This window comes from Nothobranchius furzeri, chromosome 12, assembly GCF_043380555.1.
Source record: "Nothobranchius furzeri strain GRZ-AD chromosome 12, NfurGRZ-RIMD1, whole genome shotgun sequence".
Classification (NCBI taxonomy): Eukaryota; Metazoa; Chordata; class Actinopteri; order Cyprinodontiformes; family Nothobranchiidae; genus Nothobranchius; species Nothobranchius furzeri.
In genome coordinates this window covers 54,628,672-54,917,029 of record NC_091752.1, presented here as the reverse complement: position 1 = coordinate 54,917,029, position 288,358 = coordinate 54,628,672, and the positions used below count along the sequence as shown (strand labels likewise).

The 288,358-nt window shown below is 43.1% G+C and overlaps 9 protein-coding genes across 11 annotated transcripts; 7 read left to right on the top strand and 2 right to left on the bottom strand.

Annotated features, from left to right (window-relative positions):
- The first annotated feature begins 27,202 nt into the window (after nt 1-27,202).
- Nucleotides 27,203-68,374, top strand: nptx2a (neuronal pentraxin 2a). 2 transcript variants are annotated; one of them, XM_015945718.3, is made up of 5 exons: nt 27,203-28,192; nt 38,020-38,266; nt 48,638-48,882; nt 59,660-59,839; nt 60,327-68,374. In XM_015945718.3, the coding sequence occupies exons 1-5, from the start codon at nt 27,749-27,751 to the stop codon at nt 60,552-60,554; spliced, it is 1,344 nt and encodes a 447-aa protein (XP_015801204.1). In that variant the 5' UTR covers nt 27,203-27,748; the 3' UTR covers nt 60,555-68,374. The 2 variants fall into 2 exon arrangements, with proteins under 2 accessions (XP_015801204.1, XP_070398823.1); XM_070542722.1 differs by having other exon boundaries at nt 38,017-38,266.
- Nucleotides 68,375-114,588: 46,214 nt separating this feature from the next.
- baiap2l1b (BAR/IMD domain containing adaptor protein 2 like 1b) lies at nt 114,589-178,458 on the top strand. Its single transcript, XM_070542716.1, has 14 exons — nt 114,589-114,970; nt 130,920-130,995; nt 131,161-131,247; nt 150,065-150,126; nt 152,256-152,327; nt 155,302-155,436; nt 160,884-161,036; nt 162,761-162,916; nt 163,759-163,879; nt 164,035-164,251; nt 169,556-169,618; nt 170,664-170,880; nt 178,091-178,137; nt 178,211-178,458. The coding sequence occupies exons 1-14, from the start codon at nt 114,923-114,925 to the stop codon at nt 178,281-178,283; spliced, it is 1,527 nt and encodes a 508-aa protein (XP_070398817.1). The 5' UTR covers nt 114,589-114,922; the 3' UTR covers nt 178,284-178,458.
- Nucleotides 178,459-180,855: 2,397 nt separating this feature from the next.
- bri3 (brain protein I3) lies at nt 180,856-192,081 on the bottom strand. The gene is made up of 3 exons (XM_015945722.3): nt 191,550-192,081; nt 187,109-187,217; nt 180,856-181,582 (listed from the first exon to the last, which is right to left on the bottom strand). Exons 1-3 carry the CDS (start codon nt 191,692-191,694, stop codon nt 181,450-181,452), a joined length of 387 nt encoding a protein of 128 aa, XP_015801208.1. The 5' UTR covers nt 191,695-192,081; the 3' UTR covers nt 180,856-181,449.
- Nucleotides 192,082-194,152: 2,071 nt separating this feature from the next.
- On the top strand, nt 194,153-208,430 carry tecpr1b (tectonin beta-propeller repeat containing 1b). Its single transcript, XM_015945723.3, has 26 exons — nt 194,153-194,290; nt 194,447-194,540; nt 197,893-198,125; nt 198,255-198,437; nt 198,522-198,644; nt 198,744-198,866; nt 199,987-200,161; nt 200,247-200,347; nt 200,424-200,525; nt 203,149-203,276; nt 203,360-203,943; nt 204,020-204,135; nt 204,207-204,362; nt 204,457-204,606; nt 204,680-204,837; nt 204,982-205,109; nt 206,292-206,382; nt 206,474-206,570; nt 206,662-206,741; nt 206,823-206,879; nt 206,949-207,123; nt 207,211-207,346; nt 207,425-207,517; nt 207,593-207,699; nt 207,862-207,981; nt 208,179-208,430. Exons 3-26 carry the CDS (start codon nt 197,901-197,903, stop codon nt 208,305-208,307), a joined length of 3,537 nt encoding a protein of 1,178 aa, XP_015801209.3. The 5' UTR covers nt 194,153-194,290; nt 194,447-194,540; nt 197,893-197,900; the 3' UTR covers nt 208,308-208,430.
- Nucleotides 208,431-214,935: 6,505 nt separating this feature from the next.
- lmtk2 (lemur tyrosine kinase 2) lies at nt 214,936-251,536 on the bottom strand. The gene is made up of 14 exons (XM_054750529.2): nt 251,206-251,536; nt 230,839-230,972; nt 230,559-230,712; nt 230,045-230,121; nt 229,822-229,943; nt 229,363-229,450; nt 224,180-224,310; nt 221,591-221,675; nt 220,796-220,917; nt 219,502-219,651; nt 216,562-219,412; nt 216,381-216,492; nt 216,075-216,309; nt 214,936-215,249 (listed from the first exon to the last, which is right to left on the bottom strand). Exons 1-14 carry the CDS (start codon nt 251,306-251,308, stop codon nt 215,225-215,227), a joined length of 4,389 nt encoding a protein of 1,462 aa, XP_054606504.2. The 5' UTR covers nt 251,309-251,536; the 3' UTR covers nt 214,936-215,224.
- Nucleotides 251,537-262,191: 10,655 nt separating this feature from the next.
- On the top strand, nt 262,192-269,938 carry pvalb5 (parvalbumin 5). Of its 2 annotated transcripts, none has more exons than XM_015945728.3 (5): nt 262,192-262,346; nt 262,875-262,947; nt 263,793-263,925; nt 267,210-267,319; nt 269,670-269,938. In XM_015945728.3, the coding sequence occupies exons 2-5, from the start codon at nt 262,887-262,889 to the stop codon at nt 269,690-269,692; spliced, it is 327 nt and encodes a 108-aa protein (XP_015801214.1). In that variant the 5' UTR covers nt 262,192-262,346; nt 262,875-262,886; the 3' UTR covers nt 269,693-269,938. The 2 variants fall into 2 exon arrangements, with proteins under 2 accessions (XP_015801214.1, XP_015801213.1); XM_015945727.3 differs by having other exon boundaries at nt 262,871-262,947.
- A 1,373-nt stretch (nt 269,939-271,311) lies between these two features.
- LOC107376569 (parvalbumin beta) lies at nt 271,312-273,246 on the top strand. The gene is made up of 5 exons (XM_015945726.3): nt 271,312-271,488; nt 272,128-272,205; nt 272,327-272,459; nt 272,657-272,766; nt 272,950-273,246. The coding sequence occupies exons 2-5, from the start codon at nt 272,145-272,147 to the stop codon at nt 272,973-272,975; spliced, it is 330 nt and encodes a 109-aa protein (XP_015801212.1). The 5' UTR covers nt 271,312-271,488; nt 272,128-272,144; the 3' UTR covers nt 272,976-273,246.
- A 602-nt stretch (nt 273,247-273,848) lies between these two features.
- LOC107376568 (parvalbumin alpha) lies at nt 273,849-276,326 on the top strand. Its single transcript, XM_015945725.3, has 5 exons — nt 273,849-274,773; nt 275,262-275,328; nt 275,413-275,545; nt 275,819-275,928; nt 276,023-276,326. The coding sequence occupies exons 2-5, from the start codon at nt 275,268-275,270 to the stop codon at nt 276,046-276,048; spliced, it is 330 nt and encodes a 109-aa protein (XP_015801211.1). The 5' UTR covers nt 273,849-274,773; nt 275,262-275,267; the 3' UTR covers nt 276,049-276,326.
- A 9,047-nt stretch (nt 276,327-285,373) lies between these two features.
- Nucleotides 285,374-287,065, top strand: pvalb8 (parvalbumin 8). The gene is made up of 5 exons (XM_015945729.3): nt 285,374-285,530; nt 285,742-285,810; nt 286,120-286,252; nt 286,549-286,658; nt 286,796-287,065. Exons 2-5 carry the CDS (start codon nt 285,750-285,752, stop codon nt 286,822-286,824), a joined length of 333 nt encoding a protein of 110 aa, XP_015801215.1. The 5' UTR covers nt 285,374-285,530; nt 285,742-285,749; the 3' UTR covers nt 286,825-287,065.
- The last annotated feature ends 1,293 nt before the right edge of the window (nt 287,066-288,358 follow it).

The following is a 288,358-nucleotide window of genomic DNA, read 5'->3' as shown; positions in this document are numbered from 1 at the left end:
TTACATATATCAAATATCTGATTAACATCAGTGTATTTGAAGTTGTTCAGCTTTAAAACAGTAAGAAAACTTACAAATTTGATTCATTGTCTCCAAAAGCAGACATTTTTGCTATCTAAACTGTTTGTAAAATGTAAAAAGTAAGTAAGTGAAGATTCAAGTCCAAGTGAAATGTTATAGCTGCTGCCAGTGGCTCATTTAGGTCAGCACATCTACTGGGGACGTAAGTAGTAGTAAGATCTTTCTTATACAAAAGAACTTGATCTTTCAGAGCTTCAGAAGTTAGAATTCCTATTTGATTCTGGATCTTACGTCCATCCAGCATGTTTTGAGGTTTCTCTGCATCATCACAGCTGGTTAAAATCATTAGGTTAGTAACAGGCTTCTGCAGAGCTTGATGACCTACTCAGCAAGGACTAGTATTAGACTCAACTGGACAAGGATGTTTATAATTTAGCAGGATATGGAGGATGTGCAGATAGAGGCAAGGCAAGGGCAATGCAGCTTTATTTGTGTAGAACCTTAAAACAGCATAAAACCAACCAAAGTGCTTCACAAAAATCAAACCATTAAAAAACAATACACCAACATGAAAATGCATAAAAATTCAAGCTTAAGAACTAACACTAAAAAGACTAAAACCTCATGCCGAGTTAAAAGCCAAATCATAAAAATGGGTTTTCAAAAGAGAATTAAAACCAAACAGTGAAGAGGCTGACCTAATACTCAACGGCAGCATGTTCCAGAGCCTAGGGGCCGCTACAGCGAAAGCCCCGTCACCTCTGAGCTTACATCTTGTTTTTGGGACTTCCAAGAGCATCCTATCAGCCGACCTCAGAGACCGTGCAGGGGAATAAAAAAACCAGAAGCTCAGAGAGGTCATCTGGAGCAAGGCCATGCAAAGATTTAAAAGCCCATAAAAGCGCCACCTTGTACTGGATTCTAAAAAAAAAAAACAGGCAGCCAGTGCAGTGAAGTCGAGACAGGAGTAACGTGCTCCATCTTTTTTATCCCAGTGAGCAGCCGTGCAGCAGCATTCTGCACCAACTGAAGACCCAAGAGCTGGGATTGTGAAACACCAAGGTACAAAGAATTACAATTATCAAGCCTTGATGTAATAAAAGCATGAATTATTGTTTAAAAATCCTTTTTTGACAGCAAGGTCTTTACCTTGGCGATCCTTCTTAATTGATAAAAACTGTATTTAGTCACCACACTGATTTGCCTGTCCAAAACAAGATCCCCATCCAGTACAACACCCAGGGAAGTCTCACTCAGTTTCAAGAATGGGGCGAGCTGACCGTGGTCCACTGCACCCACCCTAGACAAACTACTTGGACCAAAGACTATACCTCTGTCATTTTATCATTAAAAAGAAGCAAGTTAGAGAACATCCATTGCCTAACCTAAACGAGACAATCTAACAAAGACTGCAAAGCATGATTGTGGCCCCCTTAAAAGGCATTTATCATCTGCATAGCAATGAAAATGACACCTATGTTTCTTAAAAGTCCAACAAAGAGGTAGCAAATACAGAGAAAACAACAATGGGCCTTACACAGAGCCCTGAGGAACCCCGCAGATGGGGAATGCAGTAGCAGCTTATTTTATTTGAGAGTTAAAGGATAGATCTTGGTACATGGTGACACCAAACTTTCTTAACCCTCTAGAGTTGGTGGTATAAATAGTCGTTTTGACAAGTTTTAGTGTTCACCTTTATATTGAACTCTGTATTTAATTGTTTATGCCTTGTTTGGTATTGTTCTTTTCAGCACAACCTCACCTATGTGAATTTAGAATAACTTCTTCATTTTGTCACACTGTAATAGCATACTGAATCTGAAAGTAAGCAAAAAAATCATAACCCAAGCGGAAAATATTACATATTTACTGCAGTGGAAACCACAAACGTTTGTAACAAACCATTTTCTGCACTAAGAATAAAACTAGAGGATGTGAGTAAAACACGAAAAAGGTCAAATGTCGCAAACAACTGTTAAATGCAAGTTTTTGTTGCATAGAAATGCAAGGCATGTCTCAGGCGTTTTTCATGTAAAATTGCTGTTCCACACTATCTGTCTACCTCTGCTACGTCCAAAACTGTCCAGCAGAAGACAGGATCAGATTTTGCAAGACACAGAGTTATATACATACATTTTCATTTACATTATATGCATATATTTACAAAGAAGGTGTCATAACCAGAAGTCATAGTTTATATGTGCCAAGCCTCAAAGTAACACACAGGGGAACATTAGAGGGTTTTTTCAAACCCAGGGGGTTTCCTGCCTGACTTTGTCTACCTGGAGGCAGTATCGAGCACACTCCCTGAAGCAGAAAATTTTCCCCGCTAGCACCTAGCAGCTATTTCTGCCTGATTGAGTGACCGGGTGATTGGGTGAACTAATTACGAGCGATTGGGTGATTGGGTTCATATCTCAGCCTATGAGCTGGGTCTTGTTTTTCTTCCTGACTCCGAGTCCTAGCTTACGGTGAAATGCAGCAAGAGAGCAGACATAGCCGACAAGAGAGCTCCGTTGGCAGGATTTTGATCTGCAAAAGCACCTTTATCTTGGCAAAAATTATTTACCTTAAATGTTTTACTTTAACTTGGATAAACATGTTAAATCACAACCTTTATTTTGTTTTAATCCTCATCTGTCAAAACAAGCTGTAATCATGACGCTAAGTGGTTTCCTGGCTGCATCATAACGGGAGTAATGCGCGTTGGTGCGAGGATTGACTCCAGAGGGTTAAATCAGTGCCAAACAAAGCTTGTTCCTAAGAAGCTTAGGTACTAACACCACAACCCCTTGCCATGCTTGAATTAGGCATTGGAATTGATTTTTAAAAAACGTATTAATAAGAAGCTTTGTAATTAATTAAACTTGATTAATCACATTTTAATCATTCAAGACTAGTTGCCCTAAAACATTTTTTAAATGGGTATAATTCTGCAACCATATACTACATTGACTGATTTGATCTCATTACAATAATAACTATTGTGATATTTGTTAGGATGTTTAAATGTAAAACATTGTGAATGTTGTGTACTGAGCTGCACACTAGGTGGCAGCAGAGCACTGCTAATATACGTAGAGGTATAGTGTAGAGTTCAGGGGAAGTCCTGCTGAGGATTACAAGATGAAAGTTGTGTGTATGCAACTCCCTCCAGCTGTAATGAAGTTCATATGGATCATGTTGTAGCCTTTCTGTTTTCTACCAACTTTTAAACTTAACATCTTTTAGCCCAGGCTCTGCAGGTTTTAGAGGTGCAGCTTGACGATATTTATTCATATATAGAGCCTAAATTGTGATGCTAAACCTTTCCAGCCCCCAGTTGAGGTGCACGTGGGCTTAATCGCTAATTTTTTAATGCCTTTTTTACAATTAATTCATTATAATTAACGCATTAAATTCCCACCCCCAATTCGAAATTAAAATATAAAATTAAGAGCCATTGGAAAGGGGGTAGAGATGTCTGCAGAGCAACATGGAGAAGTTTTAGAGGAAAATCAGCGTTGGAGTGCAGTGACCTGAGACTGACTGTGACAGTTCACCTTTCAGTACAACACTGACAAGTTGAGGCTTAAACCCAAGGGAACATCTGAAGGAGAGACCTGAAGATGGCACTTCCCATTCAATCTGACAGAACTGGAGAGGATGAATGGGATAAAGCCCTCAAATCTTTCAGCTGCAGAGTGGAGCTTGTAGAGACTCACACAAGATAACTTGAAGCCATAAAAGGTGCCGAAATAAAGGTCTAAGTTTTGTTATGTGACAGATCATTTTTGAGAATTTGTGTGACTGTATTGTCTGATTCAGCTGAGCTTTGCTTTAGAAAATAATTTTAAATACTGTTAGGTTTTGCACCTGAAAATGATGTCATTCAATTCACATCTTAAGTTCAGCATTCACAACTTCTTTAGGAAAAGTTTTCCACTGATATGGATGACATCTTAGTGGTTTAACGAGCCTGTTTCCCAGTATGATGAATCAGTTGATTAGTTTTTATCTCCTCTGTCTGAAGTGCTTATTGGTGTTTATCTGAGGCTCAAAGTTCCCAGCAGTTTAATGCTGTTTTTTGGGCAGATCATTATTTTTACAAGATAATCTGCAGTTAGGAGTTTGATGCTTAAAACACATCTCACATCTGATGACAGAACATGAGCGAGATAAAGTACATGACACCCAACAAACACACCACCAACTCATTTCTATACCGCCTTCAAATCAAAAATGCATTCATCATCTTGCAGGAACCATGATTCAACTCTCTCTGGATGGACTGCTCTTGCTTTGAAGGTTAACTGAGTTTTAGTTGCTGCAAACAGAGGTTTTTTTTTTCGCCTTCCTTTCTGATCACAACGTTGAAAGACGAGGCCAAAAGTACTGCTGGGGTTATTAAAGCAGACCTAAACACCAAGCTGTTAAAGAAAGATAGAAATAGGTCTAACGTCTTTCTGCTGTTAATAATTACTATCATATAGCTGTGAGACAGGCAGACTGTCTGCAGCCAGATTGTTAATTATTACAGAATTAAGCTTTAGAAACACGGAACACCAGAAAGGTGCAATGCAAAAGGTTTTATTTAATTTGGTTTATTGTAATAAACATTTCACAGACCCAGGATTCTTTGAAGTAACGCATCACATACTTTACATTTTATACCCGTGTTTATTTCGCTGAGAAATGATGCAGATGTTTGTTTTGCTCTGATAAAAAAAATAAAATGAAACATTTAATGATCTCCCAAATCAAGTGCAGGGTTGCAGGTTCATGCCTTATCAGTGTGTTGCAGTTGTTGTGTCCTTGGGCAAGATACTTCCCTCTCCTTGCCTGCTGATGGTGGTCAGAGGGACCGGTGGCGCCTGTGGCAGCCTCACCTCTGCCAGTGTGCCGCAGGACATCTGTGGCCATATTCACCACCAGTGTGTGTGTGTGTATGTGTGTGTGTGTGTGTGTGTGTGGGGTGTGTGTGGGGTGGGGGTGGGGGGGTGGGGGGGGGGGGGGTTAGGATTCTAGAAAGCACTATACAGATACAGGTCATACCATGTTTTTAGTTTTTATGCAATCTATTAGAACTGTGATAATGTTTTATAAAGAAATATCCACTACCAAGACAACAAGTGTGACCCAATAGTATCAGTAGCAAAAGAAGAAGAAGAAGAAGAAGATGATGATGATAATGATAAACAGAAGAAACACAGAAGATGATAAACAGAAGAAGAAGAAGACAAAGAAGAAAAAGAAGCAGAAGAAGAAAAGGAAGAAGAAGATGGCGCACAGGGCAATGACAACGCACCACCCACAAACTGATTTCACTCATGATCGTTCCCTGGTCAGATGGAAAATTTTGCAAAACCTCTCGAGATCTAATTTTTATTTGGATTTAACAAACATGACCGAGGAGTTTTTGGATTCCCTTTTTTCCATGCAGTGTGCTTCCGTCACCTTGTTTTCTGATTGGCTGCACATCACATTGAACAGGCTGAATGCTTAGTCCTCAGAGAACACCGCACACGTTGCAATATCAAGTCAAGACAATCCAGCATGTTGAATGTCTCTGATTTGTGATCCAAGCTGTCTCGTGCTGCCAAGCAGGCCAGTCTTAACACACCACACATGGCAAGGGTGTTTGATAAGATTATTCATTGAACCCTTTTGGTAATCGGGTATATTCTTAAGATTGTCGAAAAGGAAGAATCAGGTCAACAATTGACATAATTATTTAGCCGTGTGAACCAGGCCTTAGTTCTATATGTACGTTACACTACATTACACAGTATGTTAATTTCGAACATTTAAAACACAAGTCTTGCGCAAGGTGATGTAGATCTGTGCCACTTCTTCTGACCCAATGCAGGAAATTTAGGTAGGCCATTTTCACATTCAGCCTGCGGGTTAAACTTAGAGTTACTGATAATATTTCAAAAATAACAAATAAAAAATCTATTTCTCAGTGAACCTCACCTTTAAAATCTTTTCAGCTTTCATACATCCCTTTGGTGGTTGACAGTAATAAAGGACACACACTTACTGCACCAAAAAGACTGACTCAGTCTCAGTCCCATGGCCATGGCTGACGATGGGCCATGTGGCATCCGTGGGTGGCCATTCCTTATGGCACCATGAGAATTGCATAATGTCAACCTGTGAGGCACCCTGTTTGTTTTCATTTACAGACAAACCATTCACAGCTGCACATTGGGTTGCAAACGGCTAATTATCACTCTTCAACATGATGCAATGCTTTCAGCTCTGACAGCAACACAACATATTGCTCAAAACAAAGATTCTTCAGATTACGGACAACAAATGTGAACAAGCTGTCACATCTGAAGGAGGTTAATGGTGTGCCTGATCAAAGGTAAACCAACAGCCCCCCCCATCCCCCCCCCCCCCCCCGACATGCACCAGTGTGGAAAGAGTAAAGGTTCCAGTTCTTCCTCAATAAGAAACTAGTAGCTGAAGAAAAGTTAACATGACTTCAGCAACCTTTTCTCCCAGTGACCCACACCTTCTCCAAGGTAAGCACTGCAAAAGAAATTCTCAAGACAGAGAGAGATTAAGTTCTTTACCTTCAGAACTGGATGAATCTCGTCTTTGCTTTTATTCAATGCCACTCTTCACATCAAAAGAACTGGCAGGCTTTAGTGCCTACATCCACTAAAAAGCTAGAAAAAGCCAACAATGACAAACGTGGAGGAATAATGACCTCATTTTGCGATGTGTTAGCCAACTCGGAATGACTGGGAGCAAAGATTAACGTGCCTGTTTTCAGAGCTGTACCCTCCTCCGCCAGCTCATTTTGAGAGGCTGTGTGTGTGTTTCTTTTATTTCCTTTGCCCCGAACAACAGAAAATGACAATAAATTTGACTCCAAACTACATATTTTTTCAGTTCTATTAGGTTTAATCTATAACAGCTGAGCTGATCAGCTCATTAATCATCAAAATTCCCTTTTTAGTTTTGTGCTGTGTCAAAACAAAATGCACCTTCATAACAAACAATAAAGCAAACAGAGCACAACAGGCATAAGATGCATGCAGGAGATTTAAATCTGTAGAGCAGTCAGCAGAATATCTCCAAACACTCGATATCAACCCACAAAATCCTTTGGTCTTGAACCTGAGAACGACAGTCGATACATAAAATGAATGAAGTCATTGAATGGAAGATGCAGCGGCAGAGCAAATCAGATTATTGCTCTGTAAAGTCATCCCCACACAATATTACAGTTGGCAGAAATGCTTGCTTATGAAATGCTACATGATGCTCTGCAAAGGAGCCCTGAAGCAACTAAAAGGATTGAAAGCACTGTTTACAGCATGAACATCAGTAATTATCACCTGCTGCCCAAAGCTGAAAGGCAAGTTATAAAACTGCTTTTGTTTGTTTGCAAAATATCTCCAGAACCGCTGAGCAGATTTTAATAACTCCCAGAATTCTTTGCTGAGTGCACATCTACTGTTAGGAGTCAATTAGGATGGTCACTATGACTAATCAGTGTTAGCTAACACAACTTAACTCAAACTCTATTGATTTTACAGATATTAAACCAAAATTCCATGTACTAATATTTCATTCACAATTTGTGAAACATTACACAAGATGGTGAAGTATCTTGTGATTATTTTCCATTTTCAACCAGAACTGGTAAGACTCCATCATTTCTTCTGTCCATCTGTTTTCTACTACTTAGCTGGATCTGGATCCCCGGGGCAGCAGCTCCAGCAGGGAGATCCCTAACTGCCCCTTTACTCCGCATTCTCCACGAGTTCCACCAAGGGTCCCAAGGTGATGGTGGCAGAGGAGTTAATGTTTCACATCACAACCAGAGGGTTGCAGGTTCGCGCCCTGCTCAATCTGTCACAGTCGTTGTGCCCTTGGGCAAAGCACTTGGTGGTTGGAGGGACCAGTGGTCCCTGTGTACTGCAGCCTCACCTCTGTCAGTGTCCTCTAGAGGCAGCTGTGGCTACATTATAGCTCATCACCATCCGTGTGTGAATGTGTGTGCTCGTGGGTGAATGATTGTTGTGTTGTAAAGCACCTTGGGGGGTTCTAGGACTCTAAAAAGTGCAATATCATTGCCATTTCCTGGTCAACATAGAAATGTAATCCCTCCATCTTGTCCTGGGACAGCACAGGGGTAAGACATGCCTGGAACTCCTCCACCAGGGAAGTGTCCAGCAGTCCTGAATGCTGAACCACCGGCTCCTCTCATCATGGAAAGCAAAAGAGAAGTGGCTCTACTTTGAGTCTCTCCCAGATTTCTGAGCTCCTCAGCCTCTCTTCAGCTGAGCCTGTCCGCCCTGCCAGAGAAACCTATTTGGGCCACTTGTAAACTTGTCATTGAAGAAACAGGGAGCAACAATGGCTTAAGAGGCAAAGCGGGTTGTCCAGAAATCAGAGTGTCATCGATTTGATCCCAAGTCGTTCCTAGTCCTAATGTCGGGTCCTTGGGTAAGACTCTATTTAATTTGCTAATGATGTTTAAAATGATTTTGAAGGTCTGGGACACTGAAAAACCATGGTTTATTGATTATTTCTGATTATAAGTGGTCACTCTGAGATTTTCATGCAGGCTGAACATGACCTACATCTATCTTCTGCATTAGTTTCTGATAGAAAATAGTCGGTGAAACTCATCGACATATAAATATTGGACAATGGGTTTCCATAGGCTCCAATAACACGTTTTTAAGGCTAAATGGGAGGAGGCCACCACCGCCATTTTGACCGTGTCACAGGTTCCGTCATGCCCAGACAATTCCACAAAAGGGAAGAGAGGGGGAGCTGAGGGTGGGGCTGTAAGGCTGGGATCAACTGACGACACCCGGTCAAACTAGCTACGTACAAGCTAACCGGAAGCTAACCCTGGCTAACCCAAAGCTAACATGGAGGTGGGAGCTAAGCTAACGGAGGTAGCAACCTAGCTAAAACTGGAGTTAACTGTGCACAACACCAGAGCTTCTGAGTCAGAGATATCCTGGGCTGACCGCTGGGTAAAACCGGGTGGAACACAGTGGTCTCAGAGACCTCCACAAGCTGGCAGCCGCACAGCAGACAAGCGCCGCTGCGATCTGAGATGCACAGAGCTGCCGCTGGGGACAACCGGTGGAAAGGTTTCCATCCCAGAGCTCCACAAGCCGGCAGCCCGCGCAGCAGTCAGAAGCCGCGATCAGACAGAGATGCGCCGAGCTGCGGGGAGGGGAGACCCGGGTGGAAAACATCGGTCTCCCGAGAGCTCCACAAGTCGATAGTCGGAACCCAGCTCCACCAACATGTTATATTTCAACCCATTTTCTAAAGTGCAGCATTATGTTAAATGCACTGGGTTTTGCCCTATTACATTTAAATTTCATGGTTAAACAGTACATGTTAAAATCTAAGCTCAGCTCGGCAGTGACCTAAAATACATAAATATAATTTTACTTTCCGAAAAAAATGAAGCGGAGACTCCTTGGACGCTCTATTAGTGCAATTAATGCCACAGCAAGTCATTTTGTCCAACAATTGCACTAAAAATATCCAAAAAAGAATACACAAACAGAGAGACTCAAAATCCCGGAGCAGTTTCCAAGCCAGACCGAGGCTCTACTGAGGCCTTTCCACGGAGCTAGCTCTGTGGTCACGTGGGTCGGATGCTCATTAATTATACAGAATTTTAGTCTTTTAATACACTTAAACAGAAGAGTGAGAAAAAAGTTCACCCCCCTCAGAGTTGTCATGAGTGTAAACTAGATAATTTAAACCAAAAACATGTTTTGGTACCAGGCTGTAAACATGTTTATTTCTGCTGTGAAATTGGTATTTTTAACATGGGAGTCAATAAGGATTTGCTCGCTTCTGACACCAGCCCCCAGCGGATGAGGGTGGAACTGCAATTTTTGTCACTTCCGCGTTGGACTCAATTTTTCACCCACATTGTGGGGGCTTGGTGAAACTCTAGGATTTGAAAAGCCTGACAGATCTACGTCAAGCGGTCGCTTGGACTCCCCCATCTTTAGTCATGACTGTTGTTATAGCATCTAGGAATCAGCATTGGACGTCTCTAAACGTTAGCATTAGCAGCTCAACCACATGGCAGAAGCTCCTCCAGGCTTGTGTTGTTTGTGGAGATAAAGCTTTCATGTCTCAGAGCAAACAAACTCAGTGGCTCGCGTTGCTGTTATCCAATCTGCGGTGAGATATCAGGAAATAAGACTCCAAATCCTGCCGTGTGCGACTTGTCTGTGCTGACGCAGGTGCTTTTGGGCTGTTTATGCACCGAGTACAGCCTGCAAGGCATTCATTCCTACAAGAGACTACACGTGTGTTTATTAAACAAGTATTCTACACCTTTAAGAAAAGAGCAGTACTGCTTTGAATCCTGTAAGTGCCCAAGTCGTATGACCTGTCAGGCAAACAGCTTAAGGTCACTAATCTGCAATCGCTGCAAATTATGTCCTGTGTTAAAGGTGCAGGTTAATCATTAACTATAGTTGGATTTAAAAGGTGGATGAGGGGAGTGAGAAGAGTGATGTAACATGGCTCCAATCTATACCTTCAAGGAGTACTAGACCTTCAATTACGTTTTATTCTGTCACCCTGAAGTCAGACAACCTAGAAACAAATGTCTCTGTGACTCATTCTTCCTGCCGTGTTCACAATGCTTCCTTTCACATGTTTGTTCACATGTTTGTGGGAGTGTGTGTGTGTACTGAGTGTGTGATCTGTTCAGTCAGCTGTGGTGGACTCTGATTCACCTGAGCGTTGGCCGTGGTCATCCTGCTACACGTAGCCAGCAGCAGGTGTTGATCTCAATCAGGAAGAAGGTGGTGAGAACACAGGAAGGTGTTCTCACTGTTTTGGACAATGTGACTAATCGAGTGATCAAACAGCCACTGGGCTGCGTCACGCGGGCTGAGCTCGGCTCCCATGCAGAGGCTGGAGGTGTTCGGCATTCGCTGCACACGCGCTCAACAGGTGCAGCTGAATGAAATGAAATGTCACATGGGGAGTGAGAGTGAGCAGGCAGGATGAGCGAGGAAAACGAAGCACGCTTCTTCAGGCCTTTCATCTAAAGACGTTGCTGTCAGAAGCAACTAGTGAAGAGATCTGCAGGACTCTGGTTATGCCAATGCATCAGCAAAAGAGCTAAAATCTCAGTAGGCATGAGCTTCAAAACCAGTCGGTATCCTCAAGAAATACCTGTTCCTAATAGCCTCTATGAAAAAGGTCAAATCGTATGTAGAAGGCCTAAAGTTTGAGTTTTTTCTGCTTTTTAATGGCAACATTTCAAGCGATAATGAGATTTTCTAAAAGCACCATGCATAAATCTGAGCATCCAGGGAAAAAAGGCACCAGCAAAGCTTTCATACGAAAGGTTTTCAAGGAAAACGTGGGTGAACCACTTCATTCAGATTCAGCCTTGTACCGATAGTCATCAGTCACAGGTCTCACTAATCGGTGTCAAGAACTTTTTGTGTCAGGGAGCTTCTTCAGTCTGGATGATGTAATCAACAAACCCAGGAAATATGGAAGCCAGGAAGAAGTCTGCTCAACTTTTACTCTAAGCATAATTAATACTGACGACCTCCTGGAAGTTTGGCAGACTCGTTGTGTGGCTTCACCAGCATAATCTGGGAATCTTAGGTGTGTTCTTGCTGTGTCGTATCTCTAATTCCATGCTGTAGTTCTTTTTTAAAACACAGAGCAGTTTAGTTTACCTGTTTACCTGTTTTCCCGCTACGTTTCGTTTGCGGCGAAGGAAGTGACGCCAACGTCAGCGTCAGCCTGAGGAAGTTTGCAGCCGCAAACGAAACGTAGCGGGAAAACAGGTAAACAAAACTGCTCTGTGTTTTAAAAAAGAACTACAGCATGGAATAATCTGGGAATGAATATCATCACGTGTGTGTGTTAATATGGAGTTTTAATGACTGGATTGGCCGTCTGTGATTTTTGGATTATGCATTGTAAATGTGTCTATTTTGCATTTAAATGGTCATTCTGTTTGTTTAAAATCATTTCTGTTGAACTTTGAAATCATTTCTCTCTCCCTGATGCATTTCAGTTTTGTTTTTCAGGGTTTCGTTTGAAGTAGCTCATCATAAAAATCTTATCGCTGCTCTGCTTTGTAATTTTCAGGATGAAATCTGCAGTTTTTGTCTCAGTTGATTTCCGTTTTGACATCCTGCATCTGCATCACATTAACTTTGAATCTCGATGTCTCCTATTGTTGAGTTCTGCTGATTCTCTGCTGGGTTATACTGCAAAAGGGCCTCTGTCATGACTCGAGGTAAGTGCCTAACCCAAGAAATGCTGAATCATTACTCGTCGGGCAGATTGATAAAGTAAAGTTCTTTATTACAAGATGTCCATGTAGCGTTTGGGATGAACGAGAGAGGAGGGGAAGCCGAGGAGAGCGCTGGGCAGAGGGTGAGCGCTCCAGGAGGGGTGAGGTAGCAGAGGGAAAACAAACTGGAACAATGGAGGAGGATGGGACGTGATGTGTGAAATCCAGAGTACGTAGACAGCAAAGGTGGAGCAGGTGGTGTGAGGATCCTGGGGGGAAGGAAACAAACACCAGACGTAAGGGGTAATCCAAAACGTAGTCCAAAAAAAAACAGTCCGAGGTCATAAATCCAATAGTCAAAGAGCGAGTCAAAACATGAACGAACAAGAGCAAAACAAGTGGCTGGGGCTACCTAAACTGGTGCAATCATCCGGCACAGTGAGGTGTCTCCATCCTCCTTTTGAGCCCGCGTCCCTGATTTGGGAATCTCCTGCAGCTGCCGCTCCCTCTGCTCCTCACCTGTGGAGAATTAACTCAAAGCTGATGAGAGGAGATGGTGTGACTCACCTCTGCCCAGGTACATGACAGTGCCCCCCCACCCCCCCACCCCCCCCCCACCCCCACCCCCCACCCCATGGACGCCCCCTGGCTTCCCAGCGCCGGACCTGGAGGCCTCAAAGTCTGTGATGAGAGAGGGATCCCCGATGTAGGACCGGGGAATCCAGGAGCGTTCCTCCGGGCCGTAACCCTCCCAGTCTACCAAATACTGAAGGCCCCGACCACGGGGGCGTGAGTTGGGGATGCGTCAAACCTTGTAGACCAGCCCCCCTTTGTAGAGCTGAGCAGGGGGAGGCGGAGCCGGAACCGGGCACAGAGGACTGGAGACAACGGGCTTAACCACGGAGACGTGGAACACGGGATGAATGCAGAAAGAAGACGGGAGATCCAGCCGCACGGCCGTCGAGCTCGGAACTGCCGCCACTTTGAAGGGACCAAGGAACCTAGGGGAGAACTTCTTTGTAGTCGCCTTTAGGGGAACATCCTTAGACGATAGTCAGACCATTTGTCCAGGAGAGTAGGTGGGAGCTGGGCTACGGTGTCGGTCAGCCAACCGCTGAATCCTCTCTGCAGTCCGTTGTAGAGTCGATCTCATGGCAATCCGTGCACGACGGGCCCGACGAAGGAACTGAGGATTGGTGGTGGTGGTATCGGTATGTAGGGGGAACAGAGAGGGCTTATATCCGAGGGAGGATTCGAATGGGGACTGACCTGTGGCGGAGGAGACATGGCTGTAATGAGCGTACTCGACCCAAGCCAGGTGGTCACTCCAGGTTGATGGGTTGGTGGCATAGACACATCGGAGCTTGGAGCCCAGCTCCTGATTCATCCGCTCACATTGGCCGTTAGTCTGTGGGTGAAACCCTGAAGTTAGAGCCACCCGGGCTCCCAGAGCAGTGGCAAACTCCTTCCAGATTCGGGACACAAACTGGGGGCCACGATCAGAGAGGATCTCGGTTGGAATCCCATGGAGACGAAAAATGTGCTTTATTAGGAGCTGGGCTGTGACGGCGGAAGAAGGAAGGGCCTTTAACGGCACCAGATGACAGGCCTTGGAAAACCTGTCCACTATGGTTAAAATAACACTAAAACCATGTGAGAGTGGTAACCCACAAACAAAGTCCAAGGCAATATGGGACCAAGGACGGGACGGCACTGGTAGAGGACTGAGTAGACCTGCGGGAGACTGATTGGTACCTTTCTGCTGGGCACATGCATGGCAGGCCGACCCAGACTCCTTCACATCTCTGTAGAGGGAGGACCACCAGAAAGAGCGCCTAATCAGGGCCACTGTTCGTCCCACTCCAGGATGGATCGAAAACCTCCCAGTGTGTGCCCAGTGAATCACCTTCCCTCGTAGTTCCTGGGGAACAAACAATCTGTTGGGGGGTCCGTTACCTGGGCCGGGGTCCACCTTTAGGGCCTCCAGAACCTGGTCTCTTATAGGCCAAGTCACTCCAGCAACAATGCAGGAGGCAGGCAAGATGGTGCTAGGAGCCGTTTCGTCCTCAGAGGCGTACTGGCGAGACAGGGCATCAGGCTTCGTGTTCTTAGACCCCGATCTATAGGACAAAACAAAGTTAAAGCGGGAGAAGAACAAGGACCACCTACATTGTTGGGGATTCAGTCCCTTTGCCTCTTTGAGGTAGATTAAGTTCTTATAATCTGTCCAAATAATGAATGGTAGTTCAGCCCCCTCCAGCCAATGCCTCCACTCCTCCAGAGCCAGTTTCACAGCCAGTAACGCACTGTCCCCCACGTCACACCTGCTCTCGGTGGGCGTCAAGCGCCGTGAAAAGAAGGCGCAAGTGGTCGACCGGGGATGCCTGGGAGAGGACTGCTCCAACCCCGGTGTCTGATGCGTCCACCTCCACAGTGAACTGCTGTTTGGGGTCTGGTCTGGAAAGGACCGGAGCCTCGGTGAACTTCTTTTTAAGTGTTCTGAATGTAGCTTCGGCTTCTGGGGACCAAGAAAAGGTCTTAACTACAGAGGTAAGGGCTGTTAGCAGAGCTGCAGTCTGACTATAATTACGGATAAACCATCTGTAAAAGTTTGCAAAGCCCAAGAACCATTGCAGCTGCTTCCTGGTAGCAGGGGTAGGCCACTCCATCACCGCCTGAACCTTTTCTGGATCCGCCCTTAGTCGTCCGCTTTCTATAACAAAGCCCAGAAACTTCACTACAGACACATGGAATTCACATTTCTCTGCCTTAACAAATAATCTGTTCTCCAAAAACCGTTGGAGTACGGCCCGAACATGTTTCTAGGGCTGAGCAATGGACCTGGAGAAAATCAAAATATCATCAAGATAGACAGTCATAAAGTCATTAATGTAGTCTCCCAGTACAGAGTTCACAAGTCTTTGAAATACCGCTGGAGCATTTATGAGCCCAAAAGGCATTACCAAATATTCAAAGTGCCCCAGGGGTGTCTTAAAAGCTGTTTTCCATTCATCACCTTGGCGGACTCTGACCAGGTGATAAGCATTGCGAAGGTCCAAATGAGTAAAGATGGTGGCATCTTGAACCGGCTCAAAGGTGGATGAGAGCAGAGGAAGCGGGTACTTGTCCTTGACTGTGATCTGGTTTAAGCCCCGGTAATCAATACAAGGATGAAGCGACCCATCCTTCTTTGCCACAAAGAAAAACCCGGCTCCCAGGGGCGAGGTGGATGGTCTGATTATGCCATTGGTCAGGGCCTCGGTGATGTAGGTCCTCATACAGTCCTGTTCAGGCTTGGATAAGCTGTAGAGGTGGCTGGTGGGGAGCGGAGCCCCCGGCAACAGTTCAATGCCAATATCGAAAGGGCGATGAGGTGGTAACATGGCAGCTTGGTCTCTGCTGAACTTGTAAGTCATGGTATTCATGGGGTACCTGGGTAAGATCAGGTAGCTCCATTGGAGTCTTTACAGAGTCCTTAAGTCCAGATGGCGCAGAGGTTAAATAGGTCCGATGACACTCCGGACTCCAGGTCTTGACACGGCTGGCTCTCCAGTCCAACTGTGGGTTGTGTACCCTAAGCCAAGAAAGACCCAGCACTACTTGGTTCTGCGGGGAGGGGAACACAAACAGTGAGATTGTCTCCGTGTGGTTACCTGAGACCTGGAGCTGGAGTGGTAGGGTCCGGTTTGTGATGGTGGACAAAGGCCTCCCGTCCAGAGAGGAAACCGTTAATGGCTCAGGAAGCAGTTGAGTGGTTAGTTCCCACTCAATCACCAGTTGCGGATCCACCAGCGACTGTTCACATCCAGAGTCCACTAGAGCAGTCATCTGGTGACGACGACTGTTAAAAGTCACAGAACAGTCAATGATAAAACGGGAGGTTTCGTTACCTGAATGGCTGCCCACCTGAACTCCCGGGTCTACTGGTGGGCACGTCCTTTTGACGCCGCTGGACAGGTCTGTACAATGTGTCCAGGTTGACCACAGTAGAAGCGCAGACCCTTACTGTAGCGGTGTCTGCGTTCCTCAGGTGTCAAGTGAGCACGTCCCACCTGCATAGGCTCCTCAGGTGAGTCCGGAGGAGGAGACCTATGGGATGACGATGAACTGGCGGTGGTGACAGATCCTTTGCTGATGACTTCTGTACCTCCCAATGTCTCTTGTCAATTGATATGCACAATGAAATCAACCCATCCAAGGTGGGTGGCTCGGGGCGCAGAGCCAGCTGGTTCTTTACCCGATCATTCAAAGCCTCGATGAAAGCCGCTTTAAGTGCATCATCCCCCCATGATGTCATCGCAGCCAGGGTCCTAAATTCCAGGGACATGTCTGCCACAGACCTCTGTCCCTATGAGAGGTGCAACAGTCTCTTTCTGATGTCAGTGGTGGTTTCAGAGCTACAAAAAGTAAATTTTAAATCCTCCAGGAAATCAGAGTACGAACCAGACAGGAAGCTAGGATTTCTGCTCTTGGCCTCCGCCCACCTAAGTGCCTTGCCTCTCAGTAGTCCCACAATAAAAGAGATTTTCATAGAGTCTGTTGGAAAAGATCTCGGAGAGTCTTTAAACGCTAGGCGGCACTGAAGCAAAAACCCAAAACAGTCCTCAAACTCACCAGATAAGGGCGGACATTGCCGAGGTGAAGCCAAACGGAAGTGGGTGACTTCCGGATATCCAGGTTCTTCCCGTCCGGGTGAAACCATTCCTCCCGAGGCGTGAGCAGGTGGTTCCGTTCCGGACGCCTGAGCGGCGGTTGTCGCTGGAGTGAGCGGTGCGGCTCATGTCCGTGTAGCGTTTGGGATGAACGAGAGAGGAGGGGAAGCCGAGGAGAGCGCTGGGCAGAGGGTGAGCACCCCAGGAGGGGTGAGGTAGCAGAGGGAAACCAAATAGGGACAACGGAGGAGGATGGGACGTGATGTGTGAAATCCAGAGTACGTAGACAGTGAAGGTGGAGCAGGTGGCGTGAGGATCCTGAGGGGAAGGAAAAAAACACCAGACGTAAGGGGTAATCCAAAACGTAGTCCAAAAAAAAACAGTCCGAGGTCATAAATCCAATAGTCAAAGAGCGAGTCAAAACATGAACGAACAAGAGCAAAACAAGTGGCTGGGGCTACCTAAACTGGTGCAATCATCCAGCACAGTGAGGTGTCTCCATCCTCCTTTTGAACCCGCGTCCCTGATTTGGGAATCTCCTGCAGCTGCCGCTCCCTCTGCTCCTCACCTGTGGAGAATTAGCATAGCATAGCATAGCATAGTTTATTCATATAGCACGTTTAAAATACAGCATGGGAGCTGCCCAAAGTGCTACACAGGCTAAAACAAAACACAACCATTACAAGGAGCTAAAACAAAGGATAAAAATCTCAATCAAAGGCAGATAAACCATGATGAATACTAAGAACACATTAAAACAATGATACAATAAAACACTAAAACGAGTCATTGTCTAAAAACCAAAGTGTAAAAGTGGGTCTTTAAACAAGATTTAAAAACTGCCAGAGATGGAGCCTGCTGAACTCCAATGGGCAATGAGTTCCATAGCTTTGGGGCAGCATGCACAAATGCTCGATCCCCCCGCGATTTGAAACTCATCCGCGGCGTGTACAGCAGCAAAAGGTCAGCCGACCTCAACGTGTGGGTGGGCACATATGGAGTGAGAAGGGCAGAGAGGTAGGGAGGTGCCAGGTCACTGAGTGCTTTAAAAACAAAAGTCAGTAACTTAAACTGCACTCTGAAAATGACAGGGAGCCAGTGAAGATGTTCCAGGACAGGGGAATTGTGGCTACGTCGGTGTGTACCCGTCAAGAACCTGGCAGCAACGTTCTGAACAACCTGCAGCCGATTCAGGGCAGAGTACGGAACACCAACGAGGAGGGCATTTGCATAGTCCAGGCGAGAGGTAATGAAGGCATGAATGACTGACTCCAAATGCCTCCGTTTCAGGATTCGTCTGAGGTGAGTAAGGCGGTGAAGCTGATAAAAACAAGACCTCAATACGGAGTTTATCTGTGGGGCCATTGTGAGTCCAGCATCCAGCTTGACCCCGAGACTTGTCACACACTGTTTGGGGTTAAGGGTTAAAAGGTCACAAACAGGGTGAGAGCCATTGTGGTTGCGGGGGTCAAAAACAATTAACTCAAAGCTGATGAGAGGAGATGGTGTGACTCACCTCTGCCCAGGTACATGACAGCCTCATTACAATGCTCATCTGCACCTTGGGCTCTAACCCCCTGGAGGCAGGCGTTGCAGACTTGCAACAGTTAAAACCTACCTATACGTATTTCATGAGCATTTTTTTACTCAGAAGTATCCCTGAATCACTTAGTTGTTTGTCCTGTTACCAAAACTTAATTTGAGCCTGAGAGGGTTAAAGAGAACTTTTTTTTTCAAATGAAAACAAAATAATTCTGTCAAAATTTCATCCATTCCATTAACAATTAAAGTAATAATTTTTTAATTAAAGTAAAATAAGATTTTGCAAAGAGGCAACTGTAAACCATCTAGATCAATCTTCTGTTTTTGCTTCAGTCTCAAGTTAATCACTGATGCTCTGAAGTTAAAAATGGGTTGGGGTTTAAAAATCACTTTAAATGGGCCAGTTGTGGAAGAAAAAGCTAAATTCTGAATAATATGTAGTGGCCATTAAAGTCTTCAGAGCTGTCTTATGTTGAGCTGGACCATTTGGAACAGAAGACTCCATTAAACCAATCCTCTTTATGGGACACTCTCCAGGAAGGATTGGGTCAAGTCTCATCAGATTACCTTACAAACTCAACAGTAAGAACACCCAAAGTCTGCCCAGCTGAAAGTGCAGCAAAGGTTTCGAAGGTAACATTTTGATATCTAAGCCAGACATTTGGATATCAGGTTCAATTTTTCATTTAAAACAAGAACAATTCCAAGTAATCCTAAATTTTAGCTGTCAAATACATAAAAACGTATTTGTACTTTTGTTGTTGTAGCGTCATGAATGTCCTGTTTATGACCTAAAGGTCATGATCTGCTGTGTCTGCTCGAGTAGAGACATAAAGTCTCTGACAGCCTAATCTACATGAGATAGCGGCCAAGGTCTCTCATGAACTCTGCTCATTCGAACTGCTTTACCAAGCGAAGACAAGAACTATTCTGATAAATACATAATCAACAACTTTGTTATTACCAATAATAATGTGAGCCCAATGTTCAATCAATCTATGAAATGACAATTTAATTACTTGATATTAAAATCCTGTGATCAGTAGTATTTTACTTGATATTATAGTTGGAAATTTGCACTAGACACTAGACACATAATGCAAAAGTCATACGACACATTTCCTTTTGTCTCACCCAATCAGAACCTTCGTTTCTGGGGCTAGGTGTGGTTATCTGTGATGTTTGTATAAACCCTCTTTTGGCATGTCAAATTCTGATTCACCAGTAAACCAAAATATGACAATTATAAAAACTATACCACGCCACCCTTTCTGTAGTTCTAAGCAGTCTAGAGGAGTCTCGGACACGCCATCCGGACTTCCTCTTCTTCCATAAAGAACCTCAGACAAGCTGGATAAAATCTGTTGTAAGTTACACCTGACCGCAACAGTTCCTTCAGAATAAAGGCTGAACCTCACGACCCCTTTAGGGTCTCAGAGACGCCAGTGATAACCTGTCATGACCTGGAAGCATTGCTAGACTAGTTTGGTCGGCACCGCTGCTTTTCTACCGCCTTCGGTACCAAAGAGGGTCCACGAGGACCTCGGCATTTTAGATCTGAACGGAGGCTTTCCCTGGGTACGTAGACCGACAGATGGCATTTTGTGTGTGTTATAAATCTCCTACTAAAGTTTAGAGCGAAACATTCACTCCCACTCAGAAATAACTGCTTCTCTGGATCCGCTGGTTCTGAATAAAATTCCACACACACACCATCATCATTCATCACGTCTCACTCCAACTTAGTCCATCAGTACACAGAGTGTTTAAGTTAGACTTGTTTAAATTATGTAGAAATAAATATTTAAACTAATTTAAACCTGACTCTCTCTCTTTCCTTGGAATTAATACGAAGTGTCGCTTAATCCCTGCAATAAAAAGTTCCAATCTTCTGGTTAAAATATTCAAAGATCCATCAGATTGATATTTCATATTTCTATGGAATCTCACATTTTATGTCATAAAGTAAGATGTTAACGACTCATTCTTTACATTGTACAACAGTGAAGCCAAATGTATTGAGCGCTGCCATGTTGTTTATCTGTAGCCAGAGTGTGCACACTAGTGGTGTGATGCTGACCTACAAACCGTCATGGTGCAGTTAAAACATCAAAGAACATGTATGAAAAACTATACAAGCAGCAGCAAGATAAAAACACCACAAATCAGCAGGAGTCAGCATTAGCCAGGCATGTATCCAACATTTGAAACAAAGATGGAGTGAATCTCAAAACGTGTTTTGCAGCCAGCCACTAGGGGGCACTTGTTTGTTTTTCCTTCAACCTCGTATTTAAGTCTTAAAGGGATACTAGGCAGTTTCGGCTTGCTTTTAGCACCCCCTAGTGTTCCATTAGTGAAAATAAAACCGAAACCTATCTCCTCGCTGTGTGTCTGTCTCTAACATCTTAATCTGACAGCTGAAATGTCTCCTCGTCCTTCACCAGTGTCTACAGGAGCAGCTCATAACTAAATAAAACAAATCAGCTGTGTTCATGGTCTAAAAGATGCAGGAAATGTGCTGGAAGCAGACTGCAGTGCTTACATCAGCTCCACTTTACTGAAGCTCAATTTATACTTCTTCGTCTGTGTGGGTGCGGAAACACGCAACGCCATTATGCGTTGGTGCCAAGGCTCTCCGACGAGCTTGCAGAGGCTGACGGAGACACGCCCAACTTTTTAACTATCCGTTGAAAGTGACCGGGACGCTTTTGAAAGCTCAGGATGCAGCATCCTTTAAATTTGTCAAGAACACCGCCACCGCCTCAAAAAAATAAATAAATAAAAATAAAAATAAAGATATTTAGCGGCAGACACAGAACAGACTGAAGAACGTCTCGCAGAAAAAATCCAACAATATGAAAGTTTATTCACCCATGACTGAAGGAGTACAATGATATGCAATGATTTACACTAAAAGTATGTGTGTACAGTGAGTGATATAGTGAGCTGAATGTAACTTTAGCTTTTCTTACATTATTTGCGTCGCTGCGTTTTGAATACAATAACAAGAGATCTTTAATCCTAACATTAAAAACACTGGAGTGTTTCTGCAGGTTTTAGGAGCCACGGTGCTACTCAAGCTGGATGTGAGTCATTAAGTTAACCACTCAACACGAAGAGTATCCCAGGCTCATTCATCACATAAGTGTTTTTATTTTGTGAATTAGCACAACTGGTTAAAAGCTCCTGATCACTTCCTGTCAGGCAGAAAGTGAACCAACCTCATTCTAACATGTAACAATCTGGATGGGAAAACTCAGCATAGGATAAGAGTTAAATCCCTGCTGCCTCCTGAACCCTCCCCGATGCGATTAAAAACGTAAAGTTCCCTCCCTGCGGCGCTCAATGGTTGCAACATAAAAGGAAACAACTTTATCTCATCAACTTTGAAGTGAAAGTTGTCATCTCTCCTCTTGTCTTCCACCTCTGCTAGTTGCTTCCTCTGCAGGTGGGGAGGGTTGGGTTTCAGGAGCAATGGGAGGGTTGTGATAAAGTAAAGTTACCATGGTGACGCTCTGCCCCTTTTCCCAGAGGACCTGTCGTATTAGAAGCTGCTTTCCTTGGCAGTGACTTGATCGTTCATCCCTGTCAGGCCCGGCGGTGTGCGCTTATTGTACGCTAACTGTGTTTTAATGCCAGCTGACATTTAGCTGTTAGGATATTTGATGGGCAGCACGCTGAAACTTCACAACATGGCGGGAGCTGTCGCTGTCCCACAGCACCGGGTTTCCTGGGAAACATTGGAAGAATTGAGATTGATGAGGCAGTTTTGGAAAGAATTTGTCTCACTGCTCGGTGACATCTGTGCCAGGCAGCATTTTACTTTGAAGTTTTTCATTTTGCACCTTCCTCATCAGATATCTGACAGACACCTGCTCCCTTGTTTTGGTTTGACGATACATGAAGGGAGTGCAAAACAAAAGCTGCTGTGATTTCCTTCAGTGGCTGTCATGGAGATAGAAGCTAATGGCTTCACCTGTCGCTGTCGAGCATTTTTCTGCAGATTCAAAAATATATGAAAAACATTCCATCAAGTCATCCTGTACGGCGGCATGGTAATGCTGCGTACTCTGCTTGACTTCTGAATATTTTCTCATTTTGTTTTTTGGGGAGGCGGGAATAGAGATCCCATCTTGAAAAGACTTAGAGATCATATATATTTTTTAAAGTTTGACAGGTTTTAGGTTCATGGTGTGAAAGATGGCTGGGGACATGTGGTCCACTTGGTCTGCAGAACCCGACCACGACCTGAACATGTCATGTTTGTGATTTTGTTGGTGACAGAAAGTCTCCAGGCCAGAATGAAGCAAACACCAAGGGACACTCAAAACTAGTGAGCACATAAACTAAATATGAAATTCACTGCACAAACAGACAATAACAAAAACATTAGAATAAATGTGAAAATAGAAAATGTACATCAGATTAAAAAGGTTTTAACTAAATTCTGATTTAACAAAACATGCTTCAAAAGCTATAGTTTAGGATGTAAAAATATGTTTCAGCTCATTTTCACTTATACCCATTTATGACCATTTATTTTAGTTAACAAATATTCTAAAAATATTACTTCAGCCATCCACTTTCTATAGCTGCTTGTCCACGCAGGGTTGTGGAGGGTGTCTATCTCCAGCAGTCTTCGGTGCAAACAGTCGGGGGACACCCTGGACAGGTTGCCAGCCCATCACAGGGCAACACAGAGACACACAGGACAAACAACCATGCATGCAACCTAAAGACTAATTAGAAAGACCAGTCAAGCTGAAAGTTGTATTTTTGGGCTGTGGGAGAAAGCTGGAAAACTGGAGAGAGCTTATGTGTGCGTATAAAGAACACAGAAACTCCATGCAGAAAGACCCCAGGTAGGGATTTACACTAACCTTGTTGCTGCAAGACTACAGCACGAACCACTGCACCACTGTGCAGCTCTTATTGTTTTTTAAATTTTATTTAGATTTCTGGAAATCATTTCAAGACCCCCTGTGTAGATCTTGGTGACTCATAGTTGGGTCTCAAATTAAAATTAAGTAATATGAGATGTGTGTAATAATGTATGTCAAATAAATATGGTAAAAATAAGCATGAGTGGTTAAATATTCTCAAAAATGACTATCTATCTATCTATCTATCTATCTATCTATCTATCTATCTATCTATCTATCTATCTATCATCTATCTATCTATCTATCATCTATCTATCTATCTATCTATCTATCTATCTATCTATCTATCTATCTATCTATCTATCTATCATCTATCTATCTATCTATCTATCTATCTATCTATCTATCTATCTATCTATCTATCTATCTATCTATCTATCTATCTATCTATCTATCTATCTATCTATTTGATATAGTGTAATATTGGTTTTGGATGGTAAAAAGTGCAGAGGACAAATATTGACTTTGGAAAATGTGGGGGGACATGTGTCCCCCCTGTCCTCCCCAAGACTACGTCCATGGTTCTAAGCCATTTTTGCATTTTTTCTTTCAAAAATGTCTGTAGTTGTTTCCTGTTCTAAATACCACAAAAACCTTCAAACAGTAACTCCTTTTATCACCTGAGGTCATGGTGCCAGTCCACACAATCAGTAACTAAAAACATTTTAATTCTTAATGATAGAAATTAAGCTCAAGGTTTGATGTTGTAGGTGGACCAAATGTCGACACCACGTCTGCCACACACCATGTTTTAGATCTTTGGTTGTTGTTAGGGTTAGGGTTACAGTTTTGTTTTGTTTTTTTGTTTTTTGTTTGTTTTTGTTTTTTGTTTTTTTGGGGGGGGGGGGGGCAAACAAGAGGGCTCTAAAACTGAAAAAACATTTACATGAAAAGTGTTTTTTCTATGTTTTTCCTTTATAAAGACTTGGAGGAAAGAAAACAAAATCCCCCATGTTCTTGGCTGTGTAGGAGCAAAGTTTGTTTCGAAAATAGAAGAGAATAAGGCCCTGTCCCCACGTAGCCGGGGATCTGCCAAAACGTAGATATTTTTCTACGTTTTGGCCTGTCATCCACACGAAAACGGGGTTTTTTCACACGAAAACTGATCTTTTTAAAAACTCAGGCCAAAGTGAAGATCTGCGTTTTCTCCGTTTTGGGTGTCTGCGTGTGGACAGACAACACCGGAGTTTTAAGGTCCGCAACGTCACTTTCCGCGACAAAAAAATGCTGACATCACGTGTGCGACCTGTGTTTGCACTAGCCGGCATCATGGAAGCCCTCAGAGCTGCGCTCTGTCACTACCCGATCCATCAATTGTCCAAGCGCTTTCTGCTTGTTTGTTTTTGCAAGCGGAATTACTGTTCCTTGCGGAAGACCACAGACGAAGGACGAGGTTAAGAACGGGGGAAGTACTGCCGCATACAGGTCTGGCATGTCCTTAACAACGTATTTATCCGGGTACGTGTGGACAGTTTTTTTTTAAACGCGGTGGTCTGGATGCAAGTTTTTGGAGGGGTGGATATTTGTTTTTTAAAAAACCCGGCTACGTGTGGACTAGGCCTAATTATTAGAGCAAAAGAATAACCTGAATTCAAACAGACACCCACAATTCACCTGTACTGTGGAATCCAGACTTTAGAGGCAGTCAGCCATTAGCACGCTCCATTGTTGGCAGCTTTAAACTTTAATACCAAAGCAGACCCAACTATTCACTAAGGTGTTCAGATTCTCAGAAGTGGGTGTTTGTGGAAATGTCATAAACTGTAGTTTACCTGATGAAGGAAGTTGCTTAAAGGACTTTCTTTGGTAAAACAAGATAGAGATTAGTTCTGCTGATGCTGCTGCTAGTTACGAATAATCATCAGAAGATTCACACACAGTAAGTTAAGTAGATAAACACACTTCACTGTAACATCCAGTTGCTGGTAACTGAAAATAGCTTGAGATATTTTCAGAGTTGTTTTTTTCCTAATTAACTTTTAGCATTGTTAGACCAACATTGACCTTTACCCTTTTTTAGCCGATATTAGAGTAAATTGGTTTAATGAACTGATCTGTATTGAAGTGTTTTATTATGTGAAGTGCCTTGAGACGACTCTTGTCATGATTTGGCGCTATATAAATAAACTTGAATTTAATTGAATTAAAACAAAAATATGCGGTGGCTTCTTAGGGGTAGAAAAAAAACCTTCTTGGTCACTCCTACTGGCTTAAGCCTGATTTATACGTCTGCCTCAGTGCAGAGACACACAACGCCATTATGCATCAGCGCAAGGGCTCTCCAATAGGCTCACAGCGGGAGACATGCCCAAAATTTTAAACATCCATCGGAAGTGATGGAGAACGCAAGCTTGTGATTGGTCAGGACACAGCTTCCTGTATATTCGTCACCAGCACCAGCTTCGTTAAAACATAAACAGATATTTTGTGGCAAACACAGAACAGAACGCATCGCAGAAAAAGTCCAAAAATAACATTTATTCACCTGTGAGCGAACGAGTCCGAAATATGGAGCAAACGTGGATGGAAACGACGAGAAATGTAGGTTTAGAGGTGGTGACCGCATGAAGAGGTGGAGGAGAATGACGGACAGATTTGTCTGTATACTAAGTCTCTGAAATATATAAACACATTTAAAAAAATACCAGGTAAATACACTATTGGTGACCGGATACATGAGCGTTATGGTAGCAGGATACCACAGATCACTGCTACGCCCTCTGTTGTCCTGGCAGGGAATTGCTTTGCAACACTCCGCTGCTGAAACAGAAGTTCAAAACTGAAAACCTTTACGAAACTCTGTGTGCGTCTCTCCGTTGTGGAGCTCACGGAGAAGTATAAATCAGGCTTTAGGATCATTACAAAACACTCCTGCATTTTACCGATGCTATTGTACAAATGCAGACACAGACTTGGCAATTCCCGGTCTCAAATATAATCAGAACAGGGTTGTTTTAGGAAAATCAACTCTCTTTGGAATTGACCGCACGCAAACCAGCTGTTAGCCCATGAATCAGCACCAGAACTAATCTATATTTCACTAGACTGAGGGCATTCATACAGCTGTAAATAACATGTGAGATGTTATCATCTCCAAAATCCACTAAAGGTCTAGACTTTAACTTTAAAACTAATAATCTGGAAATCTTATGGACTAAATCCAGACTGCCACCAACAGAGTTTTATTTATTTTGTTTTTTAAGAGAACAAATGAACAGAACCTCTGCTTTAACCTTTAGAAAAATGTACGTCCTTTATGCTCAAGAGGAAATAAAAATCAATTAAACTGAACAAATTCTACAAGTTGTAAAACATGTTTTCATTAGATTGAACTTATGTTATCATTACACATAATGAATGCATTGTCTCTTTACATCATCTGCCCTGAATTTACAGAATTTTTAACTATTAACAAGAATGCCGACACCCCATCCTGGTGTGCATCTCAGAGAGTTTAGAAATAATTCATTTCAATTTCTCTTTAGAAGAAACAAATATGTCACCTGCAGCACAAATGAAAGCCTTGGTTGTTAACAAATACCCCAAAAGCATGAGCCTTTTTCTTTTTATAAACACGCACCATCAAAGTAAAAGTAGAAAATGAAAAGTTTTTAATCAAATGTATTTTCTAAGAGCATCAATTATCCGGATGTTTCCTACATGAGACATCCCGTATTTACGCCAGCACTTCCAAACGCGCTGCGTACGTCTGACGTCTACCAGCTTCAGTTCACTTAACGAGTTCGCACAAAGTCGGTGAACTCAAAGCATATGTCACAGCATGACTTGGACCTATTGAGATCGGGTGATGACGTAGGCTGAGGCTGAATAACCGGAGCGTTCGTCTCGGGGCGGAAGCGCCAGCGCGCGCGCCTCCCCATAATAATCTGTCTGAGCGTCGTCGCTGTCTGTTCAGCACCGCTCACTGCCAGTCCAACAGAGCGGAGAGGACAGACGGCTGAACAGAGTCCTCTGCGGAACCTTCAGAGGATTTTATCACTGAAACTTGGACTTCAACTTTTTGTTTTTCCTATCAGAGGACTTGGTTGTCTCGTTTTTATTTTTGTTTTTTCTGCTGAAAGATTGTTGATTTGTTGGTTTATGGAAGAAGACCGACCAAGTGATTACTGGACGACTTACTGTGATTTTTCACTGCGGATTTCCCCATTAAATTATATTTTCTATCACTGTGAACTGATGGAAAGCGTGTTGAATTAATTTAGTAAGTTGCTGCAAAAAGTTTATCTTACAGGCGGATTAAGTGGAGATATTTGAGGTTTTCCTTTATTTCCTTCTTTTTCTTTTTCTAAAAGGACTTGTGTACCGGGATGCAAGCTTTAGTGGTTGGTTTGTTGTATCTGGTTAGCGGACGCGCGGTGCGCAGCCAAGAAGCCACAGGTAGCCGCTTCGTGTGTAACGCGATCCCTCCGGGCGCAGAGCCCGGCTGCGGGTATGGCCCCACCGGGAACCGCATTCAGAGCAGCAGCCCTGTGGAGGACGAGCTGCGCAGCACCATCCTCCAGCTCCGGGAAACCATCCTGCAGCAGAAGGAGACCATCGTGAGCCAACAGGGAACCATTAAGGAGCTCAACTCCAAGCTGGCGCGCTGCGAGGCGGCAGCCGACGAGGTGGGTAAGACCCGGGGTCAGGGCTCCAGGCGGAAGGAGTACGGCAAGAACACCATGGGGGACCTGCCCCGGGACCCCAGCGAGACCATTGACCAACTGGGCAAGACGATGCAGAGCCTCAAGGGCCGTCTGGAGAACTTGGAGGTAAGATTGCGCATAAATCCCTCCTCTAACCAATCCTGCGTTTTCATTAGTGATTTATCTGAAAATGAGATTTATTCAGCTGGTCATAAATTATTCTGACTGCAAAGGATCATCCGAGATCAAAGGGTCAGGTTTTAGACATGTCATTATTAGATTTTGCATCATTAAAGGAAAAAAATCTGATGGCTAACATCAATGAGAGACAAACACACCAAAATCTTGTGAAGGTGTAGCCATGCTGCAGAGATTTGCAGTGCTCCTTGAATCATTCATGAGCTGTGTGTATACTCTTATTTTTGCAGTCATGCGACTAAATATTCATAACACATGAAGTTAACCATTCCACTAGATTTTCTCTAGAGCTGTGACATTATGTAATTTAATCTGATGAATGTGTCATAGTCACATGCAGTTTTTGTTCAGTGGTTCTGCAGCTTATGAGCTCACACACACACACACACACACACACACACACACACACACACACACACACACACACACACTACTGATAATGAGGTGACCTATAGTCAACTGAAAGCCTTTCTCCCATTAGATATCACCAACCAATGGCTTGATTGATTTTCAATTCAAGGATGTTTCATGTAAACTGCTGCATAGTTGATCCATCTGGCTCTCTGCATTATTGGAAATGTAACACCCTGATCAAATCAAGGATACTGCAGGTGATAATGCTGAATATTAATCACCCATTTATTGATCTCTTATGGTAAGGCCTAATAAGCAGTATTAGCCATATGGCCACAAGGAGTAGGATGTTTCTCACAGGCCACAGCTATCTCAGTCGCATCAGGACTAGGAACTTTCTCTTGAAAATGAAAATGTACCACTAAGTTGGACGAGCATTGGAACGAAATGTTTTTAAAATTAATTTTGTTGCTGCAAAAAGGCAAAATGTGAGTAAAAAAGTTTTTCTCTATTAATGTGTGCATTAAAAAAATATCTCTTAAAATGTTTGAGAGTTTGATCAAATGTTCAAAAACTGATTTTTTTTAACTTTTGGGACAAAGATTCAAGATGGCCGTTGCACCTATAAATATTGGGGGGAAAAGTCAGTTTTACGCATTCAGTAGTAAGATTTGGTGACGTGATAACTGAGAGTCATTTACAGCAAGCATTTGGAGAATGAATATACACCAAGCAAAACACTTTTGTTTCATGAGCTGAACTCAAAAATCTGAAACTTATTCTACGTACATGCACAAAACACCTGTTCTGAAATCCGTCTACATATGTTAGTGAGCACTTTTGCCTTACCAGGACAATCCATCCCACCTCATAGGTGTGGCATATCAAGGGGCTGATTAGACAGCATGAATAATGTACAGGTGGGCCTTAGACCGCCCACAATAAAAGGATACCCTGACATGTGCGGTTTGATGCAACAGCACAATTCCACAGATGTCACAACCTTTGAGGGAGTGTGCAATTAGCAAGCTGACTGCAAGAATGTCTACCAGAGCTGTTGCCCATGGAATTAATGGTCATTTCTCTACCATAAGCTGTCTCCAAAGGTGTTTCAGAGAATTTTGCAGTACATCCAACCGACCTCACAACCGCAGACCACATGTGACCACACCAGCCCAGGGCCTTCACATCCAACATGTTCACCTCCAGTATCGCCTGAAACCAGCCACCCGGACAGCTGCAGCAACAATCGGTTTGCATAACCAGAGAATTTCTGCACAAACTGTCAGAAACCGTCTCAGGGAAGCTCATCTGAATGCTCGTCGTCCTCATCGGGGTCTAGACCTGACTGCAGTCCGTCATAACCGATTTGAATGGGCAAACACACATTCAATGGTATTTGGCACATTGGAGAGGTGCTCTGTTCACTGATGAGTCCCGATTTTCACTGTTTAGGTCAGATGGCAGACTGCTTGTGTGGCATAATGTGGGTGAGCGGTTTGCTGATGTCAACGTTGTGGAATGAGTGACCCATTGTGGCGGTGGGGTACTGGTATGGGCAGGTGCATGCTATGGACAACAAACACAGGTGCCTTTTTTTGATAGCATTTTGATTGCACAGAGATACCGTGATGAGTTCCTGAGGCCCATAGTTGTGCCATTCATCCATGACCATCATCCATGACCATCACATCATGTTGCAGCATGATAACACGGATCTTGCCCATGATCCTGCCAAGGATCTGTACACAATTCCTGGAAGCTGAAAACATCCCAGTTCTTGCATGACCAGCATACTTACCAGACAGGTCACCCATTGAGCATGTTTGGGAGGCTCTGGATCGGCGTATACGACAGCAAATTCTCACAGCTATTGAAGAGGAGTGGACCAACATTCCACATGCCACAATCCACAACCTGATCAACTCAATGTGACAGAAATGTTGCCCTGCGTGTGGCAAATGGTGGCCACACCAGATACTGACTGGTTTTCTGCCCCACCACCCCCATAAAGCAAAACTGTGCACATGTCAGGTTGTCCTTTTAGTTGTGGGCAGTCTAATGAACATCTGTACATTATTCATGCTGTCTAGTCAGCCTCTTGATATGCCACACCTGTGAGGTGGGATGGATTATGAGAGTCATGGGTGTTTTACGTATGTAGAAAACATTTCAAATGTTTGAGATCAGCTCATGAAAAGTGGGAGCGAAAACAAAAGTGTTGTGTTTATATTGTTGACCAGTGTGTGTGTGTGTGTGTGTGTGTGTGTGTGTGTGTGTGTGTGTGTGTGTGTGTGTGTGTGTGTGTGTGTGTGTGTGTAAAATCAAACAAAATATTGGTTTAAATAATGAGAACCACTGGGTGGATTCTAATAAAGCATTCAGTCTGAGACAGAAACTACACTGAAAAAGTATTCATTTATGCTAAACTCCAGCTAACGAATGATATAATATTTAAGTAAAATGTATCAATTCAACTGTAATGTATCAAAATTCTAAATCAAATGGAGTAAGTGTAAACCTAACGTAAGCATGTTCAGTAAACCCTTAATCAAATCCCATTTTTAGGCTGAAAGTCCCCGGCGTGTCACTTGTGCTTTATTTGATCCAAAGAAGAAAAAAGAAGGAAACTGTACGTGCAACAAAAAAATAAATAAATAAATAAATAAGAATCTTGGCCCTAGTAATAACCAAATAAAATTACATTTATATGTAAGATTTCATTAAAATCTATAAAATTACAACTGTTATTTGATAAAATAGCTAAAAACAAGTCAAATAAGAACAGGTTACTTAAAAAGTAGATCTTTGATTTTACAGTGGGTACGGAAAGTATTCAGACCCCTGTCCATTTTTCACGGTTTGTTTATATTGCAGCCATTTTCTAAAATCAATTTAATTAATTTTTCATCATTAATGTACACACAGCACCCCATATAAAAAAAAACACAGAATTTGAGAAATGTATGCAGATTTATTAAAAAAGACTAACTGAAACACATGGTCCTCAGTCAATAAACCAATCAATCAATCAATACTTTATTAATCCCGGAGGGAAATTAGAGTTTCGGTACACACAATTCAGAGATCAGACATACATGGGCAAGACACATGACAAGAATTGGTGACTGTGGTCATTTGCAACCCGAGTCGCGCTACCTTAATAGAGATAAGAGGGTTACATGAGGATTGGTTCAGGTGGAGGGAAAAACAGGCACTTCAGAGTTACCCTCCACCGGGAGGGCAGCTTTGCTCTGCAAAAACAACACCTCAGCAGATATGCAACAGACTTCAGACAACACAACATAACATGAGACTCCAATAGGAAGGCGGGGGGGGGGGGGGGCTGGGATCCTGTTCCCCCAGCGAGAGCAGCCATCTAAGGTGCTCGTCTACTGTACAGTCACAGGTGGGAGGGAGATCGTGGGAGAAGCGAAGAGCACATTGACTCCTCCAGCTGTTGACCTCGCCAGGCTGAAGTCCACCACTCCGAAGGCGGGGGGGGGGGGGGGGGGGGGGTCGGGTTTTCACAGCATCTGTCTGCATTCCTTTGTGGGGGTTTTATTTGCTCGCCGCTCAAGGCTACCAGGGCATCATATTCAGATAACACAAATTTGTTTGGGTCAGGCTGAGATCATTTTCCTCTCTGTCTTCAGTCTTTTTCAGTCTTTAAACTGATCATTTCCAGTCCTTCAGTGAAGCCAATTTTGGGTTTTAAACTTAAACCTGTCCATACCGTCCGGTGACTCTCTCCGAGATGACATCCATTTTGCGCACTAATACCGGTATCGCAGCTAGAACATTGTCCAGCTTACGATTCACCTCGAGTAACGTCCCAGTCTGTGAAGTCTCCACACAGACGGTGCTTTCCGCGGGTGCGGGTTGCCCTCCAATCGCTCCCGTTCTCCCAAATTTCCAGAAAACCAGATCTCCTCCCACTCCAATCAGGAGAAATCCAGTGATCATCAGAACAAACATCCACACGTCTTCAATGTCATCAGTGGACAGCTGGGAGAGGCATATGATCTTCCACTCCTTCCAGGAACCCAATGTGTTCAGACCCTATGCTGTGAGACTCATATATTTAACTCAGGTGCTTTCCATTTCTTCTGATCATCCTTGAGATGGTCCTACACCTTCACTGTAGTCCAGCTGTGTTTGATTCTACTGATAGGACTTGATTAGGGAAGCCACACACCTGTCTATATAAAACCTTACAGCTCATAATGCAGGTGAGAGCAAATGAGAATCATGAGGTCAGAGGAGCCTGAAGAGCTTAGAGACAGAATTGTGGCAAGGCACAGTTCTGTCCAAGGTTACAAAACATCTCTGCTGCACATTAGGTTCCTAAGAGCACAGTAGCCTCCATAATCCTTAAATGGAAGATGTTTGGGATGACCAGAACCCTTCCTAGAGCAGGCTTTCTAGCCAAACTGAGTTACCTGGGAAGAAGAGCCTTGGTGAGAGAGAACCCAAAGATCATTGTGGCTGAGCTCCAGAGATGCAGTCAGGAGATGAGAGAAAGTTGTAGAAAGTCAACCATCACTGCAGCCCTCCACCAGTCAGGGCTTTATGGCAGAGTGGCATGTTGGAAGTCTCTCCTCAGTGCAACACACGTGAAACCTTGCAGAAATTTTTAAAATTCTGTAATTTTCTCTTCAATATGGGGTCCATCCACGTAGGGTCGCGGGGTTTCTGGTGCCTGTCTCCAGCGGTCAATGGGCAATCAGGCAGGGTACACCCTGGACAAAGTGCCAGTCCAGCGCAGGGCAACACAGAGACACACAGGACAAACAATCGTGCACACACACACTCCCACCTAAGGACAATTTAGACAGACCAATCAACCTAACAGTCATGTTTTTGGACAGTGGGAGGAAGCCAGAGTACCCGGAGAGAACCCACGCATGCACAGGGAGAACATGCAAACTCCATACAGAAAGATCCCAGGCCGGGAAGTGAACTCAGGACCTTCTTGCTGCAAGGCAACAGCTCTAACCACTGTGCCACTGCACAGCCCCAATATGGGGTGCTGTGTTTGAATTAATGAGGAAAAAATGAAATTAATTGATTTTAGCAAATGGCTGCAATATGGCAAAGAGTGAAAATTGAGGTGGATCTGAATACTTTCTGTACCTATTGTATATAAAAAATTATATGGAAAATATACACGTAATTAAATTATTATGTCTCCTTTTTGGCCAACCCTTTTTTCAGTGCATCCTAATTTATCAAATCTTAAAAGAGCTGCATGTAAGTCAATTTTATGGATAATGAGCTAAAACTGAGCATGTAGTAGCTATGTGACATATTTCTCATTAAATCTTGAAATTAATATCCTTTTATTGAAACAGTCATGGCACATTCAGCTATAACAGATTAATCTTTAACTTCAATTCAAGATGGCCACCTTCTTAGCAAATACAAAAAAAATAATAATTATACAGAACTCAAGCTGGATTTTTAGTTTTCTAATATTTTTCCAAATTTTACCTAAATTATTCTCCATCATTCCCCTCATCACTTCATCGTTTGTTCACCTAAAACTATCCTAATTTAAAATGGTGATATGAAAGGTGAGGAGCAGTGGTTCACAAACTTCACCTAATGTTCTATAAAATAACACCAACATCTAGCCTAGAAATCTAGACCAAGGCAAGTCAATCTAACCAAGCTCCATTGTTGCCTCAGCAGGTCTACCATTGGCCTAATCAGTTTAATGTCTTGCCAATCACAGTGTTCTGTTTGTTGGGTGGTCTTGAAGCTGTAATGACAATCTGCAAAACAAGCTAGCTTTTAAACACAAACACGGTCATAGCACTCTCACCCCTCCCTGAGCCATGTCTCTCTGATAGTGGAACGAGCATTGCCACAGTAAACAAGAGAGAGCTAAACACCAGTCATTGTTTCTAGGTACAAATGTATTTTGTTTTCTGTTACTTCAAATGGTGGTTTTCCTTTTGGGACTCCAGTAGTTTGTGCTAAATTTGAAGTGGTAGCAGCTGGGTGTTTCTCCATCTGCGGTGTTCTGTAGCAAAATGCACGAGCACGTATGTGCAGTTGTTTGATGAGATTGACAACCAGATGGTCCAATACTTGGTTTCGGACTGACCCGTAATAATCCCTGAGGCTTTTGGACAAATACAAGAACTAAGTAATGTAAATAAAGGGACACTTATTGTGAAGTATTACCAACTTTTTTTTAATACAGAACCTCTCAAGGTAAAAATCTGAGGGCGCGTCACAAAAACAAAACAGAAAAAAAAGATTTACAAAATATAATGAATAATTGGAATAAGGAAAAATGTGAGGGAAAAGAAAAAAACTGAATGAGAAAAAGGTAAACATTGGATACCAAGAAAGTGAATTGGTAGAAGCAGCAGCGTGAAGAGGAGCTAGTGAGGAAGAATCATCCGAATGTTATGCCAAATCCAGCTTGAACAGGTAAGTATTCGGCTGCTTTTTAAAGGAGACCACTGAGTCCACTGCTATCAGGCTCAGAGAGAGAGAGTTCCAGAGTCTGTGGGCCACAGCAGCAAATGATCTGTCACCTTTGACCTTTAGCCTGGTGCTCTGCACAACCAGTAGGCTTTGGTCACTGGACCTCAGGGACCTGCTGGGGTGCAGGGACAGAGAAGATCACCAATGTATGATGGTGCTTGTTCATAAAGGCCCTATAGACCAGAACCAGGACCTTGAAATGAACCCTGAAGTTGACTGGCAGCCAGTGAAGCTCAAGTTCAGAGCGGGACAGAATGGGACTCAGCTTAGCAATGTTCCTGAGATGAAAGAAGGAAGAGCGAACAAGAGAACTGACATGAGAATCCAGGGTGAGAGCTGGGTCAAAGGTCACACCAAGATTCCTGACAGAGGGTTTGGTGTGGGAAGCAAGCTGACCAAGAGAGTCTCCGACTTTGGGAACCAGCTTGTCTGGGGCACAGATGAGGATCTCAGTCTTATTTTCATTCAGCTGAAGAAATCTCCCAGCCATCCAGGTTTTGATAGAGTCTAAGCAGGTGTGTAACAGCTGCAGCTTAGACATCTCATGGGGCTTAAAGGAGATGTACAGTTGGATGTCATCTGCATAAAGATGGTAGGAGATTCCTTTGAAGGAGCTCAGGATGTGCTGAAGAGGAAGCAGATAGAGGAGGGAGAGCAGAGGCCCCAGCACAGAACCTTGTGGGACACCATGGGTAAGGGAGGTGGTGGAGGACTTAAACTTGGAGGCACCAACAAAAAAGGAGCGCTCAGACAGATAAGAGGAGAACCACTCCAGAGCAGTTCCTGATAGGCCTACCCAGTCTCTGAGCCTCTCCAGTAGCAGGTGATGGTCAACAGTGTCAAAGGCTGCAGTCAGGTCCAGCAGGACCAGAACAGAACAGTCCCCTGCATCACTGTGAGTCAGAAGGTCATTAGAGACCCTAAGAAGAGCTGTTTCAGTAGAATGAGCTCTACGAAAACCTGACTGGAAGCTATCATAGATGTTATGTTCATCAAGAGCAGCTGTGAGTTGTTTAGCCACAACCTTTTCCAAGATCTTGGAGATGAACGGAAGTTTAGAGATGGGTCTGAAGCTGCTATGGAGAGAGGGGTCGAGACTCGTTTTTTTAAGAAGCGGGTGGATTACAGCATTTTTAAAGTAGGCAGGGACCTGACCAGAGACCAGAGAAGCATTAATTATAGAGAGCACGCTGGGAAGGATGGACTGAAAAGCACTTTTAAGCAAAGATGAGGGTAAGATGTCGAAGGGGCATGCAGAGGTCTTCATAGAGTACAGTTGGATGTCATCTGCGTAAAGATGGTAGGAGACTCCTTTAAAGGAAATCATCAATCTTTAACTATTTGGACATAGACTTTATTAGAATCAGGAGCAGATAGAAGTATTTAAGTCCTTTGTTTAGAAAAGGGATGTATGTTTGCCTTCTTCAACAGCGGACTGCCTCATTGACTGACATCCATTGCGGTGAGTGTGTCACATTGTTCATTGTCCGGTGGTATGCGGAGATCATTTGAAAGGCAACGGTAGAACCCACCCCACGACCGAGATCCATCAATGGTGCGTTCCCAAACTAAATAGTATAGTTGTTTAGTCTGGCTTGCCAGGCTACAGCATTGAAAACATGTTTTAAGCTAGCTTGTTTTGCAGATTTGCTATTGTAGCTTTAATGCTAAAACTGTGATGGAGAAAAATGACAAAGACTACATCAACCTCAGGAATAATACTCGTTTGAAACAGCTTGTGCATCGTCATTTAGACGATTTAGACTTGAAAGTGTCTTTAAGACGTGAGCAGATGGAGGTATTTGTCATTTAATTTAAAAAAAGGATAGATTTGCTTCTTCTGATACGACGGTGTATGGCAGATTTCCCCATTGACTGATTTCTGTAGTGATGAATACAGAGCTCTGATTGGTCCTAGCTCTGTCCAATTGTGTGCGGACAACCATAGATTCCGCTCTATGACTAAGCTCTGTCTATGGGATGTGGCCAGACTTTTTCATTAATTAATTAAGAGCAGGGTTAAAACACAAACTGTGTTTTTTTCCATTTATCATCAGTATAATCATCAACAAAGGGTCAAACTAGAAGACACACTATTATGCTCAAGCCTTTTCACCACTGGGATCTGCAACACTGCACTAAAATTCTTTCTTTTGAGGTTTTTTATTATTCTGATTTACTATTTTTATTGACATTTTATTGTTGTTCTTTTTAGATGCTGTTTTTTTGTCAAATGTTGTTCATCAAATGTTTGTATTTGTGTTCAGCACCTCGGGCTTCTGCTGAGGTAGTGGAAGGTGCTTTATGAATTAAATGAAATATCTTTATATTGTAACAATAATGGTAAAAAAACAAGCTTTTTAAGTATTTTTCTTACATTTTTGCAGAATTTTTTTAGATCATTTGAAAACCCAGATATTGAATGCTTCCCAGCCCCTTTGCATGTTAATTACTGCATCTGTAACCTTGTGAAACTCTTTTCTTCTCACATTCGAACGTTTTAAACCATGCCCCACAGCTCTGATGACCAAACAGAACCCATCCAAAAGAAAACAGCTATGATGGCACCTATGTAGCAGTCACTTGTTTCCCCTTTTCTCAAAACCATCTGTCACCAAGCCTGTTGTCAACTCTGGGTGACGTCTACCTTTAATACCCAGCGCAGCCATGGGCGCATGGCAGGTCGCCAATCAAAGTCAGACACAGGGACACACTGTCTTCATTTAGAATTTGCTGCATGTATCACAAATAATGCTGCTGAATGAATATCCGATCAGCAACCCAGGCGAAACTGGATTTAATGTTTGTCTCATCTGTGTATCCCTGCACATCCATCCACATCTGTCTCTGACATATCTTTCAGTCTGTGTCTGACCTGTCTGCGCTCTACCTCCCAGCAGCAGAGTCTGCGTCTACCCAGCAGCTCCAACATGTCAGCCGGAGGAGTCTCGGCCCTGACTCCTCTGCCACCGGAGCTCCGCGATTTGCTGCGGCAGCGTCTGGGGGCACTTGAGACGCAGCTCCTCCGGAAGGTGGCTGAGCTGGAGGAGGAGAAGAGCCAGCTCTACAACGAGACGGCGGCCCACCGCCAACGCACCGAGAGTGCTCTCAATTCCCTCATGGAGAGGATCACGGAGCTCGAGAAAAGTAAGCGAGTCGTGTGCTGGGTGCTGCAAAATGTTCCAGTTCAATGCCAAACTTTAAATGTTTTATTTTTCCTGACAGATTTGGCATTAATTAGTCAATTCCCAAGCAAAAGTTCAGATGATGCAAGCAAAGATTTCACAACGGGCTCTTTTATTTCTCACACAGCCGTTCTCTGAGAAGCTCCTGGTCTTAAAATTAAGGCCAAGAAAGCAAGACTGAATTCTTAATTAGTTGAAGAAATATTCAAGAGATGTCCACACTCCAGGGGTTCTCTTTGATGGTCAAAATCAGGCAGCACGTCTGTAGTATACCTCACCACTCAGTGGACATTTCCTGTAGGCCCAGGGCTGAGCAGACTTAGTCCAGTACAAGGTGAGTTTACGGTAACCAGACTTAATTGCTCACATTGAAAGAGAATGAACACAATAAAATCTAATTTAAAATCAAACTGTTGTGAAATCTCAGTAAATAGCCTTATCCCAGGTCTCCGGTGCCAGAGAGGTTTTACAGTGAGTTTTATTAGATTGAATTTGGAGGGGTGAGGATTTTTCAACATAATAATCTATATTAATGGTGCTGCAGTGGCTTTATAACCGAATGTCTCCTTTTCCCTGATTTACAGTGAAATTAGCTCAGACAAAGGATGACCTGGAAGCTTGAACTTGTGCTTCTTGGAAAACTGGGATTTTAAAAGCCAGGAGAGGGAATCGTACATGCAGATTGTACCTTTCATGTTATAGTTTTAGTTTTGAGTCGTGGAGGATGACTGCTTATACTGAGCCGGGATTCTCTGGAGGTTTCTTCCTGTTAAAAGGGAGTTTTCGTCTCCACTGTCGCTATATGCTTGCTTAGTATGAGAATTGCTGTATAGTCACTGACACTAGTCAGTGACTTGATGCAATTTGCTGGTTTCCTTATATAGGAAACATTATTTCTGATTGGCTTAATGAACTGGCCTGATTTGGAATGTTTATTATGTGAAGTGCCTTGAGACGACTCTTGTCATGATTTGGAGCTGTATAAATAAACTTGAGTTGAAATGAATTTTTTATGTTGAACGAATGGATAGTAGAAAACATGTAAAGATGTTTCTGTGGTAAATGAATAGCTCAGTGTAACAAAGCCAGCATTTTAATGAAAGTATAATTCCATCTTCTTTATTGCAAAGATTATCTTCACATTTTTTTTCAACGGAATTCCTAACCAAAACAATTCATCCACTTTCCTCTTTTTACATTTGCCTATAAACTTAAATGGATTACCTACCATGTCCGCATTGGCTGCACATAAAATATGAGCCATTCATCCTGGGTTACGACCCCACCACCTGATGACCACTATCCCCCTAAATTTGATGACTTTTGATTTAGATCAAGAAAAACTCACAACTTCACTCGAACAATAACGTTTGATTACACTTGATTGGCATCAATTGAATTGAAATTACTCGATGATTTAGCTCTGAAAGTGGCATAACATTATATCACAGAACCTAATCGTTGGACTTTATGCTTTTCCCGTGCACCACTCACACTTTGCTTTTTAAAACAACTTTAGCATTATCAGTTGAAGTACTTGTTTCTGATGGGAGATCAAAAACTGTACATACACACTCACACATGGTTCAACGTTATTTTACCCAATATGACAACTGCTTAAAGGCACAATTGGCAGTTTTGGCTTGCTTTTAGCACCCCCTAGTGTCTTTTTAGTAGAACCAAAAGAAAAACTTTTCTTCTCGCTGTGCGTTCGTCTTTTTAACACCTTAATCCAACAGCTGAAATGCCTCCCCAGCCTTCCTTAATGTCTACAGGAGCGATTCATCACTAAATCAGACAAATAGTCAGCTGTGTTCATGATCTAAAACATACAGGAAACGTGCTGGAAGCAGACTGCTGCTCCGGTATGTCAGTTCCTTTTTTTCTAAATCCAAAAGGGACCAGATTGGCACTCTGAAGTTGCAAGTGCGATATTCTGGCCATAGAGGGCGGTGGGGGTCTGAGTGACGTTAACCCAGTAAAGAGTCATTTTAGCACATACTGGCTCAAGAACAGGATTTCAAAACATGAAAAAGTTGCATCGTGTGGCTTTAGGTAGTGACACAATTGAAGTGGGCACACTCTGAAAGTGGGGAACTCACAAAAGAAAGTCCCGTTTAAAACTATTAGCAGATGAATAAAATCTAAAAAACTAAGTATAAACAGATCAATAAGAATAAACTGCAAGAAATAAGGTTATGAATAAATCAAACAAACAAGAAAATAACACGATTCATTCATAATTTTTTTACTACTTTGCCTTTTGCTTCAGTTAACTCCATATTAAATCTACATCATCACTGTTGCATTAGCATCTCCCAAATCACCTTTGCTTACGTTATTAATCATCTCTGAATTAATTAAGTTATTTTCCCAATCAATGTGCTGGTCTTTTATGAATAAGTAAAGCCTGCTGCTAAATGAATGCCCTGGTTATACTCCTCTGGCTGTAAATCAGACACGTGGCAATGGGACATAACATGCATATTGTGACAGTGATAGCAGAGGAAGACGTAACAGAGGTGTGTGTGACTGCAGCAGCATTTGAAAGCCTGAGTTGACTGTTTGTTACACTTTGCACGTTTAAGGCGGCAGCTCCGAGTGGGAAAAAACAATTTTCCACTCATTCACGGTTCAGTGGAGACAATAATAAAGATAAATAGTAGTAAATACCAGAGCAAAAAAGTGAATTACAGAACAACATTTGTTTCTGATACTTTCAGGGCAAAGTATACAAATGCCCAAAATTCACACTGTGCTGATTTTATAGGCTTTACTATAAAGTCCCGTCTCCAATGCAGCTCATGTTCCACTTAAAACATGTTCATTGCCTAAACTAGAGACCTTATTATGTCTATGACCTCAATAGAGAGCAGGTATTCAGGCTCCTGTTTATTTGGGACTGAAATTACAAACATCTATTCATCCTCATCCTCTAACGAGTATCCTAACACTTAGCTTATGCATTCACTGTCCTACATTTTATTGTTTTACACATTTTTCTTCCTAGTCTCTTAGACCGTTTGAATAAATCATACACCTAAACAAAAGTACATTATTCTGCATTAGAAGTTTGCAAACTCCCCCGCTCTCAGAGTTTCTGAGTCGCCTTAAATGATTCAGAGTTCATCTTGACAGTGAGATGGCACTGTGTGTGACGGTTTTATTTAAACTGCACTCGTCTTCACAGTCTGTGCTTCAAAATGTGTGAATCGTGGGTAAAACTATGATTGTGGAAACGTAGAAAAGGATTTATAGAAACTCATCAGGCTAGTAGGCATTTTCAAAAGGGTTCGAACAGAACCTAGGGTGTGGGTTTACACAGGAAACATCAAAAGAACTCTAATAAAGATTAACATTGATGAGTTCAACATCAGAAGGACACGGAATAACAACAAACAACGGATCAGAAAGAAAACACGTGGATTTTAATAAAGAGAAACACAATAGCAGTAAAATCTGCTGTTTTGTACGAATCAGAGAACAGTTGGGGTTATATATGATACTGGCTTAAGTGCATGCTGTACATGTCCTGGGTACAACAGTGGCAGTATTATCATGGTTTGGGCCTGCCTTGCCGCAGCTGCACAGGGACAGCTCAAACACTTCTGAGTGACAGTTGTGTAAATTACAAAGGAGAATGTCGAGATATCCGTCAGTTAACTGTTTAAAGTTGAAAGTGGGTCATGCAGCCACTGAGTTTGACTCACCCCAGTTCTTTTACCATTTATTCTAAATAATCTAGAAAAGCCTGAATTGAAGCTGATGTGAGAACATCCTTGAGTTCCTCCAACAAGATTGTTTTTACACATAAAGCAGATCTTCGTGGTCTTAAAGTGTCTTTCTTGAAGCTAAATGTTTACGTACTGTTACAGATTGTAGAGCTGTGTGTGTGTGTGTGTGTGTGTGTGTGTGCGTGTGCGCAGTATGATATACTAAATCATTTTAGGCTCATCTAAATTCACAGTCCACACACAGACCTTTACCTTTTGCTGTTTGCAACACAACGTTTTCTGCGAGCACCAGAAACTTTTCTTGCACAACAAACTAAATGTTGTGCAAGAAACTTTGAGTGAGCATGTAGGAGAATGTTTTAAAAATGTTTTTTTTTCCCCTACATTTTACCTTTAGAGGATTCTAGGTTTCTTATGCATATATTGTGATTACTTTTGCTAAAAGTTTATTTTTATTTGATAAAAATGGTTTTTGGTAGGGTTTATATATGGCAATTTAATGCATTAAATACAATTAATGAATTATCATTTTAAAAAGACGATTAAAAAATATGACATACAGTAAACATACCAACCATGTACATCATATAGACAAAACAAAACGGAACTAAAATAATTTCAAGCTGCACCTCTAAAAAGACTGCAGAGCCTGGGCTACATGTTCTAAACACAAATAAAACTATCCGTCTATCCATCCATCCATCCATCCATCTTTGGCCGCTTATCCATGGTTGGGTCGCGGGGGAAGTAGTCTTAGCAGGGAGGCCCAGGCTTCCCTTTCCCCAGACACTTGGACCAGTTCCTCCGGGGGAATCCTAAGGTGATCCCTGGCCAGCCATGAGATAGTCTCTCCATCGTGTCCTGGGTCTACCTTTAGGTCTTCTCCCTGTTGGATGAGCTATTTTAGTCACAATAAGAAAATAGGTTTATGCACAATCATAACATCCAGAGGCTCATCCACCCCCAGAGTCTTGCCACCAAGGAGCTTTTTGACCACCTCAGTGATCTCAACACCAGAGACTGGAGAGCCCAACCCAAAGTCCCCGAACCCTGCTTCCTCACTGGAACACGTGTCGGTGGCGTTACACCCCTCCTGGCCTAGGAATTACCAGGAGGGGCAACTCAAGTGAGGTGGGAGCAAAATTAGGGGACTACGTATTACTGTACATGAATTTTATTAACAAAAGGTGTCTCTGTAAATAAACTCTGAAATGGCACACTGAACAAAAGGGCAGAGGTCCGACTTAGTAATCCAATCCTAAAAGAATTAAAAAAAATCAGTCCAGCAACTACGGCTCAGCAAGGAGCTAGCATCTAACGCTCTCCCTTTTTTCAATGGCTCCAGGTGATCCTCTCCAGGCAGCTCGGGATTTATCCGTGGCAGGTTGAAGATGGTGGATAGGGAAGTCTTCCCCCAACTCTCTCTGTCACTTGGAACCAATTTCCTTTCCTCTCCCAGGGCTGCTTCCTTCTTTTCTTTCGGTCATAGTCTTTGGTGCTGTTGTTCTCTCCTCTCTCGCTGTTGTCAGCCTCCTCCTTGTTACTGCCTCCCTCTTGACTCCTTTCTTTCCCCTTCTGAAGCTCCCAGAGTGAACTGCAGCAGCTCCCTTTTGTAGAGGCATGAGGGGTGATTGCTGATCGGTCGCAGCTGGTGTCTGCAGGCAGGCAGGTATGGAGGAGTCTCAGCATGCCCCTCTCCGTGGGGCTGATCTTCTGAACAGCATAGAGAGGCAAGAGCTGGAGGGCGCTGTCCTGGGTCCTGAACCAGGATTAGTCAAATTTCTTTCAAATGAAATCAGGAACTCAGGAGTCGTGACAGTGGGATTGAGAAGGTCTTTGAAGTAGTTCGCCCACCGATCCACAACTCCCGAGTCGAGGTCGGCAGCACACCATCCCCACTATAAACAGTGTTGGTAGCACACCACTTTCCCCTCCTGAGGCGCCGGATGGTTGACCAGAATCTCCTCAAAGCGGGCGGGCCTGTGGGCTTGCCGCTGACGTCTCCCGGGACTCTGCCGGCTGTTGGTTGTGGTCCCCCGGGGCGATCCTCTGTGCCTCTCGAGGGGGGCAGGGGCCTTTCTGGTTGCAGTCTCCTTGGGGTCCCTGTGTTCTGGGGCAGCGCCTGGATCTCTGGGACCTGGAGCTCCCCCCATCTCCTGCGCATCTTTGGGGGGCAGATCTGTGGTCCCTCACACTCTCTGTTGGACGCTCCTATAGATAAACCTTAAATAAACAAGCGTGTGTACACACACAGGTGCTCACATGGTGCTCTCAAAAGTATGGACTTGGGCACGTTAGACACAGGTCTTAAGACTATGGTGGGCGCTTAATGCGTTGTGATTTATTATCATGATTCTTCAGTTAAGCAATGTTGATTATATATTTCCAAGGGCGTCAGTTTGTTTTCAGAATTGCTGGGGACAATAACCATACACTTGAGTGGGGTTTAAAAATTGCTGGGGACAATATAGGCTAGCACAGGGGTCGGCGGCTCTGTAGCCGCATGCGGCTCTTCCATCCATCTGATGCGGCTCTCTCTGTGCTTGTAAAATAATGAATGGATATTTAAATAAAAAGCTTTATATTTTACTGCATTAATTTTACATCTGTATGCTAATTCTAAATGTAAAGATTGTCTGCGTAAACCTGAACAGGTCCAACCCGGTCTTACTGTGAGACCGGGTTGACGCGTCACGCTTGTGCGTAATCATATGCGCCTCCTGAGCTGGAGGATGTCAGATTCTGTGATTCTCCTCAGACGGCTCCTGGATGCGTCGCCACATTGGAGACAGGAACAAGCACTATTCAGCCAAAGTTTCATAACCAGGGAACATTTTCTAAGTGACAAGTCTCTGAGAGACAGGGTTTGGAAAACACTCGCTTCAGTGGGAGGAACCTTCTCACATGCGCTCTGGTTCTGAGAGCCTGGATTTGTATTCTGAACAGTCTAAACATGTTTTTAAAAGGAACGTATGACAAAAGTGGCACCTGCTCAGTAAAACCACCAACAGGGTGAAAAATATCTAAATATTGTAGGCAGAGACGGGCTACAACTTCTGGATCATCTTTATATAAATCGTTTTATTGATTATCTTCTTATGAAAGATAACTTTGACGTACACGAGCGACCAGGCGCGTTGCAAGATTTTCAAAAGTGTGGGAGATGTTGTCTGTGCCTAAAGTAATTTGATGTTATTCACCTTGTTAGTTTAATTTCCATAACAGCGGAGCAGGTGCGAATTTTAGACGCGTCACGCATGTCTCCGTTTTAAACATGTTTAAACTGTTCAGAATACAAATCCAGGCTCTGTCTCGTTAGATTGGTGCGACTAAAGTTTGTACTGAATGAAACTTTACATTAAACCATGTTGAAAAGAAAATGATCAGATTAAATCATTTCCCCTCATTTACAGTCACGACGTACAGCGCATTGCGCGTGGCTCTGGGGTTAATCAAGTTTAGTTGTTTCTCTTTGCAACAATCTTCACAAGAAGGCAAAACAGTTAAATGGCAGGTTACAGATATTTCCATTTGACTGTATTTTGATGGATAAACTCAAGGATGCTGGCTGTTTTGAAAGAATTACCCCGACGCACACTGATGCGCATGGATGAGCTTGGAAAAAATGTTCTTTTTATGAAATTATTCAACTTTGGCTGAACAGCGCTTGTTCCCGTCTCTAATATGGACACGCATGACGCATCCAGTCTGAGGCAGAATAGCAGCGCAGAAAGCACCTGTAGAGACATTTGATTACGCACAAAGTTTATGTGGAGCAGAAGCGGTCGGGCCACGGCAGGTGGAATGTTCCTAGCCTACATGAAGTGAAACTGTTTAATTGTAACATTAATATGTTACTGGACACGCTGGTCTGGTTGGTTAGACCAGTGTTGGAAGTGGAAAACACACACACACACACACACACACACACACACACACACACGCATACACCAATTAAAATAATGCTGATAGCATGGACCAGGTGAGCCAGGTGATGGGTTACGTATTTAAATGATGATCAGGCTGCTGTAAAATGTAATCTCCATCCGCATCCAGACAGAATGATCCTCTATTCTATTTGCTCTGCTCTTGTCTGGGATGATGTAGCTGGCGGTGCGCGCGGCGCGCCTAACGGCTGTGGTGCACATTTTACGCATTTGGAGAGGTGGGCTGGATGCTTTGCTTTCACTGGAAGATGGTCGTCTTAACGCACGGGTGTAGACTACATATTAATGACAAATGAATGAAAATTAAATTGGGAGTTTTTACTTCATATTTTAGAAATAAAAATGACGGGGGGACACATTTATTACGTCTTTTTAAACGAAATTTCCTAGCGCGACCTGCCTGCTTCACTAAGTCACTGCTTATTAAGGTCCGTCCAAAACCGTGGCCCACCCAAAAATGAAAACCTGGCACCGCGCCTGTTATAACCTCTGCAAATTGTTGTTCTTCACTTTATCAAACTCAGACTTTGTACAGCTAATGTCAAGATGTAAAATTATGAATTCAGTCGAGCTCTTCCGTCCCTCCCTCTCCTGCTCTCCTGGAAACCCGACATTGGCTGTCAGAAGCGGGAGGTGAAGAAGGAGATGAGGCAAACAGAGTGAGTGCGACATAAAGAAACCAGACTGGTGTGGAGGTGAGCAAAACAGAAGGAAAAGTGTGGGTGTTGAATCCCCCACGGGTGCGATGTCCATGCGAGCGACCGGTACCTGCTGCTGTCACCTGGTTGTGAGCAGCTCTCTGCTGTCTGAGGGTAGGCCCCGCCCACAACGCTGCGGCTACTGCGGTGTTTTCCTTACTGTGGGAAACGGGTAATAATGGCTCTTTGATGGGAACAGGTTGCCGACCCCCTGGTATAAGATCTGAGCTGGTAAAACAAAAATCCTCATCAGCAGGCTTTTTTTAAAGTGGGGGGGACACAGCTGCCAATCACAAATTTTGCCGGGGACATGTCCCCGGCGTCCCCGGTTAAAATGACGCCTATGTATATTTCTTCATCAAGTTGACGCAGTGACAGCTTGATCTTGTTGTATTGTTGTTGTGTCCCTTTTTTTGTTCTTTTGCTTTTTTTTTTGTCTTTTTCTGCAGGTCTAGAAGCAGACTCTTGTTCATTATTGTTTATTTTTGTGGACAAAAAAAAAAAAAAAGAATCTCCTCAAAGCCATACCAAAGTCTTGCTCAATGGTAGGGCTGGGCAATGAATCAAAAATGTATCGTTATCAAAATTTCTGACTCTTATCGAGATAATTTTTCCAATGTCAATATACTTGATAATAAAAAAATGAAAAGATGTGTGTAGGTTGGCAACATTCATGTCCCTTTATGAATGTGTACTACATGTGACATCCCCACCTAGTGGACAACTTTTGTTTCTGCGCATACCTGCAGTTATTGTCCATGTATCATTACCGAGGTGAAATCCTCAATATATCATGATATTGATTTTAGGCCATATCACCCAGCCCTACTCCATGGTCTCACTGAACTCCTCCCATGCCAGGGTTTTTGCCTCTGTGCCCACCCGGGTCGCGTTCCACTTGCCGGTACGCATCAGCTACCTCCTGATTCCCACATACCAAAATGACCCGATAGTACTCTTTCTTCAGCTTGATGGCATCCCTGTTGAAATAAAACTACATTTAGAAAAAATCATGACAAATTCTTACAACTATGTTTTTTAGTTGGTAGAAAACCAGCAGGCAATAACTGTATCCATATGAACTTTATTACAGCAGGAGCAACAACCTCACACACAACATTCATCTTGTCTCTCAGCAGTACTTCCCCTGAACTCTACACTACACCTCTATATATAAATTAGCAGCGCTTTGCTGCCACCTAGTGTTTAGTTCAGTACACATTTACAATGTTCCATGTCCATTTATGCTTCATCAATAACACATATACTAATATTTACACATCCTAACAAATCCCACAATGGTTACCATTTTAATGAGACTAAAGTAATCAAATAGACCTTGTGGTTACAGAAATATACTCATTAATGGCTTGGGCATAAAATATCTTGAACGCAAAATATGTCAATTAATCAAGATTAATTAATTACAAAGCCTCTAATTAATTTGATTAATTTTTTTATCGAGTCCAATCCCTAGTTTTTTTTATAATGTGATATGGGTGTATATGTCACAAGCAGGAAAAAAAAGCCTAAACCATACAACGAATAAAATAAATTAAGTTGGCCAAACATAAACTTTCCACATCATACATTTTACTAGTGTAGTGACCTATCCTCATTTGCTCCTTACTTTCTAATTTTATTCTGTTTTTATTTTTTATTTATTTTTTGTTTGATAAAAGCTGTTTTCTAAAGTGACTTACCACTGAAGGTCATTTGACCTAACTTGTATGTTTTTGTCTGTGGGAGGAAACCAGAGCACCTGCACAAAACCCACAAATGCATACAGCTGTGTTTTGAACCTTCAAACTTTCTGCAGCAAGAAAACAGTGTTGCCAACTGTACCACCATGCAGCTTTGTTACATATTCAGACTTTAGCATGAAAATGACATGTAAAACAAGACAAAGACTAATCTAACACATAACAACACACTTTTACTTATTTATCAACAGGTAATAATGCCTTTAAATCACCAGAGGACTTCAAGGTGTCCCTCCCCCTGCGCACTAACTATCTGTATGGACGCATCAAGAAGAGTCTCCCAGAGATGTACGCCTTCACCGTCTGCATGTGGCTTAAGTCCAGCGCCAGTCCAGGAATAGGAACTCCGTTCTCTTATGGCGTACCGGGCCAGGCCAATGAGATTGTACTCATTGAATGGGGAAACAACCCAATTGAGCTCCTAGTCAATGACAAGGTGGGTGTGTGTGTGTGTGTGTGTGTGTGTGTGTGTGTGTGTGTGTGTGTGTGTGTGTGTGTGTGTGCGTGCGTGCGTGCGTGCGTGCGTGTGTGTGTGTGTGCGTGCGTGCGTGCGTGCATGCATGCATGTGTGTGTGTGTGTGTTATGTTCATTCGTCTGCAGCAGAATATCACATGAACAAATGCAGGGATTTGAAAGGCATTTGTAGAAAGTAATAATTAGATGTTCCTCTGCAGCTGATTAATGTTTGGAGTCAGTCTGATTCAACATGGCTGTGGCAACTAACAGACATTAGCAAGCACAACAACTTTAGCTCAAGTTAAAAATCTGTCACAGGGCGATGACAAATGATGCAGATGATGATTATGCAACTAATCTGATGATTGTGCATAAACTTCTTTTCTTATCGACTAAAAAGTCTCAAACTTCATATTGAAACACGAAATAATCTTAAAACACAGAATCTGGACGCTTGGCTGGTTAATACTCCAGGTGCTCAAGCTTTTTCAGTTCTTTATGAAGCTTCCTGCTTTAAGCAAAAAAGGTGTACATTTATGAAAAAAGAGGTGACCAAACAGAATAATTAGAGTTTATTAAAGATACATTGTAAAAAAAAAACACACACACACACACACACACATACATTTTACGGTAGAATGCCGGCAGCTGGAGTTGCCGGAATGGTACCGTAAAATTACAGGCAAATATTTTTTTCTTTTATGGTAAGAAGGTATTTTAATTTTTGTTTTACCGTTAAAAACTGCACTGAAGTCTGCAATTTACTGTAAAAGAGAATGCTTTTACCGTATTTTCCGGACTATAAGCTGCTACTTTTTCCCCACGCTTTGAACCATGCGGCTTATAATGAGGTGCGGCTTTACTGAAGATTTTCTTTCACCTGCCAGGGGGCGCTTTAGCAGAAAGTGAAACAGGTGGAAGTCAAAAGTGGAAATCGAAGGAAGTGCTCATTTTAATTTAGCACATGCAAGCAGCCGGCACGATGAAGAATTTATTTCAAATCCATACCCCCTCATCATGGAAACTACACGTATGAGTTCATATGATGCCGTATTTAAGTTGAAGGCCATCGATCTGGCAGTAAAGGAGGGAAACAGCGCTGCCGCACGTAAGCTTGGCATGAATGAATCCATGGTTCGGTGCTGGAGACGGCAGCGGGAAGAACTCATTCAAGCCAGCTTCACCCGGGGATGATGACAGCAACACGGACAGCGACACTGACATCGCCACAGAAAAGGTATGTGACGAAGCTCTTCTGAGGCTGTTCAACTCCGACACTGAAGAAGAGGACTTTAATGGCTTTAGTGCGCAAGAGGAAGATGAGAGCGAATGACTTTTTCTGGTGGGCAAGTGTGTTTTTTTTTACCAACCAGGCATGTTTTGTGTGCAGTTTTTATTTTCTAATCATCCAGGGCTTATTAATGCTGTGTCAGCGCTGTTCTTTTCTTCTAAACATGCAAATTACCGGTAATAACGTGTCAGTTCTGTATTTATTTTATAACCATCCAGAAATATGAATGCTATCAGTGCTGTTTTCTTTTCTTAACTTGCAGGCATGTTCACCCGTGTTTAAAATTCGTTTTGCTGAATTAAAACAAAAACAAAAAACCTTTATGTATCGTCTTTCTGTCTAATTATCTTATGTTATGGCCATACATGTGCCGAGCGCCGGAGACCTGCATGTGGCTGCTGCGCCGTGGCTTGTATTTGAGTGTGGCATGTGTGTGTAGAAAACCTTTTTTTTTTTTTGTTGGTGCGGCTTATATTGAGGTGCGCTCTGTAGTCCGGAAATTATGGTACTTGAAAAAAGTGCATTGCTTTACCGTAGAATGAACAGAAAAATAATCTACAAAATTAAATTTGTGCTACTAAAAACATTTTTCCCACTAAAAACAAAATTCAAAGGGTTTTTCTCATTACATACAATCTGCTTTCACTGGTCAATTCATGGATTCAAATGCCCACTTAACTGCAAATAAGGTCATAACCAGTTAAAATAGCTTTTCCTGCTCAATTGCTGTTCATGTCCTTCATCTGCACTTGTGTGTAAAACTGTAGCGGTCAAATGCATTGAGTCAGTAATAACATCAGAAATGAATAACAGCACAGCCTTTGCATGAATTTCCAAGTCAAGTCAAGAACAGACACTTCCCTCTTACTAACGGCCACACTGGGAAACAGGAAGTGAACTCCTTACACCATAAACGCTGTATTTTTTCACTAAAGAAATGTAAAAATCTAAGTGTTGTACTATTATACGCTTTAAGGTAATTTTCTGTTAAAAAAGCAATGCAAGTTTGCTTTACTGTAGAAGTATGCATTCTTTTACAAAGAAAAGAGGTACAAATTACTGTTTTCACCAATTAATTATTTACGGCATATTCACGTAAAATCAACAGTTTTAAATAGTTTTATAGTTGATGGGTTTTTCCTGTTATGGTTTTACGCTTTATCACTGTTAAATTTATGGCTATTTTTACAGTGTATGTTTCACTGAAAAACAATTTTTAATGATTACTTCTGATTATTATTGGTCACTCTGAGTTTTTCATTCAGGCTGAACATGAAAATAGTCTCCTACACCTATCTCCTGCATTAGCTTCTTATAGAAAATAGATGGTGAAACTCTAAAATTAGAAAAGCATGACAGATTTACGTCTCACTGTCCCAAATGATTCATGGACTCGCCCATCTTGAGACTCAACAGGGAAGGCTGGTTTTGGTTTAATGTCCAGTAAACAGCAGAGAACGTCTCGACTAGTAGAAGCTAACATTTAGCATTAGCAACTCCACCACACAGCAGAACTCTTCCAAAGAGAGACAGTGGTAGAGTCAAGTTTCTGTCAGCCAGAGGCAAAATGTTCAAATAGCAGAAAATAAAACTCCAAATCTTGCTGTTAGAAGCTACTTTCTCCTCCAGCTGACTCTTCCGTGCTGACAGAGGCACTTCTGGGCGTTTTTTCCCCAGAGTACGACTTACAAGGCATTCATTCCTACTAGAGACCACTGCAAATGTATTAATAAAATAAGACAACCACGCCTTTAAATATATTTTAAATGCTTTCATTGTACATGCAAAACCATTTTTTGGTATTTAAGAAACCTGTTGGCTCCGAGCTTTATCAGAGCTACTGTCTACTGAACCACACACATGTTCTATTCTAATGTTTTCCTTCATTTGTTCACTCGTCGTCTGAACTTTGTCCTGAGACGGGTTAAGGCTGTTTAATCATTTAATGTGATCATTTTTTTATTTTGTAAAATGAGATTTGGTTTCATTTAAAACTCCAGCTTTCCTTTAATGCTGACCTAATTTTGTGAACATCAGAAATCACTTTTATTTGCTCCTAAATATTTGTCCCATCGTGTTTGTGATGGTTTATGTGAATCTACACTGAGAAGAAAGCCACTGACCATTAGCTGTGAATATGTAATTTTCTTTCTCCATACAAACATTTAATATGGCTGACCCACATTCCACGGAATATTCATCAGAGAGTTTAGGCTGCCATGTGTGCTCATTTGATGGCCTCATCTCCCTGCTTCCCGCATACTTCCCCTACTGCAAGCTTTGATTTCAGTTAGCACAACTTGCAACGAAACTGCTAAAAAAAGGTATAAATAACTTATGGCATTTAAAGGAAAGAGTGTGAGTTGTTGCGTTAATGAGTCGTAATAAAATGCTATTTTTTATTCATGATGGCAGGGCTGAAAATGTCTGACACAGTTCCACAGATTTGTGGCTAATGTTCCCATACTGCAAATATTCTTTACCCCACGTCTTGTTTACGTAGGGTGTTATTGGCCAAGGCAGGTCTCCCCACAGTCCCCCCTCCCACCATGCATTATACATGGAATCACGTCAGATGGATCAGAGGTAGAAGGGATGAGAGTCTGATTGGGAGAAAGTAAAAGGGAGTAGAAAATTGTTACGCTGCAGAGCTTTGGAGGTGATGGAGACAAAAAGAAAAAAATCCTGATGAAGATTGCTGCTGTGTAACAAGAAAGATCAAAAGACAAAGGGTGAGAAACGGAGAGCAGGAGCTACACGGTGTGATGACCGTATGTGCAGCAGCACATCCATGTGTTGAACCTGCTTATGGTGATAATAAGGTCCATCGGGGCGAATTGTTTATGCTCTTCATTTGGCTGCATAATAAAAAAGAAGCAAGGCTGGCTCGACAGTATTAAAAGTGCAGCGCTGTCTTATTTTTGTTTCTGCGTTGCTAAGCGGGAAGGAAATCTTTCTTTTAACACAGCAGCGACTTCATCTGAATTTCATTTTCCTCATTTTTTTTGCACAATGAGGGTGTTGATGTCTCCTAATTTTCTTTCCATTGCTCCAAACCTGCTCATGGCATCTGAGGTTCTTCATTCAAACGTAACTACAGGAGTGTAATCAGCGATGGATTCCACCAGCCTCGCACGGCTGTGGGCCCAACTTCATTTTGCACTTTTGCATCTGCAATGTGAAGCAACAAACTTCAAAGGATCAGGAATTATTTTGTGAAATTTTAGAGACTTTTGCTGGCTTTCAAAATACATGAAGCTGATGCAATTTTGTTGATTTAGTGACCAGATTTTGGCAGGCTCCTCTCATTTTATTGCCTTCCAAAATGTATGTGAAACACATCTTGATGAAAAGGGAAAAGCAGACGTGCTTTTAAACGAGGCTATCACTTATGGTTGCAAAACAGGTATGTATCAAAAATATAATTTTGCAAAAGACTTCAACTGCAACCAAGCTACATGAGAAAGCATTCCATCCATCATCAACTCATCTGAGGTTGTGTTGTGAAGTCCAAGAGAGAAACTCCTTTGTGGTGCCCAACAGAAGGGAATATACAGTTAGGGTTCGGGTTAGCTCTGGGTTTGCCTTGGAGTCTCCTCCAGTTGGAATTGCTTGGAAAACCCTCGGGAGGAACATGACCAGGATGCATCTTTATGTCCAAACCAACTCAGCTGATTCATTGACCAGCAGCTCTAGTCAGAGATCAGAAAATGTGAAATATTGAGCCCTTCCATCCTACGTAGGGAAATAATACAGATCATGTGGGTTTATCTCAACTTACACTCACCTAAAGGATTATTAGGAACACCTGTTCAACTTCTCCTTAATGCTATTATCTAATCAACCAATCACATGACAGTTGCCTCAAGGCATTTAGGGGTGTGGTCCTGGTCAAGACAACCTCCTGAACTCCAAACTGAATGTCAGAATGGGAAAGAAAGCTGATTTAAGCACTTTAGAGCGTGGCATGGTTGTTGGTGCCAGACAGGTCGGTCTGAGTATTTCACAATCTGCTCAGTTACTGGGATTTTCCCCCACAACCATTTCTAGGGTTTACAAAGAATGGTGTGAAAAGGGAAAAACATCCAGTATGCGGCAGTCCTGTGGGCGAAAATGCCTTGTTGATGCTAAAGGTCAGAGGTGAATGGGCCGACTGATTCAAGCTGATAGAAGAGCAACTTTGACTGAAATAACCACTCGTTACAACTGAGGAATGCAGCAAAGCAAAGCCACAACACGCACAACCTTGAGGTGGATGGGGTACAACAGCACAAGACCCCACCGGGTACCACTCATCTCCACTACAAATAGGAAAAAGAGGCTACAATTACCACCAGCTCACCAAAATTGGACAGTTGAAGACTGGAAAAATGTTTTCTGGTCTGATGAGTCTCAATTTCTGTTGAGACGTTCAAATGTTGGAGTCAGAATTTGGCGTAAATAGAATGAGAACATGGATCCATCATGCCTTGTTACCACTGTGCAGGCTGGTGGTGGTGGTGTCATGGTGTAGGGGATGTTTTCTTGGCATACTTAAGGCCCCTTGGTGCCAATTGGGCATGGTTTAAATGCCACAGGCTACTTGAGCATTGGTTCTGACCATGTCCATCCCTTCATGACCACCATGTACCCATCCTCTGATGGATACTTCCAGCAGGATAATGTGACATGTCATAAAGCTCCAATCATTTCAAATTGTTTTCTTGAACATGACAATGAGTTCACTGTACTACAACGGGCCCCACAGTCACCAGATCTCAACCCGATAGAGCATCTTTGGGATGTGGTGGAATGGGAGCTTCGTGCCATGGATGTGCATCCCACAAATCTCCATCAACTGCAAGATGCTATCCTATCAACATGGGCCAACATTTTTAAAGAATGCTTTCAGCACCTTGTTGAATCAGTACCACGTAGAATTAAGGCAGTTCTGAAGGCGAAAGAAGGTCAAATACTGTATTATTGTGGTGTTCCTAATAATCCTTTGGGGGGGGGGGGGGGGTATATCAATATTGACTCAAATACAGTTCAGCATGTTTGTTTTTGAATGTTGTAAATGTTTTTTTTAAATCACACCAGTCTGCAAAAAGGTTTCTCTAATAGGCTATTTGTAACCTTAATTTTTAGGTAAAAAGATGCAAAAGAAAAACAGATTTTAGAATTGCTAAAACAATATAGAAAAGGTGCAATAACTGGTTGCACTGATACTTCATTTTTTAAATCACATCATAATCATTGCATCCTTTCACTGAACCTCACCATAGTTACTGCATTACAATTTCTAAACAGTGCCTCTGAAGTGAGGAAAGTCCCAACCCTACCCCACCCCACCCCCTTGAGAGGGTTTGGACTTTCTACCACTCTGGAGTTGCTCCCACTGTGAGGCGCCGAGCAGGGGTGGGCATACTAGTTGCCTCCCATCTTGGTTCCTGTACGTTGGGATTTACCCCGTTATTGAGAGGGTAGCCTCCCTCCGCCAGTGTGTGGGGGGACGGGTTCTGACTGTGGTCTGTGCTTATGCACCAAACTGTAGTTCATACTACCCACCCTTTTTGGAGACCTTGGAGGGGGTGCTAGAGAGTGCACCTTCCGGTGAATCTCTCGTTCTGCTGGGGGACTTTAACGCTCACGTGGGCAACGACAGTGGGACCTGGAGAGGTGTGGTTGGGAGGAACGACTCCCCTGATCTGAATTTGAGTGGTGTTTTGTTATTGGACTTCTGTGCCAGTCAAGGATTGTCCATAATGAACACCATGTTCAGACATAAAGGTGTCCATATGTGCTATTGGCACCAGGATACCTTAGGCCGCAGCTCGATGATCGACTTTGTTGTTGTTTCATCTGACCTGCATGTCTTGGACACTCGGGTGAAGAGAGGGGCGGAGCTGTCAACTGACCACTACCTGGTGGTGAGTTGAATCAGATGGTGGGGGAGGATGCCGGTCAGACCAGGCAGGCCCAAACGTATCGCGAGGGTCTGCTGGGAACGTCTGGCAGAGTCTCCTGTCAGAAGGAGCTTCAATTCCCACCTCCGACAGAACTTCCAAAATGTTCCGGGGGAGGCGGGGGACATTGAGTCTGAATGGACCCTGTTCCGTGCCTCCATTGTTGAGGCGGCCGACCGGAGCTGTGGTCACAGGATTGTCGGTGCCTGTCATGGTGGCAACCCCCGAACCTGCTGGTGGACACCGGCAGTTAGGGATGCTGTCAAGCTGAAGAAAGAGTCCTATCAGGTCTTTTTGGCCTGTGGGACTCCAGAGGCAGCTGACGGGTACCGGCAGTCCAAACGGAATGCGGCTCGGGTGGTCGCCGAGGCAAAAACCTGGGCATGGGAGGAGTTCGGTGAGACCACGGAGCAAGACTTCCGTACGGCTTCGAGGAGATTCTGGTCCACCATCCGGCACCTCAGGGGGGGAAGCAGTGCCCTACCAACACTATCTATATTGGGGACGGTGTGCTGCTGACCTCTACTCAGGACGTTGTGGATTGGTGGGCAGAATACTTCGAAGACCTCCTCAATCCCACCGACACGTCTTCCAGTGAGGAAGCAGAGTCTTGGGACTTTGGGTTGGCCTCAAATCTCTGGTGCTGAGGTCACTGAGGTGGCTAAAAAGCTCCTCTGTGGCAAGTCCCCAGTGGTGGATGAGATCTGCCAGGAGTTCCTTAAGGCTCTGGATGTTGTGGGGCTGTGTTGGCTGACGCGGCTCTGCAATATCACGTGGACATCAGGGGCAGTCCCACTGGACTGGCAGACCAGGGTGGTGTTTCCCTTATTTAAAAAAGGGGGGCCATAGGGTGTGTTCCAACTACAGGGGGATCACACTCCTGAGCCTTCCTCGTAAGGTCTATTCAGAGGTTCTGGAGAGGAGGGTCCATCGGATTGTTGAACCTCAGATTCAGGAGGAACAATGTGGTTTTAGTCCTGGCCGTGGAACACTGGACCAGCTCTATACCCTTAGCGGGATCCTGGAGGGTGCGTGGGAATTTGCCCAACCAGTCTACATGTGCTTTGTGGACTTGGAGAAGGCGTTTGACCGCGTCCCTCGGGGGGCCCTGTGGGGGGTACTCCGGCAGTATGGGGTACCAGGCCCTCTGATATGGGCTGTTAGGTCCCTGTATGACCTGTGTCAGAGGTTGGTCCACATTGCCGGCAGTAAGTCAAGCTCGTTCCCAGTGAGAGTTGGACTCTGCCAAAGCTGCCCTTTGTCACCGATTCTGTTCATAACCTTTATGGACAGAATTTCTAGGTGCAGCCAAGGTGTGGAGGGCATCTGTTTTGGTGGCCTGAGGATCAGGTCTCTGCTTTTTGCCGATGATGTGGTCCTGTTGGCTTCATCAGAATGTGATCTTCAGCTTTCGCTGGAGCGGTTCGCAGCCGAGTGTAAAGCAGCTTGGATGAGAATCAGCTCCTCTTAATCTGAGACCATGGTCTTGATTCGGAAAAAGGGTAGAATGCCTTCTCTGGGTCAGGGACGAGGTCCTGCCCCAAGTGGAGGAGTTTAAGTATCTCGGGGTCTTGTTCACGAGTGAGGGAAAACTAGAGCGTGAGATCGATAGGCAGATTGGTGCTGCATCTGCAGTGATGCGGGCATTGTACAGGTCTGTCTTGGTGAAGAGAGAGCTGAGTCAGAAGGCGAAGCTCTAGATTTACCGGTCGATCTACGTTCCTACCCTCACCTATGGTCATGAGCTTTGGGTAGTGACCGAAAGAACGAGATCGCGGATACAAGCGGCCAAAATGAGTTTTCTCCGAAGAGTGGCTGGGCTCTCCCTTAGAGATAGGGTGAGAAGCTCGGTCACCCGGGAGGGGCTCGGAGTAGACCCGCTGCTCCTCCACATCGAGAGGAGCCAGTTGAGGTGGCTCAGGCATCTGGTCAGGATGACTCCTGGATGCCTCCCTGGTGAGGTTTTCCGGGCATGTCCAACCGGGAGGAGGCCTAAAGGTAGACCTAGGACACATTGGAGGGACTATGTCTCTCACCTGGCCAGGGAACGCCTTGGGATTCCCCCAGAGGAGCTGGCCCAAGTAGCTGCGGAGAGGGAAGTCTGGGCCTCTCGACTTAGGCTACCGCCCTCGTGACCCGACTCCTTATAAGCGGATGAAAATGGATGGATGGATGGATGGATATTTATGATTATTATCGGTCACTGAAGTTTCCATGCAGGCTGAACATGAAAAATGTTCCCTGTGTTAGCTTCTGATAGAAAATGGATGGTGAAATGATTTGAAAATCATCACACTGTGATGTCACTCTGTGAATTTGAGTTCATGGCCTCACCTATCTTGGCTCACACCCACCCGTGGGAAGGTTTTTTTTGTTGCAGTGAGGAGAGAGCAGAGTGTCTTTGTGATAGCGACTTTGCAAGATGGCTGAACGTGTACTTTTAGCCAATTAGAAGCGAGGTGTGTGCATATCATTAATAATAATGAGTAATCCTGCTGTTTTCAGCCCACCTTTGCACCAGCAAACTTCTGCATCTCAGAACATGAGCATGATCATTTTAAGGCATTGATTCACACTATGAACACTGCAAATGTATTAAATAAATGAGTAAACCACACCTTTTAGCATAAATGCACTTTTGCATCTGCAATGTGAAGCAACAAACTTCAAAGGATCAGGAATTATTTTGTGAAATTTTAGAGACTTGTGCGGGTTTTCTAAATACAAGAAGCTGATGCACTTCTGTATTGTGAACGAAGCCACTTAGGTGGAATGAGTAGACTAGTGAGCCACTGTAGCCCCGTAGAAACATTTTTCTTTCTTACAAAACATCTTAGCTGCCATGTTTTTGCTGCTGCAGAGTATTTGATATTTTGAAATGTAATCTCCAGAAACTGTAATGACTCATACTACAGACGCTATCAAAACACCCGGAGGGTTCCCTTTTGTCCCACTAATGAAAACAGACCACCTGGTGTCTCCATTGAGGTCAATTGGGTCTGTAATTGTGGAGTGACTTGAATTTGTATCTTCCATGACTTCCATTTTCTCAGGTCTTTTTGCATCCAATGCTGCATGGGCTGCAAAGATATGAGTGTGTGAAGGAGCCCTTTAGGCTCATAATAAAAAGGCTGATGAGTTACAGTGCACATTCATAATCTTGTGTGTGTTTCGCTGAATCCTCAGGGGGCCATGATGTCACCAGTCAGTAGAATAACCAGTTGTTTTTCTCTGATCTGCGAACAAAGCAGAAAGGCAGTAGAAGACAGAGTTTTGCTGTTAGCCATCTAATTGCTTTGAAGGGTGCATTAATCCCTTGATGTCACCTGGGTAATCAAAATTTTATATGTTGCCTTGGTTTAGAGGATTCTCGAGGGGGTTGGGATGTCTCTTTGAAGCTGTAACCCTTCTAATTGCTGTCCTTATTTCTAATACGCCACATCTTTCTTTCTCTGTTGCCACTCCCTGTCACTCCTTTTGGTATTCTTGCCCCTCCCTTTCCCACCTAACTTTAAACCAGGTGGCCCAGCTGCCTCTGGCTGTGAGTGACGGGCGCTGGCACCACATCTGCATTACCTGGACGACCAGAGATGGCTTCTGGGAGGCTTACCAGGACGGTGAGCGTCTCGGCACTGGAGACAACCTGGCCCCCTGGCACCCAATTAAACCTGGAGGGGTGATCATCCTGGGCCAGGAACAGGTGAGGCAATAATAAAGAGTGTGTGTGTGAGTTTTTCCTCCGATTTATGTTTGTCTCAGTGCCGGATGTGCAGAGCAGGGAGCAAGGGAGAGGAGTTAGCTAAGCCCTTCTCACGCTACAGTTTCACCTCATTCATCTAGTTATAAACTGCACATAAAACCCGTGGGAGCAAAATGTATTCTACAGAGTCGCTCCATCACAACCGCACACATCATTAAAAAATGTATGGGGACATAAGAATTAACTCTGCTGAGATCTTTTCTCTCACAAAGCATTTATAGCTCGAGGGGATGATATTGCTTTTTTATTTATTTTGGTGACAAACTCATAAGAGGTTGCAGGAGATTGCATGGTATTGGGAGACAGCGTTTTAAAGAGGTGACACACTGAATAAAATTCCCCGCTGCTGCTTGTCTGTTTTTTATCCCTGCCTAATTATAGTCAGATCTCTGGCAGATTTTTAACTCTGTTCTGTCTCTTGTTTAAGGATATCGTCGGAGGCCGTTTTGATGCCACCCAAGCCTTCGTGGGCGAGCTCAGCCAGTTCAACATGTGGGACAGAGTACTGCGACCTGTGGACATTGTGGGTCTGGCTAATTGCTCAGCCTACATGCCCGGAAATGTTGTTCCTTGGATTGATGCAAATGTGGAAGTATTTGGGGGTGCCAGTAAGGCTGCTTTGGAGATCTGTGAAGACCGGGCGTTTGATTCCTAGGGGGATTTCATCTAAAAGAATCAAGAGCTGAGCGTTCTGAACTGTTGCTTCATTTGAATCTTAAAGGCAAAGGTAGCAGCGCACTAAGACTTGGTGTTTTTTGGATTTACAAATTCTAGCAACCAGTTTGAACCCTGAGGATTTCCCAGGAGACTTCAAATCATCAGAGGAAGAATGCTGTTCCGTTTGTCTGCCGTCGTCTCGTGTTTCTTTTTCTGTCAGCTGCTCACCTGTCACTGGACACCTCTTTGAAAGTGTTTCTTATTGGTTGCATTCCTTATTTTGACAGTGCCGCAGTGTAATCCTTGTTAGCGTGAGCTCAAAAAGGCTTTCATGTGTAGAAAATGACGGTCGAGCGTTGCATTCTGGGAGCTCCTCTGCCGTTTGAAGCGCAGCAGCACGCAGAGGAAGGCGTGCGGGAAGACTAGGCGAAGTTTGCAGTGGACACTGGCAGGCCTCGCTGCTGATCATCTCAAGCCATCCAGATGTGGCAGGTTGTTTAAATATTATGCATGAGCTTGAGCAGTGAACTGACGTGCCAGTGCATGCTTCTGTCATCAAAACGAGCCAATGCAGCGTGCAGATAACATTGCATAAGACCGTGTGTGCGTTTCTGTGGTGGTGGCTTGTGTTGCGTGTGCAAAAACTGGCGATTATAAGGGAGGGAGGGCTTTTTTATTTTTTTCATTCTTGTAAATCTATGTCTAATACCCCATTGCCCCTTGAGCAGCTGCCACATCCCAAACAGCTGTGTGAATGGGCTGGCTCTGCTCAGGTTAATAGCAGTGTCGGACAGCTGCCCAGTGCTGCTGAGTCCACGCCAGCTGAACTCTCAGCGAGGGCGGGGGCTGGTTCTGACCCTCAAGGACAAACACTAATTCCTCTTGTGAGTTGTAATTATTCATGTTTATGAATGAGTGTTGGCAATGAGCAGTTCTGGTCTTCTGGTGTTTCTCCAAGTGTCATTACTAATAAAACATATTGAGGCGCAAAGTCAGGAGAGAGAGGCACTCTGGACAAACTGAATGTTGAAGATGAAGTTGGGTCTTAGAGGAATTATTCAGGTCTTTTGAAGTGGTTTTCTGTGGAAAGATGAACAACTATTATCTACTGGTTAGCTCTTTAAAGGATCTTGCAAAACCTCTCAAGATAAAACGGGACTTTGGAGGAAAGAAACGTGTCGGAGGAGGAGCATGCAGCACCATACTGCCACTTTCGGATTGGCTAAGCTTCACATTCAACAGGCAGCAGCACGCTCATTTATCCTCCATATTGGACCACGGCAATCCAAGGTTTGTCCCAAATTTATGAAAGGAGATGTCTCAGTGTGCTTCCAAGCAGACCAGAGCTCTTTTAACCCTCTGGAGGCAGGCGTTGCAGATTTGTAACAATTAAAACCTACTGTACCTACCTGGTTACTCTCCATAAGTATTTCATGAGCATTTTTAACTCAGAAGTATCCCTGAGGGACTCAGTTGTTCGTCCTTTTATCAAAACTTATTTTGAACGTGAGAGGGTTAAGGGCCAAGTTCACAGAAAAACCGTTTTCTTTTTGTGATATTTTTAAAACACGATTAATCGCCGAGTTTAACATGAAAATTGTCTTTTAGCCCTTCTCAGGGCGGCCAACTTAAGAACTTTTCCATGCGTGGGGAGGGGGAGACCATTTTGCCTGGGTGCGTGCAAACTGTATTGCCTCCATCTGTGGCCCAAAAGAGCTGTGTGTCTCATGTTCAATGCATGAGAGTTGGCAGCCCTGCCCCCACTTCCTGCATTAACCACGGATAGAAAATAGACAGGAAAACACTCGGATTAGAAAAGCCAGTCAGATCCACATCTCACTGAAAATGACCATTCATGGACTCACCCGTCTTGGCTCATGACGAGGAAGGCTGTTGTTGGTTTAGCTTCTAGGAGACACCAGAGCACGTCTTGCCTGGTAGAAGCTAACCGTTAGCATTAGCAACTCTACAACATTGCAGAACTCCTTCAGGGTTGTGTTATATGTGGAGCTACAACATCAACGTTGCAGAGCAAACAGAGTCAGTGGTAGAGTCGTATTGCTGTTAGCCAATCAGAGGAGAGATGTCCAAATATCAGGAAGTAAGGCTCCAGATCCTGCCATCTTCATCTCACCTCTCTGGATAACTTCTACTTCCTGAAACAGGAGCACAAGAGCTTTCTTCCCACAACGATTGACGCATAAGAAATACATTTTTTACTAGCGAGTGCTGCAAATGTGTTGAAAAAATTAAGTTGATCTTTAATACACCACACGTGGCAGAGGTATCTGATAAGATTGTTTTAGAGCCATTGGGCACATCCATAAAACTGACAGAGGGGGAGACTCAAGTTCAATATCAGCATAATTATTTTGCCTGGTGAACTGGGACTTCCTCAAACCACACTGAAACCCCTTCTCTATATAAAAGTACCTGCATGGTCATGTTATTTGGACAAAAGATGAGCTACACTGCTCCTCTTGCAAATATGACTGATCTGACAGTGATTCTTCTCCAAGGTTTAAAGCTAAGTGCTCTAGTTTCAGGTGTCTTCTGGCAAGGATTTAATATTATGTTAAAGTGGAGGTTTACTGAGAAACATTTAGTAATTCAATTCAATTCAAAAATACTTTATTAATCCCAGAGGGAAATTCAGCTGTTTCAGTACACACAATTCTAAGATCAGACATACATACATAGACACATGACAAGAATTGGTGACTGTGGTCATTCGCAACACGAGTCGTGCTACCGTTATAGATCAAGAGGGTTTATATGAGGATAGAGTCAGGGGGAGGGGAAAAAAGGCACTTCAGAGTTACCCCCGACAGAGGGCAGCTTTGCTATGCAAAAAATAAAAAAACACCTCAGACAAATATGCACACAGACTTCAGACATTACATAACATAAATGTCCACTAGGTGGGGGGTGGGGGGTAGTGTTGGGACTCTCCTCACTTCAGAGCATGCAGCAGCAATAGCAGTGCTAATCACCTCCGTTTGGAGAGGGGAGGGAGATAATGGGTTTAGAGAGCATAATGAGTCCTAGATACGGTTCCACGGCCTTCAACAGCCACAGTCCCGCCCAGGCTGGGATGGGCAGAAAGGGTTTCCATAGCGACGGCAGCATTCCACATTTCTTCTGAGGGGGGAATTTTCACTTCAGCCTCACAGGCTTCAAGGGCACCAGATTCAGATAGTAAGAATTGTTTTGGGTACAGACAGAGATCATTTCCTAATTTCCTCTCCACCTTAAGAGTTTTGTCGGTCGTCAACCCATGTAGGTCCAATAATGTCGTTATCAATCTCTACCGATCCGTGCTGATCCATCAACTCTCTCCTTGATCGAATCAACCTTCTGTGCCAGAGCCTGAATCTCAGCCAAAGTTCCAAGCCTACGACTCATCTCGACAATTATATGAGTCTGTGAGTTCACAGCGCAATGCATTCCATCCCTGAGCTCCGGGATTAAGCCGACTTTCCTCGAAAGCTCATTAATATTCCGGTATGCCAGGTAACCACTCAGGCCAAACAGCAGGAATCCCGACACCAAAACTACGAATATCCAAAAATCTTCAGCCTCCTCCACAGACAGTTGAGAAATGCATATCAGGTTCCACTGTTTCCAGGAGTCCATGATATACCCAGCTGGCTCTGTCCCAGAGGGGCATCCGGGAGCCCCTTCTCCCATTCTCATCGAGAGACCAACTGACCAGATCCATGTTTAATAATTTCCAGTTTCCACAAAAAATGCAGAGAAGCGCAGTGCACAGGCAGACACAGGACATATAGCCTTGGGAAGAGCAGGAGAGGAGAAGAGAAAAAAGCGTCTGTACTCTCCAAGAGCCGGAAGCCGAATGGCTTTCTTGAAATAACTTTGGTCCCTCTGAGCTTAACTAGCAGCCTGAAGGTGAAACATGTAGGTGTAAGATGCAGCTACACCTATTTCTTGCATTAGCCACCAACAGGAAATAGACAGTGTCAGGAAAAGCCAGATCTATGTCAGACTGTAAATTAGCATTCATGGAGCCACCCACCTTGGCTTGTGACTGCAGATTTAGCAGCCAGGGGTGCATCTTGGCTAATAAAAGCTAACTGTAAGCAATAGCAACTTCACAACATGCCAAAACTCCTTCAGGCTCGTCTTATTTGTGGAGGTAAAACCTCAATGTTACAAAGCGACTAGAGGCAGTGGAAGAATTGCGTTGCTGTTAGCCAATCAGAGGCGATACGTTTGCATATCACAAATATTAATAAGTAAGACACTACATCCTGTTGTTTTCTGTCCCCCACTCCTCCGACTAACTTTAACTCCTTTAAACAGGGGCGCCAGAGCTTTTCTTCCACAGAAATGACACACCAGGCACTCATGCATGCCATAGACCACAGAAAAGTTATTGAAATACCAAGTGTATGTCTACTTTAAGTATTATCATGAAATGTGAAACTAATTTTGAGGATTGGTCTTAAGAAACCAACAATACAGAGCTAAAGTCACGCCCCTCACAGCCTGAAAATAAATGGGAGTCTTTGGAGTGCTAAAAAGTTTTTTTCTGATTAAAGACAGTTTGTTGCTAATAAAGGGCTTATTTTCAACAGGCGGCAAAAGTTACCTCAGATTTTGAGTGAAAACATGTAGATGACTCCAACTGTTTGTTTCAACAAATTGATGTCAGTCTCACACACACACACACACACACACACACACACACACACACACACACACACACACACACACACACACACACACACACACGCACACACACACACACACACACACACACACACACACACACACACACACACACACACACTTTTTCCAAAGTCAAGTTTTGACCCCTGCACTTTTTACCGTCCAAAAACAACATTACACTATATTAAATAGACACTGGTTGAGCACTACGACCAAGCGGAAAACAATTGTTTGTGTTGAAGCCTGTGTCCCATTAGAACATACTGTAAAGACACCCCCACCCCCACCCCCCCGGGGTAAGGAGTGAGCACCACCTCACCCCTGCCACATGGACTTCATGGGATAAACCATCAACCATTCTCAAGGGTCACCTTTGCTGGAGGGGTCACCCAATAGGACAGTGAGAGGGTTCAATTCAATACAAATTCAAAAATACTTTATTGATCCCAGAGGGAAATTGAGGAGGAAGTTAAAAGTTTTTATAAGCTAAATCCCTAATTGAGTGACAGACATGGTTGAAACACACTTAATTATTTTTCATTTAACTATGATTTCTATCGCTTTTGTTGTTTATTTGAGCTGACCAAAAGGGGAGGAGACTTGGACTCCCTATCAACTGTGGTTAGACTAGTCTTTAGCTTATCAATCCTATCCAAACGTATATCTAGCTTCTATCCAAACTGAGGCCATTAAAAGAGCCATTTACAACGTGTTCATAACCTTCCTACAGAATGTCAGTTTAGAAGATCTGAACAATTAAGATAAAAACTTATGATCCACTGATATATTTTTTTAATAAATGGAGTGTGCCTGGTGTATTTAGGCCCTGATGCTGAATAGAACTGATGATTTATCAGCTTAACCGAAGAGTTTCTTGTTGATGCTGTAGAGATTTGAGCTTTTTTTTTTGTTTTTAATGCTTGTTTTGATTTCAAACCAGTTCCAAATGTAATTTATGTTTTCTGCTTGGACTTCAGTGTAGGCGTTTATTTACTTTGGTTTACATTAAGGACTTAGAAGCAGCTTTTGATGCAGTAGCTAACTGGACAGCAATGAATGTTGAAAATGATTATATTAAAGGATTTGTCAACATGTGATTGTTCCTCTAAAAATGTCTCAAAGAATGTTTTACTGTAAAGTCCGGAGGTTTGTTTTTTTTAGAAAGTGTATTTTTCTTGCTTCTGCTTATGATTTATTTTTTGTTTTTGATGCCCATTAGAAGCCCATCATGAAAAAAAAGCAGGAATTCAAAAAATGTTTATCAGGTGAATGGCCTTTTGTGAGAACCATACGTGCTTTTTTCCTGCTCGTAAACTGTCGAAACTTTCTCTCAGCTTTTGTAGCACAGCTTTCTGGCACTGTAGTGATACCAGACACAAATGACGGATTTTTACATGTGCAGATTAACTTTTGCACCTTTCTGCCATTAAAACGGATGTGTTTTTGCACCCAATTAAAAAAGTGACACAGGGCTGTTGCACCCAGTGCTGTAGCTTGGTGACATAACAGGATAACCTCACGGCTGTTTTACCAGTTGAAGCATGCTTTAATAAATCATCATTCCACTGCATTATGTCAGACAAGCGTTTAAACCAACCAAAGTCATGCATCATCCTTCATGATTCATTTCAAATAGGAAAACTTTGCTTTGACCCGTTTCACCCTAACGTGGGCCACAGGTAAGGCCAGAATGTGACATGGTTGTATCTAATTAGCATTTTTAGTTGTTGAATTGGTTGCTTTTGAAACTGCAAATAAACCATGACCTTTGCATAACATTCATGCAAATGTTAAACATTGCTTTTGTTGCAATTTAGACCAAAGTTTGCACTTTATTACGTTATTCGCAGTTTAGTCATGCTTAGGGGGTCAGACTCTACTTTTTATTTCAAGCTGATGGAAGCATTTTGTAAACCCTTCCCGAAGTTGTCTCACTTTTTTGACTCAAGGAAACTAAACTGAGAAAAAATAGTGTGAAAACATTTTAAAATGTTCTGAATTCTTGAAATGTGAAAGTGAGGCCTTTCAACATACAGAAGGAAACTAGAAACCTTTTAGGACAATGTGTTGGAAATGTTGTCCACAACCAACAATCATAGTGAACACGACTTCTGCAGAAACCTTCCTGCAAAGTGTCTTTTGTCCACGTCTGCAGTAATAAAGATTCCACGTGTTTGCCTAGTCTGGAGCAATTTCATTTGTAGGACCAGCCGTAAAACTCATGGTGAGCGTGTGCCCTCTCATCTGGACAATGAAAGGCTGTCAACAGCGGAGAAATCCTCTGAACTGGCCGACATCCATGTGGAAATAAAAAGAGAGAGAGAGAAAAAAGAGAGAAAATCTGCCCATGTGGATTATGAGAGCTGCTGCTGCAATGTAGGACACTGTGAGCCATCGCCTCTCCTTCACGCTGTGTGTTGATGCTTCTGAAACTGTTCTGTTGGAGATGAACGGGAAGTGTGTGTGTGTGTGGGGGGGGGGGGGCATTGTTTTCTGGAAGAAGGGGATCTGAAACTCCACAAAAACAACACGCGTTGTGAAATATGTGTATCATTTTGATTTGTTTTATTCTCTAGTTATTTTACTGCTGCAGGAGTGAACTCGCTGATGCTCTGACACGTCAGCAACACGCAATAAATAAATGACATATGTATTAATTTGTTAAAAGCACATGTTACATATCATTCTTAAAAAATGTTGATGGCAGAAACAGAAGCAGTAGTTTGATGGAAAATGAACAACTTGTGTTTCATCACTTTGAATTTCTTTTTAAAAATGTAACACACACACACACACACACACACAATGGTTTTTGTGCTAATTTGTCAAATAAACTCTATGTAGCTCTGGGATAACAAGGTTTTAAGTTTATGTTCCAAATGTTCCATCTAAGGTTAACTCATGCATTTAAAAAATCAATGATGTGGGGTTCAGGATGAGCTTTTTGGCATAGATTGGATGCTGCAGAGGATGTGGCCAGAAAAGGCTGATTGTTTTTGTGTTAATCAGTCTGGTAAAATTACTCATAAGCATTTGTGCGAGCTCAAGCTTCAAAATAAGGTTTTTAAATGCTGTTCACCATGTTTACTGTCTCACAAGTGGAAATAAAGCAGCTCATGCAAAGATATGAAGTTGCTTTTCTTGTCTCAACATGAGTTTATGAGTGAATGCACCCTTATTTCTGGGATTGGTGATGTATTTACCACACTTTTTAGTTAATGGAAGTTGGTGCATTTTGTTTTTACCTGTGCAGGTGATGGTTTTATTAGGTGCATGTCTGCAGAGGCAGCTGCTGATTGTTGTGTCTGCTGCAACAGTTTTAGTATAGAGCTTGTATATTGTGGTGGTCTGATTTTCTGATTCAGTGAGTGTGGAGCGTTTTCTTCTACCAGATTTACATCTAGACCAGCAACAACTCAGTGTCCAGCTTTTGAGACGTGTCGTTTTGATGGCTCCAGTGATTACATAAACTGATGATCTGGGTCCCTTTCTCCAGAAACAGCATTTTTGTTTACATTGGAGGAGAAAGCTGTTTAAATTTCAAAGCAAACTAAATCCCAGTTTTCAGTTTGTCCCACTTTCAAGTGAAAGTCCAGATACGTAGAAGTGGGCTGGAATGGACAATCTATGAAATGTTAGGCCTGGATCATGTGGCTGATCTATCACCAGCTCCTGAACCCCTGATGGATGCACCAGATTACCGTAACAGCTCTAAAAACAACCTTTTCAGATGTTCCTGTAGTGTGGTAAAAGCACTCTGGTCTGCTTGGAAAGACACTGAGACCCCTCTAAATGCTGCCTGTTGAATATGACAATTCTACAGTCAGAGACTAATGTGATGAAAGTGTGCTGCCCACTCCTCCTCCACCATGTTTGTTTACTCTGAAGTCACTTTAGATCTCCAGATCTAAACTATAACTTTAAGTTAAGCCATGTTGATGAAACAACTTAAAGTTTGTTTCATCAACATGGCTTCATGTAGGCTTTAAGAACTGGTTTTTAATGTGAGATGGGTGTTTTAAAGCAGCAATAGCAAATTTGGAAAACAAATTGGCATTAAACATGTTTTTCATGCCGCTTAATAATGTTCTAATATAGTATAGCTATAAATACATTGTGGAGATGTGGTTCTCTCGCATTTGACTAAAAACCAATAACACGCCCCAGACCAAAGCAACCATTGGAACGTCCAGTTTTCTGTCTCGCTGAACTCCCACACTCCCCCTGGGTCCTCCATTCATTCTGCACTCACGTATTTAGTAACAGAACACCACTGGTGTGAGAGGTTCTCCACTCAATAATACCAGAGCAGGAGAAACAGCCAGCTGCTACCACTTCGACTTTAGGACAAACTACCAGAGTCCCAAAAAGATGAACACCATTTGAAATCACGGAAAGAAAAAGACATTTGAACCTAGAAAACGTCGACCGGTGTTTAGCGCTATCTTGTTTCCTCCGGCGTCGCGGGATTCTGGTTCCAGCAGAAGCGTCTCAGGGAACATACCTGAGGGGAGGGGTCAGTGTTCCGTGACAATGTTTACAATCAAAACCAAGCTTGTTTGCAATTTCGCTATAACAGTGTAACGTGATGGAAGTGTTTACGTTTATTAAATAATCAATAAGATGTGATATGAATTATCCGTCTGATTGGTCTATGAATATTAGATTTATTAGCTTAGGTTTCTTGGACTATTCAGGGAAACACACACTTAATATTAATTCAGACCGAGTCAGAATATAGTTTATTAAAATGAATTTATTTCTAAACTAATGATGACACAGAACAAATTATGATGAATGATGGCTGGACAAGATTACTGAGACAATGAATGATGGAATGTAAGCTTTTATGTTTTGTAGCAAAATCGTATTAAGTATCTGAGAGATCTTGTGATGTCTGGGTTGTAAAATCAGTTTGACTGTATGGTTTAACAAGCAATCAAGTATTCATAAAACCATCCCACACCATTGTGCAGGTCTACTATACCCGTGTTGGAAGACAGCTCTTGGCGGTCCAGAGGAAAGGCCGATTGGTGATGTCACCGGGTGGAGTGGCTCCTGGAATTTCAAAGAGTCGTAGCTCCCTTTGAATTCAGATATCACCAGCTATAAGTTGCTACCAGGGTCTGCTAGTTAGACGTTCCGCGTCTGATGAGTTGATGCGTCTGATACCACTCGTAAGCGTTGCCGGGAGGATGGTTCCAAATGCTTTGCTCACCCGGTCAGCCTTACCGAGTAAGCTGGCTGAGAACTGACTAGCCCAGGAAGTGAGCTAGCCTTCATTAACTAGTGTCTACAAATTTAGACAAATCAGAAGTTTAACGGCTTTACCAAAATACCTTAGGCATCCCTCCTTCGCCCAGATTGTCATGTTGTGTGATAGGTATCTAACCCACGACATACAGAATCAGTACAGAGGCATTGGTAAGAGTTTTTAGATAATAATTTATTAAACGGGGAAACCAAGGGAGCAGCATAAACGTAGCTGAGATCTTCGAACAGGGATTAGGTGTGGGAATCTGCGGACAGATGAGTTAGATCCAGTTCGAAGGGGGGACAACAGGGAATCTGAATTATGTGTAGGACTTACAGTCTGGAGAGGGGGGAGAGCTCGAGGGGGAAGTGGTCCGGTCTGGGATGAGGGGTTATCCTGGGGCGGAGATCCCAAGAGTGTGATGTGGAGGGAGCTGAGCTTGAGGACGTGCAGATCCAAGGGGAGCATAGGTGGGCTACCGGAGGTGGTTCTTGACCAGGGAGGGACTGAGAGACGAGCGGGCTTGGAGTTCCAGAGGGTAGGGGTTCAAGAGTACTGCAAGTCAGAGGAGAAGGTGGAGGTTTGTCTGGGAACAAGAGCAGGAGCTAAAAATGTAAAATCCAAAAAGAACATCAAATACTCGAAAGGTTCAAGAGCTTGAATATTATACGCTAGGTGGCTGTTAGAAGGTACCCAGGTAGAGTAATCATCCAGCGAAGTGAAGGCGTCTCTCAGCTGCTTAAATACTCCCTGGCCGGCTGATGAGCAGATAGTCTGCAGCCTGGTCACCTCCGGACACGCCCACCTGCAGCAGGAGACTCAAAACCCAAAGAGGAAATGGTAGAAACAACCCAGACCATGACACAGATATTTAGAGAGGTTTTTCTTAGCGTGAAGTAAAACTGTTTTAACCATTAATAGGGTTGGGCAATCATTTGATTTTGAACGATTCCGATTCCAATTCCTCGTTTCGATTCCGGTTCCTATCAATTCCCGATTCCGATTCTTTCAAGACATGACATGCTTTACATGAGCCAGCTAACCACATGTCCTACTTGATGAAATAATCTTAAGTTCATCATGAATTTTAATTCTATGAACAATAATATCACCTTCATATCTGGTTTTCCAGGAAATATGGGAATACGGGAGCGATTGGAGGGCGACCCACACCCACGGAAAGCACCATCCGTGTGGAGACTTCTCAGACTGGGACGTTACTCGAGATGAATCGAAGCTGGACAATGTTCTAGCTGTGATACCGATATTAGTGCGCAAAATGGATGTTATCTCGGAGAGAGTCACCGGACGGTATGGACAGGTTTAAAAATCTAAAATTAGCTTCACTGAAGGACTGGAATGATCAGTTTAAAGACTGAAGGCAGAGAGGAAAACTATCTCAGCCTGACCCAAACAAATTCTTGTTATCTGAGGCCTAGTCCACACGTAGTCGGGGGTTTTTAAAAACGAATATCCGCCCCTCCAAAAACTTGCATCCACACCACCGCGTTAAAAAAAAAACTGTCCACACGTACCCGGATAAATACGTTGTTATGGACATGCCAGACCTGTAGGCGGCAGTACTTCCCCCGTTCTTAACCACGTCCTTCGTCTGTGGTCTTCCGCAAGGAGCAGTAATTCCGCTTGCAAAAACAAACAAGCATAAAGCGCTTGGACAATTGATGGATCGGGTAGTGACAGAGCGCAGCTCTGAGGGCTTCCATGATGCCGGCTAGTGTAAACACAGGTCGCACACGTGATGTCAGCATTTTTTTGTCGCGGAAAGTGACGTTGCAGACCTTTAAACTCCGATTTTGTCTGTCCACACGCAGACACCCAAAACGGAGAAAACGCAGATCTTCACTTTGGCCGGAGTTTTTAAAAAGATCAGTTTTCGTGTGGATGACAGGCCAAAACGTAGACAAATATCTACGTTTTGGCAGATCCCCGGCTACGTGTGGACAGGGCCTAAGTCTAACGCCCTGGTAGCCTTGAGCGGTGAGCAAATAAAACCTCCACGAAGGAATGCAGACAGATGCTGTGAAAACCCAACCTACCCCCCCCCCCCCCCCCCCCCCCGTCTTCTGATTGGTGGACTTCAGCCTGGCGAGGTCATCAATCTGCAGGAGTCAGTGTGCTCTTCGCTTCTCCCAAGATCTCCCTCCCACCTGTGACTGTGTAGCAGATGAGTGCCGTAGATGGCTGCTCTCACTGGGGGAAACAGGACCCCAGCCCCCACCCCCCTCACCCCCCTCACCCCCACCCCCCACCCCCGCCTTCCTATTGGAGTCTCATGTTATGTTGTGTTGTCTGAAGTCTGTTGCATATCTGTTTGAGGTGTTTTTTTGCAGAGCAAAGCTGCCCTCCTGGTGGGAGAGTAACTCTGAAGTGCCTTTTTCCCCTCCACCTGAACCTATCCTCATGTAACCCTTTTATCTCTATTAGGATAGCGCAACTCGGGTTGCAAATGACCAGTCACCAATTCTTGTCATTTGTCTTGCCCATGTATGTCTGATCTCTGAATTGTGTGCACTGAAACTCTAATTTCCTTCTGGGATTAATAAAGTATTGATTGATTGATTGATTGATTGATTGATTGATTGATTGATTGATTGATTGATTGATTGATTGATTGATTGATTGATTGATTGATTGATTGATTGGTTGATTGATTGATTGATTTAGACAAAAACATGTTTGGGAGAAAAAAGACTTGCAGCACAATCAGTGTGTTTGTTTCTGACCACAACCAAAGTCTGGAAAAAGCCTCTGGGATGAGAGGCTAAATGTCTCCAACATGTCCAGAAACATCCAGCTGTTTTCAGCTAAAACTCTCAGGATGATCATGTCCAGGATGACTGAGAACTACACCTCCATGCTGCAGCAGCATTCAGTCAGAACAGAAAGTGAAACAAACGTAGATGCTGTCAGTAGCAATTTAACAGATTTAAACATTAAACCTCTCAACAGAAATAGTTCAGAAAGGAAATTAAAATGTTCACAACTTTGTGTGATTTATAATAATAATAATAATAATTATTATTATTATTATTATTATTATTATTATTGTGGCAGAAGCTGGTGTGGTCCACCCACAGAGAAGCTTCTCTAGCATGATGACTTTAATTATTCTACAGGTTATTGTTCAGCCTTCTGATGCTCACGCTCGCTCACACACACACACACACACACACACACACACACACACACACACACACACACACACACACACACACACACACACACACACACACACACACACGAGTGTTGGTGAGCGGCTGCGTCTGACTGCTGACGCTCCATGTGTGTTTTTATTTCTGCAGTGAGACAAACTCACCTCACACCGTCCAGAGCTTGTTCTTTAAAGCTTCTATTAAATCCACCGTGTTGGCGTATGTAAACACATTTCCTCTACGCTGCAGGTGTTAAAGTTTACATTACAGAGTAAAAGTTCGGCAGACGCGTTTGTTTATATTTGGGTGGGGGAACTCGGTGCAGCACACAGACAGCTGGTGTGAGCAGCTCTGGAAAGCGTTGATCATTATTTGCAGATCACGTTTATTTTTCACGAAGATTGGCCGCGGATTCCTCTTCCGGTCGGCATTCTAGGAATCGAAACTAGGAAACAATTCTGGGAAAAACTCACAGTTGGTCCCGGTTCCAATCGATGCTCGATAAATTCAACAATTACTAATCTGGTGTAATTTAAACTCTGAAAATAATCATTACAGGCATAACATTCATGTTAGCCCATCATTAATGTAGACTATTGGACACATTATTAAAACACTTTGGATTTAACATATTGTCCATTCAACAAACCATGATTACATAACACATATTAAATTATAAAGTCATTTATAAGCATTCAAAGAGGATCGATAAGAGGTCCTGCGTCTGCTGCAGCCTTGATGATGTTCTGGCATACCACAGGATAAGTTTAGAATATCGGGGCAAGTTAACAGATCGGCATCACAGTGTCAGATTGACCTGTATGAAGAAGCTTGGCCTGTAAGTCAAAAGTTAACTTCTGGTCATTTTGATGAAATACTTCGCCATTTGGTACGCTATGACAGCTTCAAAGGAAGTCATGACCTTAAATCTTTTTCCTAAACCTAAAAAACATGTTTTTCGGACTAGTAGGCTGTGACTGCTAGTGACTTGTTGGAGACAAAACTCCAAGAAAACACTCCAAAATTTTAAGTGGAATCACACTGAAATGCTACTTACGGACTTTGAACGTGCTTAGTCAGAAATGTCTCAGTTTGTTTGCAAATTACCCTAATTTTATTCTCAATTAGTTTTCCCACCCCTCCCACAGCTTTTCTGGATGTCTTGCGCCTTTAGGCTCTTTGTAAAAGCTAAATAGAAAAAGGGTCATACCGATTCTGGACTTTAGCGAAGACTCTGGAGCTGCTTTTAGCACAATGAGAACTTCACCAACACGAGTGACACCCTGTGAAGAACATTTTAAGACATTTTGGTGAAATTCCTTCGCGGTCGCCACAGACTGTTTGTCGCCATGTCACAGCCCAGTAAGAAACGGGCTCAAGCAGCATGTAAAAATCCAATCTGGGTTTGAGCAGAGGTTTAATGAGCCTCATGAGTCCCTGTAGTTCTCCACTGCCTCAAGGCCATTTTTAAGGACCTTGAAAATTATTAAAGCTTTCAGGATAGCATGTTTTAGTCTTCGTCTCATGTCACCTTGGTTGGTTTATAATGAACACTTTGTTCATGACTCGGAGACACGACAGGTTCGAACCAACGTTTTTTTATTACCACAGTAGAATGAGGATTTACAGTTTCTCCCTCAGAAATGGTGAGAAGTATTAAAGCTACCCGCCAGATATCCCTTCTATCCTCCTCAAGCATTCAATGCATTTTTAAACTCCCCGTTTGAAGCCAGAAATTCATTTTTCATGCTTATTCCTGTTGTTCTGTTTCACTGTAGTTTCTCTAATTTATTAACTTAATATTGGCTGAGAAGAAAAGACGTTTTAAAGAAATATTATGGGATGTGTCTGCTGATAACGAGCAGTAATAGAAAACAGAAATCAACCATTGTCACTGGTTTCTTTACTCCTGTGGATAAAAGAATATGTATACATTAGGAGGTGCAAGGCACCAATAAAATTCAACTGAAAGGGGAATTGGAACGAAAATCTTCGTCTTTGAGTTTTACAGACATCATTTGTCTCCCTGACAGTGGAGCGATTCAACAGGATAAACAATCAGCGTGTTTGTACGTCGGTGCATGAAGGTATGTGGCTGAAAGCTTTGTTTGTGTTCCGAGTCCGACGAGTGGATTTTGTTGCAGTTATTGAGTTTTTCTCCCACTGCGGTAGAGTTTGAAATGGAGATTTCCACAGCCAGACAAAATCCTAAGGGGGCTGGAAAGAAATGATCTCAGCAGCTGCTGCAGATGCAATAATACCAGCGCATCACCGCAAACAAATTACCACGTCAGCTCTGCTGCTAGTGTCTGTTTATCTATCACTTCTGACCAGATGGAGGGACAGTGAATAATTATTTGACTCCAGTCTCTATTAGAGCTCCCCCTTGCACCAAAACATCCCTCTGAATTATCTGGTTTCTCTAACCTTGCCCAAGGTTTTGTTAAAAGTGAGTGAAAACACACAATTAAAATCAAATCACACTGAATTTATTTGATTGTGTACAAGCACATGTCTGCGAGGGGCGAAGAGGAGGAGATGGGTATGAGGAGTCAAAGCGTCGATGTGCTCCGAGCGCCCTGCTTTTCGGCACCCCAAACAGCCAGCACCATGAAGACTGAGAAAAACAAGTTTCCTAATGAGACTGGAGAAGAACTTTGGCTTTGTAATTAAAGCCTGAGCAGAAGAAAGTGAGCCACTCTGAGGCTTTTAACGAATGCAGTTTTCTTTCAGTGTCACACAGGATTACGACTCACAAACGCCCTTCAGCCAATATAACTCCCTCTAATAAAATCATGCACATTTTATTCCCATCACTGATTTTGTGAGGAACAAAAAGTTCTCAAAAAAGGCTTTTTAATCACCTGGGACAATGTGCTCACACTTTCATTCACAATCACAAGAAATGGCATCTTTATTTTTCAAATAAAAAAGAAATCTATGCAAAGGACTCAATTTAAAAAAAACAAGCTAAACAAATTTAAAGCTGCTATAGCCAACCTGCAATGCTGGAGGAAACGACATAATGCTAAACACCAGTCGTCTTTGTCCAAAACGTCTGTTGTTGTCCGTGGCTACAATTGGTGTTTTTCTTTTTGGGACTCTGGTTCTTTGTCCTGAAGTTAAAGTCAATCAATAATCAATCAATCAATCAATCAATTAATCTCTATTTATAAAGTGCCATCCTCTGCCTCTGCGGAAGCCCATGGCGCTGAACATAACATAGATTAAAATAAGAAACAGAGTGATAAAAAACCACATGCAAACATAAAAGCAGGGTAGAACATATATATATATATATATATATATATATATATATATATATATATATATATATATATATATATGTGTGTGTGTGTGTGTGTGTGTGTGTGTGTGTGCGTGTGTGTGTGTGTGTGTGTGTGTGTGTGTGTGTGTGTGTGTGTGTGTATGTATGTATATATATATATATATATATATATATATATATATATACATACATACATACATATATATATGTGTGTGTGTGTGTGTGTGTGTAAGTATTTTTGAATTGAATTGAATATATACATATATATATATATACATATATATATATATATATATATATATATATATATATATATATATATATATACACAACCAAAACAAAGCGGAGACTCGCCTCTTCCATTCGGGAAGAATCTGCGCGTTTTGAGCGTTATCCATTCTTTCATAATCCGTTGTTGAATTGTAATCGGCAGAAGCTTTTCTGGTTCGTGCCTCACTTTGTTTTACAGAAATGGCCCAAAACGATCTCCTAACACATGGACTTTTCTGCTTCCTGCTCATGTGACCTGTGACGTATGTAGAGCTGAAACGATTCCTCGAGTACCTCGAATAATTCGAGTACAAAAAATCCTCGAGTCAAATTCTCTGCCTCGAGGCTTCGTTTAATTCATGTTTAATTAATTCATGGCTTTGCAATCGCCCGGGGTCATGTTTCACCCGGACCGAAATAGGTGACGCACATACACACTGGACTGAAGGCACACGCGAGTAGCGAATAAAACTTTACTTTCTCTTAAGCCATGGCGGACAACGTGGACCCCGGTGGAGTGCGAAAAAGACACAAAATGTCAAAGGTGTGGGACCATTTTTCACGTCGTAAGGTGGAAAACGTAGTCCAGTATAAATACTGTAAAATGGATTTAGCCTACCACAACACCACATCCTCCGTGCTGCAGCACATGTAAATGTCACTTCTGCAAGCGGACTCGGAGCCTCTACAAGATAATGCATTTTAGCCTGTTTTTCTATATATTCTGCGGACACTGCGACTTTTTCGTTTGTAGCGCTCAGTTTCAGCTCACACCATACATCTGGTAGCAACACGTCGGACTTAAAATGTGCTAAAAAATAGCAGTTTTTACACAACACGTCGGACTTTTTATTGTGTTATTGATGTCTGTTGTCCCTCGGGGTTTCTGCAGGAGGACACGGGTATTTATGAGTGGCGGAGGAAAACGAAAGAAAGTAAATAAATGTTTTGTGATCAGTATAATTTGACAAAACCACAGCAAACATGCTTTTGGTAATCCTTGTTAGTGTGAGAAAAAAAAGTGTAGAAATTAAAACGGACGTGTGTTAATAGGGAAACAGCCGGCGAGCTGTTTGCGCCGTGAGCGGTTCTGGTTCTGTTTGGGCCGCAGCCGCTCGCAGCGTTATCCTCCTAGTTTTTGTCTGGCTTGCAGGCTAGCAGATTCTCACACGAGGGGAAAATCGGCTCAGGTTGTTTACTTATTTTTTGCACAGGCATTTGTTTACTGTGAAGTAAACTTGAAGTGCTGAAGTTTTGCAAACTAATTTTGAATAAAACTTGAAGAATAACTGGCAATTGCTTGCTCATTTGAAGAGGTCTTTCATAATTATAACATGCTATTTGATATCAAATCAAATCACTTTTATTGTCACGTCACATGTGCAGGTACACTGGTACAGTACATGCGAGTGAAATTCTTGTGTGCGAGCTTCACAGCAACAGAGTTGAGCAAAAATACAGTAATGTAAAAACAAGTAAAATATAAAAATGGCTAATCTAAGTATACAAATGAATAAAGTAAACAATAAGATAAGAGATATAAAATGTACAGAGGTTGGTATGTGCAAAACAGTGGCATTAATGTACAGTATGGAGCGTGTAATGTTGGAACTTGGTGGAGCTCGCGACGAGGCAGCCAAACTCGGCGCCATCTTGGCTCATCAATATATGATATAATGGTTTACAAACACAAAAGGGTAATTTATTAGAGTACTCGATTAATCGAAAAAAAGATTCGATAGAGTACTCGATTACAAAAATATTCGATAGCTGCAGCCCTAGACGTATGCGGATGAAGATCGGCTTCAGAGCTGAGATGTTTGTTCTCTCAGCGCGGGGGCTTGTTCCGATGCCCAAACAGTAAATAAATGCAAATGACGACTTTAGTCGTTATTGGCAGTGAATGAGTTAATGCAAGTTTGAGGAATTTCACATCCTGTGTTTAAACGTAGATTATCAATCCTATAGCAGAAATGCAAAGTATCTTCTCTGAGCTCTACCCATTGACATATAAACTGGACAATTTGTGTCCATAGGCTCCAATTATACGTTTTTAAGCCCAAATGGGAGGTGGCCACCACCGCCATTTTGACCATGTCACAGGTTCCGTCAAGCCCAGACAATTCCACAAAAGGGAAAAGAGGTGGAGTTGAGGGTGGGGCTGTAAGGCTGGGATCAAATGACGACACCCGTCAAACTGAAGCAATGTAGCTACAAGCTAACCCAAAGCTAACGCTGAGGTGGGAGCTAAGCTAAAGGAGGTAGCTACATAGTTACAACCAGAGTTACCTGTGCACAACACCAGAGCTTCTGAGTCACGGATACGCCGGGCTGACCGCTGGATAAGACCGGGTGGAACACAGAGGTCTCCCAAGAGCTCCACAAGCTGGCAGCCGCACAGCAGACAGGCACAGCTGCGATCAGAGATGCGCCAATCTGCCGCTGAGGGGAGGGAGACCATACAGATAGTCTGAACCCAGCTCCACCAACATGTCATATTTCAACCCATTTTCAAAAATGCAGATGTCATGTTAAATGCACTGGGGTTTTACCCTATTACGTTTAAATTTCATGGTTAAACAGTACATGTTAAAATCAAAGCTCAGCTAGTGCAAGAGCGTCAGTGACCTAAAATACATAAATATAATTTTACTTTCTGAAAAAAATGAAGTAGAGACTCCTTGGATACTCTATTAGTGCAATTAATACCACAGCAAGTCATTTTGTCCGACAATTGCACAAATAATATCCAAAAACAATGCACAAACGTTACAACTAATGGTCTAAGTTGAGAGACTGAAAATGGCGGAACAGTTTTCAGGCGAGGCCGAGGCTCAGACCTGAGGCCTTTCCACGGAGCTAGCTCTGCAGTCACGTGGGTCTGATGCTCATTAATTATACAGAATTTTAGGCTTTTAATACACTTAAACAGAAGAGTGACAAAAAATTCACCCCCCTCAGAGTTGTCATGAGTGTAAACGTGTAAATTAGATATATTAAACCTAAAACATGTTTTGGAACCAGGTTGTAAACATGTTTATTTCTGCTGTGAAATTTGTATTTTCAACATGGGAGTCAATGAGGATTTGCTCGCTTCTGACACCAGCCGTGTTGGCTTCATTTTCAGACCCGAATTATAGGGCCTTGGCTCTACCTGATGTAAACGTCCTAAAATCTATCTTTCTCTTTATATTCTATTCTTGAAAATGATTTGTGCAGTAACTACTTGTGATATCTGGGATTATTGCTGAAAACCTTGAAAAGAAGAAATGTAGCAGATTAGCTCTGAAGGTGTTTTTTCTCCTATCAAACATTATGGCTTAAATCTCTCCCAAAGTCTGCTGAGATTGGGCCTCCTGTCTCCTATGAAGGCAGCAAATTGAAAAACGTTCGTCAGTCCCGTCAAAGCTTTACAGTTATAAATATGTTATTGTGAATAAGACTAAAACATATATCCACTTTTAAAAAGGGATTTGTGCTTTTTCAGTAAACAGATCAATCACTTTCAGTTAAAATGTCATAAAGCGCGTATCTAAATTTAGATTACAAATAACAATTATTTCCAGAGAAAACAAAGGCCCCCCGGTACACAGATTTCTTGGAAACATGCTTATTATTGATAACTTAATACAACAAGATGAGGGCAGTTGTCATGGCAACCAGTTTATTATGAAGCCACAAATAGGAAGTATAAATTAGTCCAAGAAAGTGGAGAGAGGGTTGCATGTGTCCTGGTGATGTTTTTTTACGTTATTTGTGGTGTATGTCATAGTAGCAGCACATCAGAAAAATCTGATGAAGGTGTATCTGCATGGCAAGGCCATGATCCATCACCTGGGAGCATCTTCTAGTGTGTAACTGTGTCCAGATGCATTCTGGGTGCTTGCACATTCCCACTGACCTTACATCAAGGGGGGCCGGTATCCAGCACGCTCCCTGCTTCAACACACCTGATTTCTATCAGCAGATGATTGACAGGCTTCTACAGAGCCTGATGAGCTGCTGCACCTGTGATTCAACCACTGAATCTACTGTGTTGGACCAGAGAAACCACTAAAACATGCTGGATATCGGCCCTACAGGCCTGGAATTGACCAGCTCTACCTTACATGGACCACTAGCACAGCAAGAAGAATTGAGAAGGTTCACTTCAGGAAGAGGCTGAAAATTTTAGATCTCCTTGCTGCTGGTGGAGTGGAGTATTCAGCATGTTGCACCTGATGTGATTCGACCAGTGTATCAAGAGTGTTAGAGCAGAGGGACACCAGCCCTCCAGGGCCAGGATTGAGAACCAGTTATAGAATAGAATAGAATAGAATAGAATAGAATAGAATCTCTTGGATTCTTTTCTACCCGAATCCGGCTCTTGGAGAGTACAGATGCTTTTATCCTCCTCTCCTCCCTATCTTATCCCAAGGCTCTTTGTCTGTCTTTGGGTGTACAGCGCTTCTGCATTTTTTCTGGAAACTGGAAATTATTAAAAATGGATCTGGTCAGTTGGTCTCTTAACGCGATTGACAAAATTTTTTCAACGATGAGAATGGGAGAAGGGGCTCCCGGTTGCCCCTCTGGGACTGAGCCAGTTGGGAATATCATGGACTCCTGGAAACAGTGGAACTTGATCTGCCTCTCCCAACTGTCTGTAGAGGATTCTGAAGATGTCTGGATATGTGTTGTGTTGGTGTCAGGTTTCCTGCTTTTTGGCCTGGGTGGTTACCTGGCTTACCGGAAAATCAATGAGCTGTCGAGGAATATTGGCTCAATCCCGGAGCTCAGGGATGGATTACACCATGCTGTGAATGCACAGACTCATATAATTGTCGAGATGAGTCGTAAGCTCGGAACTTTGGCTGAGATTCAGACTCTGGCACAGAAGGTGGATTCGATCAAGGATGGAGTTGATGGATCAGCATGGATTGGGATTGATTAACTACGCCATTATTGGATTTCGCCTCTGTCAGTGCGCCCCAAGGCAGCTGTGGCTACATTGTAGCTCATCACCATCAGTGTGTGAATGAGTGTGTGAATGGATGAATGATACACTGTAGTGTAAAGCGCTTTGGAGTCCTTACTCTGAGAGGCGCTATACAAGTGCGGGCCATTTATCATTTATCATTTAGAGGGGTTGAGGACCAACGGAACTTTAAGACAGAGAGAAAATTATCTCTGTCTGGCCCCAAAACAAGTTCTTATCTGAATCTGGTGCCCTTGAGCCTGTGAGGCTCTCCCTCAGAAGAAATGTGGAATGCTGCCGTCGTCATGGCAACTCTGTCTCCCTATCCCAGCCTGGGTGGGACTGCGACCAGTGAAGGCCGCCGAATCGTTCCAGGAGTCACTGTGCTCTATACACCCAACAATCCCCCCCCCCCCCCCCCCCACCACCACCACCACCACCACCACCCACCCCCCGTCCAGACTGGGGTGATGGGTGCTGCTCATCGTGGCTGCATGCACTGATGTTTGGAGAGTCCTCTACACTACCTCCACACCTAGTGGACACTTATGTTGTGTAATGTCTGAAGTCTGTTGCATTTCTGTCTGAGGTATGTTTTGCATGGCAAAGCTGTCCTCCCTGTGGAGGGTAACTCTGAAGTGCCTTTTTTTTTCCTCCACCCGACTCAATCCTCATCCCTAAACCCCTCTGACATTTATTACGGTAGCGCGACTCGGGTTGCGAATGACCACAATCACCAATTCTTGTCATGTGTCTATGTATGTATGTCTGATCTCAGAATTGTGTGTACTGAAACTCTAATTTCCCTCTGGGATTAATAAAGTATCTTTGAATAGAATAGAATAGAATAGAATAGAATAGAATAGAATAGAATAGAATAGAATAGAATAGAATATTAGGTATTGATCTCACAGTGGGAAATTTAACTTGTTACAGCAGCACATACACTTAGAGAATAATTATACACATAGCCAGTTAGACAATAATGCTGAAGCCCAACCATCCAGCTAATGGACAGTTCATCCTCTTTCCTTCAGGCAGACGTTTGGGTAGCCTCAAACCCCCTACAGGAAAGCCGAGGAACTAATTTTCTACCATGAAGCTCATGAACTCATTTTGTTTGTTTTCTACCATAGATGTTTACTAATAGCCGTCATTTTGTTCCTTTATTTAGGCTAGTCTGTGATGTCTGAAATGATTTTACAGCTTTATCCAACTTTAAGTTTAAACGCAAACCTTTTGGTATTTGGTGTGAGACTATTTTGTACAAAGGTCGTCAGTGTATGTGTGTGTGTGTGTGTGTGTGTGTGTGCGTGCGTGCGTGCGTGTGTGTGTGTGTGTGTGTGTGTGTGTGTGTGTGTGTGTGTGTGTGTATAGAAGAAGTATATTTTGTCGAAATTTTGAAAAAGGAAAAATGATAAAATCCTAACATCCTAGTCTTTCCAGTCACACAAAAATTGTGTCAAATGCTCCCAAACAAAGAAAAATGGATAATTTTTCATTTAGAATCTGCCTTTGCTGTTTTGGTAGAAGCAAAGTATGATCCAAGTAGATCAGGTGTGAAAGTGAAAGTCACTTCATTTGCAGGACGGTCACTCAAGATAGAAACACAAGCGTGAAAAACCAATCATCACTTCGTTTTTGGAGATTAAATGCAGTTATTCGATGCCTTTTAATCTGATGTTGATCATGAGATAAATTTCCAAAGCCACCCAGTAATAAAGTAGACATGTGACTGTGATCCTTTTATCTTACTGGAATCTAATCAGATGTCAGTGGCTTGGCTTGCCTTCCCCCAGGACCACAGATAAGCGTATTATCTAGATCATCCCACCGCTGCTAACAAAATCACCACCAGTCAACATTTCCCAACCAGTAGATAAACCACCCTGCCCGCAACTAGTTGACAGAGCATGTGCACGCTCGCACGTGCACTTTCACTGGTGCGATTAAGCCCTCGCTCTCAGCTGACATTAGCAGATCAAGTGGCTTTCATCAGGAAAGGGAGTTGAGGACAAAAACTAAAATAAAACCTTTTTTATTTCATTACCATAAATCCATGAAAAGTCTAAATATAGAGCCTGACTGCACATTATTTTTGAATGTGAACTTCCAGAAAGGGATACTGACATTTACAAATCCTGAAACGATACGAGGCTTTATGGTTGATGAGACAGATGGTGAACATGGTGCAGCATGTTTCAGAGAACAATAGCTCGACTGAGATGCATGAGGATTGGTACTGAGGGAATGAATGGGATCAACAGAGTAAGCAGGAAAAACACTGTGTGTCAGAGAGCTGTGAGCAGAATAGTTATAATACATGAAAAATGAGTCAGACCTGTTACTACCTTGTTGCCTGTGTTCCTCCTGCAGGTTAGTTTGGGTTGACGTGTGCTCAGTGGAAGAAAGGTGGCCCTTCTTTTTTCAGAAAAAATGAGATGTGTTTAAACACCTTGTTAATAGAAACACTCGCAGTCAAATAGACGTCACCTTGTGCATTGCATGTCTGAAGCACACAATGTTGATGTGCTCAGTCTGTGTTAAAGAGTTTTTGCTGCACGATCCAGTTCTTCATTAAGATTTAAATATAAAAATCCTTTAGATTGAATGGGAAGAATGATGAAATGCTATTGATATGCATGGCAGGAAGACATTTAGGAGCTGGCAGCCACTTGGCATAGCTTGGATTTGAGCCCACCATCACTCACCTGGGTTACAGTCAACAACACGGATTGTGATGAGAACAGAAATGAACTCATTTTGCCAATGACCCACTGAAGTTTCAAGGTTGTTCGTCTTAAAAGCTGGAACGTCTGTGTAATTTAAGTATTTTCAAGAAATTTGTTTAAAAGGCAGCTATACTCAATTTTTATTAACAACTGCATGTTAGAGTCTTAGAATCGTGTCAAATGAAAATGGATAACACATAAAAAGTGAGTGAAGAATCTCTGCTACAAATGTAACATTGAGCTGACAGCTAGCACACTCTTGGGTAGCATGAACACTGTGTAGCACATTAGTAGCAGTATTGAAAACTTAGCAAAACTTATTTTAACAGAAATTCATTTTGCGAAAATAATAAAAATATTTAAACGTGCAATATGTAAGAATGGCATCCTATGGTCAAATCAGGGGTGGAGCTATGGGTGGGCCTGGGTGGACACAGGCCCACCCAGTTTGACAGAGTGCCCACCCACCAGGGGCAGGGCCAAGCAAGCACCTGCTCAGCAACCCCAATTATGTTGTAACAACAATTACAATATAAAATTATTACTTTAACAAATGTGCACTTTTTTCACTGTGTAATAAATATACTTAAACTTTTATATCTGGTATTAATTTTAATCATATTATGACTAAGTTTTCCTGTTTGCATGTTGGAGATGTAATTTGGTCTTTTATATTAAAAAAGTGAATTGGCACCTGCTTACTGACACTAAGCAACTTCTAATCTACTGCAGACAAAATATTCTGATGCCATCCCTGCCACCCAGTGAGGTTCATGATTTATTTTTCTCAGAAGCGACCTCCTGCCCTGGACTTCTTACAGCTGAACTGGGCATCTCACGGTCTGCGGATGACATCATTGTTATTGTCAGCGGTGTAAACTGAGAAAGGCCTGGGTGTGAGAGGAAGACAGACACGCAGCACGCAGCAGACACGCAAGGACCTTTTATCTGATGCTTTTCCTCGCACGTACGTTAATCCGGTAAAGGAAACGAATCGTTTCATCCGGGTATCTCGTCGGGTCTTTAGTCCTCTAAGGCCATTTTATTTGGTTCTGTTCATTTTATTGTTGTTGTTATTTGGACCGGTGGTTCGAGTGGAAGATCCCGGAGGTGATGAGTCATCCGAACGTCGCCACGTTGCAGTCCGTGGTCCTGAATGAGACAGAGCCCTTGAGAGCCGGTGAGGAGAGGGGGTGTGGTCGGAGGTGTATGCTGCTTAGTCAAGGTGTGTGTGTGTGTGCACGCACGCGCTTGGATCGTGCTTGCTGATTATTCCCTGGTGGAGGGCACGGTTGCTGAGAATCATCTGATCTCATCTCTGGTTTTGCACCACCTCCTGCTGCATCCTGAGCTATCTGGAGCATGAAGAACAGTCAAAAATCCACACGAGAGAGTGTGCAGGTCTTGGCCCAGAGCGGGAGTCCAGCGTCGGTAACAGTCCTTAAAATTGAAATTTAACAGAGATCCATGGAATAAGTATCTAATATATGATCTTCTATCATAGGATTATTTGTGGCTTGAGAGATTTTATTAAAACATGTATTTTTGCTGTGCACGCGCGCTGCATGCAGCGTACATCTCACATGAGCTTTGAAATTAATTAAGCCCATCCAGACTTTCCTAGGCCCACCCATTTGCCACTGGGTCAAATAGGAGTACTGCAGCCTATTTTTATAAACAAAAAGTTACTTTCTCACCATCGTTCCGTGGGTTTCACAGATGTTGCCAGCTACGAATCATCATCAGAACATTATAAATGACAAAGGCCAGTCATACACAGCAAGTAAATGAATACATTGCCATATCTGGTGTTAGCACTCTTGGGTGTTTTACGGTAGGGAGCACTCTCCTTTTCTGGAGTTGCTCCGGGTGAGAGGCGGAGGGCTGGGGGTGGCTTTTTGTTAGCCCCAAGACTCTCTGCCTGTGTGTTGGGGTTTACCCCGGGGGACGAAAGGGTAGCTTCCCTGCGCCTTTTGGTCGAGGAACGGGTCCTGACTGTTGTTTGTGCTTATGGGCCAAATATTAGTTCAGAGTACCCACCCTTTTTGGAGTCCCTAGGACGTGTGCTAGATAGTGCTCCATCAGGGGACTCCATTGTCCTGCTGGGGGACTTCAATGCTCCCGTGGGCAATGACAGCATGACCTGGAGGGCTGTGATTGGGAGGAACGGCCCACCTGATCTGAACACGAGTGGAGTTTCCTTATTGGACTTCTGTGCAAGCCGCAGTTTGGCCATAAGGAACACCATGTTCGAACATAAGGATGCCTATCTGTACACTTGGTACCAGAGCAGCCTAGGTCGCAGGTCGATGATAGACTTTGTAGTCGTATCACCTGACCTGCGGCCGTATGTTTTGGACACCCGAGTGAAGAGAGGAGCGGAGCTGTCAACTGATCACCACCTGGTGGTGAGTTGGATCAGATGGCAGGGGAAGATGCCGCGTAGACCTGGCAGACCCAAACGCATAGTGAGGGTCTGCTGGGAACGCCTGGCAGAAGAACCTGTCAAGACGTTCTTCAACTCCCACCTCCGGCAGAGCTTTGACCGCGTCCCGAGAGCAGTGGGGGACATTGACTCAGAGTGGGCCTAGTTCCACTCTGCGATTGTTGAGGCAGCTGTTGCTAGCTGTGGTGGCAAGGTGGCCGGTCCAGTCGTGGTGGCAACCCCCGTACCCGCTGGTGGACACCAGAGGTTTGGGGAGCCGTCAGGCTGAAGAAGGAGGCCTACAGGGCGTGGCTGCTCTGTGGGTCTCCGTAGGCAGCAGACAGGTACCGGATAGCCAAGCGGGGTGCAGCAGTGGTAGTTGCTGAGGCTAAATCTCAGGCGTGGGTGGAGTTTGGTGAGGCCATGGAGAAAGACTATCGATCGGCTCCAAAGAGGTTCTGGCAAACTGTCCGGCACCTCAGGAGTGGGAGGCAGCAACTCGCTCACACTGTTTACAGTGGGGATGGGGAGCTGCTGATGTCAACTGGGGCTATAGTCGGGCGGTGGAAGGAATATTTTGAGGAGCTCCTCAATTCCACCTACGCGCATTCCGAGGAGGAACCAGAGCCGGGAGACCTGGGGATGGACTGTCCAATCTCGGGGGCAGAAGTTGCTGAGGTAGTAAAACAACTACACAGCGGCGGAGCCCCGGGGGAGGATGAGATTCATCCTGGGTATCTCAAGGCTATGGATGTTGTAGGGCTGTCGTGGTTGACACATCTCTGCAACATTGCGTGGTCATTGGGGGCAGTTTCTGTGGAGTAGCAGACCGGGGTAGTTGTCCCCATCTTTTAGAAGGGTGGTCTGAGGGTGTGTTCCAACTATAGGGGGATCACACTCCTCAGCCTCCCTGGAAAGGTCTACTCCAAGGTACTGGAGAGAAGGGTCCGATCGATAGTTGAATCTCAGATTGAGGAGGAGCAATGTGGTTTTTGTCCTGGGCATGGAACTGTGGACCAGCTCTATACCCTTGCAAGGGTGATGGAGGGGGCATGGGAGTTTGCCCAACCAATCCACGTGTGTTTTGTGGATTTTGAGAAGGCTTATGACCGTGTCCCCAGGGGCACCCTGTGGGGGATGCTCCAGGAGTATGGGGTGGGTGGCTTTCTGTTAAGGGCCATTCAGTCCCTTTACCAGAGGAGCGTGAGTTTGGTCCGCATAGCCGGTAGTAAGTTGGACCTGTTCCCGGCGAGGGTTGGACTCCGCCAGCACTGCCCTTTGTCACCGGTTCTGTTCATTGCCTTTATGGACAGAATTTCTAGACGCAGCCGTGGTGTGGAGTGTGTCGAGTTTGGTGGCAGGAAAATCTCGTCTCTGCTTTTTGCGAATGATGTGGTCCTCCTAGTTTCATCCAGCTCTGACCTTCAGCTCTTGCTGGGTAGGTTCGTGACCGAGTGTGAAGCGGCTGGGATGAGGATCAGCACCTCCAAATCTGAGACCATGGTTCTCGACCGGAAAAGGGGGGCTTGCCAACTCCGGGTCAGGAAAGATGTCCTACCTCAATTGGAGGAGTTTAAGTGTCTCGGGGCTTGTTCACGAGTGAGGGTAGGAGGGATCGGGAGATCGACAGGCAGATTGGTTCAGCGTCTGCAGTGATGCGGACGCTGAGCCGATCTGTCGTGGTGAAGAGGGAGCTGAGCCAGAAAGCCAGACTCTCGATTTACTGGTCGATCTACGTCCCAATCCTCACCTATGGTCATGAGCTTTGGGTAATGACCGAAAAAACGAGATCGCGGATACAAGCGGCCGAAATGAGTTTCCTCCGTAGGGTGGCCGGGCTCAGCCTTAGAGATAGGGTGAGGAGCTCGGACATTCAGGAGGGACTCGGAGTAGAACCGCAGCTCCTCCGGATCGAAAGGAGTCAGTTGAGGTGGTTTGGGCATCTGGTCAGGATGCCTCCTGGACGCCTCCCTGGGGAGGTGTTTCGGGCATGCCCTGCCGGCAGGAGGCCCCCGGGTCGACCCAGGACACGTTGGAGAGGTTACATCTCCACTTTGGTCTGGGAACGCCTTGGGGTCCTGCCGGAGGAGCTGGTGGAGAAGGCCGGGGAGAGGACGGTCTGGAGCTCCCTAGTTGGGATGCTGTCCCTGCGACCCGGACCCGGATAAGCGGAGGAAGATGACGACGAACACCTACTACACTTATTATTGCATTAGAAGAAGTGTGATTGTTTGCTGTTGTTTGCTGAACAAGTCATTAGCCGAAGCACACCTACAGTTCACTGTAACATTGAAAATGATACTTGAGTTTGCTTGTATTTCACTTTGAGCACTGCAACCTCAACATTAGCCTCTAAGCCTGCTTCACTTGATATTAAAGTAAAAAAATAAGATACAGTGGCTTCTTATTGGGACAAGAAATGACTTGCAGGTCGCTCCTGTTCCTGGTTTCACTTCTTTAACCCTCTCAGGCTCAAAATAAGTTTTGTTAAAAGGACAAACAACTAAGTCCTTCAGGGGTACGTTGAGTTAAAAAATGCTCATGAAATATGTATGTTGAGTAACCAGGTAGGTAGGTTTTAACTGTTGCAAATCTGCAACACCTGCCTCCAGAGGGTTAAACAACTCTGGACCTATTTGCCTGCTGGCATCATGCTGGCGCTGCAGTGTTAGCTTAGCGCCGACTTGGCAGACCTGTGGGCTCACAGATTATAAACAGTAGCTTTATCCCTCTTTAGTTTTTTTAAAGGAGAAAAAATGACAAACCCCCAGCCAGCTGAGAAGGAAATTTTTTCTGATGCAACCTTCCTTCCAACGTGATTGGGACATTAGATGGTTTTGTGATTATTTCGCTGTAAAATTCTTTCATGTTGCCCCTCTAACAACTCAGTCACATGAGTCAATTCCTAAGTCCTATTGGTTAGTTGCTAAACCAAGTTGGGTTCCTACTCACTTACTGTCATTGTGTAACGTCCAGCAATGGTCAGTTTTTAGGTACTGATTTACCATTCAATATCTGGTCAAAAAGGAGACATGAGATTGCATGTGTTCCCTTTAAATCAGCCTGCCTTCATCCCACCAGCTGGAACTTAGCGCCTGCAGCTCTGACAGAGATAATGAAATCATAACAATAGCATTCGCTCCTCAAGGTCCCTCACAGAGCACCTTCTTATCTAAGTCTCTTTGCTTCAGAAGAAAGAAGATTTTAAAATTAAAGATGAACTTTCACAACTAATAAAGTTAAATAATCATTAAATGAACATTTGTTATTGCTACATTTAATAATTATAAAATAATGAAATGTTTCATTAATCTGTGCTCAATGATATATGTTTCAGCATGTTTACTTGACCATGTCATAACATTTGCACTAACACAAGAACAAAGAAAGGTAAAGTTAAATCCCATGACACATAAATAACATTTACCCCAGTTCAGAGCCTCCGGTGTCAAAGAGGGCGTGTGTTTCTGTGATTCTTGGTAATATCCCTCAAACTTGTCACCCTGTAGTTGGCTGAACAATCATAACATGAGAATATTAAAACCAGATCACTCTGGTGATTCATCAGTTCTAGAGAAAGCTCCAGACCGGCCACCTGGAACAACTCCTCTTTAACCACCAAAGCTTTTGACACGTCGTCAAAACCTTTTTGCACCTGCAAAGCTGATAAAGCAAACAGTTCCTGCAAAACAAGCTGTGATTGTTTAGACTCCTTAAGAGTCCACCAGAGATGCGTGGTTCCATCCGTCTGTCGTGACCCGAGATATCTCTGGACTGAAGGGTCGGTGCCACGGTAATCTACTGCCCTCCGGTGCCAGAGGTCATCCGACCTCTCTGACCTTCGGATCCACCAAGAGGGTCTCCGAAAACGGGTAATGTGGACATACAGATTGCGTCTGATGTGTTTTTTTATAATAATCAACTCATAGCTTAACGCAAACCAAATTCTTTTATTTCCAGAACGCAGCTCTCCGAGATACGGAAGTTCTGACTAGCATCGCATTCACACATGGGTTTCATACATCACAGTAAATGCTTAGTTAATTTGTCATGTTTTAATTGTTGGTAAAATAAATTCTTACTTTTATAAACCTGACTGTTTTCTGAATCAAAACAAAGTGTGTACAATCCTCTAATAAATAAAGAATCCTAGAATCTTCTGATTAAAGCACAATAAAGACCAGGCAGGGTGAAATTCTATATTTAGATAGAGTATTACAGCCTATTGGTCATAAGTAGAGGTCATATATCTGTTGAGCTCTTAAAGAGCTCAATTTACCAAACCCTACAATTGTGATAAATAAAGTTATTCACTGTCTCACCACAAGCATCTTTCTGGATTTGTGCTTAACAAAATTAGTAGCAACATTTCTTTGTTTTAAACCAAGTTTGTCCAAAATGTGGCCCGGGGGGCATTTGCGGCCCTCGTGCTTTAGTGCAGCTCCTACTGGCATTTCTAAAGTGGTGGAATGTTGTTCCTCCAGCAGGCTTTTGAACACTTTTATTTATTTATTTATTTTATTTATTTATTTTTTTTACAAATATAGGGTCTATTTTTGAGCGGTTTGACTTGTTAACAATCACCATTAAATCATTTTTGCTTTCAATTAACTAAGAAATCTAGTTCTTGTTGACCAATATGACTTTTAACTGGATCATTTTCAGCCTAAAGAAATTGTACATTCCTGTTTTAAATAAAGCCACCAGCTAGCTAACATTTGTCTTGTTTTAAACAAGGCTAGCTGTGTCTTCATTTTTTGTTTTTGTGTTCAAAAGAAAAAGCTAGTGTCTGCAGCCCGACATTTAAACATCGGTTAACTGCTCTTCTCTGTCCCCGTTTCTCCTTTAGCTCATAAGATAAAATTTATTATAGAAACCTTCCCAGTGCCGTGACATTTCTGATACACTCTCATGGGATTTGTGGATTATAGTCACACGGCGCTCTGCTTAAAAGGCTAAAGGGTATTAAATGATTTCCCTTGCACTCCACAGAGTAAAGCCATGAGGAAGTAAATGTGTAAATATGAAAACAGTCAAGCTGTTGTTGCAAATCCATGTTTAATAAGAACCAGAAAAACTCACACATGTTATTCATGACAAAATACTGGATCAGACCATTTTTCTAGAGCATTATGAGACTGAAAGATGACAGATGTAGAGCAAAAACAACTCTGCAAACTCTGCATCATGTTAAATTACCTACTTATGGAGATGAGATCATGAAAAGTTCTTTTTACAAGCGTAAACCGTAACTTTCTTTACTTTGATCGTGTTGCTAATCCATCAGCAGTAAAACGATAAAAGCGAACAGTGGGATTAAATTACACAAACAGAGCAGGGCTTCTCTCTTCTGCCAGCACGACAGATTTCTCTCAAGCAAAAGATTCAGAGGGATTACGAAGGTGTAATTAACCCAGATACAAACCTTGAGTATTTGCAGAAGGCATCAAGATGACACAAACAGCAATTAGCACGTGTGTGCTCGTGTGAGGAGCTGTGAGCCAAGGTCTCCGCTGCAGAGCTTTGTAGCTAAAAATGATATCTTCATTGAGGCAAGATTCGTAGGTGAGCTCTCTCGCTGCTACTTCACGACATGTTTAAGGCTGGTTTATGCTTGACGCATGAGTGAGGTCTGCACAGCTCCACGCAGTAAAATCACATCATTTCAGCAACCACTGGCCTCTGTGAGGCCAACAGTTTTCAGCATTGCGCACCTAAGAAATGTCCAACCATGCGGAAGGTTCTGCGCAAAAGAACATGACAGACTGGCAAGAGCTCGTAGTGGCAGAGGTTTGTAAGTACAGACATCTTTATGATTCGGCCCATAAAGATCACTGTGATTGTTAATAATTGCTGTCACAGTCAGAAAAGACAAGGTCGCATTTAAAAAACGTTGTTAACAACAATGATTTCTACGTAGTGTTTGATGCATGCCGTAGGGCCCTGTGCTGCCCCCTACAGTCTGGGAGAATATTGGCTCACAGCGGAGACAAGCCGCAGAAGGTATAAACACTGCCAACTCCGCCTCATTTCACATCCACATGTGAAATGAGGCGGAGCATCAAGCATAACTAAACCTTAAGTGTGGTCAAAACTGTCTAAACTCCATAAAAAACAATAACGATGGAATAAATATTCATGCTAGTGCCAGCTGCCACGAGGAAAACAGTTCCTAAAAGATATCTGTTTGCAAATTTGGATGGAAATGAAATCCCTGCTCGAGGAAGCATTCAGTGGTTAATGAAGCACAACATTTTCTCTTTTTTCGAGTAGCTTGCGTCGGTTCATTTGAGACCATTTCCATTTTTAGGTTGAATAAAATTTTCACAGCAAGTCAAGAGAAGGTGATACATGTGTTTGTGTCACATTCGTGACTGAGTGGCCTGTTTGCTAACACCTAGTTTATTAGTATTCATCACTAATCAGCGGATTTCCTCCATGACATTTTCTGATTACACACACAAAGGCCCTGGATGGAATTTGCATTTAAAAGTCTAAATGTTCACTAATCACACACGATCGGTCCAGTGATGGATACTGTGGATTCGGAGATCATGGCTGCTTAGTTGGTAAATAAGTTGTGGTGTCAGTGAAGCTTGGAGGGTGGTTGTACAACAGGGGACTTCAGATTCAACCAGCACTTGCTGATCCGGTAAAGATGTGGCATCTGGCATTTTGACTGTTATTCCATTTTCACACACTGCTGACTACGATTTTATCCAGAGCGAAGAATTGCTGCTGTGACACCCCTGGGTACCCCGGCCTCTTCGTTTGAGATGGTGTTTGTATGTTTCTGTACCGTGTATTAACTCCTGGAGCCTGATGAAACAATTCATATAGAAACTCCATATATTCCAGGGATCTGGTGCGCTTTTTCACTCACTTGAGTGGTCTGAATTTGAGCCGCCTTGGATTAGTTTGTATATCAGACAAAAGAAATCATTTGTCAACAATAAAATATAAAATGAGAAAACGTACGGTGTGAAACAAGACGCCTCCAGTCACTTATTTGCTCCATATCAGATCTGTGCTGCAGTTTCCTGATCTAAAATTGAGGAATACCTGAGCAGCTGAGTCAGCAGTTTTGAAAAGCAGCAGTTTCTCCTCGTGAGCAAAGAAACCTGTACTTTCGTCCCTAAAATGATTGGCATATATACAGGTTTAGACACATTCTCCTGTCACACTGGAAGGAGAAACCACATTCTTTATAAAATAATCCCAGTGTTAAGGTTTTATCGTAGGCTCAGATTATTGTTTTCCAAGAGTTCAGTAAATAAATGTTTCTGGGATGGATTTGATGCAATGAAATTTTAAATCTTTAAGATTTCTTTTTTTTGTATGAAAGTTACCATTTAATACCACTACTTTGCCCTTAATTTCTACCATTATACTGATAAAGAGAGAAAACTGCTCACATATGTAAAGGCCCAACATCTTTTGAAATAATATATGTTAAGATCTCAGCTAAAACACCAAATTTGAACTCAAAATCTAAAATCAAAAGAGTTAAAGTCATTTTTGATGAAGTGCATTAGCTGTGGTGGCCATCTTGAATCGAGTTGAATCCAAACGTTTACCAGTTGTAAATGAACAGTTCCATTTGAAATCTGCCCAGGGGTTCACTAAATAGTTTGATAACACTAAAGTTTAAAAAAAAGCAGTGATAAACTATTTTATAGCTATAAATGCTGTTGTTAGCCTGGCAAGCCATTCTATCAATGTAAATATATAGTATGGCCACGACCCATGGACAGAGCTTATCGTGGGGCGGAGTTCACGGCATTCTTTCTAATGGTCTCCACATGTTTCGACCAATCAGAGCAATGAACAACACAATGTGCGGAAACAAGTCAACGGGGCAGTCCGCCTTACAGCCTCAAAGAAGAAGCATACATCCTTTATTGCAAGACCACATAGTCCAAATTTGATTCCGAAGTTGTTTCAAATGAGCGCCATCTTTGTAGTTGTTCTTCATTGCAGCTCTTGTGCTAAATCAACCCAATAGAGCTCCGGAAATCACGTGACTCTCAGAGAGTAGATGTCATGTTGGCAGGCAACAAAGGTAAACAAAATGAACGGGATCGGCTTGGATTTTACTCCATCGGAGTTTACTTCACACTTTAAAACCGAAGAAATCGTTTTATAGTCAGAAATTAAAAAGATTAAACATCTCCGACCTTTACCATACCTGGGATACTTTTTAAAAACGCCAGAAACTGTTGGAGCGGACCTGGCCAGGGAACGCCTTGGGATTTCCCTGGAGGAGCTGGCCCAAGTGGCTGGGGAGAGGGAAGTCTGGGCCTCTCGACTTAGACTACTGCCCCCGCGACCCGACTCTGGATAAGCAGATGAAAATGGATGGATGGATGGACAAATAACATAGATTTACATGTAAGTAGTTTAAATAGAGTGCTGTGCTGTTTGAATGTATAAACTGAACGCCAAAAGAAATCACTGGTCTGATATTTTTCCGTGAATAAAATAAATATGTCAGGCAGGAGCGTCTCAGGATCTGTCTGAGATCTGTCTCGGTGAGACAGATAATAGCAATCCAAAGTGCTTTTTATGTGTGATCTGACAATTGATCAACCATTGCTTAAAAATTAAAAACAACTCAGCCGGTTAATTGCTGTGATCATAAGACACGTGAACGGCTGCACGCAGAAATCACGAGGCAACGTCTTACGTGATGTTTACTTGTTGCTATGAGTAATAAGACAGAAAAAGCCATGCCAAAATAAGATTAGGAAGCCCAATAAAATAAAATAAAAGTGTCATGGTCCGTGGTGAGCTGACTGCAAGTAACCTGGCTTTTCCCTCTGAGCATTGTTTCCACAGGTGGGCGTGTCTGAGAGCTCCAGCTGCAGCTGATCTCCTCATCAGGCCCAGGGGATTTAAGGAGCAGTGCGACACATCACCACGCCGGATGATTACTCTGTTTGGGTAGCTTCAGCCTCAGCCCGATCCTGAAACTCGTTTTTGTATTCTTGTGAACCTGTTGCCAGTAAATACCTTGATGCCCTCTCCTGCTCCCCTCCAGGTTTCTCTCAACTCATCACCAGCTCCAGAACAAGCCCGGATCTCAGTTTTACCTGACGCACTGCTTCATTCCCTGGCCGCCCGCTCTCAGCCGCTCACCAACCAACATCTATTCCTGCTCCTCCACCTCTGGACAACCTATACCTCACCTGTGGATCTCATCAGCTCACCCGGACCCGACAATCCTTCCCGTGCCATTACTACTACCGAGTAACAGTAAGACTAGTCTCCAGATAAGTTCCCATTGTTTTCCGCCTTATATTCACTCTGTCTCCCTCCTTAGAAACTCTCCTGGATTCCTGCTGCCAGTCCTGCATCTCGTCGGTTCCCGTCTCTCACCTTTCCCTTATTTAGTAATAAAGACCTTTACTTACATTCCTGCTCTCCGTGTTTGGATTCAGCATGTCGTGGGTCAAGAAATTGCCACCCAGACGTGACAGAATCATCCGGCCAAAAGTTGACTCCATTGCAGAATCCAATTCGTCCGTTAACTTCCCGCCTGTCGTTTCCGAAACCCTCTCCCGTCATCAACACACCATCCATAGTTTGCTGAAACAGGTATCTGACTCCCACCAATGGCTACTCCATGTGAGCAACGTGTTGCACCACCTGGCTAGCAAGCTAACTCCCCCGGAACCGTCTGATCAGTCACCTCCTGTTTCTCCTCCGTCCGCACATCCGGTTCCGTCTCCGGTTATCGACTTCCGGATACCCAGCTCTCTCCCATTGGAGACCTATTCCGGTGAGTTCGGCAGATGCCGAGGGTTTTTGTTTAGCTGTCAGTTGGCTTTTAAAAGATCGCCCGAAGCATTTGTCTCAGATTCAGTTAAGATCTCTTACATAATCGGATTACTCCGAGGAAAGGCGTTAGACTGGGCCGAGGCTAGGAGTCATGATGCCGGTTTTCTGAGTGGTTCCCTCTCACGGTTTCTGACCAAATTTAACAAGACTTTTGACCATTCTGAGTCCCCAGCTGAAATCGCAAAAAAGTTGTGGAATCTCCATCAGGGAGATCAGACCGTAGCCGATTTAGCGATAGAGTTCCGCACACTGGCAGCGATTTCCTCTTTAGATCACGGTTCACTCCTCGGAGCATTCACCCAGGCTTTAAACGATCGCCTCCAGGATCAGTTGGCGTTATGCCAAGAACCCCCCGACCTTGAATCGCTTATAAGTTTAGCATTTAAGATAGAAAAGCGTCTCAAGGAACGTTCTAGGGGTTCTCCAGTATCCCTTCCCCCGCTAACCCAGTCCAAAGATTTTCTGCCACAAGTTACGGCACCATCTGGAGACGAGACCAGGCAGAGAGGCAGAACAAAATTAACCCCAGAGGAGAGACAATGCCGCTTCGCTTCTAACCTCTGTCTCTACTGTGGTCAACCTGGTCACCGACTCTCAAGTTGCACCCTGCGTTTAAAAGGGGCAGGCCCACCAGTAGTTCCGGGAATACTGGTGGGTGCGAATGAGACTTCTGAATCCCGCTGTACTCTGTCCTGTGCCATTATGTTTAAACAAGGCAGTTGTATGTTGAAGGCCCTGTTGGATTCAGGCTGTGAACGCAATATGCTGGATAATACAGTCGTTCAGAAGCTGAATATCCCCACTATTCCTCTTCCAACTCCTTTGAAAGCATCATCCCTGGACGGAGGTACACTCACCACCATCACTCACCAGACTGTGCCTGTAAATTTACTGGTGTCAGGTAACCACCAGGAGAGTATTTCCTTTTTTGTGTTTCCATCTCCCCACTCTCCTGTAGTTCTTGGACATGACTGGCTTGTCACCCATAATCCCCAAATAAATTGGAGAACGTCTCAGGTTGTCGTTTGGAGTTCTCACTGTTTAACCAACTGCCTTCGCTCTGCTTCACCTTCCAGTTCTGCACCTACCCCCGATCCACCGGTTCCTCCCGACTTGTCAGGAGTACCAGAGGAGTACCACGACCTTTCCCTCGTCTTCAGTAAGGACCGTGCCTCCTCTTTGCCCCCTCACCGACCGTATGATTGTGCCATCGACCTCTTGCCGGGCGCCCCACTACCATCCAGCAGGTTGCATAATCTGTCTAAACCTGAACAAGTCTGTATGTCCACCTACATACAAGAATCGTTAGCCTCCGGTTTAATCAGACCATCCACTTCACCCCTGGGCGCAGGTTTTTTTCTTTGTATCCAAGAAAGATGGTTCCCTGAGGCCCTGCATAGATTACAGGGGTCTCAATCAGATTACAGTTAAGAACAGATATCCACTCCCGTTACTTTCCTCAACCTTTGAACCTGTACAAGATGCCACTATCTTTACTAAACTGGACCTGCACAATGCCTACCATCTTGTTCGTGTTAAAGAGGGTGATGAATGGAAAACTGCTTTCAAAACTCCTTTAGGTCATTTCGAATACATGGTCATGCCTTTCGGTCTCACAAATGACCCTGCCGTATTCCAGTCCCTGGTCAACTCAGTCCTCGGAGATTACCTCAATCAGTTTGTTATGGTATATCTGGATGACATCCTGATCTTTTCCAAATACCCAACAGAACACCGCCAACACGTCAGAGCCGTTCTTCAACGCCTCCTGGAGAACCACCTGTACGTGAAAGCAGAGAAATGTGAGTTCCATGTTCCATCGGTCAAGTTCCTCGGTTTCATCCTCGAGAGCGGGCGGTTGAAGACAGATCCAGACAAGATTCAATCAGTTCTCTCCTGGCCTACTCCCACAACACGTAAGCAACTGCAGCGTTTTCTGGGTTTTGCTAATTTTTACCGCCGATTCATTAAGAATTACAGTCAGACTGCTGCTCCACTCACTCAACTCACTTCCATAAACAAACCTTTTATTTGGTCTCCCGCTGCTGAAAAGTCATTTCAGGACTTAAAGAACAAGTTTACCCAAGCTCCTATTCTCACTCGTCCCGACACCTCCGCCCAGTTTACCCTGGAGGTTGATGCCTCAGACTCTGGTGTCGGTGCGGTTCTCTCACAAGTCTCTCCCTCAGATCACCGTCTCCATCCATGCGCCTTCTTCTCTCGTCGCCTCACGCCTGCTGAGCAGAATTATGACGTCGGAGATCGGGAACTACTGGCCATTAAACTAGCTCTGGAGGAGTGGCGGAATTGGCTGGAGGGAGCAGAACACCCCATCATTATTTGGACCGATCATAAAAACCTGGCATACCTGAAGGAAGCAAAGAGACTAAACCCCCGACAGTCCCGCTGGTCTCTATTCTTTTCCCGTTTCCAATTCCTTATCTCTTACAGACCCGGTTCCAAGAACACCAAGCCGGACGCTCTATCCCGTTTGTACTCACCCGACAAGGACCCAGAACTCACCCCAATCCTGCCACCATCCTGCATCGTGGGCACTGTGGCCTGGGACATCACCAGAAAGGTGCAGGAGGCCCAACAAACTGAACCAGACCCAGGTACCGGTCCTCATAAAATGTACGTTCCAACCAGGGTTCGTGGTGATCTGATCCATTGGGCCCACACGGCAAGATTCTCAGTTCATCCTGGGGTCGGTCGAACCCTGGCTCTCATCCGCAGAACCTTCTGGTGGCCATCCATGTTCAAAGATGTCCGTGAGTACATCAACGCCTGTTCCATCTGTGCCCATAACAAATCAAGTAACCAACCTCCAGCCGGACTCCTCAACCCTCTGCCTGTACCACTCGTCCTTGGTCTCACATAGCTTTAGACTTCGTTACTGGTTTACCCCCCTCTAATGGTTTTTCTGTCATCCTCACGGTAGTTGATCGTTTTTCCAAATCCTGTCACCTGGTGCCTCTCAAAGCACTCCCGTCCTCTGCCGAAACCGCCCAACTTCTGATCAAACACGTTTTCCGTCTGCATGGCATTCCTTCTGAAATACTGTCTGACCGTGGCCCCCAATTCCTGTCCCGCGTTTGGAAGGAGTTCGCTGACCACCTGGGGGCTCGTGTCGCTCTTAGCTCTGGATTCCACCCACAGACTAATGGACAATGCGAAAGGATGAATCAGGAGCTCGAGGCCATGCTCAGGTGTGTCTGTTCCTCCAACCCCTCTAGTTGGAGTTCCCAACTTCCCTGGGTAGAGTACGCCCATAACGCTCATACGTCTGCTTCCACTGGCCTGTCTCCATTTGAAACCGTTCTTGGCTACCAGCCTCCTCTTTTTCCGTCTACCCAAGATCCTCCTGTTTCCGCTCCCCAGTTCATTCGCCGTGCCAGGCGCGCCTGGGTCCAGACCACGGCGGCTCTGCAGAGGACTGCCTTGCTGATCGACACCGACGACCAGCTCCGGTGTACACCCCTGGGCAGAAGGTCTGGCTGTCCACCAGGGACATCCGCCTGAAGGACACCAGCAGGAAGCTGGCTCCCCGGTTCATCGGTCCATACCCCATTGTTGATGTCATCAGTCCGTCCACCGTCCGTTTGGCTCTGCCCCCGTCCATGAGGGTCCACCCTGTTTTTCACGTCTCCCTGATTAAACCTGTCCTCTCTAGTCCCCTGTGTCCTGCTCCTGCTCCTCCTCCGCCGGCCAGGCTCGTCGGAGGTGGTCTGGTGTACCCTGTCCGTCGCCTCCTTGATGTCCGCCCCCGGGGCCGTGGGTTCCAGTGCCTGGTGGACTGGGAGGGTTACGGTCCCGAGGATCGCTCCTGGGTTCCCCGCTCGTTCATCACTGACCCGGACCTCATCAGGGACTTCGAGGCCTCTCGGGCTTCCTCCTCCTCCGCCTCCTCCTCCTCTGCTCGGCCGCCGGGTGGCGTCCGTTGAGGGGGGGGTACTGTCATGGTCCGTGGTGAGCTGACTGCAAGTAACCTGGCTTTTCCCTCTGAGCATTGTTTCCACAGGTGGGCGTGTCTGAGAGCTCCAGCTGCAGCTGATCTCCTCATCAGGCCCAGGGGATTTAAGGAGCAGTGCGACACATCACCACGCCGGATGATTACTCTGTTTGGGTAGCTTCAGCCTCAGCCCGATCCTGAAACTCGTTTTTGTATTCTTGTGAACCTGTTGCCAGTAAATACCTTGATGCCCTCTCCTGCTCCCCTCCAGGTTTCTCTCAGCTCATCACCAGCTCCAGAACAAGCCCGGATCTCAGTTTTACCTGACGCACTGCTTCATTCCCTGGCCGCCCGCTCTCAGCCGCTCACCAACCAACATCCATTCCTGCTCCTCCACCTCTGGACAACCTATACCTCACCTGTGGATCTCATCAGCTCACCCGGACCCGACAATCCTTCCCGTGCCATTACTACTACCGAGTAACAGTAAGACTAGTCTCCAGATAAGTTCCCATTGTTTTCCGCCTTATATTCACTCTGTCTCCCTCCTTAGAAACTCTCCTGGATTCCTGCTGCCAGTCCTGCATCTCGTCGGTTCCCGTCTCTCACCTTTCCCTTATTTAGTAATAAAGACCTTTACTTACATTCCTGCTCTCCGTGTTTGGATTCAGCATGTCGTGGGTCAAGAAATTGCCACCCAGACGTGACAAAAAGCATTTAAAATAAATACCATATACAGTCGAGGAAACGTTGGTGTCATGGTCTGCGTCTGCGTCTCCCCTCATATGTCTCCTTGTGTTCTCCTTTTGTCTCTAGGTTCTCCTGTTGTGTATCCTAGCGCCCTCTTGTGTCATTGTCTACGACTTCCTCATGTGCTCCCAGATCTACAGCCCTCCAGATCATCTCTCCCAGGTCCTGTGTTCCCTCAGTCTTCCCCAGTCACCCCTCTGCAGTTTTTATAGTTTCAGCTTTTCATTTTATTAGCTCTTTAGTGTGTTTTTTTCCCACTGGCGTTTGTAGTTTTCCATCCCCTTAGAATATTAGTTATGTTTGCTGCTCTTCTTGTCTTTAGGTTTTACTCTTAGGTCATGTTGGTTTCCTCCCTGACTAGTTAATTGCTTTCACCTGGTTTCTCTCCCCACACACCTGCAGCCCATCTGCCTTCCATCATGCCCCAGTGTATTTAACCCTGTCTGTGTCTCTGTCTGTTGTCGGTCCATTGTTTGGTGTCAGCGTTGTTTCGTATCTCGTCTCTAGGTTTTGTGCTCTATTTGAGGTTTCGTTCTCCTGGTGTTCAGGACTTTGGTTTTTAACTTCCTGCCCTTTTTGGATTTTTTGGTTCCTCATCCTAATAAAAAGGATTTTACTTTTAAACCGCTCCTGCCTCAAGTCATCTGGTGTTTTCTGCATCTTGGGTCCTAACCTCCTCCTAACTCAAAATGTGACAGAATGGACCGACCACCCAGGACCCAGCGGATGACCCAGATGTACCGTTATTATGGTGAGCCTGAGAACTGCTGGACATTTATCCAGGATGTTGCCAGCTGTGTGGACTTGAACTCATCTGAGTTTAATAAGGTTTCATACCTGGAGCTCTGCCAGGGAGGCAGAGCCCTGCGGTGGGCCGCCCAATATTTCGACATCCATCCCATAGAAGAGGTTTCGTTTTGCCCGTTCGCTAAGGAGCTGCTGGCGACCTTCGGCTGCAGACCACTACCACCACCGCCATCCATGCGCATCTCCACAACTCTGATGTGCCACACCTCCACACCTTCGCCTGGTTCGGACAGCGCCACCTCCCCGTCTCCGGTGGGCTGTTACATCTCTTCTCCCTCCGTTTCAGCCGGCGCCATTGCGGCACCTCCGATGGGCCGAGCTTCCACACCATCACCTGTTCCAGACAGCGCTGCCGCTTCCTCTCTGGTGGGCTGCTATTCCTCCACATTCTAAGTTTCGGCCGGGGTCATCTCCTCACCTCCGATGATCCAAACCCCCACACGTTGACAACGCCGCAACCATCGTCGGAAAGCTCTGGTCCAGCCCGTCCAAGAGGCTCCGGTCCAGCCCTTCCACGAGGCTCCGGTCCAGCCCGTCCACGAGGCTCTGGTCCAGCCCTTCCACGAGGCTCCGGTCCAGCCCGTCCACGAGGTTCCAGTCCTGCCAGTCCCAGAGTCGACGCCTCCAACGCCAGTGTCGACTTTGTGTGAAAATAAGTCCAGGTCTACAAATGTGCATCACGAAAGTGACATCATCGAACCAAACACGGAGAAAACTGAGGAAAATGGCTGTAAGTTCAGCAAACTTCTAAATGGAGGAAAGAACCACCATAAATCTGGTCATGTGGTAAGTAGCAGCTATGTTATGGGAGAGGAGATTATGTGGTGACGTCACATATGTAACGTGCCGATTTCTGGTGTGTAGTCATGCTAATTATGAACTTTTACAAGCTGATAAATCAAAAATAACGTGACTGACATGGCTGAAACGCCCATCATTACTTTTCATTTAAATTGCATTATAACACATGTGCAATCCAGGGCTTAAGGCAAAGCAGATTAGAAAATTGCGTTTTTAGCCCCGTTGACTTGCATTCATTTTTTCGTTCTTCTGGGGACCAATGAGCCGACCGGAAAGGGAGGAGACTAATGGGCCATTCCCATCTGTACCGGGTCGGCCCGGGCCGGGTAGCGTAGGTTGTTTACATATCTGGGTGACCTGGTATTTTTCCGGGCCAACCAAGGCTCATTCTCAGCCCTCTTCTCGAGGGGGTCTGCTTCAGGCCGACCAGGGCCAACACACCCACTGCTGACAGTAAATTCACACCTTCCATTAGAGCAAGCCTCTGATTGGTGGGTAGAATCAGCCCACATGGGCTTAAGGCAAGGATGTGTGGAATCAACCGGGCCAGGCTGGGGCCGACTGGGGCTACCCGGCCCGGCCCGGATAGCATAGCTTGCTTACATATCTTGGTGGCCTGCCTTTTTTCAGGGTGCAACGAGACTGTTTTTCAGCCCTCTTTCTGAGGTGGTCTGCTTCAGGCTGGCCAGGGCCAACACACCCACTGCTGACTGTGAGAGTGTGTGAATTATGGAAAGCACTTTGGGTACCTTGAAAAGCACTACATAAATCCAAACCATTATTATCATAATCTGCTGTTACTACGGTTGGTCTACATTTTGAGGCTACTTTTCAATGACCTTCCACCTACTTTTAGTTGACCTTGTTCATGGTGTCACTTCAGAATCAATTTTTGCATATTATTTGATAAACTTGTAAAAATACCAACAAGAATGAGCTGTTTAGCCTGAAGTCATCTCTTTGCTCATCAGTTAGGTGTCTGTCCTGGAAAAATAATGAGCTCCAACAATGCAACTCTATCAAGAAGTAGAAGCCATGTTGCCCGCTAGGCCCTGATGTTGGTCCTAACTGATGAAGCTAATGAGGCATCTTTTACCTTCACCTTCCGGTTGAACCTGACTGCAGCCTTTGACACTGTTGACCATCACCTGCTACTGGAGAGGCTGAGAGACTGGGTAGGCCTATCAGGATTTGCTCTGGAGTGGTTCTCCTCTTAGCTTTCTGAGTGCTCCTTTTCTGTGGCCATCTCCAAGTTTAGGTCCTCCACCACCTCTTACCCATGGTGTCCCACAAGGTTCTGTGCTGGGATCTCTGCTCTGCCTCCTCTATCTGCTTCCTTTTCAGCACATCCTGAGCTCCTTCAAAGGAATCTCCTACCATCTTTATGCAGATGACATCCAACTGTACATCTCCTTTAAGCCCCATGAGATGTCTAAGCTGCAGCTGTTACACACCTGCTTAGACTCTATCAAAACCTGGATGGCTGGGAGCTTTCTTCAGCTGAATGAAGATAAGACTGAGATCCTCATCTGTGCCCCAGACAAGCTGGTTCCCAAAGTCAGAGACTCTCTTGGTCAACTTGCTTCCCACACCAAACCTTCTGTCAGGAATCTTGGTGTGACCTTTGACCCAGCTCTCACCCTGGATTCTCATGTCAGTTCTCTTGTTCGCTCTTCCTTCTTCCATCTCAGGAACATTGCTAAGCTGAGTCCCATTCTGTCCTGCTCTGAACTTGAGACAGTTCTCCACACCTTCATCTCCTCACGCTTAGACTACTGTAACTCTCTTTTCACGTGTCTGAGCAGAACCTCCCTGAACCGTCTATAGGTGGTTCAGAATGCCTGTGCTCGGCTTCTGACCAAGTCCTCCAAATACACCCACATCACCCCGCTTCTCCTCCAGCTTCACTGGCTGCCAGTCAACTTCAGGGTTCATTTCAAGATCCTGGTTCTGGTCTATAGGGCCTTACATGGACAAGCACCATCTTACATTGGTGATCTTCTTAGTCCCTACACCCCCAGCAGGTCCCTGAGGTCCAGTGATCAAAGCCTACTGGTTGTGCAGCACCAGGCTAAAGACCAAAGGTGACAGATCATTTGCTGCTGTGGCCCCCAGACTCTGGAACTCTCTCCCCCTGAACCTGAGATCAGTGGACTCAGTGGTCTCCTTTAAAAAGCAGCTGAAGACTCACTTGTTCAAGCTGGCTTTTGTATGACCTTCTTCACCTCTCTCTCTTTATTCTGCTCTCCCCACCTATTCCACCTTCCTCAGGATCCACTGATTTCCCTCTTTCCTATTCACTCTCTCTCTGTCTTAACATTTTTTCTTTTAAATCCCAATTGCCTATTTTTGCTCATTTTAAATATATTTTTTAACATTTTCTAAATGCTTTTTTATATTAACATTTTTTTTTTGTTTTTGTGAAGCGCCTCGTGATTTTTATCTTGAGAGGTGCTATAGAAATGATATTTTCTTCTTCTTCTTCTTCTTCTTCTTCTTCTTTTTCTTCTTTTTCTTCTTCTTCTTCTTCTTCAGTTCCATCCAGTCGTTCCATCTTCGCACTATTTTAAGAACATTATGACTGACGTCAATTTAACAAGTGACATAAAACGTTTCCAGGGATTGTGGCTAAAATAAATACACAGCTACTGCTGATTAGATTTGCGACATTGTAAGCTGCAAATTCATGTGCCGTCCTCAAGGGCAAAAAGCTACTTTTTTAACTGCTCCCATTGTCTACTCCTGCAAAGCAGTGCTGGGAAAAAATTATGGTGTGTGTGAAAAGAAGGTGGCCTTGCTGGCTGAGTTTTGAATGCCTTGGTGCACTTAAGTATTCAGTTACAACAGATGAGGAGCTGTCCTTGAGAGCTCGTGCACAATAGAGGCGATAAATGAAGAAATCACAGATGGGCTGATAGAAGCATGGTACACAGACAACTTCAAAGTGTCCTCATGTATGCTCACAATGCTCTCTTTCCTTAGCATTACATCACATATCAAGGTTATGAAGATATGATAACTATCAAAATGCTGTTAAGTGCTTTTATTTTGAAATCAATGGTTAATTAATGCTGGTTGATAGGTTTGACGAGCTTTATAACTTGTTCACCAACACGTGCAAGCATTTAAAAAAGATATGAGAATTGGGTTATCTTTGGGATAGAAAGAGATTTGTCCTGACAAGATTGATAAGCTAATGACTAGTGTAGCTTGATGAATTGTCCATTTCTGACCTAAAAGGCCCTGCTCTGTTTTGCTCTGCTCAAAGCAAAACCAGAAGTTTCTGACACAAACCTAATCTGCATGAGACATTGCTCAAGTTCTCATGCTCTGCTCCTAAACTGTTTCTTCCTTTCCAGCTCAAGAGAAGAATGAAGACAAAGGACTCTTTCTTTTAATAAATCAGAAGAACTCTATTTTTAATAAAACTAATCAAACAAAGTGTTAGTCCAATAATAAAATGTGAACCAATCTGTGAAATGACAATGTTTATGATCAGTAGTTATAATAAGTAATATAACTTTAAATATTTCCACTAGACATTCTCATCCACGTAATGTTAAGAATCACATGACAAATTTCCCTTTTCTGATCCAATCAGAGCCTTCCAGATCTGACGCGAGGCGTGGTTTTGGTGGTGCTTGGTAAATCCCCTCTTGGTGTCCTTTTTTGATTCGACCGTAAATCAAAACATCCAAATTATAAAACTATGCCCGCATCATCTTAAACTTCGGTTCAAGCGCTCTAGAGAAGTTGTCAGAGTGGCCATTCCATAACTTTCCTCTTCAGCTGAAAGAACTTAATGACAATCTGCTGCAACGGTTCCTTTCAGAATAAAAGCTGAACCATCACGACCTCCTTTTTGGGTCTAGCTAGATGCCAATAAAACTATCGTGACCAGGAAATATCTCAAGACTGGTCTGGTCGGCAACTGCTGCTCTTCCTACCTGCCTCGGTTCCAGAGAAGGTCAAGCTGGAACTCGACATTCCTGATCTAACGGGGACTTCCGCAAAGGGTACGTAGGCCGGCAGAATGGCGTCTCAATGAGTGTTATAAATCTCCAAACCAAGCTTAGCGTGAAACATCATCATCACTCCCATCAGAACTAATCGTTTCATTGGAGCAGGCGGAGGGAGACTAGCCACCTCTGTTGTTGCTTGGCTTCCTGGGGCTGGAGGCTAGGAGGGAGATCTGGCCGTCTGGTTGGGGTCTGGGGTGGTAGGTTGCTGTGCTTAGCGTTGGGCGGGGGAGCCTGCTCATCAGCACCCCAGCAGAAAGGGTCAAACTCTGGTTACCGGTGATGGTTGTACCCAATGTGCAGCAGTACCGGGACCAGAGTGAATAGGGTGTGTATGGGGAGCATGAGTGGGTGTCCGGCGTGCATTTTTGTAAGTCTTGGGTTGTATGTGCATGTGTGAGCATGAGGGAGAGAGTGTGTGACTGTGTTTGTGTATGACTGTATATGTCAGGTGGGGCCTTTGACTCCTCCCCTCTCCTGGAACTTCTCTTGATGATATAGATCTTCGTCCCCCCTCCCCCTGCCACACCTGGTGTGAGGGGTTGTGCCTTGGTCTGCCTGAGTGTTCGTGGCAACCGGGTCTGGGGGTTTACGATTTTGGCATCTGCCTGATAGATCCCGGTGGCTGCCTGGTGGGGTCTGGGTCTCTGGGCTCTGCTGGGTCCCCGGCGGGGGTGGTCGCCCCTGGGTCCCGGGTCGCTGGGTCCCGGGCTCGGCCGGCTAGGGGGTGAGAGGCTGCGGGCGGGCCTGCGGGCTTTCCGCTGATGTCTCCCGGGACTCTGCCGGCTGCTGGTTGTGGCCCCCCGGGGCGATCCTCCGTGCCTCTAGAGGGGGGGCGGGGGCCTTTGTGGTTGCTTTCTGGCCGAGGGGAACCAACCATGCTTCCCCTCGGCAAGATTCTAGCCAATAAAGGTGTCAACTACCACTTCTATGCAGATGATTGTCAAATTTACTTAAAACTCAGTCAGCATCAATCAATCTCTGCTTTGTTTGACTGCCTCTCTGATGTTAAAACCTGACTAAACTCTAACTACCTGTGTTTAAATGACAGCAAGAAAGGGGCCATCCTTTTTAACCCTACAAACGCCAGTAGTACATCAGCTGTGCAAAGTCAACGCAAACGTCAAGTCGTGCTTTTTCCAGCTTTGCCAGATCACTCACCTTAAACCCATTCTCAAAAACCCGCATCTCGAGTCAGTCATCCACGTGTTCATCACCTCCCGTCTAGATTATGCGAATGCCGTCCTGATTGGGATTAGTGCTTCCACCTTGAGCAGACTACAGAAGGTTCAAAATGCTGCTGCCAGATTCTTAACCAGCACCAACAGACGCACACACATCTCTCCAATTCTTGCAGACTTAAGCCTGATTCATGCTCCTCTGTCAGCTTCGCAAGGGACAGACATGCACGGATTGACGGAAGCGTTTTGCTCTCATACTTCTCCGTCTCCTGGGGAGTGTTGCAAAGCAATTCCCCGCCAGGACAACAGAGGGCGTAGCGCTGTTCTTTGGCATCCTGTCATGTATCGGTCCAAGATAGTGTGTTTATATTGTGGGTTTTTTGTATATAAGACTTTTAAACAGACACATTTGTCTCTCATCCTCCTCCACCTCTTCATGCACTCGCCACCTCTAAACCCACATTTCCTGTCATTTCCGTCCACAAATAAAACGTCTGCTGTGCATCTTTTCACTCATCCAGTCACGGGAGAATTAAACGTTCATGTTATTAGAGTTTTTTCGCGAGATATTCTTTAAGCTGCTCCGTGTCTGCCACTAGATATCCTCGGCTCTCTTTATGTTTTTGAGGGCGCAATGGCGGCGGTGTTGACAACAGCGGCGTCCTGACCAATCACAAGCTTGCGTTGTCCGTCTCGACTGACGGACGTTTAGAAAAGAGCTCGACTCTGTCAGTCCTTGCGGAGCTCTCCAGCAGGCCCGCAAGGACGTTCCGTGTCTCCGCACTGACGCAGACGAAGAAGCATGAATCAGGCTTTACACTGGCTCTCGGTCAAATTTAGAATTCCATTCAAAATCCTGCTGTTTGTTTACAAGGCTTTGAACCGCCCTCTTGGCCGACCTGCTGCTTTTCTACACACCCAATCGTGCCCTTCGTTCAGCTGATTAGGTGCTGCTGATTGTTCTGAAGGTTCGCTATAAATCTTGGGGTGAGCGTGCCTTCTCATGCTGCCCCCAAACTCTGGAACTCTCTGCCCCTCCTTTTACATCAGGCACCTTCCCTTTGTAGGTTTAAGCCTGCCCTCAAAACACACTACTTTATCCTGGCTTTTCCCACATGACTGTCTTCATACGTCAGCGTGACGCTTCTCTTTTAGCGGCAGCTTGTGGCATTCCTCTGTACTTTATAGTTTGCTAATGTTGCTCAGCAAGTTTTTACTTGTTTCTCTTTTTTTTATCTAAGTGTCTTTACTTGTTTTATGATTAGTTAACTTTTAATGTAATTTTATGCCCTGCATGTGTGTTATATGTTTTTAGCTTCATATTTTACTTCTATGCTGTCTTTGTTGGTGTGTTTGAGTCTTTGGCTCTCCTGTACAGCACTTTGGTTAGCTGCCGTGCTATTTTTAAATGTGCTTTATAAATAAACTAGTATGGTATGGTATGGTATGGTATGGTATGGTATGGTATGGTATGGTATGGTATGGGTGTGTGTCTGCTCTGTCTTCTCAATCCCAGTGAGTCATGGCGGATGGCTGCTTATACTGAGCTAGTATCTCCTGGAGGTTTCTTCCAGTTAAAAGGGACTTTTCCTCTCCACTGTCACTACACAAGGCATTCATTTATACAATAAACCACTGCTAATGTACTAAAAAATGAGTGAACATGGTCTTTAAGAAGACAGTAATCCACTCTGTTCTTTTGCCTTCTCTGACTACCTGTTAGCTCATCAGTCTGATCAGGACTAAGCTGTTCTTTTTAAAGTGTGCACCATCTACAAAAAGTAAGATGTTACTTGTCCATTACCTTATCACAGAACCCAAAAGATCACAGCCTGAAAACCAAAACTGTTGGGAACTTTGCAAAGACAAATTAACATCCACTCCAGCATCCAGCAGCACGCCAGAGCATTACTACTGTGTAGGATTGTACTTAAATCTTGAAGTCTGACTTCTAAACTGTTAAAAATCTATTTTATTAGTCACTCCTCGGGGTGTCTTTAAGACAAACAGACAAATTAAGATTTACAGGGCAATATGAATTGCACCTGTGGGGGAAAATCTTGAGCATTTGTCCTCCACAAATGTGAATGACTTGTAATAAATGACTCTCATATAGCTTTATTTAGCGATACATTCCTTTAGTATTGATTTGTGCCTCCTAACCCACGGGAGGCTGCCAGGACAGACACGGTTCAGGAGAGAACAAGAGAGGAAAAAATAGAATAGATTTACCTCTCACGTAGTGACTTTTGAGACTAATTTCTTTGTGTGTGTGCCACTTAACAGCATTTTGAGAGCCCAGAGCAGTATTCAGAGCCTGAGGGTACAATCTCACTTAGCATTCTGCTCCCCTTTGCAGCCCCTGGTGACAGCAGGAGGCTTAGCAAAGTTTTGAACTCAAATGACATTTACAAAGAAGGGACTTGGCATATTTATTTTAATTGCTATTTGCTTGCTGTTCGATTTGAAGGACGCTCCAACAGAACGTGTAAATTCAGAATTATCTGACAGGGTATTTACTGGCATTGATCATTTCAGCTTGTTGTAAATATGTCTGAATAACAGCAAAGGTTCATGAATAGGTGCATACCACACTGAAATAAGTGTCAAAGTTATGAAACAGGCCTCCATCTGCTGATGGTGAGGGACATCTAGTGGTGAATCAGAAACGTCACCTTCAGACACACAAATACAACAAATGCTTTATGTTGTAGGGTTAATGAACTACATATCTAGGAATTAAAGGCTGTTGCTATGAGCTTATGTTTTAATTCCTAAGAAGATCAAACATATTGATGAATGAAATTTACATGCATATATATATATATATATAAAGAGAGAGATTATAATATTTGATTTTAAAGATTTAATTTAATAGCAAAAGTTGTTTGTTAATTCAGAAGATCTAAAGATCTTTGCTTGTTCAGTGATCAATATACACCGACTCCGTGTTTATTTCAAGAAAGAGTCAAGTTTAAAAAGGTTAACAAATTTATTACTAAACAATTCATAAAAGACAATTTATTAAAGCTTTGGTATTAAAAACAACCCTGTGTTTGGATGAATCTAAGGCGAAGTGTGTTTTGTTTGCGGGTGAAGCAATGTCTCAGAACGTGTATCTTGGAGAGGACACGTTCTGGGTGAAAAAGAATTTGGTTTTGTCAATAAGCTAAGTTGTTTTTGTATGTTTTTGTATGTTATAGAAAATCTGAACATAATAAAAACTTTAATTATAAAGAAAAAAAATAAGCTAAGTTGTTCTTAATAAAAGAGCATTCAGACGCAATCTGTGTCTACCTCACCGTCAGGCGACCCTCGTCGTGGATCCGGAGGTCAAAGGAGGATGTTGAACAGCCTCAGGGTACTGGGTCCGGAAGGGAAGACCGATGGTACCGACTTCTCAGGTCCTAGAGATGCCGCAGGCACACAGGTGGAATTGGTTTGCGTCTGCAGATTCTTAAGGAATCTCGTAGCATCAGGTTTGTTCTGCCGGTGTCGTTTGTTGTGTCGGAGCAATTCTGCCAGCGTGACAGAAATCACTTGTTTGGTTGAAGAGCGTTGGGCGGCCAGAATAATAATTCATTTCAGTAATTAAACACAGTTATAATGAACCTGGATTATTAGCAGTAAAAAGAGTTTATTTACCGGTAAATAATTATTTTAAATCTTGAAATGCCCTCATCTTGCTGGACGGAATAACAGTCAGATAAGCAGACAGCTGCATAGATTAAAGGAGTGGTAGCAGACTTTAAGTCTCCTGTGAAGGACTATATTGCAGACTGGAGTAGTAGCCAGGGCCTGTGACTTGTGGGTCTTAAAACCAGGCCATTACGTGACGTTACAGTGTGGACTGGGAAGATCATTGGTTTAGTTAGCTTTAGAGATCTGAAGTGACAAACTAACACAAAATGTCAAATAACTGATAATGTAGCTCCTGCTTTGTTCTAGGATGTTTATTTTTGATTTATTTATTTGAGAAGCAGTCCTGTAATTCACATTTTTGACCGCTTTCTTTGGGTTTATAATAATTGTTGATTTTTTTAATTAAATCTATGCTGTCCATGGTACTGTTTACGATTACATTTATAATTTATTGTATCCAACACTGACTATTTAATTTAGAAAGAGCCACAAAAATACTTCACCCTTCAAAATATGATTAATAAGTTTCATTACGCTCCAATTTTTAAGTGTTGGACTGAGAAAAAATAAGCCACATAGAAAAAGTCACAATAAACTGTGAAGCAGTAAAGCAGCTAGTCTTATTTGTAGATAATTACAGAAATAAGGAATAAATGAGTAATAAAACATAAAGTTGCATCTTCATTTCTTAAAAGATGCTAACATAAAAAATGCAGAATGCTGTTGTGAGCTAAGTCTTTAATTGTACTTCAATATGAGGTTCCGAATGTGCCAAAAATGTGTCTATGTATTGTCTCAGTCTGTCGTTACTCTCTGTTGCCACGTGCTGTTGTCTCGTGCTGTTGTCTGGTGCTGTTGTCTACATTCGGAACATCATACTATACTTCAAAGCTTTAACAATAAGTTCCTCTACCTCACTGCAACACTGCATGACAAAACCCTAAAATCTAGCAGCTCACAGTTGATGTACTACACACCATCTTCTGCTATTATAGCTATTTGCTCTATTATGTTAAAATATTCATTCATGGTGGGTCCGAAGAAGAGTTGCACTGTATATTTGAAAGTTGTTTGAACATGTTAGAGAAGAGTGAGCTCAACAGTAAAATGACTTCCATGTACATTTCTAACAGTAATTAAATGTATCCAAACATCTCAGTCTACTTGTATTCAAGGCCGGATTAACCATATGGGCAACTGGGCAATTGCTCAGGGCCCACGAACTCTAAAGGGCCCAGGGCAGCAAGGGCACGAGCAATATACTGTATCTGTAATTTCCCGCTTAATGAGGAATATGGTGACCGTACGTCCTGTTTTCCCCGGACATGTCCACTTTTAACTCTCTGTCCGGGGCGTCCGGACTGGGGGTTCTTGTATTGATGAAAATGTCCAGCTTTTGCAGGAGCAGGGATCGAATTATGGGGGAGCTGTATATCCTACGCATCCAGGGAAGCTGGAAAAAAGTTTTCTACCTATATTACATCATTTATGGACTCGTTTGAGCAGAGAGCACAGAGAGCGGCACAGCGCGTTGTTGCGCAGCGATCCAGGCTGCTGCTTCCAGCGCACGGTCCATTCTCAAAGTGGCGCAACCAAAAAACTATCGTGATGATGGGGCCCTTGAACATTGTTGCCCAGGGTACAACAAAGTGTTAATCTGGCCCTGCTTGTATTGTTAGCATTATTGCAAAAGTTTAGACATGCACATTCCAGAAACTAGCCTTTTCTTTTGTCAGTTTAAATTTACAAAATACTCACAGATTTGCATCACTGAGTCACTTCAGAGGTGTAGAAGAACACAAGTGGATGCCGACCTCAGGTGAAGGCTATGTTCAGTCAGTGTCTGCTTTTCGGACAGATGGCCTCTAGGGGGCGCGCGTTTGCTGTACCTGAATGACAAATCAAATCAAACTCAGTCTGCATAAAAATAAAATACCCAGAGTTGCTTTTAAATAAAACATTTTATTTATTAGTTCGACTGGGAAAAAGCTGGTGAAACAGCTGATTTAACACAAAACATGTTATTTGGTGATAAAGCTTTTAGGTCAAAGTTCTACTTTCATCTAAATCGTAAATTTAAGGTAAAAAAAAAACTTTGATGTAAAATGACCTTTCAGTCTGCAGTTGTGTTTTTATTTAGTTTGACAACTCTCCCATGACATAAATAACCTTTATTGACTTTACCACCTTGACAAAAGTCCCAGTTTCCCCCATTTAAGGGTTAAAGTGGTTAATGATACCTCCCTCCACAGGTCTCCTCCCCTTTCGTTGAACTACCACCTACAACAAGTTTGACAGCTCAGCCTTTTGGTGCTGAGCAGCAGCAGAAGCAGAAAGCCACACTTTTTTTATTTTGTTATTACTGGTCCCGGGTTTTGTTTTCATATTTCCTCTCTCCCGTGTCCCTCCGGTTGTCGCTGGTATGTGCGCGAGCCGCCTCTCGCGCTGGCTATGAGGGACTTCAGACGTCCGTAGGCTTCCGTCGCTTTACCCACTTGGATACCTCTTGTTGTTTCGACCAGAAAAGACGGAGAGATATTTTTGTTGTTGTTTATTCTGTCCGGCGGAAGAAGAGAGACGCAAAGATGTCGAGGATGGAGGAGGTGAACAGGCTGACCGAAAGTACCTACAAGGTGGGTTTGTGTGTGGGAAGCTGGGAACACAACAGGTGCTACCACCATGGAGGGAGGCACATTCCTCCATACCCTCCTCAATGTGGACTAACCGGGGAACTTTTACCAGGTGTTTCCAATTAGACGCCTAATTCTTAACTTTCTTGTCGGTAAACTTTATTAATGGAGATGAATACTGACCTGAAGCGGAACATCATGGACACTCTCTTACTGTGGCATCATTGATGCTAGTCATATTAGACTGTTTTTGTGTGTGAACAATTGTTCAAATGAGTCAATTCTTGGTTTAAACAGTTCTTTCAGAACAGTTTTACCTGCTTGTTTTGCTTTGAGTTCACCCAGAACCGTCTTGGTTTTGGGAGAGTTGAACTGGTTTTTAGAGAAACCAGCCCTACCCTGTAGGAAGTTGTTTGCACACTAATGTCCTCCCTAAGCAGGCTTCAGACGCCTCCAGAGGTAGCTGACCACGTTTTAAATTAACTAGAAATATCCATCTAAACACGTTTATTTAGAGATGCACAGATTTTGGGGCTGAGGGCCGATACCGATTTTCAACTTTCGTAATCATCAGACCCACTTTTACTGGTGTTGGTGGATTCCCATTTGTTAAAAAGAACTGTACCAGAAGAAAAAATATGTTTGTATGTGGATGCATGTATGTGCAGAGGTGGTACCATCCTGACCATGCGCCAGCACATACATACTCTGTGCATATAATAAAAGGCTCAATAAGATGCATTAGATTGGTGTTTAGTTCCCTTTTTCCCATCTGATATTTATAGTAAAAATATTTTTAAATATTTGACCAACATTTCAGTAACATTTTAGGTTTGTATTAATAACACTTCTCTTAGTCAAAATAACACATAAATATATCCAGTAAAATATAATGCATTTCATTAACATGCTTTTGTATTGGAAATGGTAATAACATTTAATTTCTGCTGCTAACAATGTAATGGTGGCATGTCTATTATGTACGGGTTAGGGAGGTGTTCGGTTTAGCCTTGGACCCCAAAATGCCTTGAAACTGCACTGGGTGTGTGACTGAGTTTTGAATTGTATCAGATGTATAAATATTACATGTGTATAACTTATTGTTTTGTACGGGGAAAAACGTGTAGTGGGGATAAATCTACATACATTTGACTTTCAAGCTTTGTTTTCTTGTTTTTATTGAACTATTTTCCTGTCCTGTCTGTCTCTCATCTTCCTGCATCTCCTCTAAACTCTCCAGAAAACTGCTGCCTGGATTCTTACTTTTGCACCTCATCAGTAACTTTTGAGCAGATCAAAGGGATCTCCTGACCGCAAAGTGGAATGCGCGTTTCGATGCTGCGTCAGTGAGGTGAAATCACCGCAGCACAAGATGAACGGAGCGCGTCAGGAACGAGTAAAAGACAGAATACCAGAGGATTTGAACAGATATGAACGATCATGTGCTAATAATGATGTTTTGTTGCGCCACCTTTAGAATGTATCATGCGCCGGACGCAGCGGGCCCCTGGCCCCGGGCTCTGCATCCTCTCAACAGAATCCCGCTACGCTGAGAGTCCATAAATATTGTAATATAGGCAGAAACTGAATCTTTCCCTGAAATATATTTAGCCCCTCATAATTCGATCCCTGCTCCTGGATGAAAAACCGGACATTTGGATCAATGTAGGAAATCCCCCCGCCGATAGGGGGGTTATGCTTCTGTTTCCGGACGCCCTGGACAGAGAGTGAAAAGTGGACATGTCCAGGGGAAAGAGGACGTATGGTCACCCTACCATAGATATAGCACCAACCATAGATGTGTACCAGCTAGCAAGAAAAGCAATTTTTGATCTTCTTTTTCTGCAGCAGTTTTAGCACTTTTCGGTGCACCGCTGCTGATACAGCGCCCCTGTAGTGGTGCAATGCTGCAACTGCAGTTAGTTCTTTTAATTTCTAAACAATGCATTGCAATTTTTCAAATGTCCCTGTACGATATAGAACAAGACTAAAGATGCACAATATATCGGCATCAATATCGGTATTGGCAGATGTTAGTCATTTAATGTTTATGTTTATGTATTTAGCAGACGCTTTTGTCCAAAGCGACTTACAAGTGATAATCGGCATGTTGCCCTTGAGGCTAACAACAACAATAACAACAACTTGACATCAATCATGGAGAGGAGGGAACAAACGAGTGGTTGGTGGTGGTGGTGGGGTGTGTGTGTGTGTGTGTGTGTGGGGGGGGGGGGGGGCGTGCAGGGAGGGTGCTAGTTTAGAAGATGCTCTCTGAAGAGCAGGGTCTTCAGGAGTTTCTTGAAAATCAAAAAGGAAGCCGCTGTTCAGGTAGTGCTTGGAAAGTCATTCCACATTTGTGGAACGATGCATGAGAAGAGTCTGGATTGTCCTGAGCGTGGTGTAGGCACTGCTAGCCGATGATCCTGTGATGACCAGAGCGGCGGGGCCAAGACGTAAGCCTTTGCAAGAGGATTCAGGTAGATGGGAGCCATACTATCTCGGACTTTGTATGCTAGTGTTAGCAATTTTGAATTTGATGCGTGCTGCTAGCGGTAGCCAGTGGAGCTCAATGAACAGAGGGGTGACGTGTGCTCTTTTTGGCTGATTGAAAATCATCTGCTTTGAATACCATGCCATCCAGGTAACTGTACCGAAAAAAATTATTTTTGTTTATGTTTATGTATTTAGCAGACGCTTTTGTCCAAAGTGACTTACAAGTGATAATTGGCATGTTGCCCTTGAGGCTAACAACAGCAATAACAACAACTTGCCATCAATCATGGAGAGAAGGGAACAAAGGAGTGAATGGTAGAGAGGGGGGACGGGTGCAGGGAAGGTGCTAGTTAAGAAAATTGTCATATATCGCCAACCAGGTCAACTTGTAGACTTTCTTGATGAACTCGACACCCTGCTCTCCTCCATTCCTGAGCACGACTGTCCCACAATGGTCCTTGGAGACATGAATATTCACCTGGACAATCCCAGCTTATCAGGCTTCCTGTCACTAATGTCATCATTTGATCCAAAACTAGTACAAAGTCCTCCAACTCACAAATCTGGAAAAGCACTTGACCTAATTTTCACCAGAAACTGTGCCATAGACACAATCTCTGTCACACCGATGCATCTTTCTGATCTTTACTTCATCTGTTTCGGTATGACTCTACATGAACGGTCCACTGCTTCCTCCCCAATGGTCTCATTCCGCCGCAACCTCCACAATCTGGCACCCAACCACTTCTCCTCTCTTATTGCCTCCACTCTTCCATCTCCCAACACATCCTCTGCTATGAAGTGAATGATGCCACCGAGTCACTCTGCTCCACACTCTGCTCTTGTCTTAACAACTTGTGCCCTTTAGCCACTAGACCTGCTAGATCCTTTCAGTCGCACCCTTGGCTAAATGATACCCTCCGGTCTCTACGCACCAATCTTAGAGCTGCGGAACGGAAATGGCTTAAAACAAAAGATCCTGGTGATCAATTGAAATTTCATGAATTACTGTCCTCATTCTCTGCCAGCATCACTGATGCAAAGAAAGCAGACAAAATTCTCAGCTCCACTGACTCTCAGAAACTATTTTCAACATTCAAAACGCTGCTCATCCCTCCGTCTCCACCTCCAACCAGCAATCTATCAGCTGACACATTTGCCTCATTCTTCAATGACAAAGTGGCAGCTATAAGCAAACAGTTTACTCAACTGGCCACTCCTGAACATTCACTACCACAAACTCCTTCTAGCCCAACCATCTCAAGCCCTATTGCTTCATTTTCCTCTTTTTCCCCTGTCACTGAGAACTGTGTGTCCAAGCTTCTCACGTGCAGCCGCCCTACTACATGCCCACTCGACCCCATTACGACTAAGCTGCTCCAAGCTATTGCTCCTACAGTAGCCGCAGCAGTCACACATGTGATCAACGCTTCACTGACATCCGGTACATTTCCCATCACTCTCAAGAATGCTCAGGTTAAACCGCTGCTAAAAACAAACCTATCTCTTCCTCCAAATCATGTGGAGAACTACAGACCTATCTCTCTCCTCCCTTTTCTGTCCAAAATCATTGAAAGGGTGGCTTTCAAGCAGATCACAGAATACCTCTCACAAAACTGTTTGCTTGACCCTTACCAATCTGGGTTCAAAAAGGGTTACTCCACTGAAACTGCTCTGTTAGCAGCGACAGAATCCTTAAAAGAAGCTAGAGCGACTGCCAAATCCTCAGTGCTTATCCTCCTCGACTTATCGGCTGCATTTGACACTGTCGTCCATGACTTCCATTTGTCCACACTCTCTAGCATGGGCATCACAGAGAAAGCACATGCCTGGTTTGAATCGTACCTCACAGAACGATTATTCAGTGTATCTTGGCTTGGTCAATCCTCTACCATGCACCATCTTGCCACAGGAGTCCCCCAGGGCTCTATACTAGGACCTCTTCTCTTTGCCATATACACCACCTCACTGGGTGAGATCATTCGATCACATGGCTTCTCCTACCACTGCTATGCAGACGACACCCAGCTCTATCTGTCATTTCCACTGGACGACCACACTGTCTCTGCACGAATATCAAACTGTCTCTCTGACATATCAAAATGGATGAAATCCCACCATCTCCAACTCAACCTCTCTAAAACTGAATTACTTGTCATCCCAGCAAAACCATCCGTACAGCACAATATCTCAATCCAAAATGACTTCCTATCTCTGGCTCCTTCAAAGGCAGTTCGAAATCTGGGTGTTGTGATTGATGAACAGCTGACCTTAAAAGATCATGTTGCCTCTGTTGCTCGTTCAAGCCGCTTTGCGCTGTATAACATACGAAAGATCAGACCATACCTAAAACAACATGCCACCCAGCTCCTGGTGCAATGTACTGTCATCTCCCGCCTCGATTACTCAATAATTTGGCAGATGTTAGTCATTTTTTAACATATCGGTATGTCCGATAAATAAAAGCCGATATTAATAACCGATCATTTTTCCATCTTGTTTCCATTTGTTTATCAATTTCAGAGAGTGAGGTGGGGTGATGATGTGTATTTGTTTAGTTATGTGACAGTGATTGTAATCGTCTCAGAAGCGTAAATGTGTGGTGCGGGTTAGGGCTGTCGCGGTAACCGCAAAAATGAAATATCGCAATATAAAGAAGCCCACCGCGCTGCATCATGGGCCACCGCGATTACTGAACTTGGTTCAACTCAATGATGCATGTTGAGAAGGATGGCTGCACTGGTATCAAAACGAAACGTTACTTCGCTCCTTTGGGAGCACTTTGGTTTTCAGTACGTCAGCTGCTGCGCAGCCAGGGTCCTTAGCCGATACAGAGCTGCCACCAGCGGCAAAAAATAATAATAAATGCTCGGAGACCTGCTGAAGTCCCGGACAAGCACTGCTTCTGCAACCGTCCCGAAGAGAGTTTGAGCCGAGCTGGAGCTCACTCGCTACCTGCAGGAGGAATGCATCCACCCTAAAGAAACCCCCCTGACATGGTGGGGCAACAACCGGGAGAGATTCCCTTTGCTCGCCAGAGTCGCACGCAAGTACGTGTGCGTTAGTGCAACGAGCGCACCATCCGAGAGGGTTTTCAGTGTTGCTGGAAATGTTGCCACCCCTCTCAGATCCTCTCTCAAACCGTATATGGTTAACATGCTGGTTTTCCTTGTGGGTAACAAGGACGTGACCGAGCTATAAATCACCGTCATTCGTGTGTGAAAGTGAAATGATAGTGCGCCCGCCCCCCGGCGCACGCGTGCCCGGTACATGTAATTTTTTATGCTTGATTTTAAACAACTAAACAAAATGGGGGCTTGTTTCTTATTTGTTAGATGCTGCAGCCAAATTTGCATTTAAAAGTTTAACCTCATGAATTTTGTTGTTTTTAAGTTCAGTCGGACTCTGACTGTCGGAGAAACAAACGTTACTGCGATCTGTGTTGTTACTGCCCTTTGATCTGCATTCAGTAAAGTGTTATTAAAGAAGGCACAGCAATTTTTAACCTTTTTTAAATGTGTAAACATTATGTTTAGATAGTACTGCAATAAAAAAAGGGCTGCAATAATATCGCACACCGCAATATTAAGCCACCCTGAATCACCGCAGGGGGAATTCCTCAACCGCGACAGCCCTAGTGCGGGTACATAATAACATAAATTTAGCTGTAATCATTTTCATTCTATACAAAATCTGATGATTTTAGAAACATTATTGTCAGTACATTGGTATTGACAAATATTGGTTATCGGTCATAACAGTGATATTATTATTGAAAATCAGTATCGGCTCAAAAATTTCATATTGGTGCATCACTAAACAAGACCCAAATCAACAAAAATGTATTATTGTAATTAGAAAACACCTGCTAAACCTTTAAATGGTCTTTCTGTCTAGAATTTCTGAATTTGCACCATAGTCAAAACATTCCAGTTTCATTTGTTTGTATAATTGGGTGTTTTTATTAGCATTTGTATTTCTTATAATGTAGTAAAGGCATATGTATAAATAAAAGTCCTTAAAGATTAGACTAGTATGAGCACAAAAATGATTGAAGACTTAAATGTACTAACTTTTAATACCAACCATGCATGATATATTTTGAGACTGAGACAATCAGTGTTACAGCAGGACTAAAGCAATTATCAGGAACACTAACTGGTTCCAGTTGGATGACTGGAGGATGATGGGAAGATAAAAGATCATGACGAGGAATTAATGATCTGACACCTGAGGAGTGAACAGGTGAGCGGACATTCCTTACATGGGAAGTCCCGCTGTCACGTCAAGAAGGGGATGGCTGCAGACCCAAAGATTCACGCCTGCAGCAGTGAATCTGGTGTGGTCTGCAGCCTGATCACAACTTTCTCGTTCCTTACTGCCCCTGATGCGCTTGAAAGTAAACATCAGCCCCTTTAGCTCCCAGTCAGCCAATGACCACTTCAACCTACCGAGCTGCTGTTTTACAGTAACACACGCATTGTTTAGACAGTCACTCATCTCACAAAAATATAATAAATCAACAGAATTGTTTAGAAAATTTAAATTAAAAAAGTTTGTGACCATTTACAGGGTAGTGAGAACGCGGAGCATTCTCCCAGCTGTTCGTCTGACTACTTTCAGAACAAACTGCTAAGAGCAAAATGTTATTCTGTCTGGTGCTTTCTGCACTGCACGAATGTTACATAAATGTTAAAAATTTTGCTTATCTCGACTTTTGTAAAGTTTCCGGTGCCACCTGGCAGCAGCAGAGATCAGAGACGATCTCTGAAAAATGTCCGTGACACGGACTCCATAGTTTTCAGGAAGTTTATTTTTTTTTATAAAATAATATAGTTTTATTTTTTTATTTTTACAAGAGAAGAGGCTGACGTGTTTTCCCAAATACTGCAATAGTCCAAGCAAGGCAGTTTCTTCAAATGATTCCATTTTAGTAGCCGTGAGCAGAGCACTGTGCGTTGCCGTGTGCGTCAGTGATATCCGGTCTACCAGGAAATCGTGCAATGACGAAGGTTATGCTTTGCTTGAAATGCAAGCTCTGATTAAATGCATGAATTTTTTTTTACATGTAATTGTTTTCTAATTATCCATCCATTTTCAACCGCTTATCCGGAGTCGGGTTGCAGGAGCAGCAGCCGAAGCCGAGAGGCCCAGCCGTCTCTCTCTCCCCAGCTACTTGGGCCAACTCCTCCAGGGAGTCCCAAGAGAAAACAAATTTCCTCTGCTTCTATCTGCTATCTCGTTCTTCCGGTCACTACCCAAAGTTCATGACCATAGGTTAGGGTAGGAATGTAGATCAACCGGTAAAGTGAGAGCTTTGCCTTCTGGCTCGGCTCTCTCTTCACCATGACTGATCGGTACAACGTCCGCATCACTGCAGACGCAGCATCAATCCACCTGTCAGTCTCGCACTCCGGCTTTCCCTCACTTGTCAACAAGACCCCGAGATACTTAAATTTCACTTGAGGCAGTCAATCAATCAATCAATCAATCAATCATCAATCAATCAATCAATCAATCAATCAGATTTATTTATAAAGCGCTTTTCAAACAAAGTGCTACACAAAGTGCTTTACAAAATGACCCCAGATTCCCATAACAGGTTAAAAACATTAACAGACATATGCAAGCACATGCACGCACGCACACACACACACACACACGCGTGCAAAAATTATATTTGGCTGAGTCCAGATGAGCAAAGTAAGGTAAGGCAAGGAAACACCATCAGAGGAGCCGTCTGCCCTGGCAGCATCAGGTCTTCCACACTAATTTTAAGTCAGGGCGCTCAGTGGAGGGGGAGCATAGACCCCCACCTCCACTTAAACACTACCTATAGAGCGCCCAGGAAGCTACAGTCGACCTCGTCCTTGACCCGGGGAAGGCATCCTACCTGGATATAGAGGAGCTGATTCCAATCCCAGCTGCTTCATACATATTTATATGTGTGTGTGTGTGTAATATATATATTTATACATATATATATATATATATATATATATATATATATATATATATATATATATATATATATATATTTATACATATATATATATATATATATATATATATTTATATTTTCATGAACATACACACCCAGTTATAATTTGCTGTAAAGTGCTGTGTCACTATGACAGCCGTATAAACCCCATAAGTTGAAGGTCCGAACACACTGGTTGCAGTGTGTGAGCCCTAGAACATTTAACACTTAGTGACTTGTAAGGATATGTTTTTTTAAACAATGTTATTGGTGCTTCTGTAATTTTGAATACTTTTTTCTGTAATTGGGATTATGTGATTTTGAACTTATTCTATCAATAAAATATCATGAGTGAGTCCCATTACAATAATTTCCCTCACATGTCTATTAATTTGTCAAATATTTCTTTTATTAACAGTTTCACAAGCCGGACACACACTCTGCATTTTTTGGCTAATTTTGAGCTGATTCTTCTTTCGTGCAAGAATCTTTGAGGTCGGGGCGAGTTTTGCGTCGTGTAGTGTACAAGGGTTTAAGAGAGGCGACTACCATCTCATGACCAGCTCCCGATCAGCAATCATGCGGTCGCACAAATATTAAACATATTGGATATTTTGCTCATTCTTTGTGAGGGTATCAAACTGTTAAAGCAACACTGTTACTCAAAAATACCAGAACCACCCACACAAGGCATGCACCAACCCAGCTCCACAGGACTTTTTGGGTCAACCCACATTGGGTCTTCGTATTTTTACACTTTTTCTCTGCTCACAATGGCAAGGATTGTCAAGAAAATAAGTTTGCCATGTTTGTCTCAAATAAAATGGAACCCAAAACATTGTTTACTTCCGTTGTTTCCTTTTCCTTCTCCAACCCCCATAACCCCCTGTGTGTCCTCCTATGGCAAGCCTGAAGGACCACAGACAAGTCAATAACAACACAACAGCCTCTGGGTCTTTAGGGTTTTTGGTCTCAAAAGGTCTGACGTGTTAAAATTACTGTTAGCCAACTTTTAGGTCCGACGTGTTTTTACAGCACATACAGTGTGAGAGGCCAGGTGGCATCCGAGCATTGAGTCAAACAGTGCAAGAACATGACTTGTGAGCTTTGCTCTGTGAGGAAGTTGTACAGTTTGAGATGGTGCTAAATGCTACGGGTGAAAGTTTGCACAGTGTACTCCCGGCTTTAGCACTTAACTTAGAGTAAGTCTTACTTGTTTGCACCTCTAACAATATTCTGGAGATACTGGCAAGCCACCCTATGTATGTTCATATCTAATGCTCCCTAGCATTAGATATGAACATGAACAATGAAACAACACAGTCTTACGGCGAAATCTACGGTTGTCTTTCAAACTGCCTCCGCACGCAACTGGACAGCACTAGGACCAATCAGAGCATCAAACAACACGTCACACTCACCGCTACGAAAGTCGGCCAAAGAAGAAAGAAATGCATCCTTTTTCTAAATTGATGATTTAAGAGCTTTTATCTGTTCTTGTCTTAAAGGAAATCCCAAATCTAAATCATCCAAAGTTGATGCCAAAGTCTTTGCAATAGAGGCCAACCAATAAATTGAGCTGATATATATTAAATTTTTTCTTTATTGGCCTTCGGCTGAAATGAGTTTTCAAAGCCCATTTAATAAATCAAATAAATAAATAAATAAAAGAATAAATCGGGCACCTCTGTGGCCAACTGTCACCTCTACTAGATTGAAAATCAATCAATCAATTCTATTTATATAGCGCTTTCCACCACCCTCAAAGGGGGCCCAAGCCGCTGGACATAAAAAGTAACAAAGATAAAAGTAGCAAGTCATAAAAACATTAAAAACTAAATAAGAACATAGACATGTGTGAGAACAATAAAATGCCAATTAGATCAAATTTTAATAAAAGAAAATTAAAATTTGTTAAAAGAAAGCTAAGAACAAACAATAAAAACCAGAAACCAAAAGCTTTAGGAGAAAGCCATCCTATAAAAAATGAGTCTTCAACCTGCTCTTCAAGACTGCCAGTGATGGGGACTGTTTGATTGTGAGTGGGAGCTGGTTCCAGAGAGTGGGTGCAAGGACTTGAAAAGCCTGATCACTACGAGTCTTAAATTGGGTGCGAGGGACGAAAAGCAATTTCTGGCCAACCAACCGTAATGACTTTGAGGGAACATGCTTGATTAAGAGCTCCGCTAAGTAGGTGGGGGCACTGCCTTGGAAATACTTGAACACAAAAAGCAGATTTTTAAACTGTGCCCGGTATGAGTTTGGGAGCCAGTGAAGAGAAACCAGCACTGGAGAAATGTGGTTGCTTTTCCTAGTTCCAGCCAGAAAAAAGGGCCCGAAGGACCCCAACAGTTTTTTTTATGTTTTGAGTTTGTTTAATATTTGAAGTTTAATAAATATTAAGAGATTTGTTGACTTATTTAATTTCTATTGCACACAGTGAGAGTTCAGCTGTCCATCGATTACAAAATTCTTTAAAAATCCGTATCGACATCGGCCTTAAAAACTAAAAATACATCGGTTGGCCTCTACTTTGCAAATGAGCTCCTGTCCTTAACCAACGCCATGCTTGTAGTTTTCTGTGTCACAGCTCTGGTGCTCAGCCAGCCCAACAAACAGTGTTGTGATTGGCCAGACACAAAACTGATTGGGCCAATGGTAGACCTGCTTAGGCGGCAAAGGAGCGTGGTTGGAGCGACCTGCACAACAAAATCTTTTGGCTGCTGATACGGTTAGTCTAGGCCAGTGTTTGCCAACCCTGGTCCTCAGGGCACACTGACCTGAATGTTTTCCATGTTTCTGCTTCAGCACACCTGATTTACTTCAAGTGCTGCAGATGCCTGTTAATCACTCGTTCATTTAAGTCAGGTGCGTGAAACATTGATGTTTACAAGGGCAACACATAAAACATGCAGGACAGTCAGCCTTGAGGACCAGGGTTGGGAAACACTGGTCTAGATGTCTAGGCTGGGAGACCCTTGCATGGCCTTGTGGGTAGCAGCTGACAATCACGTTTTTATCTAGTTTTGATTCTGGAGCTAAACCATCTACATGGAAGATTTGTTGGTGTGTTAGCAATATGTGATTTAGGAATGTTTAGCATATTTCAGGCACCTGCCTTTTTAAATCAGTTGCATTTTGATTCAATGTGGCCTAATTATTTCACGCTATGATTTTACTGACGTAAAAGAAAATAAGAGTCACCTGTTTCTTTTAAACCCGCCAATAGTTTTGACTTCTGCTCTAAAAGCTGCTCTCCACTGGTCATCTAGTGAATATAAGCAACTGGAGGAGGGAAAATAAGAGAGAGAGAGAGAGAGAGAGAGAGAGAGATTAAAGTCTTTTCTTTGCTTCTCTCCTGTTAGAGCAGCCCCCACAGCTCGTTGGAGTGTTGAAACGCAGGAAAAAGACTCCAGGTTTAATAATTTAGTTGGTTGTGGGTTTTGTGTGGTAAGATTATACAGCAAGCTCCTCAGCAGCCATCACCTCTTGCTCACAGAAATATAATAGTTACGCAATGCTCGCAGTAATGGATGTAAGTGGAAAGAATAGCTTATATAAAATATTACAAACTGACAGATTGGCTTGGGCGGTATCCAAGTTTTAATACCGTCTAGCTTCCTCCATGTTGTACTAAGGTGTACGGTATTACTGGGGCTGATTTAAAAATGATGACGTAGCCTCAAGTGGAATTACCAACCTGTTGGTTTGGTCCTTGACTGTTCAGAAACAGAATAACATACACTTTTACCAAAACAACAACAGAACACACATAATATTAACTACTTTAAAAAAACACTTATAAAAAGGTTTTTCACCAGAAATACCTGAATGTTTACCTTTTCCGGCTTCAACCTAGGACGTTGTGGACCGACTACTTACAACCCGCTTCGATGAGTTTGTCACCAACATTTGGGTACTTTTGGCTAGTCCCATCTGTGGAAGACTGGCTGCTTACTTCCACTAGAAAAGTGTGTTGTTGTCTCTTTTAATAACAGGCTCCTTACAGAAGTCTGCAATTTAACAGGGTGTCCGCGGGGTTTTAAAAAGTATTAAAAAGTGATAAATAAAAATAGTCAAATTTAAGGCCATTAAGTGTTAAATTTGGTCTCAGAGGTATTATTTTTTCCAAATTAGGTATTATTTTTTTTCAGACTATCAGATGTCGTATTCTGAACATCGACATAGAAATATATTCCGAATGAAATGTTATGAACGATTATAAAAACAAAACAAGCCGATTATTTGCTCCTCCCACTTGCGCTGCCTTGAGTTGCAAATGAAGCGCTCCTCCCAGTGTTGCCAACTTAGCGACTTTGACGCTATTTCTAACAGCTTCTCAGACCCCCTTCTTGACTTTTTAAATCTTAAAAGTACCTAGCGAACACGTCAGAAACATCTCTGGTAACCCTTAGCTACTTTCTGGATAACTGTCGTCGACATTTCCTGCAGGTTAGCTAAACACTCCGCCTGCGCTCTGGACCGTTCTTCAGGACATTAGGAAAGGGAATGATGTAGTGATGTGTCAGTCGCTAAAGACAGCTCTCGGAGCCGGCTCCCTGTTGGAGTAACCAGAGTGAGTGACACACACACCGCACCTGCGGACTCCTGAGCCGATACAAACGGCTAAATGTGCGCGTGCGGCACGCTAAACACACGTGCAGCTTGCCCCTGATTGCTGAGACCGGGTTGGAGGGTGCAGCTGTGGTTGGGACAAATATTACTGTAACTGATGGACTTGTAAATAAATAGTTTATAAATAAGGTAGAAATAAGTTCCTCACGCTGATAACTATCTCTCTGAGGACATGGTGCTAGTGCACTCTCCTACAGCACCTTGACATGACTCAATAAATGCTATGCAACATTTAGTGAACAGCAATTTGCATGTATTTGTTATAAATGCCACAGTATAGTTCTTGCTGTCAGTATTTGCAAGATATTGGTATTTGGGTCTGTACTGGTTAGACTTAAATGAGGTAAACCAAGGTCTATAGCCCTTGGGTCATAGACTATGAGCTATAAGTATATTGGTCTTTTTATACTGGGAATCAGGAGTTATTTTAGTGATCATCTTGTTTCTTGTTTATTTTTGCCCTGATTGTGCCCTGAGCAGTTTTATGACTGAATAAAAATAAAAAAATAAAAATCTACATAAATTGAAAAATCGTCTTAAATAATCGAGATCTCAATTTCAGTCACAATAATCGTGATTATTGTTTTTGCCATAATCGAGCAGGCCTACTTTAGCATATCCGGTTATTCAGTGGTCGTTCTGCATCATTTCAGGCCTCGTGGTCAACTGTCTGAACCGCTGAACAGAAGTGCCTGGCTTATTTTCTAAGTAAAATAAATATGTGCAATACGTTGTTAACATCAGTGAGTCTCTAAGTCTATTCTTTTTGTATGTTATATATGTTAAAATATGTGTAAATAGGTCGCTGATTAACACTTTCAATTTAGTGTTGTGATGGTTTTAAAAAAATTCTGAAGGTAGTAAAAAAAGTATTAAAAAGTAGTAAATTTTACTTAAGGATTGCTGTATATACCCTGTTTAAGCACGGCTCGCTCCTCTGCTGTACCGACGGGGCCTGCGTCTTTCGCTGTCGTCTTTTGTTTGCACAATCTACCTCATCGGTGTTTACCTCCTTCTTCTCCTTTTAAGTTTGCTTCAAACCAGAAATACTCCCAAACTGAAGAAGTTGTGTTGTTTTTAGGCACCAAGTTAGCTGATGTGCAAGCCGCCATGTTTTTCTTGGCGCCTCATGCGATGACGTCACGTTCATAAACTTTATGGAACGCCTCTGAAATTTAAAACATTTAAAACTATTTAAGTTATCCATCCATTAATTTTCAGCCGCTTGTCCGTGTCAGGTCGGGGGGGCGTTCTCTGGCCAACCGAGAGACAGAGTCCCTCTGGGTCTTCCCTTGGGTCTCCTCCCAGTTGGGCGTGCCTGGAAAACCTCACCAGGGAGGCGTCCAGGAGGCATCCTGACCAGATGCCCGATAGAAGTAAAACTGAAAAATCAACCACTCATCCGTTTTATACATTAAATGACTTTTATCATCTTTTTTATTTGTTTTAATGTTTTTTTTTTAATCCTCATCTCCCACGTGCACTCCTACATGCACTTTTTCTATGACAGTATTGTAACTGACACCGTTACTATTTAACACCGGCTGAATACGGTAATACCGCTCAGGCCTACTGACAGACGACTGCTGTTTCTGGATTTATTGATGTTACAAACTCATTTATAGCAAGAACATCCATTGAAGAGTCACTGCAGGTGCAATTTTACAGATTTCTCATTATCAAACGGTCACAGTTGTAGTTTGAATATCACTTATTGACAATAAGGTCTAAGCAATAAACAGGTGATCACTACACAACTCATGAAACTTTGATCGCTGTCAGTAATTGTGGTTAACAAGGGTTTTCTCGTTTTTGGACACAAATGAACATCAGATTCTGAGTTAATGAGTGATGTGATTATTCCTCTTAAACATGTGTTTTTAAAGAAATGTTGAGTATTTTTAATGGAAATGCTCCAAAATACTAAATCAGCTGAAATTCAGCATATTTGGGTTAATCAGTCAGCGAGTAAACAATCAAACGTTTTGGAAAACATTTGAAGCAGGTGGTTTTGTTTAAGTCTGAAATTCACAATTTTACAGTTGATGGAAACAATTTAATACATAGTTATCCATTATTTATGGCTTGAGCTAAATCAGAATTGGTAAATATTCATATCGCAGGTTAGAGTGGCCCGATTAGTCTGATTTGAACTAATCTATATTATCCCTAAAACCCCAAATCTGTGCTTATCTAGCTTTATCTTTTATCTTTAGGAGGCTGGTTTTGTCTGAGTGATGTTTGAAAAAACTTCTTTTAAATTCAAGATATTGTTATTGTTTCTGTTTTTCTTTCACTCTTTAATGTTTTTGATCTCATATGCATTAAGGATGGACAGATTAATGCTGCCAAATATTCAGCATTTGAGGCATATTATTCAGTTATTTTATCTTTTGTTTTGGTATTTAAAAGCACATTAACTGCCGGGGTTTATCAAAAAGCTTTGCTGCTATTTGGAGCCATAAAATGATTACATTTAAACCCTATTTTGAACAACACATTTACATAAGATGAAAGCCTGGACAAATCTGAATAAGTCAGATAAATTTAATCACAAACAGATTTAAACCAGAAATGCCCAGAATTAGGTAATGTATCTAAAGGTTTTGAGGCACACGTGGTGGGTTTTAAATTATTTAAACTTTTTAGTGAAACGGTTTTAAACAAACTCAGAACAACTCAGCAACTAATCTTATATAAACATTATAGTGACCATTTTATACATTTTAGGTTGAAATAAAAAAACATAATTTAGGTTTGCTGACTTTTAGAAATAGTGGTTTGACATTATTTTAGTCAGATGCTTTATAACATTTTTTTTTCTTCTTCTCTCAAACCAACCAGAACGTGATGGATCAGTTCAACCCAGGCCTGAGAAACCTGGTCAACTTGGGAAAGAACTATGAGAAATCTGTTAGCGGTGAGTTTTTCTTTTTCCACACTGTTACACATTTACAGTTTCACAAAAATGGCTAACTAGGGGGTTGAAGATTGTGGTGAACAATCAGTGTTGTTCTGTGATTTTTACTTGGCATTTGAGTTTATTTTCCACAAACATTCATGGCCATTTTGTTATTTTTCTCAGCAATGTCTGTGGCAGGAAAGATGTATTTCGATGCACTGTCTAAGATTGGGGAGAATTCTGCTGTGTCTCCAGTCTCCAAAGAGTTGGGTAAGTTTCCATTTTGCTCTGTCAGCTGGAGTCATTAAGGGAGTCTTCAGACCTGGTAGAGGATGCTTTCTCTTTACTGAGAAAACCGTTCACCTGTTTTAAAAAGGCTTCAGAAAGAGTTTGGTTAATGGAGCGGGGTTTGCTCCAGGCAAAATGCAACAATAAGGGTCACATGTTCTCTGGTGTTGAGGGTATTGATTTTATGAAGTCATCCAACATGAATTTTATGAAGCATAAACATTTCTGAAAACTAAAGATGTGGAGTGTTTGAACACTAAATACAGACTTGTTTCCACCAAACCTCTAGGCTAAGGCAACAGCTCTCCGCTCTAGGAGATCAAAGACTCTTAGATTAGCTGTGATGATAAATATCACTACAAAGGTCACCAACTGAGGCACTATTCATTCTATCAAATATTTAAAGTGTGAGTCAAGGCATAGGTGGAGACGTATTTCATCCACATTTCCTGTTTGGAAAACGCTTCAGAAAGAGGCGTCGCGGTGATGGCAGCGATAGACCGCACCCCCTTCAACCGCCCGCGTGCGCTGTCGGGAGTTTCTCAGTCTAAAAACGAATTGTTAACGAGCGCCCTCGCACGCAAGCACACACTCACACAAGACTTACCGCTCAGCAGACAGGCAGACAGATTCTGCAGCATTTTGGAGGATTTCCTGTTAGCAGCAATTTCATTAGATGAAAAGGGGAGGAGGGCATTTTTTTCAAAGAGGTGAGCGGCTCAGAGCGCCAACGTGTTATATCGGCAGATAAGTGGCTGAGTCAGGTGGAGGTGCAGCTGCCTCACCTGGAGACCAGTGCGGTGCAGCCACTTAGTCATTTGCTGACGTTTTCCAGCTTAGCCATCAGCTGTGGCTGGTTCTAGATAACTGTGGAGCAGAGTTTTAACCTGAAGATGGAGATATAATTATGGTTTTGAGCTGAAACATTAAATTTAAAGTAAGTTGCACTAAACTGCCACACTAATGATTACACATTTCTACAGCACCGTTAGACACTCATCTATACAGGTTATCAGCAAAAAAGTTAATTTAGGCGTTACTTGCTCTTTAACAGAATCCTTTGAGCTCACGTGAAGGAGCTGGAAAGTCCAGTGGTCTAACATAAAATGTTATTGTTTATTCAGAAATAGATAAACAGGATAATGAAATGGCCTGGTGTCGCCTTTCATGTCAGAGTTTTAACTACGATGCTGAGAAAGGACAGAACTGCATTGATCAAATGTTGAGTCTTGTGTGATTTCAGATCTCAGCGTATGTGTAGTGGATGACTCCACGTCTACTACCGTCACATTGATGTTTAGCTCAGAAGCCATAAAATTGATGGTGTTAGTGTTAGGGTTGTGTTTAAGGTCAACTGGCTGGCTTAGCTATCTTGAATAAGGTTGTCTCCAAAGATCACACGTTGTACAGATGCCAAAAACATGTTGTTTACTTTCTGATAGCTTAATTAAAGATATGGCGGAGGATGTTTCTTCAGGAAAGAACTGCCCTCTCGACGTTTTGAAAAAAGGCACGCTCTGTTGACAAGTAGCTGCCAGCCTTGCAGCACTTCTTCTAGGAGTGTCTGAAAGGATTTTCTCCAAATAGCATGCCGAACTTTAGCTTACCTGTTGAGCAGAAAACCGGCAAGAGTGGCATTCTGTCGATGAGCTTCAAGAGGTAGTCACCTGAAATGGTTTTCCAACAGTCTTGAAGGACTACCTCTTGAAGCACGTCAAGAGTGCGCAAAGCAGTAATCAGAGCAAAGGGTGGCTGTTTTGAAGAAAATAGAATATAAAACGTGTTTTCAGTTATTTCACCCTTTTTGGTCAAGTACATAACTCCACATGTGTTCATTCATAGTTTTGATGTCTTCGGTGAGAATCTCCCAATGTACATGGCCGTGAAAATAAAGAAAACACATTGAATGCGAAGGTGTGTCCACACTTTTGGCCTGTACTGTATGGCCTTGCGTGGAAGCTTCATGAGAAAGATTGTTATGCAGATCAATGATTCAGATGATCCACTCAGAGGGAAAAGATCCTCCGCTCTACTTTTAAAATGTACTAAGGGTTTTATGTTGTATTTTTAACAACAATCCCCAGGAAAAGCCAAACAAAGATCTTAAGTGATCACTTGGACCCTGCTCACATGGCAAAATGTTAAAAAGGTTGGATGACTGGATGGGAAACTCGGGTATATACCAGTTTTGGTCTTGCGGAGCGTGGTGTGTGACTACACGGCAAAAACACACCACAAACAAACTGAATTAACTCATGCACATTTCCTGATCAGACGGGAAATCTTGCAAAGTCTCCAGATCAAACACGGTGGATGGAGAATCCCCTTTGCCATCTGCAGCGTGCGTCCATCACCTAACTTTGTGTTGGCTACATGTCACATGGTGGCATGCTGGTTCATCCTCAAAATCAGGGAAAGATAATCCAACATGATTTCCCTGATTTGTGATCTGAGATGTCCCCACATCCTTTTGCGCAGACCACAATGCTCCCAGCACACCACACATGGCAGGATTACCTCAGAAGATTATCTTCAGAGCCATTCCACTCTAACATTTTTTTATGATTTTTTTCTGATAATAATCGGTCACTCTGAGTCTCCTACACCTATCTCCTGCATTAGCTTCTGGTAGAAATAGGTGGTGAACTTAAGGCATTATTTCCTACTAGAGACACCTGCACAGGTATTACAAATATGAGTAAAGTACCCCTTTTAGGTTGTCAGTGATTGTTAATTTCATATAGCTGGGATCGCCATCCTGAACAGAGCTGACCCCTGTTTTAGACGTACACATCCAATGATTTCTGTCTGAGAGCAGATTTAACATGACCGATTCAGGGTTTCTGTATCATTTTCCTGTCATTACTAATAGAATCAGTCAAAGGTTTGGACACACTCACTCATTCACAAAAAATGAAAAGGTGTGTCAGCTTTACCTGTTGCTGCAGAAACACGGCTGCACAACATGCGTGGCATTTGTTTAATGACCCAGTGCCACATGTTTGGGAGTACCCAGCCTCTGATTATTTTGGTCCTCTGATTTTTCCCTTCAACTCCCCAGCCGCCAGTTCCCACATGTTAATTTGCAGACTTAAGATGTCTCGTGTCCTAATTCACCATCACAGCTGGTACACTCTTACTCAACCACGGTACGCTGCTCTACTCCCCTGTTGATTAGTTGGAAAACTGCTAATTAAATTCAGCCGCATGATGGGAAGAGTCACCTGTTGTTGCACTTGTATTCTCTCATAGAAAATCAGGATGGATGAATGGATAGGTAGAGCTGCTTCAAACATTAACTTAACAGCTTGTTTCTTTGCTCTTGATGTTCTGTTTGTTGGGTTGGCACTTGAATATTTCAGATTCCCAGTTTGTAACTCTGACTCCGTTTAAACATCCAGTGGCAGCAGGCACTTTCTAATTTGGAGTTGCAATATTGAGTCTATATCAAGAATATTCAATTCTGGGCCTCGACAGCCGGTATCTCTAGTCCTACACCAGTTGTGGAGCAGCTTATCAGGCTCTGCAGAAGCTTGTTAATCACCCGCTGATTGAAATTAAGTGCGTTGAAGCAGGGTAAAACTAGGGCTGTGCGATCTGACGATATAAGATTGTTAAGGATTATAAAGTGATGATGATCTACCAAAGCTCGGAGATCGTAGTACCGTCTATTTGCATTTTGCCACCTGCGTCATTATTCCTGGACGTGCCTACTGGCAAACATTTTTTCTCAGCCGAGTCACGTTATTTGCAAGTCTGCTTCTGTCAGACACACCACTGAACCAATCGGTGCAAGTTTAAGTCAGTTTGTTGGTTTCTTTAGCTGGGGTGCTCAGTAGAGCTGAGGAAAATAATGAATTAATCGATGCACTACGATGGGGACAAACGTATATGAATCGCACCATACTCGATTAGAGCGGCTAGCTGCTAGCATTAGCCTCTAGCTTGTTCAGTCTCTAAGCGGTCATTACATGTATTTGCACGTGCCTGCTCCATCAGGGAACCCATGAGTCAATGGAGGCATCTTGACCAGATGCCCGAGCCACCTCAACTGGTGGCCCGGATGACCTAGCTTCTCATCCTATCCCTAAGGGAGAGCCCAGCCACCCAGAGGAGAAAACTCATTTCGGCCCCTCATATCCGCAATCTTGTTCTTTCGGTCACTAGCCAAAGCTCGTGACTATAGGTGAGGGTAGAATGTAGATCGACCGGTAAATTGAGAGCTTTGCCTTCTGGCTCAGCTCTCTCTTCATCACTACAGACCGGTACAACGCCCGCATCACTGCAGACACAGCACCAATCTGCCTATCAATCTCACGCTCCATTTTTCCCTCACTTGTGAATAAGACCCTGAGATACTTGAACTCCTCCCAGATATGTCTGCATCAATATTGGTATCAGCCAATGTTAGTCATTTATTAACACACGTTAACAACATAACATAAACAAACACAGGAAAGTACGACAAGTTATATACCACAAGATAAAATGAGCATAGTCATTTTATAAAAAGGATTAATAACAAAGAGAACAGGGAAATCTTAGTATTTATCTATTATAATCAAATATATGTTTCCCAACAGGTTTTGACCACCTAAATATACTATAAAGAACATTTGTATTTTTTATTTAACATAATATTAATGTAACGTTAGAGAACAGCATGCTACATTTTTTTAGTTTGTTGTGGTATTCATGCTATGCTAACTGAGCTTCTTTCTCACAAAGTATTTCACTGCCACCCCTCAGCTGCAGCCGCTGCCACAAATAGAGCCTGTCAAACACTGGAGACAAATCAATTTGAACAAATTCTCACCTGGAGTTAAGGTCTGCATGCATCCAGAAGTAGTCATTGCTGTCTTCTGGAGGAGGATAGCAATCAGAGCTGGAAATTAAGTCCTTTAGTGCTCCGCACAGCTTGAAACACGCTTCCTGTGATGAGAAATGTGGAGGAAATGAAGGGAATGATGTAAAGTCTGATACATTTTCACTTTTAGTTTTTCATTTTTGGGTTTATAATAAATGAGAAGGTAAACGTGTTGTGATGACCCAGAGTGGACTCAGATTTTTGGAGGGTGAAGTCATTCTGTTCAGACTGACTCACGCTCACCTCTGACACCCTCTAATCCCAGTAAGTGACACAGCTAAGATAAACGGATGCTGTCTTCTCATGACAAACCAGTTCAGTCTGTGTCATCATGTTGTATCATGAAGAGCAGGTGGTGATTAAATCCACTACGACAAGTCTCAACGAAGACGGGACGTCGTCAGGATCTCCAGACCTGTAATATATGTAGGGTTGAAACGATTCCTCGAGTACCTCGAATAATTCGAGTATAAAAAAGCCTCGAGTCAAATTCTCTGCCTCGAGGCTTCGTTTAATTAATGTTTAATTAATTCATGGCTTTGCAATCGCCCGGGGTCATGTTTCACCCGGACCGAAATAAGTGACGCACATACACACTGCACACGCGAGTAGCAAATGTAATGTAACTTTCTCTTAAGCCATGGCGAACAACGTGGACCCCGGTGGAGTGCGAAAAAGACAGAAAATGTCAAAGTTGTGGGACCATTTTTCACTTCGCAAGGCAAAAAACGTAGTCCAGTGTAAATACTGTAAAATGGATTTAGCTTACCACAACACCACATCCTCGATGCTGCAGCACCTGACCAGGAAACATCCACATGTAAATGTCTGCAAGCGGACTCGGAGCCTCTACAAGATCATGCATTTTAGCCTGTATTTCTATATATTTTGCGGACACTGTGCGACTTTTTAATTTGTAGCACTCAGTTTCAGCTCACACCGTACGTCTGGTAGCAACACGTCGGACCTAAAAATGTGCTAAAAATAGCTTTTTTTTACACAACACGTCTGACTTTTATTGTGTTGTTATTGATATCTGTTGTCCCTCAGGATTGCTGCAGGAGAACACAGGTATTTATGAGTGGCGGAGGAAAACCAAAGAAAGTAAATAAATGTTTTGTGATCAGTATAATTTGACATAACCACGGCAATCATGCTTTCTCGACAATCCTTGTTATTGTGTGAGAAAAAAAAATGTAGAAATTAAAACGGACGTGTGTTAATAGGGAAACAGCTGGCGAGCCATGTTGGCTCATGTTTGCGCATGCACCGTGAGCGGTTCTGGTGTTGTTTGGGCCGCAGCCGCTCGCAGCGCTACTTCAACAGTTAGTTATCCTCCCAGTTTTTGTCTGGCTTGCCAAGCTAGTAGATTCTCACGCGAGGGGAAAATCGGCTCAGGTTATATGCTTATTTTTTGCACAGGCATTTGTTTACTGTGAAGTAAAGCTGAAGTGCTGAAGTTTTGGAAATTAATCTTGAATAAAACTTGAAGAATAACTGGCAAATACTTGCTCATTTTAAGAGGTCTTTCACATTTTAAAACATGCTATTTGATATAATGGTTTACAAACACAAAAGGGTAATTTATTAGAGTACTCAATTAATTGATAAAAGATTCGATAGAGTACTCAATTACAAAAATATTTGATAGCTGTAGCTCTAAATATATGTAAACAAGATGATCTCTGCGTTGTCATTTAGAGCTTGCTTGTGGATGTGCTGAAGCAGCCCAGTCAGAAACCTGAGCTCCTCTGACACCTTGCCAGAAACTGATACTTTTGAGACATTGTAGGACCTGTGCTCCTTTTCCTGCTACCTCTGTCCTTTTCATTTTTTTTAACTTGCCTGCTTCTTGCGTAGATTCACATCTTTAATTAGAATATTCAATGTACCTGATTTCTGATTGGGGGCATCTTTCTGGATTAATTAAAGACAGTATCTTTGTCTTTAAGGTGAAGCAGAGTCTCAGTGCTGGACACAGCGGTCTGTGGATTACATTAATAAAATATTACTTTATTCTGAGGATTCTCCAAACAACTGGCTGGTTACGGGAATCAGATTATCTGAAACTCTCAAATCCATCCGTTTATTTTCTAAACATCCTCACTCGGTTCGTTGGGAGCTAGAGGCTGGGGAATGTCTGGACAGATGTCCAGTCCATCACAGGGACACAGAAAATTTAGAGTCACAGATTAACCTATTGTGCTTAATTTTAGAGTGTGGGAGGAAGCTGCTGCACCTAAAAAAATCTTTGCAGCCATGTTGGAATTTTGACCCTTTCAAAAGATTTGTGCGGCAAATCAAAAATGTCAGAATCGTCACAAGCATCTGTAACGTGTCTCTAAGCCATTTCTATTTAGTCTAAATATGCAGGACATGTGAGACAACTTTACCAAATTGTGAATGAAATTACGGTAAATATACTACGTCTTCGCGGGCCAGTGGAGCTGGTTTCCGGGTCGGAACTGGATCAGAACCGCCGCCTGGACCACCAGGAGAGGATCACGTGCAGCTTTTGAAAATACCAGCTCGACTGGCTCGCTGGTGTCTGGGTCGGATCCAGCTCACAGAAGCCCGCATGAGCTCCAGAACCGGATCACAGGCGTCTCTCTCTCTCCCTTTCTCTAAGCGCTAAACTACGTTACGTGAACGGATTTTAACGAGTATGAGACAGCTGCCAGACGCTAATTGGTATTAATATAATCTTAACTGACCGATAGTATTTTAATTGTCTGGTACATGATAGTAATCTTTACTATATTATGATGTTAGCGCACGAGTTAAGCTATCATTGTTAACTCACCTGCTGCTCCCCCGCTGCTTCTCAATCTCTCTACGTTGGCTGATGGTTTGTCTCTGCTCTCTGGGGTGTGCAGCAAACTCATAACTTTATGGTTTTGGTCCATCAGAAGTAAAATTATAAACATTTAAAGTTTCCTCTGTGTCAGAGCCACCATTAGAATCCATAGTTTTCTCTGGATTAAGCTAACAGGACTCCCTCAGCTGATGTCGCTTGGTCTGGCAAAAAAAAAAAAAAAATTAAGTTTCTCACAAAAATGACTCTAAAAGCCTAAATAATTTATGTAAGTGTAAAAAATGTTTAAAACGAGTTTCTATTGTGTTTTTCTAAACATGTGTTCATGGGAGTCTCAAACCTGCAAATTGCTCTTTAAGTCACTTTTGTGATTAAAAGCACATTTCCCTTTAACTGCAACATGGCTTCCATACATAAATTACCGTAACTCTTAGACCGTTTGTGCAAACAATGTCATTCAAACGGATTCCAAAAGCTGAGTCTTGAATTTCCAGTGGTATGTTGTACTTTATTTGCATATAGTGATATTAATTTAGATTCCTAGCCTTGAAATCTAGACTGACAGTAGCAGAAGTATGGTTTGAATGATTATCTCTGCGTGTTGGTCTAGCTGTGCTCCGTTGGAACCTCCACAGCCGCAGCCAGTCTGGTGGCATGCTAATCGCAGCACTCTGTTGGTTTGGTAGGCCAACCCATCGGTTTGGTGGGTCAGCCAATGCAACAGAGCGAAACAGCTAAGACTACGACGTCTCGTTTGAAACAGCTTTGGTATCAGCTTTGGACTATTTAGACTTGGGCTTTTATTTCAGTCAAGAGCAGATATGGGCTGCATGGTGGCGCAGTGGTTAGCACTGTTGCCTCGCAGCACGAAGGTCGCAGGTTCAAAACTCGCCTTTCTGCGTGGAGTTGCGTGTTCTCCCCATGCATGCGTGGGTTTTCTCCGGGTACTCCGGTTTCCCCCACAGATCACAACATGCCCTATAGGTTAAAAAATAATTGTTGTAAGTCGCTTTGGGTAAAAGCGAAGCGTCTGCTAAGCACATAAACATAAACATAAACAGATATAGATACTCAAGTTCTTTATTTAGAAAAAGGATGTTTTTGTGTCTTCTTTGACGGTGCATGGTGGACTGCACCGCTGACTAACATCCATAGTGGTGAGTATGTCACATTGTTGGTTATCCAAAAGCATGCAAAAACTGTTTGAAAGACAACCACAACTCTGCCCCTCAACTGACTTTTCCTATGGGTCGTAGGATGGCTTGCCAGGCTAACAAATTCTAACATTTTAGAGCATTTTTGCCATATTTGTTCACACCAAAGACACACGAAATGGGACCCAATGCTTGACACTCAGCTTTAAGGGTTGGACTGGGGTTTTAAACCACCAAATAGTTCTTGAGCGCGGCCACAGCTGCAGCTCAACGCTTTCCACGGGGATGAGTCTAATGCGAAGATGTAAATTCAGCAGTGTGTGATGACTAATGGGACTTTAACTTGACTTTAAAGTATTTAACGTAAATTCAGTTGTCTCTCCATCTAGTAGTCAGCCCAGTGAGATACTGGCTTTAGATGTTTAAATATCTGTAAAGTCAGAGAAATCGCATGAGATGTAAATGCTTATTTATTTCTGCAGGGCCTGAAATTCACTTCTAAAAACGAGGGGGAATTCCCCCCCACATATGTCTGTACAGGGGGAGTTTATATATTGGGGGGGGATTACCGAATGGACAGTCTTATGTTGTACTAATCATACCTTACATCACGTTTATAAGCAGCTTTCATTGGACTCCAGCAGCATTCTCATCTTCGTTGCTCTTGTCCCTTTCTTTGTTTCATCTCCTCTGCCTGATTTCTTTCCTCACAGAGAAGTTTCGTTTCGTTTTATTGAGATCCTCATTAGCTTCTGCCTAAGTGCAGAAGCTAGTCTTCCTGGGGTCTCATAAGTTAAAAAGAGAAATATAAACTTTCCAAGAACTACTTGTGGGATTAACGATAGGCCTTAACATTGTTGTATTCTTACCTCAGATTGACGCATTTATTAACTTGTTTTAATCTTCCTTAGTGGTCCTCATAGCTGCATCTGTGGCCATCTTTTCTTTTGTTTGAATGTTATCTTTTTCTTGGCCTCTAACACTGCATCTTTCTCCATTGTAATAACTTTGAAGTATAAAAATCAAATAAAAATGCTCCTTTTTGCTGCACTGGTATTAGAAATTACCTGAACAATTTTCATTGCTGAAGTTTGTTGTCCAACTCTCTGGGCTGCATCTTTGCTCTTGTTTATGCTTCTTTATCTGTTGTCTCCATCTTTGCTTCTTACTCAGATTTCTGTCTCTGAACTCCTCTATCTCAAACTGATGAATTTTCATTAACCCAACTTTTAACACAAACAGTTTCGTTGATGTGGCATCAAACTAGGGCTGCACAATATATCGAAAAATTATCGTCATCGCGATAACAGGACGTGCGATAGGCCCATCGCAAAGCACGTCCAAAACGGCGATAAATGTTTGGTTCAAACATTTCCATCCGTGTCATACATCAACGTTTTGTAAACCAGCTCTGTTTTTTACGCGGAAGTGTTATTTGACCAATCAAATGTAGCCCTTCTGACATGCGGCCAATCAGATGGGTCCATTCACGTAATACGGCCGCCCCCTACGAGCTGCCCCGCGCTGCTCGGCTGTCTCCATCCGAAGGTTGAGATGTTTGCCAGCCTTGCATAACCGCTCTTGTTTTCGGCACCACCACTTCCTCCGCGCTGACACCGGAGCGTCGGAGACGGTGCTGCTGAGCGGAGCTTCCTGTGCTGCGCTTACTTTGGGCCGCCGGGCCGCCGCCTGGTTCACCCGCTCCAGCACAGACTGTATCCCCAAAATTCCACTATCTCCGCTTTCCGCTGCCGCTCGCTTCCCTTGTTCGTCATGCTGGCTCAGATTAACGAACGCACTTTGTGCTGAGGTTTCTGGCTCCGGTTAGCTTCCAGCTAATGGGCCATTCCCATCTGTACCGGGTCGGCCCAGGCCGGGTAGCCCCAGTCGGCCCGGTTGATTCCACACATCCTTGCCTTAAGCCCATGTGGGCTGATTCTACCCACCAATCAGAGGCTTGCTCTAATGGAAGGTCTGAATTTGCTGCCAGCAGTGGGTGTGTTGGCCCTGGTTGGCCTGAAGTAGACCCCCTCGAGAAGAGGGCTGTGAATGAGCCTTGGTTGGCCCGGTAAAATACCAGGCCACCCAGATATGTAAACAACCTACACTACCCGGCCCGGGCCGGCCCGGTACAGATGGGAATGGCCCATAAAAGGCTACAGCAGCACTCTCCTTCCAGTCCCACCCTGAGCTGCTAAAGAGGGCCTGGAAAAGTTCCCCCACACATCAAAGTGATTTTCCATTTATGAGCTTTTATAACCTTGTTAATCAGGATAGTTGATTTGCTGCTGCACATAAACTGTCAGTCAGAAGCTCTGCTAGCCGGTTATCTTAAGAGGAGCTAGTTCAATTTGTTAGCTTGTTACCAGAATTATAGTTGCAGTTTCATCATCTGAGCTGCTTTTTAAGATCTATGTAAACTTGTTCAATTTGGGGTTAAAAACAAACGTTTTCACATGCAGTTTTTTTGCCAGTTCCTCTTCTGAAAGGTAGACAATTGTTTTTCTCTTTCCCTCAGAAAATCTTAATATTCTCCTAGTTTGGGCCAGCACAGTTCACTTCCCAATAGCAGCAACAGCCTTATATCATAACCACATAAGTGGCGAAAATGTTCAGTAGCTATGAGAGAATTTGCTGTTGCATTTAAGTGATGTTAACTATTATTTAACATTTAAACTTATTTTCTGATTTTTTTTTATTTATTCAAAAACCCTGGTAAGGGATGTTTTTCTGTATTTGGAGCATGAGGAAAAAGTTTTATGGTGGTGGTGATGTTTTAAAGTCACCGAGAAACTGCATGCATGCAGTTTGTTGTTTTGCTGCTAATACAGTAGCAGGTGCAGCTGCATATTTTTGCAATAAAATGTTATGTTGTAATGTAATTCATGCATTAGTTTTTGTTTGCTTTGAACCCAGAGCAGACATCACACGCCAGACGACATCAACACTGCATAATTTAGTATTTGTTCATTTATCATGAGTAATATCGATATCGCAATATTAAGCACTGTTATCGAATATCGTAGGTTTTCCTAATATCGTGCAGCCCTACATCAAACACGATTGCAACTATGTACATTATTGTATCTGTTAGCTCACAGTACTAATTAGTTTTGGAGCAGGGTTCTCCCACGCTCCGCTTGGTCCTCTGTCTTCTCCGTCTTCTGTCTCCTCTGCTTCATCTCTTTCCATTTGATGAAAGCTCTGTTGAAATCAAACTGCTCTTGCGGAGGGCCAAGCTCTGAAATCAGCATCAGAATGGTGAGATTTGTGTTATTCAGAGAATTTCTGAATCTTGTTTTTATCCTGTTTTGCGTGCTGAATCCATGTTCACATGACACACTGGCAACTGGGATGACTAAAGCGATCTTAATGAGCTTCTCCATTTCAGTGAACACACCCCGATGGTCACTCAAAACAGCCTCTGCAAACTGCTGGATGGTCAATGAGGCGTACGAGTCACTGGAAACCATAGTTTGCTTCAGCAAGGCAAACTCCGAGCGTCCATCCACTGCACTTACATAGTTTGAGAAGTGTGCAAGAAGGTTGCCGAGTTTTTCAAGGCCATAATGAGAAAAGTTCTCTAACCTTTTTGCCATAATGGCTTTTTTTGGCTCCAAAATTGTAAACCATGACAGAACATCCAGTGTCTCACAGGAGAATCTTCTCTCAATCTCTGTTATTAAAGATCCCACGTACCTGCTCTTCATGTCATAAAAGGCTGGTTTTTGGGTGTGGCAGTCAAAAATGTTGTCTCCTTTAAACTTGTTTCCATCAAGAGAGCTGAAGAATTCCGTTTCTGCAGGGCCAGGGTGGACGATTATTTCCTTCAGGGCTTCTTTGGTACTTTCAACCATTGGCTGTGCTGTGGAGAAGTCCAGATCTTCTCTTTGAAAATGTTTTGAGAGAAGGACTACATGCATCAGTACGTCCTTCATCATGTGACAAAGGGCCACAAAGTTAAACTGTCTCACAGCTAGTAGCAGACCTTTAGCTTTGTCAGCATCTTGCGCATTAGAGGAAGCCATGTGCTCTAGGACATCTCTCAGGGATTTCAGTGATCTACACTCTACTGACATTGTGAATTGACAGCCACCTTACTGTATGCGGCTGGGTGAACTTCAGTTGGGGTTCATCCAGCTGTTTCTGCAGTTCATGCAGCTTGTTGCTTCTGACAGCAGAATTACTGAGAAAAAATAAAAATTGATCTCAAATCCTGCTGAAACCGTTTCACCTGTGGCACAGAGTTGGCTGCATCACTGGCAGCAAGTGCGAGACGATGAGCCGTACAGTGGATTCCTACCAGGTCTGGGTTATATAGCTCTCTGAGTTTTTTAATAACTCCTTGTCTGCATCCTGTCATTACAGCAGCTCCATCAGTGCAAACTGCAGCAAGTTTTTTCCCATCCAGTTTTTTTTCCTGTCAATAGGTGTTTTACATCTTCAACAGTAGTGTCTGCTCTTCCATCAGCAATTTCAGAATTCCTTCTCAGTTTTGTTTTGACCTTGTTGTCATCTATGAATCTGACATAGATGATCAGTCGTTTGGTGTTACTACTGTCAGTAGATTCGTCCAATATTAATGAAAACACGGGACTTCTTTCAACAGCTTTGTCAACATCTTCCACAAGTGTGCTTGCAATAGCTTGCTGCATTTTTGACCGTCCTTTTTCATTGACGTAGCTACCATAGCTTGATGTTTCTGTAAGTTTTTTTGAAAGCAGGACACTCCATTTCTTTCAGGAATTTAACCACATGGCAAAATTTAGCTTTTGCCATTTCATTTTTTGCAATAAAATATGCAGTTTTCAGGAGCCCCTTCATTTCTGCAGCAGACTGTAAACGTGCATCTTCGGTAGCTTTGGCCATCACATTTTTTTGCTGAATCCGCCTCACGTTTTCTTTTTATTGCAGCAGTGTGAGACACACCATCAGCGTGACGGCGTAAAGTCGATGTTTTGTAGCATCGACTTGCAAAAGGCACAGCACTGTACATTTTACAAATGGAGCGGTTCATTTCACCATTATTATTTTCAAACCAGGATACAGTCTGAGCCAGTTAGCCTGAAACTTATCTTTAGGCTGCTTGCTAACATTACTTTCAGTGACGCTACCTTTTTGAAAGTCCGGAGGATCTGTCTCATTCACAGCATCGCTGGAATCAGCACTGCCTCCCGCCCTGCCTCCAGCGCCTCCTCCCTCACTGCCTTCCGCGCTGGGGATTTATTTTTTGGGAGCAGGTTCCCCTTCGTTGTTAGATTTCCGTTTTAACCAGCGGTCCATGTCTGCGTGTAGGCGTTAAATCCGACAACCAAAGCACAGCTTTGCTGCTAGCATGGGACTGAGCTCGTATTTTGAAAAGTGGAGAAAAAAATAATAATCCAGCGCGCCGCCAATCACCAAGATGAAGAACGGGTTCGATGTTGTGGGATTTTAATGGCTCCGATACAAACGTCCACATTCGCTGCAGGCTGTGCGGGACTTTCCCGCATTATAAAACTAGATTTGCGAGAAGCGACTATATAACGTGAAATACCCGCAATCCCGCAGTGAATTTCAGGCCCTGTTGTGTTTTATGATGTCACATTTCCTAAAGATGAACTGGAGTGGGCAGCTCAGAGTTTTAGAAAAGTAATAAACTGGAACTGCTGCTTCAAAGAAGACACTTTGGTCTGTGACTAAACATGGCTGAGGTGTAGCATAACCTGGACATGTTTGCATGGTGTGGCTTTTAACAGCGATGGGATTATGATGTCCACAGTAGAAATACTTTTGTATGCTACCCAGAAAACGCGACCAGTTCAGCTGCTTTGTGTAGGGAATAGATTGGATCTTTTCTTTTTTGAAAGTTTGCTGCAATCAAGAGCGATTTATCCAAAACATGGGAGCTATGAGCCATTCCGCTTGCTGGTGCCCACACAGATGACACATCTATCTGACTGGATCTCATGAAATATGAAAGAGGGATGCTTCTCTTTCAGGATATAGTGGCGCAGAACTGATTCATGGAAAAGAAACTGATATCAGCGCTTCAACACAAGGCTCTCTCAGCATTTCTTGACTCTTGACTAGATTTAATTGAACTAAATCTCAGAAACCTGAACTTTGTAGTTTTTCATGAGTCCTCGAGTCCAGACCCATTTATAGCCGGGCCAAGCAGGACCACAGGCCGACCCCCCATCTGGGCTGTGTGGGTTGTTCTCTGAGCTAATGGTGGTGGGTTGCTTTTGGCGCACCTTCCTCATGACGCGCTTTTGCCCTCGGCTCGCTCATCGTGCACACCCGTTGCCAAGCAACAATTGGTGTGGATCATGACAACAATAAACAAAAGGAGTAGAAGGCGCTGGAATGAGGCTGTAATGTTACTTCTTGATTCATATTATTTACATCTATTGCTTGCGTTATCTCTACACACTTCTTCTTTAAGGGTTTAGCTGACTCCCGCTTCAGTGTGGCCCTTCTTATTCCGCGTTTTTCCTTTTCCTCTGCGTTTCTCCTCAGCCGTGGCTCGTCAGTGCTTCACCCTGCTGCTGCTGCTCCAACCCAGCCTCTGCCCCCCCCCCCGTCGGCTCTCTTTCTTCTGCTCTTTTTAAAGCACAACGTTTACGGGAACCTTTTTACTGCCTCTCTCTGCAGGAGTGCTTGAAATGTGACAGCCGGTCTCGACACAAGGCGAGGTTGGGCCGACGAGGCGTGGCACAAACCGAGCAGGGCAGGGCAGTGTTTACATACTGATGAATGTGCAGCTCTTAGCTCTACATCCGTTTGACAGCATGTTGAAGCATTACCCAGGGCTTACGCCGGTTGCTTTATCTGATTGAGACCGTTGATGTAGTCTATACTCCAGTGTGTTTTTGTGAATTGTTCAGTTTTTACATGTGAATGTATGCTGCACAGCCCTGAGAGTAAAAGGTCATCAGACCAAACGGGTTTCTTCTGTGTGGGTTCAGGTTGTTGAGCTCTTGGTGCTGCTTTATTTACTCAGTAGGAACAAATCTGTGTTTTTAAAACCTATCAAGGTTAACATCACTGAGAACGGAGCAGCTGCTGCTATAAACAGGCATCACTCTGTGTTTTGGTTCTGCTGAAGTTCATCCAGCTTTTAAATTCACTAAATATTTAACTGTACATTGTTAAAAGTGATAGTTTAGGTGTTTTCATTTTCACCCGCTTATCCGGAGTCGGGTCACGGGGGCAGCAGCCGAAGCCAAGAGGCCCAGATTTCCCACTCCCCAGCCACTTGGGCCAGCTCCTCCGGTGGAATCCCAAAGTGTTCCCTGGCCAGCCGAGAGACTGGCTCCCCTCGACGTGGAGGAGTAGCAGGTCTACGCCGAGCCCCTCCTCACCCTATCTCTAAGGGAGAGCCCAGACACCCTGCGGAGAAAACTAATTTTAGCCGCTTGTATCCATGATCTCGTACTTTTGGTCTCTACCCATAGCTCGTGACCATAGGTGAGGGTAGGAATGTAGGTTGAATGGTAAATTGAGAGCTTTGCCTTCTGGCTCAGCTCTCTCTTCACCACGAAAGATCGATACAACTCCCACATCACTGCAGACGCAGCACCAATCCGCCTATCGATCTCATGCTCCATTTTTCCCTCACTCGTGAACAAGACCCCACGATACTTAAACTTCTCCACTTGAGGCAGGACCTCACCCCTGACCCGGAGAAGGCACTCTACCCTTTTCTGATTCAAGACCATGGTCTGAGATTTAGAGAAGCTGATCCTCATCCCAGCTGCTTCACACTCGGCTGCGAACCGCTCCAGCGAAAGCTGAAGATCACGTTCTGATGAAGCCAACAGGACCACGTCATCTGCAAAAAGCAGAGTAGTTTAGGTGTTTGAAATGAGGTCATATGGATTAATGATGAACAATGTCTTACCTGTTGAAGATGGCTCTTTGACCACTCGTCCAAGTGGGGCCAAGACCGAAGTCATGTGTTAAAGTGACTCTGGTTATACCAGAATGTCCAAGCTAGCTGCTGCTTTCGGTTTTTACCTTTACAAATGATGAAGTTCTACGTAAGAAACTGTAAATCTAACATGAACCCAAGTTTGGTTTGGTTGAACTTGGACCACAGTAAGCTGTGATGAACATGAGCTAAGCTAACTCCATCACCATGCTGCTCTTTGGTTCCAATGACCCACGCCCGCCTGCTTATCCTCAGTCCACGTGACGTCAGAGCTAGTGTTTTCACAGTCTACAAACTATAGAGCTATATTCTCTTATCAAAATATAATCCAGTCCTAGTTTTAAAACTGCTCTCTGGCAGTCGATTGTGGAACACTACAGGGTTCAGCTGTGAGCTCAGCGCATGATGCTTTTGTGATTATTATGGAAGTGTATAGGTTTCTAAAAAGGTGTTTGCACACTTGTAAACTTTAGAGTTTGGAAAAGGATGGCAGCTGTCCACTTTGGGTTTGACTTCACTTGGGCGAGCTGCTAGTTCAGTCAGAACTGATCTCTGTTCCTCCAACTGAGTTTGTTCACAACAAATACAGTACTCATTATTCATGCCGCGTCCACAGAAACCTGCTTCGTAAGAGCTCGACTATCCCGTTAAATTTTATGTAAAGAAGAAGCGGCTTCAAATTTTCAGACCAAGTCGGAGCATCTGTTTTTATTCTCAACCATCATTGTTTTCCTTTTGCCTCCAGCAATGAAGCGATATTTCCTCTGTGCAAAAATAAAATAATAGAATTACTGGCAGACACACACTCTCTCTCTCTCTCTCTCTCTCTCTCTCTCTCTCTCTCTCTCTCTCTCTCTCTCTCTCTCTCTCTCTCTCTCTCTCTCTCTCTCTCTCTCTCTCTCTCTCTCCCCTCCCTCTCTCTCTCTCTCTCTCTCTCTCTCTCTCTCTCTCTCTCTCTCTCTCTCTCTCTCTCTCTCTCTCCCCCTCCCTCCCTCTCTCTCTCTCTCTCTCTCTCTCTCTCTCTCTCTCTCTCTCTCACAGAGGCTTTTCAATCTGTGAGCCACGCTGACCAGGATACAGGCCATCTGGCAGTTTGTTCTAAAACAGACACAAGTCAGCGGGAAGGCTGTCTGACACACAGTACCAAAACTACCCTCAGTATGGCTGCAGAGTGGAGATGTTCATGTTTAAATAAAATGATTTAAATGTTTTTAAAAGTCAGGGAAGAAAATAAAATGTCCTCCAGCAGAAAACACAACCATGCTATTAATCAAACTTGCTCTTGTTGCAGATAAGTGAGGAACTGGCTGCTGTAACATTTACCAGCAGATGCACCAGTCTGCTACACTGTTGACTTATTTAAGTCACACAAGTACAGCTTCATGCATTATCTACCAACAACACTTCTTTTATCATTTAGTTTTTTAAGTTTTCTTGATTAGTTACAAAAATTTGCTTTGTAATATCTCGCTCCTTTATAACTTGAGTTTGTCAAAATCAATAAAAAATCACAGTATGATACTTTTTAAATAGACATTTTAATTGATACTTTTTATTTGCTAAGTAAAAACTAAATCTTCAGTCCTGGAAAAGCACCGGGGAATCTGAAATCTTCATTAGTTTGGTTGAAGCTTCAGACTGGAAATGTTTTTGTCTGATTTAAATACCTGCGTCAACCTGATCCTCAAATATTCTTAGATATTATTCAAATATTTGTGATTACATCAGCTTACACAAAGTGGTCAGTGGGAGATTTAATATCGTTGGCCCTGCTTTAATCCTAATTTGGACTTGGATTAAAGTTTGTTTCTGATCTCCTTTTTATTACTAAAGAAGCAGGTGGTCAAGATTTTCCGGTTGAGTCGCATATCTACATTTGCTTTAAAGCTACATGAACACATTTCTTCTTTTTTTGGCACGTTGTGCTCATTTTTGTTTAGAGAATGTTGTACAGTAACTTTAAATGATCTCCATCAGTGGAGGAACAGCTGAGGAACCACTCTCCTGTCCATCTCTAACCTCACTCCCTGGTTGTTTCGGTCTCACAGGTGCCGTGCTGATCGAAATCTCAGAGGTCCACAGGAAGGCCCAACTGGAGCTTGAGGAAAATGTGAGTCTTCTAAAGGTCACATACACGACCTCTGCCTTCCATGATTGTGTCCGCTATCATAAGACACTCTTTCTCTCAACTTGTTGATTTGTATCTTTCCACATGACTTGAAACTGAACCTCCGTTGACAAAGCGGCATTTGTCTGGTCTCATTGTCCACCAGTACATCCGGCTCTGCTCATCTGCTCTAGTAAACGCTCATCTCCTCCCCCACCTACAGCATCTAGTGTAGCCACAAGTAAAATATTCAGATGAGAACGGGACGGGAGCACATTGTCATCATTTGTGTCCTCTGCAAGTCTAAACATGCCCTGCTGAATATCAGCTGGAGGTGTTGTACTGAGATTAATTAAAGCAGTTTTTGTACAGGCTCTAATTTCCTTTCATCTGGTGGTGACTGAATAAGTCGTGTCTGAGTCAACCCCTGGCGTTCTGAAAGAAACTACTAAATTAGTAAAGAAACAAGATTTTTTGCTCCTGCGTCAAAGTATCTGGGCTGAAACCAAAGCTCATCTGATCCATCAGACTTCATTTGCTGTCGCCTGCTTTTGTTTAAAGGTGCAGTCGACTTAAAAACCATATTTTTAATGATTGTTTCTGATTATAATCGATCACTCTGAACTTTTAATCCAGACTGGATGTGAAAGTTGTCTCCTACACCTATCTCCTGCATTAGCTTCTGATAGGAAATCTAGGATTTGAAAAGCCTGACAGATCTATGTCACACTGTGAATTGGACTCGCCCATATTGACTCTAAAATCCTCCCGTTTGAAGCACAGCTCTGATGTCGCATACTTGGTCGTGCTGGGCCAGGTGTTTTGGGGCTTTTGTGTGCCCTGAGTTCTGTCTGTGAGGCATTCATTCCTACCAGAGACCACTGCTAATGCCTTGATTAAACCAGTAAACCACTCCTTTAGCCTAATGTAACACGCTGACGTTCGTTTTTGAGTGAAATAACTACTATACCAGTTAGTCCTTCGCAACGTTAGGAAAAGGTGCAATTTCAATATTGTTGAGTATTTTAATGACCGTTATCAGTTGTTGACGTCCGCTCTACCATTAGAAACAACCTCACATGTTCTTAGAGGTTCTTTGGAGTTCTTCATTAAATCCTGGTCACCTTTGGCAAATGTATTAGGAGCAGAGTGGTTAAGTGTTTGACTACAGTTGTATGTGTTTTTGTAATAAAATTATTAACAATAAGACAGTCAAAGAAAATACCTTTAGGGTATTTTATGGAGAACCTTACAAAATTTCCAGTTTGAGAATGACTTTTAAAGGCCAAGGTTTACGAGAAACCGTTTTTTACTTGTTTTTGAAGTAAGGTTGGTCACTCTGGGTTTAACATGCAGGCTTAACATGAAAATAGTTCTCTACCCCCATTTGGAAATAGGATTAACTCCAAAACCTGCCCTCTTCTGCTCACCTGTCCTCTAGCTAACGTCTACTTCCTGAAACGGGAGCGCCGGAGCTTTTTTCACTACAGAGATTGACTCAAGGCATTAATTTATGCCGGAGACCACTACCGATGTGTTGGAAAAAAACAAGTGAGCTTGGTCTTTAAAAATGACCTTCAGCTCACAAGCTGCAGATCACTTCAGTGAGAAAAGGCTAACAGAACTCAGTTGTCTAGTTAAAATCTCCAGTTTGTAAGTAAAAGCACCAGTTCAGGTCAGAGAAAACAATCCAAAAAGAAAATATTTTAGAGGCGTTATGTGTTCTGAGCCTTTACGGTCATCAGCTAAGATGTGGGGTCTCCTGAACCTGGGATCCACCGTGGGTGGATGCAAACATCGGATTGCAACACCGCCTGAGATGAACACATTGACACCTGCAGACGGATGAGAGCTGGAGCGAGAGAGCTAATGTGATGGAGGACTATGGGCATTCCCACGCTTTGTTTCTGACTCATTCATAAGCACAACCTTGGACTCGGCTGTCGCCTCCGCTCACGCTCGCCACCGCACTCTAAATGATCACTTTCCATGTTTCTCTGAGGCTAAACTGCATTTTCCCAGTTTGCCGCTGGCAGCAACGCTGACAAGCTAGTCCTTAATGGTTCCCCTCAGGTTTATAATCACCACTGTTCTCTCTCTTCTGTCTCGTCCCTCCTCCTCTTCACCTGAAGTTTAAGAGGTTCCACAGGGAGGTCGTCGCTGAGCTGGAGAGGAAGACTGACATGGATGTCAAATACATGACAGTGAGTGGTTTTTGTGTTGGTGTGCATTTTGATCATTAATCCTTTAAGACCTGCATAGAACAAGTTCGCCAGAACTTAAATTTACGTTTTTTACATACTGTGGTGCCATTTTTTGGAGTATTTCAACTTTCTATACATCAAAACAACCCTTGCATTCTAAATTTTAATAATATAAACGTAAAATGTTCATAGCAACTAAATATTATACCAAAATTGCAATTATCCATGCAGAAATTGAAAATAGTTTTTTGTTTTATACATACTTTTCATTATACAGAAATGCCGCAGCTTTATCCCTGAAAATTATCAATGAAAAAAAGTTGCACACAATCCTTTCAAACAACAAATTTATTTGAAGTGCTTTTATAAATTAGTTTCTTATAAATATTAATAATCAGCAGAAGTCTAATATATTATTGTTGAATATTTGTCGCTAACTTTTCAGTAGTATAAAGTTTTCTTTTTCTCTCACTAATAATAATAACAATAATAAAGAATATTGCATGAATATATACATGAGGCAACAGAAACTTAAACACCACCCAGCGCTGTAATGGCATCAGCTGCTTTGAGGAGGGAGAATGTACCGTTTGGCGGGTCCGCGATTCATCAAAATGTTCATAGTGGTGTGTGATGCGAAAAAGCCAAAAGACTGGGACTACAAAGAACTACAATTTGTGGGGAAATGTCGTCAAAGCAAGTGATTGGGTAAGTGATAATCATGTGACAGTTCACGTTTATTCTAGCGTGTGAAGCCCTGTGAGCTGCAGATCAGAACGACAGCATCTGTGTCTGAATGAAAACGCTTTTCCTCTTTGTGCATTTTGGTTGTTTTTTAGCAAAAACGCGCAGGGCTCTGGGACATGTTCATGGTGTGAGATTCAAGTGTAACTCCTCTGGTTAATTAGGCAAAAAAACATTTTGTCCTATCTTAGATAGTTTCTGTTCTACAAGCATTTGAACACAGATATGCAAATGGGAGCGCCGGCGTTCCCGCCGGTCGCAAAGGGTTGAGCAGCTGCAAAACTCACTCACCCTCAAAAGAACACATTCTGTCATGTAAAAGTGTGTTTTGTGTGTCATCTCAGTGATGAGCTGCACAAATCGTTAAAGTTAAATGTCCAGATATTTGTGGTCATGGACATGATGAGCTGCTTGAGAGGATTAATGAAGGAATAACACCATAATCTGGCCACATGTTTCACTCTGAGGCTGTAATTTTCTGTCATTATGACTGTAGGGATGATAATTAATTTAAAGTGGGTTATATCAGCCACACAACATATGAAACAAATAAGGTTTTATTTTCCTGCAGTAAGGAGTCATTTTATACAATTTAATCAAGGCTGATTATTAGTAGAGAAATGAACGGATATGTTTATAAACATTGTCCTGAAATATGTCAGTCTACGATTAATCTCTAGTTTTTGCATCAGTGTTGCTGCAGTGATGCAAAAAAATGTTTTTGATGTTTCAAAGAGGAGGCTCACTGAAAAACCATTTTATAATATTTACATGCAGGTTGAACATGAAAATGGTCTCCTACAGCCATCTCCTGCATTAGCTTCTGATGTAAAATAGATAGCCTGGCAGATCTATGTTGAACTGCCATGTAACATTCATGGACTCACCATCTTGTCTCACGACAGGGAAGGCTGTTGGTTTAGGGTCCAAGAAACAGCAGAGAACATATTGGCTAGTAGAAGCTAACTGTTAGCATTAGTAGCTCCACCACACAGCAGAACTCCTCCAGGCTTGTGTTAGTTGTGGAGATGAAACATAAATATTAAAGTTGTGTTTGCCGTTAGCCAGTCAGACGTGAGATGTCCAAATATCAGGAAATAAGACCAAATGTAAATAAAGCTACTTTCTCCTCCAGCTGGATTCTCCATGCTAAAACAGGCCCACCAGAGCTTTTATTCCCCCAGAGGTCGACGTACCAGGCATTCAATCCTACTAGAGACAAATGTATTAAAATATAAGTAAAGGACCTCTTTAAAATAATTAAGCATCCCTTGATTGAATGCAAGATCATTTTAAATATGCTGGATGCAAACAAATGAAAGTATAATGAGCTTTAGCTTTTTCCTACACTCAACAATTGTTGCTACCCATCTTTTTATTGAATTAATTATGTTTTGGTTATTTGTTTTGGAAAAGGAAATATTAATATGGGCCAAAAATAAAAAATATATATTTAAATTGAATTAAGAGTAAAATGCAAATCACCAGCTGCTTTTACACTAGAAATAATAATAATAATAATAACAAATAATAATAATAATATTAACAATAATAATAACAATAATAATTATAGTAATAATAATAATCATAATAATAACTGTAATAATATAATAACAGTAGTAATAATAATAATAGTAAAATAACAATAATAATAACAGTAATAATAATAAAATAATAATAAAAATAACAGCAATAATAATTTTACTGCTTCTGTCTTTTCTACAAAAATAACTGTGTTAATTAAACATTCTGATATTTAAAGGGTTAAACTCACAATAATATAGTTTTGAATTTAAATGTATGTTTGATTTGAACACATTTTGTGTCCTTGCAGATTAATGTCAGGATTTTAAAGGGCCTCTTGAAGGTTCAAATCTATCCAGTGTTCCATGAGATTCTTTTTTAACTACAAATAACTTAACTTGCAGGCAAAAACATTATCACCCACCTTTCACATTTCTGCAACGCTCAGTAATAGTCATCTGTTCTAGTATAATGACCCTAAGTCAGGTGGAATGAGGAAAGAGCATCAGATATGATCTTAGCTTTAGTCACCCAGAATAAACCAGGAAACATGAGTTTATACAGGAAAACATTAATTTTGTCCCTTTTTAAATCTAAAATGCGAGCTGTATTGTTTAGTACAATTGCAAATTTACTTTAATCTTTTGATAAATAAATCATCAGCTTTGTGTTGCCAGCGTTCACGTGAATCATTCCTCTAATCCAGGCCACGTTTAAGAGATACCAGATGGAGAACAAGATGAAGCAGGATTCTCTGGAGAAGGCCCATGCAGACCTGAAGAGGCTGAGAAGGAAGAGCCAAGGCAAAAACGCCAACAAGTACGAGAACAAGGAGAGCGAGGTGAGACGGACACACTAACACCCTTGGTTATGTGAAGCGTGGCGTGGAGGTGGGTGTCACGCTCAGACAGCCATGTTCATCTATGCAGAGGCATCATTACATTGTTTTCATTCATAAACTTGACATCTGAGCTGCTCCGTGTCCGAGCAGGTGTCGACAGGATGGTGTGATACTTCTTGAGCCGAAGATCCTGGTTTTCTTTGTCTGCTTCATGAACACGCCCCGCCCGTTGCACCACCTTGCTTTTCAGATAAAATACTCAGGAAATGTTGAGAAGCTTCAGAGATCCAAACTGGTCAACTTCTTCTCAACTCGTGGAAAGATCCCCAAATTTGTGACTTTCTAAAGATCAGTCTGTTACATAGAAATAAATACAACCTTTTCATGATTATATCATTGTTGCCTTAAGCATGTAACCACTATGTACATAATAATTTCCTGTAGAATATTAAATTACTGAGGCATGTTGTTGTAAGATGGAAAGCGCCACACCCTCACCACGATGGCACCAGTTTAAATTTCAGTCCCAGAGAGCATCTTACGTAACCTGCTTTCATGGATCCCGTCAGGCAGCCCATTCGCCAAGGCAGGTTCTGTGTTTTCTGTCAACAGCGCTGACTCTGGGTTTGCAGAGGGACCGACGTCCTGCACAAACATTCAGAAGAATCTTGATTTTATTTATTCAACAAAAACAAATTAGCAGATATAAACCATGAAGAAAAGTAGATGAGTCTTGTTTATGCAACTTTTTTTAAACAATATTCATGTTTAAAAGTTTAGTTTTTAGTCTTTAGTTTCAGTTAATTCTCAAAGGTTTATAAAAACGTAACAAAAATGGTGTTTTTCTTGAGCTGCTTCTGTCCCCTTTTACCTTTTGAAACAACTAAAACAAGAAATATGCAACATGAGGAAGTCTTCCTGTTGCTTCTGAGAAGTGACTTTTCTTTTCTTTCTCTTTATTCTTCACCAATCCTTTCATCTTTCCCTCCTTTGTTTGCCCTTTCTCTTCTCTTTTCTGCCCATCCCCCGCCCACCAGATTACATGTGAAGCGGTTGACTTGCTGCCCTACCTGCTTACTTTTTTGATTCAGGGCCGAGCTTCAGGAGTGAGGAGGGAAGGTAGACGTCTGCCAACGGGCTGACAATAAGTTTTAGGACTGCATGGTTCATCACAGGGACTGTGCAGACACGAGATGTAAAAATAAAATAAAAAAGTGTCAACCAGCTGATAAAAGCCACTCTGAAATGGATCACTTTGTACCAAAGATTAATAGAGACGGAGATTTACATTCTTTTATGGATAGAAAAATAAAATAGGAGTTTATTTTCTTATGTTGTTTAGATCTAAACATTTTCTCTTTCCTTCATCATGTCTCTCAGGACAGACGCAGGTTGCCAACAGCAGTAGACTCTGATGTTGACATTTATAAAAAGTTTAATTTATCTTATTTTTTTTTATTTTTTTTTTTCTTCGTGACTTTTTCTTCTTGTCTTTTTATTAATTTTGTATTACTTTCACAGCCCATTTGCGTGCATGTTAGTAAAGATCTGCTACGCCATTTTTGGGACACACGTTTTTGGATTTTTGTTTCAGCTCAGTTTAGGATCACAGCCAGTTTCCCTACAAAAAAAATCCCATAATGACTAAAATTAGCGGTAAACTGATTTATCGGTTGGCTGATATGTAACATTTTTTATATATTTGCATTGGCCGATATACCTCTGTAGAAAAGCCGTTTTAAAGTCAGGCACATCCCCAGACAGCCCGGGCCTGCTGCGTTATTTAATTTTAATGCATATTTACATTCCTGAAAAATATCTGCATAATAAATGCTAAAAAATATATATTTTTAACTATAATTTATTTTTATTGGCCATTTTTGACCAGCTCCAGTTCCTCCTCGGAATGCATGTCGGTGGGAGAGAGGAGCTCTTCAAAATATTCCTTTCACCTCCCAACTATCGCCCCAGTCAACGTCAGCAGACCCCCTTCCCCACTGAAACCAGTGTGTGCGAGTTGCTGCCTTTCTCTCCTGAGGCATCAGATGGTTTGCCAGAACCTTTCTGGAGCTGATCACCAAACTCCTCCCACTTCCATGATTTTGCCTCTTACTGCCACTTTTGCAGCCTGCTTGGCCGTCTGGTACCTGTCAGCTGCTTTTGGAGACCTAGAAAACAACCATGCCCTGTAGGCCTCTTCCTTCAGCCTGACAGCTCCCTAACTTCCGTTGTCCACCAGCAGGTGCGCCACTACGACTGGCACCGAACAATTTACGACCACAGCTAGCTACAGCTGCCTCAACAATCGCAGAGCGAAACGGGGCCCATTCGGGCTCAGTGTTCCCCACTGCTCTCGGCATGCGGTCAAAGCTCTGTTGGAGGTGGAAGTTGAAGACCATCTTTACAGCTTCTTCTGCCAGGCATTCCCAGCAGACCCTCACTTTACCTTTGGACCTGCCAGGTCTGCATGGCACCTTCCCTTACCATCTGATCCAGCTCACCACCAGGCAGATCATTTGACAGCTCCACTTCTCTCTCCACCTGAGTGTCCAAAGCATATGGCCTATAAATTCAATCATCGACCTGTGGCCTAGGTCGCCCTGGTACCATGTATACCGATGTGCATCCAAACCCGCAGCTCCAAATCACACTGTCATTGCCCACGTGAGCATTGGAGTCTCCAGTTGGAGCACCATCTAGCACTTGCCCCAGGGACTCCAAAACGGGTGGGTACACTGCCCTGCTATTCGGCCTGTATGCCGGGGTAAACCCCAACATACAGGCCGAGAGTTTTGGGGCCAACAGAAAGCCAACCGCTGCCGTCTGCCTCTTACCTTGGGCAGCAGTAGCTCAACAGGTTGAGCGGGTTGTCCAGTAATTGGAAGGTTGCAGGTTCGATCCCGGCTCCGGACAGAGAATTCTGCTGTTGGGCAAGACACTTAACCCACCTTGCCTGCTGGTGGTGGTCGGAGGAACCGGTGGCGCCTGTGCTCGGCAGCCTCGCCTCTGTCAGTGCGCCCCAGGGCAGCTGTGGCTACATTGTAGCTCATCACCATCAGTGTGTGAATGTGTGTGTGAATGGATGAATGATACACTGTAGTGTAAAGCGCTTTGGAGTCCTTACTCTGAGAGGCGCTATACAAGTGCGGGTCATTTATCATTCATCATTTACCCAGAGCAACTCCAGCAAAGCAAAAAGTCCAACCCCTCTCAAGCATTTGAGTTCCAGTGCAATGTATAAAGGTGATTCCGACTATATCTAGCCGGTACCGCTCAGCCTTTTCTGCAAGCTCCAGCTTCTTCTCTGCCAGAGAGGTGATGTTCCATGTCCCAATAGCCAGTTTCCTTGTCCGCTTTGGTCTCCACAATGCACCGGACCTTTAATGTTCCTCCTGCAGGCGATGGGTCTACAGTTGGATGAGCTTATGTATCCGGATCGGGCTGGGCCCCATGGGCGAAAGCCCAGCCACCAGGCGCTCGCTCACGGGCCCCAACCCCAGGCCTGACTCTAGGGCGAGACCCTGGTAATCCTCCGGGAGGCAGAAGACGGTATTATGTACAAACTTTACATTTGGGCTTGTCAGGATTTTCTAAATAAATTTCAAAATTTGCAGCTGAAATGGGAAAATGCATGAATGCAGCCAAAAATAGGTTTGGGGTATTTTTCACATGCTAAAAAGGTCCAAAAAGTGAATTTTCCGTACTACGGCCCCTTGAAAGTATCAGTAAGCTACATGGACTTAAAACTGTGTCATGATGTTGTCTGTTAATGACACATATTCTATGGGTTGGCACGGTCTCAGTCTACAGATTTAACACTTCATTCAGTCTAGAGCCTCAAAAATAAAAAGTTTTGTAGTAAAAAATAACGCGTGTCTGTTGAACAGCCTTACTTCCGCACCAGTGCTGCTATGGGTTAAATTTAGTCTTTATTCATGCTCAGTAAGCACAACCTAATAATATCAAATATTCATTGAAAATACAGGTTTGCTGAAATCAGGGGTTGACTGGTTTCCTGTAAATAAAAGTCCTCAGTTTTAATATTGATGAACATCAAAGGAAGTGTTGCGACGGTAGGATGGAAAGGGCAGTTTATCTCACCTAATGTTTTATCTCAATGTTCAATAATAAAATCAGAATTCCAAGTTTCTCTATCGTCACACAGCTGCTTGTTAGAAATATGTTTGCCATAAAGGGACAGTTACACAAACAGCATCTGAAAGCAGGAGCCTAATGAGGGGAAATTATTCTTTACTTTTGGTATCTTTACTAAAGAGAATTTGTGTGTTTGCTTGTGAAATTTGCATCTGCTTGTTTAAGTTATCACAAAGGTCAGTCTGTGTGGGGAAACGGCAGCAGCAACTGGTTCATGTAGAGCTTTCTGCCAACAAAAGACAAGCAAATGAATAAGTGGTCATGAAATAGGCTGTTGTCATTCGTGAGGAGTAAAAATGGCTGCTGGGTGTTGAACGCCCATGAGAGCGGCAGCAAGGCCATGAGGGGAATCTACACCTATTCACGTGTTTCTTGCTCTGTTTTGATCTTTAATACTGTCCAACTAAATGAGTACTGTGATCTATTTGTGGAGTATTTCCAGGGAAATGATCAACAGTAGATGCCCCGCCTCACCTTACAGGTAATCAAAGCCTGTAAGGAGCCATCAGAAGGCTGAGCAGAGCGGGGGTGCGTCTGTGTGCTAACAGCCGTTACAGGCGTGCCACTTCCAGCTAGCTGGGTGAGATATGGATCTGTAACAAGAAATCAGGGTCAATGTGAAAAGAAGCAGGTTCAGTCAGATTTTAATCATTTGTGACTCACCTTATGACCTCTGGAGAGGACAAACACCCCTTCTGTTGACTGAAACTCTGCCTCTCAGTGTTTGTTGGCGTTGTCGAGAGTGACAAATCAGTTTTTATAAAGTTTAATTGTGTTGATCCTCTTAAAAAAATGTAATAATCCAAGATTAAATAAGATTGTGTAGAACTGACTTTGAAAAAGCTAAACGGCGAACCCCTTCATGACCTTTTAACCTCTTGTAACCCCAGGCTGTCGGTGTAGATAACACAAACCAGTGGCTTGTCTTTCACGTTGTTGCTTATGTTCCCTTAAATACTACCTGCAGCCCAGTTTGTCAACACACCAAACTACAAACCAACAATACCTGTTTCCCTGCATGAGAGAGATTAGAATTTTAAGAAAAAAGCGCCGCTCCTTTTCATGTAATACACCCTTGTTGGGTAGTTGTAATTCATCAACAATGAAAGGGTTTCTGTGTCTGTAAAACAGGTGCAAGGTGAGATAAGAGTCTGTAGTCACCTACCGGAGGAAGGCTCTTTAAACAAAACTCAACCACAGTCAAATCTGGTGGTCCTGATGGGTTCATATGCACTTATATACTGATGCTATGATTGTTTTTGAAGCAACTTTAAGTGTTTGTGTGTCCTCAGTGCCTAGAAACGCTGACAGGTCGCCAGACGGACATGCAGTTGTTTGTGGCTGATAGCTGCAAGGAGGCTCTGCTGGAGGAGAAGCGACGCTTCTGTTTCCTGGTGGACAAACACTGCATGCTCACCTATCACTTTGCTTCCTACCATGACAAGGTAAAGGACACTCATACTCTCTGAGTTTTACAGTGATAGTCTCTCTGTGCTGCTTTTAAAATGTTCAGAAGCATCAATTCAAAACTGGGCATGGTCAAGTTTGATCAGATGTCTGTGGGCATAATAAAAGTCATAATAAAGAAAGTAGAAAATATTTTGAACAAGAGGTCAAAGTAACCTTGGTTGGAGTTGTACAGCAATAAATAAAAGGGATTTTCAGTGTTTAGACCAGCGGGGTGGTGGATAGTTACCAGCATGAAGTATGTCTTGTCGTTGCTGAAATAACTAAACCTTTATTGTCTAAATAAATGCACGACAGGGACGTTACACCACTTGCCATCAAGCATTACTGACTCAAAACAAATGTACTTTCTTTTAGAGCTGTATATGGTAACAGAAGCTGAAAACATCAGTGCTCCAGTCAAGCTATAACCGCAGTAAAGAATGCAAAGCTAATATCTCAAATTATCATTAAATCCTGTCGATCTTAATACCCGCCAGCATGAAGCTGTTCACATCCAAGGCCACTGCTCGTGTTTATCTAAAGCAGTGGTCCTCAGGGCACACTGGCCTGCATGTTTTCCATGTCTCTGCTTCAGCACACCTGATTTATATTGGCTCCTCAGGAGGACATCAAGTGCTGCAGATGCCTGTTAATCACTCATTCATTTAAGTCAGGTGTGTGGCAGCAGGGAAACATGCAGGACAGTGTGCCTTGAGGACCAGGGTTGGGAAACCCTGATCTGAAGGACAAAAAGTGAAGTGTGGAGGTAAATGGTGACAAACTTTGTTTCGTGTGTTTGGACTGTGTTCAACAGCTGGAAAATAAAAATGTTGATTATCGAAAAACAAATAGTTCTCATCTGCTCACAAGTTTCAAAGTTAAACACAAAAGTACATTTAGTAAAACTTTTGAAACAAATTCAGATTTTCTTTGTTTTTAGAGACAAGACTGAAGTCGTAAATCAGAATCTTAGATTATATCACCGATCATGATATTATTTATATGTCACTTTAAACTCTTTTGGGCTCGACACACGGGAGGCGACATCGCCTCTCCTCCATTCATTTTCGCGGGTCTCCCTCCTACCAAGCGAAACACGAAAAACGTGCGTGTGAAATTTTGCGCTCGTGCACGTGTTGTGCACAGGTGACCCAGCGACGCGATCCCAGAAAGTTGAAATATTTTCAATTTTTCATCGCCGTCGCTGGGACGAGGACCAATCAACGGAGGTTTTATTCACTGACCAATGAGCGGATAGGATGCTCCGTACATCTCCGAGCAAACATGGAGGAGAAGTTGATTATTATTATGTTTTATGTAGTAAAATCAGAAGTTAGATTTCACATAACTCTAGCAGCACCTTGTGAAACATCATATCTACCACTTTTTTAACTCTGAACCGCTTAAATAACCTTAATTCCCTCCAAACTGACACAGCCAATCAAAACAACAGAAGTTTGGATTTCACCATGGAACAGAACGCGTAGACGGCTTTGCCGCTGGCCGCTGCCGCGGATCGCCTCCCGTGTGTAATGTAATGAAAGCGACGGCGAGGAATTTCGCTGATCGCGGTCGTTTGTCGCCTCCCGTGTGTCGAGCCCCTTTGACTTAACGGCCACGATCCATCAGGTCGCTATGGAAACAGACATGTTTTGTTTATTCACTGGTTGCTGAAGATTTCCTTCACTATCTTTTCTTATTTGCATGACTGCTCATGAAGGCCAGAGACATTTTGACGTCCAAGCTTGGCAGCTGGCAGGACCAGTGCAACGATGCCACCAACATGCCTGAGAGCGTTCTGTCTATGATCGAAGATCTCCGCAAGCCCGTCACCGTCGTACCGATGCCGTCCCCATCCCCATCACGACGCAGCGTGGTAACAGTGGGAGGGTGAAGGGGACAGTCAGTGGAGTGTGGTCTGATGGATGCCGAATGCTGTTTTACATTATGATTTCAAAGGACTTTATAGTCATTCATCCATGCACACACACATTCACACACCGGTGGTGATAAAGCTACAGTGTAGCCAGAGGCGAGGCTGCTGTGCAGGTGCCAACGGTCCCTCCGACCGCCACCAGCAGGTAAGGTGACTGGCACTGAAGGAGACTGGGTTCAAACCAACAACCCACCAACTCCTAACACCTGAGCCACCTTAGCCCCAATCTTTAGTCAAGTGTAGCTGTGCTGTTGCGTTACTTAGTTAGGAATAAACCCCAAACAAACGTTTGTTTAAAGAAAACTCTGCAGCAGGGACTAAACCAGAGTTGTTGCATTTCTTGTTATTGTTTGCATGCAGGCATAGACGAGCACCGCTCTGCATGAAAAAGCAAAACCTTGTATAAATACTGGTTACTGTGCTGGAGTTTTTTTTAACGTAAACTAATATTTTTGATCTACAGAACAAAATAATTTTTGTCTTCTTGACGTTAGAATTTTCTTGCAGAAAAGTATCTGTTAACGTGAACTAGACTCCTAAAGAGCCCCTAAAGCTACACACTACAAGATCACTTGTCCTACAGCACAGCTGATCAGAAACAGATCAGGTGACGTATGTTTTCTCATCAGAGTTAATGATGTTTGGGTCGGTTCCTCTACAGGAGTTGGTGTTTTATTTTATATGAGGTGTTGTGATGGATTAAATGGGTTTGATTTAGAGAATACCAGTTTCCCACCTACGGTTTCTGAAATAATGGATTTTATTGATTTTCTCCCTTGCAGAACATCTATGCTCCTCCAGCTCCCCTCAAGAAGGCTCAGACCACCCCTCTGGTTAATATGTTCAACCAGGACAACAATCCTACCAGCGTAAATACTCCTGCAACTACTAACCACAGCACAGGCAAGAGACAGTTTTTAATTAAAACATCTTTCATTTCTGTTAAATGTGTCAAAGTCCTCAAATCACTTATAAGTTTAGTTAGCATGACGTTAAACTTTTCACGTCTCATCTCTAATGTTGTGCTCCCACCTTGTTTTGGTCCGTTTCCTTCACAGACCACGGAAACGGTGAAGAGGGTAATCTTGCCAGGTCGGTGTCTGTAGCCACGGGCCTCAACAACATGGCGAAGAGGCCGCGCGTCCGAACCGTCTTCCCCCACACGGCTGGCAACAACAGCACGCTGCTCAGCTTCGACGAGGGAGACGTCATCCTCCTGCTCATCCCTGATGAGAGGGATGGATGGATGTATGGTGAAATGGAGAAGAACGGAAAGTGAGTCCATTTTTACGCGGCATTCGTGTGGGTCACGTTAGTCTAAAAATAGTAAATGAAACAGAATGAGCAAGCTGAATAGTTGGGAGCAGAAATGCTGATTGAGATGGACATTTCGCTGCCGTGTGTTTGACTCATGTTGCACGCGGAGCGCTTCCCTTCCGTGTGTGTGTGTGTGTGTGGGGGGGGGGGGGGGTCGTGGGCGTGGTGCAGCGCCACGCATGAGCCTATGTAGGAGAAACTCTGAACTAGGAACTTTGGGTATGCCAGGAAAACTACACTATAATAATTTGACTCAAAGGCAACAAATAGTTTATAAAATCTATGTAATACTATATTTCTACTAATGATGAAACAGAACAAATGATTGTAAATGTGTATTTAAAGGTAATATCAACTGAGACAGTGACAAAACTCTGATCAAACGTGACCTTTTGTGGTATTAAGAGCTTAATAAGTGACTCAGAAAGAAGTGATGTCGGGGTTTATAAAATAAATCTGGCTGTTTAGTGAGGTGCAACAAAATATCAAATTAATCTTCACCCATCCAAAGCCAGTGCAGAGATACGGTACCCGTGTGTGTAGAGGCTTCTCGGCAATCCGGCTGGCAGGAAGTTTCCTCTGCAAGCGAGGAGCTTTACTTCTAGATGCCATGTGCCGTGTTCCTCTGAATCCGCATCAGCTGGTCAGAGGCCGTCTCCCAGGCTGCAGGCGGACCGCTTCACCGCTGACGAGTTGCAGATTGAGGAAAATAATAATTGGTTGATTCAAGGGGCCTCCTATGAACCTTGTTCTAGACCCTATAGAACCTTTGTAGAAGGAGCTCAAATGAGAAGGAACTAGGGAGGTAAGAAAATATCAATAATACAAAGATGCAACTGATGATGCCTCATACCTGCTAGCAACTGAACCTCACCAGGCTCTTCCACCAGACTGGTAAGCATCGTGTTAAGTCTGTGAAGCGAAATGCGCATCATTTAGCCACCATTATAGTCGACGCGTGTGTTTCCAACAGCGAGAAGTGTCATGTTTTGGATGTTTTCTCTAAATTTACACTAAGTCTATTTTTTTAACACGCTGTGGGTCCAGAATGCATCAAGCTCAGCAGTTCGGATCGAGCCAGGCAGGAAGTCAAAGACGTAAGACATTTGGAAACTTTATAAATAAAAGTCTTGCAGATTTCCCGTTGCTTAGCTAAAAAAATCTGTCCTAGCCTGTGAAACTTCTGTAGCTGAGGAAAGCTGAACTGAAAATAAATCACAGACCTTTTTGGATGCATGTTGCTGCCTTTATCACTCGTGGTCCTGCAACTGCCCAGTGATTTCCTGATCAGGACCGACTGCCTGGAATGGTTCCCTTCTGTTTCGTGTCTTAAAGGCCAGACTCGGCAATAAATTGTAGAAATGCAGTATAACACTTTACCATCTATATGAGTATGAACTGAGTTCAGTTTTTCATTTTGTTAAGGAAGTTTTTTCATAAATCATTACAGAAAATCCAAATCCTCTCCTCCAGAGAGAGAAACTGTTTCACATACATCACTCCAACACGTAAAATAAGGTAGCTGCTGTTGCTAGTATTGTGAATTACTGTACTTTGTTTGCTTTTGTGCTCTCAATTATCACAGAAAATTGTGTTTACAGCTGCAGCAAAAGGTCTGAGCCATATGTCCGTGTCCTACACGCATTTTTAAATAACATAGGTCTGATCTAAAATAACCTACATATAAATCCATCTGGAACCGCGCCGCTACTTCTGGACTCCAGATGAGTCCTGTTAGCATAACTGCAGCAACACTGCTAACCGTGTTAGCTCCGTTAAGGAAAAACATGTCATGTGGGAAAGCTACGGCACACACACACACACACGCACACACAGATATAATCTAAAAGATGATCCTGCATTTCAGCAACAGAGCCTCCTGGGACTGGTAGAACCTCTGTGCCATCCTGGATTAGTGCAAACAACGAGTCAAACTAACCAGTTACTCCAGTATCAGGAAGATTTATTCTGGTAACTATTGGTTGAATATTTTCCAGAGTTGTATCAATATATGCACACAGCGGTAAAACCGGCAGCACGTTATTTTATTCATCTGTAGATTATTGAATTATATTGGAACTGATGATGGAGCTAAGACCAGCTGAGAACTCGTCACCTGAGAGCACCTGGTGGAGCACAAGGTAAATGGTCTGTATTTGATAAAGCACCTTCTAGAGTCCTGGGACATCCCCCCCCCCCCCCCCCCCAAGGTGCTTTACAACACAGTCATGCACACAGAAATTAAACAAAACAACAGAAAGTGAACAAACTATACCAATTTTGGTTGTGAAGGTGAACAGAATCCTCCCCGGTGTCCAAATCGGGTCACGGGTCTTCTGAGTCAAATTGTCCAAAGCATGTATGCTCCTCCGGTAGCAACATCCAGCTAGTGGGTTCAGAGTTTAGTTGAACTTCTCCAGTTATACAATATCCGTCCTCGTCGCCGTATCCCAGGGTAAAAACCTATCTGACCGACTAGCAGAGGCTTCAGAAGCTACATCTGACTAATGGCACATTGTTCTCTGCTCTAACGCTAACGCAGAAACACCGGAGCCTGGGGTTGTTTCCTATAGCTGTTTCTGCAGATATCCCTGTCAAACGTAACCAGCTGCTCAGGGCTTAGACCACAAGCTAGTCTCTGTTTTTGCTGCGCCAGTCAAAAACATCAGATTTTCTTAAAAACCCAGCCGTGAAAATCCAAAAACCTTTTTCATCTGAGGTTTTAATACTTCTTTACTTGTGCCGTTCAAAGAAACTTTGCCTCCGGCCAATATCTTTAACCATTCCTGGTGGGAAGGGATGTGCCGCTGTGATCTTGTAAAACACTTTTAACACGTTACGAGTTGCTCACACATTCAGTGGAAAGACCAGGTTTGAGTCTTCAATCCCCTTTTTTATAATAACCGCAATAGAATTGAACTGAAGTACTTTATTGCCTCAGGTGGGCATTTAACAATTACACAACAGGTTTGTGATGACTTTCTATAAATGTCTTTAAAAATCCTTCTTACTGGAAGATCGAATATACAATCACATCCTCCATGGTTGTGTCAGTCTTTTTCCTTTTAGTAGATAACCTAATAATAATAATGGATGACCTGCGGTGCCCTGAGTGGATCGACGGCGTTTTGCCTGATGATCAGGCTGACCAAGTCCATTTGCTCACACGCCTGCAGGCGTGTCATTGCTGGAACCTTCACTGGTGAGGGAGTCAAAGTGAAGCATGGCCAGAGGGAGGGAAGTTCGACAGCAGACTGAAAGAAAAACCAGAAAATGTAGAAAACCACCTGCTCTCCCACACACAGCGGCTTCAACAAAGCCCGCTCTCCCCACGGCTCTGATGTCTGACTCTTTAAACAGAGACTTGATCCGAAGCCGCAACAGCTGTGTTTAAATTTTAATCATTCATCAGGTCTGATCTCTGCTGCTATCAAGGGAAATTACCTGGCAGATATATCCTAAAAAACCCGATCAAGGTTGGAAAGGTTCTGAGAGGCTTTCAAAAGCCGTGAAGAAAACTTTGTTGTTTCCTTTTTCCTGCCGGAGGGGTGAGCCGAAATGCCCAGAGGTCTAAAACTGATGCTTGGCTGATGCTTTTTCACTGGTCCTGTTACCTGTTAATAAATCAGTTTTGATAATCCTGCAGCTCACCTGACAACCGGTATTCAGGTGGATGGTATTTATAAATGTCCGATTCATTTGAACCCAGGGCGTGAAGAATGTGCTGGTGATTAACGGTCACCAGGCCCAGCATGAGTCCAGGACGGTGTGAAAGGTCACCAGGCTGTTTAGCTCAGCTGGTGCAGTAGCAGATGCTAACAATGGTTCTGAATGAAAGCCATAACCTGATCATTGCTGATGAGTGTGACTCAGCGCATGTTTTCCAGCAGGTCGTGAGTTTATCATAAATACAGAGGAAGTGGCTGTTACACCGAGCTCCAGATCAAATATTAACATTCACTAACAATGAGGGAGAGGCTGAATCATAATCTGCTACCATGACAACGCGGCCATGCATAGTCAGAGCTTCTCCTACAATACACAACCATTCTTTCTCTTATTGAAACCGACTTGGTGTAAAGGTCTGACGTGAGAAACGTGTATTCTGTTGTGAGGTCAAACTCGTTTGGAGTTTATTTGCTATGATTTAAACTTTTCCGGTGAGAATGAGTAACAGTTGATGAGATTAATGGGGTCAGTGGGCATCCGGAGAACCAGCCATGGAACATAAATGCTGAGGACTTTCTGCTCGGTGTAAGTTTTAAAGTAAATGTTCACGTTTTTGTTTCTCTTCGTACGACTGTTTGTTTGTGAACAACAATCATGAAGTGTGATTGGTTACTCCTGTTGGCAGAAACCAGGAAGCGTCCTCAGTCAACCTTTCACACATGTTGAATATCTGCTCATGGCAGCTCATTTTTCTCCAGCTTTATCTGTATTTTCTCCTCAATAATAGTTTATTTTGGTTGGTGTGTGGGTTGGAACAAATGGCTGCATGATTTATTTTTTTCTGAGGCCAAAGAAACCAAGCTGAGGGGTTGACTCGTGTATTAAACCCACAGATTAATTCATGGTCTTAGAAGGTTCAGAGTAAGACTTCACTCGGAAAAACATATCTTCTTTAAATTATTGATGTTATTGTTAAAGATTAAGTAAATGAAACTAAAAGAAAGTCAAAGGTAACATTCTAAAACAATTTAAAGCTGCCTTTAATTTGAGTATTTAAATATTTAAATCTAATCATGTAATTATCTGTTTGTCCATTTAGTTTCTGTTTTTGTTTAAGATATAAAGGAGACGAATAAAAAAAGTCTTTGAGCTGAACCGATTAAGGACCACAGGTGTAATTATTCTTAAAGAGCAAGTTGCCCCCTACCGGAGTCTAACTCCACTTCCATTTCCTGTTTGAATAATGTGCCGCAAAGGAAGCGTTGCCTGGCAGACTGAGGGTGGAGCCACTAACAAACACACAGGCTTACAGCATCATATGTTACCAGCTAGCATCAAAGGGTACCTCTTAGCCGACAGCAGTGGCAGATTTAAATTAAAATGTAGTGCAGAGTTTTTACCTGAAGAGGGTGCAACACTGACAGTTTTAGGCAGAATTTTAAATTTTTAACTAAGATGCAATAAAGTGCCAAATCACTGACTACACATGTCTACATCACGATTAGACACTCACTTGTATAATTTATCAGCAAAAAAATTGATTTGGGGGTGACTTGCTCTTTAACTTTTAGCTTCCTCATTTCTTTGTTTCAGGAGGGGCTGGTTCCCAAGTTCGTACTGCCGTGCTCTCACTGATCCCGTCGTGAATAACAACAGGTAAGGGGACTCCACATCTCTCTCTCTCTCTCTCTCTCTCTGTCTCTCTCTCTCTCTCTCTCTCTCTCTCTCTCTCTCTCTCTCTCTCTCTCTCTCTCTCTCTCTCTCTCTCTCTCTCTCTCTCTCACACAGACATGCAGCAGGTTTTGTGTTGCAGCCAGCTGTATTGTTGGCCGTGTTTCCTCTAGTTACTTCTACTGACGCGATAACCTTTCCGATCCCATCAGAAACTCTCTTGTTGCTCAATTCTTGATTCCTTTGGTCCTCGAGTCAAATCCGCCCTAAAGTCACGTAAATCATTTAGACTCCGGAAAAATTTATGTTTAAAGCGATTTAAATGTTTTTCATCATGTGCCTCTCATGCTTGTGATGCAGCTTTAAAGTGGTGTTAACGGATAAAACATTTAAAATGATTATTTCTGATTATAATATGTCAGTCTGAGTTTTTCATGCAGGCTGAACATGAAAATAGTCTCCTACACCGCTCTCCTGTGTTAGCTTCTGATAGAAAATCGATGGTGAAACTGTAGGATTTGAAAACCCTATCAGATCAACGTCTATGTAACGGGGAAAGCTGTTGTTGGGTTAGCATTCAGGAAACAGCAGAGAACATCTTGGCTAGTAGAAGCTAACTGTTAGCATTAGCAACTCCACCACACAGCAGAACTTCCAGCTTGTGTTATTTGTGGAGATAGATCATTCTCATTGGTAGCGTTCCAGAAACAGTTTTTTGCTGTAAATACGTTTTTTGTTGATGAGAGTCGACTCCACGCATTTCTAAAGAGACTAAATCCTGTTGGACTAATTTTTGAGATGTACCTCCCACAGAGAGGTTCAGGAAGCCACTCAGAAAGTTGATATTTCCATCTCCTTTACCCTTCAGCTCCAATTTTCCATCACTCCTTTAAGCATTTGACATCAACTTAAAGGTGAAACTGAGTTTGAATCTTCTTTTAACTCGTGATGCCTTCATTTGAGAGAGCATACGGGGTTTTGGAGGATTTTTTTCACTTCTTTCCTAACTTCACCACCAATCTCCTCACAGTGAAGCTGCCGTCTCACACCGCAGCAAAAGTGTGGTGAATCTCCACCATCTTGACACAGAGACGGACGAGGCCACCATGGTGCTCCCCCCAGCTGACTACAGAAACGACCTGAAGAGCAACTCCATTGGGATCAACCCCTCATCAACAAACAGCGCCGTCACAAACAACCACCAGCACTCCCCTACGCCCTCCTCCACCTCCTCCGATCAGGTCACGGTGAGTCTGTGAGAAGAGTGGGGGGTTGAGTCATTTTATTTGGTTTGACTTTTATGGTTGGCATTATGCGGCCACCCGATACCTACTGCTGCGTGATTACAATACCGTCAGCCGTACAGCCTTATCTCCACTGCTGATGGCTGTACATGCGTGGTGTCAGATGAACTTCATGTGTCTGCAAAGGAAACCTGAACCTGCTCTGCGTAGGCTCACCAACAATAAGAAAAAAATCAATCACTTGGACTTGAGTTGCTGTCTGAAAATGTTTTTGTTCTTTCTGGTCGTTCCAGCGCGACACAGGCTGTGATGCTTAGTTTCTCACCACTCAGCCTTAGTTTGTCATTTTGTTTATCAGATGAAGAAACTCGTCACCTCCCCCTGTTGCTGCTAAATCAGTTGGTAGCATGAATGCATCCTGATCAGTTTTCCCCTTAGTTAGTCGTGTAGCTCTGATGCTGTTCGCAAGAATCCACATTTTCTGTCAGAATCACTGCGCAGAACTGGGAGGAGGTTCGAACTTGTGTCGCTCACTGCTCCTGTTGCTATAGTTACCACTCTGTATCTGCAACCTCCACTGCAAGGAGCTCTGGAAACAAAGCTGCAGCACAGCAGAGAGGGATGGGGAGGCAACTGCTAGTTTAATCAGTCAAACTTTTGTCCATTTACTATGAGTTCACCACCTTCTCGCCGTTACCGTTTGTATCTGAAGCCTGCGGAGCTAATAAGTGCAGTATGCTAAAGTTAGCATGCTTGTTGACCCTTAGTACAGGTAAAGAGCACAGCAAAAAGCCTAGTTAAAACTTGTGACACGCCTACGTTTCTATTGAATCTAGATGGCTACCAGAACAGTCTGTTCGGAGAAGCAGCACTTCCATCCTTCAGCACTTAGGAGCTAACCGCTAATCTGAGGGCAGACATGACCAAAGAGAGCTTTTCTCATTTTCACAACATTTCATGCAAACTTTATTTTATAATCCCTTAAATGATCGCCAGTTTTACGAAACTTGGTTCTGTTTGCAGGGAAACCCCTGAACGCAAAAAAATAATTTGCATTCATAGACTCACCCATCTTGGCTGTTTATTTAGCACCCAGGAGAGCAGAGCACGTCTCGGCTAGTGGAAGCTAACGGTTAGCATTAGCAACTCAACAACATGGCAGAACTCCTTTGGGTGTTTGCTATTTGTGGAAGTAAACAACAAGTTTGTATTTTTTACCCAATAAAAAAACTGTGAATAGAGAAATATTAATGAATAAGACTCCAAGTGCTGTTGCCCTCCCCCATTCCTCTACATTTATTTTAACCCCCTGAAACAGGAGCGTCAGAGCTTTTTTTTTTCCACAGAAAGCAACTCCCAAGGCATCCATTCATCATAAAGACCGCCGCAGATAAACTGAGTGAACGAGAGCTTAAAGCATTACTTTTCTTAAGTTTATTTTTAATAATATTATTCAAATAGTGTGGACTGCTGGTAATGATGCAGCTTCAGTGAGACGGCATGACAACTTTGTCTAAACTCTCTTGCCAAAGATGTCCCCTCATTTGCGTCCTATGCAAAGTCCCAGGCAAAGCTGTGGCTTGTGTCCATGGAGGTTTTTGTTGTTGTTGTCGTGTGCTGAATGTAAATGTGTGTGAGGGTGGAGAGGTCACACCCACCTGCCCAGACATCGTGGTCGTTCACACCTACACAACAAACCCTCCTGTTGTGTTCATGCTTCTTTTCTGCACTAAATGTACAACAAATGCTGAAGCTAGTTGTGGCAAACCCTAAACAGTCAGATCCATGAGTGTCAGTCTGTCTTTATCTCTACTCTCATTTGTTATTCCCAAATCAATCTCAGCATCAGAATCACTTCTCCTGGTCGTCAAATTCAGCAACAGAGGAGATTATCATTCCTTCTTACAGACTCCTAAACCTCCGCCTTCTCCAAAACTCAGACATATCAGCTGATCCTAGAATAAACGTGTGTGGGAAAAGAGCTCAAACAGAATATAATGCTCTGGTTTATGTTCAGCGGAGCGCCGGTGGGTGGCTGTTGTGTGCGTTGGCAACTTGTTGCTGCATCCTTCATGAATTTTCTTTCATTTAATGAAACAATTAGTTTAAGGTGTTGTTTTTTCTCACATTAACAATTCCAGTGTTTGTTTGAATGAAGGCCAGAAAGCCCAGGTGTGGTTTCCACATTCTTTCTCTTAAAGCTGATTGCAGTCTGCGTCGGCTAATCCCTTAAAGGAGGACGCAGGTTAGCCTGGAAAACATGAGAAGAAAAATGTGAGAGAATGCTGGTGGGAGGAGGGGTTATTCTTGAATGCTAGTTTACCATGACGGAGAAATGCACCCTCATAGGTTTCGTGCCTTAAAGGTGAAGATAGCGACATGCAGGATTCAATGCAGAGGAACTAGAGGAGGCTATACAGGTGAAACCCGAAAAATTACAATATGGTGCAAAAGTTCATTTATGTCACCAGTTCAACTTAAAGGGTGAAACTAATACATGAGATAGGCTCACTGCATGCAAAGCCAAATATTTCAGGCCTTTATTTGTTATAAAATCAATTCAATGTTGTAGACTTAAAGTGTAACACTCTAATCAGCTAATTCATCAAACACCTGCAAAGGGTTCCTGAGCCTTCAGATGGTCTCTCAGTCTAAGATGGATTACTGACATAAATGGACTTTTGCACCATGTTATCATTAGATTCAACATCTAACAGGAATACAAAAATGTGTCAGAATTATTCCTAGATGGTTCAACTACTGTCTGAATAGTCTGGTGCAACTGTCTGTGTCTGCCCCCTGGTGGGCACTTCAAGGTTCTGCAAGATTTTACTCAGAGGCTGATTTGTTTTGCTTTGGCTTTTAGAATATGTATCGTTTATTTCTTCTGAGAATGATTAAAAAATTGTGTTCACTGTTTTGATTAAAGTTAATTCCACCTAAATGTGCATTTTTAGTAGGGATGCACAATATTCATCAATATCAGTATCGGCCGATGTTAGTCATTTTTTTACATGTCTGTATCCGGTCCATAAATAACACTGGGCCGATATTTTTCCATCTTGGTTCCATCTGTTTATCTGTTTCAGAGGGTGATGTGTATTTGTTTAGTCATGTGACCGTGATTTTAATAATCTCAGAAGCGTAAATGTATGTGGTGCGTGTACATAACGTAAATTCAGCTTGAACTCATTTACTGCCATTGACGACAAAAGTCGTCATTTAAAATCCAAACGCTCGCTGACGTTGAAGACTAAAGCTTTCCTCAGAACTTTGCCGCTGTTGTGGCGTCACTTCCATCTCCGTTATCAGCGGGCAGCAGAGGACGATGTTAGCTGTGACACGCTAGCTAAAAATGAACACATCATTATTCTACCAGCAGATGAAGGAAGAACTACAGTGGTAACAGACAAAGAAAAAATACAAGCAGCTGGAACAGATGCTAATGGACAAAAATACATACAAAACACTTAAAGATCCAACAGAAGACATCAAGAAAAACATGTAGATGACTGAAAACACTACAAGAAAAAGGCAAAATAACAAACACTAGATTCCAACAGCAAACATAATCCCAAGAATCTATGGAACCCTGAAAATACACAAACAGAACACCCCGCTTAGACCAATGGTAGACAGCATAGGTACACCAACATGCAATATGGCAAAAGAAATCCGCAACTCCATCAACTCCATCAGCCCACTATTAGGTACCACAGACCAACATTTCTCAAACAAAACTGGCAAAAGAACTAAAAAAGATTACAATAGAAGACACCAACATACTATTCTCACAACGTTGCATCCCTGTTCACAAAAACACCAACCCCAGATAGATCGACTTAGTAGTAAACAGAATCAGATGGGACTAAACTCTACACATCACAGTAGATGACAGCACAACTGATAAAACTGGTAAACTCCACATACTTCACATACGACGGAGCAATATACAAACACCTGAAAGGCTTCGCCCTGGGTAACTCGTTATCAGCCACCCTTTGTGACTTTTTCATGGAGGACTTGGACAAAAAGCCACAGCCACTGCTCCCCCAAACTGCTAAATAAAATTTTTGATACACTACGTGGACGACTTTCTAGAAATCTTACCAAAAGGGCAAATGGCGACACGAACAGAAGACCTGAACATCGACGACACAAACATAAAATTTACATATGAGGAAGAAATAGAAAGCAGCATAACCTTCGTGGACATGAAAATAAGCAGCCAAAAAGACGGGACCCTGAATATACACACATACAGTAAAACCAACACACACAGACCAATATGTATTATGGACATCAGAACACCCCATAAAATGTCAGTGGTCACATTATACCACAGAGCAAACAACAACAGAAGAACGAGTAAACAAGAGAACCAACATACAAGTATACAAAATGCTTTCAAGACCTGCGGATACCCAGCATGGGCAATAAAGTAAAACAACAAACAACAACAGAAAGAAAAGAGCTATCAAAACAATGAACCAAAAATCCTGAAAAACAAGAACCAAAACCAGTGATGACTCTTCCATATGTCAAAGGTGTAACAGGAAAAATAATGGCAACAAGTAAAAACCACAACATAAACACACCAACAAAGCCATTCACAACAGAAAAAAAGACTAGTACACCCAAAAGACAAGGTACCAGCAGGACATAAGTATGTAGTGGTGTACAATATCCCATGCAAACTCCGCAATAATACATACATACATACAGGTGCTGGCCAGTAAATTAGAATATCATCAAAAGGTTGAAAATATTTCAGTAATTCCATTCAAAACGTGAAACTTGTACATTATATTCATGCAATGCACACAGACCAATGTATTTCCAATGTTCATTACATTTAAATTTGATATTCATAAGTGACAACTAATGAAAACTCCAAATTTGGTATCTCAAAAAATTAGAATATTCTGAAAAGGCTGAATATAGAAGACACCTGCTGCCACTCTAATCAGCTGATTTACTCAAAACACCTGCAAAGGCCTTTAAAAGGTCCCTCAGTCTTGTTTTGAAGGCACCACAATCATGGGGAAGACTTCTGACTTAACAGCTGTCCAAAAGACAATCATTGACACCTTGCACAAGGAGGGCAAGACACAAAAGGTGATTGCTAAAGAAGCTGGCTGTTCGCAGAGCTCTGTGTCCAAGCACATTAACAGACAGGCGAAGGGACGGAAAAAATGTGGTAGAAAAAAGTGTACAAGCTCTAGGGATAACCGCACCCTGCAGAGAATTGTGACGACAAACCCATTCAAAAATGTGGGGGAGATCCACAAAGAGTGGACTGCAGCTGGAGTCAGCGCTTCAAGAACCACCACGAGGAGACTCATGAAAGACATGGGATTCAGGTGTCGCATTCCGTGTGTCAAGCCACTCTTGAACAAGAAACAGCGCAAGAAGCGTCTCGCCTGGGCCAAGGACAAAAAGGACTGGACTGATGCTGAGTGGTCCAAAGTTATGTTTTCTGATGAAAGCAAGTTCTGCATTTCCTTTGGAAATCAAGGACCCAGAGTCTGGAGGAAGAGCGGAGAAGCACAGAATCCACGTTGCATGAGGTCCAGTGTAAAGTTTCCACCGTCAGTGATGGTGTGGGGTGCCATGTCATCTGCCGGTGTTGGCCCACTCTGTTTCCTGAGGTCCAGGGTCAATGCAGCCGTCTACCAGGAAGTTTTAGAGCGCTTCCTGCTGCTGACCAACTTTATGGGGATGCAGACTTCACCTTTCAACAGGACTTGGCACCTGCACACAGTGCCAAAACCACCAGCACCTGGTTCAAGGACCATGGTATCCCTGTCCTTGATTGGCCAGCAAACTCGCCTGACCTTAACCCCATAGAAAATCTATGGGGTATTGTGAAGCGGAGGATGCAATACGCTAGACCCAACAATGCAGAGGAGCTGAAGACGACTATCAGAGCAACCTGGGCTCTCATAACACCTGAGCAGTGCCACAGACTGATCGAGTCCATGCCACGCCGCATTACTGCAGCTATTGAGGCAAAAGGAGCCCCGACTAAGTATTGAGTGCTATACATGCACATTCTTTTCATGTTCATTCTTTTCAGTTGGCCAACATTAGAGAAACAAACATTTTTTCATTGGCCTTTAGAATATTCTAATTTTCTGAGATACCAGATTTGATGTTTTCATTGGTTGTCACCTATAAATATCAAAATTAAACGTAATAAACATCGGAAATACATTGGTCTGTGTGCATTGCATGAATATAATGTACAAGTTTCACGTTTTGAATGGAATTACTGAAATATTTTCAACCTTTTGATGATATTCTAATTTACTGGCCAGCACCTGTACATACGAGAAACCAGGCGCCAACTCAACACACGGAACAGCAGAACATAGAAAGGAGTGTGAGAAGGAAAAAAAACTGAAAACACAGCAGCGACGTGGACACACAACCATGACTAGAGATGATGGGGTCTACACATTGGATCACGCATGAGACAGTGTCATCGGCGAGGAGAGCGCGGGCAGCAGAGGGTTACACTGTCCTCTGCTGCCGTAGATAAACAGAGGAGGAAGTGATGCCGCCATTAGCGGCTAGCTCTGAGGAAGGCTACAGTGATAGTTGAAACATCGGCAAAAACAAGGTAAAAGTACCACTTTTACTGTGTTGAACAAGGAACTGTAATGCAGTTGGGTTTATATGTGTAGTGATAATAATAACGTTACATATGTTTTCTCACGCAAAGGTTGCAGCTACCTTTTTAGATTTTCCTTCCATCTAGTTCATGTTTTGTGTTTCTTTTGAAGTTTATTTTAAGTCATTACCTTTTTCTCAGGAGGAACATTTTGAGTTTTAAATGCTGCTAAAGTAGCTCTGGTGCTAGCTAACAGATTTGTCTAAAAACATGCTACAAAGGTTTTTAGTACTTGGAGCAAACCCTCCCAAGGACACGTTGATGTCCTCAGCATAAGTGCTTGTTCAACCCCTCTGGCACAAACCGACTCTTCAGGAAAAAAAAAAACCTGACTGCTTGATGCGAATTTCCAGAAGCTCCAGCTTCCACGATCTGTCTCGTCATCTGAGGAAGCAAAGTTTTCTTTTCATTCCCGCCATTCTGTCTTTTAGCAGCACAGAATACACATAGGCTTATGTAAAATGTGATGCTAAAACAGCAGTAAGAGGGTTGATTTTTGTGTTTTAAGTTTTACATAAATAGCTGTCTTCTCCACAGGAGGTGCAGTCCAACGGCGTCTCGAGACCTCCGCCTGCATACCTTGCGTAGGTCACACAATCTCTATTTACGCTTTTTTCACTCAGACACACTTAATTCTTTATTTCTGCCTCTTCACAGCGGAGGAAACCCATTCTCTACAGTCAGGCTACGTCCCACTGTGACCAACGATCGATCTGCTCCAGTCATCTGACCGTCCTCATCACGCTGTGGTCACATAGTTTAGTCTCCGTTTGTCCGGCATCTCCACCTGATCAGGATACAAACATAAAGGACCCCCTCGCTGCTACGGGGTGAGACGGCGGAACATGAATGCCGGGAGCGTTTTATTTCCTGAACAGATGTTCACATATTTATGTCTCTTTTAAACCCTTTGTGTCATGGTGAGATTACGACCACATTCTTACCTGCACTTTGAGCTACAGATGAATAAAAACTCAGAGCAAATGTCTGAATGTATTTATGCTGTTGATGTTTCTATGTGGATCTTTCCTGTGGCCATAGGACACACGTGTGAAAGACTCTTCCCCTCTAGCTCCTAATGCCTCTGCTCACTGTGATTTCCTGTTGCTGAGGACAAAGGCGGCGTGGCACGGGGGGGGGTTGTCCTCTTGTATATACACTCGTGCTGATCTTCTGTCGTCCATTGCCACCTTAAATAATGTTTGTAACGTGGACACTTGTGCCTTAACACAGAAACACGCTGTACAATACATTTTACCTGTTTAAGTCTTTATCTTGACAGTGCAATTGTTTAACTATTACAGATGGTGTATGATTTGTTTTCATCCTTCATCACAAACGGAATATAATTTGCTAAATAAAGTTTATTCATTTTGATGTTTTATGACTATTTCATTTTTACTCATTTAAAGCCATGCAGCCATTTCATCATTTTAATTCATTTTCTTGAGCGAGTATGTGCTAAAACGACCATTTACAGAGTTATTGAAATGTCGCCCTCGGTGGCCAGAATCCCGCACTTGCAACTTCAAAAATAAACGAACAGGGATCTGCTTCTGGACCTCCAGAAAAGGGACACACAACAATACAACTAGAGCAAGCTATCACTGTGTCAACCTGATGAGGAATTATAAACTCAACATTGTTTTGCTGAACAATCACACGATAATAAATCACTGTGCATTTAGTGCCAACAACAGCCTTAAGACGTGTTTAAAATGCCCAAGTCCATACTTATGTGAGCACCTGTGTGCGTACATGCACTTTTATATGTAAGGTTTCTCTATAGGCATGTCCAATAGTGAGTGTGAGGGGCCACAGATCTACCCCTCAAAGATGTGTAGGAGATGGAGGGAGCTTAAAGCCCCAGAGATCCAGAAGGTGCCCCAGAGCGTAGGGACCTGAAGAAGACGGTCACCAGAGAAGCCACAGCCCCCCTGTTGAGAGTCACAGAGGATTGCCCCAGGAGGCCACAACCAGCAGCTGGCAGAGTCCCGGGACATAACAGCAGCAAGCCCACAGGCCCGCCCGCAGCCTCCCACCCCCAAGCCGTCCGAGCCCGGAACCCAGCGACCCGGGACTCGGGGGCGACCAGCCCTGCCGGGGACTCAACAGAGCCCAGGGACTTAGATCCCACCAGGCAGCCACCGGAATCAATCAGACAGATACCAAAAATCTTAAGCCCCCCGAACACGCAGGGAGACTGAGGCACCCCACTCAGCACCAAATGTGGCAGGGGGAGGGTAGGTGAAGACATGTAGTAGCACAAGAAGTCCCAGGAGAGAAGGGGGGGGGGGGGGGGGGAGTACAGACATATACAGTGACACAGTCTCACACACCCTCCCTCATGCTCACACATGCACATATGCCCTAAGACTTACAAAAATGCACGCCAGACACCCACTCATGCTCCCCAAACACACCCTATTCACTCTGGTCCCGGTACTGCTGCACAAAAAGTACAACCATCACCGGTCACCAGTCAGCCCCTTTCTGCTGGGGGTGATGAGCAGGCACTCAACGCCGAACAAATCCCCCCCGGCCCCAACCACACAGCCACCTAGTCTGCAGTCCCGGGAAGCCGAGGGACAGTAGAGGTGTGCTAAGACCCCTAGTCTCCCTCCGCCTGCTCCAATACAGTGTTAATGCGTGTTGATGGAGTGTATTCCATGGCTGGGGGGAGCGGGCAGCGTAGGCATTGTCTGGCCTACGCCAGCTGATGCCACCACACAGCCCATACTCAAAACATCCACCTCATCACCCGCAGTATCCTGCAGGACAATATCAATGACGACCCCCCTCATCATCACTATGTGATGGAACTGATCAAAGGAGCCCAGAGAGTTTGATTTGAAGTGAAGGCAGAGGCTGTCTCAAGTGTAATATGATCCAACAAAAGATTTCTATACTGGTTAATGTACAGAGTATCTCTATTTTTCCAATTTATGAGAATAGTTTTCTTAGCGATGCATATAGTCAGAACCAGATGAACCAAAGATTGTCAAGTGTACCTTTAGTAAGAAACGAGACAAATGTAAGTAGCATTGTTTTAATTACAGTAAGTCATATACATATAAAAAAAGTCTTAATTATAAGAGCGTGCGTAGTGTTTCCTAAAGCAAGACTCCTTTATACCCCCCAACGAGAACAGATTTAAACCTCCTGCAGTGGAAGACGGTTGCAGACACATTCTGGATTGATTGTCTGGTTGGGAGGAAGGTGATTTGTCAGTAGAATAAAAATCTGGAGATTACACACGCCATTGAGGGATTTCAGCTCCTACCCCGGCTACTTTGACACAGTCAATCAGTCGATCGGTGAGGTTGTAAAGTCGAGGGCGTTTCAGATTGTATATACCTGAGGTCTGCATTGGCCCTGGAAAGCACAACCCAGCAGAATCATCAAAAATTCAGTCCAAATGTGGCCCCAAAAAAGAACTAACAAAATGCTGTCAAGCATAACGTTTTCCGTTTCAGTCCGAGCAGATCATGTCCAAAGAAATTCTCTTCATCCCAGCATGGAAGAAATAAAAGGGAACAAGTTTGCATTTCCTGCTATAAAAACCTAATTCTTAAGTGATCAGAGTGCAGCGTAGCCAAATGGGATGCTAACTCAAAGCTAGATATGAGAGGAATTGGCAAAAATAAACTTCTAATGGCATTGGAATCTGCCAAGATCCCTGAAACCTCGGAGGAAATCATGACTGACCACTAAGTGTGTGGTGAAGGCACTGGCAGCAGCTCCAAAACAACCTGTAGGTGAAAAAAAGACTCCTAACTTGCCCCAAAAAGTCATGACACAATCCGATTTGTATATAAAAATGCAGGATTACGTGTGTTTGTGTGTGTGTGTGTGAATAGGAGTAGAACTGTGAATAGAGCTGCAGTTTGGTCCCTCTAGCCGAAGGTGGCTCCACAGTTAGGACACCGTCTCTGACGCAGAGCGAAGCAGAAGAGGATGCCCAAGGGGAAGAAGAAGATGGCACATAGGATACCGAGGCAGGTGAAGTCATCCTCCAGGACGCCGACTCTGAAACACACACACACACACACTCATATAAAACATGAGCACAAGGACACCACGCTGGGGATTTTCACGGTTTTCACACAAAATCACAATAAGACGTTTTCCAGGAAACTAAAAGATGAAAGCCTACAAAACATTTGGTAAAATTAAAGGCTGAGTTTTGATTCATGTTTTTATTTGAGTCCAACAGAGAAACGGTGTAGTTCGAGCTGTTCGGGTCAACTCTCACACGATAAATACAAAGCACACTAAAGCAGACCGACGTGTGGAAATGTAACCTACTCCTAAACCGGTAAGACCCAAAAACTGGACGAACTTGCCCAACTCTTCATGGATTTGAATCTAAAGGTTTACCTTCATGAACAACTGTTTAAGGTCAAAGGTCACACAATTTTCTTCAGGATCTTCACCTAAAGAGCAGAATTCATGGTTCTATCATTTACAGCAGCTGGTCCAGGTCCTGAAGCGGCAGAGCAGCCTCACACCATCACACTACCACCACCATGCCTGACTGCTGGTATGATGCTGAAGATCTGAAACGCAGTGGTAGTTTCACACCACGGGATCCAAAATGTTCCGCGTTTGTCTCGGGCAGCAGAATCTTTCTCATAATGCTCAGAAAACATCAAGATGTCTTTTGGCAAATGTCTGTGTTGTTTTTGGTCAGCAGGAACTTCCATGATCCCATTTTTGTACCCCTGACCCAAACCTCACTCAGGTTCAGATGTTCTTCTGGGTTCTTTTGTTCTTGAAGACCTTTAGAACAAGACATGACATGCTGCTTCTTGAGATCTTTTGGCTTATTGTCTTATTTATTAAAATAAATAAAAAGTACAGGTTGTCTTTGAGTGAAATGTGTTCATAGATCTGAAATAATTGAGGGACAAAAAAAGCAAAACCGTGAAATCTGTATGGGTAAATTCATTTTTCACAGCAGGATTACTTTCTGAGAGTTCAATTAAAATCAGACACATTTCTACATCATACACAGAGCCGGATTAAATAAATGGACTACACTAGGCAGGCTGCATTTTTAGGGCCCCCCCTCCATCGATGTTATGTAATGAATTGAAATCTGAAACTTACAAAATTTACTTATAAAAGTTCATTCACATTTTACATAGCCTAGTTTTTGGTTACAAATTGGTTGTTTGTATGCCAAAATAAGTCATGTGTTGTAGGCTGTTGCCTCTGCTGAATCAGAAATTCTGTCAATTTTCTGAGTGTGAACTTATTGTTTTGCTATTTGAACATTAATAAAATTATTTGACAAATAATTAATAAAACCAGCAACACTTACCAAGGAAACCATTTAGCATTCTCTACTCCGGGATAATCTTCAGCCTTCCAGCATCACATGGCCTCAATCACAGCAGAAACACGTCTAAAGAAATGTTCCTTGGTTAAGCTTCTGTCTATGTCTCCAGATTTCCTCTGTGATGCAGAAGAATATCCAATATTTTGAGAGCGATAGTTTAGTGCAAAGTACTCATCAGTTTGGTACCACTTTGCAGGATTAGATGGGTAGCTAGTTGTTAATACCCTGTCTGGGTCTAGGGGCTCCTGTAAGACTATATTGGGCTCACTTCTGGCTGGCTGCTGTTCTTCCAGTTTGTCCTTCTGTGAAGGCGCTGATGTTGACGGCGTTGGCGCTACAGCATCTTCCGCCACATCTTCCACCGCGTCTTCGGGTTGTGTCTCCTCCGGGTCTGACTTGGGCCCGGCCTCTGGCTCTGCTGACTCGAGCATGTTCACAGCTGTCGGACGGCTGCCCGAGCAGCCCGACAGAAACTTCTGTAAAGCCCCCCGCTGTCTCTTCTTTAGTTCCTCTTCATTTAAATATTTTTCTTTTTTACGTTTTGCCGCACCTGAAAGCATCGTGAAAGTTAGCCTACTCAAAAACACCTGCTAGCTTTGTTGTGTCCCGCTCTAACTTTGACCGCTTCTCTGACGTCCTTCATTGGGTGGCGCCTTAACCCTCTGGGGTCCAGGGTGTAATTTGCCGTGAGTTTTCCTTTGTATTTCCAAAATAAAAACCATAACCACTGCCTTATGTGGTATCAATCTTTTCAGCACAACCTGGACTTTATGAATCTATACTTATTTTGTATATTTGGACATAAAGGGGTTGCATATTAGACCTTAAATCACTCAAAAACATAAAATCTGAATAGGAAAAAAGTTGTTTATTTTACTGTGAAACCAACAAACATTTATGACAAATGTTTTTTATCATTTAGACTGGTAATCTAGACTGTACATTTATAAAAAATATGACTAAATATAGCAAATAACTAATTAAAAAAAGTTATTAGCTCTCTGGGATCCAGAGTGTAAATCACCGTTTTTGACTCATTTTGGTTTTTCTTTTGTATTTTCTAATAAAAACAATAAATATTGCCTTATGGGGTATCATTAATTTCAGGACAACCTGGACTATCTGAATTTATACTTATTTTATTAATTTGGCAATAATGTACATGGATTTTGGAGTGGGGAGTGGCTCCGTCTCACGCCGAGATCTGACAGCTGCGCGGCGCCGCCCACTCCTCTTGTTGGATCTCCGAGGTGCTGGATCTCTGCCTTCATCCTCTACCTCATCATGACCCAACTCTTCTATGAGGAAGGATGGATCTGCCACATCATCATCATCATCCTCGCTATTTGCCTCAGACTCCGGCTGCGAGTCTCCGTCCACTTCCTCTGCTTCCAGTTCAAAAAACAGCTGTACTATCTGACCTGCCTGGTGGACATTTATCCTTCTCATCATCCTTTATTAAAGCCTAATAAAAGCCTACTAAACTGCAGAGACAACATATCTGTCCGGATCGCTCCAAAATACAAAGTTTACCGTCAATATCTGTCTAATTGTTTGTTGTTACTCCGTTCGCGCCACTCCTTTCCCCGCGAAGCGGCTCCTTTTTGCGCACATCTCGTTACTCGTGTGATACTTTTTATCAGCTGAATATGTGAGACGTCCACCAACAGCAAAAGGATCTCGTGTTTTTGTGGGTTTTTAATGTTCACAAGCACATTCCCGCTCACAGATTACTAAACCGCTGTTTTGACAAGTTATCAGATTGTCTAAAAATAGGTCGTTTTTTAGTTTAGTATAACTCCGCTTTTACGTTGCCTATTAACAAAATTTAAAAACTGGGGTGTAGTTTATAATCTGCTTTTTAAAGCTGAATTGAAACCGAAACTCAGGGAGGCGGAGTCTTGCTGCTACAGCGTCCCAAATCAGACCCGTTCAAAAGACGCGTATACTCGTCCGTGGACCCCAGAGGTTTAATGTGATGTAGCCAATGAAACGGTCTATGGTTAAGATAAACATTGTCACTATTTTTTAATTGATAAATATTGAAACAAATTGTAGATAGGAGTCCTAGCTACAAATTCTATCATAGGACATGTGTACATTTAATTTTTAATTTATTTATTTATAATTTTGTTCCTCTGTCTGGGCCCCATCCAGCCAATCAGGCCCTAGGCACGTGCCTACTTTGCCTTTGCGTTAATCCGGCTCTGATCATACACCGTCTGATCTGACTTCAGTTTACTCAATTGAATTAAAAACAAGCGAAGATCTGACCAACTGTCCCGTAGGAACAACCGCTAACCTCTGAGCTGCTGCAGCCTCCTGCATAATGGGTGAAAAGACTCGATGGGACTGGATTTGTTCCGGCTTTTGACTCCGTTGCAAAATTACAACAGTTAAAAAAAAATTTGAATGCGTGACTAATATGTTCTGAACAGTAAAAGCAGCTGTTCGGACACTAAGCTGCTTGTTTTGAAGGCTGAGAGTCACGGTAAACAAAATGCTAACCGCCGTCTCATGACTTCACCGATCAGCACAGCTGGACACCTTCTGGGAGGAAGTTAACCCTCTGGAGACACAGGAAGTACAAAGCTGCCTGATGTGTGTGTGTGTGTGTGTGTGTGTCATTTTTAAAGTGTCTGCAGCAGAGTAACAGCAGGTTGATGCCAGGAACAGTCACTATCGTGTCTGTGATGCAAACTCTGAATGGGGTTAAAGCTGTGTCAGCATTCTCTAAGTCTGTTTTACATCATCGGTAGAGCTGCTGTTCTCTCAGGAAGTGGGAGTTCCAGAGGGATCTGTAGGGAATATCCTTCCAGAAGTTGTTTCACTGGCTAATGGAGGAAGTCACTGTCTTTATTATCTGCGCAGCAACAAACGGTTTCAAATGATTAGAAGCCTGAGTCCACCAATTTTCTCATTATGGAGTCAAATTATAGTAAATAAAGAAAGTCAACTTCCAGTTAACGCAACAATTGTCATTGTGACCACAAACAAATGAGGATAAAAACCAAATTAGTTCTACAAGTTCTACAAAAGAGAAAGGGCGAAACTCAGAGAAGGAAGCTTATCTGAGTTCACGTCAACCGTTTCCTCCTGCAGCCACCTTTGGCTCCGTCACATGTCTGAACTCAGCTGACTGACAGATGTCGATTTACCGCAGTAAAACGTTCCAAAATGAAAGTCTGACAGCTCCGCTTATCTGTACAGATCGCCTACGCGTAGGTGAAAAACGAACAACAAACACGACTAATGGGCCAAAACAGATCACGCTGACCAGGAATTCTGAGGCGCAAGACACTCGTGATCTTTGTGTATAAACAGTAAGCTTTTTGGCTAATTAGCCTTCACATTTTTCCAATGTAAGGTGTTTGTGTGCAGAGGTGGAAAGTAACGAATTACATTTACTCACGTTACTGTAATTGAGTAGTTTTGTATATTTATACTTTTTAAGTTGTTTTTAAAAGCTGTACTTTTACTTTTACTCAAGTAAGTTTTTAAAAAAGAATTGTAATTCGTTACATTTAAAATCATATCCGTTACCGAGTAAAAATAAATTATAGGCTTAATAAATTAAAAATATTGCGTGTAGCAGCGTCGGAACAGAAAGAGACACCTGCATGAGCGCTGCGTCTAACCCGTGGGGGGTGTGGGTGTGTACACTTTTACTCTAAAACATCAGTTCAGTCCCTGTGATCCACTCGCTGTTTCCCTCCTCTCTCCCTCCTCTTCTGTGGGTTGGAACGTGAACCTTTGCGCACCGGTGTGACGTCATCACAATTCCACTCGGTTCGGTAGCCAGACTCGGTTCCGTGTTTGAAATGTGTTTCCCTACCGCTCCGCACGGCAGCGGCAAAATTACATTTAGCGCTCATAACAAACGGATTGTCAGCGCTCTGCTCATAAAACAGAAGACCTGCAGGCCTCTGTGAGTTAAAGCATCCTGATACTGTTCAGGTGTAAACATTGTGCTCCATCCCTGTGTTTGAACTCAGAAGATGCTTCTTGATGCCACAGATGTGTGATGATTTAGCTTGTTTCTTTATTTTACTCCAGAATAAGAGATTAAATTATTACTAAAGCAGTTCAGTGTAGTTAAATTAGTCATTCAAAAGATTCTAACATGCTGCAGTGTGTGTGTGTGTGTGTGTGTGTGTGTGTGTGTGTGTGTGTGTGTGTGTGTGTGTGTGTGTGTGTGTGTACGTGATCACCTGCAGGCAGGGCAGCCTCCCACCACTACTACAGACGGCTGGATGATGGTGTACGACCCCGCGTAGGGCTGCTGGGTAGCAGGAGGTCCCATCTGGGCTGGCGGGAATCCTACAGGTTAGAAAAAATAAACAAACGAGAGGTTTTAATTAGAGCTGCGCAGGTAATCAAATTTATAATTTGGTGTTTGCTCCAAATAATCACAAAAGATTTTTTAATGCTCATATTTTGTCTCACCTTTCAAATCATGTTCACTTCCTCCCATGCTTAAGGCTAAACTCACATGAATCCTACTTTAAAAGGTCAGTGTAACATGGCAGAATGAAGGTAAAACACACCGACTTGTGGGTGAACTCCTTAGCCCTGAACCACCGCAGAACACCTGATCAATTGAAATAATGAGTGAATGAGAGCTGAAAGCATCTGGCCAAAAAGGAGAGATAAAATTTGTGCTGATGGTCCTTAAAAATCCTGGTTTTCACTTCACATACATCTGACTTCCTGCTTGGCCAACTGGGTTGCAGTAGTAACTCTTCTCTGTTTTAATAGCAGCACCATCGGTCCAGATTCTTTTCTTGCGTCTCATCAATAAGTGGAAAATTCATATTAATATTTGGGGCAGGGAGTCTAATGGGTCCTCATCCTGGAAGATGGATGACAAGCTAACTAAAGTCACAGCCATTTTATTGTCCGTGTCTGGTTTGATGATGTCATTTTGGTCTTTGGTGAGACGGGCAGATGCAGTCCTTTACATCTTTTCACACAAAACATAAAATAACTTTTGTCACCTGTCAGAAATAAGCGCTTTCTTGGCATCAAAATGTGTTTTAAAAATTTACGTGCATCATAAGTGAAATCCATGGCATGTATCAAACGGGATCAGAAACTAAATTATCGCCTCAGATGCCCATTCAAATTTTTTTGGCCTTTGGGAACCCTGAGACCAGATGGGTCTTTGAGATGATTTCTAAACGTTTCAAAACGTTTGATTCTTGTTGTAACCAGACATAACGTTAATTCTAGGTTAATGAAAGTAACTTTAATATCATAATTTATTTTCTCCTAAGTTAATTTTCCACTGAACAGCAACTCTGCCACCTGCTGACCTAAATGTGTAACTGTCTCCTTAAAATGTGAACTCTGGATATTTTAGGCTTCACAGAATCAGAGAACGTGTGATTTGACCTTGCGAGCATTTCACTGAAAACCAATATTAATACAAGTTGGTGAAAGCAGAGTGGTCATCGGGGGCAGTTCCTAGGGAGTGGCAGACCGGGGTGGTGGTCCCCATCTTTAAGAAGGGTGACCTGAGGGTGTGTTCCAACTATAGGGGGATCGCACTCCTCAGCCTCCCTGGAAAGGTCTACTCCAAGTTACTGGAGAGGAGGGTCCGATCGATAGTTGAATCTCAGATTGAGGAGGAGCAATGTGGTTTTCGTCCTGGACGTGGAACTGTGGAACAGCTCTATACCCTTGCAAGGGTGATGGAGGGGGCATGGGAGTTTGCCCAACCAACCCACATGTGTTTTGTGGATTTGGAGAAGGCTTATGACTGTGTCCCCAGGGGCACCCTGTGGGGGACGCTCCAGGAGTATGGGGTGGGTGGCTTTCTGTTAAGGGCCATTCAGTCCCTTTACCAGAGGAGCGTGAGTTTGGTCCGCATAGCCGGTAGTAAGTCGGACCCGTTCCTGGTGAGGGCTGGACTCTGCCAGCGCTGCCGTTTGTCACCGGTTCTGTTCCTTTATGGACAGAACTTCTAGGCGCAGCCGTGGTGTGGAGTGTGTCGAGTTTGGTGGCAGGAGAATCTCGTCTCTGCTTTTTGCGGATGATGTGGTCCTCCTAGCTTAATCCAGCTCTGACCTTCAGCTCTTGCTGGGCAGGTTCGCGGCCGAGTGTGAAGCGGCTGAGATGAGGATCAGCACCTCCAAATCGGAGACCATGGTTCTCGACCGGAAAAGGGTGGCTTGCCAACTCCGGGTCGGGGGAGAGGTCCTACCTCAAGTGGAGGAGTTTAAGTATCTCGGGGTCTTGTTCACGAGTGAGAGTAGGAGGGATCGGGAGATCGACAGGAGGATTGGTTCGGCGTCTGCAGTGATGCGGACGCTGAGCCGATCTGTCGTGGTGAAGAGGGAGCTGAGCCAGAAAGCCAGGCTCTCGATTTAAAGGTCGATCTACGTCCCAATCCTCACCTATGGTCATGAGCTTTGGGTAATGACAGAAAGAACGAGATCGCGGATACAAGCGGCCGAAATGAGTTTCCTCCGTAGGGTGGCCGGGCTCAGCCTTAGAGATAGGGTGAGGAGCTCGGACATTCGGGAGAGACTCGGAGTAGAACCACTGCTCCTCCGGATTGAAAGGAGTCAGTTGAGGTGGTTTGGGCATCTGGTCAGGATGCCTCCTGGACGTCTCCCCGGGGAGGTGTTTCGGGTATGTCCTGCCGGCAGGACGCCCCCGGGTCGACCCAGGACACGTTGGAGAGGTTACATCTCCAATCTGATCCGGGAACGCCTTGGGGTCCTGCCGGAGGAGCTGGTGGAGATGGCCGGGGAGAGGACGGTCTGGAGCTCCCTAGTTGGGATGCTGCCCCCGCGACCCGGATAAGCGGAGGAAGACGATGACGAAAGCAGCGCTTTCTTTCCATGGCAGCACCATCGAAATGCACAAACCCCTGAAACAAGGAGCTGTGATGAAGTAAATATGATGTTTGCTATATTTAATAGGGATGTAAGAAAATATCGATATGGCAATATATCATGACTTTTTTTCCTGCGATATTATATTAATATTGAAAAGCCATGTATCGAATTTTTGGAACACTGACCGCTACTGGAGATCCTTCCTGCCAACAGCCATTGTAATATACAATAACTCTTTGATGACTTGATTATTATTATTATTCTGAGCTACTACAGCAATCAATTTCCCTCTGGGATTAATAAACTACTTTTGAATTGAATTGAATAATTTTCATGCAAACGTTTGTGTATTTTTTTAAATTTTGGTGCAATTTAAACACAGACTGCTAGCTGGCAGCAGTGTGCAATGGGTTTTGTTTCCACCACTGAAAATTGTAAATCCCTCTACTATTGTTCAGATACCTCATATTAAACCTGTTACGTATCAGTTTGGACTGTTAATTGAATTTTCCTACAATAAATTCAGTCTAATAAATTACTAATATCGTCTGACTGAAAGTATTTATTGTGATATGTTGTATCGTCTCCACTGTATTGCGATACATATCATATTGCCGGAATTTCACCAATACACATCCCTAATATTTAATAACATGTTTGGAGTTGTAATAAGTAGGTGCATTTTCTTCTTTCTGTGTGTAATATTAAAGTCAATTAAAAGTAAACCTAATGTTTAGTTAATTTCAAATTCATTTGTTTTAGAAACTGAATTTTTAGCTCAGGGTGGCATTCACGGGTGGACAGGCATCGAATAAATTAAATTATCCCCCCCCAAAAAAATGACACTGATCGCAACACATTACTTCCCTCTTTTATTTTGTGATGCCAAACTGCAGAGTTCCTGTTTACTTTAGGCCAAAGAGGAGGAAAATAGTCAATGTGTTACTCTTATTGAACACTTGCTATTTCGATACTGACCTAAAAACTTGTGATTATGATGTAATCTCTAAATAATGAGCCCTGGTGTTATTACTGTTCTGGTTCTGAGTGGCCCTGGAGTCACATGTAATTTCATTTAGAGTCTAAAGTCGAAATTCATTGTTTTACTAAGTAGTTTATGTGTATTTGTATTTATACTGATTAGAACACATTAATATTCTATCATTTTAGGCATTAATCTGGATAATAAACACTCATCAGAACCAGAGACTCCCAAACTCATCTCTGTGACTCATTGATTTCCCTGTTATCTGTGCCGCTCTGATAAGACAGGTAGGTAACTTTGGCCAGACTTACTAGGAAAGCAGATAACTCACTGGTCTTTCTGAGCTGGTTTGATGTTCTGCAAGGGGAGAGCCAGCAAACAGGAAATGTCTGTGCAATTACAAGAATTTAAGACGTGACTTCCGGTAAAAAACACAATCACGGTCAGGTGATTGTTTGCCTCACATGAAGCAGACTTAAAAAACTACGACACGTATTTTTTATCTTCTCGTAATAAACAATAGTCAGTGTTTTGTTTGAGCTTTGTGTCTAGTAAAACCCAACTTCAACAACACGTTTGTTTTAGTTTAGTCTTTTAAAACTACAGCGCGCGACACTTTTAAGAGCGTTACAATGAAAACTATCACTTTTAAAGCTTTAATTATCAACTTGACTCAATATTTTACAATTACGTTGAGCTAAAATTAATTATTTTGAAGAATTTTTGTGACATGAGTCAAAAACGTGCAAGAGTGGGAGCCCACGTCCCAGGTTAGTTAACTTTGAGTGACGTTTGAGTGCTGTCGGAAAAGGGGCTACTTGCCTTGGCCTCCATGGTACTGGTAGGGTGGCGGTGCCGCGGGGGGGATCGCCCCGTATCCGTGCAGCTGAGGACCGTACTCACTGGCCCCTGGAACGGCGTTATAGGCGGGAGGACCGTCCTGGAGAAGAGGTTTGTTGTCCACCATCTCGCTCCGAGTTACGTGTCTTCAATTCGTCCGGTTTATTTATTTTGTCTTGGCCAGTAAATTTAATGGGTAAAAACAATAACCCAGCGCGCGACTTAACTTTGTGTGATGCTAACTGACAAGCAAAAGCGGAAAAAAGCAACAGAAAATGCGCTGCGCAAAAATGAAAGTTCGTCCATGCGCCAACTTTGTCCCAGTCGACCCAACAACAACCCCCAAATCTTCACCCAACGGCCGCAGTTACCACAGGAATGATGCAAGTTGGTGCGCTAAAGGCTAGCTGAACCCCATTTCTGTGACTGAAGTGGGTCCGTTGTGTCAGAACAACATCACAGCGGCTCCTTCAGCTGGAAGTCACAGACGCTTTTCCTTTCTGTCCGGATTGTCACAAGAGATGAATCATGTGATGCGCTGCTGAAGCGCCTCTGCGCGCTGGAAAGGCTTCTTAAAGGGCCAGCACACTTAAAAACAAAAGGCGACGCACTGCAGGGCCTGAGTGAGTGTGTGCCTGCGCGCGCGCGCGCCTGCTACAGCTTCACCACAGAAAGGTCAACACCTCCCTATTTTTAATAATAGGCTCAATCATAACGAACTCAACTGGCTCACTGTCCAAAAATCCTAAACCCTGGCCTTTTGGGTGCCCTTAAGATCCTTTGTGTGAAAATGTCACCTGAGGTAAATTTCTACTTGTTTATAGTCTTTGGAAAAACTCCAGTTTAGAAAATAGAGTTTAATGATGCATTTCATTTATGTTTGGATGTTGAGTTTTCCTAAATCAAACGGCACACCAGTCCGTCTCTGAATTCCTAGGGATTCTCAACCAGGTCTGACCTCCAAACCCATTACACCCACCTCCAGTATGAGTGGTGATCTAGTCACATCTGTCATCTTCTATTAATAATCACCACTGTTAGTGAACATATTGCTGAGGTGTATAAATTCAAATAATAATAATAATTATTATTATTATATTATTGTTTTGTTGTAAATATTTATATGTATTTAATATATTTGTTAAATTATGTTTTTTATATGTTAATTCGATTTATAGGTAAGTTTTTAAAGAGACAATGTGTAGCTTTTACCATTCATTTCTGGAAACATCCATCAAAACGTTGTTGAAAATGAATGAATGACATGATGCCCAGTTTTTTAAAAATATTGGCAGCTTCGTGACATAACCATAAAAAATCAGGTGTAAAATACATGGGGGCAGGTCTAGGTCTCTGGGTGATGCTAAATTAGATGCCATGTTTCCTTATTCGGGAGCCCATGAGGAAAAAAGGCATTTACTGATTTGTAACAAATGTTACAAAACTTTCATCATTCATAAATGTTGTTTTACATGTTTACCTCTTCGCTTGTTGCCGGTGATGAAAGGGAGTCTGATGTGCCTTATTTTGCTGAAGTTTTCACTTCCCCAGGCCTTTTTGACCCTGGTGGGCATCCCTTGGTAAAGTCTTACTCATACACAAAAATACTGCTTGCTTGCAACGACTTGGGTATCTACTGCCCCCTATTGCTGGAGAAAATACACAGTCACTTTAAGTTTAATTTTATAAAGTGTGTTGTTTGCGTTTCCTGGTTTTGATTGTTTCAGTTTAGACACTCTTCTCAGCTGAAAAAGTGAAGTGAAATTATTTTGATATTCATAATGGAAAAATGGTTTAATGATACTGTAAATTCCTCTTGTTCCATTGTGTGTGTGTGTGTGTGTGTGTGTGTGTGTGTGTGTGTGTGTGTGTGTGTGTGTGTGTGTGTGTGTGTGTGTGTGTGTGTGTGTGTGTGTGTGTGTGTGTTAGTTCCCATATGGAAACTATTTCAGCTAACAGGAAACATAATTTAAAAGGAAGACAAACATGAAACGCCTAAAACATTTTGGATCATTTGAACAAAATGCAGATAATAAAATAGATATTTCCTTTTAGTAATTATGTTTTTTTGCAGCACTGAGCTAAACATTTTGTCTGCATCAGCTGTAAAAGATTGTACAGTTTGATGCAGCAGACAAATTTATCTCATGTTTTTTCTGGGGTCGCCAGCCTTTAGCAGGTGTCTATTTCATGAGCGCTGAACTTGTAACATTCTGCTGCAGCACAAGTGGTTTAAAATATGTCCTAGACCTTGTCCCAGTACACAGCAAACCCGAGACAACCCCTGTCTGGGAAGGAGCTGTCCAGAAAAATAACGCAACAATGCAGTCCTGCGCAGATCTATTTTTTACATTCCATAATCCAGCACTGACCATAAAGTCACTTAAAGTTTTGTTTCTTTGGTGTTATTAACTCTAACCGAACAAGTAACTCCAACCTTGGGTTTAAATAATTTATCCGCCGCTGAATAAATTATTGAAATCTGTTTGGAAGGGATTAAAAAAAACACCGGGGCCATCTGATTTAGACCAATGAGAGACCGAGATCCAGCGCTCCTTTCGCGCCTCAGCCAATCAGAACCGCCTTTCCTCCATTTCCTGTTGTAGACTCGGAGTTGGACGGGCAGTCCTGTGCTCCAGAATATAATTTAAATACCGATGTGTGGGTGAATGACTGCTTTATTTTTCCTCCCTGCAGGTGTGGATCATGACTTCGCCGCATGTGTAAGTAAATATTTAGCGTTGTAACGATTTTCCAGGGTCACAGGCCTGATATAAACAGCATATCCCACTTATTGCGGCACATTTGAGTTTTTGTGCAGTAATGCAGCATAGCTGGAGGTAAACCCGCTAATGGCTCTGGTTCTGATGCTGTCCTAGAACGGGCCGGGGAGGTGGCAGGTATCGGCTGTTGCACCTGATGCCATGACGCGTCCATCCCCTTGACAACCGCGGATAGGATACAAATATTCAGGTAGGTATTTGACACGAACACCTGTGTTTGTGTGTGTGTGTGTGTGTGTGTGGGGGGGGGGGGGGGGGGGGGGGGGTCAGCAAAAATTAATCAAATAAATATTAATTTTAGTAAGGACACTAAAACTACCTATGTAAATTACACAGCTCCACATACTTTCGCCCTGTTTAACTAGTTTAGCTTGAATGTTTGGCTGTAATAAAATACGTAAACATTTCTTATAAAAGCAACAAAAAAGGCTTCAATGTAAATGAATAAAGGCTAGCTTTAGCGTAGTGGCTGTCTAGTGTCGGATTAGTGTCCGTCAATAAAACACGTTTCAAGCTAACCGGAACAAAATAAAAGCAGTACTTCCGGTCAGAAATTTCAAACTTAAGTCAACTTCCACTTTTTCTTTTCAAGTTAAAATCAGCTTGACTAATTCGGAAACTATTAAAATCGATATTACACATTTAATAATGTGCTAAGACATACTGCACATTATGCTTCTGGCTTAATTCACATAACTAGTATTTATATTTTAAAAGGAAGTTAAATCTTTCAAATGGTTAATGGCTAATCTTTGAAAGCACACAGATGCAGAAAATAGAACACAGAAATACCACACATAAACATATTTGAAAAACAGGAGTACGTGGGGGAAAAAGTGTTACTGTTTAAATTTATTTTGAGTCTTTTTTTTTCACTTGAGAATAAAAAACATAACAATGAGGTAACCTTTAAATTGGCATCCAGTTCTGACACAAGTTGGCTTAAACTTGACAAATTGAACTTTGTGCATTTTGTAGTTGAACCATTTTATTAGATATGAATGTGAAATTCTCAGGATTTTTGTTTTACTGGAAAAAACTGAAAGCTTCTCAGTCAAGTGGATCATTTTAGAATACCTTTACTCAAAGACACCCAGTAGAATATTCTTTTCTTGACAGCTAACTCAATTTAAATGATTTATCCTTCATAAAAAGTCAACTTTTTGATTCATGATTAAATAAATTTATTAATAAATAGAGATTATTACCTCATCGCACTGAAATCACAGATTGGTTGACTGGTAAGAATTTAATTTCCTCTGGAAAAAAAAGCTAATAAACTATTTTATAAAATAATCGGAATATTTTCTTAAGTTAGGGTTAGATGTTACAGGAAAAAGTAATTAAACCTGTCACTGTAGATGTAAAAGAACTCTTTAAAAGGCTGAAAATAGTTAATTGTCCTCAAATCTTGGTTAAATGTCCATAAATGATCACTGGATATAAAAAAAACTAATTTTATGATATTTGGAAATAAAAATGTAAAAGATGGGGACTTTAAATCAACTATTTCAAATACTGAAATTGAAAGTGTCTGAAACAAAATTAATTGGTGTTGTGATTGACTCTAAGTTATCTTGGGAACATTATTTAAATAGGAAAAATCTCTGCATTTGTGGGAATATTATATAAAGTAAAGAACTTGCTAAACTCTAAGGCTAAAGTTTTATTTATTGTTCACTAATTCAACCTTACATGTCATATTGTATAGAAATATGGGGGTTTTTTGCAAAGAGGGAGAGTAATTATGAGTTAAGAGGTGTATGTATGTTTATGGTACAGAAAACTAAGAGATGTATCTTTATAATGGGAGTTACATTCTGGAATGAGGCTAAAATAGAATTTAAATTAGGAAATACGCTTTCAGTTTTTAAAATACTTTTTGATTACTATTAATTCGAAGTTGGTGGATGTGTTTGTGTTTATAAATTTTGTTATTGTCACATTGAGGGAATTAAAAATTGATTAAGTAAGGAGGTTAGGCAATATTATAAGCTTTTGCTTCTGCCTAAATCTGTTCAGTCATGAAATGTTCAAAGTTAATGTGATTGTATCAGAAATGTGTAGATAGTAAAATAGATACGATATGCAAGTATGTGAATATGTATGTTTGTGGAGCTACGAAATATATGGATTTATATGTATGATATGTTACTGTCTACATGAATTAATTTTGATGATGGTGACTGAATAAAATTGATCAGTCACTGTGTTACATTACAGGGATTATTTTGACCATTTTAAAGAGCAAAAGTTATTTATTGCAGATAGCTCCAAGAACAGCCTCAGTTCAGAGAAACAGGAGGATTGCAGCTAAAGGTCCAGAATCCTCTGAGGTCATTTCATGGGTGTCTTTCCTAAATCCAGCTAACAGATGAGTTTCAGCAGCATCACAGTGACTTTTGTGTCATGGACAGTCAGCAAAAGCAAAAGGGAAGACAGAAATGGTAGAACTGTTTGATCAGAGGCTGTAAAAATGCGTAAGTTAGTATAAACGATTCTTTGGTGTTTCCTCACCTGGACGAAGGGTCAGAGAGCTTCTAAAGAGCAGACTGGACATGAATGAGCTGGGGTGTTTCTCAATGTCAAGGCACCTGGCCTTGCGAGGCGATGTCTTGCGTACGAGGACACTGTCCTTCCTTGGTCAAAGAAAACGGTTAAATGGAACAAACTTGCATCACGTGACCGCGGCTTCCACGGCGGTCACATAACATCACGTGACACGGGAGATAATGTTATATTTTATACGTATTAGTTTCAACATAAATATATAACGAGCCTTTTACTTTTGAAATTGTGTATGTGTTTATTAAATTAAATATATAAGCGAGTTACTACCCGCTAGCCCCTGAAGCTGCAACTAAGCAACTAACCAACCATAGATAACTTCTTTGGATAAAAAAAACATTTTAAATTAGTTGACTTACTTTTAAACTCGAAATTTGTCTCCGAAGTAGCTTCTGGCTTCTGATCCGCCGTCCTTTTGAAAGTACTGCAGTGTATTCTGGGTAATTTTTGACCAAGGCTAGGCTACAAGACATCTCCGGTGTGTCCTCGCTCAGCTAGCTAAACGGCTAACAAACACACACCTTGATAGAACATGAACATTGGAACACGTCTTGGCGGCTCTCGTTGACGTATCTCCTAGGCAACCGGGGTGGGGCCAAGACATCAGGGCCAGGTTCCTTGGCATTGAGAAACACCCCTGGTTTGTTCAGCCTGAACTCAGCACTGCCGTCTAGAGGACATGTCGTCTAATAACCACAGCAAATATACAGAGAGTGAAAGGAGGGATATTGAGAAAGTTTAAAACAGATTGACTTATTTATGTTTGTAAAGTCAACATCAGTTGGTCCTAAGGGCCAGAATAGACTGCTGCCATCCTAAAATGACAGGGCTTGACATCAGTTTTACAGATTAGGTTGTTTATGTAGGATTCTCTGGTAGCGAGATGCTGGTGCAGAAAAGGGAGCTGAATGTTTCCATCTGTGAACAGCTTGAATCCTGAAAGTGTGAGACCAAAGTTATGTGTTTGTGTGAAGGGAGCATCATGCCCATCACGCTGCTGTGGTCCGTGGATGTGTACGGCAGAGTGTACAGCCTCTCCACGGCGGGTCAGCGCTGGGTTCGCGCTGACGACATGCTCCTAGAGCTGAAGCGCGTCACTTCGGGTAAAGGGCGCTGCTGGGGCATCGGCTGTGATCACCACGTTTACCTGTACATGATGCCCAGCGAGACCCCCATCCGCTACCGGGAGGAGACCTACGAGAACCAGGTCAGCACGGTCCTCCTGTCATGATCAGCATGGGTGTCTCAGCTGAATGAAGCTCTGATGGTGTGTGTGTGTGTGTGTGTGTGTGTGTGTGTGTGTGTGTGTGTGTGTGTGTGTGTGTGTGTGTGTCAGCGGTGGAACCCAGTCGACGGATTCACGGACGTCCTGTTGCCCACCGACCGCTGGCCCTGGAGCGACGTGACGGGATTGAATCCACAGCCGCTCCACAGCTTCCAGTTGCCCTCCAGGAGCTGGGAGTGGGAGGGAGACTGGTACGTGGATCAGAGCTGTGGAGGAGAGCCCAGCCAGACCGGGGTGAGACACATGAATCAATTTATTTACCTGTTTCTAGCTTCTTGTTAGATTCAGCGTAACAGTTTCACCTTTCTTCCTCTTTAGGGTTGGGAATATGCCGTGGATTTCCCTGCTAACTTCTCTCCCGACAAGAAGTGGAACTCCTGTGTCCGTCGTAGACGATGGATCCGCTACAGGAGATACACAGCGCAAGGCACTTGGGCGAAGGTTTACATTTACTCTTTTTGTTTATCTATGAAACACTTTCCATCATCGAGGAGCAAGTGTGAGAACATCTCCATCTGATAATGGGCCTGCTCTTCGCAGATCCCTTTGGACAATCCCAGGAAGCCGCCCCTGCCGCTCTGTGACATCAGCTGTGGTGGCTGGGAGCTGAGCGACCAGTCTGGGAGGTACCCGTACCTCTGGGGTGTGACCCAACAAGGACAGGTCAGGTGTAACCCGGTTGCCAGGTGATGGGTCCGGGGTTTTTGTTTTTTCAGTTTTTCCGCTTGTCTCTAATAAAGTGGCCGGAACGTCTTCGACGTTGCCGGTCACGTGGCCAAATCTAGGTCAATCAGGAAGTTAAATAGCTCACAGCCAGACGTGATCGGTAAGCGTAAGGAGACACAGGGAAAGGAGTTGCTGCAGGAGCCAACTACCGGTTGTCGGACGTATAAGAAGGAGTGCGGAGTTAGCTTTAGATTGACGGAAAAGGCCAGGTTTTCTTCATTGGATGGCGAGCTACCCACTAGAACCTAGACTGTAAGCCCAGAATCCCTGAGTTCCTGAACCAAGTCAGGCAGACTGAATCAATTCACTCCACCACTGTTGGGCTGGTAGGAGGCTCCTGTAGCCATCTTTAAGTCTCTGTTCCTCAGCAACTTCAACAGCGAGCCGCGATTACCCTGATCACATCCTTCACAATCCCCCCTCTCTCTCCCTCACGAACATTGAACTCACTCTTTAGGACCCATTCGCGGGTCCTCGGGTCCGCTGAAACTTGAAGTTGCCAACAATCATGTGTTACCCTATCTAATGGACAATGGATTGACGTATGATGATTTGTAATTTATTCTCTGTAAATTGTCAACTATTATTAGTTTATTATTATTTATTCAGTGTATGTATTGTTAAACAAGTGTCATAATATATTCTATATTGGTACCAACCTAACGGTCTATTCCATTTTGTCTCTGTGTTACTTACTCCTGTGGGCTGATCCTAGCTTCTGATCTGGGTTACATCTGGTCCTGATAATACAAGTCATCCCAAATTACTCCTACGCATGTTACACAGGACACTTGGTTCTGATAGCTCTAACTCCTGAGGCCGATTTATGTCCATCATAAAGACTTTTACTTCAGGAAACAAACCATTTGTTGCAGAGGTCAGTGTTAAGCTTTGACCACAAGAGGGCAGCATAGCTCCATGTAAAAGACACACCTGCTGAAGTTTTAATTGTTAAAAAAGAAAAATCTCAGTATCTTATTTAGCAGCAACGATACTCAACACGTCCTACTTTCAGTTAGCAGTTTCTAGATGATGCAATGAAATGATTGTCCTGCAGGTGTGGTTCAGAGAGGGAATCCACCCACGTGTTCCAGAGGGCAGCAGCTGGGAGGAGGTGGAGGTGCCCAAAGAGGTGGCTCAGTTATCAGCTGGCCCTGGGGACCTCCTGTGGGTTTTACTGTGGGATGGGAATCTGTTGGTTCGTACTGGTCTCAGCCTGGACAGCCCAACTGGTCAGTACTCGTAGTACTAAAACTCATCAGCACAAAAACTAGTTGAGACTTTTTAAAATGATCAAGCATTGTCTCCCTTCGACAGGCACCACCTGGGTGGAGGTGGACTCCCCCTCAAAGGAAGTGGAAGCTCTCCATGTGTCTGTTGGAGTCAGCGTGGTCTGGGTGGTGACGAAGGACTACAAGGTGAACTACAGGCACAGATCCAAAGAGCTCTGCGCAGCTGCGATTCACTGCATCACCTGAATGTCTGTGTGTGCAGGTGTGGTTCAGACGTGGTGTAAACTCCCACAATCCCTGTGGCTCTGGCTGGATCAGCATTGGAGGGGAGATGATGATGGTGGACGTTGGACTTAATGACCAGGTTAAGAGAATTCTGTTTTTTACATGCAGAGAATTTGTGTTCAGCTCCGTATTACTGTGAGAGAGACTCTCTTCTAATAACAGAAATTCAACCCTAATGAAATCTGCAAAGAGAAATAAAAAACAAATCAGGTAGATAACAGTAAAAGATAGTAATAGATAACAGTAAAAGATAGTAATAGATAACAGTAAAAGATAGTAATAGATAACAGTAAAAGATAGTAATAGATAACAGTAAAAGATAGTAATAGATAACAGTAAAAGATAGTAATAGATAACAGTAAAAGATAGTAATAGATAACAGTAAAAGATAGTAATAGATGACAGTAAAAGATAGTAATAGATAAGAGTAATAGATAGATAACAGTAATAGATGGTAGGGATGAGCCGGATAAAGTATTGTTGACGAATACGAACATGAAACGAGTAAAACTTGTAAGTATCTGTAATCATGCTGAAGGAAAATCCTCATTGGGTAACTGACTGTCTTCACGCTCTGTGATTGGCCAGTAACATAGAGCGCCCGCCCCTCCCTACACACAAAACTGCAGCCGGCCGGGAGCTCAGTCCGTCCAGTTCATCCACGCACACACACAAACCGTAATGGATCTCGCTGTGATTGCTTCACTGTTGCTCACGTTTCTTCAGTTTTCCCTAGGTTTTCTTCAGCTCGCCTCTTTTACGGTTGAATATTTAAAGTTACTTTTTTCGTAACTTACATGGTGCTTTTGACAAGACAGAGCTGACGTGCTGCATCAGTCACTAACTCCGCTCCGGTCGGGTTTTTTATTTTTTTTTAACTCCCTCTCTCTCCCTCTATCTCTCTCACACACACACACACACACACACACACACACACACACACACACACACACACACACACACACACACACACACACACACACACCTTAATCAACATTGTTTTGTTTATCTTTGTGTGGGAAAATGTCAAGAACGTTAAGAAAAAAATCTGTTTAATCAAATTAAAATAAAAATATACATAAAGTTGTGTCTGCTTCTAGTATTTCATATTTCCTAGTTCCTACTGCAGGAGTTCAGATCATGGTTCAGATGCATTAATCCATGCACTCAAATATTAATGTTCTGATTTTATTGAAACACTTGTTCTGTAATAGTTCCTTTACTATTGTGATCAAAAATATTTAATCTCAATTCTGAGGCTGCTCTGTAAATAGTTTTCAAATAAACAATACACATATCAACTTCTGATCAATCCATATCAATTTCAGACTTAAAACAATATATTAATGTAAACCGCACCCACTTCCTGTTAAACCACGCCCACTTCCAGGTTATGCCACACCCATTCAGAGTACAGATACAGATACAGATAATTTAGTTGGTTGAACAGATACAAATACAGATAGTGGTGTACTCGCTCATCCCTAATAGATAGTAATAGATGGATAACAGTAATAGAAAGATAAAAGTAATAGATAGATAACAGTAATAGATAGTAATAGATAACAGTAATATATAGTAATAGAAAGATAACAGTAATATATAGATTACAGTAATAGATAGTAATACATAGGTAACAGTAATAGATAACAGTAATAGATAGTAATAGAAAGATAACCGGCTGACAAAACACATCTTTATTCTCATGGACTTCCTGCTTAAGCCTCCAAGCTTCCGTAGCAGCTCTTCTCTGCTTTTAGAGCAGTGCTGTCTTATGTGTTTAATAAAGTAAAAAAATTGTGTTTAATTAATTGATGTTTAATATTTTTTTAATTAATGTCTCAAAGGTGTATATATTTTATTATTCATTTTTAATTAATATTATAATTTAATGTGTCATTTATTTAGATTTTTATGTGATAAAATAAATGTTTGTCTTAGAATAAGATTCAGTCACAAGTGAAAAGCACAACTCTGCCACCTGCTGACATCAGTCAGTGTATGCAGTCTTACATTATGAACTCTGGAGAGTTATAGATGAATTAAGTTGGGGAACAGATTTTGTTTTTCATTAATTGAGCAGCCGTACTAGACACATATTTGTGGTTAAATATTTTCTGTTTTTAAATAGAAAAAGGATATTTTCCTGAAGTTTTGGAGAGAGAGAGAGAGAGAGCGCTTTGGCTCTGACTGCTTCACCTCTCTCTCAGATCTGGTTTCAGGAGGTAGGAACTCTCCCCTCTCACTGCTGAAGACTGCTTGCTCTGCAGACTTATTCCTCACACCTCCTCCCCCGCGTGTCTCTCCCCCGTGCCCCCTCCAGTCGGCAACACGAGCGCAGCCAGCCGCTGCAGCCGTGTCCCAGCCCCAGCCTTATATATCCCTCCGACTGTATTGCCATTGGCCTGACATATGGGAGACTCCCTAAGTAGAATCTGGCCAAGCCGCCGCCGTCATCGTATCCTGTCGTATTGCTACTTTTCATATCTCAGGGTTGCAGTTGTGGGTACAGCTCGTGTGAGGAGCTACAGTATATGGCCATATAAAGTAACAGCTGCCTGCTTCCTGTCTGTGCCTCCGATTGGCCTCCAAAGAATCCATTTATGCAGGCAAAAGGTGCTTAAACAGCCCCAGAAATGAAGATTACATGAGCTCTGAATTAAAGCTGCAGCTGTTTTCATCAGATGTGATGTTTCTGACAGGTGTGGGCGGTTGGTGAAGACCGGGGCTTGTATTTCAGGATGGGGGTGACCCCGTCCGAGCCAAGCGGAAGCGGCTGGATACCTGTTTCTGCTCAGTGGGGCAGCAGCACTCAGGTTATCCCACCCAGGTCTGTTTAGAGAATAACCCAGAAGTTAACATCTGACAACATCGATCACTAATCCTCGTCTTTGTTGGTTTCATTTCTAAAAGAGACGACCATGAGTTCAGCAGCCAGCTGACTGAGGCCTCGCTAGGATCTGTACCATGCTGCACCGACTCGGATTCAGAGTTGGGTCAGATTGAGCCGCAGCGCAGTGCTACAGACACTCTGGTGCTGGAGGCAGAAGCTCCCTCTATAGTCCCCTTAGGAGGAGCCGACACACACGCACCTCCACCAGAGGCTCCCCCTGTCCCCAAGAAAGACACCCCCAAAGCCTTCATCCCCGCTAGCGACAGCTTCATCAACAGCCTGGTCTCTGACCGGGACAGAGCTCCCATGCAGCAAGCGTCCATCACTGAGATACCACAAGAAGATGTGGAGGAGCTACCAGGAGCTGCTGTCCTTCCAACCCCCCCAGCCGCAGGACACAATGTCCCCTGGATGAACGTGGACCTGGAGGGGACAGAAGCAGCACGGACCTCACAGGCAGCAGGGAGCTCCCTGGGAGATGATTTGGGGACTCTGGAGAGCTCCCAGCGAATTGGAGAAGAGGACGGACCGGTGTGGGCTTGGATCTCTGGTGGAGGATGTGACGTAGATGCATCTTCTCAAATCAGCTGGCTCAGTCCTACAGGTAGCTGATGTCCAAGGTGGTTCTAAGCGTCTCTTGTATCTGGGCACTTCAGATGTATTCTGTATTTGTTGGTCAGGTCCTCTCAGCAGCTCCTTGTCACTGACTCCAGTTCAGTCAGCAGCCTGGAGCAAACAGCCTCAAGAGCAGGAACGCAGACAGGAGATCAGCAAGAAACCTGTGGAGAGAAGCAACGTAAGACTTCTCATCTCCACTGAGAGTTCCTTTTTTATGTGGTCTCATCCTTCCTTTGGTCCTCTCGTCAGTCGGTGTGGGTGCGTAAAGGCACGCTACGGTGGTGGAGAGACTGGAAACCCCAGCGCTGGGTGGACGTGGGCGTTGCTCTGGAGCAGTCCACCAAGTCTGACGGCAGGAAGGACAGCATCTTCTTTGTGTATTACACACAATACGACGAGAAGAAGGTAGCTTCTCTAGACTCTCAGTTTAGGCTGTTTTGTGTTTGGTAACGTTGGCTAGCTGAGACGAACCGTGTCTTCTCTGATGTCTTTCTCTCAGTACCTCCACATGTTCATCAGTGAGGTAACAGTGCTGGTGCCGGTTCAGCGGGACTGCCACTACACGTTCGCAGTGTACACGGCTGAGAGGACCAGACAGAGATGGCCTCTGGTTTTAGCAGCAGCAACGGAGAAGGACATGAGCGACTGGGTAACACCTGTCTTCGTCTTATAGCGGTCAAACAGCATCAAAAACTCATCCTTCTGCCTTCTTTTCTGTCCAGCTGAGCCTGTTGTGTGACTGTTGCTGTGAGTGCCGAGGCATCAGCGACGCCCCGTCCAAACAGGCCCTATGGTCCACCACTTCAAAGGGAGACATCCTGGTCCACGAGCCATCCGTGTCTCTGGAGACTCCTGCACACACTCTGACCTGTGACCTCATGTGAGACTGAAACCAGGGGAGATTTGTTCTTCTGCTTTGCATTGCCTTTAATTCTCTTGCCTCACAGTCTTGTTGCTAACGCCTAGCATAACATCTTTCACGCTGACTGCTAACGCCGGGTGCTTCCGCTGTGCGATGCTGCAGGTTCTGGCGCCAGGTCCCTGGCCACCTGCGCCGTGTAGAGTCTAACAGTCTGGGGCTGGTGTGGGGCGTCGGGTGGGACGGCACCGCCTGGGTCTACAGCGGGAACTTTGGGCGAGAGCCCAGTGCGGGTAACACACACGTTCCCCTGCAGCTTTATCACCTCTCCACTAAAACACTAAAATGACTGTTTGGACAGCTTGTTTAATCATCTAGCTGAGAATCCATAACTGTATGGAGCTAGAATTGGGACAGTATTACATGTAACTTGTAACATTTTGTAACTGTAACTTTCGTTTTGTAGCATGTAATTCTCATTTTGTAACGTAACTTTTCTTTTGTAACATGTAACTTTAATTTTTAGCACATAATTCTCATTTTGTAACATATATTTTTGTTTTGTAACATGTAATTTTCAGTACGCAACATTAAACTTTCATTTTGTAACTTGTGGGGGGAAAAAATCAGTGTACAAGTTTCAAGTCACAACTCTAAAAACACACATTTACAGAACTCAAGTCTGCAGTTGCAAAACTTAAATTTACCCGTTATGAAAAGCCTTTTTCTGACCAGCCAATCATTACTCTTAGATTAATTTCCAATCATGGCAAGAGGGCAGAGGTCTGTTGTACTGTTCACAACCAAGCTTGCTTACGTGCTCACTCTTTACTAGTAGATGGTGGTAATTTGTTAGAGAAAGTAAACGGATGTAAATAAAGAACTTACATTTTGAACTGTAGTAGGATTTCATATATGAGACACATGATTGGCTGATAAGTCAAAGCCTGTCATTGGTTCTTTGGGAAGGAAGCTAGATTTGGGACAAAATGTTTTGTACACAGACTTGAGTTTTGTAACTGTAGACTGCGACGTGTGTTTTGAGAGTTGCGATTTGCAACTGTACAAAGATTTCTTTCTGCAAGTTACAAAAAGAAAGTTAAACGTTATGTACCAAAAGTTACATGTTACATAACAAGAATTTCATGCTACAAAACCAGTTACGTGTTACAAAACGAATGTTACGTATTAAAATGAGAATTATGTGTTACTAAACGTCAATTACACGCTTAAAAATCAAAGTTACAGTTACAGAACGTGTTACGATTACAAAATTTGGTACAAGTTAAATGTAATGTTGTCCCAGTCCTAGCTCCATATAGCTGTTGCTACCTTTGTGTTTTTATTAGAAAAGCATAAATCAGTTAACTGGTGTGTGTGTGTGTGTGTGTGTGTGTGTGTGTGTGTGTGTGTGTGTGTGTGTGTGTGTGTGTGTGTGTGTGTGTGTGCGTGCGTGTGCGTGTTCCCTGCTGCAGACGGCCTACAGCTGCAGCAGCAGACAGATGTCAGGAGTATCCACGTATACGAGAATCAGAGATGGAACCCCATGACCGGATATACCGACAAGTCGGACCTTTTTGTTTCTCCCAGATTCAAAATGATTTAGAAGTGCATCTTGTTTCCAGCTGTTTATTGATTTGTGTTCTTATGACTCCAGAGGGCTCCCCACTGACCGTCCCATGTGGAGTGATGAGAGCGGGTTGAAGGAGTGCACCAAAGGCAACACACAGCCACCCTCCCCTCAGTGGTCCTGGGTAAGGGGAAGGATGCTGATGTCGTTGAAACTGGTGTTTTGATTTCTTTCATGGTTTTTAGAGGATTACAGTTGAAGTTTTACTGTCGAAGGTGTCAGAGTGGACCGTGGATTACAACGTTCCCGGAGGCACGGACACAGAAGGCTGGCAGTATGCCGCAGACTTTCCCACGTATGGAATGTCTCTTTTATCACAGAAACATCCGTAAATGTTAAAGCTGGGTTGTTGATCCGAATCGTTTCCATCCTGCAGGACGTTTCACGGACACAAAACGATGAAGGACTTCGTTAGGCGCAGGAGATGGGCCAGGTGAACACACGTGTGTAGGTGGGGACTCCCGTTCAGCAGCAGCTTAATACTAATGAGTTCTTCACACAGGAAGTGTAGGGTAGCGGTGAGAGGACCGTGGACCGTGGTGCAGCCCATCCGTCTGAGTGACGTCTCCCTGATGCCGTGTCTGGCTCAGAGCAGGATGGATCAGGTCCCCGTCTGGGCCCTCAGTGATAAGGGAGACGTCTTGTGCCGGTTGGGAGTTACTCCACAAAATCCAGCGGTGAGGAATGTTCTGGAAATCTTTTTGTTGATTTGTAGACCGTAATCATCCCGGTAGAGACACTGATCCTTGGTGATTCTGTCACAGGGCAGCTCCTGGCTGCACGTGGGCACAGATCAGCCCTTCAAGTCCATCTCCATAGGAGGAGCCAATCAGGTGTGGGCCATCGCCAAGGATGGAGCCGTGTTCTACAGGGGATCAGTGTCTCCACAGAACCCCGCAGGTCAGTCCAACACATGACCTAACCTATAAAGAGAGAATACAACTTCATGTTGAGTCAGGGACTCTGTTCCCTCTGCAGGAGAATGTTGGTACCACATCCCCTCTCCTCCGAGACAGACCCTCAGACAGCTCTCTGTAGGGAGGACGTCTGTCTTCGCTGTAGATGAGAACAGTGAGTCCTGTTAGATCTCACCTCCTATTTGAGGTGAGAGAATCCTGATTTAACGTCGACTCTGATGTCCTCCAGGTAACCTGTGGTTCAGACAGGGCCTCACACCCAGCTATCCTCAAGGCTCCAGCTGGGAGCTCATCTCCAACAACACCACCAAGGTCTCTGTTGGACCGCTGGACCAGGTCAGTGTCACTGCAGCCACCAGGGGACCGGAGGTGGGGGTTGATCACTTACCCAGGGCGTGATGAGGAGTTTAGCATCAATGAGCAGATTCCTCCACCCTGGCTCGGTCTGTGGAAGAGCGGTGGAGCTAGGACGTGTAACAGGAGTTTTATCACCTACAGGTCTGGATCATCGCAGACAGTGTTCCTGGTTTTCCTACGGAGATCCCTGGAGTGGTTTGTCACAGACTGGGAGTTGGACCAATGCAACCTAAAGGCCTGTCCTGGGACTACGGGATAGGGGTGAGTCATTTATCCCACCACCTCATCTATTTTCCCGCTCTCCTTCCTTCCATGGAGGGCAGTATTCCATTTAGAAGGGTTCAGTTTTTACATTCGGCTGCAGAAATGGAATGCCATGTCCGTCCACCTGCGTCTCCTTTACCTATTTAGGACAAACTGTTTGCTTCACCTTTTTCTCCGTCGCATCTGAATTCCAGGGAGGATGGGAGAACATCAGCGTAAGGGGGAACTCAGCCGAGCCTCCGCGGGGCCCCCACCCCCTTCCTCCTGCTGGCCCCTCACGCAGCCCGGCCCCCCAAGTCAACGGGAGTGCTGTGTGCGTGTAAACCCCCCCCCCCCCTGTTTGTGCCTGGATCTTAGACAGCTCCCTCATCTCCTTCCCGTAAAGGGACCGCACAATCCCACAGCTGACATTAACCTGTGTTCTGATCCGACCCGGTCCATGGATGATTGTTACAACTCGGCTCGTTGCACAAGCAGGAATTATTTCAGCATTTGAAGACAAAGAAGTGAACAAAAGGGTTGTTCTTTGGGACAAGTATTGCAAAGACACAGGAGTGTGCATGTGTTTGATGTTTTTGGCTGCTGGTGATCTCAGAAGAAGCAATAGCTTTTATGCATTTTTAAACGAAGGGCTAAAGTCTGGTCCTAAACGTGAAAGACACACTCTCTGTAGCCTAACATGGATTATTTTATAAGGTTTTGTTTGATCCATTTGTCTAAAGTTTGTTTTCAGTGAGTCATGTATTCGTTCTGCATTTGCTGAAGTTTGTTCTGATTTTATTTTCTTCTCTCTGTTGTTTGTGATGGAGTGTATTAGGCCACATGACCAAAACAATACCTTTATGAAAACCTTTTAACAAAAGAAATGTCTGAAATCTTCACACACCACCATCAGATCAGGCCTCTACCCTACTGTAATAAATTACTCGTTGGTATTGCTCTCAAACTCTTACGACAGGGACTGTTGTTGCCGCAGCAACACCTGAGTGGCTCCACAAAAGGATGCACATTCAGGCTAAAAAGGCTATGAAATGTGGAAAAAAAGGCAAGAAAGGAAATAAAGCTTCCAATGTCAATAAATGACTCCAACACTGTGGGATGTGTTCGCTTTTTAATGCAGCACACTCGTTTCTGATGCACTAAAAATAACCAACTAAACCGCAAAATAACATTTTTTGCTTATAAACTGTATAATTAGTCTTTACAAATGGAATCTTTCTGTTTCTGTGCATTGTTGACATGTTTGTGTAAACTTGATTAAATCTATAATCTAGGTCTAAAAACGTCTTAGTGCTGCCCCCTGTGGGTTGAACAGTGGCTACTGCATTTTAAATTTGTGATTGACTGGGGCTGGAACAATTTCACTTCATCAGTACAGTCACCTCCCCCTCCCTCCCGGGATGGAAATTCCCCACACTTGGTCATGCCACCCCTGCCTCCTGGAACGCCCACTTTCCAAATCTTGACTAGGGGTGGAGTAACGTTTTCTGATGGTGTGCAGTCCCTTTTTAAAGGTGTACTAGAATGGTTTTTATGTAAAAGTGGTAGACTTAACCCTAACCAGGGGTGGAAATTAGCACCCGCCACCTGCCAAATGCGGGTAAATTCATGAAGCGGCGGGTCTCAAATATGAAGATAAAGCAGCGTTGTTTATACAGCTGACCTGACGGGGGCAGCAACGCGCCCATGTTGCCGTTAGTCTGCCACGTTAGCAACGTAGCTTTACGTTCCTGCTGTTCAGCGGGTGGCAGAAACCAAAAATGATTCTTAAGAGGAGTCAAAGGATGAGCCAAATGATTAACTATGGTTTTAATGAGAAATGGGAGACAACAACAAGGTATGCGAGTGACTCGATCTGAATAAAAGCAGCGCTGGTTGTAACGAGCAGAGCGCGTCGGGCACAAGCTTGTAATGCGCCTTTTGGGCGGTGCGGAGCAGTGGGGAAAACAAAGCAGGGGTCTGCTTCATTTACAACTGAAACTTCTTTTTATTTTCTAACGACCCACAGAATCAACTCGACCCTCTGGAGTTTATGTTCCAATGTGATGATGGCTTTAATAATAAGGGCTGGGCAAAAAAAATTAAAATAATGAATCAACTATAATGTTCCTTACAAGAGAATTACACGTTATTTAGGATTAGACAGCTCTGTTAGTTGAAAGTGAGTTAAATAAGCTGCTCACTTAGAGATGAACTGTTAAAGTTTATCTAATAAAAAAACTCATAATGCTTCAGGTTGCTAGTAGTGTGTTAAAAGTCTGCAACAAGGTACCTAAAATGTACCAGTATTTTCCTGTACAGTACTACTGTAGTATCACTACATGTTATTACATTTAGTCAGATGATAACATTATAACATAGTTATAACATAACATGTTAGCTAACTCAATCTTAAACCACACAGTGTTCAGTAATGTTGCTGTTGCAATTAAAGTTCTGACAGTTCATGTGAAAATCATGAACACACAACACATTCAGTCATTCACACACTGGTGGGGATGAGCTACGATGTAGCCGCAGCTGCCTTGGGGTGCACTGACAGAGGCGAGGCTGCCGAGCACTGGTGCCACCGGTCCCTTCGACCACCACCAGCAGGCAAGGGGGTTAAGTGTCCTGCCCAAGGGCACAATGACAGTGACAAACTGAGCGGGGCTCAAACCTGCAACCTTCTGATTACGGGTCGAGCACTCAACTCCTGTGCCACCGTCACCCCAATGACATCATGTAATCTGTTTTTTTCTCCTTCATTGTGGATTAGATGAAAAGAAGTGAATAAACTGATGTGAACAGGAAGTAGGAGTAGTAGTAGTGTTGAGAGAAACTCCCTCGGAGCAGAGATAGAAGCCAGTAACCGAGGCAAAAGTTTTACGCAAAAAAATGTGGCTGGTAAGATGTTTGAGTGGCTGCTAGAGAAAATTTTAAATTTCCACGCCTGACCCCAACCTTTCAATATAGTGTAGGAAACATGTTTTTATTTATTTTTTTACTTACTTACTTTCTGCATTAGTCAATAGCATTAGCAGTGCTTTAAGTGGAAAAAAAAGAAGTGCCAGTACTGATGGTGCTGTATGCGCGGTGGGCCTCATGGCGGTGATGTACCTTTTGCGCAAAAAGCGGCCCCTCATGAAGCATGTCCAGCATATCGGGAGGGGCGGCACTGGATGCAGGGCCGGATTATCATTGCAGGGGCCCCTGGGCAAAGTTAACACGCGACCGTTCATGTCGGCTCATATCCTTTCATGCTTTCCGTCTTTTATTTGTGCCTGATGCATTTCGCTGCTGTGGAGCGGAGCGCATCACCTGTTTTGTCCTCCGGTGAATTCACCTCACCGGTGTGGCCCGCGGCGCACACTCCCGCTATTTTTGCGGTCAGTAGATCATTTTTAACTGCAGTTCAAAGGTAACTCATGAGGTGAAAAAATATGAAGCCAGGTGGCAGTTTTTCTTTCGGAATGAGAGGAGATGCAGGAAGATAATAAACAGACAGGACAGAAAAATAGTCAAATAAAAAAACTAACTCGTTTTTGTACCTGGTGGTTGCAAGAAACAGACATGTGAAAATAATAAGAAGTGAGGAACAGAATGATTCAATGTTTAGATCAGGCTGCAGGCGCATCAGTGAATTTGCAGCTGCTGCGCAGGGGTAGGGGGGTTGAGGGCTGAAGCAGCTGGGGAACAGTAAAGATGCAGAAACTACCATTGTTAAAAGAAATGTGCGTTAACTTAGAAAATGTGGGCACATTTTTGATTACTTGTCAACTTGTTTCTCCAACGTTAAGACTGCTGCACAAAAAATAAAATAAAAAAAGACTGCTGCTGGCGTGGGCCCCCTTGTGGCTGTGGGCCCCTGGGCAATTTTCACTTAAGAAGTGGAGGGGACGGGGGGTGGGGAGTGTACCTTTACAGAATGTTCTAATGGGAAACAGGCTTCAACACAAACAGCTGTTTTCCGCTTGGTCCTAGAGCTCAATCAGTGTCAATTTAATATAGTGTAATATTGATTTTGGATGGTAAAAAGTGCAGGGGTCAAAACTTGACTTTGGAAAAAGTGGGGGGACATGTCCCCCCCCCCAAGAAAATTACGTCCATGCCCCTGGGCCTGTGCCCAGTTTGCCCATATCATAATCCGGCCTTGACTGGATGGCTGATGTTTGAGGATGGACAAGTATTTTTGCAGAAATCTTGAAAATTCTGACTGATGACCAGAAAAACTACCGGTAAGCACCGTACCCTAGAAAGAAGTCCCGGTATGCTGAGGGGCCAAAATTAAAAGTGGCGGAACTGCATACCGTTTCCCACACAATACAGGCTAATGTCTCATCAAGGGGTAGGGAGGTGGGGTACACATAGGTAGCCACTAGATGGTGGTGTCTGATTAAAAAAAAAACTCCAGATTGTAGCTTTTAGTGAGTTATGACATGTTTCCCACATAATTTGATACTTATTTGCTTGTAAAATTTCCTAATTGAAATGACTACAAATCTGTCTTCTCCCCCCAGCGTAGCTGCTACTTCTCTCACGGCCAGATTTAAAATGGTTTCAGTGGTTCCTCCACAAACTTTTCCAGATGCGGCGGAGTTCGCTTTTCCTTGCATCTCTGGTTTGCTGTTGACAGAAATTTGGTGAGCCGAGCAGAGTCCTCTACATGTTTTTACAAAAAACATAGTCACTTTTGCCACCTGGTGAAAACGGGCATTTGCATAGCATCAAAATGTGTCTTCAAACTTCACGGGGAGATGTTGAACCCATGGCACATTTAAACCAGTGGGTCATCAGCCCATAGATTCCCCATTCATTTAGTAGATGGGCGTGACTTGGGAGCATTTTTCCACTATGCTACATCAGACGACCCAGGCCGCCTACTTTCATCAACAATGTGGGTTTTAAATCCTCGAACAGCCTAAAGCAAGATGATGACCCTTTAATGCTTCATTGTTCTTCAGCTGAAAAAGTACCCAGGCCACTTGAATTAGAAGTTCATTTGCATTTATTTTCATATTAAACAGTGTAATTATAAACATTTCATTCAATTACACTAAGCATGATCATTATGAAGTAAAAATATTTAAAATCTACAGGTTTAAAGGACAGAATGAATCCACGTCTGCTTTTCTGTGTTTAACTGCTTTTAGTAGACGACTGATATGTTCCTTTGATTTGAAACTCACCGTTAAAATGAAACCTCATACCTATAAGTAACATACATCATTTCCCCACTTACAAACAAAACTGAAAAAAAAAAACGCATTTATATACATTGGAACATTTTAACATTAAATTACAGTTTCAAATGTGCAAGATTAAGCAAATGTACACTGTAGTCAAATAAGAGATGTCCTTAAATAGACGCTCAAGTTTAACTGAAGTACAGGCTGCTGGTTTGAACGGGGAGGATGTCCGTGATGCAGCGTTGTCGCCTTAAAGGCAGAGTTCAGAGTGGGCTTCTGTGGAAAAGCCAGAAAATAAGATCTACCGGCTGAAGATGGTTCTTCAAACACCCTCGATTTAGAGAAACGGATGCTAAATGTGAGCGGATTGATGCGCTAATGGCTAGTCACAGTAGGGCTAAGGCTAACTGCTGTGAATTTTACAGAATCCAGTTATTCCAGCAGAAAGCTACAGCTAGCCGCCAACACTAACAGCCACAAAATATATCAGCCGACAGAAATACGAAGCGTAGGAAAACAGCTCCCACATATTGCTCTGAAATTTTTGAAATTTAGCTCTTCAATCCTGTAAGAATTAAACTTGTTTAAACTTGGGGTCATTAAAGCACTTCTTACGACAGGTAGGATATTAATCGTTCATAATTACTCAGCAGAAACCCACTGTTGAAGTTCTGAACCATCTCTCCAATGTTAGTGTCAGGTTAAGGGGTCAGGGGTCAGGCGGGGTGGGGGTCTACTACAGCTGATGGACATCAGTGATGAATATTGAAGGAAAAGCTCTTTGCAGTAACTGTAAAAGCTACAGTTTCATAGTTTATGATAGTAAACCAAGAACTCAGGATTCATTTTTAGCCATTTTTGTTGGACAGAAGTAGACGGATCACAAACCAACTCTGATTTATAGACATGAAATGCTCTAATGACACCGGATAGGATTTTTTAGGCTGGTGAAATTTTCAGGTGAAAACTAAGTTTGAATGATTTTGTTGTAGTGAGTTCTCACCCGTCTGCACCAAAGCACGGATCATCCTACAAACTCTAAACTCATCCGCCAAAGTTCATTGCACGTTTACAAACACCCGGACATGCTGGCATTTTAAAAAATTAAACCTCCCTAATTATTTTCCCCGTCATTTCACCAAGTTCATAGTTTTGTGTAGTGGTATTAAATGGAGGGAAGGAGCTGTCTTTGCAGCATCAGCGGGCACCGTGATCAGATCCAGCGACAAATCAGAGACAACACCAGACTTCCTGCACGTTTCACACAAAAACACAGCTTTCCAAAATTCTTAAACCAACAAGAAGTTGTTTTTTTCCCCATAACTGTTTTACAGTTGGACCATAAATTATTACACCTGACGTTCTTCACAGAGAAGTCTCAAAAATACGCCTCAGCTTCAGCGTAGAAGTTCCTTTCAACCATGAAGGAGAATACAGCCCCTGCAGGCCGCCGGCGTCCACATTTACAACCTTTAGCCTCAAACACCGCTACAGAAGGACTCCACGTGAGGGTCCTCTTCAGGTAGGAGATCGCTTCAACTCAACAGGAAATGACAAAAACAACAAATCCTTCCCAAAAGATTAAAAAAGGCAACCACTGAAATAATCGCACAAGAAGAAGGAGCAAACTAACGAGTGATAAATACTAAGCTTTACCTTCCTGCTGAGATCAAAGAGCTTATTCCTGCTTGTTGTAGTGATTACCTTTACCAGTCCACTGGGATGTGTAGTGATTTTCCCCCCTTTTTTTGTGAAGCAAAAGTTCTGGTAAAAGAGTGCACTTAAAAAAAGAACACACCTGGAATGAGCATATATTCAGAAGCTACTTCCATTTTTACTGGTATTATTTTCCTTATTGGTTCTTCCAAACTGCGATTGCACTGAACTGAACTGAAATCACACACAGGTGGAGCTGGAGAGGGGGTGTGGCTCAGACCAGGACCAGAACGGACACTCAGCTCAGCTGAGCAGAGCTGTGCCTGAGAGGAGAACGCCACACGATCCGTCTACTCAGCCGCTCCCGCGGAGGCCGGGTTTAGCTCCGTTATTCAGTAGTGTCACAATAACACGGACTAGTCTCTCTCTCCGTCTTCGCTGCTTCCTAGAGAGGACAGAAGAAAGGTATAAAAGTTTAGTAAATCTGGCATTTTATAAAGACAAACGTGTCTCGACTGGATCAGTAGCTTTTTCAGCTGCAACAGAGCAGGAGCTGCCGTGTGTGTGTGTGTGTGTGTGTGTGTGTGGGTGTGTGTGTGTGTGTGTGTGTGTGTGTGTGTGTGTGTGACAACAGCTGTCTGAGCAATCATTACATTTTAATAAGCAACATTAAAGACCAAGTTCACTTGATTCTCAACACAGTGGTCTCTAGTATAAATCGACTCCTCGTGAGTCGATCTCTGTGGGAAAAACGCTCTGGCGCTCCTGTTTCAGGAAGTAGAAGTTAGACAGAAGAATGAGGAGAAGAAAACAGCAGGATCTTCTTAATAATCTTGCCTCTGATTGGCTAACAGCAACACGACTCTACCACTGACTTGTAACGTTGATGTTTTATCTCCACAAAGAACACAAGCCTGGAGGAGTTCTGCCATGTGGTGGAGTTGGTAATGCTAACTGTTAGCTCCTACTAGCAGAGGCATCCTCTGCTGTTTCCTGGATGCTAAACCAATTGCAGCCTTCCCCGTCGCGAACCACGATGGGCGAGTCCATGACTGCTAACTTTCAACATGACGTGTCATTGTCACTAGTTTTCCCGTCTATTGTCCATCAGCGGCTAACAAATAATGAAACAGAGGTAGAAGACTATTTTAGCCTATATGTGAAACTCAGAGTGACCCCGTTATATTTAAAAAATAACAAGCAAAAAAACGATGTCCCAGTGAACTTGCTCTTTAAGGAATAAGGACATTAAATGAATGTGAGGACTTGCCTCCTTGTTCGATGTCGGAGTCGGTCAGATGTGTGAGGGAGAAGCTGGCGATGCTTGCTGGTGAGATGGAGAAGCGGGAGTAGGTTGAGGAGCTGCTCCAGCTGGGCTCCAGCCCTCGGCTGACCGCCGGCGTTGTGGAGGAAATCACCTTAGAGACGGGGACTTGCTCCGTCTTGGGCCGGAAAGCGGGTGAAGGGGAGGTGAAGTCATCGTCCCACTCAAACCCACCACCTGAGAGAGGAGTAATAAACACATTAAGATGTGTAACGTCTCCATGTGGGGCAGCTGTGTTTTTGGTTTACCTTCTTCGTCTGTTGAGCTTTCAGAGTTAGCGAAGCGGTTCAGATAGCTGGAAGAAGAAACGGGGCTGCTGGAGCCTGAGGAGTGGTCTCCTAGTTCCTTAGTAGGAGTCTCCTAAATCACAGAGCATAATTAAAACAGCACTTCAACAGGTGCAGGTGTATGCCTCTCATGAGTCATTACCTGGTCAAACAGGTAGACGGTGACATCATCAAAGAAAGACACAGCTCTTCTAGAGTTCTCGGCAGAAATGGTGGTGGGTGATGCTCTGGTGTTCAGGGTGGTGGGTTTCAGCAAGCTCTTCAGGTTCTTTGAGCTGCTGTCGTCAGACACGATGATCGGCACTGTGTGCTCGTTTTCATCCTCGCTTTCTGAACTGGAGCTGTGCAGCTGGTACGCCCGCACGTCGTCGTCCGAGTCATCGCTGTTCTCGTCCTCCTCATCAGCATCCACGCCATCTTCTAGTCCGGCTAGACCGGGACCGTCCCGCCTGCCCAGGTACCGCCCCTCCACATCGGGCTCTTTGATTTTATGCCCGTCGCTGGCATAAGTCCTGGTTAGTTTGGGATGAACGGCGCCCCCTGGTGTTGGCACTGATGAAGCAGCAGCAGACGAGGTTTCTGGATCTCCTGATGAACTCAAATGATCAGAAAATGCATCTTTGAGGAGGTCTGGCATATGTACCTCCCATACCTCCCTCTGACGTTCCGCCTCTAGAGGAACGTTCTCTGCATGCATGTAGGACGTTTGTCCAAGCTTGGAAAATAAAGCATCAACATATTTTTCATTGGAAGCTTCCAGAGCCGTTTCTCTAGAGTTCCTCAGCCACGTGTCTTCTACGGCCTTCACCGTTGTTGATTCTTCAGACTTCTTCTCCATGTCTGATTCATTGTCAGAAAAGTAGGCGGAGTCTCGATAACTGCTACTTGTGGGATTTTCCTCTGCAGGAGCTACAGGGTCTGGCTGCTGATCCTCACTGGGAGAATCTGGCAAACCCTCTACTTCAGAGATGACGATCCTTGGGGGAACCAAATTTGTCAAAGCTGTCAGATCTTCCGAGTCTTCTTCTTTGGTGATGCTGATGCCATTTTTTACAGGGGAGCCGTCCTCTACAGTTGGCAGGGAGTTCCACTCTGGAGACTCGAGGTTCTCCGTCTCGTACCCACTGTCAGAGATTTTATACGGAGGCAGAAGCTTGTGTTGAGATGTGGGAGCGTTCAGCTCCTCTCCCTGCTCTCCGAGTTGATGTATGTCAAGAGAGTCCAAAGAGTCCGGGGTTTCTGCTGCATTTTCTAAAGCTGGGACAGCTGCGGACGCGCTGTCCTCCAACAAACTGTCCTGACTGATCTGATCCAGAGATGGCCCAGAGACCAGGAGTGAGGACCTCAACGGAGAGTGTCCGTTGGTGTCCATGAAGGACTCCTCCTGATCAGAGAGGTTGGTTTCTAGATCCAGATCGGCATCCTCAATCAGCTCACTCAGCAGATCGTTACTCGTCAGGTCTTCGTTCTGCCCGTTTTCCAACGACAATCCCGGATCTGCCAGGTTCTCGAACATTTTATCTCCTAGGACCTTGGAGGCTTCCAGGTCCTCTTCAAGGTTGGGAATGTTGGCATGTGTGCACAGTGAGTCTGTTATGGCACTGTCAGACCGCGTGGGGGTGTGGCCGTCCGTTTCGCCGCCGACGAGCTCAAACCTCTCTGAGGTAGAATCAAAGCCCGAGTCGACACACCTGTCGGAGGAAGGCAGCAGACTTTCGGTGGAAGAACCATTTCTAACTGGCAGCTGGCTGCTCGTGTTGTCGTCAGAGACCACTGTAATAGAAGGCAACAGAAGTTCATTTTGCCCCAAGTTGGTGCTCCGAGGGTCTAAAAGTTCCTGTGTTGAGAATGTGCTACTGGCTGCGGGTTTAAAGGATGCATCGGATGTGTTTAAGCTGCCTAAAGTTTCTAGATTGTCCCAAGACCTCATTTTGAACGCTTCCTCTGGTTCGTGGACTAATCCCGGTAAAAGAAAATTCTGCTGAGAACTCAAGAAGCTGGAGCCTTGTTTCATCAGGTTCTGGTCTCTCAGAAACATAAAGTTATCGGTCAGCCTCTTCACACTGCTGTCCTCCCCCTCCAACAAACCCGGCAGGGGAGGGGGAACCTCTAAAAAAGTGTCCACATAGCTCCGACTTGGATTCAGTTGTTCATGGAAAGGATTCCCGCCATGCTCCGGAAGCTCTATGAAGTTCTGCCCCCAGGAAGGAGAGTCCTCTCGTTTTGCGCCGTCTTCGGTGAAAATGTTGGGGTGGTATGGACTGTCATTCTCAAGCGACGACCAGATGTGGCTATCGGGAAGATAGGAGTCCTTTGAGTCGATGCTTTGGTGGAAGAAGTCGGCGTCTGTGCTGGACTCATCCAGACGGGCATCCTGAAGAACCACAAACTCTTTCTGGTTTGAATTAAAGTCCATGTCTTGCCCTTCGTTGTCATACTGGCCCAAAGCACTGCCCCCTTGTTCCTCCAGCTGTATGTAATATTCATTCCCACTGGGTGACTTCTGTGGATCAAACACTGGTACGATCCCAGGAATTCCTGAAGGAGTGTTCCCACTTCCTGCGCCCGCTGCCCCGGTTAAAGGATCAGGGAAATGAGCCTGGATGTCTTCCCTGGAAGCAGGAAAGAACATGCTGTGGTAGTTAAGTGTTGTGTCCACGCCCGAGCCTCCGTGGTTTCCTTCGTAGTGCTCTTGCTTGGCTGCCTCCCAGACGTACTCAAAACTTAAACCTTTGCTCGTTTCAGTGATGGTTAGAACTTCGTCTAGCTCTTGTCGCAGGGCGTCATCAGCAAACTGCTCCAGTATTGGGAAAGAGGAATGGCTAACAGTCTGCCGTGTGGATGTGTTCGGCTTCAGCGCGTCCCATCGTTGATCAAAGTCCTCCTCTATGTCCTTTTGGCCTTGCATGCGTAGATAGATGAGCAAACGGTGGACTTCCTCTGCCGTGGCCCTCTTGTCTGGAGACAGCCAACAGAACTGCAGGACCTCAAACCTGCAGTCACACACACAAACACACCTCCTCCAGACATAATCTACCAGCACTGGTGACACAAAATAAGATCATCGGTTTCAAAGACTCACCATCTATCAGAATGAGGAAGCTCGAGCTGTGGCTTGAACAGCTTGACCTGCTGCTCCTTGATGACATGGTTCAGGACCTCCCGGTCAGACAGGTGGGGGTAAGGCTGAGCAGCATTCTCAAACAGCTCCCACAATGTGACCCCTAAGGCCCTACAAGCAAACACGGAAGCAACAGCTGCTGAGGTCAAGTGCAGAAGACTTAAACGCTACGGAAACAACCCCGCTACTCGTATCCCGACGCACGACACCACGACAGAAACGAGGAAAATGCAAGTAGAAAAACACTTATTATAAACTTTAGAGTTTTTATTTACTTTGCAAACATTTTAAATCAAACTATTGATGGGGGTTATCAGGTTTTTATGAGGCTTGAACTGGTGAGTGGAGCAAAACCATTTACAGCCCCCAGAGTGATCTTGTGCCGTCCACGTTTACACGGTTAGTTTGTCTCTCCAGTGTTCTGTTGATGCAGATCGACACTAGAGACAGACCAATATCTGGGGCCCATATGTACCGTTTTTATATACATCTGCATTAGTAGAGCCGATTTAAAGTCAGGCACTTCTGTAGACAGCCCGGTGCTGCTGCAGGATTTTATATAAAAGTGAACACACATTGCTTAAAAACATGTTTAATAAACACCCTAAAACATTGCTGTCAGCTGACCTTTCGTCTTATTTGTACATTTAATACTTGGTTATTTTATTAATCTGCTTGATTAACTGATTTATTTTTTTATTTCAATACTGAGCAGTTGGTGGAGTTCAAAAAACAGATTCGTTACAGAAAACGTGAGCATCAACTGTTACTGGTGACGTTTTAGCTGCGGCACCGCGGCTTATCAAGACCAGCACATCACTATAAAATAACTAACAGTTCTTTAATAAAATAAAAATGTAATTTTAGTCCTCGTGGAGCATAAACCCTCCCTTTTCCTCACTGACGACTAAAGTCGTGGTTTTAAATACAACTGCCTGCTGCCATTATTGTGTTTTTTCAACGAGCTTGTGCACCTTGAGAGTGAACATCACACCTCTAAAGGTTCTAGAAACAGTTAATGACCTGTATTTAATACAGTACATTATAGGGTTCTACAACCCCCCAAGGCCCTATACAACACCATCGGTCATTCGCACACACCCACATTCACACACAAAGTAGCAGTTGTCCTGGGGCGCACTGACAGCGGCGAGGCTGCAGAGCACTGGCGCCACCAGTCCCTCCGACCACCACCAGAGTATGCATTTGCATTCGATCCAGGATAAACCCTGGTAAGCTGATGCTGTAGACCTACCACACGTTGCCGGCCTTGTTCTGCTCCAGAGCGACGACTCCCCCGTGACGCTCCCCCACCAGCTCAGGAGCCAACCACCGGAGAGGAGCAAACACATCATCCTCTGTGATGATGTAATCCTCCTACAGGAACAGGAGTCAATTATTTAAGATGCTATAAAGTTGTCTAAAGGAACACCGTCTAAATACGAAGCACACTCCAACATCGCCTCCAGTTCTTACAGAAACAGATCCACTGGGTGACCTTCTCTTATGAGTATTTCAGTCAAACAGCTTATCTGACAGCTCAGCAGTTTTCTAGGAATGCAGCAAACCCATGGGCTCAGGACGTACACAGGAAATCACGTTACAGAGAGGACAATGGGAATCCATCAGTAACGTTTGTTGAAAGGAAACGATTTAGCCTCTGATGGAATGATCTGGTTAACATTAGCCTTAAGAGGTGTGTCAGCTTTGAAAGTGGAGCAAAAGTTTGTTAGACAGATGGCATAAACAAAGCCAGAGAAGGAAAACACAAATAATCTTTTTACCAATTGTGGTGACTAATAAAACGTCAACGTATCTTTGGAAACCAACACCAGGCTCTGACCTACGACATCAGAGCTCCTGCTGGCTTTAGCATCACGTATCGCACCAAGATGCAGGTTTTACCCTTTTTCTTCCTCTGAACGTTTTTCAGAGCTGCAGGCAAGCCGAGCTGCTCACATCTCAAACGTGTGACTGAATCGTGTCCTGGACGTAATACATGTAATATAAGCTCAGATGAAATTTAAATAACATCGATCTTTGTTCTTACTTTGTATCTGTAGGGTCCGATACCATAGTCTCCCACTTTGACTGTAAGGTCAGTAGTCAGGTAGCAGTTCCTCAGAGCCAAATCACTACAAAAATAAACAAATAAATAAAACATTAGCAAAGGTCACGATTACCAAAGTTCTCAGGTAGATATGCGATGCTTTAACCCTTCCGTGTTTTAAACCTGCACATTTGTATGAATGAGGCACATTAGGATGTAAATCACTAGTGAGAGTCAGACAAAGATGGGGGTGTCCAAGGACCACTAATGATGAAAGCATCAACAGGAAATCAGTACAAGAGCCTTGACATTTCCTCCTGCTCATCCCGTTGCAACAACACCCAGACGGGCTATTCCAGACTCGTACGCACAACAACAGGATGTGGTTTCGGGAGGGGTGGGGGCGCATTGTGCAGCTTTTGCGGTTCTGCCGGTAGAGGGCGCAACACGCTCCAAGGCATTAAACGGACATATGGCGGTTCATTCATTCAGGAGGCAGGCTCTGGGTTCTCCTTGGCCCTGCAGAACTGAGTCCTTTTTAAAGCACCCAATGACAAACACTGCTGACACTACTATCCTTGTGAGAGTGTGAGTGTGAGTGCACAGTGGATCAACTACTGTCAGACCCTCTGGAACCTCTGTATGACAGATGAAGTTGTATTTTAAACCCTCCTGTCCTCGGCTGCTGGCTGACGTTAGAACATCCAGCTCAACACCAGCAGGGACGCTGGTTCTGGATAAAATACACGAGCAAATGAAACAGAGCAGCACTCCTGAAGTGATGAGGAGGAAACGAGTGCAGCTGTTTTCTGATTCGGCGTGAGGGTGCTGATAACCACCAGCTAATCAAATGTTTGTTCTTCCTACAAACGAACCTCAGAGAAAAGGAGTTTGGTTGAGGGAGACCAGCCCGTCTGAACCAACAGGACACTAAAACAGCAACACACACCACGTGTGTTTTCATGTTCAGGTCAACTTGTGCATAGCCGCAGGAGAAACCAAGCCGGTCCTGGCTATGCCACATGCAGCAGAAACAAACAGAAAAGTTTTGCTTTTAACACGATTTAAACAAAAATATGTTCTATTTAAAAAGAGTGATTAGTAAAAGCTGCCAGAAATATTTTAAAACTTAGGAAAACGCAGCTGTTTTCTAAGGGTAATACACTTTGGTTCTGGAAGAGCTGACTCTAGCCGTTAGCTTATCAATCTCCATCAAAATAAAGCTTTCTCCTAACAGAGATGGAGAGAGATAAAAGTTAAAAGACGCTAATAAATCCTGATGAACCTACATCACTATGGTGCTAGTGTTGCTCCTGATCAGTGCCACGGAGGCTTGGCTGAAATTCATTTCTCTAACTAGGCCGATATCAGGGTTCGATAAATCTGATCTTTGCCCAATCACACTTCAGATAACACTCTTCAGCTCCACCGCTCCAGCCTAATATGGTCACTTCTGGTTGTAAAGGGACCAAGGTGGTGACGGACGAATGCTAAAGTCAAGGTTTCAAATGGCAGCTCACAAACCAGAGGGTGACATCATGCAGGAACCATTCTTCTCGTGATAAAAAAGCCTAAACAACATTATTTCAATCAAAATAAAGCTTAGAAAACAACAAAAACAGATTTTAACTGAAGAGTTAAACTGGCTCTGGGAGGCGGTTTAGCCTGGGCTACACTCACAGGGGGTCTCCGTCTCTGCACCAAAGCCAGCCTCCTGCAGCTTTAGCAGCATGTGAAAACATCCTCAATCACAAAGTTTCACCGTTTCGTTCTGTTTGGGGGAGGGGGGATAAATCGATCAAATAATTGTTTTTCTGGGGCTATAAAAAACAAGTCCAGAGAGTGAAGATTGCAGCACTCTTCGAACTGTAACAAGGATTAAAACAACGCCCAATATGAGGATATCCGTTTACACGCAAAGAGCAGAATCATCATATCCCTCTGGCAGAAGACAGCTGACACTGTGGCAATGCATGGGAGCTGTGTAATTGGAACCCTTGGAGCTTATTCTGAGCATGCAGAATAGAGCTGATGAGCCGAGCGTCGTATGTTACCCACATGCGCCGAGCCCCCAACACCGCCTGCTATTGCGCCCGTTGGCCGGGTGCCAGAGATCCGGTCCTGGCCGGGGTAAAAATGAAGATGAGGCGCAGCTTCGCTGCTGCACGCCCCTTTTTTGGAGAACACTGGCACTCCTGAGACTGGTTGGACAGGCAGCATGTGAGAAAAACCAACAGTTGACCCACGTCTTCATAATCATTTCATACAACGTTTATGACTGTGTACTCAGCTCGTGACAGGTACACAGCTTGACAATTTATTTGTTTATCATGCAGAGTGGCTAGCCTTCATCAGGACAGGAGGATCCATTTTCATAGCTGTCATTATGATAATGGAGATTATATCATTTAATTAATTATAAAACATCCCCTCAACTTTTTAAATAAACCCTAAAGTTTGCTTTCTACTAAAAGACAACACTCTCCTGTCTGGTGTCATTGGCAGGGTAAGCATTTCTGCACACATTGCTTAGCACCGTAGATCCAAACTCCGTGTGCTTAATTGTGTGTAGCAGCTCTGAAGCGCTACCTGTGCAGGAAGTTGTGTTTATGAAGTTGTGTGACGCCGGCAGCGATTTCACAGGCCATCCTCTGCAGCTGCAGCAAATCAGCGCTCCTGAACGTCCAGTCCTGCTGAGACAGAAAACTCCGCAAATCCCCCTGCAAGCACACAGACCCACACAATTAGCTCAGCGACGTCAGATCAATCATTCGCTTTATTATTTCCTCAGAGCGCATCTTAAAATGCAGTGCGATGAAAGAGCCACACGGGGGCAGCACTCCCCCCTCCTCTCCTCTCATCAGTGTAGAACAGCCAAATAAGGGTGACACCATTGCGTCACTGAGATTTATAAATAAGAGTCAGGCTCAGATCAGGATGAGACGCCGTTACTGGTGTTTTTTAAGGATTAAACCCTCAATGACATTAAAAACAGACGCCTGCACCATGCTGTGGTTCAGCAGAGCAGCGTGACGACAGAGCAGCGAGGAGTCAATCACGTGGCGTACAAATAGTTAACCTCTGGTCGGTAAGCCAGAGAGACTGTAAATATGTGTTTCGACACGATCTCAGCTGTGAGCTGCTGCTCGTCACATGTGTGGCTGTCATTCAGTGAAATCTATCAGACTTCCCCGTCTGCTTGTATAATGCAGAACCTCCAGGGTTGGTCACAGATTAAAGCACTTTCAAAGTCTGTCCCACACCTAACTATGGTGATGATTTACACATTTATGAGTCGTGCACTTACAGCAGAGGAGTTCTGATCCACTCTGCTTCACAGAATTGCTTTAATGTAACACAAAATAGTTATTAAACTTTAAGCTAGAGTTTTAACATTGATCTCAGTGATTGCCGAGTTGGAAACTTGACCAGTTTGACATTTGACACCACTCTGCAGCCCTCTGCTGGCCAGATGCTGCACCTAACAATTCTGTGGGTGGGTATGTGTCCTATTGGGGCGCTCTTTACCTGCTTTACAGCTGTTATGCTAGCAGTTAGCTCTGTCAGTTCACCAATCGTCAATAAAAAGCACAAAGAGAAGTAAAAGAAGTTATGGCATAAAGGTGGAGCCTGGAAGTAAAGGTAAGAGTAATATATTTAGAGGCGAAGCAAAGAGTAAAAAGGGAAGTGAACATCTGCACGGTCTACACTAGTGGAGGGCGCTAAAAGGAGGCTACTAAATCACAAGCTGATGGTGACCTGGCTTTGTTGCTTCTGGACTTGTAATATTTTTGTTCAACAATGTGGATCTTTTTACTTGGTGGTTTATTTTAGCATTAGCTTGTTGTTTTAGCTCGTTGTTAGTGCTAGCTACTCCAGTGTTGTTTACAACAGTCATAATTCCACTTTCAACTAGTCCATTACTTTAATTCAGCTACAATAGAGGGCTTTTCGGCATAAACAGCCTATTTAAGGTCAAAGGTCAGACATCCTCCAGGATTGTCTACTTGAGCAAAATTCATGGTTCTACCAGTTACAAGTGGTCCAGTCTCTGAAGCAGCCAAGCAGCCCAGAACATCACACTAACCACCACCATGCCTGACTGTTGCCATGATGTTCCTTTAGAGCCGCGTTTGTTTTACACCAGAGGTAACGGGACACAAACCTTCCAAAAGTCACACTTTTGCTTAACCAGTTTTTACCAAAAGTTTGCGGAAACATCAAAAGATTTTTGTTAAATGTGAGACAGGTTTTTGTCCTCTTTTGGGTCAGCAGAGATTTGGGAACTCCCTCATGATGTCATTCTGGATTTAGTAAAGCACCATCAATGCTACTGTAGAAAACCCATTTCTGTATAATTTTCTAGCATTGTTAAACATTTAAGTGCTTTCAAAACATTTCCTTTGATTCTCTTAATGTTCCAAAAAAGAAACATTTTGCTTGAAGCTGCTTTTTAAGTCAAAGTGAGGGACTTCCTCAATCAGCTGGCAGGATGCATCAACCCTCAGGAATGACCTGTAAAGAACACGCACGCACGCACGCACGCACGCACACGCACACACACACACACACACACACACACACACACACACACACACACACACTAGTCATAGGCCTTTAGTTAATGCCAGGCCACACTAATGTAAACTGCGTGTTGGCTGCCATTTACAAAGGGTTTCCTTTTCCTTAAGCTATTTCATCTTAAGTTTTATTTGGCTTGTTTGCATGAAAACACACACACGCACGCATGCACGCACAAGGACAACTCTGGGAAACGGTCTTCACTGAAGAGCTATATTAAAGGTATGGTAAACGACACTGTGTGTATGTGTGTGTGTCTATATTTATTTGGGCATGTCTGCAGCAGGTGACTCGATCTGGATTCCAGGAAACTGCTGTTGCAAAATAAAAGTGAACTAACTAAATGAACTTATTATCAAGCTGTAAAAGAAGGAAAACTCAAATGGAAACAGGTTTGTTTTTAGTGCCGGTTCAGTCGCAGAGCAAAATAACTGTTGTCTCATTTCCATAAGGGCCAAACACGCTAAATGCTGCCAAGAATTTAACAATTACCATCGATGAAGCCGGCTCTAAGACAGATAATGATCCTGAAGTGATCCAATGTGAATTTTAATGCTCCATGTTACAGTCTGTCTGTAACCAAAGAGATAAATCCACTAATTGTTGTGGTTTAACTGTGGGACGACTTGGCTGGCTCCTGCGGGAGCGCCTGAACCAGAGAGGAGTCTGACGAAGGTTCTGGCTCCGTCCCGCTGCTGAACATTCACATAACATGTCACTAGAATGTGCAACAGCAGGCTCTCACTGGGCTGTGCCTGCTGGTGACAACCTGCGAACGTCATTTATGAGGGAGCTTCCACGATGTTTGCAAACGTTTGCTAAAGATCTGATGTTCCTGGAGCGAGTCTCAGGGCCTTGCTCCCATGTCGCTGGAACTCTTAACATGTCTGAAAACTTTGCACAGAACAAAACTGTCTCAGGACCTGTCGAGAAATCTGCCACGTTGTAATTAGCAGTCGGTCATATTTGGCCAAACTGTAGTAACAGTCAGTAAAGAAAAGATAAAGTGCAGAGATAGCCCGATATTGAGGGAGGGGGGGGATTTGTTTTAGTCACGTGTTAGTGATTGTAATCATCTCAGAAGCGTAAATGAGTGTGCTGTGTGTAGATAATAACGTAAATTCAACTTTAATCATTTTCATTCTATACAAAATCTGCTGATTTTAAAAGCATTTATGTCAGTACAGTATATCGGTATCGGCAAATATTGGTATTGGTCCAAAAATGTCATGTTGGCGCATCTTCACCTGATACATATTTCAGCTGATTCTCATTTATCTTAATTACTATAATTAACTATGTTTAAGATTAATTTAAAGTGACAATGTGTCTTTTTACTTTTAATCTCTGGAAATATCCGTCAAAATATTGTTGAAAATAAATAAATTGTCCAGTTGTAGAAATATATTGGCAGCTTTGTAACATATAACCATAGAAACTGGGCCTAAAGTACATAGGGCATGGGTCCAGCATCTTTGAGGGACGCCATGTTTCCTTTTGGCCAGCTCTGGGTCCCGCGCCTGTCGATGACCTCACACTAGATGATTAACGGAAGTGACGTTACCGCTTTTAAAAACATTCAGGCAATAAGAAACACAAATTTAAAAACAAAACTGCTAAACTCTTCACAAAACCAATGTGAAAGAACAGATTTGAAAAAGAGATCTAATATAGTTTGGCAGAGTGGTATTGATGTAGTATAATGATGTCATTGGCAGGCGCAAGACCCCGAGAAGATCTGGAACTTATACCACCTGAAAATTAGCATTTGCATTGCGTTCTCTCGATGGTGTTAACTGAATGACCATCAAAGTCTGAGGAGTCATGACGAGGTCGCACGTAACTTTTTTTAAACTAGCAACGGTTACGGCGACATGCAATAAAAACACTCTGAAATGTACGTACTGCCCCCTAGTGCCAGGAAACTACACAATGTCACTTTAGCATCTTCAAATGGTTGCCAACAGTAACGGCCCATTAGGAAGTTGTGTTTTATGTCACGTCACTGCAGCGGGTTTGAAAAAGTTCAAGTTAACACAAACCGAGATCCACCTACACACCCTGATGATCCTTCATCCAGAGAGGGATAACAAGCACAAACATCACTCAGTTGTGCTCCCTCACACATTATCACCAAGACCTGCTCTTCATCACGCCATTCTCCCTAATGACTTGTGGCAAGCGGCGCACCTTGACTTATTTCCATGTGCTGTCAGAGAGATTACTGGAGCTTGGCTGAGAGGGACCACAATGTCAGAACAAGTGCCAGGTCTGGGCAGCTGACACAAACCCTCAACATGATGACGCAACGTCTGAAGAAATGTACACTTCTCCTCATTAAGGAAGCCTCTCTCACCAGACTGGATAAGCCTGTGTATGTCCCTCATTAAGAGATTTTCCTTTAAAACTAAAATGAGCGGTTTATGCAGAGATGAATTAAAAGATCAGGCTGGTGTTTCCCATACTGGAGGGTTACTTTAGGAGCAGCTCAAGTTTTCTCAAGAATGCACTCAGCAGTCGCCAACAACCACAAGGTTCTGGCCATAAAAATGCACAAACACAGCAACTGGTGGAGATGACACCAGAGGAGTGTAAATGGAGCCTGTTGCTTTACTGGGTGAGGTGGGAATGTGAGAAGTCCCAGGCTTACTGTAACTATGTAACTGTGGTGAAGGAGGAGATTAGAGGGGGAGGGAGGGAGGGAATGGGAGCTCCCCTCAGTCAGCGATCGGTCTACCCTGGACAGAAAAAAAATGACTGAATCAGTGGCCACGATGGGCGTGTGGGCCACTTTAGTGTGGAGGAGGGAACAACTCTTTAGCTTTCTTAAGGGGTCTTAAGGGGTCATGGCCTACAAATATGTGAGATTATCAGGCTGGATTAGGTTTTTAGACTTTTATCAACTTCAGGATTTTAAAACACCTTCGTTGCGGCAAAACTTTTAACATAAGTTTTTACCAGGTGTTTTATAGTTGATAATGCGCTTTGTAACGTTAACCTTTTTGAGAAATCAGTTTTGCTCGTGTTTTAATACCTTTTTGTACAAATAAACCCATTTTAAACTCCTCCACCAGTTCTTATGTTCTCCCCCTCCTTCACACTTTTAACATCTCATGTCGGGGACGTAACAATGTCAGACACAAAGCAGGCAACTACACTGAAGGGGATGTCAAAGGGCCCGAGTCACTCACCATTTCACAGTATTCAAACACAAGCAGGAAGGGAATGGCCTCGACACACTGTCCCAGGCACTGGAGGAGGTTCGGGTGCTGCAGCACTCTGAAAACAAGAATTATAAATCAAAGGTTTCAGGGTCTTTCAGCTGCTGCAGGTAGAGGGAGCTGTAAACGGCATTAGATCAGATCCTCTGCCTCCAATCTCAGGTGACCACATCAAAGCACCGCACCATCGGAGACAGAGCTTTTTCCATGGCTGCTCCCCCCCGAAACACTCACCCTCAACACATCCGTGCTGCTGACTCGCTGCAAGAATTCATGAAAGTACTAAAGACTCCCCTATCCAGCCACACATTCAGCATCTTTGAGCAGTTGTTACAATTATTATTATTATTATTATTACAGTCATGTTAACCAATTCATATGCTAAAGGAGAAAAAAGAAGAAAAGTGATGAAAAGGGATGTTCATTCACCTGAATGGATCCCCTTGCTGCTGCAGAAAGTCATTCCCCTCCTTAGCACTGGCATTAGCCTTTAGCTCCTTCACCACCACTCTGGCTCCTCCTGGATCTGTGTAGATTTCACTCAAAAGGACCTGATGGTTCAAAATGAAAGACTCTTGCTGAAACCTGCTGAGTTGAACGAGATATTTTACATCTGCAGCTCCTTAGAGGAAATAAAACGTTTCAACCTTACCTGACCAAACCATCCGTTGCCAAGCTCCTGGATGTAGCTCAGACTGTGGCGTCCGACTTTGAAGCCAGCGGATGCCTCTGTGACACCAAACGGATGAACCAAATTAATGCCCCGCCCACTCACCGGCTGCATGCGTCTGATGTTTAATTGCCAGACTTGTCCTTTAGACTTTTAACCCAAATCCTTAATTTTTCTCAACACATCCAGGACTAAATGTTTATATGTTTGAATAACAAAAGAAAAAGGAAAGCCCAGCCAATGAAAACTATCTGTAGGATAAACAGTAGAACTAAGAGCTCAAGAGTCTGCTCCACACGACTGGAGGACCCAGCACTGTCTCTGGCATCTCATTAAAACGGAATTTAATGATCGTTTTGACACCATGATGTTTTAAAGACATCTTTAAACTGGAAACCAGCCTCTGCCTAATATAATCCACTACTGGTGTTTATGTTTTAATGACTTTACCAGTATTCATTTACATGGCTGAGCCTTTTAAGTGTTTTCATCTGACCTGTGATGCTGGCCAGAGGCTGGAGGTGCGGGGGTCCAGGCAGAGGGACGGGGGACACGTCCAGCGTGTACACCTCCGCTGGAGGATGGATAGAAGGCGTGTCCTCTGCTGGTGGAGTGAAGTCGATTTCATCATCAAAGTGGTCCTCAAACTCCTACAATAACAACAACGATAACTGGGATGTTTTAATCTTCAGAAACATGACTTGGTAATTCAGTAAACATCATTAAAGGAAGCCTGTATTACAGCTATTTCACGCTTCACCTGCCACAACTTTTACCTTAAAGTCGATCTCTCTCTGTTTGCAGCAGGTCACACAGTTCACCAGCACCGCCACCAGGACCACCAGCACCATCAGCGACACCACCAGGGACAGGTAAAGAGATGTAGACCAAGAGTCTGCCGTGCTTCCACCTGAAATCACAAAAAATAAAGCTGAGTCATTCAAGCGTGTGGCCGTGACGGTGAGAACACGCCTTGACAGCCATGCTGAACCAGAAACACAAACACGAGGAGTGTGAAGGCGTTTATTCTAAAGAACACAAGGTTCACTCAAAACAAACCAGAATGCTTTTATTTTACTTCTGACCATCAACCTCTACCCTCAGACATCCAGAGACAGCTGTGTAGGTGTCCACTGCACGGGCCCGGGTAGAAGCTGATGCCTCAGCAGGCGTGGGTTTTCTCAAGCAAGCATGCTGCTGGCCGAGCAAATCAGGTGTCAGCCCTGACGACGGAGGTTTCAGCTCGTTCTCTAATGCACACCTCCATCACACTCCGGGCTATTTCCTTTTAGCAAACCAGTGTTACAACGACACACAAAATGGGTCTGTGTATTTAAAATATGCTGCACATTATTCATTACTTTTCTCACTAACCTCACTTTTGTGTGTGTGTGTGTGTGTGTGTGTGTGTGTGTGTGTGTGTGTGTGTGTGTGTGTGTGTGTGTGTGTGTTCGGCCATCTTGTTTGCTAAATGTCACCGCTCATCCAGAGCTATTCATTTGAAAATTGTGACTGCTGGACAGTCCAAGAGCATTAAAGTCACTCATCCCTCCCAGCTCAACTCATTCCTTAGAAATATCTATTTTTATCTAGCTAAAGACCAGCTGTGTGTGTTTGGTTTGGTTTTATATTCCATGACTACAAAAAACAGTAAATGTAATCTTAGTCCTCTGCAGCTCATCTCCAGTGAGTGTGTGTGTGTGTGTGTATGCACTAATCTGCCACCTGTGTTTATTCTCTCTCTGACTTTAGCTTAGTCATTAGCATCCTACCTGCTAGAAAGAACAACATGTACAAATCTTATGCTGCTAATGAAGCTGACCTGGTTTGATTCCTGTTGTTTGAGTATCAGTTATTTCATTAATCACTTCTCCATCTCTGACTGGATTTTAATTGAAATAATCTATGTGGATCCGAACGGTTGGTTTCCGGTTAAGCAGCTATTAACCATTAAGAGGCATCAATAGTAGGGATGTCCCGATACAACTTTTTCACTTCCGATACGATACCGATACTGCAGACTTCTGTATTGACCGATACCAATATCAATCCAATATGACATCAGCACAAATCAAACAGACTTTAACCTATATTGTACAGGTGCTGGCCAGTAAATTAGAATATCATCAAAAGGTTGAAAATATTTCAGTAATTCCATTCAAAACGTGAAACTTGTACATTATATTCATGCAATGCACACAGACCAATGTATTTCCAATGTTCATTACATTTAAATTTGATATTCATAAGTGACAACTAATGAAAACTCCAAATTTGGTATCTCAAAAAATTAGAATATTCTGAAAAGGCTGAATATAGAAGACACCTGCTGCCACTCTAATCAGCTGATTTACTCAAAACACCTGCAAAGGCCTTTAAAAGGTCCCTCAGTCTTGTTTTGAAGGCACCACAATCATGGGGAAGACTTCTGACTTAACAGCTGTCCAAAAGACAATCATTGACACCTTGCACAAGGAGGGCAAGACACAAAAGGTGATTGCTAAAGAAGCTGGCTGTTCGCAGAGCTCTGTGTCCAAGCACATTAACAGACAGGCGAAGGGACGGAAAAAATGTGGTAGAAAAAAGTGTACAAGCTCTAGGGATAACCGCACCCTGCAGAGAATTGTGACGACAAACCCATTCAAAAATGTGGGGGAGATCCACAAAGAGTGGACTGCAGCTGGAGTCAGCGCTTCAAGAACCACCACGAGGAGACTCATGAAAGACATGGGATTCAGGTGTCGCATTCCGTGTGTCAAGCCACTCTTGAACATGAAACAGCGCAAGAAGCGTCTCGCCTGGGCCAAGGATAAAAAGGACTGGACTGATGCTGAGTGGTCCAAAGTTATGTTTTCTGATGAAAGCAAGTTCTGCATTTCCTTTGGAAATCAAGGACCCAGAGTCTGGAGGAAGAGCGGAGAAGCACAGAATCCACGTTGCATGAGGTCCAGTGTAAAGTTTCCACCGTCAGTGATGGTGTGGGGTGCCATGTCATCTGCCGGTGTTGGCCCACTCTGTTTCCTGAGGTCCAGGGTCAATGCAGCCGTCTACCAGGAAGTTTTAGAGCACTTCATGCTTCCTGCTGCTGACCAACTTTATGGGGATGCAGACTTCACCTTTCAACAGGACTTGGCACCTGCACACAGTGCCAAAACCACCAGCACCTGGTTCAAGGACCATGGTATCCCTGTCCTTGATTGGCCAGCAAACTCGCCTGACCTTAACCCCATAGAAAATCTATGGGGTATTGTGAAGCGGAGGATGCAATACGCTAGACCCAACAATGCAGAGGAGCTGAAGACGACTATCAGAGCAACCTGGGCTCTCATAACACCTGAGCAGTGCCACAGACTGATCGAGTCCATGCCACGCCGCATTACTGCAGTTATTGAGGCAAAAGGAGCCCCGACTAAGTATTGAGTGCTATACATGCACATTCTTTTCATGTTCATTCTTTTCAGTTGGCCAACATTAGAGAAACAAACATTTTTTCATTGGCCTTTAGAATATTCTAATTTTCTGAGATACCAGATTTGATGTTTTCATTGGTTGTCACCTATAAATATCAAAATTAAACGTAATAAACATCGGAAATACATTGGTCTGTGTGCATTGCATGAATATAATGTACAAGTTTCACGTTTTGAATGGAATTACTGAAATATTTTCAACCTTTTGATGATATTCTAATTTACTGGCCAGCACCTGTATGTATGAAAGGCTTGATCAAGTGATAATACTCAAACGGAGAACAAGAGCCAAGTGAGTGCCTACATCTAAATAGGATAGATTATCCAGAGTTATCTCTGTAGTTATGCTGCTATAGGCTTAGACTGCTGGAGGACACACTGACCACTTTTCACACTCTACTGCTTTCTTCTACAGTCTACTCTTTAACTGTACTATTTTGTGCAATTTCAGCTGTTAACTTTATTTTCTCTGTAAGTGTTTTTCTCCCCAGAAGAAGCTACAACGACGTTCTGCTGAGCTGTGGTGGCCTCATGGAGGGGGCCATCGACTAGCACACTGCTGCTAACCACTTAAACATTCTCTCTCGCCTGATAATAACTTTTTGGCTTCCTTGACTTTTGATGTGCTAATACTAGTTTATCAGTTTAATTATAGATCCATTAGGATAAATACAATAAAGTTTATCTTTCACCAAATACAATATTTACTAAGACATCACAATATAACTATAGACACATTACTTGTCTGTGTGTGTGTGTGTGGTGTGCGTGCGTGCGTGCATGCGTGTGTGTGTGTGTGTGTGTGTGTGTGTGTGTGTGTGTGTGTGTGTGTGTGTGTGTGTGTCTGCTCTGTCTTCTCCATCCCCAGTGAGTCGTGGAGGATGGCTGCTTATTCTGAGCCAGGATTCTCTGGAGGTTTCTTCCTGTTAAAAGGGAGTTTTCCTCTCCACTGTCGCTGCATGCTTGCTTAGTATGAGGATTGCTGTATAGTCACTGACACTAGTCAGTGACTTGATGCAATTTGCTGGGTTCCTTATATAGGAAACATTATTTCTGATTGGCTTAATGACCTGTGAATTGGAATGTTTATTATGTGAAGTGCCTTGAGACGACTCTTGTCGTGATTTGACGCTATATAAATAAACTTGAATTGAATTGAAGTGAGTGTGAAAAAAAAAATTATTTTTTTAACCACTGGTTGCAAAAATGTGAACCTTAACGGACTGCTTAAATCGGAGATTTTTAATGCAGTCCGATTTAATCCAATACACTGTTTTTGGGCAGATATCGAATTACTTCTGATATTGATATCGGAACGGGACATCCCTAATCAATAACTGGTTAAATAAAATTTGGAAAACGTGCATCCCCAATATATATATATATATATATATATATATATATATATATATATATATATATATATATATATATATATATATATATGTGTGTGTGTGTGTGTGTGTGTGTGTGTGTGTGTGTGTGTGTGTGTGTGTGTGTGTGTGTGTGTGTGTGTGAGGCTTTATTCAGTTTCTGAACATTGAAGGTCCAAACCAACAGTTTGGCAAGTCTACTTGAGGCTTACGTCATCATTTTAAATTAGTCCTGGTAATACCGTACACTTTGGTAAAATGTGGAAGAAGCTAGACGGTATTAAATTTGTATACCACCCAAGTCTAACACATATATTATACAATAAATAACACATTTATAAAATTTGGGGACATTTGTTATGAAGCATAGCAACCATCAGCTAGGCAGCATCGTGTAAACTGTCAAAACAATTAGCTAGACTAGTTTTCATGTCATTTTTGTCATGCACACAAAAAACTGTTTGACATGAAAACAAACGAGTGGAGCCACTAGGTCTAGAGCTGCAACAGATTGTTAGCCCTTCACTCTGATGCCTGGGATACAGCAGGTCCCCTGCAGGAGGACACCATCAGCTGCTATGTAAACACTTCTCATCTGAAACCATCACAGCCACTCTTTTGGAACTCCGTTGCATCTTTTTTGATTTCCATTTATCACATCACATAAGAATATTTATTTACAGATTAGCTCCCTCCATTCAGCATGGGAGCGCTGGGTCCCACAAAACCTCCTTAGCAAGGGTTTGTAGACTCTGGAGAACATATCCAGATTGAACCCTCCTCTCACAATCTGATTACACCTGTGGAAAAAGCAAACAAGTCCACAGAGATTTAATCCAAACCCATAAGGCCTGCTGCATCTTGTCCTTTATGCACAGAGGAGGCTCAGGAATGTGTCAGTGTGGATTTACACGCATGGAGACCATTTCAGACTGAATAAACAAAAGGACTTCTTACAAAACACATCTGCAATACGTCTGCAGAGTCAAGAGACCATGTAACACAAGGGAAGGGACAATGTGGAGGTAGCAAGTCCCACCCCCACTTCATACAACCTGCTCACCCAGTTGACTGTGTCTACCCGGTTACCTGGCTCAGAGGTGCAACAGTGGTGGGTCAGTTCCAACTCTCTTTTCTGTCTCGGTTGTTTCACAAATTACAAAAGAATTTAGAAAAGGGTAATCTAAGGCTAGACCGATATATATATTGGGCTGATATTTACCATTGGGAATGGCCAATATACCACTGTTGTAAAGTCGATTTAAAATCAGGCACATCTGCTCTAAAATATTATTTTCAACTAGGATAGGGAGCCTAAGTCACGCCCATCTACTTCCACATCATGGGTCCCCGTAAGAACAAAAAAATGAATGCAAGTCAATGGGGCTAAAAACGCTATTTTCCAATTCCGCTTGTTTTGTACCATGGATTTCACATTAGGGCTGCAACTAACGACTATTTTAATAGTCGACTAGTCACCGACTATTGAAACGATTAGTCGACTAATCGGATAATTATTAAATTTTTCTTAAATTTTGCATGAGATTGCTTTAATTGTGTGAAAAATGATAAACACAAGAAAGATGGTACTTCAATGGAAAATGCATATTTTATTGAACTTTGCTGCTGAAAGGCCAATTCATACTAAAAGTAAATAAAAATGCCCTGTCTAACACCAATTAGGCACAGTGCTCAGTCAGTATAGACATAAATGCATTAATAAAATAAAAATACTTTTGTCAGGCACAGTCAGGCATAACAATGAATTTCTCTTTTTTAAAAGCAAAAATACATTTAAAAAATGTACAATGTACATCCAAAACAAAACGTATTGGCTTTTGTGTTATTTAAATCTTACCGAAGTGTATCAGACTATTTCATTCAACTGTTCGATGTGCTTTCTCTTTAACCCCTCCTTTCCACCGGAGCCGTGACGGAGCCATCAGCAGCACGTTACTGCAGCAGCACGTCATAGCTGCTGATAGAAACCGCTGTGGTCAACAGAACCTTTTCCACCGGAGCCGTCAGCAGCGCGAGTCGGCCGCGTCTCAGGGGCGGCATGTTGCAGCCCTTACGCGCTGGTTCTATTTTCTACGTGCTAAACCTATGAAACAGGTCAAGTTCAACATTTTTGGGGAAGGAAAGACAGGAAATCGGACATGGAAACAGAGCAAAGCTTCCCGAGATTTTCAGAATAAAGAAACGTACTGCCTTCCGGTTGCTTTACTTTAAAAAAAAGTTACTAACTGTGCGGCCCCGTGAGAAGTTATCACCTAGCTAGCGGTCTCCTTTGTTTATCAGGTCTGTATTGGCGATTATAAAATGGACAGAACATAAAACACAAACCTTTTGGAGCCATGTTGTAGTTTTCTCCTGCTTGTTGTTGTGTTTACTGACAAAGTCACTCGTGTGACTTCGTGCTCTGTCGGTGACAGCTGCTCCCCTACTGCTTCCTACGCGTCTCTGGTGGGAAGGGCCAAGCAGTAGCTTACGCGAGCAAGACGTGCTGCTGCAGTAACGTGCTGCTGACGGCTCCAGTAGAAAGGAGGGATAAGTGTTCATTCATCAGCGAGGTGCTGCCGTGATACGCAAGGAGTGCTTTGCAATTAATGCAGGTAATCTTTTTATTCGCCGAATCCTGGACAGAATGCTCCCAAACTTTAGATGTTTTTGTACGCGTAGCTGCTGTGTCGGATGCCGCCATTTCTGTTAGTTGACCCTCAGCAGAGAAGCTATTGTGCATGTACGACTCGGCAGAGATCGTAATGATGTGAGATGCCTCACTCGGTCGGAAAAAACACGTCTGGCGACAACGTCGACAATGAAATTCATTGTCGACTATTTCTATTGTAGCGTCATGAAGGGACTGTTTTCTGACCTAAAGGTCCCCTTTCCTCAGGAAGAACTAATCTCCTTCAGATATGCTCAAGGCCTTTTGATGCTTCTGCATCTAAATTGTTTTAACTAGCTATTTGCCTCCCCCAACAGCTCAAGAGAAGAAAGAAGATCGAAACTCTTCTATTAAATAATAATCAAATACCTGTGTTAGTCCAAATAATCATGTAAAGCTCAATGTTAAATAAATCTGTGAAATACGAATATTAATTACTTGATATTATAATCCTATGACAGTATTTTAATAAGTAATATAACTTTTAAACTACACACTAGACTGATCACACGTAATGTTAAATCACATGACACATTCCTTTGTCTCTCCAATCAGAGCTTTCCTTTCTGACGCGTGGCATAATCTGTGCAGTGTTTATATTTGTGTCCAATTTTGATTCGACCATAAATCAAAACATCTGAATTACAAAACTAACTCCCACGTCACCCTTAACTCAGTTCAAACGTTCTAGAGTTGCGAGCCGGCCACTCGTAACTTTTTAACCACAAAGAACCTTGACAAGCTGGATAATAAAACCTGTTGCAAGCTCCACCTGAAGCAACGCTCCTTCAGAGTAAAAGCTGAACTCAATGACCCTTCAGGGTCCCGCTGATGCCGTCAACCAACTGCCGCTTACCTGGAGGCATTCCAAGACCAGTCTGTCGTACCGTACGCTGTTTCACTGGCTTCAGTACCAAAGGGGGGTCTGAGAACCTGGCATTCTGGATCTGCAACGAAGGTCTCCGCAAGGGTATGTAGCTCGGCAAGATAGCGTCTGAATGTGGTTTTTGAAACTCCAACTATAGTTTAGAGCAAAACATTCGCTCCCACACAGAACTAAGGCTTCTCCGGAAACGAGAGTTCTGATAACAACATTTCACATTTACACCATCCATTTTGCCTCATTCACAACTAGATCCATTCATCACATAGAGTGTTTAGAGTTAGAGTTAGCCTTGTTTTAAATTGTTTAGAAATAAATCTTCTTAAACTTTAAAACTTGTCTCTCTCTCTTTTGACTCTGGGTTATTACAAAATGTTACCTAATCCCTGCAATAACAAGTTCAGATCTTCTGGTTAAAGGTAGTATTCAAAGATACATCAAATTGATTCCATATTTTCTATGGAATCTCACCTTTGATGGTTTCCTACATAAGATGTAAATATGATCCTTTACACTATTGTCGATATTTGTCAACAACATCAATGAATCGTTGCAGCCCTATTTCACATATGATGTTCGTGAATTTTAAAGACAAATTTTGACACCAAGAAGGTGCTTATTTTCAAACAAGGGGAAACGCTATTTTAGGTTTTGTGTGAAAATAAGTCCAGGACTACAAATGCGCTTCACGAAAGTGACATCATCGAACCAGACACGGAGAAAACTGAGGGAAGAGAGCTGTACGTTCAGCAAACTTCCCACAGCAGGAAAGAACCACCATAAATCTGGCCATGTGGTAAGTATCAGCTACGCTAGGGGAGAGGAGATTATGTGGTGATGCCACATATGAGACGGGCCAATTTCTGGTGTGTAGTCATGCTAATTACGACTTTTACAAGCTGATAAATCTCTAAGTACATGACTGGCATGGTCGAAACACCCATCACTACTTTATTTAATTTGCAGTACAACATATGTGCGATCCAGGGCGTAAGGCTAAGCGGATTAGAAAATAACGTTTTTAGCCTCATTGACTTGCATTCATTTTTTCATTCTTCCGGGGAGCCATGAGCCGACCGGAATGGGAGGAGACTTAGGCTCCCCATTTCCTTTGTTTTTTTAATATGTGGTCAGTTAATGGATTTGTTTGATTAACTTTATTTAGATGTCTGATTTTAACACTGAGCAGTGCACAAAATTAAGATTACCAGTTGGTCGAATTCAGAGTTAAAAAACTGATTCAGCTGATGTTACTGGACACATTATAGCATGCAAATAAGGCGGGAAACTAGATATCAGCCATGAAAATCAGCAATAGAAAAACTAATATCGGTCGACCTTTAATTCAGAACCAAACTGAGGGAGTTGTGTGAAGGCGTTTAACATCTGCAGTGCAAACATGACTCATGGATAAATAGTTGTTATTGTTTTGTTTGTTTAAAGGAAATATAAAATTATCAGTCTTACTTCCACTAATGAAGGGCTCTTGTTTACAACTTCTGACTAGCCATGACAGTTACTACTCAGCACTAATGTGTGTTTTGTTTATTTTGGGAGTCACACTCACATGCTTTGAAGGACAGTCTAATATTGCACCTGTTTAAACAGAGGTGTTGTAACAAACTTCCAGTCCAGTGCAGACAGCACAAGACTGAAAAAATATTTAGAAGCAATCACTCGTCCTTCAGATAAAAGCTGAGACTGTGAATTCAACACAGAACAAGCAAACACTGACTGAAAGGGGCAAGTCGGATTTAGCCATTTTTGTTACCAAGAATCAAAGCAAGACTTAAAGGGACAATGTGTAGTATTTATTGTTAATCTCTGGAAATATCCATCAAAATGTTGTTGAAAATTAATTAAATGATGCCCATTTGTTGAAAAATATTGGCAGTTTCTTAGCATATAACCAAAAAAATCAGGTCTAAATTACATGGGAGCAGGTCTTAGTCTCTGGACGATGCCATATTACAGGAGTGGGGAATCCTGGTCCATCGAGGGCCGCTATCCAGCATATCTTAGTTCCAACCCTGCTTCAACACACCTGATTTCAATCAGCAGGTGATTAACAGGCTTCTGCAGAGCCTGATGAGCTGCTGCACAGGTGAATCAACCACTGAATCAGAAGTATTGGAGCAAAGACGTGCAGGAAACCGGCCCTCGAGGACCAGGGCTCCCCACGCCTGCCATATTAGATGCCATGTTTTCTTCTAAGGGAGCCTGTGAGGACAAAATGCATTTACTGATTTGTAACAAACAGTTACAAAACTTTCACCATTCATAAACACTGTTGTTTTACACATTTATCTCTTTACTCATTGTAGGGCTGGGCAATGAATCGAAAATGTATCATTATTGAAATTTCTGACTCTTATGGTGATAATATTTCCCATGCCAATAAATTTAATAATACATAATTGAAAAGATGTGTGTAGGTTGGCAACGTTCATGCCTCTTTAAGAATAGCTTGAGTCACATAAAAATGTGACTCAACGCAATACATGTGACAGCCCCATCTAGTGAACAACTTTTGTTTCTGCGCATACCTGTAGTTATCGTCCATTTATCGTTATAGAGGTCAAATCCTCAATTTATCGTGATATTGATTTTAGGCCATAACGCCCAGCCCTAACTCATTGCTACAAATGAAAGGGAGTCTGATGTGCTTGTCATTTTGCTTAAGTTTGCACTCCCCAGGGCATTTTGAACCTAATGAGGATCAGTTGGTAGGGTCTTACTCCAACACAAAAATACAGCTTGCTTTTAACAATTTAGGAATCTACTGCCCCCTATCGCCATGAAAAATACACACTGTCACTTTAATTATTGAATCTGTCTTTAAATATTTACATAAAAGCAAAAACCCTAGCCAACTAGTTTGTGACCTCTAGAAATTTTTGCTATATGCTCAATCAAGCGGGACTTTTATAAAATAATTCAAATAATGTTTACTGAACTAACACAGCCACATTTTTTAATGAACTCACAACTTTTCTACAGGATTCCTTCCACAGACTTCTCAGTTAGAGCATGTGTAATAAAGGAGTTGTCTGAAGTGAAATATTGATGAGTAGAAGAATTAATGTTTAATAGGCCAACAGTCGAAGTACTTGCTCAAATGGACGTAGCTATAAATGTTCATATGTATTTAGAGCTGATAGATTTAAGTATTTTAAGGTGGTGTAAATAGAAGCCATGGGAATAAAAAGACATCTCCAACGCTCAACTCTTTAAATTATAACCTCTGAGATACATGAAGTGATAACTCTTCTGAAGTTTGTGCTGTAAAAGGTTAAAAACAATCATAAATGCTGGCTACTAAGGCTTGTTGAACTATGTCACGACCTCTGGACACAAGACCAGAAGGAGCAACAGAGTCATAAACAACCGCAGGTGTTTTCCAGCAGAGCAGCAGGTTAGGAGGTGGTTCAGGAGCAAGTTTACCAGAGCTCTACAGGAGATCTGTTCTCTGTTAAACTTTATTAGGAAATTGTTTTGTGAACAAATGCAACAGGGAGATTTCAACTGTACTGCATATTTCGGTAGGTGCTGTCACAAAGAAGAAGCTGACCTATTCTTAAAAGGTTTTTCTAAGAAAAACTTATGTCTGCACCAAGTTGCTGAGAAAACTGCATCATCTGAGTGAAACAGTGGGTTGATCCGGATCAGTCACCAAAGATCTACGTCAGTCAATAGTGTATTCTACTGTAGCTAAAACACAGATCTCAACGTAACGTTGCAATGAATTGTGGGATGTAGCCCTAGACAAGTGTATATTTTGTAGATCTGAGTCACTCCACTCATCTCAAAGTTGTATTTTTGTCTCTTAAAGATGCTCAAACAGGAAGGAACTCAGCTCCACTGTTAAAGGATGAGCTAATTAGACTCTTGATACCCAGATCGGATGTCAGAGGCAACATTTATCATCAATTTCGAAACCCGAGTAAGGTCCGCCACAACATGAAATATAGGGATGTGCATTGGTGAAATTTTGACGATACAATATATATCACCAGGGTTTCCCCCAGAAAATTAGTTAAGCCTGACGGACTCGGCCGTCGGGGAGGTCGCGCGCTCCTCCGTGAGAGCGGGGGTGAGGGGTTGGAAAAGTTCAGCTGCTGTTTCTCACCAGTATCAGCTGATGGAGGGCTCTAGTTTCGTTGCGCCGTTCGTGTTAGCAGACACGGTAGGGTCGGGGAGGGGCATGACGCTTAGCCTGATGGTTGGCCAAGCAAAGCCTGGCGGGCCGCCAGGATTGTAAAGCGCTGGGGGAAACCCTGTATCACAATACAGGGGAGGCGATACAATGTATCACGATATAATTTGATACATTCACTCAGACGTTATTAGCAAATTTTTTAGACTGAATTTATAGTAGGAATATTTAATAAACAGTCTAAACTGATAACATGTTTAACATTAGGTATCTGAACCATAACAGAGGGATTTACATTTCAATGGTGGAAACAAAACCCATTGCACACTGCTGCCAACTAGTGGTCGGCGTTTGAATTACACCAAAAGAAAAAAAATACACAAATGTTTGCATGTAAATTCTTCCATAAAATAGATACACGGCTTTTGAATGTGTTACGTACGCTCCCCCCTTTCGGCCACTAGATGACCTCAGCGGCCTCAGCAGCTCCCTCCTTGTCTTGTATCCTCACCCAGCTGTGTGCAATTGTTAATCACCGCTCTGTGGGTAAAAGGCTCTCCTCAGCATTCAGTCAAGGAGAAGGTCCAGGGTAGTATAGGCTCGGAAGAGTTTATACAATTCTCTTCTCTTGGTGTGCTTGTCTGATTAAAACTTCGTTATTAGACTCGTTTCAACTTTGGTATTTGACTCGTTTTTGGATATTTGGAATTAGGATTAGACTTTTGGTAACTCGACTTCGGACCGGCTTTAGATTTTGACTTTGAATCTGCCTGAGCTTTCCTGCTTCTCAGGACTACTCTTATTATTAGTATTTTTCAGTCAGTTAATCCCCAACCCCTTCTGGGTTGGCGTTTTCCGTTCCCCCCTTTGTAGATAGCTCCTTTAGTTTCATGTATATATATTATTATTGATGTTATAAATACCTTCTGAGCACCTTTTTGTAATAAAATCCTCTGTTTTAGCGACACAGCACTTTGTTATTTCACCCACACACCAATTTTATCACTCCCCCAATCTCATCACTCCTAGAGAGCCGGGGGATGTAATAAATGTTGATATAATATCACGATATATTGCCATATCGATATTGTCTTACAGCCCTAATGAAATATGTGGAAAGGGAAACGGGCCAAGCCAAAGCAAAGTGGGGGCAGTCTTTATTTGGAAGAACCGATTTTCACAGTGTGGAGAAGATCAAGAGGTGCGCATATATTTGTTCGGTACATTTTGCCAGTGAGAAAGGTCCTATGTCTGAGAATGGCGAGCTGATTCCAGCAGCGCTCTCAGATGTGGATCCAGAAGGCAGCGGTGTAAACAAAGAAGATCAACTGAACGTCTCAGCCAAATAGTATACAAACCTGGGCAAAAAAATGACCACAGGTGGGTGGTGTGTAAAAATTAGTTTAATATTTATCACTAAAAGTTTAAAAAAAATACCTTAAAGAAAATGTTACTGGAGTACTGTGAGTAATGAGTAACTGTTTGAGCATAAACATTTGAATTAGGCATCTGTCGGGTTGTTTTTAATCGTTGTCCAAGCGCCCTGTCCCCAAGACCTTCTCTAACTAATGTAACGTGTTTCTACTAAAGGTTTGGGTCCAAATCTAAAAGGTAACAAAATAATGCAATTTTATGTAACATTTCAACATCTTATGCACAACCAGGTGACTACTTACTGTAAATTTGTGTTATAGACAGGTGTTGGTTAATGTTAATTGGTTGTGTGAGTCATCATGAATGGTGTTGACACTAAACATTAAATGTACATCCAGCAAGATTCAGATTTTCCAAGAATTTCTAAACCACCCATCCACTGGTTCATGAGATTTGCCAACACTTGTTGGTAGTGAGTGATTAAACAGTGCTGGAGTGTAAAAACCTGTGATTTCAGTAACAAGTTACCAGTCTAGCTGAGGGTTAAAACAATTTCCTGTCTGACTATCAGCTGCCTTTGTACTAGAAATCATTGACACTAAACCACCAGAAAAGACTCCTCTGATAAAAAATCTTGCACATTTAAATTACATTCGTATTATTTGTCCAGTAAAATCTTACTTTACAAATGCAGAATTATACACTTGCACCACATCTTTACACACTGATAAACATTGACCAAAGAAGATGAGCAAAAGGTTGTCGTGTGATATACTAATAAAAGGTAGACCTGTCCAGCCGCACTACTTTCCTGTAGCATCCTGTTATAATAAAACAACCATGTGGCTGATCATTGACTAATGCTGATAAGATTAGAATATGATGCCGTTACACATTACTGACCCAACCTTCATCATATTCCCTTTGATTATCATGAGGAAAAATGTCAGACATGCTGATGAGATCGAGTACTTGTTGAAAGTATCTGGAAAATGATCTGAGTATTTTATAACTTCCAACTGCTTTACTTGCACTCTCAGATCACCCAGTGATCATAAATCCATGTAACTCCTCTCCTGATCACTGAGTACAGTGAAGATTATTTCCAGGTTACTGGAAAAGCTGTAAGCAGACTGTTTTTATGTCACCATTTCTTTTGATGACTAACAATTTTTATTTCCTGATGCTAAAATGTGATGCAGGTGATGTTTGTGCACTTATCTGTCCATTAGCTTAGTATCTCATGAACCACTGGATGGATCTTTATGAAGCTCTCAAACAGGGTCCACTAGACCTAATACTGATGAATGTTTGTAGTCAATATAATTTAAGATTACCATAAATGATAATGGACTTTGGCACTTACGGAGCTAAAATGTGGTTTTGCAGCAGCTAAAAATCATTTCCATTGTTTCTTTTATTTAACACAAAGTTTTGATGTTCTTATTTTTGTTATTCTGTTCAGAGCAAACTAGTGTCATTGTTGCCATGCGAAGAGTTAAAAAATGAAATGGGGATGTCCCGATACAACTTTTTTCACTTCCGATACAATACCGATATTGCAGCCTTCAATAGTGACCAATACCGATATCAATCCGACATATCGGCACAAATCATACATACTTTTACATATTTCATAGTGTGGAATGTGTAAAAGGCTTGATAAGTAATATTACTCAAACAGAAAACAAAAGCCAACTGTTGTAAGTATAAAAAACTGACCAATTTTTATTAACTTTTCATAAATGTGAACAGCTGAGGTTAGGGACATGGAAAAAAATACCACATTCACTGATCAACTGCTACAAGTTGAGTGTTTAAAGTTCACACACTGCGAAAATCCTCATGTAATGTTTTGTGATCCTGCTTCAAATGCACAATGAGGTTGGATGTATTAATCTTCCCCGGTTCTGTTCCACCATGGGAAACTTGTATGTGAGAATTGCTGCACTGAGCCAAACTGTCTTTTTTGGACATTACCGAAAAACGGCCGACATTGTTCCTTGCTACTTTGCTAGCACACATTGTTCTGATCACGTGGACTTTACATGCTGGATCTGGGTGCTGCTGGATAGAATTGCTGGAATGGAATTGAAAGCAGAACATACTGCTAATATCGAAGATTTTCGATGCAGTCCGATATAATCTGATACAGTGTTTTTGGGCCGATATCTGTAATCAAAATCAATATACGGGACATCCCTAATATTAAGTATTTTATTTTCTCACTAATGTTTCTGCATTTCTTTTAAACCAAAATAATGATCCAAGTCATGACACATCCTGTGATTTAGGTCAAAAAGATGACAGTGTTGTAAACATTATAGAGGTCATTTAAAGTTTGGCCAATCTGGTCAGCACACATTAACTCTGCTCTGCCACCTAACCCACTTAGGTCAAGAGTTATAGTCACTTCATTGCATTATTAAATCATTTTAGCATCTTATAAAAATATAATACAGGTCTATAAGGCAATAAACCTTAATTCCCAAAAATTCAGTCAAAATGAAGGATTTTTTTTACTGAACATTATTTAATCTGCTGAATATTCTTAATAGATGGATTAGTCTGACCATAAATTTGACGTTCTGTCTCATTAACTTGTTGACATTTAACTCAAAATTGTAAATGGCCTGTTTTTAAAAAGTGCCTTCTAGGGTTCTACAACCCCCCAAGCACTTTACAATGTGAACAGTTATTTATGCATGCACATTCACACAATGGTGGTGATGAGCTACATCATAGCCACAGCTCCCTCCGACCACCACCAGCAGGCACGAAGGGTGAAGTGTCTTGGCCAAGATGACGAAAGCTATGTTTACATGGACACTAACTGAAATGGTTCAATCATGCCGTGAGAATACATGCACCGAGCAGTCAATCAGGTTAAATAGGTTGAGCATGCACAGAGTAGTAATTCCCGAAAAAAATTTATTGTAAACAAAGGCCATCTTGTCCGCACGTCTTTTGCCTCGCATTTTATTTTCTTATTCTGTGGCTGTGTTTGTTTCCTTACATTTTTCCCCCCATATTGAACCTTCTTCACATTTTACCTGTATGCGTTTGTTTAACTAACCTACAGGTTCAGCGGTACGTAATGCTACTGCATTATTTTACTCCGACAATTCGATTGAGTGTGTATATGGACGTCAATCGGAATGATGATCAGACAAAACCACCTCTCTCTCAATCGGGATGAAATGTCATTGCGATAACCAGCCCACATACATCTTTCCATTGTTTTATTACCTGATTTATTGGCGTGGGAAAAATGTTATTGGCTAGAGTTAGAAATTTCAATATTGATAAATCTTTGATTTAATTGCTTGATGTTCATCATACACAGAGCTTGTTTTTACTTTTGTTGGCATGTTTCGACATCTATTGCCGCCTTAGTCAGAGCAACCGCCAACGTTGGCGATGTCACTTCTGTTTATCTGCGGTAAACAGAGGATAATATCGCCCTCTATAGCCGGCCCCTTCTCCGTTGATGACCAAATCTCAACGCCTGTAGCAGGCAACAGAGGACAATATTGTCCTCTGACAATATCGTCAGCAGAGGACAGATAAACAACATCGACGGTTGCTCGGATGAAGGCGGCAGTAGACGTCAAAACAAGTCAGCAAAAGTAAAAACAAGCTCTTTTTGCCTTGTGTATAATGAAGAACCACAAGAAATTAAATCAGAAAAAACACAGAACAAACATAACAAAGATGATACATTTTCTATTTAATGCCCAGCCCTAATTGCTTGTATGTGGGACTTTTTGACTTCAGTTTGGTCATAAGAGTGTGATATAGGCTCTGTTACCTATTTCTATAGTGTTTTGGATCATTCATAAACAACACCAGTTTAGATTGCATAAAGCGGGTGGTTTATTCTTAAAATGTATTCATAATATGCATTTATAAGAGATTTTAGATTTTAAAACACAGAATCTGAGAAACTTAATAGGAATTTATGTGTTGTCACATTTCCTCCACATGTTTTAGAGATGATGCGTTGCTTTCACGTCTTCTCCTTTTTGTCAATGTCCAGGGTGTTTCCTGTGTTTGTGTGGCGGTCACCTCCAGCTATTTTTGTGCCGCCCCAGCCTGATTTCCCTCTGCCCCCAGCTATTGACCCTTTGCACGTGACGTCACGCCACTCCTGTGACCGCCCCCTTCTCCATGATGGACGGCAAAAAGACCGTTTACACCCGTAGAAACTCCAGTGAAGGTAGTCAAAACAAGCCAGTTTGTAGCCTTTTATCTCTTTTATTTAGTTGATTTGACAGTAAAATGGTTTTAGCTTGCTGCGTGGTTGGCTGCACTAACAGACAAGGATGAAAACGCAACTTGTTTTTTCTTCTCCTACCTGGATCAAAATGTCTGGTTTATCATCCAGGAGCAGGGATCGGGTTATGGAGGGCTAGATATCTTTCAGGGAAAGATCCAGTTTCTGCCTATATTACAATATTTATGAACTGTCAGCGTAGCGGGATTCTTTTGAGCGGAGAAGACGCAGAGCGCTGATCGTTGGTGCGCCCACTGCGTCCGGCGCACTATACATTCTCAAGGTGGCGCAACAAAACCCTATTATTAACACAGGATCATTCATGTCCGTTTATATCCTCTGGTACTCGGTCTTTTAATCGTTCCTGACGCACTCTGCTATCCGTGCGCTGCAGTGATTTCACCTAACTGACGCAGCATCGAAACGCGCACAATGCTTTGCAGTAAGGAGTTCCCTTTGATGATCTGCTCAAAAGTTACTGATGAGGTGAAAAAGTAAGAATCCAGACAGCAGTTTTTCTAGAGAATTTAGAGGAGATGCAGGAAGATGAGAGACAGACAGGACAGGAAAATGGTTAAATAAAAACAAGAAAACAAAACTTGAAAGTCAAATGTCGGTAGATTTATCTCCACTACACGTTTTTACCTGTACAAAACAATAAGTTACACACATGTAATATTTATACATCTGATACAATTCAGATCACCTTCAAAACTCACGCACCCAGGGCCGTTTCAAGGCATTTTGGGGGCCAAGGCAAAACGGGATACCTCCCTAACCCGTACATAATAGACATGCCGTCATTACATTGTTAGCAGCAGAAAACAAATGTTATTACCATTCCAAAATATAAATGCATGTTATTGAAATGCATTATGTTTTACTGGATATATTTATGTGTTATTTTGACTAAGACGAGTGTTATTATGGTGGTGGTGGTCGGAGGGACCGGTGGTGCCTGTGCTCGGCAGCCTCGCCTCTGTCAGTGCGCCCCAGGGCAGCTGTGGCTACATCATAGCTCATCCCCACCAGTGTGTGAATGTGTGTGTGAATGGGTGAATGACTGATTGTGTTGTAAAGCACCTTGGGGGGTTCCAGGACTCTAGAAGGCGCTATATCAAATACAGGCCATTTACCATTAATACCAACCTAAAATGTAACTGAAATGTTGGTCAAATATTTAAAAATATTTTAACTATAAATATCAGATGGGAAAAAGGGAACTAAACACCAATCTAACGCATCTTATTGAGCCTTTTATTATATTTTGCCTTTAAGGCAGTTGAATGCACAGAGTATGCACGTGCTGGCGCATGGTCAGGATGGTACCACCTCTGCCTCATTTTGAGCAAGGAAAAACCCTGATGTCATTTCAATGCTGCTTGATTTTAGTTTATTTAGCATAAGTATTCTGGCATTTAAAAATGCTGTTGACGTAGAGCTGGGCAATAAATCGAAAATTTATCGTTATTGAAATTTCTGACTCTTAGAGGTAATTATTCCCATGTCAATAAATTTGATATTAATAAAAATGAAAAGATGTGTAGGTTGGCAACTTTCACAGCCCTTTAAGAAGCCGTACAACCTTGAGTCACGTAAAAATGTGACTCAACATTATACATGTGACAGCCCCATCTACTGGACAACTTTTATTTCTGTGCGTTTCTGTAGTTATCGCCCATTTATCGTCAGAGGTGAAATCCTCAATATATCGTGATTCGTGATATTGATTTTAGGCCATATCGCCCAGCCCTACATTGATGGTTCAATACCGATCAGATGAGACAGTTAATGCAATGGTTTGGTTAAACTGTTTATCAATTGATCAGCTACAGTTTAAATGAAAATGAGGTTTCTGGATTCCAAGGAAGTCATTTTAAAACTGCTTTTTTTTCCACCTTCAAAACATAACCAATACATGAGCTAATTTTCCTTTGGGTACAAATAAAGTCTGATTGATTAAATACATTATTTCAGTTTGAACAATATCCACAGTTAGTGAGAAACATAACTGTGTCACTTCTTAAAGTGACAGTGTGTAGTTTCACTAGCGATAGGGGCAGTACATACTTAAACGATTGAAAGGAAGCATTACTTTTGTGTTCAAGTAAGAGTTGTGTTCATGGGAGCACAACCTCCAGCAAAATAGCAAGAACATTAGATTCCCTTTCATCACTGATGAGTGAAGAGGTAAATGTGTAAAACAACAATGTTTATTAATGGTGAAAGTTTTGTGACCATTTGTTACAAATCAGTAAATGCATTTTGTCCTCACGGGCTTCTGTAGAAGGAAATATGGCATCCAATACGGCATTGCCCAGAAACTTAGACCCGCTCCCATGTATTTTAGAGCAGATTTTTATGGTTGTATGTTATGAAACTGCCAATATTTTTAAACAACTGGGCATGTTTTAATTCATTCCCAACACCATTCTGATGGATATTTCCAGAGATTAATGGTAAAAACTACACATTGTTACTTTAATAAACTTGTAGTTTAAATATCCATCAATCAAATTTAATACTAATATGACCGCTGACATTTCTGTTATTTGGGGTTAAAGGTCAACCCGTGACTAAACACAGCGCCTTACAATATCTCCCTGAGAACAGGTGGAGGAAAAGTTTGTTTATGATTAGCTTGTCAGTTTGCCATTTAGCCAGTCGTGACTTTGACGTACGGTTGCTTTCTGTTAAGTGGGGTTAAATATTTACCTCCTAATTCCGACAAAAAGTAAATGTTCTAATGTCCCAAGTCTATTACATAAACAACGGTTGCATATAGGTAATTATACATAAAAGCTTGTGTTAGCATTTAGTTTCATCTTAGCAACAAACCATTCCACCAAACGCTAGCTTACAGGTTTACACGTTAAAGACAATAAAATGAGCGAACTGATGGTTATTTAGCTGTGTATGAACTCTGTGGGGTTGTCTCACCTGATTTATGCAGAAACCGAAGAGGAGCAGCTTCACTGAACCAAGATGCCGACAGAAAAATGCCACTGACCAGCAACAACACAGATCCACGGCGTCTCTCCATCCTTTCGGCTCACCCAACAAAACGTTAGCCAACTAAAATCTTATACAAAATAACCAACAGAATGACTGAATGAATTGTTTCAACCATTGATACCCAATTTAGCGTCAGCGTAAGCTACATAAATACGCATATTTTCGGTCTGTTTAGCCACTTGCTACTCGCGAGCTAACTGGCTTCGGTTAGCATGTGAAGGCTAACAGTTTCAGCTGACGACAGCAAACGTCGCTACGAAACGTAACGTCCCGTTGCCCATGGAGAGGAAAAACAACGATCACCTCTCGTGACCTGTCATGTTTGGTGAATGCGTCCCAATGTCAATGAAACGAATACAACTACAACAATCCAACTGAAAACAACCCTCAGTATCATGGAACACCTCTCCCCCAAAGCGCCATGTTCCTGTAAAACGTCATACGACGGAGAGAGGCGTCAAACTCAAGATGACTGACAGGTACGTAAACCAATCAAAACGGAGATGTCCTTTGCGTTAAATTAGAACAGCCAATTAACTTCGAGTTTTCTTGTCCATCAAGTAAATCCAGTCATGTGCTGAAAATCTCGTACTTCCACTCGCAAACATGACAGGCGCTCAATGGAAAACGACCTGCCTGGATAAAAAGTTTATTTGGTTTAACTGAAAAAAAAAAAAACAATTCATAGTGCACGAGACATTTTACTACTGTCACTGATAAATATTGAACAACAGGTGGACGCGTTAATCTAAATTGTTTATTTATCTTTATCTTCACTTGTTTCCTTCATGATATTAATAGTTACAATGACTGGCCAAAAAATAAAAATTAAAGGCCACACACATTTTTATCATTAATCAGCTTTGATTACAGTACACATTCACTGTGTCATTGTTTCAATAACCTTCTGCAAGGTCACACAATTTATTTCCACCCAGTGTTGTGTTAATGTTTCACCAAGATCTTGCATTGATGATGGTAGAGTCTGACAACTACGCAAAGCCCTCTCCAGCACGTCCCAACGATCCTCAACGGGATTAGGGTCTGGACTCTGGTGGCCAATCCATGTGTGAAAATGATGCCCCGTGCGCCCCGAACCACTCTTTCACCATTTGAGCCCAGTAAATCCTGGTATTGTCATCTTGGAATATGCCCGTGCCACCATGGAAAAAAAATACATTGATGGAATAACCTGGTCATGCATTATATTCAGGTAGTCAGCTGACTTAATTCTTGGAGCATATCCTGTTGCTGAACCTAGACCTGACCAACTGCAGCAACCCCAGATCATAGCACTGCCCCCTGAGGCTTGTACAGTAGGCACTAGGCACTAGGCATCACTTCATCTGCCTCTCTTCTTCTCCTGATGCGCCCATCACTCTGAAACAGGGTCCATCTGGACTCTGCAGACCAGTTTTTAATAATATGTTGGACAATTATTAACTCAGTTTTAGTCATTTCTGTAGTCTCCTTAGATGTTTTCTCTGCTTGATGCCAATGATCTGACCCTTCTCAAACACATCAACGTCTATACAACCACCAGATGTGGCTTTCTCTATGGTTGTTAAACAAATGAGAAGCAATTCATTGCACCAGTTGAGGTTAAATAATTTGTTTCCAGCTGAAAGATAATCGCCCATGCAGTAATTATCCAGTGGGAGGCTCATACCTGTTTGCTTAGTTAAATCCAGGTGGCACTTTTTTTGGGGCCAGGCAGTGTAATTTATAAGCATGAAGAAATCTTTAAGTTTTTAATAATTTATATAAAAGCATACAAATTCTCATAGCTTTTTTTTTTCTTTTCAAGGATATTAAAGGGTTTAGACGATAAGAGTAGAGTAGAGTAGATAGGAGAGAAGATAAGACTGAGATCCTCATCTGTGTCCCAGACAAGCTGGTTCTCAAAGTCAGAGACTCTCTTGGTCAGCTTGCTTCTCACACCAAACCTTCCGTCAGGAATCTTGGCGTGACCTTTGACCCAGCTCTCACCATGGATTCTCATGTCAGTTCTCTTGTTCGCTCTTCCTTCTTCCATCTCAGGAACATTGCTAAGCTGAGTCCCATTCTGTCCTGCTCTGAACTTGAGACAGTTATCCACACCTTCATCTCCTCATGCTTAGACTACTGTAACTCTCTTTTCACGTGTCTGAGCAGAACCTCCCTGAACCGTCTACAGGTGGATCATAATGCCTGTGCTCGGCTTCTGACCAAGTCCTCCAAACACACCCACATCACCCCGCTTCTCCTCCAGCTTCACTGGCTGCCAGTCAACTTCAGGGTTCATTTCAAGATCCTGGTCTGGTCTATAGGGCCTTACATGGACAAGCACCATCTTACTTGGCGATCTTCTTAGTCCCTACACCCCCAGCAGGACCCTGAGGTCCAGTAATCAAAGCCTACTGGTTGTGCAGCGCACCAGGCTAAAGACCAAAGGTGACAGATCATTTGTTGCTGTGGCCCCCAGACTCTGGAACTCTCTCCCCCTGAGCCTGAGATCAGTGGACTCAGTGGTCTCCTTTAAAAAACACCTGAAGACTCACTTGTTCAAGCTGGCTTTTGTACGACCTTCTTCACCACTCTCTCTTTATTCTGCTCTCCCCACCTATTCCACCTTCCTCAGGATCCACTGATTTCCCTCTTTCCTATTCACTCTCTCTCTTTCTTAACATTTTTTAATCACAATTGTCTTTTTTGCTCATTTAAAATATGTTTTTAACCATTTTCTAAATTCTTTTTTATATTTTTACATTTTTTGTTTTTGTGAAGCACCTCGTGATTTTTATCTTGAGAGGCTCAATAGAAATGATATTTTCTTCTTCTTCTTTAGAAGAAAGTTGTTTCTTATATTTCTAGAACTGGGAAAATGCATGCGTTTGTAACAAACTTAAAAAAATGTATTGCTTGATATTTGAAAAACTTAAAGGGACTTTACGGAGTTTTGAATTTTTATGCTCGCGATTGCCCCATCAGGCCAAAAGCGTAACGGCAGCTTCAATAGTAGGCTCGTGCACGAGGCGCACATACTGTACGTGCACACTCCTTAACGAAAATAACAGCTGAGACAGTCCTGTGTGTGTTTGTGTGTGTGGCCCGGAGGACAGAGGACAGAAGAACGTGCAGCTAATTAATTAAATAATTTGGTTCTGTACCTTTCTCTTCAGCACAGCCGACAAAGGTTTAAGATGGGTCAGTCTCCCTGCATGCTCAGATCATTCCCTTCCCTTGCTTGAAAAATTGTTCCAAAATGAAAGTTGAACCCACATCTTTTTTTATCTGTGAATTCAATGCCGTTCGGCGAGTCTCAAATAAAAATTCGGGCATCTTACTGTAAAAAATATACCATTAATGTAAAAAAGAAACTCTAAATAAACTATATTCACTTCAAGAATCAAACCCAGATCTTCCGCATGACGGTCCGCCGTCTTACTAGGTGAGCTATACCAACAGTGATGTCTTCTGTATCTGTAATATTTATATCGTTGATGACAGCTGAAACAACGTTCAAAGAACGGTTCGGAGCAAAAATGACTATTTTGTTGCTAATTTACAGGAAATATCTAGAAGAAAGTAGCTAAGCGTCCTCAGAAATGTAGCTAGGTTCATCACTAGGCGTTAGGAACAGCGACAAAGTCGCTGAGTTGGCACTACCTCACTCTCTGCTGCTAAAGCTACTGATAGCGAATGCTACGGGCTATGCCTGAGCGTGAACGCGCATGAAGCAGCCTGCTCTACCCGAGCAGCTCTCTTTTTCTGTGATTTTACAGAAAAACAGGTAATCACAGTAAAATGCCAGGGCTCATTCTACCGGACCAGGGCATTGCAGGAGAATGTATGAAGAAGAAATTTATTATTTCTATACATGTTATGGTGGTCAAACTTCCATAATGCCCCTTTAATCCTGATATTGGGGTCCATTTGGAACGTGGATGGGTTTAAAAAACAATATACATATAAAACATTTTTCTCAAAGTTGAGACACACAAACATTTCAGAAAAAGAAATTTCAAACAGCTATTTCAATTGTTATTTCAACATTCACTTCTTTTTTAATTTTAGAAAAGTTTAATGCATGTTGAAGTCTCAAGAAGTTTGAGATTTATGGTTTTGTCATCGTCGTTTTCGTCGTCTTCCTCCGCTTATCCAGGTCGCGGGGCAGCATCCCAACTAGGGAGCTCCAGACCGTCCTCTCCCCAGCCCTCTCCACTAGCTCCTCCGGCAGGACCCCAAGGCGTTCCTGGACCAGATTGGAGATGTAACCTCTCCACTGTGTCCTGGGTCGACCCGGGGGCCTCCTGCCGGCAGGACATGCCCGAAACACCTCCCCAGGGAGGCGTCCAGAAGGCATCCTGACCAGATGCCCAAACCACCTCAACTGACTCCTTTCGATCCGGAGGAGCAGCGGTTCTACTCCGAGTCCCTCCTGAATGTCCGAGCTCCTCACCCTATCTCTAAGGCTGAGCCCGGCCACCCTACCGAGGAAACTCATTTCGGCAGCTTGTATTCGCGATCTCGTTCTTTCGGTCATTACCCAAAGCTCTTGACCATAGGTGGGGATTGGGATGTAGATCGACTGGTAAATCGAGAGCCTGGCTCTCTGGCTCAGCTCCCTCTTCACCACGACAGATCGGCTCAGCGTCTGCTGCACTGCAGACGCCATACCAATCCGCCTGTCGCTCTCCCAATCCCTCCTTCCCTCACTCGTGAACAAGACCCCAAGATACTTAAACTCCTCCACTTGAGGTAGGACCTCTCTCCCGACCCGGAGTTGGCAAGCCACCCTTTCCCGGTCGAGAACCATGTTCTCAGATTTGGAGGTGCTGATCCTCATCCCAGCCGCTTCACACTCGCCTGCGAACCTACCCAGAAAGAGCTGAAGGTCAGAGCTGGATTAAGCTAGGAGGACCACATTATCTGCAAAAAGCAGAGACGAGATTCTCCTGCCACCAAACTCAACACACTCCACATCTCAGCTGCGCCTAGAAATTCTGTCCATAAAGGTTATGAACAGAACTGGTGACAAAGGGCAGCCCTGGCAGAGTCCAACCCTCACCGGGAACAGGTCCGACTTACTACCGGCTATTCGGACAAAACTCACGCTCCTCTGGTAAAGGGACTGAATGGCCCTTAATAAAAGGCCACCCACCCCAAACTCCTGGAGTGTCCCCCATAGGGTGCCCCTGGGGACACAATCATAAGCCTTCTCCAAATCCACAAAACACATGTGGATTGGTTGGGCAAACTCCCATGCCCCCCCCCCCCCCCCCCCATCACCCTTGCAAGGGTATAGAGCTGGTCCACAGTTCCACGGCCAGGACGAAAACCACATTGCTCCTCCTCAATCTGAGATTCAACTATCGATCGGACCCTCCTCTCCAGTACCTTGGAGTGGACCTTTCCAGGGAGGCTGAGGAGTGTGATCCCCTTATAGTTGGAACACACCCTTAGGTCACCCTTCTTAAAGATGGGGACCACCACCCCGGTCTGCCACTCGGAAGGAACTGCCCCCGATGACCATGCAATGTTGCAGAGACGTGTCAACCATGACAGCCCTACCACATCTATAGCCTTGAGATACCCAGGACGAACCTCATCCGCCCCCGGTACTCTGCCGCTGTGTAGTTGTTTGACTACCTCAGTAACTTCTGCCCCCGAGATTGGACAGTCCATCCCCAGGTCTCCCGGCTCTGGCTCCTCCTCGGAATGCATGTAGGTGGGATTGAGGAGCTCCTCAAAGTATTCCTTCCACCGCCCGAATATAGCCCCAGTTGACGTCAGCAACTCCCCATCCCCACTGTAAACAGTGTGAGCAAGTTGCTGTCTCCCTCTCCTGAGGCGCCAGACAGTTTGCCAGAACCTCTTTGGCGCAGATCAATAGTCTTTCTCCATGGCCTCACCAAACTCCTCCCACACCCGAGATTTAGCCTCGGCAACTGCCACTGCTGCACCCTGATTGGCTATCCGGTACTTGTCTGCTGCCTCCGGAGACCCACAGACCAGCCACGCCCTGTAAGCCTCCTTCTTCAGCCTGACGGCTCCAGGAACCTCTGGTGTCCACCAGCGGGTACGGGGGTTGCCACCACGACTGGCACCGGCCACCTTGCGACCACAGCTAGCAACAGCCACCTCAACAATCGCAGAGTGGAACAAGGCCCACTCGGAGTCAATGTCCCCCACTGCTCTCGGGACGCGGTCAAAGCTCTGCCGGATGTGGGAGTTGAAGACCGTCTTGACAGGTTCTTCTGCCAAGTGTTCCCAGCAGACCCTCACTATGTGTTTGGGTCTGCCAGGTCTACGCGGCATCTTCCCCTGCCATCTGATCCAACTCACTACCAGGTGGTGATCAGTTGACAGCTCCGCTCCTCTCTTCACTCGGGTGTCCTAAACATATGGCCACAGGTCAGATGATGTGACTACAAAGTCTATCGTCGACCTGCGACCTAGGCTGCCCTGGTACCAAGTGTACCGATGGGCATCCTTATGTCATGTTGTGAGGGTGGAGATGGTGGACCAAGTGTGGTGGAGGGTTCCAGGAGGCAGAAGAGCAGGCACGGATGAAATAAAAATGGATTTAATAGCAACGGGAGTGACAGGACAAAACGAGACATGCACATACATGACAGAATGATCTGACCAAACCTGGACCTGTGGTGAGCCTGCCTTTCTGTTCTGGAGGATTATTTTTTTCTTTTTATCCTTTTCAGCGGAGGTAGATTCCGGCTTGGAGTTGTGTTTCTCGGCACATCCTACCTGTTCTCGGGTGGTCGAGCCTTCTGGGTGATCCTGGCGTATCCTATCAGTTTCCGGGGTGGCCAAGGTCTTTTCTCCTCTCCTGATGTTCTGCCCCGTCCTGTTTTTTACGGAAGCTGCCATTTCCTGGAGTTCTCTGATGGAAGTAAAACCCCCTACGCACGCCATCATTCTCCGGGGTGGTAGGGCTGGTCTTCCTACTCCGTGGTCTGCTTCCCTTCACTCGAGCCTGCCTGTGGATGCTGTCGAGTCACGGTGTGCACCTGCTCCGAACTGTCGTTGAGTACCTGCTACCGCTCCTGGTTCCCTCGCGTCGCTCCTGCTGTTTCGTCCCACTTCCTGGTCCACGCCTGCAGGGTCTATGCCTGCAGGTCCTTCACGCGGCAGTTCCTGCTGGGTCTCACGCCTGCTGCTGCAGTTCCTGCTGGGTCTCACGCCTGCTGCTGCAGTTCCTGCTTGTTCCCACGCCTGCTGCTGCAGTTCCTGCTGGGTTCCACGCCTGCTGCTGCAGTTACTACAGGGTCCCGTCCCGGCTGCTGCGGTTTGTCTTCATGTTCCAGTCAAGTCTTCGTGTCCCAGCCAAGTCAAGTGTTCCTGTCCAGCCTAGTCAAGTGTTCCTGTCCAGCCTAGTCAAGTGTTCCTGTCCAGCCAAGTCAAGTGTTCCTGTCCAGCCAAGTCAAGTGTTCCTGTCCAGCCAAGTCAAGTGTTCCTGCTCCAGCCAAGTCAAGTGTTCCTGCTCCAGCCAAGTCAAGTGTTCCTGCTCCAGCCAAGTCAAGTGTTCCTTCTCCAGCCAAGTCAAGTGTTCCTGCTCCCATCAAGTCAAGTGTTCCTGCTCCCGTCAAGTGTTCCTTCTCCCGTCAAGTGTTCCTGCTCCCGTCAAGTGTTCCTGCTCCCATCAAGTCTTCCGAGTCCTGTCCCCAGTCAATTCTTCCCAGTCCTGTCCCCAGTCAAGTCTTCCCAGTCCTGTCCCCAGTCAAGTCGTGTTCCCGGTCTCCTGTGTTGTGTGGCCTTGTGGGCGTCTGGTATCCGCCCCTTTTGGGGGGGGGGGGGGGGGTACTGTCACGATCTATCCCTGCCCTCCTGATTGTCTCTCTCCTGCCCTGATTAGTCCGTATTGTTTTCACCTGTCCCTCGTTAACCTGCCCATGTTTTCCTAATTAGCCATGTGTACTATACCACCTGTTTTGCTCCTGTCCTTGTCGGATCATTGTTGCTTGTAGTCATTGTTGTTTTGTTCCTGTCGTTCCCATTCCACCATTAAAACCATTTTTATTTTTTATCCGTGCCTGCTCTCCTGCCTCCTGGAACCCTCCACCACACTTGGTCCATCATCTCCACCCACACATCATGACACCTTATGTTCGAACATGGTGTTCAATATGGCCAAAATGCGGCTTGCACAGAAGTCCAATAACAAAACACCACTCGAGTTCAGATCAGGCGGGCCGTTCCTCCCAACCACACCCCTCCAGGTCATGCTGTCATTGCCCACGTGAGCATTGAAGTCCCCCAGCAGAACAATGGAGTCCCCTGATGGAGCACTATCTAGCACTCGTTCCAGAAACTCCAAAAAGGGTGGGTAATCTGAACTGATATTTGGCACATAAGCACTAACAACAGTCAGGACCCGTTCCCCGACCTGAAGGCGCAGGGAAGCTACCCTCTCGTCCCCTGGGGTAAACCCCAACACACAGGCAGCATCAAAAAGGGTGAGTAATCCGATCTGATATTTGGCGCATAAGCACAAACAACAGTCAGGACCAGTTCCCCGACCTGAAGGCACATGGAAGCTACCCTCTCGTCCCCCGGGGTAAACCCCAACACACAGGCAGAGTCTTGGGGCTAACAAAAAGCCAACTCCAGCCCCCTGCCTCTCACCTGGAGCAACTCCAGCAAAGGAGAGTGTCCAACCCCTCTCAAGGACTTGGGTTCCAGAGCCAATGCTATGTGTCAAGGTGAGTCCGACTACATCTAGCCGGTACCGCTCAACCTCTGCCACAAGCTCCTGCTCCTTCGCCGCCAACGAGGTGACGTTCCATGTCCCAATAACCAGTTTCCTTGTCTGGGGATCGGACCGCCAAGGCTCCCGCCTCGGTCTGCCACCCGATCCACACTGCACCGGACCCTTCGTGTTCCTCCTACTGCAGATCTGGAAAAAATCATTTATGCCTTTGTTACATCACGCTTAGACTATTGTAACGCTCTTTTTACTGGTCTCAGCAAAACCTCCCTCTCACACCTTCAAGCCATCCAAAATGCAGCAGCCAGACTCCTCACCAAATCCAGCAGACGAGCTCACATCACTCCAGTTTTACAGTCCCTCCACTGGCTCCCGGTAGAATATAGAATACAGTTTAAAGTTTTAGTCCTGACCTATAGAGCTCTTAACAACCAGGCTCCAAGCTAACTATCTGAGCTTTTATCCCCACACACCACCTCACGGAACCTTAGATCCACATCTGAAAACCTCCTGGCTGTTCCTCGAACCAGACTGAAAACCAAAGGCGACAGGGCCTTTCACACTATTGCCCCCAGACTTTGGAACAGTCTGCCTTCAAATCTCGGTCTCTCTAACACTGCAGAGGTCTTTAAAAATCATCTAAAAACTCACCTTTTCATCCAGGCGTTCCTACCCTAAATGTTCTAAAAGATGGCTTTGTTCGGGTTCACACCTTCACTTTCTTTTACTCCTGATTTTATTTTCTATTTTATCACTGCTATTGTTTTTCTGATGTTTTAATTGATTAGAGGTATTTTCCTGATCTTACTCAAGTTGTAAAGCGCTTTGTGATTTATATCTGCGAAAGGCGCTCTATAAATAAACTTTTACTTACTTTTACTTACTTACTCCTGCGGATGGTGGGTCCACAGTTGGATGAGCCCATGTATATGGTTCGGGCTGGGCCCGGCCGAGCCCCATGGGCAAAAGCCCGGCCACCAGGCGCTCGCTCACGGGCCCCAACCCCAGGCCTGGCTCCAGGGTAGGACCCCGGTAACCCTCCAGGCCGGGTACTCCGACCCTTTCTTTTTACATCCATGAAAGATCTTCTGAACCATTCTTTGTCTCACCCTTCGCCTAAAACCCATTTGTCATGGGAGACCCTACCAGGGGCTCCTAGGATCATTAGGGCACTCAAACTCCTGCACCACGATAAGGGGACGGTTCAAGGAGGAGCTGGTTTTGTATGGAAAGAATATATACATATACATATACATATACATATATATATATATATATATATATATATATATATATATATATATATACACACACACACACGCACACACAATAACATACGGATGAATTTATTGTAGGTGCAAGCATGACAGTGATTTATACAGGGAGTGGGTTCTTCCCTTGGAGGCCCAGTAGGATGGCTAGCAATTTTCTTGGGATGGCCATTGCCCCCCCCTGGCCACCCCTTGTAGGCACCACTGCCTGTGTGACTCTTACCTAAATGCAACCTTAAAAATCAAAACAGCTATTTTTGTCACATTTGTCCAATGAATTATTAAACCACTGAAGTAAATTTTTGAGTAGCTTACATTGAAATTCCTTTTAATTTGTCATCAATAAAAACCACAAAATAACAATGAGAAAAAGAGCAGTATTATAAATCTAAATGTTAATTCTGCAGAATAGTCACAATAGTCCTGAGGTGGGGACCCATCATCTTATCAACAAAGTATTTTTTTTCAACTAATGATTTTTTTAATAAGCAGTTTTTGCCTGCAATATATTGAAATCGTTTGTGATGGTGAAATTGCTAATTAATTTTCAATACACTGTGCAGTCCTTGTTGAAGAGACATATACATTATGTCTATATATGTCTTTAAAGTTTTATAATGGAGTTGAAAAATAAAAGATTTCCACACATTGAGGCCATCATTTTTTTTTAACCAAGGGATGACCTATCACACAAAAATGAACAGCCTTAATATTCTTTATGAGAACAACTTTCAATTGTGACTTATTCTATGTAAATCAGGTAGTTATCATTAACAGACTGGAAGGTTTGTTTATTATAGCTTAATATTTAATATTTTACCCACTGTAATCTTGACATGCCTGCAAGTTTACAAAACAGCAGGCCTATGAATGACGAAATTATCTGCTCTGATTAACTAATGAAGGGGGAGGAGGCACATGGTGGCAAAAAGGAAATCTCCCTGGGTTTGAGGGCAGACACGTCAGGTTGCTTCTTACAATCCTGATCACAAATCTGCAAGAGAGCGTCTGTGACTTCGGCACAAAGCAAGAGAGGCAGGGATCTGCACATCAACTGGTCGGAGAGAGCAAACCTCGCCTACAGCACAGTGAGAGTCTTGTCTAAATCCTGTGTGATTTTAACTCATAATTGTAGTTTTTTAGCATGTTGTGGATTAAAATTAAATTAATATGGTGAAAAATCAGATTGACAATCACTTTTGAGAGTCTTTAAGTTTCACAACTTCCTTTGTTAAGCTTATATTTTGACATCGTACCATTAAGAAGTCAGTATATTGTTAAGCTTATATTTTGACATCGTACCATTAAGAAGTCAGTATATTGTTAAGCTTATATTTTGACATCGTACCATTAAGATGTCAGTATATAAATCGTCACACGTGAAGATTTTTTTCTCCTAATATTAGTCTTTTAGCTGATTACGTTTGTTTTTCCTTAAAAATCCCTCTGACCTGTTAATAAAAAGCACAAATCTGCAAAATTTGATCTTATTTAACAAATTCCCACGTTTGGACTCTATGTGATGGTGGAAATAATTTAAAAACAGACACCTGCACCTGTTTCGGTCACTGTCATTGTTTCCTGCATGCATGTGTTCCTGTGCATCCCTGAGGCAGCATCAGAGGACCATGGCATTTCTTGGGATGCTGAGTGATGAGGACATCAAGGCTGCAGTCCAGGCTTGTCAAGGTGAGTCAGACAGAACACACAACTTTGCATTCAAGAAGATGAGTGGAAAACAGACAACTAATCATAAAGAGCAGACCAAGTTTACTACACATATCCCAGCGGGAGCTAATCAGCTCACTCCTGAAGGGAGCACCTTGCACAGTGTGTTGTTCACATGGGGGACTCGTTTCCTGCAGGTTACCAGGCAGGTGTACAACAGGAGACTAACTAGGTACCAGAGTGCTTCCTTTGAGCGCCCTTGCAGAGGCAGCCAAATCACACAAGCTGTAGAAGTCCTTGCACGCTGAAGGGATTTAATTATTTATTTTTAACAATTATGTCTGCATGACAAGGCACATAAAGCTCAAATGCTTGCTCCAGTGAAAAGAAAATGTTAGCGCCATGTGTGCCCTTTTTGTCTGCTAGGGATGTTTTGGGGAAAAAAAACATAAATAAAAGTGCCCATAAAAGTTTTTTTAATGTTTCATCAAAACCTGATGATTTCTTTTGCAAATGTCTTTAATTTATTGCGTATGTTTTCATCCTATTAGATTTTCTACCCTTGGCAGTTTGATAACTAAAGAACATGTGTGCTTGCACTACAGCCATGGGCTGTTTTTCAATGTACTTCTGGTGTTTCAATAGCACAGCAACATCTCCTTTTATGTGCTCCAGGAAGTATGTCGGTAAATGCCATCGGCTTTAGAATGAAAGTCATCTGAGCGAATGACTAAAAGCGACATCTCTATTCAAACCCTTACCATTCTTTCTTCTTTGCCATCCACCGATTGACCTCTCGCTCCCATATGTCTGTTGCTCGTCCTCGCTCCAGCTCATTTTCTGTGTCTCCATCTCTTCCGATGTAGCCCCAGGCACGTTTGACTTCAAGATGTTCTTTGAACAAGTGGGACTGACTGGCTCGTTGGAGGCCGACAGGGAAAAAGTGTTCACGGTCTTGGACCAGGACCAGAGTGGATACATTGAAGAGGAGGAGCTTAAGTAAGGACGGAAAATGATGTTTTTTAATAAGCTGTCAATGTATTTCTCACTGTGTTGGGAGATTAGGCTTATTGCATCACAGAAGAGCGAAGAGAAGTTAGTTGATTCTCATTGAATTCATGTTTTCTGAAAAAAAATTCTCCAATTATTCATAATAAAATAAAGTAAAAACACAATAGTAAACATACATGTTATTATTAGCATGCTACATTGTGTTTAATTTCACAGCATTGAATCACACGTAACACATCATATCAAATCACATTATATAATTTTGTATCACATTGTGTCATGTTGTGCAGCATTGTATCAGAAAGTATCATAATACCAAATCACCTCAAATGACATAGCATCAAAAGGCAAAAAGGTAATTTATCTCATCATACCACATCATATTTTACTATATTATGAAGCAGCACATTCCCATACATTGAATAATACTAAACAATGTGACAAAATTCAATCAGTTTAAATGGCATCATATCGTCTTGCTTAGTGTCACATGGTTTCCCAGTACATAGCAACATGTGGTATAGCATCCTGTCACATTTCACGTGTGTCAAAGCGGTCTTGCCCTTTGCTTCTGGTGTCAATGGGATCTGCCAATAGCCCTTGTGGGTGACGGTGGCACAGGAGTTAAGTGCTCGCCCCGTATTTGGAAGGTTGCAGGTTCAAGCCCCACTCAGTTTGTCGCTGTCGTCCTTGGGCAAGACACCTAACCCACCTTGACTGCTGGTGGTGGTTGGAGAGACTAAGTAGTGCCAATGTTTGGCAGGCCTGTTAGCTAATAGAGGTGAAATGTCCAAGTATCAGGCAATAAGACTCCAAGTTCTGTCATCTGAAGCTCTCTTCTCATATGGCTCACCTCTAGCTCCTGAAATGGTACACTGGAGCATATTTTCCCAGAGTATGACTTACAAGGCATTAATTCCTACTAGAGACCACTGCAAATGTGTTTATTAAAAAAGTGTTTCTCACCTTTTATTCACCTGCTAGCTACTCAGAGAGACTGAGCATTAGTGTTTACAGTCCAAGGCGCATATGACACTACCTGGATGGACACAGAGCTTTTCCATCCAGCCACTTGAAGCTTAGCAGACCTGAACAGAAGCTGCAGCTCAGAGAGCAGAATGCATGTGTGAAGCCAAAAAACACCTTGGGGGTGTTTTTGATGAGGAGATAACAATACAACTTGTTCAAAAGTTCCAAAAAGTGGATATTGCACGATATATTCCATTTAACCCTCTGGAGGCAGGTGTTGCAGATTTGCAATGTTAAAACTACCTACTATGGAGGGGTAATTATTGTATGTATTTGGGTGCTTTTAAAGCTTAATATACTACTCTACGCTTTGACCAATGTGATGTGAATTTCCATATAAATATGGAAATCCAGTCTGATGGGTTCTGGTTAAACCAGAAGATTTAGAATTCTTTGTTTATTCAGGGATTGTAGAACACTTTGTATTGATTCAAGAAGAGAGTCAGGTTAATAAAAAGTAAGAATTTATTTTCCAAACAATTAAAAACAAGACAAGTTAACTAATATTACTTTGATGGATGGATCTAGGAGGGTGGAATGTGATGTATGGTAACTATATGTGAATGTGATGTTATCAGAACTTTCATATCTAGAAGAACTGAGTTCTGGGTGTCTAAAGAATTGGTTTGCATTAAACTATGAAGTTGGTTCTGATCAAAAAGGCATCAGGCGCAACCTGTCATGTCTACGTTCCCCAAATGAAGACTCTTTTGGATCCGAGATGTCGGGGGGTCGGGTGACCCCAATGTACCGAAGTCCGTAGGAAAAACCGCAGTACGACCAGGTCAGTCGAGTGTCGTCTCCAGGTCGCGACAGGTTGGAACTAGTTTGCGTCTTGAATGGATTCTTAAGGAATCTTGCTGTGTCACCTTTGTTCTGCAGGAACTGTTTGCTGTGTCAGCGGTAGGCAGCTTTTAGCAGGGTTTTGACAGCTTGTCAAAATTGCTCTGGGTTAAAGACGTTTCGCTCCGGACGGCCGTTCCGTAGCTTTCTCTAGAACCGAGTCACCGTCTCGTGAGCTCTGTTTTAATATTCTCATATTATGAGTTCTTGTCCAATCGGAATGTGCCATGTTAAGGGATATTACCAAGAACCTCAGAACATCACGCCTTCTTTCAGATACCGGATGCTCTGATTAGGGGTAAAGAAATATCTATGTGTCATGAGTTTAACTTAACTTTAATGGACCTTGTGTCTGAGTGCAGGTGATGATTGCCTTGTCATATCAAACATCACTGATCATATAAATCATTCAATGTAATAATTCATTTCATTTCAAACTTTCATTAGTTCAAACACAGATTAATCAAAACATTATTGATCATTTCATATAACATTTGTTCTTTCCATTTCCCAATTGATTAACATATATGAGCTGAAAATAGTCACTCTTATAACAGTCCAGTCTGGCCTAGATAACCAGGCAGGCTTGGCACAGTAGGACCTTGAGAAGGGAACAGTTTGTTGACAATATGTTATCATGTGTTCCGAGCTGCAGAGAGGCCCGGACTCCAGCTGATGGAATGGCAGGATCCAGCAGATTAAAGGCCACAAATGTAGACTCCTGTCTCCATATGACCAAAAACTGAAGGGGTCAAACTGTACATGAAAAACGGACCATTTCTGGACATTACACCACCTTGTTACTCCACATAAGTATTTCATGAGCAGTTTTTAACTTAGAAGTACCCCTGAAAGACTTAGTTGTTCGTCCTTTTATCAAAAGTTATTTTGAGCCTTTCCACTGTCCTATCAGGACCCCGTCAGGACAGGAGGTGGTTAAACGGGGTTTAAAGTGTATCCCTTGGCTGGGGTGAAATGAAGCACCCCTCAATTTAAAAAAAAATAAAATTACACCAGTTGTCTATCTGACCCCATTAACAATGCGGGAGGGTTAACAAATTGCACAGTGTCTTGAAGCATATTGCATCACATAATCAATTTCTACACTGCATCAAATTGCATTTCATTTGATCATATTGCATTATTTTTTATTATATTGTACCATAAGCATCAGATTAATTTTTTTACATTTTGTTAAAATAAGTTGTATCCTAATTAGCTGCATCACATTATTTTTTTATTGTATCATATACAATTTTGTTTTTGTTCATGTTGCATCATTTTAGGCTGTATAATTAAATAGTTTAAACTAATTTATTGCTTTCTCAGTTAGGTTTAGATTCAAGTACTGTGCTTGTCACTGAAATACCCCCAAACCCTAGTCACGTTTTTGTATTCAGGTTGTTTCTTCAGAACTTCTGTCCGGAGGCGCGGGAGTTGACTGTGGCTGAGACAAAGGCTCTGATGGCTGCAGGAGACAAAGACGGTGATGGCAAAATTGGGATGGAAGGTACATGTCTGTAACAGATCTGGAAAATGTTATTGGCAGATAAGAAAATTTCCCATTTGAACTGCAAATCAATAATGTACATTTTAAATAAACTTGCTTTGATGAGTTTGCATCCTTCTTCAATGAAAAAAATCACAAACATTAGATTAGCCATTCATTCCTCTAAATCAACTAACACAACCAGACCACTGACACAGCCACACAGCAACAACCTGGCCAGAATGCCAACGTTCACCCTGAGTAGTACTACAGCACTGAATGACGTAGTAAAGACCCCAAATTCCTTTACCTCCTGTCTGGACAGCCTGCCTACAAACTTCTTTAAAAATGTTTTTAGTTGCCTAAAAGCTGACATACTAAAAGTTAACTGCTCTTTAATGTCAGGAATTTTTACTAAATCACTGAAAACTGCTGCTGTGAAACCCCTTCTGAAGAAGAGGAAATTAGATCCCTCAGTGTTGAACAATTACCGGCCAAACTCTAATCTCCCTCTGATTGGAAAAATCATTGAAAAGGCAGTAATGATCCAAATAAACAACTATCTAGAGTCAAATAACATTTTGGACAGTCTTCAATCAGGCTTTAGACAGTACCACAGCACAGAGACTGCACTGATCAAGGTATTAAATGACATTCATCTCAACACTGATTCAGGTAAAGCATCTGTCCTGATGATGCTAGACCTCAGTGCAGCTTTTGATACTGTGGACCATAACATCTTTTGGACAGACTCACAGACTGGGTGGGACTATCAGGCACAGCGCTTGGCTGGGTCTAGTCCTATCTCAAAGACAGGAGTTATGTTGTCTCTATTAGGGACTACCAAACAAAGTGGATTACCATGACATGAGGGGTCCCCCAAGGCTCATTTCTAGGACCACTACTCTTTAATCTCTATATGCTCTCCCTGGGTCAGGTCGTACTTAATAACAACATTGCCTATCATAGCTATGCTGATGACACTTGGATCTACATAGCCTTATCACCTAGTGACTGTCGTCCACTGGACTCACTCTGTTAGTGCCTAGAACAAGTAAACAACTGGATGAAGTCAAACTTCCTTCAACTAAACAAAAACAAGACTGAAGTTATTGTATTTGGCAACAAAAAGGATAGAATGGTTGTTATTGCTCAGCTGGACTCCAGGGGAATAAAGATGAAGACCCAGGTTAGAAATCTTAATGTTATTATTGACTCAGACCTGAGCTTCTCTGGACATATTAAGGCTATAACTAAATCAGCGTTTTATCACCTTCATCAAATATCAAGAGTCAGAGGTCTCATGTCCAGACCAGAGTTAGAGAAACTTATTCATGCTTTTATTTCTAGTCGGCTGGACTACTGCAATGGTCTCCTAACTGGTCTTCCCAAAAAAGTTGTGAATCAACTGCAGCTTGTTCAGAATGCTCCTGCTAGAGTCTTAACAAGAACTAAGAGAACGGAGCACATCACTCCTGTTCTTAAATTGGTCTCGCTACCATGGGGAGCAGAGCTTTCAGCCGCTCTGCTCCTCGTCTCTGGAACTCACTTCCCCCAGACATCAGGAACATCGACAGTTTTACCCTTTTCAAAACAAAACTCAAAACACATATGTTTAAATCTGCCTACAACCTCTGATTTTATTGAACTGTTTCTCTCTTTGTTTTTTTTTCTTGTTTGGGTTTTATTATTGTTTTATTGTATTTTATTAAGTGTTTTCTGTCAAGTGACCTTGGGTGTTCTGAAAGGCGCTTTTAAATAAAATGTATTATTATTGTTATTATTAAATCTCTACACTGGTTACCAGTAAACTACAGAATAGATTTCAAAGTGCTCCTACTAGCTGATAAATCACTTAATGGCATGGGGCCAAAATACATGTCCGATCTCCTTCCTGTATATACACCCAATAGGGCTCTGAGAACCCTTGTAAACAATCAGCTGGTAGAACCACGGGTCAGAACAAAACATGGTGGAGATGCATTTAGTTACTATGCTGCTCACATATGGAATCGGCTTCCCCATGACGTCAGATCTACCCCAACCCTAGTGTTGTTTAAAACTAAACTACAACCCCTAATGTACTCATCAGCCTTTACATTAATTGTTTCTTATGCTGCGTCATCTCTGTTGTAATCTACGCTGTAACTTTGTCTTCTCCTTTAACTCTAAACTGTAATTCTATCTGTGTGTATTTTAATTTGTGTTTTTATGTTGTTTTCATATCATGCCCTGATAATTGTGAAGCACACTGAATTGCCTCTGTGTTTGAAATGTGCTCTATAACTAAAGCTGCCTTGCCTTGCCTTTATGTGACATTTGCTTCTAGTATGAAGGAAACTGATTCTTCTCCTCTTTGTGTTCCCCACAGAGTTCTGTGATCTCCTGAACTAAAGACATCAAACACACAAAGTCGCAACTGTTTCTTCCTGTTTTGTTTTGTATAATATGTCCTATGAAAGTCAAGTTTCCATAGTTTTATAGTAAAAAATACATCTAAGTAACTGTACCTGCATGCTGCTCGTCCCCATTTGATATTTCAACCAATTTTCACAATTGTTGGATGATAGCCTAAACTTGACACCAAATATTAATTATTTACTAATTTAATTGACTAATAAATGTATTTAAGTTGCAAAATCTCTTATTGTGATTTTTTTAGTTGTTTTCATTTGTTTCCACACATCTGTCAAGCTTCTTTCTGTTGATGGTTACTTAAAGAGTCAGATTTGCGCTGTTAACAATAAAAACCGACAAGTTCAAGGCTGTGCAGATGAGGAATTTAACAGGTAATATGTTCATGTGTGTGCTGTAAAAAGGGTTTAACTTCCTTTGGAGAGGACTTTGTTACCTTCTGGACCTTTCACATGAACAAATCATTAGTTACATGCTGAAAAAAGACTGAACTACAAAAGAAAAACGTTCAAAATAATATTCATTTAAAGGGTATTTAGTTAAACTTAACATCTCTTATCTACTTGTCCAGTCCCTTATTTTAATCTGAATTATAACCACTCACAAGTAAAAATCACAAACTCCATTTAAAAAAGGATTTCACCTCTAAATATTCTACTGGTCCAAGAATGAAAAGCATCCCCATGCTTCCCTTTTTAGGACTTGCACTTCCAGTACTGTACTGCTTCCTGTCTCTGGCTCTCAGATTACTGCTGATCCATTCAGTGGATCCATGCGTATCCATTCATCATCAGAAATGACAAAACTCCAGGAAAACAAGATGAATATCGGGAGGTTTACATTTTTATTAAGAGATGTAAGTAGGTACATGTGGCCGATGAATACAATTTATATAAAAAGGTGGCATAGTAATCTGTCAGAAAAACATGATATGTGACCAAACTGCCAACTTGCTAATCTGCAGAACGCCAGGGCGTGCAAAAAGGCCCAGTTCAAACGATTGGTGCATTCCCTACTAAGGACATGGACCTGGTGCTCCAGGCCCCAAAGTTCTGTCCCTGTCAGGGAGCCGGCGCATCTGAAACTTGACCCTGTGAGAGGAGGCTGGATGAAACGTAAAGATACTGTACCTTTGGGTACAGCTGTGTTCCAGGAAGAGCCTATAGGCAGAGTCCACACATATCTAAGCACTGAAACACGGTCTAACGACTTTATTCCCTTTATTCCTGACATCAGCAGTTTCCCCGTGGCTAAAGAGTTCATTTTTGTGAGGAAAAAGAAAACATTTAAAGCAGGGTGAGAAGTATCGGGACAGCACCATGACTGAAACCTGAAACTGGGACGTGGTGGTTGGTGCTCAGTCTGCTCATCATGATCTGGAAGAAGGAGTTTAATCATGACCTCCTCCTTCACACATTTCTATTCCACATTCTCACACATCAGTCATACCATGTAAATCAGCATTTTAGATGTTGGCTGTAAATCATAAAAGTACAGCATGTGCCATGAAGTGGGCAAGCAGTGGGCCCTCTCGAGTTTCCACACGTCTAGCTATAGGCCTCAGCGCACATGGTAGCATCCTCATTTGTTCACCTAAAAATAACTCCAGACCACTAGACACATTTTTTCGAAACCCGTGCATCTCGGTACCTGATACTGAAACTCAAAGCTCTGTAAATGGTGTTGCTCAAGGATATATAAGAGAGAGGGGGAAAGGGACTTCTGCATTCACTCAAGTCCGCCTTGGTTTTCACTCTCCTCAACGCAGCGCAAAGGTGAGTGGGATGTGCACCTTGTCGGGGCTCCACGGGCTTCTATCGGCAGATTACAGGAGGAGACGAAGAGTCAGATATGAGGAGATCCCCCTCTATGTGGACTACCAGCTGTAGGGAGAAACGGAGCCGACATAGCTGAGAAACGCACGGACCTGTGCAGGACGATTGAGTTAAAGCTAAAAGGGCGCCAAAAAGAGCCGTATTTGATCTCAGAGGATCCCCGCTGATGGATGACAATGTGTTTTACTCTAATTGTGTCTCTTTGATGGGATGAAATACACATTTGGCAGCAACGCATGCCCCAACTGCAAAATGTACTCGTGGGAAGTGATTCGTGCTTCTGTGATTCAGCCTCTCAGCGGGAGCATCATCTTTTTAGAGCACTTGCTCTGATCGACCACGACGGGTTGCAGAGCGGCTCCTCAGCTAGTAGTTAACGTGGCTGCTAAAGCTGCACGGCAAAACGGAAGTTAGAGCAGACGAAGCCCTGCTTGCATGACTTTTACCTTAAAACCCAAGGTTCTCTTTGGTTCACGGCCATTTAAAATACCAGTTTTTGTCATTTCATAGGTGTTTATATATTGTTCAGTAAGATGATTTCTTTGATTTCTATTCTAACCCTCTGCTTTGTCCTTCCAGCTCACTAAGAATAAAAAATGGCCTTCTCTGGTGTCCTCAACGAGGCTGATGTGAAAGCTGCTCTTGACGGCTGCGCAGGTGAGCTCCTACTTTTCTGCGCTCTCACTGGAACTTCCAGCACTGGGAGCAGAACGTGTTAGAGTCCCAGCTTCTGTGTCTCTGACTTGTTGGGAGCTAACAGAGTTGAACTGTGCTCTAGGAGCTGACTCCTTCGACTACAAGAAGTTCTTCCAGGCATGCGGCCTGGCCAGCAAGTCTGCAGATGAGGTCAAGAAAGCCTTTGCCATCATTGACCAGGACAACAGTGGCTTCATTGAGGAGGAGGAGCTGAAGTAATTAATTCAATATCATCTAATGTGACACTCTTGTGCATAAAATGTTCAGTTGACTTCAGTTTGATGGCTAAAAGCACATCATCTTGTCATGAGATATTTAGATATTGAGACATTTTGGCTAAAAGCTGCCAACATCCAAAGAGTCCTAAAGGGGTTTCAGCACCACCTAATGACCTTTTTCTTCCCTTCTTCAGGCTGTTCCTGCAGAACTTCTCCGCCGGCGCCAGGGCACTCACCGACAAGGAGACCAAGACCTTCCTCGCCGCCGGTGACAGTGACGGTGATGGCAAAATCGGAGTCGATGGTGAGTTCTTCAATGCTGCACTTTCCCACAAATCTCTAAATGCAAACAAGCCCATTGGAGATGAATTCTGCAGCTCTTTACTGAGAAGTGTTTAAAATAAACCACACTCTCATTTATGCCTTTATAGCATGCAACCTTTCCAGTTTTCCCACCACTAATGGCAGTTTTATTCTACTTTCACAGAGTTTGCTGCTCTTGTAAAGGCATAAATTCCCACAGACCAACATCCACTTCTTTTCATGGAACTGCGAGCTCCTTGCAAGATTCATTAATCGTCAGCTGAAAGAATATTTTTTATACCTTATTTATGAGTTGCCTGCGGACTATTTCTCAACATGGAAAACATATTTTACTGTGAATATCATTCAAATGTGTTATATGTTCAGAAATAATGACTTGTGCAAAAACTGTACACCACTCTTTTGCACTTGTGAGGAAGAGTGAAAAACCAGGAATAAATACTCATTTGGTGTGAAAGTGCTCTCGTGCAGGCTAATCTTTTTTTTTTGCATCGGCTCAAATGGGAATTTCTAAAGAAAAAAAAACAATTTTTATTTGCAAAACTGAAAATGAAGCAACACAATGGTTCACTAAGAAAAACTGGAGCCTGTTTTCCATGGCTTTTGATCCCTTGGTGCGAAGCGATGCCTCAGATGACTTTCCCAGCACTTGTTCTCCTAATTGGTTAATGAGAAAGGGAGTGTGGCTGGACTTTAGCCAGGGGCTGGGAAAAAAAAGTGCTGGGAATAGCTCTAGGAGGGCTTTGCTCACATGCATCTAAGATCCAGGGAGCCCTGCAATAGATATCTGTCACACTTTGTGTAATTAGATGGTCCAGTCCAAGATCTATCCTTCCAACAAGTGCTGCATAATCAGCTAGATGATGTTCTGTAGCAGCGGGCAGCTATTAACAGCCTCTGTCTCATCAGCGAAACACACTTGGCTCTACACCGCTCAGCAAAGACCCGAGGAGTCCTGAAAAATGACTAATTTTTCCTCTATTTGAAAACGCAGCATGTTCTCTGTTAGAACCGGCTCTTTAAATCCACTCATTTAAAATAAAAAAGTCAAATTAAAAATCCAGTGAATGTCCAGAGCCTTATCAGGAATAAGTAAAACCTCAACCCTATCAGATGACAACCAGTGGCAAGATCAGAGCTATTTGCCCCACAGGACAGTACTGCCACCTACAGGTCAAATTTAACAGTTTTATAATGGGCTTTAAACAGTTATCCTCTTAAACATTGTTTTAAAACATTTTTCTTAAGAGAATGGAAAAAAAACACAATATTTTACATGAATTGATCACGAATCTGGACTAAAAAAGCACCACATCTCTCAAAAACATGCCAAAATGAAGGTGGGCTCCAAAATGCACAAATAAGTTCTTAAATAGAATAAGGAAATGTATTTTTAGTTGACAAATATGCCTGTCAAAGATTACAAATTCAAGCTGGAGTGGAGTGTCCCTTAAAGCAGCACATTTCATGCAGTTTTAAAGATATTTTGCACATTTTCTCCAATTTTAACTCAATACTCGAAGCAAATTTTTCAAATGTGCCTTTGAAATCAGCAGAGGGAGATGTTAAATGTGGGAAAACAACCAGTTTGTGCCATTTACACTATCCCCAGCACATGCCTGCTGAATATATCCACCCTCTGGAACATCATGTTGCCAACAGCACTTCCAAATCGCCCTCCTCAGCAGTGCACGGGGCCTATTCTTAGCACCGAGGGACATTAAAGACTTCTTCAAACGCACCTTTTAAGCGTCTTGGGTTTGGAAACTTAAAATAGACCGCTCTCTCTGGCTACAGGACGCAGTTTTTCACGCCGAGCCCTCCCCCTTCCCCTTTCCTCCCCCACGCTTGGTGTCGGTTATCTTTTGCTTCAGATTTCCATGGAGTGATAGTATAAAAAGGTCACCGGGAGCACCAGGATGGTCACTGCAGTCGACTCCAGTCTTGTCTGTGTCATCTGTACCCTACAAAGCAAAAGACACCAGAGGTGAGTCTGAACAGAGGAGAATGGAAATTTTAAAAAGAAAATTTTTAGGATCCAAAGCTGCAGCATCAACATTTTGCATCCTGGAGAAACAAAAATGATCTCTTAGATTTGCTGGAGACTTCTTTCTGCACTGCAGCTTTTAAAGAAACAAACAGTTTTTGCATCTTCTTGTGGGAGCGTAAGCGGAAAAGAGAGAGAGAGAAAGAAAGAGCGTGGATTACTGATCAGCATCTTTAGAGTTGCAGTAAGAAAAAATCTGCCTGTATCAGCTGTGAGAATGGAAGCAAGAAATGCAAAACCTGCAAAACCCTCCCTGAGAAGTGGACTGATTCAGCCGTGGAGCTTTTGTAGTCTGATTTCTGACCCATTTGGATGAATGTAGGCAGCTCTTTGAGCCTTTTAACAGATCACTGTGATTGGAGTTGTCTTTGGTGAGTAACATGATGCTGATAATCAAAAGTAATCCATGATTTCTGGTATTCCAACAGATAAAAATGGCTTTCGCAGGTGTACTGAATGATGCTGACATCACTAAAGCCCTGGATGAGTGCAAAGGTGATTCACTTGCCCTCTGTTTTAGTTAATGCACTCTGCATTGTTTCCTTCCCTGTCAGTGACAAAATCTGTAACGACTTGCAGGCGCTGACTCATTCGACTACAAGAAGTTCTTCAAGACATGCGGTCTGGCTGGAAAGACCGCCGATGATGTCAAGAAGGCTTTCGCCATCATTGACCAGGACAAGAGCGGTTTCATTGAGGAGGATGAGCTCAAGTAAGATTTATGTTCAGAGGCATGAAACCCTGGAAGTGCCTGATTTTCTGGACCTTCGATTGACTTGTCAAGGACCAGTGTTTTTCAGCCATTATTGGCACTAAATGTTATACTGCTAGACACCTGAATGCCTCCTAGTGGATGGTTGCGGTATACACTTTAAACCCCACCTCCTCCATCTGAGGTGGACGCTGTTCTGACAAAAAAACATTCAGTGGCAGGAAGTGCAGAAGCTTTGGTTATAAACTAAACTCCGCCTCTTTCTGCCTTCAGGCTGTTCCTGCAGAACTTCAGCGGAGGTGCCCGTGCACTAACCGACGCTGAGACCAAAGCTTTCCTGAAGGCCGGTGACAGCGACGGTGACGGCAAGATTGGTGCTGATGGTAAGCTGATCCCCCTCCTTCCCATCATGCACTGTATCTAAGCCCCCCCCCCCCCCAACAGCAAATACCAACCATGCGTTTATTGTCCCTGCAGAGTTTTCTGCCTTGGTTAAGGCATAAAGGCAGCACCTGACCTGACCAACAACCACCTCCTGCTCTGATGGAACAACAAAGCCCACATAGACCTCCCTCTTTTCATTTGAATTTAAATAACTTTTATACATTTGCTTAAGGGACGTTTCCTCCTATATGCAACACACTGTCCAAAAGTGATGATTGTGAATGTAGCTCGGTTGTGTTCATGTCTTAAATATGAATTTTGCTAACTGTAAAATCTATAATGCACTTTCCAGGAACTAAATGTAAAAGAATAATAAATATTCTTTTTCTGTGGTCAATTCTCTTTGGTTGGATTTTATTTGATTAGTTTTTGGTCAGAAAAAATAAACCATGAGACACAACCATAAATAACCTAGAAAACATATCTATTCAGTCATTTCTGTGTTTGGGTGGAAGTCTATACTTGGATTCATTTGCTTTAACTTTAGTAATAATCACTTCTTAAGACTGAATTCTAATAAACCTTTATTCTATTAAATAGAGGCTAAAAAATCATCAGCCTACCCGAATACAACCTGGAAAAGAGCAGGGCCATGTTCTGTTGTGTTGTTTCAGCTTGTAGCCACTAGGTGGAGACAAACTACTGCAACCAAACCTGTTTTTTTTTTATTATTATATTTTTTTACAACCATGGATCCAAACCATCGACATAATATACGTGGACACTTTCTTTCCATAGGCTCCAATATCACTTTTTTGAGGCCAAATGGGAGGTGGCCACCACCGCCATTTTGACCGTGTCACAGGTTCCGTCAAGCCCAGACAATTCCATCAAAGGGAAGAGAGGAGGAGCTGAGGGTGGGGCTGTAAGGCTGGGATCAACTGACGACACCCGGTAGAACTAGCTACAAGCTAACCTGAAGCTAACCCAAAGCTAACACGGAGGTGGGAGCTAGGCTAACGGAGGTAGCAACCTAGCTACAACCGGAGTTAACTGTGCACAACACCAGAGCTTCTGAGTCAGAGATACGCCGGGCTGACCGCTGGGTAAAACCGGGTGGAACACAGAGGTCTCCGAGACCTCCACAAGCCGGCAGCCGCACAGCAGACAAGCACCGCTGCGATCTGAGATGCGCAGAGCTGCCGCTGGGGAGAACCGGGTGGAAAGGTTTCCATCCCAGAGCTCCACAAGCCGACAGCCCGCGCATCAAACAGGAGCCGCGATCAGACAGAAATGAGCAGAGCTGCAGGGAGAAACAGCCGGCATTCCGCGCAGCAAACAGAAGCCGCAAAGCCAGGGGAGAAACGGGTGGAAAACATTGGTATACCGAGAGCTCCACAAGCCGATAGTCGGAACCCAGCTCCACCAACATGTTATATTTCAACCCATTTTCTAAAGTGCAGCATTATGTTAAATGCACTGGGTTTTGCCCTATTACATTTAAATTTCATGGTTAAACAGTACATGTTAAAATCTAAGCTCAGCTCGGCAGTGCCCTAAAATACATAAATATACTTTTACTTACAGAAAAAAATGAAGTGGAGACTCCTTGGATACTCTATTAGTGCAATTAATGCCACAGCAAGTCATTTTGTCCAACAATTGCACAAAAAATATCCAAAAAAGAATACACACACACACAGAAACTCAAAATCCCGGAGCAGTTTCCAAGCCAGACCGAGGCTCTACTGAGGCCTTTCCACGGAGCTAGCTTTGTGGTCACGTGGGTCGGATGCTCATTAATTATAGAGAATTTTAGGCTTTTAATACACTTAAACAGAAGAGTGAGAAAAAAATTCACCCCCCTCAGAGTTGTCGTGAGTGTAAACTAGATCATTTAAACAAAAAACATGTTCTGGTACCAGGCTGTAAACATGTTTATTTCTGCTGTGAAATTGGTATTTTTAACATGGGAGTCAATGAGGATTTGCTCGCTTCTGACACCAGCCCCCAGCGGATGAGGGTGGAACTGCAATTTTTGGTACTTCTGGGTTTGACTCAATTTTAGAGCTCCGTTGTGGGGGCTTGATCCTATGGCGTTTAAAGCGTGCCACAACCCGTGCACGCGCATTGGGTCCACAGCGCGCGTGTGAACGGGACTCGCGAGCGCAAATATACATGGCAGCGCGCGTGTGAACGGGACTCGCGAGCGGAAATATACATGGCGAGAGGTCATTTGTGCACTGAGAGGGAGCAAACTGTGTCTGTGAGCGCACAAGGATGTGCACAAGTGACAAACCTGCGTGCGCGCGTTGTCAACGAGCACACGGCAGAGGAAAACGTGCGCGCGCGGCAGCCTCTGTGCGCGCTCGGCAGCCTCTCTGCGCGCTCGGTTTCTGACTCCTGCTCGCTCGGCTGTAAGGGCTTTTGGCACTCTGGAGGCGTGGCCTGTGGCAGATCTTCTCTGTCCTCTGATTGGTTAGTTTACCCCGCACTTTACCCTCTCTCTATATAAAAAAGTCTGACATTCAGTAGTTGCTGGCATAGCTCAGCTGGGAGAGCAGGTGCCTCTCGCCTCGGAGGATCCAGGTTCAAGTCTGGGCAAGGAAAATGCAGTAGATGTCATGTTAATTTTTCTTAATTTCAGGTATTTTACAGTTGTGACCGTTCAACTGTCATTAAACGTCCGAATGTTTGCTGGGCAGTGTTTTAAAAAGTGCACATAAGCTAGATGGTTTTAACCATATAAAATTACATTTTTTGTGATACTGGAAAAATACATACTGAAATAAAACTACTGATTGAAAACTTTATGACTGTGGTTGTACAATATATGACTCACTAATACACTGCAAACTCCCTTAGAGTGGGGCTTCCAGAGAGAGAGAGAGAGAGAGAGAGAGAGAGAGAGAGAGAGAGAGAGAGAGAGAGAGAGAGAGAGAGAGAGAGAGAGAGAGAGAGAAAAGTTCTTGCCTCATTAATGAATTGTTTATTTTTTTCAGTATTTAATTGACAAATTATCCTTTCAAATAATTACTTGATGAGTTACATAATTGTCCATTTAGAATTGTTGAATGGACTGAGTCAAGTTTGGTGCACTTTATATATTTCAAAACATGTTTTTTTTATTTTAATGATGCATATAAATAATTTAAATGTTAATTTAATGAAATATTTCTATTTTTTCATTACCTCACCCTTGTTTTGACAAAAACGGGACCTTGCTGGATAATATCATGGAGAAACTATTTGTTCACAGTACTTGGTTCAGTGAGGATCTGTGTACCAAAGGAGGAGATACTCAGAAATCTGTCTGCAGATTGTTACAACCCAGACTGGAAGTGGTGGGCTGTAATAAGAAAGGAGACCAAACAGAGGAGTGGGGGTTCAACAACTGATTTATTTAACAAAAGTAAGGATTTACTAAAGCAAGTTAGTGAACCTCACTGAGCCATGTACTGTGAACAAATAGTTTCTCCATGATATTATCCAGCAAGGTCCCGTTTTTGTCAAAACAAGGGTGAGGTAATGAAAAAATAGAAATATTTCATTAAATTAACATTTAAATTATTTATATGCATCATTAAAATAAAAAAAAACATGTTTTGAAATATATAAAGTGCACCAAACTTGACTCAGTCCATTCAACAATTCTAAATGGACAATTATGTAACTCATCAATTAATTATTTGAAAGGATAATTTGTCAATTAAATACTGAAAAAAATAAACAATTCATTAATGAGGCAAGAACTTCTCTCTCTCTCTCTCTCTCTCTCTCTCTCTCTCTCTCTCTCTCTCTCTCTCTCTCTCTCTCTCTCTCTCTCTCTGGAAGCCCCACTCTAAGGGAGTTTGCAGTGTATTAGTGAGTCATATATTGTACAACCACAGTCATAAAGTTTTCAATCAGTAGTTTTATTTCAGTATGTATTTTTCCAGTATCACAAAAAATGTAATTTTATATGGTTAAAACCATCTAGCTTATGTGCACTTTTTAAAACACTGCCCAGCAAACATTCGGACGTTTAATGACAGTTGAACGGTCACAACTGTAAAATACCTGAAATTAAGAAAAATTAACATGACATCTACTGCATTTTCCTTGCCCAGACTTGAACCTGGATCCTCCAAGGCGAGAGGCACCTGCTCTCCCAGCTGAGCTATGCCAGCAACTACTGAATGTCAGACTTTTTTATATAGATAGAGGGTAAAGTGCGGGGTAAACTAACCAATCAGAGGACAGAGAAGATCTGCCACAGGCCACGCCTCCAGAGTGCCAAAAGCCCTTACAGCCGAGCGAGCAGGAGTCAGAAACCGAGCGCGCAGAGAGGCTGCCGAGCGCGCACAGAGGCTGCCGCGCGCGCACGTTTTCCTCTGCCGTGTGCTCGTTGACAACGCGCGCACGCAGGTTTGTCACTTGTGCACATCCTTGTGCGCTCACAGACACAGTTTGCTCCCTCTCAGTGCACAAATGACCTCTCGCCATGTATATTTCCGCTCGCGAGTCCCGTTCACACGCGCGCTGCCATGTATATTTGCGCTCGCGAGTCCCGTTCACACGCGCGCTGTGGACCCAATGCGCGTGCACGGGTTGTGGCACGCTTTAAACGCCATATAATCCAAACTGAAATAGCTGGATCTCCTCTTGAAAGGCTACCATTTCTGCCACTGTCAGTCTCTCTCTCTCTTTATATATATATATATATATATATATATATATATATATATATATATATATATATATATATATATATATGTATGTATGTATGTATGTATATAGTCTCTTACAGTTTTTACCATCCAGAAACAATATTACACCATATTAAGGTTGAGCACTAGAGCCAAGCAGAAATCACCTGCTTGTGCTGCAGCCTGTTTCCCATTAAATGTGTCCATAAGCTCATCCAGTGTTTCCCCTACATAGGTTCGGGCGTGGCGCTGCACTTTAGCTGAAATTCCAGCAACACACCAACGACATTCACCCCCTCACACACAGCGCGCCACGGCTGGAAAAAGGAAACACTGTCATCTATTGACTGATACTTGCTAACGTGTGATTGGCCATTCCTGCCACCTGTGTACTTGGCAGTTCTGCATTTCTGACATTGCATAAAACAGTTTCTAGGCTGTAGTTTTATACATATGTTTTGTATGCTTAAAGATCCTTTCCCCGGTCCTCATGCCGGTGGTGTCCCCTCGGTTTGAACTGCAGCAGATCAACCTTTTATTTTTGTTGGCAAAATATCTCCTAAACCACTTGTAGGTTTAATGAAACCTTCAGAGAGGTGTCTGCGGAGGAGTGTTTACCTGCGAACCAGAGGTTAGTGGTTTGTGGGACTAGACGAGCACAACAGAAATGCAGTTCAAAACATTTTTCTATAACTTATATTGAATTAACCTCTTTTTCAGAAACCTGCCCGCCACCTTTTGCCATACAGAGGCGAGAAAACAGCGATCTCCTCCTCTACTTTTACACCATCAAATGGCAAAACTCGAATACAGCATTAAATTAATCATTGCCCAGTAACAATAGAGTCAGGGAGGTATCACCAGGACACAACATCATGCACCAGTTCTTGATAAACAGGCACCACTACCTAGAATCCAGCGTCCTTTTTTCACACAGACAGGATTAGTTTCCGTTTACCTTCTCAGTTTGTTCCATGCCCCACTATAACACTTTAGAGCAAACACTGCAAGTTAGGAGACCCTGCTGACAACTGAATGGGGTAGACACTTAGCTATGCACCAGATGCATGCGTCTACATGATAAATGTGTTTAAGTCAGGCTGTGCAAAGGACTGGCAAACTGAGTGAACAGATTAGTTCCCTTTTTACTCCTAACGTTCACCATTACTTTTTATTTTAGGAGATTGAATTGCTACAAAAAACAATCAAGTAAAAAAAGTTTTTTGGTATAAAACAAGAAAAGTCCTGGAATAACAGAGATGTGTGAGTGATGAAGAACTCTGGGTGTCATTGTGCAACCATAAAAAATCTGTTCACAACTGGTGTATTAAAACAGATTATCCCACCATACAAAAAGGGAGACAATAAACTTATCTGCTCATGTCTCAAATAAAAGTTTGTCTAAAGTTGACTCCATTTCTAAGCTGACACCATCTTTGTAGTTTTTCCACCACAGCTCTGGTGCTAAGCCTGCCCAAAAGGTCTTTTCCCAGTACTTGCGCTTCCATGCTTGAGCCCCTCAGTAGCGAGTTCCCATCCAGGAGTGTGAGTACATAGGATGTCCTGATTCTCAAGTGTGGACCTTGGCTCTGCCCCGTCCCCCTTCGCCAAAACCTGCATCAGTGTGGACTTTGGTGAAGGGTATGTGTTCTCTATTGGATAGATGCATTGCAGAATTGTTCAAAATTGTTGTTAAATTGCCGGTGTTTATTTTCAGATATTAAAGCCAGCATTTTAATCACTTGTTTTAATATCATTCAGTTTTATTATCATTTCAAGTGAGAAATTACCCCTAAACAGCAACCGGCTTCCCATTTAGGAAGTTGCGGAGAATCTACACGGTGACGCAGGTGGATCACGCTATGCTCACTGTCCCGATTCTGCATTTGTTTGCACATTTTTTCTATGCATTCGAAGCCTTACACACACTTCCACTAGTGCATTTCACAGAGCACCATAGAATGCATTGTAGACATTGGGATTGGGCCATCTTCTATTCACAAACATAGAGCACTGTGATTGGTCAGACCGAAAATTGTTGGGGACAATGGTAGACCTGCTGAGGCTATAATGGAGCATGACTAGACCGACCTGCAGAGAAACATTTTTTGCTACTACTTTCACGGCTAAGTGTGGGAAATAGGATTACATCCTTGGCTCTATGGGAAATAGTTGAAGAGATTAAATAGAGAACATGAAGTTAGAGTAATTATAAAATGCATGTGATTCCAAAGACCCTATAATATTAACCAATTAACTTCAAAAGTATTGTATCTGGGTGTTGTTAGGTCAAAAGTTATTTAAACAACAGAAATCAATTTGCACAGATAAATGGCAACAAGTCAGCATTGCTTGGTATTGCTTGCAGAGATCCACAGGGTCTGTTTTCAGTCCAAAGCTATTTCTATTACACATCAATGACAGATGGCCATCGAGTGATCCAATTAACCATTTTTAAGAGGTGGATGAAACTCTGGGACCCACTAGGTCTATGTGCACGTTGTCAAAATGGCGAAAAGGCATTGGGAGGGGTTGCGAGGGTTCCCAGGTGTGCCACGGATCTAGAAAAGACCGGCAGTTTGTAGACAATGGATGCAGTGAAATAGCAGTTACCCAGAAAAAAATCTGAAATAGGGTGTGGCCACTTCTTGTTTCTACGCACTTTACTTATTATCCCATGAGTGGCTAACAAAGGTGGTTGTCACATATGAGAAACCTACTCCCTTTATCTGATGCATCGGTAGTGAAAGTCAATGAGGTGGAAGAACATTCAGATATTTACATAATTCTGAACTAGCCGTCTATTCCTGTAGGCTGCCACGATATAATTGAACTTTGGGTAATTCCCAAAGAGAAACTAGCTTAAAATGTGTCCGAAGATCAGCAGATGGATGATGTACCTGGACCTGATTCAGGTACTTGCTGGCATTTTTCACAGTTTAGCTCCATCCGTCACCAAAGGGTGAGAAATAAAGTTTTTGCCTGCATCTGTGCATGTGAGCGTTTGCCTGATTAGTTAATCTATCTCATGAACAACTTAACAGTTTTCAACTGAACTTTCAGAAAGTAATCACTGGATGTGGACCTATAACCAGTGAAGTCAACTTTAGCTAACACTAAAACAAGCTAATTCTTACAGACGTTGAGCTAAAATGTCGTGTTAGTGGCAGAGAAACAATGATGATCAAAGAGATCAGGAGTCTCAATGAGAGGAATGACACAAATGATTAAAGTGACACGTGGCTCTAACTAACAGAGTTTAGGACTCCCTTTATCAGTTCGGTTTGAGCGAAGGTTCAACAGCTAAAATCTGTTGAGTGGGGCAAAAAACTGCTAAACAGTCCAGTGACGAGATCACTGAAACAATACAGTCACCTATTTACTCCCAGATAAGGATAACTGCTTCTATGTCTTGAGATAGAAGAAAAGTTTCCACTGGTCAGAGGTCAAGATGTCCTTCTTCATGATACTTTTACACTGAGCCCACAGCATGAATAAACAACATGTATTAAGCTTGAACGTTAAAACTCCTGGTATAAGAGTCAATCATCACGCATAATCTGGATGCTGACGGATCGAGCATGATCCTGCAGCATAACAAGAGATCACGCATGATGGACGTTGCCTTCCAAATGTGACCAAAATGACTGCATCATTTCTCAACATATGATGATTTAAAACTTGGAATGAATGGTGGATATGCAACGATTTTTAAGTGAGCTTATTTCAATTATATGACTTCTGATCAATTGTTTCTTTGCAGAAATGTATTTAGATCCTATTCTTATTCCACTTCTTGTTCTATTTGTATCAAAAAAGCACGTCATACAATCAGAGAGTACAAGAATTGAAAAAAAGACCCCAAAAGACAAAAAAATAAAATAAAATAAAATAAATAGAATAACCACAGAAAAACCTAGAAAGTGAGACCACAATAAATTTGCAATACAGTTTTGTAGAAACACATCAACTTCTGTGTTATTGCCTTTCTTATGTTTTATTCATAATTTTAAAGTTTAGAAGAATCTTTATGCACATGCAGTGCAACATTTCCTGGTTTTCTGCTTCCAAGGTTAACAAACACATGCGTGAAGTGACCAAAACCATCAGATACTATTGAAGACACCACCAGGCGTTTGATTCCAACTTGTGCATCGTACATGTGGAAAGCCCTGATTTCAGCAGTAGATAATTATCCAGTTTTGTGTGAGATTGGGCAGCTGTGGCCTTCAGAAAAGTCCAAATAAGCACAAAATGATCCAATAGGTCAAATGATGCAAACAAAAGCACAGAACCTGTTCTGTTGAACTGGAGCGAACATTTGTGCATCGTCATCATCACCATCATCATCATAGGACGGTTGAGGGTGTCACTTAAGCTTCACAACAGACTCAGCATTTTAGAGAACACACACACACACACACACACACACACACACACACACACACACACACACACCCTCTGAAGGTTAGAAAGCACCGGAGACCCTAATCATCGGATCTCCCTGCTCTCTGAGGAGGGACAGCATAACTCAAGATGAGTCGGCACACTGCCTTCTACCTTCATGACTCTGGAGGGGAGATGAGAAGAAGGTGATGCAAGACAGAGAGGAGGATACATGGGTGGGATTTTAATTTTTTTTAACTAATTAGATATTTACAGGCGCACCGTGTCCACGTTCCGGTCTCGCTGCCTCTGGGTGTTACATAAATAGTAGCTAAAGGTTAATTAGTTAGCTGAGAAATCGGATCAGGGGCGGGCAGTCCGAACTTGATCCATACTCAGGTAACTGAAGCGACCCCTTTTGTCTGAGGAATCAGACCTATATAAACCCACCTGGACAGACCGTCAGCACCACATCGCCTCCTACCCCTCAGCTGGATCTCAGACGTGGAAGGAACCTTCTAAAGACAGTAAGTTTATTTAAAGATGTTAGATTTGGACTTTTCAATACTTTTGTTTATTTGATGCTCCTGTGGGAGCTTTTTGCTGACTCAAGAGTAAAGTTCTTGCAAATAACTGAATATTATTACTCAACATTCTACTGTAGGTGTGACTTTTCTGGGTTTTTCTTGCACCCGCAAAATAAAAGTGTTAATAATTTACCGCTTGTTTCTCCTACAGGAATAAAAATGTCCATCTCATCTGTCCTTAGTGCTGATGCCATCAGCAGTGCTCTGAAGGAGTGCCAAGGTATCATTTACACTGGTGACCGTACAGCTGGAGGTTATACGATTAAATATGGGGGGAGGAATAAATGCACAGATTTTTTATTAAAGGGTTAATTGAATTTTTATAGCATGAATCAAAGAGATTTCAGATTTGATCTTGTAGTTAAAGTTTAAGGTTTTATACATAATTGGTGCATTCAGCTAATTGTTTTCTGTAGGGAATGTTTTCTCAGTAATTTAGTTAGAAATAAAATTTCTTTAGAAATTTAAGACATTTTAGCCAAAAATTAAGCAACCTCTTTTTTCATCCTGATTTCTCCTCATGATGCAGGTCCTGACTCCTTCTGTCCAAAGAAGTTTTTCCAGAGTTGTGGTCTCAACAAGAAAAGCCCCCAGGAAGTGAAAAAGGTTTTTGGGATCCTAGATAATGATGCCAGTGGTTTTATTGAAGAGGAAGAGCTAAAGTGAGTGAGCCAGTCTGACAGGAGACTTAACCTCTGCAGATGTGGGGATGCAAACATCCGTCTTAATTTGAGATGTGGAAGGAAATTTGCAAATTATGAGTAAATATTAACATTTTACAAGAAATGCATGCCAGCTGATATATGTTAAGATTGTCAAATGCTGCTAATTGTGTCACACTTGAAGATTTTGTCTTGCACGCTGGATTCATATCAAGACCATCTGAATGCTGAGCTGGTTGAAAGTTTATTGTTCTTCTTTTTCTGATGGAGATGTGGTCTCCCTTATGTTTCCTCAGATTTTTCCTGCAGAGGTTCTCTCCCGGAGCTCGAGTCCTCACGGAGAAGGAGACCAAAGGCTTCATCAGTGCCGCTGATGATGACGGTGATGGTCAGATTGGAGTAGAAGGTGAGAAGATCTGCCTTTTTAAAAATTTGTCATTAAAAAGAAATCCAAAGAAGAAACAGGATTTGTTAGAGCTGATGGAATAATGTGCATGTTGTGTAAAGTGCATTTAACTCAAAAAAACCTTCTTTTCTCTACAGAATTCACAGCCATGGTCTTATCAGCTTAATAGCTGAGAATCAGACCATTTTAATCCAACCCCATCCTTTCCACTGACCACTTCAAGGCCTCTTAGTTTGGTTACGCAACCTCCATCCAAAAAGCAAAAACTCATTTGGGAAAACTCATACAAGTTTGTCATGTTTTCAGTTCTTTTATTTTTCACGTTTCACACCAGCCTTAACGCTGTATTGCCCAAAGAAATGTCCACCTGTGCAAATTAAAGAGAAATTAAATGCATAAAAACCCCATTTGATGTTTGCGACTGTTTCTTTGAATCTTTGCGTGCTTGATGTGAATGCAGGACTTCTAATTCATTATTTAGAAACATCCACCAGCAGAAACGCAGAGTTTCCCTCACAGTTCAGGGGTGTCCTTAAATCTACAATCATCCTTATCTAGCTTGGAGGTAAAAGAGATAGGATGTTGGGCAAATGAGAAGCAACGTAGGTGTTTGTCTCTACTGTACAGGTGTGTGTGTGTGTGTGTGTGTGTGTGTGTGTGTGTGTGTGTGTGTGTGTGTGAGTGTGATAAGGACAGAGATATCAGAGATCTGTGGATGTATAGCACCAGGGGCAGGCATAGAGGGGTGACCTTGCGGACCACCTGAGAGACTGTGGTTGGATCGCGTGACACCTGACTTCAGCATTGTAAATAAACCCAGAGAGAAACACACACACACACACACACACACACACACACACACACACACACACACACACACACACACACACACACACACACACACACACACACACACACACACACACAGCATTGGCAAAAATCAAACATGAGTTGAGGCACAGAAAACCAAGAATCACTCAGATAAATGTACCTCTGGGGAACGTTATTACGTCTGAATAAAGGCTTGCTCAGACTGAGGAATAATTCCCTCGTTCTCCATGCAATTGCCCCCTTTTATAAACAGCACAGAGTGTTTTTATGTCTTGTGCTCACAGGATTCCAGGGATTAAAATAACAGCTGCCTCAGTCCTCTTCCACCTCAAAACACAGAGTAGCATTTTTCAGAGCTTCCATTTCAGTGTCATTTAGTTTCTGCGTAGATTACAGGTAGGAACCTGACTATTACAGCATGCACCTGATGCTTCAAACCACCGTGTGGGACATACCCTGACATTAGCATGAGATCACGGTCACCAAAACAGATTATGCAGCCATGCTTTTTGCTGATTCCCTCTGAAAGTTTGCAGAGGGAATGCATGCTTTATTAGAGGTTTTACTGACTGCTCTCATGCTGCAGTCAACTCAAAGTCTACATTTTCTAAACAGTTGATACATTTGCAGTGGTCTAGTAGGAATGAATGCCTTGTAAGTCGCACTGGGGGGGGGGGGGGGGGGGTCTGGTGCAACAGGTTCCGCACAGTGGGGGAAGTAGATGGCAGCTTTGGAGTCTTACTTCCTGAAATTTGAGCATCTTTTCTCTGACTGGCCAACAGCAACATGACTCTATCACTGACTTTGTTTGCTTTGAAATGTTGATGTTTTTTCTCCACAAATAACACGAGCCTGGAGGAGTTCTGCTT

Excerpts from the sequence above, each read along its gene's own strand:
- LOC107376569 (XM_015945726.3), top strand. The coding sequence starts at position 272,145 with ATGGCCTTCTCTGGTGTCCTCAACGAGGCTGATGTGAAAGCTGCTCTT. Across the intron at positions 272,460-272,656 it reads ATTGAGGAGGAGGAGCTGAA|GCTGTTCCTGCAGAACTTCT; the intron begins GTAATTAATTCA and ends TCCCTTCTTCAG. Across the intron at positions 272,767-272,949 it reads TGGCAAAATCGGAGTCGATG|AGTTTGCTGCTCTTGTAAAG; the intron begins GTGAGTTCTTCA and ends CTACTTTCACAG.
- pvalb8 (XM_015945729.3), top strand. The coding sequence starts at position 285,750 with ATGTCCATCTCATCTGTCCTTAGTGCTGATGCCATCAGCAGTGCTCTG. Across the intron at positions 285,811-286,119 it reads TGCTCTGAAGGAGTGCCAAG|GTCCTGACTCCTTCTGTCCA; the intron begins GTATCATTTACA and ends CTCATGATGCAG. Across the intron at positions 286,659-286,795 it reads TGGTCAGATTGGAGTAGAAG|AATTCACAGCCATGGTCTTA; the intron begins GTGAGAAGATCT and ends TTTTCTCTACAG.
- LOC107376568 (XM_015945725.3), top strand. The coding sequence starts at position 275,268 with ATGGCTTTCGCAGGTGTACTGAATGATGCTGACATCACTAAAGCCCTG. Across the intron at positions 275,329-275,412 it reads AGCCCTGGATGAGTGCAAAG|GCGCTGACTCATTCGACTAC; the intron begins GTGATTCACTTG and ends AACGACTTGCAG. Across the intron at positions 275,546-275,818 it reads ATTGAGGAGGATGAGCTCAA|GCTGTTCCTGCAGAACTTCA; the intron begins GTAAGATTTATG and ends TTCTGCCTTCAG.
- tecpr1b (XM_015945723.3), top strand. The coding sequence starts at position 197,901 with ATGCCCATCACGCTGCTGTGGTCCGTGGATGTGTACGGCAGAGTGTAC. Across the intron at positions 198,867-199,986 it reads GTGTGACCCAACAAGGACAG|GTGTGGTTCAGAGAGGGAAT; the intron begins GTCAGGTGTAAC and ends ATTGTCCTGCAG. Across the intron at positions 205,110-206,291 it reads TGGGCGAGAGCCCAGTGCGG|ACGGCCTACAGCTGCAGCAG; the intron begins GTAACACACACG and ends TCCCTGCTGCAG.
- nptx2a (XM_070542722.1), top strand. The coding sequence starts at position 27,749 with ATGCAAGCTTTAGTGGTTGGTTTGTTGTATCTGGTTAGCGGACGCGCG. Across the intron at positions 28,193-38,016 it reads GCCGTCTGGAGAACTTGGAG|CAGCAGAGTCTGCGTCTACC; the intron begins GTAAGATTGCGC and ends TCTACCTCCCAG. Across the intron at positions 48,883-59,659 it reads AGCTCCTAGTCAATGACAAG|GTGGCCCAGCTGCCTCTGGC; the intron begins GTGGGTGTGTGT and ends ACTTTAAACCAG.
- bri3 (XM_015945722.3), bottom strand. The coding sequence starts at position 191,694 with ATGGTGGACAACAAACCTCTTCTCCAGGACGGTCCTCCCGCCTATAAC. Across the intron at positions 187,218-191,549 it reads CCAGTACCATGGAGGCCAAG|GATTCCCGCCAGCCCAGATG; the intron begins GCAAGTAGCCCC and ends TCTAACCTGTAG. Across the intron at positions 181,583-187,108 it reads GGAGGCTGCCCTGCCTGCAG|AGTCGGCGTCCTGGAGGATG; the intron begins GTGATCACGTAC and ends TGTGTGTTTCAG.
- lmtk2 (XM_054750529.2), bottom strand. The coding sequence starts at position 251,308 with ATGGAGAGACGCCGTGGATCTGTGTTGTTGCTGGTCAGTGGCATTTTT. Across the intron at positions 220,918-221,590 it reads TCGGACCCTACAGATACAAA|GAGGATTACATCATCACAGA; the intron begins GTAAGAACAAAG and ends CTGTTCCTGTAG. Across the intron at positions 216,493-216,561 it reads CCGTCTACCTGTTTGACCAG|GAGACTCCTACTAAGGAACT; the intron begins GTAATGACTCAT and ends TCTGTGATTTAG.
- baiap2l1b (XM_070542716.1), top strand. The coding sequence starts at position 114,923 with ATGTCGAGGATGGAGGAGGTGAACAGGCTGACCGAAAGTACCTACAAG. Across the intron at positions 150,127-152,255 it reads AACTGGAGCTTGAGGAAAAT|TTTAAGAGGTTCCACAGGGA; the intron begins GTGAGTCTTCTA and ends CTTCACCTGAAG. Across the intron at positions 162,917-163,758 it reads CCCCATCACGACGCAGCGTG|AACATCTATGCTCCTCCAGC; the intron begins GTAACAGTGGGA and ends TCTCCCTTGCAG.
- pvalb5 (XM_015945728.3), top strand. The coding sequence starts at position 262,887 with ATGGCATTTCTTGGGATGCTGAGTGATGAGGACATCAAGGCTGCAGTC. Across the intron at positions 262,948-263,792 it reads TGCAGTCCAGGCTTGTCAAG|CCCCAGGCACGTTTGACTTC; the intron begins GTGAGTCAGACA and ends CTTCCGATGTAG. Across the intron at positions 263,926-267,209 it reads ATTGAAGAGGAGGAGCTTAA|GTTGTTTCTTCAGAACTTCT; the intron begins GTAAGGACGGAA and ends TTTTGTATTCAG.